The sequence below is a fragment of the Elgaria multicarinata genome, chromosome 11 (genome assembly GCF_023053635.1).
Source record: "Elgaria multicarinata webbii isolate HBS135686 ecotype San Diego chromosome 11, rElgMul1.1.pri, whole genome shotgun sequence".
Lineage (NCBI taxonomy): Eukaryota > Metazoa > Chordata > Lepidosauria > Squamata > Anguidae > Elgaria > Elgaria multicarinata.
Window position 1 is genome coordinate 44,093,231 of NC_086181.1, and position 252,952 is coordinate 44,346,182.

Here is a 252,952-nt window from a genome sequence, read left to right on the forward strand (position 1 = left end):
CTCTTTGAACCAGCTGGAGTTTCCGAACACTCTTCAAAGGCAGCCCCACGTAGAGCGTGTTACAGTAATCCAATCGGGATGTAACTAAGGCATGTGTCACCGTGGCCAGGTCTGACATCTCTAGGAACGGACACAGCTGGCGCAATAGCTTTAACTGTGCAAATGCACTCCTGGCCACCGCCGAAACCTAGAATCAATGTCTGGTGTGTGAATTTTGAGCAGCCAGGGAGCATTCTGTGATGAAACGGCAGCCTTCCCTCGTAGGTGCACGCTGACCTCTTGTCTCACAAACTGCATCACTTCTGCTCTGTATAACACCTGGGTGTTGTTGCTTTTTAGGGTGTGATAGGAACACAGGTAGATGCCAGGTACTTGTTCTGGAATTGTGTACCCTGACTGAGTACACAATCTCCCATCGCCTCCTACCTGATCCTTTCAACTGGAGATGATCCTTCTGCCCGCAAAGCATGTAACCTCTCACTGAGCTCCGGTCCCTCTCCCCCATTAAAATTAAAAGCAAAAATCCAGTGCCCAGGTAACCAAGGCAAAGCCACATTTCTGTAACCTGTCTGAATCCTGCGAAGCAAGCAATGTTGCGTAATTTGTTTGCTTCTGCTATCAACGGGAAGAGGCGGAGAGTAATGCAACATATTGAGCCCTGCCCAGGCTCTCTCTGGCTTCTCAGTTTGCCATGCTCTGCTTTCTATCTGTTGGCCTTTTTCTTTGCAATCATGACGTTTAAAGAACTGACAGCTCACTACCACATTAACCCCCAAAACACTGTATTTTCAGGATACAGCATCATGTGTCCAATTAGTGCAACCACATTAATAATGATAGTGATGTCTTGATAGTTAGCCTTGCTATAGCACCTCAGAGGACTGAAAGCACCTCACAGATAATGGCCCTGTTCAGAAGACACTTTAAACCATGACTTTAACCACAGTGAATAAAGCTTTTTCCCTTATTCACCGTGGTTAAAGCTGTGGTTTAAGGTGTCTTCTGAACAGGGCCATTCTCTTGTAACCTTTGCAACCTTTATACTACCTTTTGGGGATAAGGCAGGTCTGATTGCCAAATGCCACCTCCTGAATTCATGTAGGAAGGGAGATTTGGAAGAAAGACTTGGTAATTCACAGCTCAGTCTCAGCCGCTAGACCAAATGCTTTTTTAGGCCAGCAACCTACAAAGGGCAACCACATGCGTTCAAGCAGCCTACAGGCGAAACCTGAAGGCCTTAAGCTAGGGTGACCATATGAAAAAGGAGGACAGGGCTCCTATATCTTTAACAGTTGCATAGAAAATGGAATTTCATAGAATCATAGAATAGCAGAGTTGGAAGGGGCCTACAAGGCCATCAAGTCCAACCCCCTGCTCAATGCAGGAATCCACCTTAAACCATCCTTGACAGATGGTTGTCCAGCTGTCTCTTGAAGGCCTCTAGTGTGAGAGAGCCCACAACCTCCCTAGGTCACTGGTTCCACTGTTGTACTGCTCTAACAGTCAGGAAGTTTTTCCTGATGTCCAGCTGGAATCTGGCTTCCTTTAACTTGAGCCCATTATTCCGTGTCCTGCACTCTGGGAGGATCGAGAAGAGATCCTGGCTTAACCCTGTCGGATGTTTTGGGTGACAACTCCCGTAACCCCAAATCATTGGCCATGCTGGCTGGGGGCTGATAGGAGTTGTCATCCAAAACATCTGGACGGCACCAAGTTGCCTGCTCCACTATAGACTTTCTCTGTTGTTTGTCTGCAGCGAGCAACATTGGTGAATAGTGGCACTCTGCCTCTGGACATGACTAAGTGATTGTCCTCATGAGTAATTCATTTGATTGTTTAATCCCTTCAAAGCCAACTCCACCACAAACAGTGACAGAGAATTCCAAGCATCTTGCCTTGTGTGAAGTTGTACTTTATTTGATTTACTTCAGGATTCCAGAAGCTTCTTCGGAGCATGATACTATGTGGAAACAATGTTGCTGCAACAATGTTGCTGGTGGGGCAGGGCTGCAGCCCTTGGTGTATTCTGGGAGAGGGGGCAATGCAGCCCCTCAATTCCTAGAAATTGCCCCTCTTCATGCTCCTGTTGCCTATCCATTTCATTAGATGACTCCCAAATTCTAGCATTTATATGAGAAGAAAAAAAAATCCTGTCTATTTTCTCCACAGCAACTTATAAACCTTGTTCATGTCCCCATTTGCTTGTCTTTTTTAAAAAAATAAAAAGCCCCAAACACTTTCACCCTGCTTCAATCTCCTTATCTGTTTGCTTGTCCTTTTCCAAGTCTGCAATACCATCTTTGATTTCATAGAATCATAGAAGAGTAGAGTTGGTAGGGGCCTACAAGGCCATCAAGTCCAACCCCCTGCTCAATGCAGGAATCCACCCTAAAGCATCCCTGACAGGTGCTTGTCCAGCTGCCTCTCGAAGGCCTCGAGTGTGGGAGAGCCCACCACCTCCCTAGGTAACTGGTACCATTGTTGTACTGCTCTAACAGTCAAGAAGTTTTTCCTGATGTCCAGCCGGAATCTGGCTTCCTTTAACTTGAGCCCACTATTCTGTGTCCTGCACTCTGGGAGGATCAAGAAGAGATCCTGGTCCTCCTCTGTGTGACAATCCTTCAAGTATTTGAAGAGTGCTATCATGTCTCCCCTCAATCTTCTCTTCTCCTGGCTGGGAGACCCAGATCTTTGCACATAATCCCACAATGTGGGCACACGATAGAGTTGTGGGTGTTACAATGCAGGCAATTTTAGGGTGTAGTTTTACATTACATCCGCTGCTAGAAGTGTGGAGTCATTCAACACCACATTTTCCATTTTTGTTTTGTTTGTCCTTCCTTCCATCCCTGTGTTTTCTCTCCTCAGTCTGTCCTGACTGACTCCTCTCCCTCTCTCTCCCTTTTCTGTCACATCAATTCCACAAAGCCTGTCCACTACAGACCTACATTGTTCTGCTACTATGCCCAAGGAGGCCATTTTATCCAGAACCCACCATGTTTTTGAGAGAGTTACTAATCCCATTGAAAATGGCCCCTTGGGTGTCCATTAACAGTCTTCATGCAGTAATCTGCATTGAAATGAAGTATCCAAGCATTTGCTGTCTTCAAAAATTAGATACGAAACAACGGAATCCTTGCATTGTTTTTCATTTTAAATCTTTTGTGTTCTGAACTTCCTTGGGCCCCTGGGGCAGCCAAAAAAGCTTTTCATAGAATAGCAGAGTTGGAAGGGGCCTACAAGGCCATCGAGTCCAACCCCCTGCTCAATGCAGGAATCCACCCTAAAGCATCCCTGACAGGTGGTTGCCCTTTTGAAAAATGGAGGGTTTTTTAAAAATGATATTAGTAAGCAAGCGGAGTGGCCAAATAGTATTACAGTCAGGATCTCTAAAATGGGTGTGTGTCTCATCAAACAGCTACAAAACAATGCCCAAATCAACCAGTTCTGCCCCAGTTCAAACTTGTTCTTAGAATGCTTATTTGGAAGGAAGTTGCGGCAGTCAGATTAGGAAAATTCGGGTTGGGGTTGTGAGTTGTTCTCTTATGAGCCCCACAAGAATCACTGGATGAGTCATCAGAATCTCTTGCGGTTTCATTTAAATGCTTTGGGGGAGATTGTAATTGTGCCTGAATGGGCTGATGCATACATGGCTGCTCATCAGTCAGGCAGAGTTACAAAAGCGGTTCTGTCTGTGGGAATTGTGAATTTACTTCATTTAAGCTTTCCCCAGCAGGGTGGCTTCCAGATGTTTTGGACTTCCCACCAGCCCCAGCCAGCATGGCCAATAGTTAGGAGTTCTGGGAGTTGTAGTCCAAAACATCTGGAGAGCAGAAGGTGGTGTGCCATTTTAAAATGGCCGAGTTGGCTTTGTAACTCAGCTAAAAACTTTTCTTTTCCCTATAGCCTTCAAATATTGAGTTTGTTCTGACTCTATACTGTTAGCTTCACCCTACCCAGTGCCTGTGTACACTTACCTGTGCCTGTTTGCATTCTCCTTCCATCTTTATTGTTTACTACAACTTATTAGATTGTAAGCCTATGCGGCAGGGTCCTGCTATTTACTGTGTTATCTGTACAGCACCATGTACATTGATGGTGCTATATAAATTAATAATAATAATAATAATAATTTTCCAAGTGGCTTTAAAGGGGGTTAGAGAAATTCACATATACCAGTGCTAACATTCATTTTTTTGGCCCTAATGGACACTCAAATAACACTAAACCTAACCCTAAAAACTCTTGTAAGTGGTTAAAACCTTTTGTGGCTTAATCTAAACTAAAGGCATTATAAATTGTAAAAGGGGGAAGAAAATCTCTTGCATGAAAATACTGCTTCTTTTAGGGTGACCCTATGAAAAGGAGGACAGGGCTCCTGTATCTTTAACAGTTGCATAGAAAAGGGAATTTCAGCAGGTGTCATTTGTATATATGGAAAACCTGGTGAAATTCCCTCTTCATCGCAACAGTTAAAGCTGCAGGAGCTATACTAGAGTGACCAGATTTAAGAGGGCAGGGCACCTGCAGCTTTAACTGTGGTGATGAAGAAGAAATTTCCCCAGCTTCCCCATATATACAAATGACACCTGCTGAAAATTCCCTTTCAATACAACTGTTAAAGATACAGGAGCCCTGTCCTCCTTTTCATATGGTCACCCTAGAGCCTTCTTTATCATTTATTTATGTTTATTTCCCGCCATTTCCCTGAGAAACTCAGGGCAGTTTAGACGGGACTCCCTCACAATACACCTTTGCCCACACAACAGCCCTGTGAGGTAGGCTGGGCTGAGAGAGAATGACAACCCCAACGGTGCTTAAGTGCGTTTTAATTGTTAATCCTTTATTATTACCATAATCATTTTGTAATTTGAATTTTGGTGAGTGGTTTTGGTTTATGGAGAGAATGATTTAATTCTGCCCCACGAACTGATATATTATTGACTCTGATATCCCTAAGGAGAAATTGGAGGGAAAACGGCTTTTCTCTGTGATTGGACAAGCTCCTGACGAAGTTCCTTCATCTCATTGGCCAGGCTTGGCAGTGGGTGGGGTCGGTGGGCCAAAGACTTCAAGAAAGACGGTAACAATTTATTAATGTGGGAGAATGTTGCCTCAAATTCTATTGGCCAGAACTCTGAGGAGCCTGAGTGTTTATTGGCTCAACGGAGCCTGACGGGGCGTGTACGAGAAGCGGGTGTTTTGGGATTCATACCCACCATGTGCAGCGGAGCTATCTGATTGGTTGGAGCTCTGTGGAAGGTAAGGAAAGGGGAAATACATCTCTTTGATTGGCTGGAACTGGAGAGGTAAACAACATGTTTCCAAGCTGGGAGAGAAGTTTTGCCACGTGGCTTCCCATATATTGATTGGCTAAGGTGGTGAAAAGAGGGAGAGGTTTTCATTGGCCAAGACGCCCAAAGACAGCAATGATTGGTCCGAAGTAACTCTTTTATAGGCAAGGTTGTGAAGTGTGGCTCTCAGTTTGATGCTAGAATTGTAGGGAGTGGAAGACTAGGGGAGGTTAAGGGTGATGCCTATTTTTAATCCCTTTAAAAGCATCCTGCCGTTTTACACGTCTTACTTTGCATTAATAGCAGCTGAATCCAAGTTTAGCCCCATTTAATTGTTATTTTTGCCACCCAATTAATTTATCGGGTGTTTATTTAGTGTTAGGGATCTATAAATTACTGGTACGGGTAGCATTGCTACCCATAATGTATTAATGAATTCCATTTCCCCCCTCAGTTTCCAATAGTACTTAAGGCTAGAGGGATTCAGATAATTTAAAGGGAATCAAACTATTCTTAAATTCGGGTTCTCTCTCTGAGTTAACCCAAGTGCTAAGATTTTCTCTATTATAAAATGCCCTATACCTAGTTAATAGAAACATTAATTATATCCCCTTCATTATTGAGTTTGTGATTCGGCTTAGTCATTTGTCCATTTCAAATACTTTGCCTTAAAAGTGCATATGATTATTAAATCCTCTTTAATTACTGGGTTCCATTTATCCATCTGGTACTTCCATTTTTAGCTGTTTAGATTTGACATTAATTAGTTTGAGTGCTGTTAATTGTTGCCTTAAGTTAATTACAAGTGAATTCCTACTGGTTTGTTTGTTTATCTTTGCTAATTCCTCATTAATATATAAACGTTAGTCCTTTCTGATATCTGTATTTTCCTCCCATGAATTAAGATCGTAAGAATTATTAATTGTGTGTTCCATGGGGGTCTGACTATTACGGAATGCATTACTTGTTTATGGTGATCCTGTCTTAATTGGTTTCTAGAGTCTGATAACTCCCTTGTAATGGGCCATTTTAATTAATACCGCCACTAAAAGAGATATTCTTTACTTGCATAAATTCCTTGCCCGCCTGTTCACTTATTCATGTTGCTTGTGTCATTATCCTGTCATTCATAAAAGTCGCCCACAGCCTCCACTCCTTTCGCAGGTCTCTTAATTAATTGGATTAACCAAACTGACTTTATTATAGGCTTCTGTCCGCTTTACAATGAAATAACTCAAAAACGTTTTAGAGGAGAACCGTTTCCATCTTCATTTTGGGCCTCCGGTGCTGTTTCATAGAGTTTTAGGGAGTTGAGCAAAACCCAGAATCTTGTGGGTTACTTGAAACAGTACTAAATTTAGGAAAGTTTTGCAGTACTGAGAAGAGGGCTGAAATAACAACTGTAAAATATAGTGCCTCGTGCCTGGGTCATCACTGGTGAGGGGAAATCACTCTTCCCCAAGAGTTTAGAGGTATTTAGAAATCTCACAACTTCACCGCCAGAAAAGGACAGTCAACCGGTCCATCATGTTCTACTACCCCAACGTTTTGCAACGCCATACAGGATGCTTTGCTACCATTTGGTAATCACTTTGCTTTGTGGGGTTGGTGGAAAAGGTGTGTGTGCATTGATTGAATAGCCAGAACTTGGTCACCTGCTCTCTCCATGCTGATGTTCCGGTGTCTCCTAGGTTGGCAGCAACTGGCGCAGCCAAACTGCTGAAGCGAGAATACCTCAAAGTCAACGTCCCACAAACCTGGTGAGCGATGACAGCTTGAGAGGAGGATATGGGCGAGAGATGGAGATTTGGCAGGGCAGGGGGCTGGAAGGATTTCTTTTTAAAAGACATGGAAGGATGGGTGAGATGTAGTGGTGGATCCCCTACTTTGCATGCCGAAGTCCGTAAGTTTTATCCCTGGCATCACAAAAATAGAGGCACTCAAACACTGAGCTAGGGGGGAGAAAGAGGCAGACTCTGTAGAAAGCACCTTTCCATAATTTGCTCCTGAGGGCCGGTTAATAGCAGAATAAACCTGGCTCACGGATGGCTGACGGCCACGCAGGTGCCGTAGCATTTTCTCTCTGCCCCTCCATCTTTTCAGAGCCGAGGGGGAAGGAGACGCTGACATGTCCTCTATTGCTTCATGACCTGGCCTTTGTATTTCTGCAATCATGCCCGTCCAGCATGCTGAATTCCTTTTACAATGATTTGTTTAAAAAGCAAGGTTCCGGTCCTCAAGGTGGGCGAGGATCAGCTTGAAAGTCAGTCAGCGATGCCTGGCAGAGCCTCGAAACACAACTGAAAGGCGTTCAGGGGCTGGTACCCTTAGCTCTTTGCGCATCTCCAAGGCAAAGAGGACCAGATGGATAGAGGAGTAGCTGGGAGAAAAGGCTAGATGAAGCGGAGTGCAGCTCAGTCTGGTGTAGTGTTGACATCCGTTTCCCTCCCTCTGCAGCGAGGAGATCATGGCCTTCATCCTTGTCCGGGTCCCCCCACCCGTGCCGGGCGCGCCACGGCCCCGATTCTCCCTCTACCTCTCAGCTCAGCTGCAGTACGGGGTGATCGTTGTGTACAGCCGCCAGTGCCAATATCTTGTCGGTATGACCCCTGTCTAGCGGCCTGCCCCTTTGGCCTTCCTCACAATACTATCTGGTTCTTCCTGGCGTTTCTCTCCCTCTCACGTATTTTTAAATAAATACTTGTATTCCTCCCCCCTCCACACCCTGTACATTTTCCTCCTAAATCCACCAAAGGGCCCTGTGACCCTAACTCTTTTCTGATTTCCCCCCCACATCCCTTTCAGACGAAATCCAGCACATCTTGGAACGGCTTAACCGGGCGCAGCAACAGATCCGTATTGACCTGGCTGATCAGGAGCAGTGAGTGGGGGCTACGCAGTGGGGGGGGGGACTGATTTACACCCTGTATAGCCTTGAATTCCTGGGATGGCCGTGGGCAAGTCAAGCTCCTTCTGGGCCTCAGTTTCCGGTTCTATAGATTGGGCATAATTATTACCTCATTGTCCAATGGGTGGTGGTGGTCGTGATTGTGCTTTACAAATCATGTTTCCGAGGAGCCCTGAGTGTCCACCTGAGAACACATCCCAGAATCCTTTGAGGTGGTTCTTTGGCCAAAAGTTGACATCTGCTCGTGTGGATGTTCCAACGTCCCTGTTGTAACTGGGGTGGTCTGAGGTAGTGGATAAGAGCGTAACCTGTGAGCCTGGAACTCCTAATCTTGCCTCTGCCATAAGCTGAATAGGGTGCCACAGTCTCTTAGCCTCCCACACAATAAATGTATTAGCCTACCTTACAAGGTTGTTGAGAAGATTATTTTCCCCAAGTTGGTGCACTCCAGATGTGGTGTTGGCCATGCTGGCTGGACATGAAAGAGCCTATAAGGCCTTCAAGTCCAACCCCCTGCTCAATGCAGGGATCACCTTAAGGTATCCCTGACAGATGATTGTCCAGCTGTCTCTTGAAGGCCTCTAGTGTGGGAGAGCCCACCACCTCACTAGGTCATTGGTTCCATTGTCGTACTGCTCTATCAGGAATTTTTTTCTGATGTCCAGCCAGAATCCAGCTTCCTGTAACTTGAGCCCATTAGTCCGTGTCCTGCACTCTGGGAGGATTGAGAAGAGATTCTGGCCCTCCTCTGTGTGACAACCTTTTAAGTATTTGAAGAGTGCTATCATGTCTCCCCTCAATCTTCTCTTCTCCAGGCTAAACCTGCCCAGTTCTTTCAGTCTCTCTTCATAGGGCTTTGTTTCCAGACCCCTGATCATCCTGGTTGCCCTCCTCTGAACACGCTCCAGCTTGTCTGCGTCCTTCTTGAATTGTGGAGCCCAGAACTGGACGCAATACTCTAGATGAGGCCTAACCAGGGCCGAGATCCCAGGGAGGGCGAGATCCCGGGGCAAGGGAGGAATCATCTCTCCCTGATCCCGGGATCCCCTGTGTGTCATATGAATACTGGTTCCTCTCTATTCTGCATGGAGTGTTCCCCACCCCACAAAAAAACCACCCCTCCATCATGGGGTGGAGTTTTCCCACCAGACAACGCATTTCTCAATGGTGGTATAAAAACTCCACTGTTCTAAAACCACCGTTGAAAAACGTGTTGTCTGAACTGAGTTTAAGGCCATATCCGTCCAGCTTATCTGCATCCTTCTTGAAGTGTGGGGCCCAGAACTGGACGCAATACTCAAGTTGAGGCTTAACCAGTGCTGAATAGAGGGGGACCAGTACCTTGCGTGATTTGGAAGCTATGCTTCTATTATTGCAGCCCAAAATAGCATTGGCCTTTCTTGCACCCACATCACCCTGTTGGCTCATATTCAGCTTGTGATCTACAACAATTCCAAGATCCTCCTCGCTTGTAGTATATCTGGGTCAAGTATCACCCATCTTGTAACTGTGCATTTGGTTTCTTTTTCCTAGGTGTGTAGAACTTGGCATTTATCCCTATTAAATTTCAACCTGTTGTTTTCAGCCCACGCTCCAGCCTATCGAGATCACTTTGAAGTTTGTTTCTGTCCCACCCAATTTTGTGTCATCTGCAAATTTGAGAAGCGTTCCCTGCATCTCCTCGTCCAAAAATCATTAATAAAAATGTTGAAGAGCACTGGGCCCAGGACTGAGCCCTGTGGTACCCCGCTCATTACCTCCCCTCCAGTTTGAGAAAGTACCATAGATGAGAGTTGTAGCCCAACACCACATCTGGAGGGCACCAGGTTGGGGAAAGGCTGCCTTACAATAAAGGCTGTGAGGCCCTCTGGGAAAAGTACATGGCTTTTGGGAGGGCTTTATGGCTCACCACTCAGGAATTTGCGGGTAGAGCGTTGCATAAACCTTGTAAATGAAAATAAACAGGTTATTCTTCTCTGGTTTTCTCGACCGCAGGCCAGGGTTGCTACTCCCCGATCAGCTGGCCCTGATGGAAGAGCTGGAGGAAGCTCCCAACCCCTTTTTTGGAATGATGGAGCCTTTGCTGCCCAGTCCTCTTTCCATTCCGCATGTAAGATGGCCTCCTCTCCTTCGTCCCGCACTCGCCCTTCTTCTCCCTGTATCCACAGTTGATGGATGCCAGCTTTCCACGGGTGGATCAGGGAAGCGGGTGACGTTCCTTCCCTTTCTGCTCCCATCTTTCCCAGGTCCGCAGCATCTTGGAAGCCCCTACCCCTGAAAGAAGCCCACTGGAACGATCCCCTCCATCTCCCAAGCGTCGGAGGCCAGGTGAACTGGGAACCAGGAGGCCGAGAGAGATAAGAATGTGGGAAGAGTGCTGGTAGGGTATTTGTCTCCCCAGATATGATATGAAAGAGGCAGAAAATGTAGCATCATTTAAACGCCTCCTGAAGACACAGTTGTTCACCCAGGCTTTCCCTGGGCTGTAATTCATAGAATCATAGAATAGCAGAGTTGGAAGGGGCCTACAAGGCCATTGAGTCCAACCCCCTCCTCAATGCAGGAATCCACCCTAAAGCATCCCTGACAGAGGGCTGTCCAGCTGCCTCTTGAAGGCCTCTAGGGTGGGAGAGCCCACAACCTCCCTAGGTAACTGATTCCATTGTCGTACTGCTCTAACAGTCAGGAAGTTTTTCCTGATGTTCAGCTGGAATCTGGCTTCCTTTAACTTGAGCCCATTATTCCGTGTCCTGCACTCTGGGAGGATCGAGAAGAGATCCTGGCCCTCCTCTGTGGGACAACCTTTTAAGTATTTGAAGAGTGCTATCATGTCTCCCCTCCATCTTCTCTTCTCCAGGCTAAACAGGCCCAGTTCTTTCAGTCTCTCTTCATAGGGTTTTGTTTCCAGACCCCTGATCATCCTGGTTGCGTCACTCCATTTGACCGCTCCTTTATTGTAGTCGGAAGTGTTTTTACGCTGGGATATTCTGTTGTATTCAGCAGTATATAGATGTTACAAGTAAATAAATATGGAGACAATGACCTGGTTCACACGTACAGCAGTTCGCTAACAGCTCTAGCTGGTGTGATTGGAGATTGTCAGCATTATGTTTAGATTGACGGGCTGTTTACGGGCTGAGTGACCCAGCGGTTATCCCTACAACAACCACAGGTTAACCACTGGGTTGTTTAGCCCGTAAACGACCCAGCACTTTGGGTTTGTGCATCACACTCTTAGCCTGTGACCCGGTTGTTCCTTAAAAGTGGAAGTGGCAGGCCGTGCACCCGCTCCCTCCTGCTCCTGCATGACAGTCTGTGAGTTCTTTAACCCATGGGCTGTTCTTAGGTGCGAACTGGCCCAGTTGTAAAGAGGGTTTGCCTTGCAAGACGGTTACCATCTCTTAAAGCGGAGATGGGACCTGCTGCCATGAAGTTTCCCCGTGTGGGATCTGCAAAGGTCCAGAATGCTTTGCTGCTTCATAAGCAGCGCCCTGGGCCTGAAAGCGCACGGATCCTTTAATGTTATGAAGATAATTATGCAAGTTTTGAGTGGAAGGCTTTACACACCCTGCGCATGGCTGCAGAGAACAAGTTCCCTGGTAGTCTTGAGGATTTTTAAAAAACAGACAAAAACAAAGCAAGTTTTTAGTCCTTTAAAGTTGCAGAGTTTGGCTTCCAAGAAACTGGCTGGGGATAATGGAGGTTGTGGCTGTGGTTCCTGGCGAGGCAGGGCTGTTTCGGGCCAAAAGGCAGGGTATGAATTAAGTGAAGAAGGAAGTCACTTAACGAATCTCTGGTTCCTGTCGCTCCAAAGGAGAGCCGCTCCTGACTGTCTCCCCCGAAGCCATTACCCTCAAGGAGGCTGAACCTATCAAGCTGCTGCTGATTGAGGTGAGACTTCTGCCCGGGTGGGAGGTCAGGGGATGAGGAGCACATGTGGCAGTGGGGACACTCATAACAGACACACACACACACCCCGACCCCGGCATCCTTTTCTGCCTGCCGCAGGACGAGCAAGACCTGCCCGAGATCTCGGCACAGGAGATCGACATGCTGGTTGAGCAGGAGGGCTTCCTGGTGCCCGGCGAAGAGAGACCCCGGGTTTCTCCCCGAAAAAGACGTGCAGCAGAAGGTGAGGGGAGAGAAAGAGGGGTGGGCAAAGCACAGCGGAGGGGAGGAGGGGTGGCTAAGGAGCCCAGAGGCCTCTTCTCCCCCAGGCAGGTTTTCAGAACGCTGCCAATCCTTGTGAAATAGGGAACTCTGTAAGGATGGCCTCCTCGGTCGCTGCCCCGGCGTCCTCTGAGAACCACAACTGGGTCCCAGGTCCAGTCCCCCCGGAGATCTATCCAGGGTGAACGGAAAGACCCCAGACAGAGAACTTGGCCAGCAAGGCAGCTTCCCACTGAGAGGGAGGGACAGCCTCTCTGTGTATATATACCAGCCTTTGTTTTTTGTGTCTTATTTTGCTAGCTGGGGATGGTGCAAGTTACAGTCCAACACACCTGGAGGCAGTAGGGGCTGGCGGCTCCGGGGTCAGTGGGGCGGCGAATCTGCTCCGGGTTTCAGTCAGAACTCTAAAGGAGCTCTCCAAGGTGCTGGTGGATCCGGGGTCAGTGGGGCGGTGAATCCGCTCCAGGTTTATAGAATCATAGAATAGTAGAGTTGGAAGGGGCCTACAAGGCCATCGAGTCCAACCCCCTGCTCAATGCAGGAATCCACCCTAAAGCAGCCCTGACAGATGGTTGTCCAGCTGCCTCTTGAAGGCCTCTAGTGTGGGAGAGCCCACAACCTCCCTAGGTAACTGATTCCATTGTCGTACTGCTCTAACAGTCAGGAAGTTTTTCCTGATGTCCAGCTGGAATCTGGCTTCCTTTAACTTGAGCCCGTTATTCCATGTCCTGCACTCTGGGAGGATTGAGAAGAGATCCTGGCCCTCCTCTGTGTGACAACCTTTTAAGTATTTAAAGAGTGCTATCATGTCTCCCCTCCATCTTCTCCAGGCTAAACATGCCCAGTTCTTTCAGTCTCTCTTCATAGGGCTTTGTTTCCAGACCCCTGATCATCCTGGTTGCCCTCCTCTGAACACGCTCCAGCTTGTCTGCATCCTTCTTGAATTGTGGAGCCCAGAACTGGACGCAATACTCTAGATGAGGCCTAACCAGGACCGAATAGAGAGGAACCAGTATCTCACGTGATTTGGAAGCTATACTTCTATTAATGCAGCCCAAAATACCACTTGCCTTTTTTGCAGCCTTGTCGCACTGTTGGCTCATATTCAGCTTGTGATCTACGACAATTCCAAGATCCTTCTCGTTTGTAGTATTGCTGAGCCAAGTATCCCCCATCTTGTAACTGTGCCTTTGGTTTCTATTTCCGAGATGTAGAACTTGGCATTTATCCCTATTAAATTTCATTCTGTTGTTTCCAGTCCAGCACTCCAGCCTATCAAGATCACTTTGAAGTTTGTTTCTGTCTTCCAGGGTATTAGCTATCCCACCCAATTTGGTGTCATCTGCAAATTTGATAAGCAGTCAGAACTCTAAAGGAACTGTCCAAGGTGCTGACATCAGAGCCTCTAGCACCTTAGATAGTTTCTTTAGAGCTCTGACTGGCACCTGGAGCAGATTTGCCGCCCCACTGACCTCGGAGCCGCCAGCCCTCAGTGCTGAGGATAATGGGAGTTGCAATCCAACGCCTTTGGAGGGTCCCTGGCTGGGAGAGGCTGGTATTTTATACCATCTGCAGAGCTTCAGAGAAAGGCACAAAACAGAGGGGAACTCAACCCACTCTCTCCTCCAAATCACAGAACTGAAGGCTTTTCTGGAAGCCGGCAAAAGAAGGCCGCGTTCCGTAGCTCTGTCTTTCTCAGAAGTGCTGCCAAACTTTCAAGGACGTGGCGGTGGTTGCGATGTGCTGCTTGTTCCCTTGGCTTCCAGTCTCCTTCTTTCCCCAACCACCGTTGCTTTCACACTGCCTTTCCCAGCCTCCTGTTTCTTTCTGTCTTTCAGGGCCTGTGGAGGAGGTCAGAGGGGAGCCTTTCGTGTCCTTGCGGGCGTCGCCTCCCACACGGTAAAGGAAGGGGGGAATTGGAGAGTTTTAAGAAGAACTGGACGAAATCTCCCAGGATGCGGGAGCTTTGAAGAGTGGACACATAATGTTCTAGGGGAGGCCCTTTCTCCAGCCTCCTTGGGCTGCGAATAACCGAATCAAAAGCCCCAGGAGATGCTAAACAAAGATCTCCCATTAGAACAGGGTGTTGAATCTCTTTCGGCCTTAAAGAAACCTCTATTTATTTATTGCATTTATATACCGCCCCATAGCCGAAGCTCTCTGGGCGGTTTGCAAAAGTTAAAAACAATGAACATTAAAAATAAAAATATGCAAAAATTTAAAACCATCGAAAGCATAAAAACAACAATATCCATTTAAAACAACTATTCTGGGGTCCGTTGAAAACTCAGCATTATAAAATATGGCAGGATTTTATTCTATATGCTGATCAGGGACATACACAGCAGTATTTGTCAAAGCTTCACCTCAGTTTATGGAAAGCAGATTAAATATAAGCTTGAGAATTATAAAGAAAAATTCTTAGCAGTCCATGGATTCCACTTATGGCTTGATCTGTAGAGTGGAAAAATATGAATAGAGGTTAAATGTACTACCCTCTGTCAATAATTTGATTTAAATTCAATGTATTTTTCTTTATTTTCCTTTTCTTAATTTTTTCTCTTGTGTTGATTTTGATAGGCTGACCATATGAAAAGGAAGACAGGGCTCCTGTATCTTTATCAGTTGTATTGAAAAGGGAATTTCAGCAGGTGTCATTGTTATATATGCAGCACCTGGTGAAATTCCCTCTTCATCACAACAGTTAAAACTGCAGGAGCCCTGCCCTATAAGATGAAGAGGGAATTTCACCAGGTGCTGCATGCATACAAATGACACCTGCTGTTGCTTTAGAACATGACAAGTGCCCCCCACCCCACCCTAACTTCCTTATCGCTTCACCCTGTGTTTCTTCTACTCTTGAAATGGCAACTGCAAGCTCCTCCGGGCAGGGAACCTTCTCTCTGAAGTGCCGTAGACATCCGTAAACGCCCCGCAAAGACCGACACACAGGTTCTGTCCGTTGAAGCGTTGTAGGCCGTGGCTCACGCCTTCCGGTGAGTCGCGGTGGCTCATACCACGGGAAGAGTCTCCCCGCCGCCATAATGAATCTGTTTTCTTTCACAGGATTGGAGAGGAGCTGTCAGCTGCAAGGGAGACTGGACCCCTGTTGAGGGAGGAGGAGACCCGACTCCTGGCGGAAGTCCCCCCGCCACCCTTGGGTGCGTTCTGTGTTGCTCATGGGGGGATGGAGACTTGGACCCCCAGGGCTGGCCGAGGGCCCCGTTCGATTCGTGCCAGCTTTGGAAAGAATGGAGGCTCAGAGAACAGCTTTGGCAGCATTGAGGGGGCGACTGAAATCGCCATTGTCTTGCATGCGGGGGGTAGTGAAGCCTCTGGCACTGTTTGACATGAGCCGGAGAAACACCTCCCCACCTCAAATGACGCTGATGAAAACAGGAGCTTCTCTCCCGTAGAGATGACGCCTGTTTCGGAGGGACCCCGATTGCTGCCTTTGCTCCCCATAAGTCCCAGGCTAGAGCGACGCTCCCCACTGAGTCCCGAGGTGAGAGGAAGGGAGGCCAGGGAGGGAAGGTCACTTCTGACCAGCAGGGGCTGTTCCAAGGTGCTTGACGAACCACTGCCATAAAAAAACCCTCTTATGTATTTTATGTCTTGTCCCCAACCTTATTCTATATTACTGTAGTTACGTTTCATTTCGTTTATTGCATTTTTATTCCATCCCGTAGCTGAAACTCTCTGGGCGGTTCACAAAACTTAAACCCGTTAAAAACACATTATACAAAATACAAGAAGGCAGGCATTTTACATCCGTGGTTCCCAAAGTGGGTGGTACTGCCCACTTGGGGGCGGTGGGATTGCATGGGGGGGTATTAAGAGGCAAGGGGATGGCAGGGGGGCGCTAAAACCAAAGGGGCGGCAGGGGGGCGCTCGAGGTGGTCTTTTCCGTACCAGGAGTTTTGATTACAGAAGGAAATTTCTGATCGCTGTCCTGCACTATGGAGAGTGGTTCAGAAGCTCCTGGTTGCATTTCCAACATCATATTTGGTGGAATGCGGTTTTAGTGTGGTCTGCCTACTTCTCTCCAAGCAAAGAAATCGACTCCGGATTACTAAACGTGGTGATTATAGACTCATGTTAAGTGACTTTAAGCCAACATTGGGAAACTGGTATCACTTCATCACATTAAGAATTTACAGAATAGTGAGGTACTCTACTCTAGTTACTAAATGCGATCTCTAATATTTTTTGCTAAATGACTATCAGACTTTGAAAAGATGATATCACTGGATCAAGTTTATCCATTATGTTTAATTGAATAAACTAAAAAAATGCAGTTGGATTTTGAATAAATATTCAATTAATTGTTACTGTTTTGAATTTTATTGTTATGATCTTCCTTAGTGGGTCGTTGAAAACTGCTATTCTGAATAATGATTTTTATAGTGTAGGGTAGGGGGTGCTGGGCATGAGTTTGTGGAACCAAGGGGGCGGTGACCTAAAAAAGTTTGGGAACCACTGATTTACGTAAAATCGCAGGCAGCATGTATCTAAAACAATTTGCTAAACCATCAGCCAATGCCAGAGAGAAGAGGGCAGTTTTAACCTATCACTGAAAAGATAGTAATGTTGGTGCCAAGAAAGCCTTGTCAGGGAGATGGTTCCATAACTGAGGGGCCACCACAGAGAAGGACCTCTCTCTTGTTGCCATCCCCTAAGCTTCCCTTGGAGGAGGGCCTTAGATGTTGCACATAGTGTACAGGGCCGTTCATGCCAGGAGTGGTGCTCTATCGGGTATTGTGTTCCCGAGCCCTTTGAAGAAGGTCATAGAACCAAAGAAGAGGCCGAAACACATCAGGCTTTTCACTAATAAAACCTTGTACAGCACCCTGAGATGATTCTGTCTTTCTGTTTTCCCTCTCTAGCTCCGCCTCCCGGAATATGAGCCGTCGCCATCCCGTCCCACCAAGCGGAGGAGGCAGCTGCGCTTCTTGGACCCTGTGACACAGATTTCCCGGGAGGATTTCCAGAAACAGATCTTGGACCCACGGATCCAGTGCCAGCCCCTGGTAATTGTCAGAATCCTTGAAAATACCCATCAAACTTGCTTCTATCCCAACCTGGATTAATTCCTGTGTTGGGCTTGCGAGGGCGGGTAGGAAACGTGTGTTGTAATATACAAAGGTGGTCTGAATGCGTTTTTGACAATGGATACGAAAGGTTAAACAGATAACAGCTACAATTCAGACACAATGTAGAAGTCATGATCCTGAAAATTGTGGTTCACCTACAAACTTCCTCTTTCGCTCCAGGGGCAGGACTGCAGACATTCTGACGGTCTTTCCGTTGACCAGTTTGTGAACATTCCGTGCATGCACATCCGCTCAGCCAATCAGGGGCCGGAGGCTTCCACACCACAAGCGTGATGCAGTATAGATTTCAGTTGTGTCCCTTATGGTAGTTGGCAGAATTTCGTCTTTCCTACGTGCTGGATTGTGGTCTCATTTTCTTTTTGAACGTCCTCTGCTTCCAATATAGTGCATTGAGCAGGGGGTTGGACTGGATGGCCTTATAGGACCCTTCGAACTCTACTATTCTTTGATGCTAAGTCCTCAACTTGAAAAAAAAATCCTGATTCCCCAATCTCGCTTGCTCTCATTCAGCTTTCTCTCCGCCTGACACCTTCCAGATGTGTTGGACTACACTCCTGGAAGGCATCAGGTTCGAGAAAGGCTGCTGCAACTGAGGTCTACCTTTGTCCCTTCCTCTGTTTAGGAGGCGGTTCTGCTGCCGCCCAAGAGACTGAAGACACCAGCGGAACTTCTGGGAGCAGCGACGTACGGTGAGCGTTTCCCTCTGGCTCTGTTAGTCCCACGGCGGTTCCTCTACCTCTTCCCTATCCACACCCTGTATGGGTCGCTGTGCATCACTGCCCGAGAACAAGCAGGCTCTAATCCGGAAGGGTGGGAACAGCTGACAAAAATGGGAAGGAAACGTTCTTGTGCGCAGTGAAATCTGGATTGATACAGGCACCATTTGTACCAGCCAACTCGTGGACATCCAAATGGGTGGTGGTGTTAGGGAGCGAGATTTAACTGGTGCCTGACTGCGACAATGGACTGGATGAGGGCTAATAAACTGAAACTCAATCCAGACAAGACTGAGATGCTGTTAGTAGGTGACTCCGCTGACAGGCTGGGTGGTGGTGTTCTACCAGTTCTGGATGGGATTGCACTCACCCTGAAGGAGCAGGTTCGTAGCTTGGGGGTTCTTTTAGATCCATCATTGTCACTTGAGGCTCAGGTGACCTCAGTGGCACGGGGTGCCTTCTACAAACTCCGGTTGGTGGCCCAGCTACGCCCCTATCTAGACAGGGATAGCCTGGCTTCAGTTGTCCATGCTCTGGTAACCTCCAAGTTAGATTACTGCAATGCGCTCTACGTAGGGCTGCCTTTGAAGACGGTTCGGAAGCTGCAGCTCGTGCAAAATGCAGCGGCCAGATGGATTTTGGGAACCAGAAGGTTCGACCATATAACACCTGCTCTGGTCCGCTTGCACTGGCTGCCTGTATGTTTCCGAGCCCAATTCAAGGTGCTGGTTTTGATCTATAAAGCCTTGCACAGCTTGGGACCACAATACCTGACGGAACGCCTCTCCCGACGTGAATATACCCGGTCACTACGTTCAACATCTAAGGTCCTCCTCCGGGTGCCTACTCTGCGAGAGGCTCGGAGTGTGGCAACGAGGGACAGGGCCTTTTCGGTGGTGGCCCCCAGACTCTAGAATGATCTCCCTGGCGAGGCTCGCTTGGCACCGACGCTGCTATCTTTCCGGCGCCAGGTTAAGACTTTCCTCTTTGCCCAGGCATATGGCGGCACATCTTAATCACCCACCTGTTTAGGTTTTTTTTAACGGTTTTTAATGCTTTATGTGTGTATGTTCTGTGTTTTAGAGTTTTAAATTTTGTATACTCGTTTTTATCTTAATTTTAGAATTTCTGTAAACCGCCCAGAGAGCCCTGGCTATGGGAGCGGTATATAAGTGCAATAAAATAAATAAATAATTCTCCTCCTCCTCTCCGGCCACTTCGAAGTCGCCATTTCTTCCTGCGTTAACTCAGCCCACGATGAAAGGAAAGCAAATTGCCTAGATCAGGGGGTGCAAAAAGCACACCCCGCTAGCTTGTATGCGGCCCAGCAAGGCTTTTCTGGCGGCCCCCGCCAACCCCCCCCCTTGCAGCTGCCAACACAGTGATGCTCCCTACTTCATTTCTGATCTCTGAGGAGAGATCTGAGATAAGCCAGGAACTCCCTTGCTAGCTCTAGGAGGTGGCAGACGCTAAGCAGTGAAGGCCGGGTAAGGAGATGGTGGCAGCAACCTGGAAGGAATCCACACCCCTGAAGCAACCTGGATTGGGCTGTGTGTGTGTGTGGTTTTCTCCTGCCCACCTCTCTATGTCAGTCCCTCCCCACAACCCCAGCGTGTGTCTGGATGTGTGACTTGGATTCTAGGGCTGATGGGACTTGGGATCCTGGCTAAATCTGGAGAGCTAGAAGTTGTCCAGGCTTGCCTCAGAATCTAAGGGAACAGCCTTTCGCTGCAGGTTATTTTTTTATTTATTTATTTTATTACATTTATATACCGCCCCACAGCCAAAGCTCTCTGGGCGGTTTACAACAATTAAAAATAGTAAACATTAAAAGTATACAAAAATTAAAAAAAAAACATAAAAACAGTATAAAAACAACAGTATCCATTTAAAAACAACCATTCTGCGGTCCATTAAAAACAAACTTAACGTTGTTAAATGCTGTTAAAATGCCTGGGAGAAGAGAAAAGTCTTGACCTGGCGCCGAAAAGATAACGTTGGCGCTAGGCGAGCCTCATCGGGAAGATCATTCCAGTCGGGGGGCCACCACTGAGAAGGCCTCTCCCTTGTTGCCATCCTTGTTGAACTAAGCCCAGCTGCACGGCAGTAAAAACACTCCCAAATGTAGGCTTCTTCCTCCCCTTGGCCTATCTGGGATTTTAGAAGGAACCTCTCCCCCACCCCCACCCAAAAAGAGTCTAATATCTCTTGGATTTTGCGATGATTTTTAAAACGGAATTGTTTTTTTGTTTGATTTGCTGGGAGAAGAGAGGCTGTTTCCCATTTGTCTTTTAATGTGTAATTGTTTGCTTTTTATATTGGGTTTGTTTGCTCGTTTGTAACGTTGTGTGCGCTGCCCTGGGAGCCTTTATTGATGAAGGGCAGTAAATAAAGGGAGCGCTGAGTCCCCGGCTGGGTGGAGGCCACGTACACGCCCTCTTTTGAGGAATTTGAGCGCTGCCTCAGCTCTGTCCTTCCGTCCCCCCAGGATGGATGCATCCCACCCTCCACGACCTCTGGGCCCACTGTGCTAACCTCCAGCGCGTGGATTACACCAGGAAGAGAGTGTTGGAGGAGAAGGAGGCCCGGAGAGGGGAGGAAGACGGGCAGAGGGCCAAGGACACCAGCGAGTTGGAGGTAAAAGAGCTAACCTCCAAAGCTTGGGGGAACTGAACAGCTCCTGTCAGCAGCTGAAAATCTTAGCTCCTCTCTTCACTCCTTCAACACATTCACAGAGCAATTAATGGTAGTTCCTACATCGGGCTTCCCTCAACCTGGTGCCCTCCAGATGTGTCGGATTACAACAACAATCATCCACAGAATATAGAAGGCCTTTTAGCCAAACTGTTCTTCCTTCACTAAATTGCCAGTTCAGCCTTCCCCAACTTGGGGCCCTCCAGCTGTGTTTGTGTACAACTCCCATAATCCCCCAGGGAGTTGTACACAAACACAGCTGGAGGGCCCCAGGTTGGGGAAGGCTCTGTGTGAGTTTGTTATGGCTTTAATACTGAGCAGTTAAGATGGACTACGAACTGCCAATGACATCACAGCAGCTCAGCCAATGGAGTGCTGGAGTGACTCGCAGGCTTGTTGTTCTAACCTGTATGCAAAATGACACACTTCTCTTCCGCTGCCCTATAACTTCATGAAGCTCATTTCCGGCCCGTGTCCTCTGATGCTTAGGGCTTCCTTTTCCCCCTCTTCGTTTTGCAGGAATTGCGAGCAGCAGAAGAACCAAGCGTACCACCCATGGGCTCATCAGGTGCGTACGAGATGGTCTCCTGATAACACCATTCTCACCCCTTTTTCCTCAGTATCATAGAATCATAGAATAGCAGAGTTGGAAGGGGCCTCTTAGGCCATCGAGTCCAACCTCCTGCTCAATGCAGGAATCCACCCTAAAGCATCCCTGACAGATGGTTGTCCAGCTGCCTCTTGAATGCCCCTAGTGTGGGAGAGCCCACAACCTCCCTAGGTCACTGATTCCATTGTCGTACTGCTCTAACAGTCAGGAAGTTTTTCCTGATGTCCAGCCAGAATCTGGCTTCCTGTAACTTGAGCCCCTTATTCCGTGTCCTGCACTCTGGGAGGATCGAGAAGAGATCCTGGCCCTCCTCTGTGGGACAACCTTTTAAGTCTTTGAAGAGTGCTATCATGTCTCCCCTCAATCTCCTCTTCTCCAGGCTAAACATGCCCAGTTCCTTCAGTCTCTCCTCATAGGGCTTTGTTTCCCAGACCCCTGGTCGTCCTCGTTGCGTCAGCGGGGTGGGTGTGCCTTCTACCACTGCAGCTAGCTGCAAATGTCATTCCAAAAACATAAGCCCAGAGGTGTTGAATCTCAGCATGTCAAATCTGCCCTGCCTCCTGGCCTTCTCCAGATGGCCATGCCCGAGGCTGGCCTTGGGATAAATAGCGCCCTGGAGAAAGAGTGCTTTTGGGGCCCGTGCCGCCCCACCCCTCATCAATTTTTAGGGCCATCCAGAGGATCTGTGGGACCTGCTGCAGGTGTGAAGCCCATCGAGAATGACATTGCTCCAAACCTTGATCTCTCATTTTGCACAATACAAAGTTCAAAACGCCCCATTCTGAACAGTGGCAGTAGACCGTGGAGCACAGCAGGACTATCACAGCTTTTACTGCTAATAATTTTTCTTTTGTAGCAGTTCCTAGCGTTGGGCCAGCATTTTTTTTATTGTACAATAGCTGTTACTTTTATCTTTAAAAATAATAAAGAAAAGTTGTAAATGAAAAAAAGGTATCCAGCTGTCCTCTTCCAGGTTATTATCATCATCATCATCATCTCTTTTCTCACTTGTGGCGGTTTTTGTGAACCGTCCAGAGAGCTCCGGCTATTGGGCGGTATAGAAATGTTGCAAATAAATAAATAAATAAACAAACTAGACAAGATACGACGGGCTTTGCCAGGTCATGTTGTATTTTACTGACTCGGGAATTTCCTGGGAATTGATCATATTTTAAGTATGACTGATTATTATTTGAAGAGCTAAGTGGTTGGTAACATTACCTCAAAGTAAAGCTGTGTGCCCCTGCTTTTGCCGAGTGCAAATGGCATTAAGGAGGAAATTGAAAAAGAAACGTACTTTAAAGCTAATTGAAGGAAGGCCGTGTCCGTAGTTAGCACCCAAACAACTTCTAGAACCTCGGAAGAGGTTACGGCGGACACTCGCTCTTTGCCACCCTAGCTCAGGGCAGACATTACATTAAAAAATGCAGCCGCTGAGCTCAGCTGGAGGCCCCCCGGGGGACTGACCAGCTCCCCCACCCACCCTAAGGCAGACCCTGGCCACGCCCCTTTCCCCATCCACCAATCGTTCGCTTTAGCCCATTCCGCTCCCCCCTCCCATTCTAAAAGATAGAAATTCCTCTCCTAAGACTTCGTTAGTGGCAAGAAGAGACATGTTATTTTGACCACACCCCCTTTTGCCTCTGGCCCCGCCCACTATTTATTTTTTTTATTTATTTAAGGATTTTTATGCCGCCATTCAGCCAAAAAAGGCTCTCACGGCGGCTTACAAAAGTATTTCTTGACACTACTGAAATGTGGCCTCTGAAATTGACCCTGGCTCTTGGGATGAGTTTTACACCCCTCCCTGCCTTACCCAAATGCCCTCCACTTCTCCTTCAGACACCGAATCTCCCCTCTAACGTCATGGAAACACGCAGATACATTTCAAAAAAAAATTTTTTTGGCCCTCCTCCTTGCAGAAATTTCTCTTGAGACGACCAAAGAGGAACTTCACCCGAGCTTGGGGGTAGCGGAGGAGAGGTGAGGCGGAGCCGCTGTCCTTCCCTGGCCCCAAATTAGTTTTGCCTCTTGTCTTGGGTGGTGGTGGGGGGGCGAGGGGTTGGCCTGCTTCTCCCCTGATTCCGCCTTCCTCTCCCACAGGACCCCCTTAGAACTGGAGGAAGTGGCGCTGCCTGCTCTCCCTGAGCTCCCAGAATTAAGTTTTGAGCTGCCGTTGGAGAAGGACGTGATCACGCTGGACTACGTACGCAGGTGTGGCCGAACTTGTCAGTTTTTCAGCCCCAGGAACAAATTCCGTTTCGGAGAAGGTCTCAGGAGCTGCCTCCCAGTGTGGGTGGGCCACGGCCCCAAATGCCAGCATATTATAGCTTAAAGCTCCAATTTAGAAGCATTTCAGCCTTTAACTCCTCCACATAAAAAATAAATAAATCCCGCTGCCTTACTGGAGCTTCCTAGTTTTGCTTACATTCTGGGGATTGTGATTGGCGCCATTACACGGGCTGCTCTCTCTGCCTGCGCCATTCAGTTCAATTAAACAGCTCCATCTACTGGCAGAATTATAGTGTAACACCAACATTACACGGTGCTGATTTTGCACATTTTCCAAAATTGCTGATTATCTCAGTTTTTTAAAAAAGCGGGTTATAGGGGGAGGAAGTACGGGAGACATCCTAGAGGTTGATGACATCATTTAAAGTACCTTCAAACTTCTGTGAGTGGCCAATCAAGAGCGTGCAATAAATTGCTTGTGTAGAAATGCTCTTAGACTGGGGGGGGGGGGGACCCATGTAGTTGGGGATAGGGGGGCTGAGTCTCAGCAAGGGGGCACAGGCCTCTGGGGAATTGTAAAGGGCCAGATTCTGACTCCAAGTAGGTTGGATTTGGCCTGAGGTTTTGCCCTAAAGAATCCAGCTCTGTTGAGGCTTTCTAGAAAGAACTACAATGTCATTCTTCCAAAATAAAAACGCCCTTCTTCTCTATTCTCCTTTCCAAAAAAGAGACTTGTCCTTTCCTCTGTGGGAGAGATGCATCCTGGGAAATTTTCGGGTCCCTAGCAAAGGGGTGACTAGCCATTTGCCAAGGAAGGGCTCCTGCAGCCCTGACACCTTTCCCCCTCCTTGCAGGTTGGTTGCAGCCAAGCTAGAACAGGCTGGCGAGGAAGAGTTTGACCACCTGGTGCCGCTCACCGCATCTCGGGCCATGGCCAGCCGGTTTTTCTACATGTGTTTGGGTATGTAGTTGTGGATCCAGAATATTTTCAGACCACCTTTCATCGGCGGATGTCAGGATGGGGGGTTTACATAAATGTAATCAAAATCCGGGGCAGTATAATAGGTTGAATACAGATGTAGGTGCGTCTGGAGCAGGAGGGATCCCCCCAAAGCGTGTTCAGAGGAGGGCAACCAGGATGATCAGGGGTCTGGAAACAAAGCCCTATGAAGAGAGACTGAAAGAACCGGGCATGTTTAGCCTGGAGAAGAGAAGATTGAGGGGAGACATGAGAGCACTCTTCAAAGACTTCAAAGGTTGTCACACAGAGGAGGGCCAGGATCTCTTCTTGATTCCCCCAGAGTGCAGGACACGGAATAAGGGGCTCAAGTTAAAGGAAGCCAGATTCCAGCTGGACATCAGGAAAAACTTCCTGACTGTTAGAGCAGTACGACAATGGAATCAGTTGCCTGGTGAGGTTGTGGGCTCTCCCACACTAGAGGCCTTCAAGAGGCAGCCGGACAACCATCTGTCAGGGATGCTTTAGGGTGGGTTCCTGCATGGAGCAGGGGGTTGGACTCGATGGCCTTGTAGGCCCCTTCCAACTCTGCTATTCTATGATTCTATGAAAGCAAGTAGGGACACCCTCCGAGAGCAGAGAAACTCATCCAGGAGCTGAGCCCATCCAACATTAAAGTACAACCATCCAGGGCAACAAAGACGCCCTGGGAAATTTGAACTGCCTGGGCCAACTGGTTTTGATCCCGTGCTGAAAACAAGCCAGGGTCTATGCTACCCACAACGCTATGGGAGGATGCTCCACAATGCAGAAAACTCCCATGCTGTCACGTAATGCGCAGCAACGGGACATGCAGAAGAACCTTCCCCAGTTGCTGGGGAACATGGGTGGGAGGGTGCTGTGGCACCATGTCCTGCTTTGTGGGTCCCTGGCCGACAGCTGGTTGGCCCCTGGGTGAACGGAGTGCTGGACTAGAGGGACCCTCAGTCTGATCCAGCCTCAGGGCCCTTCCGACGTTCTTAGGAAGATCTTGAGGGTTCAGGTAGGCGGACAGATGGGGAGGTGCTGCAGATACTTGGGTCCCAAGCCACCCCACGGCTTTAAAGGCAAGGGCTGGCTCTTTCAGTTGGCAGAATCCCTGAACGATTTCCTTCCCTTCTGCCAACAGTTCTTTCTGCAGCTCAATACCTGCGCCTGGAGCAAGCGGAGCCGTACGGAGCGATTGTCCTTAAACCCGGAGCCCGTTTCCACAGCAGCTAGCGGCCCCCCACGCCTGGCTCGGACAGACGGTCGTGGGCAGGGGAGAGGCCAACCGGTCCCAGCCTAGAGGGGAAGGCAGAGGCCGGCTCTCTCCCACAGGAGAGAACGTGGGACCCAGTTCTCCTGGGTGTGGGAAGAGAAGCATTACATTTCAACTGGTTTGTGGAGAAGAGGGATGCATTTGTAGAACCTGGTTGTTGTTGTTTTTTTAAAAAAAATCCTCATTTTCTAACTAAATAAAGTTGTGGTGGTTAGAAGAAACAAGACCCACTTGCCTTGCTGGTCAGTCGTCAGACACTTGGATGCCCGGTAATAATCTTCTGGGCTTCTGTCACCTGTTTCCCCAGCGTCTGGTCACCGGTGGCCAAAGATTTCAACTCGGGCCGCCTCTGCACCTGGAGCATGTGCTAGAATGCTTCCCTGGGCTTTTAAAGGGCCGGCCGGACCAGAACTGTGGTGGATGGTGGCAGTGGAGAGAGCAGAGCGCCTCTGGGCTTTTCGCAGTTTGGCTTCCACCTGGAGCTGTGGGAGATTGGAACGGGGCCCTTTTGCGTGTCGCTTTCCTAAAAGCTAGCGAGGGCTGGCTTGGCTCCTTTTACCCTCAAAAGCAAACTTTTGAGGGTTAAAGGAGGAAACTTTTCCTGTTGGGAGCTGCACTCCTGCCGAAGTAATGTTGTGAGGAGGGGGCTGCCTGCCAATCAAAAGCAACCCCCCCTGCTCTGTCTCCCCCTTCTGCCCAAGGGCTGAACTGATCGCTTGCAGAGAGGGCTTTGGAAGTTACCCCAACGGCTACTGGTTGCCCACCCTTGCGGTGGAAAAGGGGTCGGATTCAGGTCTATGCTGAATCTGTGGACTTTCCTGCCCCCTAAAAATGCTACAAAGAAAGGAGATCCTGCTGAATGGAACAAGATCTGGTGTGTGTGGGACACACACACACACCCAAAAAATTAAGCACGGACCTGTGAGCAGGTAGAGGCAGATCCTGAGTTCTGGGCCCACTCCACTCTTCCACTGGACAGGTGTGGGCAAGATGAGCAGAGCATTTTCCTATATGCCAGACATAGTGGGGAGCTCTGCTCCAGCCAGCAGGAAGCAGGTTTTTGTCCCCCTAATCAAAATCTGGTTTAGGGAGTCCCTACCACTTCCTGCCTAAGACAGGGTGGGCAACACCGGCTGTTTTTGCACACCCACACACCCTCAGGGCACAGCTGGATATGCTGAAATTCCAGCCACATCTGGCAGGGAGCCGTGAAGTGCCCACCCCGGCCTGTGACATATGCATTGCCTAAGGAATGCACCAAATGCCAGTGATAAACTCAGACCAGGGTGGGAGGGGGACCCTGCATGGACTGGCAAATGAGAACTCCTAGGAAAGGGGGGAATCGCTCTCTCCTCCTCTTGGCTACATCCAGTGGGGTCAAGCTGCAGGTGTAATGAAGCAGGGCCCCAAGGGTCTGGGGCTCACAGATGAATACGACCCTCAACGGCCGAAGGCAGCCTCTGCAGCGGCAAATGCATTCAGCCCGCGGCGCTTGGCGGGAGAGTGAATGGAAGCCTTCGCTTCCTCTCCCTGGGCACCTGGAGATGTCAACATTTTGACACCAGTAAGGGGTCCCTGCACCTCCACATTTTTATTTTACTTATTTAAAATAAATCTTAAAATAGTCCTGATGCCCGGGTGAGAAACTTTGGCCGCGCGGATTATCTCAGTTTTTTAAAAAGTGGGTTATAGGGGGAGGAAGCACGGGAGACATCCTAGAGGTTGATGACATCATCTAAAGTACCCTCAAACTTCTGTGAGTGGCCAATCAAGAGCATGCAATAAATTGCTTGTGTAGAAATGCTCTTGGGCACAGGCCTCTGGGCCAGATTCTGACTCCAAGTAGGTTGGATTTGGCCTGAGGTTCTGCCCACGAGAATCCAGCTCTGTTAAGGCTTTCTAGAAAGAACTACAATTTCATTCTTGACGGGCACAAAGAGTTCTAAGCTAAAAATATGTTGGGAGTCGGGGCCCTTCTGCTCTGACCACCCCTGGAACGTGTCCCCCCCCCCCGAAACGGTCCTGCACCCCTCTTGCGGACTTCTCCATTCGTCAGATCTCACAGGGCCTGTCTATCGCCATCCATGCACAACACACTTTTCAGGGAAACATGCTCAGATGCAACAGGTTGTTTTTTTATTCCAAGATACGCAATATACTTTATAGAGTCTTTTGTTCAAAAAAATACTTGAACCCAGAAGGGTAAAAATCTTAAATACAAAGTGTGTTGGGTGGGTGTAGAGTTAATGGATCGTTATTTCATCCCAGGGACCCCACTGAAAATCTACAAGAGTCACTTGCAAAAATAATCCCCTCCCAGTGGCCATTTCATGGACCACTCAACTATGGCAAACAAAGGTATAAACCACAGCCACCCCGTCCCCGCAAGACAGGAGGGGAGGCGCAGCAGCTCTGGGAACAGCTCCCAACCGGGCAAGGAAGGCAAAACCGGCGGAGGATTCAAACACAACCACCTCCTTTGGCAACAGCAGAAGGGAGACCAAAACTACCCCCCACAAACTCGGCGGGGAAACCGTAAAACGGAGCTGCGTGTAGACAACAAGAGAAAAATGGCTGGCGAGACATTTGGCAACCACACAGCATGTAAACGATCAACTTCTGCAAACAGATCTCAAGTTAGCGTACGTCCACGCCCCAGCCAAAGGGAACGGATCTTGGGATGATGAGTAGCGCAACAGAATTTTGACTCTTTGGCCTTGAGGTCAGAGATGAAGCCAGTTAACGCCGTGACTCACCCTCCTTTCCTCTTTTTGCTCAGCTTTGGGAAAGAGACAACGTCGAAAAACAAGCTTCCCGTGGCGGCAGCCAGAAGGGGCTGAACCGAAAAAGCCCCACCCTCCTCTTCCCGTAATGACCACGGGGCAGCGGGTTCATCAGATGTTTTTGCACTTGTGATAAAGAGCCCTGCATCTGATAATGTGATTCACCAAATGCACGTTTTGACTCTCTGTTCAGCCGGAAAGAAGGGAGGGGGGGAACCCTGCGTCGGCAACTAAACTGAGGCGCAGAGATATGGGTCAGGTGGAGTTGTGCTTCAGGGCACGACGCACGCCTGATCTTTCTATTGATCTCCCCTCCCGTTAGGTTTGCAACTGCCACAGTAAATATGGGAGTGATTTGGGGGCTGGGCACAGGCCAACATCAACTGTGTGGGCTGCTGTAGCAGGTGGGCCCGTTCGGGCTACATCTCTCCGCGTCTGGGATGTGGAAACGATCCCGTCGCAATGGGTGCTTGCTGGCGGGAAAGGGTTGTGAACCGAAAGCAAAAAGGCCGAGGATGGGTGAGCAGAGCGACAGAGACATGTTCTACGTCCCGCTAGCGCAGCCTTCCTCAACCTGGGGCGCTCCAGATGTGTTGGACTGCCACTCCCAGAATGCCCCAGCCAGGCTGGGGCATTCTGGGAGGTGCAGTCCAACACATCTGGAATGCTCCAGGTTGAGGAAGACTGCGCTAGCGGGACTGAGCGGTAGCTGCAGAACGACCCGTGAAAGGTTCAGGCGAAGGAGTTTCCCTCTTTCGTGGTGGAAGGTCGCATGAAGCAACGGGCGGCATAAAACAACAACAACCCACCTTCGCATACGCAACGGTTCTCCGAGAAAAAGGCACCCTTCCGAGGAACGGGCTTAACAACTCAACCAAGGAAGAAGGGGGAAAAAACTCACAACAAACCCGACCCGAGAGGACGCACGGGCACTACCGAGATCGAAATGACCGTTGGGTGGACAAGAACCGGGGCTCAGGAGCGAGCCGGAAGACGACCAACCGGCGAGAGGAGCACAAGGCTGAAGACGGCAGGCTGCTTTGGGTCAGGAGGAGGTCTGTCTCGAAAGAGAAGGACACGACGAATCCAGGCAGGGCTAGATGTTGGGCAGGGGGCCACGGCCTCCGCCGCTGAAGTCCGCGCTGACAGGGCGAAGTCGGCGGGGAGCGCAGGCCCGCCGTTGCCGCCTCACACGGAGCTGACGGCAGTGTTGACCAAGGCGCCGGCTTCCGGAGGGAGCGACAGGAGGGCCGTTTGGAACTCGGCCGGGCAGTGGGCCGACAGCCTGTGCAGGAGCGTCACCAGGGTGTTCCGGCTCTCTGTAGGCAAAAAACAAAGCCCTGTGAAGAGAGACTGAAAGAACTGGGCAGGTTTAGCCTGGAGAAGAGAAGATGGAGGAGAGACATGAGAGCACTCTTCAAAGACTTAAAAGGTTGTCACCCAGAGGAGAGCCAGGATCTCTTCTCGATCCTCCCAGAGTGCAGGACACGGAATAACGGGCTCAAGTTAAAGGAAGCCAGATTCCAGCTGGACATCAGGAAAAACTTCCTGACTGTTAGAGCAGTACAACGGTGGAATCAGTGACCTAGGGAGGTTGTGGGCTCTCCCACACTAGAGGCCTTCAAGAGGCAGCTGGACAACCATCTGTCAGGGATGCTTTAGGGTGGATTCCTGCATGGAGCAGGGGGTTGGACTCGATGGCCTTGTAGGCCCCTTCCAACTCTGCTATTCTATGATTCTATGAGACTGAGAGAACTGGGCATGTTCAGCCTGGAGAGAAGACTGAGGGGAGACATGATAGCACTCTTCAAGGAATTGAAAGGTTGTCACCCAGAGGAGAGCCAGGATCTCTTCTCGATCCTCCCAGAGTGCAGGACACGGAATAACGGGCTCAAGTTAAAGGAAGCCAGATTCCAGCTGGACATCAGGAAAAACTTCCTGACTGTTAGAGCAGTACGACGGTGGAATCAGTTACCTAGGGAGGTTGTGGGCTCTCCCACACTAGAGGCCTTCAAGAGGCAGCTGGACAACCATCTGTTAGGGATGCTTTAAGGTGGATTCCTGCATTGAGCAGGGGGTTGGACTCGATGGCCTTGTAGGCCCCTTCCAACTCTGCTATTCAATGATTCTATGAAAAGAAAGACTGAGGGGTTGGAGACGCAGCGAGAGGGTTCACCCCTCGTTTTCCCGCAACGACCAGACAGAGGCCCCCGGGTAGCTCAGAAGCGGGGGTGGGGGAATAGAGGGGGTCTAAAAATAGGGGTGAGGAAGGGTTCATGCTTCTTTACATTTTCTCTTTCCACTTGACCGACACAAGTGGAGATTAATAGGGGTTTGTCTCACTGATGGGCTAAGTGGGCAAGCTAGTCCAGCAGAGGCTGGTGGCTCCGGGGCCAGTGGGGCGGTAAATCCGCTCCGGGTTTCAGTCAGAACTCGAAAGCTCTCCAGGGTGCTGGTGGCTCCGGGGTCAGTGGGGTGCTAAATCCACTCCAGGTTTCAGTCAGAACTCGAAAGGAGCTCTCCAAGGTGCTGGTGGCTCCGGGGTCAGTGGGGTGCTAAATCCGCTCCGGGTTTCAGTCAGAACTCGAAAGGAGCTCTCCAAGGTGCTGGTGGCTCTGGGTCAGTGGGGTGCTAAATCCGCTCCGGGTTTCAGTCAGAACTCGAAAGGAGCTCTCCAAGGTGCTGGTGGCTCCGGGGTCAGTGGGGTGCTAAATCCGCTCCGGGTTTCAGTCAGAACTCGAAAGGAGCTCTCCAAGGTGCTGGTGGCTCCGGGGTCAGTGGGGCGCTAAATCCGCTCCGGGTTTCAGTCAGAACTCGAAAGGAGCTCTCCAAGGTGCTGGTGGCTCCGGGGTCAGTGGGGTGCTAAATCCGCTCCGGGTTTCAGTCAGAACTCGAAAGGAGCTCTCCAAGGTGCTGGTGGCTCCGGGGTCAGTGGGGCGCTAAATCCGCTCCGGGTTTCAGTCAGAACTCGAAAGGAGCTCTCCAAGGTGCTGGTGGCTCCGGGGTCAGTGGGGCGCTAAATCCGCTCCGGGTTTCAGTCAGAACTCGAAAGGAGCTCTCCAAGGTGCTGGTGGCTCCGGGGTCAGTGGGGTGCTAAATCCGCTCCGGGTTTCAGTCAGAACTCGAAAGGAGCTCTCCAAGGTGCTGGTGGCTCCGGGGTCAGTGGGGTGCTAAATCCGCTCCGGGTTTCAGTCAGAACTCGAAAGGAGCTCTCCAAGGTGCTGGTGGCTCCGGGGTCAGTGGGGCGCTAAATCCGCTCCGGGTTTCAGTCAGAACTCGAAAGGAGCTCTCCAAGGTGCTGGTGGCTCCGGGGTCAGTGGGGTGCTAAATCCGCTCCGGGTTTCAGTCAGAACTCGAAAGGAGCTCTCCAAGGTGCTGGTGGCTCCGGGGTCAGTGGGGTGCTAAATCCGCTCCGGGTTTCAGTCAGAACTCGAAAGGAGCTCTCCAAGGTGCTGGTGGCTCCGGGGTCAGTGGGGCGCTAAATCCGCTCCGGGTTTCAGTCAGAACTCGAAAGGACCTTGGAGAGCTCCTTTAGAGTTCTGACTGAAACCTGGAGCAGATTTACCGCCCCACTGACCCCGGAGCCACCAGCCTCCCCCGAGCTAAGCCTAATGGAAATAGCCACCCCTAGTTTGTCCCTGGCATTTGGGAAGCAGAAATAAAAGGACCCGGATATTTTCCATGGGGCTAACGGCCAGGGCTGCCCCCGATCTCTGCTGCCTCCCCCCGGTCTCCTTCCTCAACTCTCCTCACCCCACGCCTAGGATCCTCCAAGGCCCTTTCTCCGTACCCTCCGAGAGAAACGTCTCCCTGAACCACCGTCCCATCGTCCTCTCATCCTTCCCGCAGCCCAAGGCAGAGACCGAGTCACACGTGGCAGCATGGAGGGTCCTTCCTCCACAGAGCCACAGGACGACAAAGCAAGCAGGCTGTAAATCGCCGGCACGCTTCTAAACACTTCGGTGTTTTTAGGCCGGGCTCCAAAGATGGACCAGAGGAGGAAAGCAGACCGGGAAGCTGAGCAGCACGGGGTCTTCAGCGGCACACCTGAGGCACGTACCTGCGGGGAGATGCTTGCTGTCCAAGACGGAGCTGCTGACCCGTACGATTTCCCCGACCTGCTGCGACAGCTGAAAAAAGAAAAGAGCCGTTTCCTCGCTGTTCCGATGGGAATCCTCTTTGCAAGGGGGGGAAAAGAATTAAAATGCCCAGCTGTCTGATCCCTTTGGCGTCAATTTCCCGGCCTGCCGTATTTGAGTTTGGTCCAAATGCAGAGAGCAGAGCTGTTTTCAGCAGATTGTGGAGAGTAACAACCATGACCAGTATCCGAGGCAGTAAGCCTGTGTGCACCAGTTGCTGGGGAACATGGGTGGGAGGGTGCTGTTGCACCACGGCCTGCTTGCGGTTGGCCACTGTGTGAACAGAGTGCTGGACTAGATGGACCCTTGGTCTGATCCAGCGTCAGGGCACTTCTGATGTTCTCCCATGCTCATGAGGACAAGGGGCTTGGACTGGGCACCCATCAAACTGCCTCTGTGTGTGTGTGTGTGTGTGTGTGTGTGCGTGTAACGCTGCACAATTCTGGGACCCTGCAGCAAAACCAAAAACACTCGAGAAGGCAGAAGGAATGGAGCATCTTTCATGGTGCTGAGTGCGTTCAGAACCAAAGAGCAGTCTTGGTGGCTGATAGTCCATCTAGACCAGCATCCTGTTTTTGATGAGCAATCCCGGGGGATAATGGGAGGTGTAATCCAACACAACATCATCATTGCTTTTATATCCCGCCTTTTTTCCTGCAAGGAACCCAAGGCGGTGTACATAATCCTCCTCCTCTCCATTTTATCCTCACCACAACAACCCTGTGAGGTAGGCTGGGCTGAGAGCCTGGGACTGGCCTAAAGTCACCCAGTGGTTTCCATGGCCGAGTGGGGACTAGAACTCGCATCTCCCGACTCCCAGTCCAACACTTTAGCCGCTATACCACGCACTACCCCACTTTAACCACTACCCCACACCAGAGTTGTTCTGTTCATTTCTCTCTTCATATATTCGATATATATTTTTGCCAATCTCTCTTAAAGTTATCTTTTCGTTTTATTCCTCTTTGTAACTGTAATTTCTGTTACAGGCCTATAGGACGCTCTGGGACTCCTGAAAAGAAGTAATGTTAGAAAATAACTATAAACATAATAAGGGAAGAGATAAACAGAAGTGATAGAACATCCCAGGAAAAGAAATGGGACAATTTATGAGAAATGTACCAGGCCGGGGGCAGGGGGGAGGTGGGGAGACAGACGGACAGACGGGATAAAAGATGAAACCTGAAATGAAAAGTAATTATGTTTATAACTTTGGGTGGCAAAAAAGGTTACTGTATAATTAACATATATTTATTTATGAACATTTGTTTATATGTATATACTGGAAAAATAAATAAAATTATTATAACTATTATTAAATAGGGACCTTCGGCTATTGGGCGGTATAAAAATGGAAATAATAATAATAATAATAATAATAATAATAATAATAATAATAATAATCCCCCCACCACCAAAAAAAACCACGCACTACACTACACATCCAGAGTGCGTCAGGCTGGGGGAGGTTGGGATTAGAGCAGCCTTCCTCAACCTGGGGCGCTCGAGATGTGTTGGACTACAACTCCCAGAATGCCCCAGCCAGGCTGGGGCATTCTGGGAGATGCAGTCCAACACATCTCGAGCGCCCCAGGTTGAGGAAGGCTGGATTCGATGGAGAAAGACCCTGGTCCACTAGGAGGCAGCTTCCAATGTTTCTTTCCCGGCCAACGGATGCCGGTCCCTGTAGTCCCCCACCCACCCATGGGACTGTCCCTGCGTAGGCTGGAGGTATGGGACCTTCTGGAGCTCCTGCCCGGCCCAGTTCGGAACCTCTTGCTTTTCTGTTTTGGTGCGGGGAGAAATCTCGGCACCCTGCAAGGAACAGAGACCTTACCTGCTGTGGATTGCGTTCGTACACAAAGCTGAAGCAACGGAACACCGTTTTGTATTCCTCGAAGTCCTCCTTGAGCGGGAGGGCGTGCAGCAAGACGGGGAGAATCTGTGGAGAGGGAGAGAAGACAGAGAGCAGGTTAGGGAGCGGCTGGATGCCCTGTCGGACTGACGCTCTCTGGTCTTTTAAGGCAGCCTTGCGAGAAAAGCAAGCGGGATTCAGACCGGCAGGCCTCTGAACGCCCCAACCATGAGGCCCCGAGGGTCCCAACGCAGCCCAGTGGATCCAGCCAGCCGCTTGCCCCAAAGGGCTGGCAATGGTCGAAGTCAACACATCCAGCAGGCACCATGTCCGGGAAGGACGGCACTAACAAGGGCAGGGTGAATTAAATGAATCCAAAATGCCCCACCTGCCCCAACGCTTGGCCCACAGTTGCTTGCTCAAAAGGAGCTGAAGTTTAGAGGTGGAGCACTTGCTGGCATACAGAAGGCATCAGGTTCAGTCCCTGGTGTAGAATCCTAGAATAGCAGAGTTGGAAGGGGCCTATAAGGCCATCCAGTCCAACCCCCTGCTCAATGCAGGAATCCACCCTAAAGCATCCCTGACAAATGGTTGTCCAACTGCCTCTTGAATGCCTCTAGGGTGGGAGAGCCCACCACCTCCCTAGGTAACTGATTCCATTGTCGTACTGCTCTAACAGTCAGGCAGTTTTTCCTGATGTCCAGCCGGAATCTGGCTTCCTTTAACTTGAGCCCGTTATTCTGTGTCCTGCACTCTGGGAGGATCGAGAAGAGATCCTGGCCCTCCTCTGTGTGACAACCTTTCAAGTATTTGAAGAGTGCTCTCATGTCTCCCCTCCATCTTCTCTCCACGTAGGGCGAGGAAAGAATCCTGCCCGGTACCCGCTGCCAGGCGGTGCCAACACAACTGGGCCAGATGTCCCAAAGGCCTGGCTCAGTAGGAGGCAGGCTTCCTATGACCCTAGAAGTAGCTCATGTGGAATAGAAAACCTACATGGTGTAGGGACCCCCCAACCCCCAATTCTGAGTATAAATTGAAGGAAAAATGATTTACGACTCGGCAGAAAAAGAGCAGAGTATGTTTTGGGCATACAGAAGGGTTGCAAGTTCAATCCTCAGTTCAAAGGTCATGTCAGGGAGGGGGACAGACAGTCGCTGGGAGGTTCAGGTCAACCATATGTGCCTTCCCAGTCCTTAAGATCAGAGCAGACAGCAGCGTCCACATAAAAGAGTGGTTTGTTTTGGTTTTAGGGAGTTTCATATTTAAGAACATCAGAAGTGCCCTGATGCTGGATCAGACCAAGGGTCCATCTAGTCCAGCACTCTGTTCACACAGGGGCCAACCAGCCATCGGCCAGGGATGAACAAGCAGGATATGGTGCAACAGCACCCTCCCGCCCATGTTCCCCAGCAACTGGGGCACACAGGCTTACAGCCTCGAATACTGGAGATAGCACACAACCCTCAGGGCTAGTAGCCATGGATAGCCCTTGCCTCCAGGAATTTATCGAACTCCCTTTTTAAAGCCATCCAGATTGGTGGCCATCACCACATCTTGTGGTAGTGAGTTCCATAATTTAACTAGGCGCTGTGCGAAGAAGCGCTTCCTTTCATCCGTCCTGAATGTCCCACCATGGGGATTTGGGGTTTTTTATTTGGAAAAGAAAAGATCTCGTTTTGCGTCCCCTGTGCCTTGATAAACAAGAGCGCCCAGTCATTTTTCCAAATCAGCGAACCCACAACGCAAGAGAGTCGGGCTCCAAGGAATGGGAGCGAAGCGAAGCTCGCCGATCCCACCCACGGCCGTCCCCGCCTGTGCAGCACCTCGGCTGGACTCGCACTCGGCTCTCACCTGCCCGATGGGCACCCCGTCGGGATTGGCCATCACCATCCGGGCGACGGCTCCACAGACGTTATCGGCCACCCGGTTGTTTCGCTCTTGGGAGATGATGCTGGACAACAGCCCCAGCAGCTTGGGGTAATGTCTGCACCGGACGGAAAGGGGGGGGGCGGAAGTTAAGGGAAAAATAGGGAGGACCAGGCTGGGGACTGAGAACTGCCCTCTAGCCGCCCCTGCGGCTGGAGAGCAGGCAACGGACTCTCGGAGAACGCGTGAAACGGACGTCACGACATAAATAGACGTTGGCAAATTTACTTGATGTCCATAAAATTAACAAGCAGCCTTCCCCAACCGGGCATCCTCCAGGCGGGCTGGAACTACAACTCCCATCAGCCCCCTGGGGGCTGATGGGAGTTGTAGTTCCAGCCCGCCTGGAGGATGCCCTTGTTTGCCGAATTCCACCCCAAAATTAAAACTCTTGCGGCCGGAACTCTCCAAACTTAGGAGAGGCATTTCCGACGTTTCGGAATGGGAGAAGAACGAGACAAAAGAATTGATAACGAATTTGTGAACAGCAGCAAGGTTAATGATATCTAGGAAGTGGAAGGGGATTTCCCCCCTCCTCCTCCTCCTCCCTCCCAATCCCCTTTCCTTTTGTGTCATGTCCTTTAAATTGTAAGCCTGTGGGCAGGGACTGTCAAGAAATATTTTTGTAAGCCGCCGTGAGAGCCTTTTTTGGCTGAAGGGCGGCATAAAAATGCTTAAATAAATAAATAATCATTTAGAAGATTGGTATAAAGAGACATGGGATATTGCTATTAATGACAAATTAACATGTAATATAAAAGTTAGACGAGGAATGATAAAAACGAATGATTTTGAGGGAATATGGAAACAGTTCCTAGAATTTGTCTTTTCTAAGGGGAGTGGGAAACCGCCAGCAGAAGAAACTATGAGATTCTGGAAACAGGAATAAGATCCCGAGGTGGGGAGTGCACTTTTATGTTAAGTATGATTATGTTAATAGATTAAGCTAGAATATATGATATTAAGGTTATTCAACATTTATGTATTATGTCGTTTTTCTTTTAATTGTATTGATGTATGTTTAAGTATTTTAAAATAAAAATATTTTTTTTAAAAAAAAGGAACGGGAGAAGAACAAAACGTTAAAAAAAAGCCAGGAAATCTCCCAACGATCAGGAAGGTGCCGTAGCCATTTGGGTAGCCCTGCAGGGCTGGGTTTGGCCCACAAGCCTGAGGACTTACACCCCTGATTTCGACCATCACCCTACGTTCGGTCCCCCGCCCTACGTCCCCAACAAGACCCCCAGACCCAGGCAAATCCAAACAGCCCCCCTGTGCCAGGATTTGGGGAGGCAGCGAGCAGCACCGCCCCCATTTCTTGCCCTGGCCCCCCCACTGTAGGGAAGGATACTCGTACAGGGCTTCCCCGCTCTGCTCCGCCAGCACGCCCAGCCCGAAGATGGCGTTGCTGCGCACTTCCTTGTCGGCGTCGCGGGCCGCCTCTGTCAGCTGCGGCAGCAGGCGCGGGATGAAGGAAATGGCAGCCTGGCCCAGACCCTGGATCGCCTCGGCCACCGTGCCCACCGCAAAGGACTTGTCAGAGCAGCTGCAGGCGGGTTTCTGCGGAGAGGCGCAGCCGCGGGAACGGGACGGAAAAGGGAAGGAGGAAAGGTACGTGAAGGAGGCAGGCGAGGAAGAGAGGGAGGCCGCCGCAGCTCACCAGAACTGAAGGGGAGCCATGCTGCACCGGGCCGAGGGTCCATCCAAGCCAGCCTTCTGTTCACACAGTGGCCGGCCAGCGGCCCACGGGAAACCCGCAGGGCAGGAGCACAGCACCCCCCTCCTGCCCATGTCCCCCAGCAACCGGTGTACGTCGGCACGCTGCCTCTGATATTGGAGGGAGCCCAGAGCCATCAGGACGAGGAGCCTTTGACGACCTTCGTCTCCGGGGGAAGACAGATAATAAAGACACACACACACCAGGCCTCGGTCTGGGCGACGGAGAAGGCAACAAGCCCAGAATGCCACCCAAACAAAATTCTTGGTGAACTCCTAGGACAAGGGGCGTTGAATTACGTCTAGGCCAGTCTCCTCCACCCGGGGCGCCCTCCGGGGGCATTTGGACTTGGGTGTTGGAGTCCAAACGCCCCCGGAGGGCGGCCCGGGTGGAGGAGGCTGCTATAGTGTGATGCCACAGCCTGGCCTTCATTCCGTAAGCTCATGAATCCGAGTTCTTTTCTCAACTCCGGCTTGCCTCCCGGAGTTACGGAGGGCGATCAAAATGCAGCTATCTCCAGAGAAACGCTGAAGCGGCTGGGTGGCGTTCAAATATTTAGATGAAGGAAAAAAGGAGAAAAAGCAAGAGGGAATCTACACGTCATACTGAAGGCGTTTGCATGCGCCCCCAGTACGCCCCCAAAACGACGGTGTAGATTCCTGCCTACCTGCAGCCCAGAAGAGACGGAGGAGGCGGCGGCTGGGGAATCCGGCCGCGTCCTTGCCGCCGCCTCCTCTTCCGTCTCTTCTGGGCTGCAGGTAGGCAGGAATCTACACCATCGTTTTGGGGGCGTACTGGGGGCGCATGCAAACGCCTTCAGTACGACGTGTAGATTCCCTCCAACACTCTCTGGTATGAAAAGAGAGACTGGCTGTGGCGCTGTGTGGGATAAAGAGTCTTTTATGGAATGGTCCAAAATTTAAAAAAAATATTTAAAAGGTTCAAAAAAGCTCGACGTTGCAGATGCCAAGATCCTTCACCGGGAGCAAACATTGGTGTTCTTTGAGGCTCCACAGAAAGAGTATCAACGTTTGCTCCCGGTGAAGGATCTTGAAACGTCGAGCTTTTTTGAACCTTTTAAATAAAAATTTTAAGTTTTGGACAATACCGTAAAAGACTCTTCATCCCACACAGTGCCAGAAAAAGTCACTGTTCAAATATTTAGGCCCAACAGCCGCCCCCCGCCCCCCCCAGACCTGAAGGGGTTTCAGGAAGCCCCCTGCTGAAGAAGCAGAGAGCCTCGAAAAGGGGGTCACGGAGGAGTTCGGGGCAGAGGTGGGCGGAATAGAAATGAAGACGGGCGAGAGGTTAGTCAAGGGCAAGGAGGGCTTTTGGGGTGCCTTATGGGAGGACGGGGAGCCACAAGGAGCCACGGAGAGGGAGGGGTAAGGGCGCAGGAGGGCCGCCCCCCCTCCCCTCTGCCGCAGGACTCACCATCTTGTTGAGGAACAGGGGCAAGAAACCGGCAAAGTAGGGGGCGAAGGCTTCCCCACCGGCGACTTTGGCAAGCGTAGGGATCACCTCCCCGGCGAACTCGATCAGCATCAGGTCATACTCCGCCTGGAGGAGGAGGAAGAGGGAAGAAGTCAGGGACGGAGGGGGGTGGATGAGAAGAGGAAAAAGCCGTTCTCTCTCTCTCCCCCCCACCCACAATTCCTCTCTTCCACCAAACAAAGGCCTCGCCTGGAGGAAGCAGAGACACCTTCCGCGCTCCGCAACCTCTCCTTGCTCACAGTCTCCAACGGGCCTTACTCTCAAGTAGAGGGACCGCAGCCCTAACCCCCCACATACACACACTCCTCTTGAAGGGGGCCCTGCTGGATCAGAAGCAAGGCATGCTGGGAGCCCCTGGTCGGGTGTGTTACAGAGGACAGATTAGGGTTAACTTTATTTTTATTTATTCAGACGTTTATATCCCGCCTTTTTTCCACCTTAAGGAACCCATAATCCTCTCCCTTCTATCCTCACCACAACAACCCTGTGAGGTAGGCTGGGCTGAGAGCCTGTGACCGACCCAAAGTCACCCAGTGAGCTTCCGTGGCCAAGTGGGGGCTAGAACTCGGATCTCCTGACTCCGACACTCTAGCCACACAGGCTCCACACAACCTGTCCAAGCAGCCCCGGAGAGCCTTGGCTTTTTATAGCCGTCAAAACCACACACCGCTATTCTCTTGCTACTGCTGGCCTGCATTTTCACGGCTTGCTTTTGCTCCGGGGGCTTTTCGGCATTTATTTTCGCTACGCAGTGTAACCGGAAGCTGCCCTGGAGACTTTTATAGCGCGAAGGACATAAGACTTAAGGAATGAACTGGTGTGCCTCATTGAAAACCACATTTTTATCATAAAATCATAGAATAGCAGTGTTGGAAGGGGCCTACAAGGCCATCGAGTCCAACCCCCTGCTCAATGCAGGAATCCACCCTAAAGCATCCCTGACAGATGCTTGTCCAGCTGCCTCTTGAATGCCTCTAGTGTGGGAGAGCCCACAACCTCCCTAGGTCACTGGTTCCATTGCCGTACTGCTCTAACAGTCAGGAATGCCAGATACCCAACATACAAACGCAGAACCCTTCCCCAATCCTGGCTGCCCATCACGTGCTTGAGGGCCCCCAATTCCCAGAGGAAAGCCTGGTTGGAGTTTGAGGCTGCCACCTCCCCCGGCTCACCTCCTCTTCGTCCTCATCCTCTTCGTCCTCATCCACGTCAATGTCCTGGCAGGCCGTCTGAAAAGGGGACATGGCAGATTATTTTTAAGGCAACAAAGGGTTGTGTGGCGATACCCACCTTCCTGTCCCTTAGGTATGTCTGGGGTTTGCATGTCTAGCGACTGCGGAATGTTTGACTGAGCGGGTGTGGCTGATGATGTTTTAGTTTGAGGTTTGGTTTTAGTTTGAGAGTTTTAGTCTGGCTTGTGCTTCGTGAGAGTGTTTGGTGTGAGGAGTAAGAAGAGATAGGATTTTAAGGGACTTGGGATGGTTGTTTTAAATATAAAAATATGCAGGTTTGATCTAAATTGAAATACTGTATTTCTTCGATTGTAAGACGCCATCGATTGTAAGACGCACACTAATTTCAGTACCACCAACAGGAAAAAAAACCCTAAGACACACCTGCGATTCTGAGACGCACCCCGTTTTTAGAGATGTTTATATGGGGGAAAAAGGTGCGTTCTAGAATTGAAGAAATACACTACTAAAGATTTGTCAATAAACTTTCCTTTGTGTTCTGTTACCACAAACCACACGTCAGCTCGGAGTTACTAGCTGTTATATTACACACTGTAAAAACATCTAACAATACACTTGCAGTTCTGTACCTCAAGAATAGAACCTATTTCCCAAAACCCTTTACCTCGATCCCTCACATATAAGGGAGAGGTTGTGTTGTTTTTACCCTTTCCTCAGGCCTTTCAGGAGGTGGCGCTTGGCTTGAGCAGGGTGTGCGAGGCAAGGCCTTCTGGGTGAGGTTGGTGCCGTTGCAGCTTGTACTTGTCAAAACGAACCTCCAGGTTATGGGAGCAGTTGTTCAGACCCCGCACGTCCCCAATTGCACTGCCCAGACTTGGAATTTATGTATCATACACACAGATGGGTGTGTGTGTGTGTGTGTGTGTGATAGCCCCAGGGAGAGGTTTCATCTCTCTAATGAATGTAATGTGCCAAGGGTTAAAGATGGCTTCTCTGCCAAAGGTTGGCTACAAATGGCTACATGCCAAATTTGCATTCCTTAATGGTGGACATCAAACAAACGGAAAAACTTTCAACCAATAGAGCACTGAATGTAACCTATGACTCGTTGAGATTGTGCACCTTAATTTGAAAACTGAATGTAACTTAACTGGCTAATCCAGAACTGACCAATGGAAGGGTTAGAAAGAGACTAACACCCTCTTGTAGTCAGGGCCTATATATATATATACTGTGAGATTCCTTTGTTCTGGGTGCCTCCATCTTGCGGAACCGGAGAGCACCCCCATACTGCAGTATCGGAAGTAAATGGATTAAGTGTATTCTCCAGCCTCGTGTGTTTGATTGGCTACTAACGCGCCGGGGAAGCGGGCCTTTAAATCCCTGGTTGAGGGACAATATGTGTGTGTGCATGCTCCTTTTATTTCCAGTAGTCAGTGCTGACAATACTGGGTCAGATGGACCAAGGGTGTGACTGTATAAGGCACCTTCTTCTGTCCCCATATTCCTGTACTGCCGCCGCCGCCGCGTCGCCCCCAACACAGAACACTCACCTTTTTCTCCAGCACCTCCCGGATCACCTGGCACAGCTCGGCCAGCCGCCCGGGTTCGCGCAGGGCCTCCCGTTGGCAGGACTTCACCACCTTTTCCAGCATTTCCAAAATAGCCATCACCACCTGCCGCTCTTTGTCCTCTCGGATCCCTTTGATGTAAACCGGCAGCACCAGGGACAGAAGCTTCCGGAAACCTGGAGGGAGGAAGGGAGGGAGGGAGGGGTCAAACGGTCCCGTTTCCAAAAGAGCCAGGACATCCGAAGAGCCAGAGAGCCAGGGACCGTCTCGTCCGGCACCCTGTTCGCACAGTGGCCGACCAGTGCTCACAGGAAGAGCGCAGCAGTTTGCTGTCCCCAGGAAGTGGTATACAGATAACGGGGGAGGAATGCGGCCACCAGATCTAGTAGCCTTCTCCTTCAGGAATGGGCCTAATTTCAAGCCATCCACGTTGGCGGCCATCACCGCGACTTTTGGAAATGAATCCCCGAGTTTAAACCCCGTCTTCTGTACAGCAGGGCCCCGCTGGTTTTTGGGGGGAGCTCTTCGCGGAAGGAAAGAGTCCACCATCCTCACCCACCGGAGCCTCCCCTGCAAAATGGCTAGCACACTGTTTCCTCTCTAAGCGGCCCGCTTCAGATCGGGTCCCGTCCACCCCCGTCCCTACCCAGCCCCCCACCCCACTCACTCACCGGCAATGTGGGGCTCGGACGGGTCGTGATCACAAAGCCGGCTAAGCGAGACGCAGAACTGGCCCAGAGCCTCAAAAGCAGATTTGCGCACGCTGATGTGGGGGCACTGGAACGGAAGTGGCACGTCAGGGGGCCGTTTTCGTTGAGCCCCAAACCTTCACCCCTGCCCCGCGCTGTCATGATTGGATCCAGACGCCATCCCTAACGGGTGTTTGTGGGGCTTCCTCTTCCCAGAGGGAGGCGGACCTCTTCTGATCCGGCTCAGCCGGGCCTTTATTTTCCCCTCCCAATTCACCCCTGATTCATGCTGCAATTCCTCCTGCTTTAGTGTCGCGCTAAGGCAGACACCTTTTAAAGCAGGGGTGAGGAACCTCTTTCAGCCCAACCCCAAGGTCTCGGGGGCCGCATTCTAGCAGTGGCCGTGGCCAAGGCAAATGGGACGGAACCAAACCCCCAAAAAACGCCAGCTCTTCTTGCCAGTACTTGAGCGTCAGGAGAGGCATTTCAACCTTTCGAAACAGGGGAAAAAGGGGGACGGAAAGCCTGATTTGGACCCTGGGGTTGAGGTTCTGCATCTCTGTTTTAAAGCTCCCCCCCACTGGATTAATACAAAGTTTCCCTCGCTTATATCCTGTTGGTGGCTCCGGGGTCAGTGGGGCGGTGAATCCGTTCCGGGTTTCTGTCAGAACTCTAAAGGAGCTCTCCAAGGTGCCGTTGGCTCCAGGGTCAGTGGGGCGGTGAATCCGCTCCGGATTCTGACTGATACCTGGAGCGGATTCACCACCCCACTGACCCCAGAGCCACCGGCCTCCACTGCCACATCCTCCACAACTTCTCACGGCTCTTTTCAGGCCCCACGCAGTGACGTTCCCAACTCCACCACGTTTCTCTCCCCTCTCCAGTGTCCCCGCCCCCACCCCGGCCTCCTGCGCCTCCCACCGTGAGATTTGGGCCGGGCTCCTTTCGGTGCAGCATTACCTCCAACAGCTTGCAGATTTCATGGAAGCTGGTCTCCATGTACGGCAGGAAGGACACGCTGAGTTGGGCAGGAAAAGGGGGTTACAGTTTACCTCTACTCACTAGGACCAAATCCTTACACCCCCCCGCCTTTCTGTGTCTAGAGCCCTTCTCTTTTCGCCATTTCCGGAGGTAAAGGGGCAGAAGTCCCCAAACCACCCCAAAGAGACTGCAGCACTCCCTTTAAGTAGCGGGACCCAAACGGCACCGTGTCCCATATATTCAGGAAAAGGATGTCCAGTATTTACGCCGGCTTCCCTCTTTTCTCCGCCCGCCCTTCGACAGAGCTGCAGATTTACAAGGCCCGTCTGAAATTCCTGAGACGGGCCTACGCGTTCCCAGACCCTCCAGCCCCGAACTCCACAGCCTTAACTCCCTCAGTAGTTCCCAAACTAGCTCACCAAAAAAAGCCCACCCCAGAACGTGGCTGGCGCGCAAACCCACAAGACGCACATCATTACCTGGCGGCCGCGGCAATCTCTCCCAGCGCCATACAGGCGTCTTCTTTTTCATCCATGAACGTGTTTGTCACACTCAACCTGCGGAGAATGGGGAAAGGGGTGTGTGTGTTGGCACCTGTTGCCACCCGGACTCGCTCGCAAGAAGAGCCCTGGTGCAGGATTAGAGCAAGGGTCCACCCAGTCCAGCACTCTGTTCACACAGGGGCCAAGCAGCGGTTGACTGGAAACCGGCCGGCAGGACACGGTGCAACAGCACCCTCCCACCCAGGCTCCCCAGCAACTAGTGTACAGACAGGCCCACTGCCTCTGATACTGGAGGTAGCACATAGCCATGAGGACTAGTAGCCTTTCATGGCCATCTCCTCCACGAATTTGTCGAATCTCTTTTTAAGGCCACTCAAATTGGTGGCTGTTACTACATCTTGTGGCAGTGAGTTCCACAGCTGAACTAACCGCAGTGTGAAGAAGTCCTCCCTTTAATCTGTCCTGGATCTCCCACCAATCAGCTTCCTTGGATGATCCCAGGTATTAATGTTAGGGGAGAAGGAGAAAAAAAATGTCTCCCTGTTTACTTTCTCCACACCATGCAGAATTTTCTACATCTGTCACGCAGCACGACAATGGAACCAGTTCCCTAGGGAGGTTGTGGGCTCTCCCACACTAGAGGCCTTCAAGAGGCAGCTGGACAACCGTCTGTCAGGGGTGCTTTAAGGTGGATTCCTGCATCGAGCAGGGGGATGGACTGGATGGTCTTAGAGGCCCCATCCTACTATTCTAGGATTCTTAATACCCTTTTCTCTAAGCTAAAAAGCCCCAGGCGTTTTATAACCTTTCTTCATAAGGGAGCTGCTCCATTCCCTTGATCATTAATATTATTTGCAATATTCATCCAACATCCCCTTTTGCGATTCCTATCATCTGCTTGCATTTCTTGAGCTACACATCTGTTTCCTGAAGGAAGCCTTCTTTTCTGGAATAGCTCCCTCAACACCACTCATTAACTCTGCTGATGACAATGGGATCTAAGACCCAAGCCCAAATCCAAAACCTAAGGCATTCTCCGCAGCCTAGCTCACACTGAGGGGCTGTACCCCTTTGGATTGCAGGTGGTGGTGGGACTCACACGACGGTATGCTCCTCCATACAAAAAAGTAAACAAATAAAAATCCTAGCATGGAGACAACTAGCTTGTCAGGGAAAAGGTTCTACCCTAGCCTTCTCCCTGACCTGCTATTTTTCTATAGGCAGGGATATAAAATTTGGTGCGGAAAAGCACATGGTCATTCACTTTTATGTGAGAGTCCAACCATAAGTTGATTAACTCTGAGAACTGAGGCAAGGTCTGACAGCATCTCCAGGCAATTTAATCCCTTGCTGATAACTTTTTAATTTAAATCCATCGACCTGTACCAATTCATTCTCCTCCCACCTGCCCAGTTCTTACTACATCGGTGTCTAGAGGTACTAACGTCTATCTAGAGATGATTTCATTTTGAAAAAAAAATACCCAACTGGCATTTAAAAACAACAAGTGACACAACAAGTTTCTAGTCCATATGGATGCCAAGAAAGGTTTCTAAAGATGACGCAGGGTACAGGCTCAGAAACAGGGATGGGGTACGATATAACTGGGAGTGCTATTTTTTAAATTCGGTTCTGTGCCTCTTTGTCTGGAGTCTCTCTTCGAAGAAGCTACATGCTCCCGGAACGAAAATTCCCCAACAAAACCTCCCAGAAACGAGATACTTACCCCGTGAGGTCCAAGTCCTCATCATCCTCATCATCGGTGAAGGTCTCGTCTCCTTCCACCTCGGCCTCCTCTTCCTCGTCGTCAAACAGCAGGAAAGAATTTCCAGTCCCGAAGTGAGGCTGGGCAAAGCAAGTGCCGGACGCAGGAAGAGGCAGGTGAAAAAAGAAACCAGTTAGCAGAGAGCAGTCAATTTGTTTGCTGGGGCACTGACTCCAGACCCCTGGCGCGGAGTTGCTTTTAGAACAAGGGGTGTGTGTGTGTCTGTTAGTCAAAGACAGTTTACATGATTTAACTCCAACGTCCCCAACCTCGTGTCCTCAAGGTGGGTTGGACTGCAAGTCCCATCATTCTCGGCTGGGAATGATGGAGCTTGCAGTCCAACCCACCTGGTTGGGGAAGCCTGGGGCAACCAAATGGCATTTTAGCTACCTAGTTAAACTTATCACCGAAACCTCGGTAACGGCCCTGTTTCAAATATCGACGGACTAAAGAATAAGTCATGCTAATTTAGCAAGAGCTACGCATAATGGTTAGACCAGAAGGCTCTGGCTGAAGTATTTCCTTTCGTTCCCCATTACAATAGAAAACTTGAACCAAAACCTTTAAAAATAAATAAAAATGAAGCAGATGGCCTTAAAATTGCACCCCCACACACACTAATTAAAATCACCCCTCCTGCCGCAGTTAATTAACCAAAGATTTAATTAAAACAGTTGCCATTTGTGGCATCTTGGAATCTCTGTTTAAATAGTTCTTTCTGCTATATATCCACACACGTAATTTTATCTCTGCCTACCTAGAGCAGATATTATGGTCTACAGCTCCCACGATCCCTCAGTATTGATGGCACTGGTTAGGATGGATGGGAGTTGTAGGCCAGAGGGCCAAAAAATTGGCCGGCCTGTGCACGCACGCACGCACACACTAAATTGGGGCTGTTATGTCCCAAAGCCGAGCATCTGACGGCCGCAAAAGCGGATGCTGCAGTAAATGCGCTCAGCTGTATTTGTGAATGGTTTCGAAGCGCTCACTGAACCGGATTTTCCTGACCCTGGTGCCCTCCAGATGTTTTGGACTTCAACTCCCAGCAGCCCCTGGGACTAACAGGCAGGAATTCTGGGAGCTGTCAGGCAAAGCATCAGACGGGCTCCAGATTCAGGAAGGCAGGAGTTGTGCGCCTCCCTGCCTTAATGCAGACACTCAGCCATCTCTCCACTTGTGGGGGAAGAAACAGACCCTGCTCCATCCTCAGAACACCTCTTTGCTTGTTTTCCACCCCCCGATGACCCCGTTCAGATGACACGCTAAGCCACGGTGGTTAAGCACTTTCAGCTCAACGTTGGCACAGTTCACACACTTTTCTCTACGCAGTGTGGAGGTATTTTTAGGAGGTATTCCCTACACATGTTCCCACTCCACCGTCGTGCGAATGTGGGCTCCCGTGGAGTAGAGTAAAACTTTTCCCATGCTATCCCATCAGCCATTGCTGTGAAAAAATAAATCCCGGCAGCTCTCCTAGAGCGGCACTTTCTCCTTTGGCCGCTCTAGCCGGGGAACTCTGTAGCCAGTGGGGAAACTCCGCTCAGTGCAGCAAGAAGCTCCACAGAGCCCTCCAGACAACACACAACACAACAGTTGCGCAGGAACTTTTGTAAACCACCCAGAGCGTTTCAGCTATGGGGCAGTAGAGAAATGTAATAAATAAATACATAGAAATAAATAAACTCTCCTCTGCACAGCCTGGATAGTCAGGGTGGAGTGTTTTTCAAAAAACTCCACTGTGGGGTGGCGTTTTCCCTCCAGACAACACACGTCTCAACGGTGGTGTGAAAACTCCACCGTGGATCTCTCAAACCAACGTTGAGAAATGTGTCGTCTGAACTGAGCCATTACGTCTCCGCGTGCCGTGTGAACCATCCCTAACCACGGTGGCTGCATAACCACGGTTTAAACACGCTCCCTAGCCATTTGCTGCAAACGGGTCGGCGGCTTAACGTGTCGTCTGAACAGGCCCAATCTTCAAAGACAAAAATCTACGGCTGTTCCACGGCCCGCAGGGACAGGCCTCGCGAAACACCTGCGCCGCGCCCTCACCTCGACGCCCTCAGTGGATTTGATGGAGTAGAGCATCAGCGTGGTGATGCGCGGCAGGTACGGAGCGAGGGCTTCCCCCAAGACGGAGCCCAGCGACCCGAAGAGGCTGTACCTAAGGCGAGAGGAACGTGTCAGACCCCTTTCCCAGAAAGCCCCTGGGGCTCCCCGAGGCAAAATGCGGGGTGTGGGAGGAGCGTCAACTTACGTGCACCTCCGCAAATCCGGGTCGTCTACTTTGTCGCAGAGGTCCAGCCCGAGCTTGCAGCAATCGTCAGCTACGGGCAGAAAGACCTCCTTGGACATGGTGGTGGCGAGGACGGACAGTGTCTCTGGGGAGGAAACCGAGGGGGGGGGGAGAAGGTGAGCAGCAGAGGATTCTGGGAAAGGGTGGGCAAGCTTACGGGATTGCTCATGGCCCATCCTCTCTCTCTTTCACACACACAGAGCATTTGTTTACGACACCGCCCAACTGGCAAATGACTCGGGGAAGTTTACAATCGCTTCCCCCTGAAACAACCCCCACAAAGCCATTAAAACACAACTACGTAAGGCGCTCTTATGTGGGGAGACCCATGTGTGTGGTTCGGAAGCTGCAGCAAGTGCAGAACGCAGCAGCCAGGGTGCTCACCGTCATATAAAACCTGTGCTGAAAGAACTGCACAGGCTGCCTATTAGCTACCGAGTTACCCACAAGGTGATGTTATTATCCTATAAAGCAGCCTTCCTCAACCTGGGGCGCTCCAGATGTGTTGGACTGCACCTCCCAGAATGCCCCAGCCAGCAGAGCTGGCTGGGGCATTCTGGGAGTTGTAGTCCAACACATCTGGAGCGCCCCAGGTTGAGGAAGGCTGCTATAAAGTGTGGATGCTAAAAAGAGAAATCAACTCTGGTGCTTGATGAAGGACGATACGTCCGAAACGTTGAGCAGAGCATTTTTGGATTTTAAGAATAAAATAGTTTTTAATACGTTTATCAAGCACCAGAGCTGATTTCTCTTTTTAGCATCCACGCTTAGTGGTGCATTTCCCCCCCCCCCCCCCGCTACGTTGGCATACCATTATCCTATAAAGCCCTAAATGACTTGAGACCAGTGTTTGAAGGACATGGGGCCTTGCTGATTTATGGGCTGTATTGGCTCTTTAAGAGTACTGGCTTTTTAATTGTATTATTCTTTCTGCTTTGTATCTGTTCTGGTATGTGTTGTGTAGCCCTGATGCTATGTTAAGGGGAGGTGGGAGTGTGGAACTCTCACTCTCGGAGCCTCTCACCTGCAGGTTATCTCCGTGGTCGTTAGGATAATTAGGTTTAGCTGTGAGAGAGAGGGCAAAGCCCTCCCTAAGAGGGGAGGGTTGCTAAGAGCCAGGCCGAGCTGGGGGTTGGTTCAGTGAGGTCATGGGGCCCTAAATTCTAAAGGGGATAAAAAGGGTACCCTGTTTGGGATGAGGATCTTCTGTTCTGGTTTTGGAGGAAGAACATCAAAAGCAGCCTAGGATGGCTGCTGGGAGTAAGCTGGGGTCTTTTGGTTTATTTTAAATGTCTGGATTTCCTGAGACAAGGCTGGCCGCTTTTATGGCTAGGGGCGGGTTGTGTGTTTGCAGGTTTTAGATCAGTGGTTCTCAACCTGTGGGTCGCGACCCCTTTGGAGGTCGAACGACCCTTTCACAGGGGTCTCCTAAGACCATCGGAAAACACATATTTAATTATGTTCAATTTGTAACAATGAAAATACATCCTGCATATCAGATATTTACATTACAATTCGTAACAGTAGCAAAATTACAGTTATGAAGTAGCAACGAAAATAATTTTATGGTTGGGGGTCACCACAACATGAGGAAGTGTATTAAAGGAAGGTTGAGAACCACTGTTTTAGATGGGGCTGTGGCTACTAGTACATTCTCCCTTTGCAATCTCTCCTTTAACCCCCTTCCTTCCCTCCCGCCCTTCCCTCCTGCTGGGGCATTCTGGGAGATGCAGTCCAACACATCTGGAGCGCCCCAGGTTGAGGAAGGCTGGTCTACACAGTGTACCTAGCAGACCGCCTTCCCTTATACACACCCAGACGACAGTTATGATACTCGGAGGAGGCCCTGCTGGCCATTCCGAAACGGACAGAACCTTGCCATGAAGAACCTCAGCAGCAGGGCCTTCTCTGTGGTGGCACCCACGCTCTGGAAAACCCTCCTTCGTGCGGTTAGAGAGGTAGAAAATGTAACATCCTTTAAACACCTCCTGAAAACATATATTTTCAGACAGGCCTTCCCTAGACTGTAACTTGGTTTTATGTAGTATTTCTAACTTTTCAAGTTTTGAATTTTGACTTGGATGTTATGGTTTTAATTGTAAGCTGCCCAGAGAGCCTCGGCTGTTGGGCAGGATAAAAATCTTATAAATAAAAATGTCAACCCATTAAACTTGTTCTTAAACCCACTAAATCCAATGGCATGTCTATGCAGTAATAAGTCCTACAAATCCCAGCATACCCCATTTAACCACGTTGGCTGGGGGATTCTGAGAGTTGTAGGACTTATGCATAGGACTGTGCCCTGAACCGGTTAAACAGCCAGCAATAACGTTCATAACCAGAGCAACAGATTAAAGGTTAAATGCCTGCTGGAAGTGGAAGGTCTTATCCTGGAAGCTAAATGTATTCAGCGAAGAGGCCAGGTGGATCTCCCCGGGAAGGGTATTCCAGTATTCCATAGTCACGGGGCCACTACAGAGAAGGCCCTTTCCTTGGTAGCCACCCATTATTCCATTGTAGGTGGCAGCACCCAGAGATGAGTCTCTGGGGATGTCCTTAGCAATCAGGCAAGACCATATTCAAGTCATTCAAGAGGCAGCTGGACAACCATCTGTCAGGGATGCTTTAGGGTGGATTCCTGCATTGAGCAGGGGGTTGGACTCGATGGCCTTGAAGGCCCCTTCCAACTCTGCTATTCTATGATTCTATATGGGAGAAGCAGGCGGGTGAGTCCTAAGACACTGAGGCCTTTCAAGATCAGCACCAGCACTATGAATCTGGAAACTGACCAGCAAGCGACGCACGTCTCTTGCAATATTAAGGATCACAATTTACCCCTCTCCTCTATGCCTGCCGGTGGTTAAAGACAGCTCTCTTGGGAAAAGTTAAAGGAAGCCAGATTCCAGCTGGACATCAGGAAAAACTTCCTGACTGTTAGAGCAGTACGACAACGGAAGCAGTGACCTAGGGAGGTTGTGGGCTCTCCCACACTAGAGGCCTTCAAGAGGCAGCTGGACAACCACCTGTCAGGGATGCTTTAGGGTGGATTCCTGCATTGAGCAGGGGGTTGGACTCGATGGCCTTGTAGGCCCCTTCCAACTCTGCTATTCTATGATTCTATGAAAAGCACATCCCTGCCCTGGGAAGCTTCCAATTTTCAATCGTGAACGCGGAAGCGGCAAGAACCGTGTTTGCTTACCCACGGACTGAATCTGGACGGGGCGGAGGTCCTCCCGGGTGGTGAGCAGGTAACCCATCAGGTTTTCCAAGATAGTCTGGAAGTACGGCAAGAGGGACTCCTGAGCCGCCTGGGCTAAAAGCCGGTGGGAAACGGGGGAGGAGGAGGAGAGAAGGGTTACATTCATGGTGGGGGAAGACCGACAGCTTTGGGGTCCCGGTTCCTAATGTGCTTTACCCAGAACTATGGGGATTGGAGGGAAGGGGGGAAGGGAAGGACACAACCCACCCGTTCTAATCCACTCCCCGCTTCCCTTAAAAAGAACCCAGGAGTCCTGGCTCACTAGGCCCACCACCCACCTTCCCAACACCCAGGGATATTTTTTTAACTGATGATCTGGGGAGCAGAAAACTCCCAGCAAAAAAGAAAAAAAAACCCTCCCCCCAAGCACAGCTGGCTAGGGATGCTGGGAGTTGTAGTCCAAGACATCTGGAGGGGGCCCGGCTTGTGAGGAGCTGCCCAAAGCCGTTTCCACGAAACACGGAGGGCCACAAGAACCGGGTCTTAGCAGCACAGAGGGTTTTAAAAGGTAGCGAGTTTCTACGCTGACCTTCAGGACAGAAGCGTCCCACTTCTCCGGCCCATTAAATCATTATCCGAAGGCAGGTTGGACTGGCTGCCTCTTTTTTTGGGGGGGGGGGGGCGCTGCCCCAACTGTAGGGAGGCCGGTTCAATTTAAAGAGGGACCCGACCAGATGAAGCAAAGGAGCCCCGTCCTGGGGGAGGGGGGAATGGGGGGGGGGACAGGGTGTGTGTTTGCGTACCGATGGCTCCAATGGCGCTAACGGCAAGTTCCTTGTTGCGGGGGCTGCTGGAGGAACTTAAAGTGGTGAGCATCCTTTCCATCAGAGCTGGGATGTACGGCCCAATCTTCTCCCCTGTATATGGGGTGGGGGGCAGGGATATGGGGAGAGGAGGAGGATTAAGGTAACAAAGGAAGAAGGAACATTCCCCACAACGACACACAAGTAGCAGCCCGTGGGTGCCCACTTGGGTCCCCCCAGTAATCCAGCCAGAGCCACCAGCCAGAAGTTGTATATGTTGCACGTCGGCCAAAACCAGGATCCTGGCTGGTTGTGTGCCCTCAACAAGCCGGAATCGCAGACTGGGTTATTCCTGGTTTATAATCCTGGCTTATAATTATTGCTCGATACGTTCGAGGCTGGCTGTGGTCACATCATTTGGGAGGGAAACACAGATCAAAGCCAAAGAATTACGGCCTGAGGATTCAGAAAGAAGCGATATACAGAGAGAGAGAGAGAGAGAGAGAGAGAGAGACAGACAGACAGACAGACAGACAGGTTGATCCAATGGGCCAGGGATCCTCACCGAGGTTCTCCACGAAGTTCTCCAGGGCGTAGTAGGCCTTGGCCATGTGGCTGGTATGGGCCGGATGGACACCCTCCAGGTAGCATAGGAGCAGAGGCATGATGTCATCGGAATACTCTGCAATGTCAGGCTAGGGGAGGGAGACAGAGAGAGAAAGAGAGATGCTTCAGGCACTCCATCGTGTCTCAGTTATGTTCTTCAGAAAGCCGTGCATGTATTTTTTTAACGAATATTTTAGCTAACAATACTAACAGTAATAATATAGCTAAAGGAACAGAGGGCCACTAGAAGGCTGCATCCCTGCATCACGGCAAGGGGGAGACTAACCTGGCTCCATCCATCGGCCAGAGAGCAAACGCTGCAGGGAGCTTGCTTCGCCTTCCCCCTGCTCGAAAGAACACCCTCAAGATCTTTTGAACTAAGCACAGGAGCCAGGGGTTTGTTTTTTTCCTCCTCCCTCCCAATCCCTCTTTCCTTTTGTGTCATGCCTTTTAAACTGCAAATCTGAGGGCGGGGACGGTCTCATGATTAATCTGCAGACGCCACTCTGAGAGCCTAGCAGGGCCAGGCAGGCTGAGTGGGCCACCAGGACGACTTGTCCACTGACTTTTACTGGCTGGAGGGACGTCTCAGTAATCCTTGGGTGAGGGTTGAGGAGGGACGGCTTCCGGGGGGGGGTGTGTGTGTTAAAAACACTTCTCATTTTTCTGCCAAGCAGAGCTTTACCGTACAGACGGTATCTAGGCTAGAATTTGGCGGCCCCTGGACTGTGGCCTGCTCCCCTGACCTGTGCTGGACTATTAAATTTCAGAAGGAAATTTAATAGGGATAAATGCCAAGTTTTACATTTAGGAAATAGAAACCAAAGGCACAGTTACAAGATGGGGGATACTTGGCTCAGCAATACTACAAACGAGAAGGATCTTGGAATTGTTGTAGATCACAAGCTGAATAGGAGCCAACAGTGCGATGTGGCTGCAAGAAAGGCAAATGCTATTTTGGGCTGCATTAATAGAAGTATAGTTTCCAAATCACGGGAGGTCCTGGTTCCTCTCTATTCGGCCCTGGTTAGGCCTCATCTAGAGTATTGCATCCAGTTCTGGGCTCCACAATTCAAGAAGGACGCAGACAAGCTGGAGCGTGTTCAGAGGAGGGCAACCAGGATGATCAGGGGTCTGGAAACAAAGCCCTATGAAGAGAGACTGAAAGAACTGGGCATGTTTAGCCTGGAGAAGAGAGGATTGAGGGGAGACTGAAATACTGTTTCACTGAAACACTCTTCAAATACTTAAAAGGTTGTCACACAGAGGAGGGCCAGGATCTCGTCTCGATCCTCCCAGAGTACAGGACACAGAATAACGGGCTCAAGTTAAAGGAAGCCAGATTCCAGCTGGACATCAGGAAAAACTTCCTGACTGTTAGAGCAGTACGACAATGGAATCAGTTCCCTAGGGAGGTGGTGGGCTCTCCCACACTCGAGGCCTTCAAGAGGCAGCTGGACAACCCTCTGTCAGGGATGCTTTAGGGTGGGTTCCTGCATTGAGCAGGGGGTTGGCCTTGTAGGCCCCTTCCAACTCTGCTATTCTATGATTCTATGAACTCCCAGCCAGCCAGCAATGCGGATGCTGCGCATTGTAGTCCAACATATCTACAGTGTGCTACTGTGATGGAGGACGAGGCCACTGTGTGGTTTTTCTCGCCGACTCGGCAAATTCTCCCGCTTAAGGAAGGGAAGCGCCTGGACTCCGGCAGCTACGGGTTAAGGAAACCGTCGGCAGGAACGAAGGGTTTCTTACGACGAGGGGGAAGGAACGCAAGCAGAGTCCGCTAAACAGAAGTCAGGGACCACCCCTGACCACCCCTCGCTCCTCTCTCTCCCTCGGACGTGGCCCACCTGCAGGTTCTCGGAGAACTGGCCCAGGGCAAACAGTGCTGCGTTGCGCACCACCTGGTTCTCGTCCGACAGCGCCCGGCACACCACCTGCAGCATGGGCTGGAGGTGCCTGAAACGGGATGGGAGACCAGGGTTGAAAGGGACGCGTTTCAGTCTCGGCTGAAGCCTGCCCTTGCTGGGCTCAGGCTAGCTTCAAATAAATACAACGAGAGAGCAGGAATTCAGCCCCCCGCCCCCCTAGGGTTTCCCCCCAAAGGCCCTGCTCCCTTTTAAGACCGAAGGCGCACGGGAAAGGTTCTTCGAGGCACAAATCGGAGAAAGGGAAGCTGCGGGTTTCCGAAACATGTCAGGCATAATAAACGTCCCTTGTCATTTCTGCCGTTTTCCCCTGCGGTTTTAAAAGGTCGAAATGCCACCCCCCCTCAGGTGGAGCGACAGGCAGGCAGAGCTTGAAGCTATCGTATCTTTGCGGTTTTGGGGTCCGTCCGCCCACCACTGGCATTGCCCCCGGGGGCTTCTCCGAAACGGAATCTCAACGGAGCCTTAGCCTACCTCGCAGGGTTGTCGCTGGGATAAAACGGGGAGGGTAGGTCACACACTGCCCCTCGTCTCTTGGGCAGGGTAAGCAGGTAATTTAAAAACAAACACATCATCATTATTATTATCATTATTATTGAGCATCAAAGGTGAACCCTAACAGTTTGGGGGGCGGGGGGAACGGAACACACAAGGGTGTTGAATTTCCTTTCATCCCCAGGGCCAAATTAGATTTGGGAGGAGGCCTCGGAGGCCGTGTTCTAGCAGTCAGTCGGGCCAGAGAGCAAATCGCCAAGGCCAAAGAGCTGCTTTTAGCTTAGAGCCCTTCCTTCCGTACCAGTAATTCAGCCCCAGGAGAGGCCTTGGAAACGTTTAGTCTGTGGGGAAGAACTGGGGAAACACCAGACAGTTTTGAGGGAAGGGAGCATGGCCTTCTCGGTGGCTGCCCCGGAGCTCTGGAACTCCCTTCCCAGGGAAGCTAGACTGGCTCCCTCCCTGGTGTGTTTCCGGAGGCAGGCTAAGACTTTTCTGTTCCAGACGGCCTTTGGGGGTTTAGTCTGGGCCTCTGCTTATGCTCTGTTTATATATTGTTTGTTGTTTTTAATAATTCATATTTTAAATGTTTTTAAACCGATATTGTCTGGGTTTTTTTTTTTTTTTTTGTATTTTATGCTTTTTAAGGTTTTAAATTTTGTGTATTTGTTTTTAAATGTTCACTGTTTATAACTTTTGGAAACCGCCCAGAGAGCTTCGGCTATGGGGCGGTATATAAATGTAATAAATAAATAAAATATGTAATTGTTTTAACATTGTCGCTTGTTGATTATTTTAATTTTTGTATATCTCTATTTGTTTCAACTGTACATGTTTTAATTTATTTAACCTGTGTAACTGTACATGCTTTGTAACGCCGCCTTGAGTCCCAGTTTTGGGGGAAAAGGCAGGATATAAATAAATATCATCATCGTCGTTGTCATCTGGTAAACCCCAGAAGGCTGGATTGGGACCCCACATTTACTTATTCATATTTATTTATTTATTAAATTTATATACCGCCCCATAGCCGAAGCTCTCTGGGCGGTTTACAAAAATTAAAAACAGTGAATATTAAAAAGTATACAAAATTTAAAACCCTCAAAAATATAAAAAACAGTATAAAACAGTATCCTTTTTAAACAACAGTTCTGGGGTCCATTAAAACAGGGGTCCCCAACCCCCGGGCCACGAACTGGTCCTGGTCCGTGGCCTGTTAGGAACTGGGCCACACAGGTGAGCTGCTTTCACCCACCCACCCCCACCCCAGTGTACCTGGGCGCGGGGTGCCATCTCACCTGCCCAGCCGAAGCGAAGCCAGGGCGCTGGGGTGGGGGTGGGGCGGCTTCGGAACAGCACGCCTGGTCGGAAGCTGCTCTGGGAAGCGACTTTCTGGCTTCGCTTCGGTTGGGTGGGCGCCCAGCTGAAGCGAAGCCAGGACGCTGGGGTGAGCGGGCGGCTTCGGAACGGCACGCCCGAAAGTCACTTCCCAGAGCAGCTTCCGGCCGGGTGCGCCGTTCCGAAGCCGCCCGCTCGCCCCAGCATCCTGGCTTCGCTTCGGCTGGGAGCCCACCCAATCGAAGCGAAGCCAGGACTGGAGTGGGGGCGGGCGGGTGTGGCTTCCCAAAACCATCCCTTCAACCCCCCACCCCCGGTCCGTGGAAAAATTGTCTTCCATGAAACCGGTCCCTGGTGCCAAAAAGGTTGGGGACCGCTGCATTAAAAAACAAACAAACTTAGCATACGTTGTTCAACGCTGTTAAATGCCTGGGAGAAGAGAAAGGTCTTGACCTGGCGCTGAAAAGATAACCATGTTGGCGCCAGGCGAGCCTCATCGGGGAGATCGTTCCATAATTGGGGGCCACCACCGAAAAGGCCCTCTCCCTTGTTGCCGTCCTCCGAGCTTCCCTCGGAGTCAGCACTCGGAGGAGGACCTTTGATGTTGAGCGCAGTGTCCGGGGAGGTTCATGTCGGGAGAGGCGTTCCGGCAGGTATTGTGGTCCCAAGCTGTGTAGGGCTTTATAGGTCAGCTAGATTGGGTCCACTAGCCTGAAGTTCAAGATCGGAGCCTCCAGGGACGACCCGAGGGTAGGCGCGCGCACTACGTACTTCTTCCGGATGTGGTCTCCGCAGCCTTCGGCCAACACTGCTAGGCACATGAGGCCGGCTTTGCGATGGTAAGGGTTGGGGCTGAGTAGCGCCGGCTCCATCAGAGGCGTCTGAGGGGAAGAGAGGCGGTTTTAAGACTATCGCTCGGCCCTCCGGGCCCCTCTCCCCTTTGCCATCCCTCCACACTCACCAGCTGGGGGAAGAGTTTCTCCGGGGGTAGGTGGAGCGCTAACATATCGACCACCTGTCAGAGGAGAGAGGAAAACACGTGTGACCAGAGAGGATTATGGGGGATGGGCAAGGGAGAAAGGCATGTTGGGAGAGAATGAGGAGAGCGGTGGTGAGGGGGGGACTGCTGGGATTGAACGTGAGGCACAGCCCCACGAGGGAGAAGCTGAGGGGACTGAGAGAGAGAACGAGGCAGCATTGAACCAAAGAGAAACCAGGGAATGCTGGGACGGAAGATGGCAGAGATGCCGCCCCTGTGAGGGAGAACCCCGAGGCATGCTGGGACGGGGGCAGGAGCAGACAGGGCCCGAACGAGGCACCTCAATGCCAGAGCGGGAGGGAACGCCCGGGGGCAAGGGCGTCAAAGAGCCCCGCCCGAGCATGCTGGGACTGATCAAGCCACACGGCGTGACCCACAGAGGACCTGGGCGGCGTAGTGCTTGGGGGTCTGGACTTCGGCCCTGTCTTCTATGTCCTCCTCCGTCTGCTCGTCCTCGGCGTCCATCTGGCCTGCGGGCGGCTCGGCGCTCATGATGGGGAAGAGGGCGTTCAGGATGGGCGAGAGGAGTTTGTGCTTCAGGATGGCCTGGAAGGCGAGAAGGAAAGAGAGACGCCCCCTGAGCCGTCCCGCCCTGGGAGCAAAGCCCGGCGCATGAACAGCCCGCCCCATGGGAAGGGCGGAGGCCCCGGCCACCCTCACCTTGCCCTTGAGTTTGATGAGGAAGCTGATGCAGGACAAGGCTTTGACGCGTAGGTTGTCGCCCAACGCCTGGTTGGTGGCCACCTAGGAAAAAGCGCAGGTGCGAAAAGCGGGCGTTTTCAGATTCAAGCGCAGTTCCATCTCCGACCAAGAGGGGGCGCCGGAGGAAAAGCGAGCCGCCCCAGGTGCGTCATATTCACCTCCAGGCAGAAGCCAACGACCTCCGGGAGATGATGAACAATGATGGCGACTTCCGTCTCCATGAGTTCGTCGAAAACTTCCATCGTTTCGCTAGCCTGGGTCTATTGGGAGGGGGGGGGATGGGACAGGGGAGGAAAAGATGGCGGCTTCATGCCTATCATATGCCAAGTACCAAAATGGAAATTGACATGGGACCACATGTTTAGTAATCACCCACATGTTTAGTTTTTTAACGGTTTTTAATGCTTTATGAGTGTATGTTCTGTGTTTTACAATTTTAAATTTTGTATACGAGTTTTAATCTTAATTTTAGAATTTCTGTAAACCGCCCAGAGAGCCCTGGCTATGGGAGCAGTATATAAGTGCAATAAATAAATAAATAAATAAATAAATAAATAAAACCCTCAGCAAAGGCAAATGCAATGAACAGACAAGGCCCATAAAACATGAATTGCTGAACTGTGTTAATATATATCTACAGTCGTGTGAAAAAAAAAGAAGAAAACTCTTGGAATTGAATGATTTTACATATCAGGACATAATAACAATCATCTGTTCCTTAGCAGGTCTAAAAATTAAGTAAATACACATGACATATTACACTGTGTCATGATTTATTTAACAGAAATAAAGCCAAAATGGAGAAGCCATTAACTGTGTTAATATATATATGTATATAAAACTACAATACTGAACGTAAGTAACGTTAGATATTCATGCAGTTACTTTTGGGTGCTCTTATCACACATATAAATGATACACAATTCAATAGATTGTACACTGTTCAGAAAACAGCATTGGTTTCAGTTATTTCTTTCTAAAGGGGTATTTAATATCCACCCAATTGCTGCAGAAAGAAAACAGATTTAGTCATTGGAGATGATGCTCAACAGATAACATAAGATGACAACTCCAGAATGCGTTTGTCGTTTCAATGCTTCGTCAGAAAATATAGGGAAAGTGACAATGTGATGGGTTCTTTGACCAGGCTCTATGCCTCTCTCGTTCCACGTTGATTAATGAAACTATATATAGCTAGAAGGTAAAGAATGAAGGAGGATAAATGCTCCTCAGGAAAGCACAAATGAATTGACATAAATGAACTGAGGATGTTACCTGCAGGGAGTCTGAAGTTTAAGTTCTTACAGGAGCAAATTAGATTAGCTCACGCCTTTTTGTGAGCAGCTTTTTGAAATAATTACCATCCGGGAAACGCCTGAGGGGCATTCAAATGGCTCTTCTTTGGGGGAAATCAACAAACAGAAAGAGAGAAACCAGAAGACGTACAAACTTATTGGAGGTACTCCTTCCATGTAACTGGGTGCTGCACACGGACATGCGAAGATCTGGCAACAGTATTGGTTATATCACGGTTAGACTACTGTCGTGCACTCTTTGTGGGGCTGCCCCTTGAAGAGTGTCTGGAAGCTGCAAACGGGAGCAAAATGCAGCAGCTAGGCTAACTGGGGCATGGTATCCTGATCACATCGCTCCACTATGGAAAGATCAGCACTGGCTGCTAACTGTTTTCCAGGTTCAGTTCAAGCGTGTTTAGCGGAGGGCAACCAGGATGATCAGGGGTCTGGAAACAAAGCCCTATGAAGAGAGATTGGAAGACTGGGCATGCTTAGCCTGGAGAAGAGAAGATTGAGGGGAGACATGAGAGCACTCTTCAAATACTTAAAAGGTTGTCACACAGAGTGCCAGGATCTCTTCTCGATCCTCCCGGAGTGCAGGACACGGAATAACTGGCTCAAGTTACAGGAAGTCAGATTCCGGCTGGACATCAGGAAAAACATCCTGACTGTGAGAGCAATATGACAATGGAACCAGTTTCCTAGGGAGGTTGTGGGCTCTCCCACGCTAGAGGCCTTCAAGAGGCAGCTGGACAACCATCTGTCAGGTATGTTTTAGGGAGGATTCCTGCATTGAGCAGGGGGTTGGACTTGATGGCCTTATAGGCCCCTTCCAACTCTACTATTCTATGATTCTATGATATTGGTGTTAGCCTTTGAAGCTCTCTGCAGGTTTAGGTCCTGGCTTAACTCAGGACGAACCAGCTCAGTTATTAAGACCAGCTGGAGAGGCCCTTTGGAAGACACTCACTTTCAGAGCCCTGCCTGGCAAGGATGCGGGGAAGGATTCTCTCCTGCGTCACTCCCAGACTCTGGAACGAGCTCCCTTTGGAGCAGCGACTGGTCTTCCTTCACTCTGCATTTGGGATGGGGGGGGGGGGGGTCAAGGCGCACCTTTTGATGGCAGCTTTTAAAATTGTAATTAGGGTGTTTAAGATTTGCTTTCAGCATTTTAATACGTTTATTACGAATTTTGTGTAAATCACCTTGGCTGGCTTCGGAAACGCCATAAATGGAAACAAAGCCCTATGAAGAGAGACTGAAAGAACTGGGCATGTTTAGCCTGGAGAAGAGAAGATTGAGGGGAGACATGATAGCACTCTTCAAATACTTAAAAGGTTGTCACACAGAGGAGGGCCAGGATCTCTTCTCGATCCTCCCAGAGTGCAGGACACGGAATAACGGGCTCAAGTTAAAGGAAGCCAGATTCCAGATGGACATCAGGAAAAACTTCCTGACTGTTAGAGCAGTACGACAATGGAAGCAGTGACCTAGGGAGGTGGTGGGCTCTCCCACACTAGAGGCCTTCAAGAGGCAGCTGGACAACTACCTGTCAGGGCTGCTTTAGGGTGGATTCCTGCATTGAGCAGGGGGTTGGACTCGATGGCCTTGTAGGCCCCTTCCAACTCTACTATTCTATGATTCTATGAAATAAGAACATCTGAAACAGAGACCATGTGCACAGGGCATATGAAGGCACATAAAACACACTGAATCCAGTTTACTGGGTGCCCCCACCTGTCCACTACCTCAGGACAGGCGCGGGTATTTCTTCCGAGTCTCACTGGATTCCTCAACACACGGGATAAGTAGTGCCACATTGACCTGAAACACACACACACACGCGGCATCCCCACCTCGTCAACACCGACCAGTTCTCGGATGGCCGCTATAACCTTGGGCATTATCGAAGACATCAGCTTCTGGGGGGGTGGAAAGGAGACGAGGGTTCCAAATTTGGAGGAGGGGAGAGACAGAGAGAGAGAGAGAGAGCAGAAGACATGTTTTACAAATTTTAAACAACACCCTCGATACACCGACAAGTACAAGACCCATAGTAAAGAAAGAAAGAACGGCAGAGCTGCCTACTCTTGAAATTTTAAGCTTTGCTTTCCAGAGAATGTTTTGTCAGGGTGCATCTTTTAAATTGCACCCTTAAATCGGCTAAGAAGGCACCCTGAGAAATGGGCAGCACAATAATAATAATACCCCATTTCTTCGATTCTAAGACGCACTTTCCCCCCCATATAAACATCTCTAAAAACGGGGTGCGTCTTAGAAGCGCGGGTGCGTTTATTATTTCTTAGAATCAAAGCTTTTTTTTTCCCTGTTGGTGGTACTGAAATTAGGGTGCGTCTTACGATCGATGGCGTCTTCGAATCAAAGAAATACGGGTAACAATTTCTAGAAACTCCAAAAGGGAGCCCCATCGGAGCGTTTTCCCTGCCTTTAAAGGAGTCTTTCCCAAAATGGCACCTTCCAGGTGCGTTGGGACTACAACCCCCATCAACCCCAGGCAGCATGGACGGTGCTAGGTTGGGGAAGGGTGATCCAACATTAGATCTACGAGCACCATCTGAAGAACAAAGCAGGGTTTCCTCCAAAACAACAGTATCAGTAATATGCAAACGTGTACAGATTTCATTCCTCGACCAATTCATGTATTAACACTCATTTGCTCGTATTTCTTTAAGTGGGCCACAGGCCTAGATAGCTTGTAGAAGCTGCTTGCCTCAAGCCACAAATGACTCTGGTTTGTAGGGGCACGATACGCCCCCCCACCCCCCAGTAACAAGGTACCTCCTTCTCCAATGAGACAGCGTAGAAGGGGTGTTGAACCCCAAGACAGATCTGGGGTTCTCCACAAGGCAACGCTTCCTTTCCCCTTGACCGAGAAGTGATTTCCTGGGTTTTGCTCATTGAATTACTTCTACGGTTTAGATAATATGTCTCGTTTGGAAATCCACCAGGAGAAGAGCCTTTCGTGTGGTGGCCCCTTCTCTGCGGAACTCCCTGCCCCTGGAGGTCAGGCAGGCGCCAACAGGAGGCTGCATCCAGCGCCTTGTGAAAACAACTCTATTTCGAGAAGCCTTCCTCAACTCAACGGACTAACCATTGTTTTTTACTGGCCTTTTGTTTTTAAATTGAACAATCTTAATTTGATTTTTTAAATCTTCTTTCTTTTTACTGTTTATACCTATCTGCACTGCTCCAGAATCTCTTATGGAGATAAGAGAGTGGTATATGGAGTGATATATGGAGTGGTATATAAATACTGTAAATAAATAAATAAGTAATAAGTCATAGAATTAGGAGCTTTAAGCTAAGGATGCTGGTATTCGGGGTAGTTTTGCTCTTGTTCCTTATACATTTGGACCTGCCCATTACTGGGATGGTACCCACCGCTCCCAAGAGCTTTTATGTGACTGAATTCAGCCATGCAGCTGAAAAGGATTCTGTCCCGTCCCCTTGGCAAAGCATTCCCCCTGCCCCCATGAATTCAGCGCCTGCTACTAGCGAAGTGCTTTGCCAGCCCTGGAAGGAAAATGATTGCAAAAGCAAGATATGATTCAGGGCAGGGGAGGAAAACGGAGACTAGGAACTGGGGAGGATGTGGAAGGAGGCGCGTGTTGTCGACCCACCATCTCGTCAGAGCCGACGCTGGGCGCCATGGTGGTGAGGCTCCGCAGGGAGTAGTAGAGGGTGGCCGGCTGGTCCCGTTTGTTGAGCGTCTGGTGGAAGAGGCGCAAGAGATCCGTGTAGTGAGGGGCAAAGGTGTCGGGGTCCGCTTCCAGTGCACAGTGCAGGAGCAGCAAGCCCACCTGTAGCCAGAAGGATGGAGGGGGGAGGAGCAAGGAGGGGAGGGGAGGGGCAAGAAGGGGAGGGGCAAGAAGGGCTGCTGTGGCCTGTTTCTGAAGGCAATCCGAGATGCATTCCACAGCTGCGCTCGCAGAATATTTTACATCTCCTAGGGTGACCCTATGGAAAGGAGGACCGGGCTCCTGTCTCTCTAACAGTTGCATAGAAAAGGGAATTTCAGCAGGGGTCCTTTGTAGGCACGCAGCCCCTGGTGAAATCCCCTCTTCATCGCAACACTTAAAACTGCCCTAGTTAAACTAGAGTGACCAGGTACAAAAGAGGGCAGGGCTCCTGCAAGCTTGAACTGTTGTGATGAAGAGGGGATTTCAGCAGTTGCGGCGTGCCTACAAATGACCCCTACTGAAATTCCCTTTTCTATGCAACTGTTAAAGAGACAGGAGCCCGGTCCTCCTTTCCATAGGGTCACCCTAGCCTTGTAGTCAGTCCTGTCACCGAGATGGCTACAGCCAATGCAGGACAGGCAATCATTTAAAAAAACCACACACAACCCAACAACCTCCACAACAGACCTGCTTGTTCTGCTGAAGCCCGGCCTGAGAAAAGATGTCTTTGGCGGCTGGCAGAAGGAGACCAGGGAGGGGGTCTCCTCTAGCAGGGAGTTCCAAAGTCCCCAAGAAGACGCAGAGCCCCCAAACGTACCTGGCACTGGGTGGGGTCTTGGGAGCGGGCTCCGTGTTGGATGAGCTGGAGCATCTGGGGCCATTTCTCCAGCGTCTCGTTCTTCAGAATGACGGCAGCCAGCTGGGCCAGGCTTAAGGAGACCTTATGGCTGGGAAAGCAGAGCAGAAAGCTCCAGTTCGACCCCTCACAGCCCTCGCGAGTCCGTCTCATCCACGGCGGAGACACGGACGGACGGGCGTTGAAACACAAGAGCGTTTCCCGCTGGAGCAGACCAAGAGTCCCCCTAACCCAGTATCCGGTCTCCGGCGGGGGACAGCCAGATGCTTCTGGGAAGGCTGCGAGCAGGCAAAACCGCCGTGCCCTGTTGTTCCCCTGACCCTGGGGCATGGGATTCAGAGGCAGCAGAGGCTTCCGCACCTTGCGCAGCGCCTTTGGAGTTCCGACAGAAACCCAGAGCGGATTCCCCGCCCCACTGTCATTGGAGCCACCAGCCCCCACCGTTCAGAGGCGGATCGCCCCTGGAGCTAGAGGTGCCACTGAACTTCTGTTCATCCCCTCAGCAAGCTCCCTCCACAACAGTTCTGCTGGAAGGCAGCCTGAGCCAACTTCCAGAGCCCTCCAGATGGACTCCGGGACTTTCGGCATGAAAGCCAGGGGCTCAGCTACCACCAAGTGACAGATCCCCACGAGGCCTTCCGGAGACTCACTCTGTTTCCCGCTGCAGGGTGCTCAGTGCCAGCGTCTTAAGCCTGGAAGAGACAAGATGGCGGGTGTCAGCTCTTGCTACTGAGCGCGGCGTTGGGGCCCGTGGTGCGAGCTGCGATGCAGGAGCGCCCCTCGCCCCGGGGCAACCTCCGCACCGTGCACGTCGCCTACAGGGATAACCTGGCTTCGGTTACCTATGCTCCGGTAACCTCCCAGTTAGATTACTGCAATGCGCTCTACGTGGGGCTGCCTTTGAAGACGGTTCAGAAGCTGCAGCTTGTGCAAAGTGAAGTGGACAAATTGCTAACAGGGACCAGAAAGTTCAGACACATAATTGGGCCCGCTTGCATTGGCTGCCTGTATGTTTCTGAGCTTGTGGCCCAGGACCACAATACCCGACAGACCACCTCTACCGGCTTGCACATACCCGTACACTATGCTCAACAGCTAAGGACCTCCGCTGGGTGCCTACTCTGAGGGAGACTCGGGAGAGGGCCTTCTTGGTTGTGGCCCCCCAATTCTGGAATGATCCCCTCGATGAGGCCTGCCAGGTCAAGACTTTTCTCTTCTCCCAGGCGTTTAGCAACATGAAATGGGTTTTAATGTATCCCAATTTGTTTTTATGTTTTTCCCCAGATGTATGTTTTCTCTGTGAGTACCGTCTGTTGGTGCGTTTTAAATTTTGCTTCTTGTTTTTAATCTTTGTAAATCGCCCAGAGAGTTTCAACTATGGGGCAATAATAATAATAATAATAATAATAATAATAATAATAATAATAATAATACTGCAGGATCCCCTGTGATCCTCTGGATCACCCTTTCCCAACCTGGTGACCTCCATATGTTTTGGACTACAACTCCCAGCATTCCTGGTCACTGACCATGCAGGCTGAGGCTGATGGGAGTCAAAGTGCAAAACTTTTGCCCCACAAAGAGTGGGGAGGCGCGTGCGGCTGTTCCGCTGGCTCCCGCCGCCCCCTTCAGCACTTACATGCCCTGGTCAGCTGCGTTGAGTTTCCTCCAGTGTTTGGTGAGGCGTCTTCTCATGAGCACTGCAGCAAATTGCCGGATCTGGGGAAGGAGGAGACGGTGTGAGAGACAGAGCTGAGAGGCTGGCGGGGTGTGTGTGTGTGAAGCAAATCAGAGAGGATTCTGGGAAACAGGAATGGCAGGTCTGGGCTCAGAGGAAGACAACGTGGATGTTAAGACTGCCTGTAGGAAGACAGCACTTTTTAAAAAAGCACTCAAATTAATTTTTTTAAATACCACATATATTATCTAACAGGGCCATGGTTGGGGTGGGGATACAGAAGCTGACGGTTGCGTGTGGTCAAGCGTTGTCCTTGGTGGAAGGGATGGGGTGCAAGACGGAACAGGATACATTTATTTATCTGATGCCTCAGCTGGTGCATAGAATCATAGAACAGCAGAGTTGGAAGGGTCCAACCCCCTGCTCAATGCAGGAATCCACCCTAAAGCATCCCCAACAGATGGTTGTCCAGCTGCCTCTTGAAGGCCTCTAGTGTGGGAGAGCCCACAACCTCCCTAGGTAACTGATTCCATTGTTGTACTGCTCTAACAGTCAGGAAGTTTTTCCTGATGTCCAGCCCTGTAAGCGCCCTCACAACGACGTGTAGATTCCCTCTGGGTGACTCTGGGCCAGTCACTGACTCTCAGCCTAACCTCCCATGGCAGCCATTTTTATGACACCCAATGCCGCCGCCCCCGCCAGCAGCAATTTTGTGGATGGCATCCACAACGCTCTTCCAAAGTTTCAGATGTGCCTGTGGGCCCAAAAAGGTTGGAGCCGGGCCCTTTGGGCCCTGCTGTGACTTACTTGAGGATCTTGGGAGTTTGATATCACATGGCAGAGATGGGACAAGGCCACGGGCTGCTTCAGGGCCTCTTTGAGCTGGGCTGTGGCCTGGGGGGAGGGGGGGAGAGAGAGAAAAGAGTTAAATGGTGCAGGCAAAACCTACCCAAACGGCACCCTCTCCCAATAGTTCCAGTTCAGTCACTGCACCCAATGGAAGAAGAGGAACTGTGGGGTTTTAAACCCAAACAAGACTATCCACCAATAAGATTTTCTGTTTTGGTTTACAACTCCCATGCGTTTCCCTCCGCCCCTCTTCCCTGCCCATTCCTGTTTCTTTGGGAGTCATGTCTGTTGGCCAGGAACCAACAAAGCAGGACATGGTGCAACAGCACCCTCCCACCCATGTTCCCCAGCAACTGGTGCACAAAGGCTTACTGCCTCGGATACTGGAAATATGGTACAGATGAAAGAGATGCTGACCTGAAGAAACTCCATATAAACACACACACACACACAGTTTACTAAGAACATGAGAAGAGCCCTGATGCTGGACCAGACCGAGGGTCCGTCTAGTCCAGCACTCTGTTCACACAGTGGCCGACAAGCTCTCGACCACCAGGGACCCACAAAGCAGGACATGGTGCAACAGCACCCTCCCACCCATGTTCCCCAGCAACTGGTGCACACAGGTGTACTTCTATTTACATCTAACATCCTAAAACCTCCCACCCCACAAATTCAAGCCCTAACCATTGACAGGTCCCATAGCAGCTGTGGAGTCTCACCATCTTGAACGGTTTGGATTCTACCACCACTATCCCCATCTTTCAGCCCCCTAATCCACCTATCCCATCTTTCAACCCCCTAATCCACCGGTCCCCCATCTTTCAGCCTCCTAATCCACCCGTCCCATCTTTCAGCCCCCTAATCCACCTGTCCCCCATCTTTCAGCCCCCTAATCCACCTGTCACCCGTCTTTCAACCCCCTAATCCACCCGTCCCATCTTTCAGCCCCCTAATCCACCCATCCCCCATCTTTCAGCCCCCTAATCCACCTGTCCCCCATCTTTAAACCCCCTAATCCACCCATCCCATCTTTCAGCCCCCTAATCCACCTGTCCCCAATCTTTCAGCCCCCTAATCCACCTGTCCCCCGTCTTTCAGCCCCCTAATCCACCTGTCCCCCGTCTTTCAACCCCCTAATCCACCCGTCCCATCTTTCAGCCCCCTAATCCACCTGTCCCCCATCTTTCAGCCCCCTAATCCATCTGTCCCTCCATCTTTCAGCCCCCTAATCCACCTGTCCCCCATCTTTCAGCCCCCTAATCCATCTGTCCCTCCATCTTTCAGCCCCCTAATCCACCTGTCCCCTAATCCACCTGTCCCCCCCATCTTTCAGCCCCCTGACCCATCTGTTCCCCCAACTCTTTACCTGTTGGATGATGGCATTGTCAGGCTGTAGTAAGTTGAAAAGTATTTTTTCTAGCTCTTCCGTCCCCATGGTGCAAAGAGGGGAGGAGAAGAATATAGGGGGTGAAAGAAAAAAAGGGGGGTGGGGAGAATGCAGGGAAAAGAAGAGGGGGTGGGAAAGGGGAGACACCCCCCACTAGATAGCTGAGGGGGGGCCCCCCACCAGGGTTGAGGGGAAGGGAGAGAAAGCGCAGCAGGTGCTGCTGTGCCAAGCCGCCCCCTGCACCAACGGAGCTGGGCTGCGGCTTCAACTGTGTTGCCAGCACATGTGGAGAAGACAAGGCGCAGCTTCCGGTGGGGTAGAAGGGTACCCAGGGGCGAACTTCCGGGACTGCGCGTCCCCCCTGCCTTGGAGGACCGATTGCCACGCTCGTCCATCCAACACCGCGGCTCTCAAGATGCGTTGGGACTACAACTCCCAAGATCCCTGACCATTGGCCACGCAAGCCCGGGCTGATGGGAGTTGTAGTCCAACCGTTCTGGGGAAAGGCTGCACGACTTGCTCAATTTCCAGCCTTCGGATCTCCAGATGCGTTGGACCACAACTCCCAGCATGCCTCCGTTGGACCACAACTCCCAGCATGCTCCAGCTGAGGCATGCTGGGAGTTGTGGTCCGATGTATCTGTAGGCAAGCTGGCTCATTTGTTGCCACGGCAACCTAATTGATATTATTTTGAGAGAGAGAGAGAGAAGCAAGGTGCCAGGGCTCAAACCTACTAGGATGCCACAATTTGCATCTTGCTTTGAGGAGGCCCATGGACCTTCACATTCAAGGTGGCTCAGTGGCTGAGGGAAAAGCACCCTGCACATGCTCAGAGATCGTGTCTCTTTCTTTTGCTTCTCCAGTACTGGAGGGAGCGCCTGTCTCGATATATGCCTGCCCGAGATTTGAAATCTGTTGGAGAAGCCCTCCTCCGCAGCCCACCAACACGAGACATACATTATGGTGGGACGTGAGAGAGGGCTTTCTCTGTGGTGGCCCCCCGGCTGTGGAACGCCCTCCCCTTGGAGGCCTTCATTTCGACGCCAAGTTAAAACATGGCTCTTTATCAAAGCCTTTGCGGGCTAATTTCACCATGGTTATACATAGTTTAAATTGTTTTTATTGCTTTTAAATATATATGGTTTTAATGATGTAATATATTTTTAGCTGTGCATATTATTTATGTCAACATTTTCTGATTTTATCTGTATGCCACCCTGATATAAATGCGTAAATAAACGATAAGACTATTTCATAGAATCATAGAATAGCAGAGTTGGAAGGGGCCTACAAGGCCATCAAGTCCAACCCCCTGCTCCATGCAGGAATCCACCCTAAAGCATCCCTGACAGATGGTTGTCCAGCTGCCTCTTGAAGGCCTCTAGTGTGGGAGAGACCACAACCTCCCTAGGTAACTAGGGAAATGTTGAGCCCACTTTCACAGCTTTGAGGACTGGGAATTATTTTCAATTGTTCTAAGTGAAAGCAGAGATTCTCCATGTGTGGAATCCCGCACCCGTTACCAGACTCTAAATTTGTGGGATGTTTCCGTGAATAGACACAGTGCTGGTTTTATCCACCATCTTGGGGAGATGAGCTGGAGTCAGTGGAAAGAGACCAAAAACTAGGAAAACCATTTTTATGGTCTGCATTGATACAACCAGAGACTGCATTTAGGCTTTCTTTTATTAATAAAGTTTAATTTCAAGATCTGTAAAAAGAAACCATTGAAACCGAAACAAAACCGAAACATCAACTTAAAAAATAACCCGACTTCAATCCTTGCTAATATACAGAACTCCTCATATATATATTTTCCATATATAATTATAGGCATTTTCTTCACTCAGGTGGGAAGGGAAGAGATAGGTTCTCCCCCACCCCTACGATAACAGCGCCAGGCACCTTGGGAGTACAAAGGACGTGGAGAGAGCTAGAGAGAGAGAAATTAATCATCTTGGCAATACTTGGGAGCGAGGAAAATCCTGATCGGGGATGAAATCAAGCCATCTACCAGGCGAGAACAGCTGGCTACATGAATCTAATAAAGAAACCTGATCCCTTGTGTATAAAGAGAGTAAGTCTAACTTTCCCTTCTATTCTCCCTCCAGCATGCAGGTAAGGGAAAAGCTTCAGGGGGGAAATCCATGTTGGACCCACCACTAATTTTTTTTTTAGCCAGACTCTTCCCCCTCCAACACTGGAGGGATCAGTTTTAACCTCTGACCCAGGAAGGGGATGTAGTCACAGGAAACCTCTAGGCAGCCTTAACCAACCTAGTGCCCTCTGAATGTGTTGGATTACAACTCCAATTGTCCCCACCAGTTTGGGGAAGGCGGCCCTTAGCCAGCCAATTCTCTTCGAGATTCAGAATCCTGGAGAGGGGAAAACCCCAAGGGTGGTACCAGCTGCATCTGCAAGGCCGGCCCTGCCGGTCCTTCTACGGGTCAGGGTGTTGTTGTTTTTAATTTGCATTTTGATATGATCGGCTGGGATCTGTCACACATTTGCATAAGAGCTCTGAAGGAAGTGAATCAAGGTGGGAAAAGCTTCACAGTTTCCGACTGCTCAGCAACGGAAATCAGACTTTCCCTTTTAGGAGGAAAGGACGCCTGCTTAACTGAGCCTGGCTTCTGTCAATTGGCCAAATTGCACAGCCAATGATAAGAGGCCTACGGCAATTGGTCACGTTTCAACCAGTGAAAGGAGAGTATTAAGCGATTACTCTCACCCCAGCACAAAAACTGCGGTTTTGACCAATTTAAAAAGCAGAGAGGAAAAATCTATAGCGGTGTTTACTAATTGGCCAGATTTACATGGCTCACTGATTGGCTAGTTTTCCTGACCCACAGGAGCGGCAAGTTTAAGAATACCATTTCCCCCCCTTCCTGACAATCAAGCAAGTGCCACTGCAGTGAGCTGGGAAGCTCTCGAACAGGTCCGGCCAATAGAGGGATAGGTCATAAGCAGCCCAAGTTCTCAGAGCTCAGCTGAGATCCCAGTCAATGGGATGAGAGCGTCTTGCGCTATGCCTAGGCTAGCCAATCGGCGGGGGAGCTCCATGATGGAAGGTACCATTTTGAGCCCCACCCGTCCCAGCCAATGGGAAAGCAGAGCGTTATTGCAACCCCAGCCAACGAGAGCAAAGGCGGGGTTGCTCAGTCCATCTTGAGGTTGACGTAGATGTAGCGGATGAATTTCAGCGAGGCGAAGAAGGAGATGGTCCCCAGCATCAGGAAGAAGACGTAGCCCGTGAGCAGGGAGTAGCCGAAGAACTCCACCGTCTGCACCACACCTGACATGTTGGAGCGCCGCGAGTAGTAGAAGACCGAGTAGAGGAAGATGAAGAGGCCGGTGGAGCCGGCGCTCAGCACAGAGCGCCACCACCAGCGGTAGTCCTCGCCCGAGAGCTGGAAGTAGGTGAGGGCGATGGAGATACAGGCCCCGACGCTGAGGAGGATGGCGAAGACAAAGAAGAGGATCCCGTAGAGGGTGTACTGCTCCCGGCCCCACACGGTGGCAAAGATGTAGTACAGCTCCACGGAAATGGCACTGCCAGGAGAGGGAGAGAAGCAGCCACAGTGAGAGAGGTCCGGCTTCCAGAACTAGCAACCTGCCACAACCCCTAGAAATATTGGGGCAAGACATCCAAAGCCTCTCTCCTAACTTCTTTTTTTAAAAAAGTTACCTCTTTAAATATGCTGCATGTATGTTTCTGAGCCCAATTCAAGGTGCTGGTTTTAACCTATAAAGCAGCCTTCCTCAACCTGGGGTGCTCCAGATGTGTTGGACTACAACTCCCAGAATGCCCCAGCCACCTGGCTGGGGCATTCTGGGAGATGCAGTCCAACACATCTGGAGCGCCCCAGGTTGAGGAAGGCTGCTATAAAGCCTTACACGGCTTGGGACCACAATACCTACTGGAACGCCTTTCCTGACATGAACTTCCCCATACACTGCGCTCAACATCTAAGGTCCTCCTCCGAGTGCCTACTCCAAGGGACGCTCAGAGGATGGCAACAAGGGAGAGGGCCTTTTCGGTGGTGGCCCCTCAATTCTGGAATGATCTCCCTGACGAGGCTCGCCTGGCACCAACATTGTTATCTTTTCGGCGCCAGGTCAAGACTTTTTCTCTTCTCCCAGACATTTAACAGCATTTAACAGCATAGGCTGAGTTTTTTAACTGACCCCAGAATAGTTGTTTTTAAATGGATATTGTCTGCCTTTGTTTGTATTTTATGCTTTTTACGGTTTTAAATTTTGTATATTTCTTTTTAATGTCACTGTTTTTAACTTTTGTAAACCGCCCAGAGAGCTTCGGCTATGGGGCGGTATATAAATGTAATAAATCGTCATCATCATCATCACCCTGTGAAGCAGCTGGCTGTTGCTGTTTGCTGTTGTTATTGATTATTATGATTATTATTTTAGTCCATCTTTCAGGGCTCACCAGGCAAAATACAATGCTACAAACACATGAGCATATGATTAAACACATACACGTGCGAACACACACACTATACACAGCAGCAAGGGCAAGTGGTTTTTTAAGTGCTAAATGCAGACTAGAATAAGTGTGTGTGTGTGTGTGTGTGTGTGTGTGTGTGTGTGTGTGTGTTTGAAAGCCAGCAGTGATGAGGCCAAACATATCTCCCTGGGGAGGGAGTTCTAAAGATGTGGGGCCACCACTGAGAAATCCCTGTCCCAAGTGCCTGCTAGCCTCATGGCTCTTGCTGGTGGCCGGACAGCAGAGACTCCGAGGCTGACCTTAAAGCTTGGGCAGGCCTCATATAATGTGGGCCAGGGACCATTTATGTCTTCCAGGGGCAAAACCAGCATCTTGAATGGGCCCCGGAAACTAACAGGCCTCCAAGTTAAATGATACAGAATAGGAGTAATATGATCCAAGCGCTGAGGTCCCAGAAGCATTCTGGCTGCCACATTCTGTACCAGTTGCAGTTTCTGAATAGTCTTTCAGGGCAGCCCCACGTAGAGTGGCCTGCGGTAATCTAATCTGGACGTAACCAAGGCATGTGTCACTGTGGCTAGGTGAGCTTTCTCTGGATTGGGCCGCAGTTGTTGTGCCTGCCTAAGCTGATAAAAATCACGATCACCCCCACAGTATACATGGAGAAAATTGAGCCTAACTTCCAAGACAGGAAAGGGACATGAGCTCAGGCCAATTGCAACTTTCCACAGGGGCTCTCTAAAGAAATTCATAGAATCATAGAATAGTTGGGCTGGAAGGGGTCTATAAGGCCATCGAGTCCAACCCCCTGCTAAGTGCAGGAATCTACATGAAAGCATCCCTGAGAGATGACTGTCCAGCTGCATCTAGTGTGGGAGAGCCCACAACCTCCCTAGGTCATGGGTTCCAACTGTCGTACTGCTCTAACAGTCAGGAAGTTTTTCCTGATGTCCAGCCGGAATCTGGCTTCCTTTAACTTGAGCCCGTTATTCCATGTCCTGCACTCTGGGAGGATCAAGAAGAGATCCTGGCCCTCCTCTGTGTGACAACCTTTCAAGTCCTTGACGATTGCTATCATGTCTCCCCTCAGTCTTGTCTTCTCCAGGCTGAACACGCCCAGTTCTTTCAGTCTCTCCTCACAGAGGACTGGTGCCATCAAAAAGACACTACATCCTGAGAGACAGGAAGATGCCTACTCCATGAGGGAGATAGGAAATTGGATCTTGTGGCAGACAGGAAATATATAGGTACAGGCAAGTTAGAATCATTGCTGGATGCATTTCTCCTATCATAAGTGGGCAGATAAGAATTAGAGATGTGAGGGCCTGGGAAGAAAGAAACATAAAAATTGGAGAGGGGAGGCGATGTTTTCCCCCCAATTTTTCCAAAAATCCCAGGGAAAAAGGTTTTTAAAACATCTGTCCTCCCTGTAACACCACCAAATTTTAGTTTTTCACTTCAGGCGTTTGCATCTCTAATAAAAATCAGGGAGAAGGAGGGCATGGCCAGAGATACAGGAAGTCCCGCCTTGCCTCCACGCTGCCACTCACCTGAAGGGCAGGAAGCCCCCAATGGTCATGTGCACCAGCGTGGACTTGTACCAGGGCTGAGGCGGGATTTCGCGGGCGATGTTCTTGGTGCGGCAGGGCGCGTCAAAGGGGCCGGCCCGGTTCTTGCCAAAGACGCCCCCGATGACGGTGAGGGGGAAGCCCACCAACAGCCAGACCGTCAGCAGGAGCAAGATGGTGGTGGCCGGCAGCGCCTGGGTCGACCCGTTGGCCCAGTGGACTGAGTTGACCACGCTCCACGTCAGGAAGAAGGGCGCTGAGGAGAGAGAGACACACAGATAGTCAGCTGCCGCCATTGGGGAACTGGGGGGGGGGGTCAAGGAGACGCCCTTCCAGATGAAGCTACAGAGACTTCACAGATGGTTACCTTGAATGCCTACCCCACATAACGCCCTTGAGGAATCAGCTTTCACTTTGCAAAGAAAAGCACCTTTCTAGTCCTCATGGGGGCAAAAGTGAATCCACATAAGGATGGCAACGTTCTGCAGCGTGTTTCTCCGTGACAAAGGAGTTGCCCTGATGTGGCGTACTGATTTCCCAAAAATGTGAGGGGTGGCTAGCCCCCTCCCTTGCAAACCAGAGATGACCAACCAGACCCCTAGAAAGGGAAGCAAAGAGCTTTTATTTAAACCCCCATAGGATGAACAGAGAGGATCAAGCCACCTCCCTTCCGTAAGGTTTCAGGAACGGGTCAAGCAAGGCTCACTAACCATCTCATCAGGATAGAAAATAGAACATAAATGGACCAGAGAGCTCAACTCATAAGAACATCAGAAGTGCCCTGCTGGATCAGACTGAGGGTCCATCCAGTCCAGCGCTCTATTCACACAGTGGCCAACCAGCCATCGGCCAGGGATGAACAAGCAGGACATGGTGCAACAGCACCCTCCCACCCATGTTCCCCAGCAACTGGGGCACACAGGCTTACTGCCTCGAATACTGGAGATAGCACACAACCATCCGAGCTAGTAGCCCTTGATAGCCTTCGCCTCCAGGAACTTATCCAACCCCCTTTTGAAGCCATCCAAATGGGTGGCCATCACTACCTCTTGTGGTAGTGAGTTCCATAATTTAACTAGGTGCTGTGTGAAGAAGTCCTTTTTATTTGTCCTGAATCTCCCGCCAATCAGCTCCATGGGAGGACCCCGGGTTCTAGTATTATGGGAGAGGGAGAAAAATGCCTCCCTGTCCACCTTCTCCCCACCATGCATAATTTTGTACCCCTCTATCATGTCTCCCCTTAGCCTCTTTTTTTCCAAGCTAAACAATCCCAGCTGTTGTAACCTTCCCTCATCGGGGAGATGCTCCAGCTCCTTAATCATTTTAGTTGCCCTTTTCTGCACTTTTTCCAGCTCTATAATATCCCTTTTTAGTTGACACTGGCATGGATTAGCAAGGCCCAATGGCCATGAAGGAAAGCAGAGGGAAGACTATGCCATAGAGACATCACTAAGGAGGACCAGAGTGTCCCAACCCCTTGGGCAAAGGAAGGAGAGGAAAGGAACCTCTCGTGCAAGCACTGAATCATTACTGACTCTTGGAGGGACGCCAGCTTTCGCTGACGTTTTCCTGGCAGGCCTTATAGCGGGGTGGTTTGCAGTTGCCTTCCCCGGCCGTGATTACCTTTCCCCCAGCTAACTGGGTACTCATTTTACCGACCTCGGGAGGATGGAAGGCTGAGTCGACCCGAGTCGGCTGCCTGAAACCAGCTTCCGCTGGGATCGAACTCAGGCCGTGGGGAGAGTTTCGGCTGCAGAAACTGCTGCTTTACCGCTCTGCGCCACACGAGGCTCTGGGCAAAGGAAAGGGGCAGTGAAACAGTCTCCTGCGAGACAGACGGGGCGCCTCAGTTTCTAGAGTGACACAACAAACCAGGAGTCAACAAGGTGGGACCTCACCGGAGAAGAGGCTGGTGGTGAGCAGGATGTTCCAGACCCAGCGCTCACCGCCGATCTGGCGATAGAAGTTGCTAGAAACGTAGCCGGAGATGCAGCACGTGAGGGCATAGAGGAGGATGGCGGCCGTGTTGATGGCACCGTGCCGGTGGACGTTGAACATGCCCAGCAGGGCCATGACGATGATGCCCGTGCCCAAGGCCAGGAACTGGCTGCCCACGCCCAGCACGGCGCAGAGGAGGCCTCGGCCGGCTGGGAAGCGGAAGACGTCCGTGTGGATAATCTTCCACCCGTTGTCCCCTTGGTCAAAGTCATCGCCCAAGGACGAGGAGGAGGCCTCCTCGTCCAGGTTGTAGCGAGCCAGGTCATTCTTGAGGACCCGCATGAGGATGACGACCACGAAGCCCACCAGGAGGAACACCAGCACCATGGAGTTGATGATGGACAACCAGTGGATCTCTAAGGTGCGAGGGAAGAAGCCGTCGTCCCCGCCGCGGCTCCCCCGGCGTTCGCCTCGCCGCTCCGAGGAGGTCTCGGACCAGTGGACGCTGTAGGTGTGGGCGATGGAGAGGCTGCCCCGGACGTCGTCCAGGCTGGTGGGCTTGACGTTGCGGACGCTGACGTTGGCGTAGATGATGCGGTCCCCGTTCCACTCCAGGTGGAAGTCCAGGTGGGTCCAGAGGCCGATCTTGTGGCTGTGGGGCAAGAAGCCGCTCTCCTCCATGTAGCCCACGAAGCCACGGAGTGGCAGGTCGTCCACCACGAACTCAAAGTAGTACAGCTCCTCGATGGCTTGGCGGAGGCGCTCCACCTGCCAGAGAGAAAGGAGCCATCACCACAGAACTAGCGTCACGGATCCAGGTCTTGGCTGAGTGTTATCGATCGATAGTTCTAGTATTTAGGAAGCCATCGCTGATCAATACGCCTCAGACAACGCATGCACCAAACCAGAGTGCAGGACATGGAATAACGGGCACAAGTTAAAGGAAGCCAGATTCCAGCTGGACATCAGGAAAAACGTCCTGACTGTTAGAGCAGTACGACAATGGAATCCGTTACCTAGGGAGGTTGTGGGCTCTCCCACACTAGAGGCCTTCAAGAGGCAGCTGGACAACCATCTGTCAGAGATGCTTTAGGGTGGATTCCTGCATGGAGCAGGGGGTTGGACTCCATGGCCTTGCAGGCCCCTTCCAACTCTGCTATCCTATGATTCTATGACTAAGATTAACATTGGACTGCAATCCCAGGGTGAGAAATCGGACTCAGAAATAGGGATTGGAACCAGCTATAAAATGTGAACATAAAGTTGGGCATGTCCCCAGGAAATATGCACATTGCGTTCCACCCCGAACCCTGGGAGAGATACTGGAATTAAGACATTTGGACCAGGTTTACCTGCTCAGTCGTGAGCTCCATGTCGCAAAGGGACTTCTTTTCGACGTTCTCGCGGAAATGGATCTCGTACATGGACTCGGCCATGCGGTCCCCGTCCAGCACTTCTCCCAAGGTAAGGCTTTTGTGGTGGATATCAAGCGGAGAGCACACGGGCAGTTGGTAGTAATGGTAGGTTTCTTGCGGGTTGTGGTAAGGTCCTACTTTGTTGACATAAAGCATTACCTTTTCCCCGCGCTTGTAGTGAGTCTCCGAGGAGGCCGTGGAGAAGAGGGAAAGGAGGGAGAAGAGAAGGGCGAGGGATGGAAGGTGGGCCATTATGGGGTGGTGCTGGGATCAAGGGCGGGTGGGAGCTGGACTGCGGTTCGGGAGAAAGAAGAGGAAACTATTTTCAGTGAGGTATCCTTTGTGTGAGTGTTAATGTTATACTTATGGTTTTGGATCATCATTTCAACCAATGCCAACCTGAGGTTCTAGTATTCCTCTGTCTAGGGTTCAATCCCTTACTCTGGTCACTATCCAGAGACCAACCAATTAGGAACACAAGCAGCTGTCTTATGCTATAGGTCCACTTAGCCCAGTATTGTCGATACTGACTGGCAGTATCCAGAGATGAACCAATTAGGAACATAGCAAACTGTCTTATGCTATAGGTCCACTTAGCCCAGTATTGTCGATACTGACTGGCAGTATCCAGGGACCAACCAATTAGGAACATAGCAAACTGTCTAATGCTATAGGTTCACTTAACCCAGTATTGTCGATACTGACTGGCAGTATCCAGAGACCAACCAATTAGGAACATAGCAAACTGTCTTATGCTATAGGTTCACTTAACCCAGTATTGTGAACCGCCCAGAGAGCTTCGGCTATTGGCGGTGTAGAAATGTAATAAATAAATAAAATAAATAAAAAAAATTCTCAACACTAGACTGGCTGTGGCTGTCCAGGGTTTCAGGCAGGGCTTTTTCCAGACCTACCTGGAGATATCAGGCATTGAACCTGGGACCTTCTGCATATAGGGGTTCTAACACTGAGCTATGGACTCTCCATTTTTAAAGGACACTGTGCTATTGTTTTCCTTCCACCACAGAACCAGGCATACATCCCGAAATCTATCCCGTGGGTTTCATTAAAAAAAAAAAAGTAATACCACCACATGCACACACAGCTGCCTTTGTATCTATGGGTTTGGACCACCTTTCCAGGAGTTAGCCGTGCTTTGGGAGGGCCAATTTGACCGGGGGCGGAAGGAGGTGTCAAGCCACAGGCATCACGTCTGCTGCTTTGGACATTGCCATTTGGGCAATGCCAATCAGAGAACCTTGCTTAGGAAAGAACCATGGTTTGGTGGTGAATGATGCCCAGCTGGGGGAAGGGAGATATTTCATGCACAGGTACCTGTCACAATGCCTCCATTTTGGTGGTGATGCTTTTGCAGGTGGTGCCAACCACGTCTTTCCCGTCCAATGCCCACCCTGGAAACCTAACCTACCTGGGCAGCCTGTAACGTGGCTGAAACCTGGAGGCTCATCACCCCCCTCCTAAGCCGAGCAGCAAACCATGCTGCTGCTGTGTCTCCCTCCCCCCCACAAAAAAGTTGCCCCCAGATCACTATGGCACAAGCCCCTTCCCCCAAGGGTGCCCCCTCCTCCCAACTCACCTGCCTTCCCAGGGCTGTCCTAGGCGCTGCCTGCAGGTCTTGTAACTCCTTTTGCACAAGGGGGGGGGAAATAAATAAAAGGAAAAGGGGCGCCCAGAGCAGCAAACCAGGCTGCAAGGAGGTGAAGGGGAGGAGAGGGGTGGCCTCTCTCTCAGCCCCAGAGGCCACCCATTGCAATGCCTGACCCCGCTGACCCCCTCAATCCCACTCCCAGCTTCTTTCCTTCTTAAAGCTGACGTTCTCCGGTTCTCTACCACTCCAGCGGCGCGATTCCTAATGGTAGGGACGAGTCCGCTGAGAAAACACAGGCTCCAAACGCCTCGGGGTCCTTCAGGCGATCAGTGAGGACAGCCCCAGCCACGTCTGTCACCTACTTCCGCCCTCAGCCGGCCGCGGGGGCCTCACTGCCCACATACAGACGTAGTTCCGGATGTGGGGCCTGGAAACTCCATAGAGATGGCAATACATAAAGCGTCTCTTCCGCTCTTGCTCCGCCCACCTCTTAAAGGGACAGGCGCACGCTCAAGCCCCAGGAGGGAAAAAAAGTATCTGAGACGGATGAGCCCTTGCTAAGGGTGCCTCCACCTTAAAGGGATTGGGGGGGGGGTCTATTTTCAAGAGGGGAAACTGAGGAAGGGAATGGAGGACTCAACAATGCACCAGTTCTGTCCTTAACCACTTGAAACTACGTTAGTGGGTTTCTTATATACAATGGAGGCTGGTGGCTCTGATATTGGTGGGGCTGTGAATGGGTCTCAGTCAGAACCAGTCAAAACTCTAAAGGTGCTGAACCTATTTTGCAGATAGGGTTCAGCTCCTTGGAGAGCCCCTTTAGAGTTCTGGCTGGTTCCGACTAAAACCCAGAATGGATTCATAGCCCCACTGACACTGGAGCCACCAGCCTCCCCTGCGAAACCCGTCATCCTCTATTCTTACCTCCTTATTCATAAAGTTGATTAACCTCAGATGTGTTCATATCCTGTAAATAGTGAACATATTGTCAATAAGAACATTATGTATGTACGTATTCACAATATTTATATATAGCTCCTTATCTAAAATAGATTCCGGAGAGGTGAGCATAACAAATAAAACAGCAAAAACATAAGATAAAAATATTAAAAACAGCGTATTTAAATGGATCATTTTAAAACAGAGAGCTCAATTTGAGGACTCTTACCACAATACCAATTAAAAACCTTAGCTGGCTCGTTAAGGAATGCTTCCTAGAAAAGAGCTGTTTTCAGAGGCACCAGAATCAGCAGTGCTGGTGCCTGCTTGGCCTCCAGGGGCAGGGAACTGCAAAGAAAAGGGGCCACCACACTAAAGGCTCTTCTCCTCGTGGACTCCATAGGTCCATGTGGAACCAGCAGGAGCACGCCCTCTGATGTCCTTAGTGATTGGTCTGGTTGTAGGGTGACCATATTTTGGAAAACAAAAAGGAGGACAACATGGTCGCCCCCAAGGGGGCGTGTCCAGCACCAAGGGGGCGTGCCCACCCGAACACAGCCATGGTCACATGTCTGATTTTACAGCACACATTTAAGACAAATCTCTTCTTCATAACATCTTAATGTTAAAATCACTGAAATAAAGAACAAGTGAGAGATTCAATGTATCTGAAATTAACTTCACTCAATCCTACTTTTGTAGGTTTTGCTGTACTTTGAAGCTTTTGCTATACTCTTTGTGTTATTTTATTTATTTATTTATTTATTTATTTATTTATTTATTTATTTATTTATTTATTTATTTTATTACATTTATATACTGCCCCACAGCTGAAGCTCTCTGGGCGGTTTACAACAATTAAAAATAGTAAACATTAAAAGTATACAAAAATTTAAAAAACATAAAAACAGTATAAAAACAACAGTATAAAAAGTGTTACATTCTCCCCTTCCCTCAAATATTTTTTCTGACTGTATCTTCACTCATTGCAAGCTGCTGTTGTTGTTAACAGGGTTTGCTACTGGCCCCAGATCTGTTTCAATTTGGTATGGCTAAAGCTCTACCTAAAAGCTAAGTTTCAGCTCTTTATCTTTAAAAATGACAGTTTAAAAAATAATAATTTTAAAACGTCATTTTTTAAAAAATTCCTAAAAAATCAATGGATGAGCGGATCTCTTTCAAATTTGGTGTGGCTAAAGCTCTACCTAAATCCTATCATGGTACAAAGTTTCATCGCTTTATCTTTAAGAATGATGATTTTAAAAATAATAATTTTAAAACCTCAATTTTTAAAAAATTCCTAAAAAATCAATGGATGAACAGATCTGTTTTAAATTTGGTGTGGCTAAAGCTCTACCTAAGTCCTTTCATGGTGCAAAGTTTCATGTCTTTATCTTTAAAAATGACGATTTTAAAAATAATAATTTTAAAACCTTAATTTTTAAAAAAATTCGTAAAAAATCAGTGGATGAACAGATCTGTTTCAAATTTGGTATGACTAAAGCCCTTCCTAAGAGCTACCATTGTGCCAAGTTTCATGTCTTTATCTTAAAAAATGACGGAGTTATAAGCATTTTTGTTAATTCCCATTAGAGCTGCTCTTTGCAAAAAACCTGGATTTCCCCTCCCCCTCCCGGATCTGCCGGTTTACAGCAAAAATCCGGCCATATCCGGGCAAATCCGGGTCATATGGTCACCCTATCTGGTTGGTAAGGGAGAAGCCACTGTTTCAGGTATCCTGGTCATAAGAGCAGCCCTGCTGGTTCAGACTGAGGGCCCATCTAGTCCAACATCTGTTCACACAGTGGCCAACCCGCTGTCTATAGGAAAACCACAAACAGGACATAAGTGCACAGAACCCTCCCACCCATGTTCCCCACTAACTGGTGTATTGTCGTGTTTCTCAAAACCTCCCGCCTTCTTGGGAGACAATAATGAAGCCTGCTAAGTGATCCACAAAGCTTTATTTAAGCCATAAACATCTCTTCCCACCTGAAGAGAGTCTAATCTCTAGGAACTTTCCCCTAGGCAAAACTAGGCAAACTAAGCGAGACAATTGTCCGCTCAAGAAGAATGGAAAGCCTTTTCCCCAGACGCGTTAACTTCAGAGAGACTAGTTTTGGGGTGGCTTCTGACGCAATGTGAGCCGGGCTGACTTTCTCTCACCTTCCTTTCACTCCACTCGTTTTAGACTGCGGCGTACTCTAGGATCGGCTAACCTGTCCATGCTCTCTCCTTCGGAAGGATGTTGGCTTCCCACTGACTGTGTATTATTTGCCCTTGACAGGAGAAGCTCTGGAGAAGGTTCCTTCCCAGCTGGTGAAGAGCCCTTGAGAGCTTTCTCCCCCACTGGTACAGGCTGGCCTGTTTCTGGCACCAACTCCTCTACTTCAGAGTCTGATTCTGATTGATCACCTGAAACACCTCCTTCCAACCCAGGTGGAGCAGGGCTAGACATGACATGTATACAGACTGATACTGGAGGAATCCATAACCATCAAGACTAGTAGCCATTGATAGTCTTCTCCCGCAGGAATTTATCCAACTCCTTTTAAAGCCATCCAAGGTAGTCACCATCACTACATCTTCTGGTAGCAAATTCCATAGTTTAACTATGTGCCATGTGAAAAAGGATTTCCTTTTACCTGTCCTGAATCTCCCACCAATCTCCAGCCAGTCATGCTAGAATCACATGGAATCCTGACTCTATGGTAGGACCTAGGCCTACATGCATCCTTTGTCATAAGACAATCCCCCATTACCTTCTACAGAAGCATCCCTGTGGTAACCGGAACCCCGCCGGCCAATTGGCTTGGACGGAGTGCTGGGGCGTCATCAGAAGCCTGGGGGGTGGGGGCGATCCAGGTGGGGTGGGGGGATTCCAGTCAAGGCAGTGGGGGTCCAGAGGGCTGGATCCTGTTACTTCCTTCAAAGCCATTACCGGAAAAGATGTCAATTTGGATTCTCCCATCTCGGACTCGAGTAGGGCGAGAGAAGCGGATCCCAACAGTATCTGCCTGTCCCCAGTAATTGCGTGGACCAGGATGCATGGTGGGAGAATTTGACCATCCTTTCCTCGCTGGATGAGTTGCAGGGTTCCTAACTGGTTTTCTGTACGGCGGTACCTGCCCGTCCTTCGCGACACTCTCCACGTATTCTTGGAGCAGAAACCAAAAAGACATCGACACACTGAAGTTGGGTTGGGGTAGTGAACTAGGCTTTTGCCATGGTGGAACACTCTTCCTCGACACCATATGTTTCGGTGATGGACCAGTATGGTTACCAGATTGGAAAAGTGATTGGACATGGCTCGTACGGGACCGTCTACGAGGCCTACTTTGCCAAGCAGAAGACCATGGTGGCCATTAAGATCATCTCCAAGAAGAAGGCCTCAGAGGACTACCTGACTAAATTCCTACCTAGGGAAATTCAGGTCGTGACGTCCACTGGGGCAGATAGCGGGGAAAGGGGTTTGAACCAGCTCGAATTGTTAGCCTCTTGGATCTCTCTACTTCTAAAAAAGCCTCCCCCAACATGAGGTCTTCTAGATGTGTTGGACCACAACTGGCTGGCTTGGGGGGGGGGATGCTGGGGGTTGTAGTCCAACACATCTAGAGGACACACCAGGTTGGAGAAGGCTACATTAGAGAGTCAAAACAACAAAGAGTCTTGAGTTACTGAAGACTGACACATTTAGGGCACAATTCGATGCATGTTTAGGCAGACAAAAAAGTCCTATAATTCCCGGCATGGAATAATAGAATAGCAGAGTTGGAAGGGGCCTACAAGACCATCGAGTCCAACCCCTTGCTCAGTGCAGGAATCCACCCTAAAGCATCCCTGACAGATGGCTCTTGAAGGCCTCTAGTGTGAGAGAGCCCACAACCTCCCTAGGTAACTTAGTCCACCGTCGCACTGCTCTAACAGTCAGGAAGTTTTTCCTGATGTCCAGCTGGAATCTGGCTTCCTTTAACTTGAGCCCGTTATTCCGTGTCCTGCACTCTGGGAGGATGCTGGGGAATGCTGTGAATTGAAGGACCTTTTTCTCTCCAAACATGCATTGGGTTGTGCCCGTATTCAGGCATAAACTTTCCCGCTTGAAGGAATTGATGTATTTATTAAAATCATAAAATACAGCAGATCAAAACAGAATTTGCAATACATGTCCCTTCAAGCAGCTACCCCCCGCCGCCACCCCCCCCCCCCCCCGCTCGCTGCCAATCTGATTTTTACCACGTCCTCCTGCCTGATGAAGAGATCTGGAGATTTCGGAAGCTTGCACATTTGTATGAAACCATCAGGTTGGCCTAATCAATGTGTTACCCTAATATGGAGTTTGGAATCGGAGTTCGACACAAAGAGAAGAATAAATATACAAACATGGCACCTGCCCACACCTACCAAATAAAGTAACGTTAGCAAGAGAATGGCGTAATCTAATTCAGCTCAAAGTTTGGTATGGTACAAGTTCAATCCTATGCATATTTAGACTGGGGGGGGGGGGGAGTCCTACAACGCTGTCTGGGGAATGCTGGGAATTTTGTAGGAATTTTGGTTTTGCACAGTGGCAATTGTAGGACTTGTGTGCGCAATGGTGTCAGAAGTTTAACTCTGAGTTCTCTGCCCACCCCTCCCCTGCAGGTGATGAAAAGCCTGCGGCACAAATACGTGATCAGCTTCTACCAAGCGATTGAGACGACCTCCCGTCACTACATCATCATGGAACTGGCCCCTTGCGGTGACGTCTTGGAATGGATCCAGAAGTCGGGCGCTTGCTCCGAGGCCCTGGCTGGGAAGTGGTTCTCCCAGATGGCTCTGGGCATCGCCTACCTTCACGGCAAGGGTATCGTCCACCGGTGAGCAAGGGAGAGAGGTGGTGACGGGGCGGGAGTTCCCCAGCATCGACCTCTGGGCATCGGTTTAGTCATTGCACACAGCTGCTGCAAGCCAGAATAATCAGGCTTTTGTCACCTGGACCTTCCACTACCTTTGTTAGTTTTTTTGGCGGGGCGGGGCTCAATATCTATGGTCCTCCTCCGGGTGCCTACTCCGAGGGAGGCTCAGAAGATGGCCACAAGGGAGAAGGGCCTTCTCTGTGGTGGCCCCCGCAATTATGGAATGATCTCCCCGACGAGGTCCGCCTGGTGCCAACATTGCTCTCTTTTTGGTGCCAGGTCAAGACTTTTCTCTTTCTCCAGGCATTTAACAACATGCGATGAGCTTCACTGGTCTAGGATCTGTTTTTAGGTTTGGCTGACAGCTTAAAGTTGTTTATAGTTCTATATATGTTTTTGTGTACGTTTTATGGTTTTAAATTTTGTATCTTGTTTTTAATTATTTTAAACATAGAATAGTAGAGTTGGAAGGGGCCTAAAAGGCTATCGAGTCCAACCCCCTGCTCACTGATGGTGCTATATAAATAATTATAATAATGATGATGCTGATGATGCTGATGCAGGAATCCATCCTACAGCATACTTGACAGATGTAAACCGCCTAGAGAGCTTCAGCTATGGGGCGGTATAGAAAAGTGATTAATAATAATAATAATTTCGCACCAGGAGGCCAGGCTGAAATGCAGCATACCTAGCTTTCTCCCACGCCTGCATCTTTCGTTAAAAGGAAGCCGGATTCCGGCTGGACATCAGGAAAAACTTCCTAACTGTTAGAGCAGTACGACAATGGAATTAGTGACCTAGGGAGGTTGTGGGCTCTCCCACCCTAGAGGCCTTCAAGAGGCAGCTGGACAGCCACCTGTCAGGGATGCTTTAGGGTGGATTCCTGCATTGAGCAGGGGGTTGGACTCGATGGCCTTGTAGGCCCCTTCCAACTCTGCTATTCTATGATTCTATGATTCCTGAAAAAGCTTCACTGGCTGCGGGCTGGGACTGATGGGAGTTCCCATCCAATACATCTGGTGAGCACCAGGTTGGGGGAGGCTGGTCTACTCTTGAGTCACAGTGCCTTTCCAGGGCATCAAGTAGGAATCCCTTCTTGCATTGAGCAGGGGGTTGGCCTCGATGGCCTTATAAGCCCCTTCCAACTTGACTATTCTATGATTCTCCTGGTACCCTAGATCCCATCAACTGGAGATGTCATGGATTCCAACTCTCCATAAACTCAGGAACATGGCTCTACCCCAGAGCAGAGCCCCTCTGCTAAGATCCAGGGCACATGCCTTCCAATGCTCTCTGGGCCACTCCTTCCCTTTTCACCTCTGCCTTTTCCTTCCACGGGCGGGCACTGCAGGGACCTCAAACTCGAGAACCTCCTTCTCGACAAGCGCGAGAACATCAAGATCTCCGACTTTGGCTTCTCCAAGATGGTGGCCGCCCAGACGCAGCCGGCCGCCACTCCTTCTTACCGTATGATGAGCTGCTTCTCACACCTGAGCCAGACCTACTGCGGCAGCTTCGCCTACGCTTGCCCGGAGATCTTGCTGGGGTTGCCCTACAACCCCTTCCTCTCCGACATCTGGAGCATGGGCGTCATCCTCTACACCTTGGTGGTGGCCCATTTGCCCTTCGATGACACCAACCTCAAGAAGTTGCTCCGGGAGACCCAGAAAGAGGTGACCTTCCCCAGCCATCTCCAGATCAACGAGGAAATCAAGGTAAGGGTAGCCACACCCTCAAACTCTTTACGGAACTCCCTTCTGGTAGAGTTACTGTACTCTGAGCCTGGGGTGGGGGACCTTCGGCCCATGGGCCAAATCTGGCCTGTAGGCTGGCTCCACCCCCTTCCTGAAGCCCCGCCTCCCAGAGAAGAGAGGCAGGAGAGCGTTTGCTTCTCCATTGCCTTCCCCGTACAGAAGGGAATTCAACTGTGTGTCTCACCAGACGTTGGACCAATTCCCATCAGACCTTGCCATTGGCCATGCTGCCCAGGGCTGATGGAAGTTGTAGTTCTGACCCTGATATTACAAATGGGCTTGGCCCGACATCATCTGGGCCTCAGGGAGAGCCCCGGGGAGCAATCCAGCCTACAGAGACAAAATGGCTCCTTGGTCCTGACTTAGCCTCTTCCGCACAGGTCTTTAAGGCGGTCTTGAAAACATCCTTGCAACCTTTCCTTAAGAACGTGGATGGCTTGTGTGGTTCACGGCCATTTTCCTTTGGGAAACTTTGCCCTTCTCTGAGGTGCCCGACTGTATCTTGTAACGTTCATCTTCGGGCGTCTCTTTGTGAGGACTTGACCCCAAAACACAGCTTACCCACACTTTGAATACAAGAACAAAAAAGCTAGTAGGCAGAGCCCTCATTGAGGTGTTGTTCCCTTTTGCTGCAAGGTCTCTTCCCTCGACACCCATGAATTTACCGCTTCATAGCAGGCAGACATTCAACCGGTACAACTTTTCAATCCATCACTACTCAACCGAGCGGGCCACAGCCACATTCTTCCTCTTGGGAATCAGCTGCTATCACGTTTCCCTCAGCAACCCCGCTTCCCTTTCAATCCTTTCTCATGCCAGACGCCATGCGACGTCCTTTACGATTTTAAAGAAGCCGGGCCGAAGCTGCCCAATTCTTTTCGGAAGAAAAACCAGCCGCGGGGACCCAGTTGGGAACGTGCCGCTCCCCATCCGGATCGGGTGCTCAGCGCCACTTTCCTGCTGAAAACCCGGCCGCACTTTTACCTCCGAAGGTGCTGTTGTTATAAACAGCTGTGTGTGCAATTTTGGCAGGAACCTGGCATAGGGCCCCATCTGCAGAAGTGAGCGGAGAGAAAGAGAACTCTCTCCCAGCTGCTGCTGCTGTTTGCGCCAAAGACAGGTGCCTCTCCCAAAGGCAGCCTAAATATTAAGGCTAAGAGCCTCCCCACCCACAGAAAGGCCCCGAGGCTGTATCACGGGGGTGGCAGGAGCACATGCCACCCTGGCTGCACTTAGGAAACCTCAGGCCTCCTCAGATTGTCTTCCTTCTCGCTCCAGTTGCGTTTCCTCTTCTTCCTGGCCTTTCTTTACCCCTAAGAGGGTGGTTTTCAAACGGCTGGGAGGCCTTATTCCCCATTAAACGGGAGGTATCAGACACCAGGACGTTTCAAGGAGGGGGAAAACACTACAACAGTTAAAGCAGAGGTGGGCAACATGAGGACCTCAAGTCGTTTTGGCTTACAACTCCCATTATAGTTGATGGGAATTGTAGGCCAAAACGTTGGGAAGGTCACAAGTTGCTCCTGCAGTAAAGAAAACCCCAAAGGCCTTGTTACTGGAGGTTAGGAGCTCTAAGCTAGGATAGGGACAGTACAACTTCTGGCCCTCCAAGATAGTTTGGCCAACAACTCCCATCATTCCTTGCCATTGCCTGTTCTAGCTAGGGCGGAAGGGATCTGTGGTCAAAGTATTTGGAGCAAACATCAAAATGATGAGGGGAAAAACCACTATGTGAACCCAATAAAAAAAGATAGGCTCTGGTGTTGTAAAGTAGAAAAGTCTTAATCTCTTTGTACAGGTGTATCGAATGTTTTAAAAACGTTATTGCTAAAAAACTTTTTGAATAAAAGCTCGGCGTTTCGGATCTGCCGATCCTTCTTCAGGAGCTGATAAAACAGAATTAACATGAAGAATCAAAAAGTCAAAATGGAACAGTCAAAGACCTTTTTGACTTTTTGATTCTTCGTGTTAATTGTTTTATCAGCTCCTGAAGAAGGATCGGCAGATCCGAAACGCCGAGCTTTTATTCAAAAAGTTTTTTAGCAATAACGTTTTTTAAACATTCGATACACCTGTACAAAGAGATTAAGACTTTTCTACTTTACAACACTAGAGCCGATCTCTTTTTATTGGTTCAAAGTGTTTAGAGGGCACAAGTTACCCATGCCTGAGGTAAAATAGGCTGGCATTTTTGGCTCCTCCCCCTTTTCAATTTGCTCCGCCCACCGCCGGAACGCGGCCCCCTGAAGTCCAATTCGGCCCTCGGACGAAAATAGGTTCAGCACCTCTGGAGTAGACCCTGCATGGGGAGAGAAGGGCACGTGCCCATAAAGACAGGGAAAGGAGATGTATTTAATCTGGAATCTCTTCTCTTTCGGCCCACCGGAAATGTCTAGGACTTGGTACACCGCATCCTCCGCCCGGCCTCGAAGCGGCTCAACATTTTGGAAGTCCTGAAGGTCTCTTGGGTGCTCAAGTTCTTGGCAGAGAAGCCCACCACTGAGATCAAGGCCCTGGAGGCCATCTGCGGCCCCCGGGGTGGCGAGGGCAGCAAGAACACCCCCAGCACCAAGTCGCGTTCCCTCACATATACGGCGGACAAAAAGAAAGCCGCTAGCCGCACACGCAGCACTGGCCAGATTAAGGGAAGCAAAGCCCCGGAAAAACCGAGCTGAGAGGGTTACATTGAAACGAGGGACTCTCAAAGTCAAAGATGTGGCAAGGCATCGTCCCGGCTGGATTTCTCATCTTCAACGGCAGACTTCTGGGTTTTTTGAGGGGGAAAACGCACATTAAAAAAGGACGGCAGGGGAAACCCAGAGAGAGGATGCCTGTACGAACACCCACTTTTATCAAGCAACAGCCAGGTCAAGCTTTGGAACATTGCATTTGTATACACAACCGCCTTGAAGGCGAAACCCGAAGGGCAAAATTATTAAATCCGAGTGAGGTCTTTGGTTTTCAGGAGTCCGTTTTGGCGAGGCGGCAGACGTCTCCACGCACTGTGACTTCTGATGGGCTTTCTTGCTAAGGATGCAAATTCTCAATGAAGGGGGTGTGTGACGGTCTTGGGTTCAAATCCCACCAAGCTCAGTTTTTTTTTTGGGGGGGGGAGAACTTTTCATCTGTTAAAAATGAGGGGGACGGACAGAAACATCCTCCGTCCCCAGTTAAGTAAGGAGTTGCTGGCATTTGGACGCAGGACCAGTTCAGAGCAGGTGTGAGTTGTACCAAATTGGGAAGAGCTTTGTGAGTGTTAAAACTAGACAATGCATACAGAACACGCTGAAGACTTCTCGGCATCAAAATAAGAGGGTTCAAACGTCTTTCCTGTAATGTGGCGCCATTTGCATCTTTCTTTAGAAGCTGGGCAGGGAGACAAGGGCGACTGAAATCATCAGGTGCTGGTGGAGCGGTTTCCCTCCCAGGAGAGGCTAAAGTAGTCTTCTCCAACCTGGGGCCCTCCATAACTGTTAGGACTTCCGCTCCCATAATCCCTAAGCACAGGGTTACAATGACCCTGTTCAAACAACACGCTAAGCCATGGTGGTTAAGCATTTTGAGCTAAACATTATAGTTCAGCATGCAGAGTGAACCATAACTTAGCGTGTTGTGTGAACCGTGGTCTCTTCCTAACCACGGCTTAAACACACTCACCGACCATTTGCTGGAAAAGGGTTAGCAACCTAACCATGGCTTGGTGTGTTGTCTGAACAGGCCCAATCTAAAATACCTGGAGGGCACCAGAACTGACCTAAAGTGTTAGGGGGCATTTAGTTTAGGTGGGGAAATGTGGAGCGGTGGGGGATGATAGAGGTTTATTAAATAATGCACTGTGGCAAGGGTGGGGACAGAAATCCTCCACTCCGAGAAAACTAGAACTCAGAGTCACTAAATGGGACTATGGACAATAAAGTTGGAACAGGCATGAAATAGCTTTTCTTCATACAGCACAGAATTTATTTATGGAATTAGCTGCCACGCGATGTAGCGAGGGATACTGATCGGGCCGGCTTTAAGAGGAGATGAGACAGATTCATGGAGGAAGAGAAAGGGGAGGGGTCTCTCAACAGCCACGAATCACTAAATAGAACCTCCAACTTCAGTGGCAGTGTACCTCTCTGCCTACCGCTTGTTAGGACTCAGGTGGGGAATGTGTGACCCTTCAGATCTTGGGGGACAGCAACTCCCATCTCAAAGTATCACAACTCCCATGAAGCATGATGGAAGTTGCAGTCCATCCACATTTGGAGGACTACCCAGTCCCCATCCCTGCGCTAGAGGGATGGTAGATGCGTCTCTCGCTTTCAGCAACAAAACAACAGATATTTTCCTTGCAGGCTTTATGCGTCAGGGCACAGAGAGTCAAAGGCCCCGAGAGGAGGTGTGTGTATTTCTTCTTCGCCGCCACTGTCGTCCCCGCCACACACACCCATCTCAACTCCAGATCACAAGTACCGTAGACACAAAAATGAGAGACAAAGACAGAGAGAAATCTTTAAAAAAATTAGCAGATTAGCACAAGACAAGTGTAAAAAGAGAGAGAGAGAGAACACGTCAACGTCAACCCAAGCCACACGGACACGCTGCCGAGAAAACAAAGATAGTACCTGTTATACACACACACACCCCTGCCCTAGCAGCTCCACAACGCATCATGATCTCCCCTCCCCCCCACGAAGAATCCTCCATTTTTGGCACAATTCTGGACCACCCAACTGTTCCCTGTTACCAGCATTCACTTCAACAACATGCCGGATGCAAGCGGGAGAAATATCCACTTACTCAAAATAGCTGGGGTGAGGGGGGACAAAGAGACTCCCCCCAAAAGGAGTGTAACCGTAGGAGAGGAGGACCATGAACCCCCATAATTTAGACACCCCCATCCCACAGCAGGTGCCGGGTGCAACGCAACGCAGAGAACTCTGCAAACTTCGTTTCTGGGGGTGGGGGTGTCACAGTGCCCCCCTCCTTTGTTTTTCACCACGGAAGGGAGCTATCCTCAGCTTTGCTGGAAAAGGGGAAAGGACCAAGGTTTGGCCCTAATTGGGGGGGGAACCCCTCTTTAGATCCCAACACGCCCCCTCCCTTCCCCACAATACAATCTGTTCATATATATATATTTATATATAGAAATCTGTCTATAAAACTCTTTACATTCGGCACGTAAGGTCATTTTCAGGCAGGGAGTCTTGATTTCACACCCCCCCCCAACTCCTGGCCTCTGGAATTGAAGAAGTGGAGGGTGGGGGGATAGAGGGTCATCTCCATCTCCACTCCCCTGTGACAGGAAGGGGAGGCCGGAGGGCGATTCCCCACAATACATCACGACACCCAGGCAGCGAGCTGCTTCATGTCTTCGTCGTCGTCGTCCTCCACAGCGGTGGCAGCAGCTGGCACTTTGGAAGCTGTTGGAAGAAGAGATGTGTGAGGAGGGTGGGGGGAGAACCGGGAGGACCACCCTGAGGGGCTCGTCCCACATCTACTCCAATCCATCGCTCCAAAGGACAGCCCAGTTAGATGCGACAACCAGGAGTGCCTACTATCAGCTTCGGCTAGAGTCGGAAGTCCTAAAGACAGTCGTGCACGCGCTGGTAACTTCACGGCTTGACTTCTGCAATGCGCTCTACATGGGGCTACCTCTGCCTAGTCCAGAAACTTCAACTAGTCCAAAATATGGCAGCCAGGCTGGTCACTGGTACACCTAGGGGTGACCACATTACACCAGTCTTAAAATCTCTTCACTGGCTGCCAATTAGTTTCCAGGCGAAGTGTAAAGTGTTGGTTATTACCTTTAAAGCCCTACACGGTTTGGGTCCAGGTTACCTGTGGGATCGCCTTCTGTACAATCCGCCCCGCACAGTCAGGTCCTCTGGGAAGAATTTACTTCAGCAAAAACTAGATTAACAACTGTTACCCAGAGGACCTTAGAATCATAGAATAGCAGAGTTGGAAGGGGCCTACAAGGCCATCGAGTCCAACCCCCTGCTCAATGCAGGAATCCACCCTAAAGCATCCCTGATAGATGGCTGTCCAGCTGCCTCTTGAATGCCTCTCATGTGGGAGAGCCCACAACCTCCCTAGGTCACTGGTTCCGTTGTCATACTGCTCTAACAGTCAGGAAGTTTTTCCTGATGTCCATCTGGAATCTGGCTTCCTTTAAATTGAGCCCGTTATTCCGTGTCCTGCACTCTGGGAGGATCGAGAAGAGATCCTGGCCCTCCTCTGTGTGACAACCTTTTAAGTATCTCTGCTGTCGCTCTCAGATTGTGGAATGGCCTGCCGGGAGAGATCAGCCAACTCAATAGTCTTTCTCAATATAAAAAAGCAATAAAGACTGATCTATTCCGGCAGGCCTACCCAGTCGAATTTTAAGATGTCTGGCTGGCTGTTATTTTAATAAAGCATTCGTTTTTATAATACATTATAAAAGCAGCCTTTTTAATAATGTGCTGCTTTTAATAATGTATTAGTTTTAAATGTTTTAATTAGTTATATGTATTTTATGGCGTTTGTATTTGTATTGTACCCCGCCTCGATCCAGAGGGAGAGGAGGGTAATAAATTGATTGATTTCTTAATTACATTTCTATACCGCCCAATAGCCGAAGCTCTCTGGGCGGTTCACAAAAATTAAAACCATGAAAAGCACAATAAAACAACCAACAGTCTAAAAACACAGATACAAAATACAATATAAAAAGCACAATCAGGATAAAACCACACAGCAGAAATAGATATAAGATTAAAATACAGAATTAAAACAGCAAAGTTTAAATTTAAGTTATATTAGGTGTTAAAATACTGAGAAAATAAAAAGGTTTTCAGCTGGTGACGGAAGGAGTACAGTGTAGGAGCCACGCGAACCTCTCTGGGGAGCTCATTCTACAGCCAGGGTGCCACAGCAGAGAAGGCCCTCATCCTGGTAACCACTCACCTCTTTCCTTTGGCAGGGGCTCATGGAGAAGGACCCCTGAGGATGACTTTAGGGTCTGGGCAGGTGCATATAGGAGGAGCCGTTCCTTCAGATAGCCTGGCCCCAAGCCTTTAGGGCTTTGAATGTTAGTATCAGCATTTTGAATCGGGCCTGGACCTGGACTGGCAGCCAGTGAAGGTGTAAAAGGACTGGCATGATGTGGTCTTGCCGGCCAGTCCCTGTTAGTAAACGGGCTGCCCTGTTTTGTACCAGCTGAAGTTTCCGGACCCTTTTCAAAGGCAGCCCCACGTATAACGCACTGCAGTAATCCAAATAGAGGTTATCAGAGCATGGATAACTGTAGCTAGGCTATCTCTGTCCAGATAAGGGCGTAATTGGTATATCAACCTAAGCTGATAAAAGGTGCTCTTTGCCACGGAGTTCACCAGTGCCTCAAGTGACAGTTCTGGATCCAAGAGCACCCCCAGACTACGGACCCAATCCTTTAGGGAGAGTGCAACCCTGTCCAGAACAGGGCGAACATCACCTCGCTGGACAGATGAACCAACCACTAACAGTACCTCTGTCTTGTCTGGATTGAGTCTCAGTTTGTTAGCCCTCAAAATAAATATATTATTATTAATTATTATAATTACCCCCAGGGTCCCACCCAGAATTAAATCCCCCAACCCCAGTCTGTGCAAACATCTAACCAAACATTCTCCGATCCTGTGTTTGCCAAATACGCCCCCAACGGACCTCCCTCTTTGCTCATTTCCATGTATTCAAGATTGGGCGGTGGCCGCAGCTAAGTTTCTGTGCTGGCTGGGAACGATGGGAGTCGTAGTCCCCCAGATCCGGAAGCTGCCAGTTTGGAGCCAGCTGGGTGAAGGGGAATCCACGGACACACGTTCAGGGATCTTGGGATCCAGTCCTCTAGATCTGGTCCTACCTGGCACGTTGGGGATGCGAGAGGCAGGCACGTTGGGAAGCTCAGGTGTCGGCTCTCCAACATTCAGGAGTTCCTTGTCCAGGTCTTCTTGCTCCATCTCCTCCAATTCAGCCAGAAGCTCATCCTAACAGTGGGAAAAGGAGAAGTGGGAGGTGGCAGATAGAAGCACCGACATGACTCCAGCACCACCCCAATGCTACAATTCTCCTCCCGCCAGTGTCTGGTCCCCCAAAAGGTACGTTTGCAAAACAGCCCCCCCCCCCGAACACCCCCGCTTTTGGGAAGGGCCTCCTCCTCCTCCATTACCTCGTCTACGTCGTCCCCAAAGCCGACAGGCTTAGAAATGGCGTCGGAGATCTGCTGAGCGATGTCTTGCTGTTCTGTGATTTCGGACATCAGGTCGTCCACCTTGTCAATGTCCCTGGAGGGAGGGGGGGGAGGAGAGAAGAGAGGACGCCCTTTACAACCGCACCCAAAATATTGTTCAGGGCGGGGGGGGGGGGGATGGGAGGAGCTCAAGCACTAAAGCCCCGCCCGCCCCTTCGAGAGGGGATGTTAAGCAGAGCTGAAAAACGGGAACTGAGAACTGCAAAGAACGAATCTCAGACCAGGGGCTGACGGTAGCATGAAAGTGTGGGTCGTCTGGGAAATGTTCACGTCCAAAGTGCATAACGGAAAAAGAAAAAGACACATCTTTTGAACGTGGTCGCAAATTTGCGGGGGTTGAGAACGTTTCTCAAAAATAACCCCCTCCTGCTTGGGATTGGGGGTAATGAACGGGTTGTGTTCACATAATTTGCAAACAGAAACAAAGGCACTGGTTCCTCTCTATTGGGCCCTGGTTAGGCCTCATCTAGAGTACTGCGTCCAGTTCTGGGCTCCACAATTCAAGAAGGATGCAGACAAGCTGGAGCGTGTTCAGAGGAGGGCAACCAGGATGATCAGGGGTCTGGAAACAAAGCCCTATGAGGAGGGACTGAAAGAACTGGGCATGTTTAGCCTGGAGAAGAGGAGATTGAGGGGAGACATGATAGCGCTCTTCAAATACTTGAAAGGTTGTCACACAGAGGAGGGCCAGGATCTCTTCTCGATCCTCCCGGAGCGCAGGACACGGAATAACGGGCTCAAGTTAAAGGAAGCCAGATTCCGGCTGGACATCAGGAAAAATTCCTGACTGTTAGAGCAGTGCGACAATGGAATCAGCTACCTAGGGAGGTTGTGGGCTCTCCCACACTAGAGGCCTTCAAGAGGCAGCTGGACAAGCATCTGTCAGGAATGCTTTAGGGTGGATTCCTGCATTGAGCAGGGGGTTGGACTAGATGGCCTTGTAGGCCCCTTCCAACTCTGCTATTCTATGATTCTTGTACAGGCCTGCTGCCATTCTGATACTCAGAAGCAGACCGGCAGCATCTAAACCCAGGGTCATAGAATCATAGGATTGTGGAGTTGGAAGGGTTCATGAGGGTCATCTAGTCCAACCCTCTGCAAGTAAACCCTCCCTGAGAGTTGGCTGGGCAGTCTCTTCTTAATAAAAACCTCCAGCGATGGAGAACCCACAACCTCCATAGGCAGGCTGTTCCACTGTTGTACAGCTCTTACCGCCAGGAAGTTTTTCCCTGCATCGGAGGCAGTACGCTTAGGTACACCAGTTGCTGGGGAATACAAGGGGGGGGGGAATGTCCTTGCACCCAAGTCCTAATTGTGGGCTTTCCAAGTGCACCTTACTGGCCACCGTGAGAACAGGCTGCTGGAGCAAAGAGGATTTCGGCCTGATCCAACATGGCTGCTCTTACGTTAAACAGAGGTCAAAACCGCCCCGCCTCCTTAGTCAAAGGGTTTGCTGAATTTGACCCTTCCTAGGGCAAGATCCATCTTGCACAAGCCCTCCGCGTTCCCGCGGCGGTACCCACATGTGTTGATGGGCCTCCTTCATGGCGCGAGCCGCATCCGACATGGTCTTGAGCACTTCGGTGTTGGTGGTGGCATTCTCCAGGGCCTCCCGCTGAAACTCGATGGTGGAGAGGGTGCCGTCGATCTGAGACAACTGCTGCTCGTAGCGCTTCTTCCGTTTGAGGGCCTGCAGGGCCGCTGAATCGAGAGGGGAAGAGGCCGTGGAAACGTCAGCATGGAGAATCGCGGCCTTTCGTTTTTTAAAAACACCAACCCGGCCCCAAGTTTCTAGTCCTCGTGAACACAAAAATATGCACAAAAGCCTGCATTAACAGCGCCTAAGACCTCTGATGCAAGAGTTAAGTGAAAGTCACTGTGCTGATCAGGATGCAGAAAAAGTGCCATCTTTTAATCGCTTCTTGAAGACACAATTGTTCACTCAGGCTTTCTCCGGGCCGTAAGTAAACTCATTATGCCACTACATTTTCCTGCTCCTTTATTGTAGTTGGAAATGTTTTTAAGCTGTGTTTTAATAATGTGCTTTAATATGGTGTTTTTTAAATTGTATTTTAACGTTGTGAACTGCGGAGAAATCCTATTATATTCAGCGGTATAGAATAGTTACAAATAAATAAATAAAATCAGCATCACATAAGGGATAAAGCCATAATCCAGCCTTCCCCAACCTGGCACCCTGCAGATGTGCTGGACTACAACATCCATGATTCCCAGCCAGCTTGGTTATTGGCCGTGGTGGGTGTTGCAGTCCAGCACCCGATTGGGGAAGAGATGCCACGGATAATGCCCGAATACTATGCAGCCAGAGAGCCAATGCAAGCCACGCTGGTATTTCGGCATTAACCTTGTTCAGGCTTTAGATCCCCCATGCAGAAAGAAGAAATTCATAGCCAGAAATCTTTATTTGCATTTCTTAAATGCTGCTTGACAGGGGAGCATGTCAACTCTAGCATCATCGATATGGAATATAAATGATCGTCACACTGCGACTATTTTCAAGAAAACATGATTAGCGGGATGGATTTTATATATGACAAGCATCCATGACAGTAACTTAAAATGCTATTTCGGTTGCTCGTCACAGGAAAGTTGTAATTTCTTCAATTACGAAATCCTCTTAATACTCAGTTATTCTAGAAGCAACCAGTTTTTGTTTTTAATATACCGTATTTCTTCGATTCTAAGACGCCATTGATTGTAAGGCGCACACTAATTTCAGTACCATCAACAGAAAAAAAGCTTTGATTCTAAGAAATAATAAACGCACCCGCGATTCTAAGACGCACCCTGTTTTTAGAGATGTTTATATGGAGGGAAAAGTGCGTCGTAGAATCGAAGAAATACAGTAGGAAACATTCCATCTACCAGGTGTAGTCCAAAGTAGCATAATTCCAGGAAGACTATACCACATGCTTCTGAACACGTAAAATACAAGGAACTAACAGTAAGAGCAGGCATTCCACTTTAAAGAGAAGACCGTATCCCTAGATTTGTGGAATTATTTGTCCATAACCCTATTAGCTAAGTAGTTGAGCTTCAAAGACCAGAGGCAGTATAGCACTGAATGTCAGTTGCTGGGGAACATGGGTGGGAAGCTTGGGGGCTTTCCCGAGGCATCAGATTGTCCACTGTGTGAACAAAATGCTAGATTATATAGATTTCTGGTCTTGACTCTATATTTGTTATTGGATTACATTTATATCCTGCCTTTCCGCCCCACCCTGCAAGGAGCTGAAGGTAGTTTACATGGTCCGCCACCACTTCATCCTCACAACAGTCCTGTGAGGTAAGTTAGGCTGAGAGTCAGTGACTGTCCCAAAGTCACCCAGTGAGCTTCCATGACTGTGTGGGGACTAGAAACCGGATCGTCCCAGTCCAACACTCTAACCACTACACCATTATTATTATTATTATTTATTTATATAGCACCATCAATGTACATGGTGCTGTACAGAGTAAAACAGTAAATAGCAAGGCCCTGCCGCATAGGCTTACACCACACTGCCTCACCTGCTTTTCAGGGAGACTCCTTGCATTGCCTCTGCCTGCCCCCCCTATAGTGGGGGCTTCTTTAACAACTGGGAGAACACATCATTTTTACTTGTGTTTTAACTGCCATACTCTGCGTCAAATGGAATTGCATTAAAGCTGGGCAGGGCTCTTGTTTCTTTTTCTTGAGCTAATCTACAGATATATTTTTTTCCAGCTCACAGCTGGTCCTTTCAAATTGGAAAAAAAAATCCATTTGGGGTGGGGTGGGGACGACACCCCCCCCCCCCCCGTGCACCCAACTTGACTGAGCACCCCGAACCTCTCCCACCTCTATCTACCTCTTTTGTTTTTGGTCCCATGTTTTTTAGCCGACAGTAGCTCCTGCTGGATCTTCTGCTCCAGGAATTCTTGTTTCTTCACCAGCACCTCCTCCGTCTCCCGCAGTTTCTGGATGGCCTCCTGTGGGGTGGGCGCTTTGGCCTTCTTACCTGGAAAGGGCGAGGAGAGGGTGGGAGAGAAGAAGGGGTAAAAGAAGGGATTTGGGGGTGAAAGCATAGACACTTGGTGAGAACAAGACTGCCTTGCCACCCCATAAAGCCTCCGGCTTTTTCATCAATCCACCCGACCTTAAAGCCAGGGATTAGAACCACTCCCTAAAATCCAACATGGAAAAGGAAGAATTATCTGTGTCCCTAAAATCATGCCGCCAAACAATATCCAGGTGCATGATGGGCTATTCCCAGCATCCACACTCCTAATCCCCCCACCCTATACCCCAAATCAATTAGCCAATCCCCTCCCCCTGCTTCAAGATGGAGGAAAAATACTGCCCCTCGCCCAGAAACTGAGCACTGGGGAGAAGCCAATTAAAAAAAACCCCTTCCACTCCCTCTTGGAAACATGGTTCAATCCATCTCTCCCTCTCTAGGAAAGAGACATTTGGAACAACCTCTTCCCCTTATTTAAATAGATGTTTTTCCTCCTCCATCGGGTTTTCTAATTTTCTTTCTCTTTCCTTCCTTCCCCACCCAACAGTTGGTCGCTCCCAATTCTCCGTGATCGCCTATAGGGATTGGGCGATACCACCTCCCTCTTCGGGTGGGAAATGGGGAAAAAAAATAGGGCTCACCCTTCCCGAAGAGCTTCCCCAAGCCACTCATCTCGGCTGGTTGGGAATTCTCTGGGTTTCCTCTTCCGGCTTCACCCACCTACCTACCCGACCCCGCCTCCATCACATGACAATAGGAAAGAGCTAGCCCAAAGGACACAGTCATCAGGGTTCTAGAGTGAGACATCAGGTTCCTGATCGCAGCCGGTGGAGAAGGGTGGAATCGCATAAGAATCAATGCAATTGATCAGTACAATCCTGTAAGCTGTTTACTCAGAAGAAAGGTCCATTGGAGTCAATGGGATTTAGTCCCAGGTTTGCATTCCTAATATAACCAAGGTGAGACGTTCCTTTTTCTCTGCAGGGCTTTGAAATAAATAGTGAGCGGATTATTTCATCATTACATCAAAAAGATTATAGCAAAAACTAAACCCTTCCCCTGCTGCTCGGTTTTTAATCATTGACTCTTAAGGCCTCCCTGAACTCTTGCCCCGCTTTTGGAGAATGGAAACCGGAAGCGAAGGTCCCACGTGTCTGCTTGTTTTTTATCTACCTCTTTGGATCAGCCCTGGGCATGTGATGGAAGAGTAGGAGGGGAGGGAGGGACTTTGGGGAGCTGAGAAATCATATGACGTAACGTCACTCTCGTTTCTCCCCCCCCATTTCTTAAAGGAGCCACGTCCCCAAATAATACCCACCCACCCCCAATTCATAAAAGGCCCTGCTGCATACCTAGAAATGTTCCCCACCCCCATTTTGTAAAAGGATCACAGCAGCCTTAAATCCAGCCCTGGTACTCTGTGTTTTAAAGGCCTCCCTCTTCCAAACCTACCCTTTTTTCTCTTTGTAGTGCTCTGACCGCCTTAAAAATGGCATAAGGTTCAGAAATTCAACAGGTATAGCTAGGGTGACCATATGAAAAGGAAAACAGGGCTCCTGTATCTTTAACAGTTGCATAGAAAAGGGAATTTCAGCAGGTGTCATTTGTATATATAGAGTACCTGGTGACATTCCCTCTTCATCACCACAGTTGAAGCTGCAGGAGCTATACTAGAGTGAGCAGATTTGAAAGAGGGCAGGGCACCTGCAGCTTTAACTGGTGTGATGAAGAGGAAATTTCACCAGGTTCTCCATATGTACAAATGACACCTGCTGAACTTCCCTTTTCAATACAACTGTTAAAGATACAAGAGCCCTGTCCTCCTTTTCATAGGGTCACCCTAGGTACAGCCTTTCCTTTCTCCCCAACCTAGTACCAACTAAATGTGTTGGACTACAACTGTTATACGGAGTGAAGTTTGGAAATGCTCACCCTAAGGGGGGATTATTGAAATGAGAATTCTTCGCTCCCCCAACCATTAATTTAATTCCTATTCTTAAGAGGAAACACCGTTTCTCCATTGCTTTTGGATTTTTAAAAACTTGGCTGCAGTTTGGCCACATTCAAACCCACAACTTTGAAACATATCAAACATCAGAAGACAAGCAGGTCTCTGATCATATGCAAAGTGCATCCTTCTGCCAACAGTAGTTACAACCCAACCCAAACACCCAAAATGAATGGTTGTTGAAGGCACAAAACAACACAACCAGACTAGCTTGAGCCCTGGCACATCATTCTTTTTTTAATTATTATTTTAAGACATTTTCAAGGACCATCCCAAACCCTGTAGGCAATAAAATCATTGCACTGGTGGAGTGAGCTAAAATCTAGAAATAGAGAAAATTGTTTTCTCCCATCTATACAGGAGTGATTGGTGGAGTCATCTCAATTGTTGAGAGATAAAGCTGTGATGATGATATCTTTGATGAGGGTGGAAGAACAGCAGGCAAGCTTTCATATCCCACAGAACCCCGCATGAAGCTGAAGAGTGCCGTGAAACTCCCAAAACACATATTGTTTTACATGTTCCTGCATCAGGGAAGAATTTAGCAAGTAGAAAGAAAAGAAGAAAAAAAGAGCGGTTCAGGAACTTGACCCTGGTCTCAAGCGGTTGTAGCCTTGTAGCAGACTTTGTGGAGAATGGCAGTGCAAAGAACCGTCCCGGGTTGCCTCTGGGACAAGTTCAGGTGGTACACACACACACACACACACACACACACACACACACACACACACATCACACACACTGCAGGGAAATGTGTGGAGGATTTATTTATAGTGTGAAAACTCCTCGGCATGTTCCACACATGACCAGAGAGAAAGGGAGACTCCAAGCTTTTGAGGTGCAGCTGCGTCGGGAGTAGGCAACATTCAGGAGCGAACAAAGGTCTCCAGGCCTTGGCTGAGGACTGAGAGATTCATGCCGTTGGGGACCAGGATGCACGTGACTCCTAAGCGGAAGCAAGAGGGTAAAAATGAATCTGGCATCTTCCCCCCATAGGAAGCTGTCTTGTACCATTGATTGTTGTATTTATTTTATTTTATTACATTGCTGTGCTGCCCCATAGCCAAAGGTTACAGGCCAGAGTTTCCCCCAGTTCTAGAGGAGATACCAGGGGTCGAAGCTGGAACCTTTTGCATGCAAAGTGGGCATGCCACCACACTGAGCTATGACCCTTCCCCAGAATGGGAATCCAGAGCAAAGTACTTCAGACTCTTCAGCTCAAGAAGAAGAATGAACCTGATACATTAACCCGGAAGGTTTTAATCTTGGAGGCAGGGACAGACGGAGCGGCACGAGTGAATTATGGAAAAATCGTCTGCACGGATAAAATTCTTTTCCATGGCTTATTCACATTACATAAGACAAAGCCCTGATGCGGGATCAGACCAAGGGTCCATCTAGTCCAGCACTCTGTTCACACAGTGGCTGACCAGCTGTTTACCAGGGACCTACAAAGCAGGACATGGTGCAACAGCACCCTCCCACCCATGTACCCCAACAACTAGTATATATAGGCTTACTGCCTCTGATACTGGAGGTTGCACTTAGCCATCAGGACTAGTCACCATTGACAGCCTTCTCCTCCAGGAATTTATCCAAACCAGGGCCGGTGCCAGACTATTTTGCACTCTAGGCAAGGCGAGCTACTGGCACCCCGCAAAAAAAATAAAAATTGCCAACTTCAATTCAGCTGTACAAGAAGAGTTTCTGAACTATTATATTTTCCTTTTATTATGTTTTTTCTTAAAACAGCTAATTTGTATAAAACCGTGACCCTTAAGCCTCGTGTGGCGCAGAGCGGTAAAGCAGCAGTTTCTGCAGCCGAAACTCTCCCCACGGCCTGAGTTCGATCCCAGCGGAAGCTGGTTTCAGGCAGCCGGCTTGGGTCGACTCAACCTTCCATCCTCCTGAGGTCGGTAAAATGAGTAGCCAGTTAGCTGGGGGAAAGGTAATACCGGCCGGGGAAGGCAACGGCAAACCACCCTGCTATAAGGCCTGCCAAGAAAACGTCAGTGAAAGCTGGCATCCCTCCAAGAGTCAGTAATGACTCAGTGCTTGCACGAGAGGGTGACCCTTAAAGGGCACTACTGCACCCCTCTGAGGTCTACGCCCTAGTTGGCCTAATGGTAGCACCGGCCCTGATCCAACCCCCTTTGAAAGCCATCCAAATTGGTGGCCATCACAGTTGCGGTAGCGAACTCCCTAGTTTAACTCTGCGCTGTGGGAAGAAGCCCTTCCTTTGATCTGTCCTGAATCTTCCAGCACTCAGCTCCATTGGGAGGGCCCAATGAACAATTACCTTTTGCTTGTGTGCAGAACTTAATTGTTAGAAAAACGGCAGAGGGTGTCCTTTTTTCGGTCTGCATGCGCGCCCAGCACAGACTCACACAACAATTCAGAGTGCGGCTCTCTAGGGCAGCCCTTCCTCAACCTGGGGCGCTCCAGATGTGTTGGACTACAACTCCCAGCATTCTGGGAGATGCAGTCCAACACATCTGGAGCGCCCCAGGTTGAGGAAGGGCTGCTCTAGGTTCTAAGACAGGGGCCTTTACTACCCCTACCTGAAGATGTCAGGGAATGAACCTGGGGCCTTTTGCATTAACTCTGCCACAGAGTCACAACCCTTGGAGCATTTGGGGGCAAGGCTCTCTCTCACACACACAGGCCATCTGTTGATCATTCACAGCCCCAGGCACTCCAGTTTTTATTGAAAATAAACACCTGAACTTCAAAAATCGGACGCCCCAGAGGATCCGGGTGAGGGGGTTAAAGGGCACACATCCGCACACTGCTCCGGGTACCTAATTTGCTGACATCGTAGATGTTGCGGCTTTCATCGTCAAAGAAGAGCATCTGGGAAAGTGGGATCCCACTCTGTTGACTCAACCTATAGGGCAGATGGAGACGGTTATGAGGTCTCCTTCCGTCACTCCCTGCCTGAACCAATGGCAAGGTTTAACGGGTCATGTGCCTCCAATTCCCTGGATGGGGGAGTTGCGGGGCTTTTTTCGGTCTAAACACGCCTAAGGTTGCACCCTAAAGTATCCTTTGTGCTTCAGAACTATTGTGTTGTGTTTCTCAGAACACTCCTGCTTTCGGTGGGAGGCAAATGACGAGGCCTGCTAAGTAATCTCCACAAAGCTTTCATTAAGCAACAAAGTCTCTTCTACCTGAAGAGAGTCTAACCTCTTGGAAATGTCCCCCTAGGCAAAACTATACAAACTAAGCAAGACAATTGTCTGCTCAAGAAGAATAAGAAGCCACTTCTCAAATGCTTGTAACTTCAGAGTGCCTGGTGCGGAGGCAGGTTCTGGCATAATCCAACTGACTTTCTCACGCCTTCCTTCCGCCCCGTGAGTTTGAGCTTCCGGCGGACCCTAGCATCAGCTAGCTTGTCGGGACACTCACCCCCGGAAGAAACCTCACTTCCCACTGAGTGTGTAGGATTTGGCCTTGAAGAGATAAGCTCTGGAGAGGGCTGACTCCCAGCTGGGGAATCCCCCCTGAGAGCTTCCTCCCCCACTGGTACAGGCTGGCTGGTGTCTGGCGCTGCATCTTCTAGTTCTGAATCTGATTCTGATTGATTACCGGAAACATCTTCACCCAAAACAGGGGCAGTAGGGTTAGACCTGACATATTGTTGCAACGACAACAAAGAGTATCGTGACACTGTAGACTAAAAAGCGGATTCTGGCCTTAGCGTTCTGCAACCTGGTGCCCTCCAGATGTGTTGGATTACAGCCTCCATCACGGCATGCTGCCTGAGAATGATGGAAATTGTAGTCCAACCATCTGGCTTTCACGGACTCGATTTCACTTCATCAAATAAATGAAGTTTTGTGTGTGTGTATATAATAATATAATACATATGGACAGGAAAAAAACAACAGTGATGTCAGAAGAGGTGAAGTGCAAACTGCTAGTAATTTTGAAATGTATGAAAAAGATTAGCACAGTGACCAAAGAAGAGTTGATGATAAAACAGGCGTTCTGGAATTGGTAAGTTAATTAACAGCTGTAGTGGCATAAAAAGCTGTTATCTTGATTCAGGCAGCAGGTGAAATAATTGAATTTCATGACCAATTGTAACTCAGTGGTTTCAGGCCAGAGATTCTATGATTGAAATCAACTAGATTCTTTTAAAATCCGGCAACAAGCCTACTATAATTAATAACGGGAAGAGACATGGAGGAGAGAACTGGACAGTTGATTTTATTAGAATGTAAGCCTATGCGGCAGGGTCTTGCTATTTACTGTTTTACTCTGTACAGCACCATGTACATTGATGGTGCTATATAAATAAATAAATAATAATAATAATAATGTTTGACAGTAGATGGGGGTCCCTGAAGTAAGATCAGTTAGAGCTTCCCTTACCTCTGGAAGTGAGTGACTTTGCTGCCTGGGTAGATCTCTGTGTAGCGGAAATACCGATTCATGTTGAAGAGATCCAAGAGCTGAGTAGCCCCTTGGATTTCACCTGTCCTGGGAGGAAAGAGAAAGAGAGGGAGGTAGAGGCCAAAGAAAGAATGCTTACATTCAATTAATACGGACTAAAATATGTAGTTTTAGATGTTTATTTACCACTTGCCACATTTAAAAATGTCTCTAAGGGCACAGTCCTATTGGTTGCATCCTTGATGATAAAAAAAAAACCCCGAACTTGGAGGCTCCTGATCACCCAATGCAGGGTGGGTGGAGCAGTGGAGGCGATCTTCACCTGCTTGGCAGATTCTGCTAGATGGGCTAAAAGCCCATCTAGCGACGGTGTTCTAGAGGAGAGGAGGCTGTGCCTATGTACACCAGTTGCTGGGGAACATGGGCGGGAGGGTGCTGTTTCACTCATGTCCTGCTTGTGGGTCTCCCACGGGCAGCTGGTTGGCCACTGGGTGAACCGAATGCTGGACTAGATGGACCCTCGGTCTGATCCAACAAGGCTCTTCTTACGTTCGTATCACAGAGCCTAGCTGACATACCAGCTAGAGATGGCATTAGGCCAAGGAAGCCAGTGGGTCTCCAATGACAATGATGCATCCATGAGCATCCCAAACTAAGTACCTGTCCTTTCTAAGGGAGGGTAACGCTATCTATAACAGGCAAAAGCCTTAATTCCCGTACCTGGGATTCGCCCACCCCTAGAGTCTCCATCGTGTCAGGATTCGGTCTCTCTTTGTTGGCCCTCATCCGACCCATCCTTGCATCCAGGCAGTGTTTCACGTGTTTAATGCTCTAGTTTTTATTGTTGCAAGGTGTTATTGTTTATAAAATAGTTGCTAATTGCCTTGACGTTTTTTCGAGCAGATAAGGTGGCATATTAATTAACAATGATGGAATAATAATGATATAGTAAAACTTTTAAAGTCACTGGCAGGGTGACTGACGTGCACTAGAACAGCACGGATTCCCCCCTTGGTCAGGTTTTAAGTCAGGTTTACATTCTAACTGCGCGTTGCAAGTATGGAAGAAAAGGGATGGTGGTTAATCCAGATTACAGTAACGAAGAATAAGCGGACCGGGGTATGCGTGGAGTTTGGGGAGGGGACGAGACTCACCGCGAGGCAGCGGCCATCGGGATCCCCTCGCTATGCAGTCGCTCAAGCACAGCTGGTACTTCGGGGTACAGATTCACAGGCTGCCGGTTCTGGTCCTGTACTGAGCCATCACTGGGAGGAATATGGACAAGCGTCACGGGGTTTGTTGCTGTTTTATTTTTAAGGCGTGGGGGGTAGATTTTAATGCAGGGGTGCAGAAGCTCATTTGGCCCGTGGGCCGAATTCCATTCTGGAAAAGCTCTCGGGGGCTGCATGACAGCAGTGGGCGGGGCTTGAGGAAAAAGGGTGGAACCAAAGATACCAGCACATTGCTGCCAAGTAATTAAGCCTAAGGGGAGGCATTTCAACTTTTTAGAGAGGGAAAACAACGGCACACAAGTTGGGAAACCACCAAATGATTGGTGGTGAGGGAAAAGGGGGAGGAGCCAGGGAGAAGGGGTGGAGCTAGGGAAAGCAATGGTGCAGGGGAAAGGCCTTCTAGGGAAAACTGGAGGACCAGGTTTCTAAACATGCCTTTTTTAAAATGCTGTCATAGAATCATAGAATAGCAGAGCTGGAAGGGGCCTACAAGGCCACTTAGTCCAACCCCCTGCTCAATGCAGGAATCCACCCTAAAGCATCCCTGACAGATGGTTGTCCAACTGCCTCTTGAATGCCTCTAGTGTGGGAGACCCCACAACCTCCCTAGGTCACGGATTCCATTGTTGTACTGCTCTAACAGTCAGGAAGTTTTTCCTGATGTCCAGCTGGAATCTGGCTTCCTTTAACTTGAGTCCGTTATTCTGTGTCCTGCACTCTGGGACGATCGAGAAGAGATCCTGGCTCTCCTCTGTGTGACAACCTTTTAAGTATTTGAAGAGTGCTATCATGTCTCCCCTCAATCTTCTCTTCTCCAGGCTAAACATGCCCAGTTCTTTCAGTCTCTCTTCATAGGGCTTTGTTTCCAGACCCCTGATCATCCTGGTTGCCCTCCTCTGAACACGCTCCAGCTTGTCTGCATCCTTCTTGAATTGTGGAGCCCAGAACTGGACGCAATACTCTAGATGAAGCCTAACCAGGGCCGAATAGAGAGGAACCAGTACCTCACACAATTTGGAAGCTATACTTCTATTAATGCAGCCCAAAATAGCATTGGCCTTTCTTGCAGCCATATCGCACTGTGAACCGCCTTGAGTCTTAAGACTGAGAGGTGGGACAGAAGTATTGTAATAAAGTTAATGAACAGCAAGACAAGAGTGCCTCTGAGCATGTACAGAGCATCTTTCCCTCACTGCTGCAAAATCACAGGCAGGCTGGTGCACTGGAATTCAGGGGGGAAAAGGGCTTCCTTCCACATGTAAAGTACTGGCAATGGCATCCTTAATCGAACACCTAGACTCGGGTTTGCTCCCCATTTCTCTTGAGGAACACAACATCCCTCCCTCCTTATGTCCTGTCCTATCCCCCCTTTTAATCATAGCAGAAACACACACATACACACATACCTCCCCTTCCCTAGAAATTAAGGGGGGGGAACCAAGTCTTATACATATCTGCTACTCTTTTTCTCACCTGGTTCGCTGGAAGGGAGGATCCACGTGGGTGTCCACCCAGAATGGCCACAGGGTGTAATCTACGAGGGAAACAGGCATGGATTCACCCTGAATTCATCTCCCTCCCATCTGAAACCCAAATCATCAAGATTCCCAGCTGTCTCCCCATGTGAAATTCAGCTACTGACACCCATTTGTAGCCTGCTCCCCCACCCCGACAGATTCTACAGGAGAATCAACACCTTTAACAGTTGCATAAGAAATATAACCAAATGAAACACCGACTTAAGACACCGGGTAGGGAAACTGTACCTGTTGAACTCCTGCCTGGGTTCTAGATGTTCAAGTGAGAAGAACACTAGAACACAGACGTGGGATTTAGGAATCTCTTGGGTTAGGGAGGCAACGTCTTCCTTCTCCTACTTCTAGTGGTGTAGTGGTAAATTTTGAAGGATAGGAGCAAATCACAACAGCGCCCATAGCCTCCCCCGCTCCCCCGGGAGATTCCCCAAATTGCAGGCTGCTGTGTGTTGATCCATAGCAACAAACCAGCTGTAGCAGTTCTCATTTCCACTGGGTGTTTTGTAAAGCAAATGGGTCTTAACTGCCTGTTCAAGTCCAATTGCCCCCAAAACACTACATTGCAATAAATTGTTCCTGGGTAAAATCCATTCCTCCTGCCCGGTTACTGTGAGGATAGTGACTAAGGTCAGAGGGAGCAGGAAAGCCAGTGGTGGGGGGTGGCAAATGACATCAGAGACCCTGCTAATAAAGAAGGAGGTCTCCTGATGTTTTGGACATCAGCTCCCAGCATGGCTGACCCTTGGCCATGCTGGCAAGGGTTTCTGGGAGTTGAAGTCCAAGACATCCCAAGGTCTAACTTCTGCCCACACCTGGATTAAAAGTTTCACCTCCTCCCCAATCTTCTGGAAAGAGACGGTGTGGCCCATAGCTCATCCAGGTTGTGTCCCTGGTTTGGGGTAGGGAGTGGGTACGATGTAGGTACATCAGTACATCTCCCATCTCTACGCTGAACATCTAAGGTTCTCCTCCGGGTGCCTACACCGAGGGAAGCTCGGAGGATGGTAACAAGGGCGAGGGCCTTTTCAGTGGTGGCCCCCCAATTATGGAACGATCTCCCTCACCAGGGTTAAAAGTGTTGTCTGCAAGCATTCCGCATGTGGTTAGCGTTAACCACAGCTGAACATGGCTAAGGTAACCACAAAGCCCAGAGTGACGTCTGAACCAGGCCAGTGTTAACTTTTCGGCGCCACGTGAAGAGCTTTTTCTTCTTCCAGGCATTTAACAGCGTTAAATGCTGAGCTTTTAATTGACCCAGAATAGGTAGATGTTGTATGTAATCTGTTTTTATGCTTCTTATGGTTTTAAATTTTGTATATTTGTTTTTAATGTTCCGTGCTTTAATCTTTGTAAACTGCCCAGAGAGCTTCGGCTATGGGGTGGTATATAAATTATGATGATGATGATGATGATGATGATGATAATAATAATAATAATAATAATCAGGACCTTCTCCTCCCACCCTTTCTGGCCAGCCAAGGGCAGGCACAATCAGCCCCACAAGCTTGAACCTGCGAGCATTTACTTGGAATTAGCCCTATCTATGATCTATGGGGCTTGTGGTTCAGCCGTCAGTCCCACGGGCTTCTGGAGGCCTCGGATCCAACTGAGTGTGTGTGCAGGACAGCCGTTCTCCTCTTAAATGAGCATCCACGGGACGGCAGCCGCAGGTGCGCAACAGGAAAGACCACTTTTTTTTTTATAGATTGTTGGATGTTTTATTATGTTCTTAATAGTTTTAATTTTTGTGAACCGCCCAGAGAGCTTCGGCTATTGGGAGGTATAAAAATGTAATAAATAAATAAATAAATCAACTGAACTTCCTCTCCACTTACCCAGGTCAAACACCACCAGCGATGGGCGTTTGCACATCTTCTGTTTACCCAGGGAGACGAAAAAGGAAGAGAGGTGCCCAGAGGGAGGAGGTGACAGATCACTTCCTAGAAATGAGATGAAAACAAAACACACAAACATTAAAGGAGGCTGTCAGGGGTGTGTGCTGCTGCGGCACCATCAGGGTAGGACTTTGGGGCACAGGTTGAGGGCCCCACTCAGTAGAAGGAGCAAGGTGGGCCCCCACAAACGCAACAAGGCTGACTTACCACATTTCAAAGTCTGCGTTCCTTATACCCATTGCCCCCCAAAGAGCGATACTTTACATCCGGAGGCTAAGAAAGTTACCTTCGTGTACCGCTGGGTGGAAATCAAGTCCCCGGCTTTCTTCTTGCTAGAAACTGGGACTGTCCGAACAGGTCCTCCAGGGATAAACGGAGTGGATGACAGGCTGTCTGTCTCTCTCTTTTTTGCAGCTTCCTGGACCACGTGCTGCAGCCACGGAGAAGCAGAATTGTTGCCAGACAGTTCCAGGGCCTGCCGGTTAACTCCTTCTGCCCCACAGAGGCTCCTGCCAACGCAGCAGGACTTATGTAGGTTGGCCTGCAGCTAGGCAACAGGGGTTGCAAAGGCCCCACGGCAGTGGCAGCGAGGGGACCCCAGCTAGGGCTGGAAGTGGCACACAGCAGTCAGATAGGTCCTCCCATGAAGCTGATCAGTGGGAGATCCAGGACAAATAAAAGGACTTCTTCACACAGCGCATAGTTAAATTGTGGAACTCACTACCACTGGATGTGGTGATGGCCACCCATTTGGATGGCTTTAAAAGGGGGTTGGATAAATTCCTGGAGGAGAAGGCTATCCATGGCTACTAGCCCTGGTGGTTGTGTGCTACCTCCACTATCAGAGGCAGTAAGCCTGTGTGCACCAGTTGCTGGGGAACATGGGTGGGAGGGTGCTGTTGCACCCTGTCCTGCTTGTTCATCTCTGGCCGATGGCTGGTTGGCCACTGTGTGAACAGAGTGCTGGACTAGATGGACCCTTGGTCTGATCCAGCATCAGGGCACTTCTGATGTTCTTATAGGTTAAAATCACCTAACAAGGGGGTTCACACCAGCAACCCCTGGATCCTAAGCTATAACACGAGTGAAGCCCTTCCCACTTCAACAAATAATAAAATTTTAAAATGCAAAACACGAGCCGTACAATTAAACGGAATTCGATAGTCGTGTAATATAGGTATTAAAAATACAAGTTATATGCGTGCGCATTCTTTATTTAGGAGTTTGTCAAACACATAACACAAATAAAAAATATAAGGTTATAATATATAAATGAGATGTAAATCACAATAATTATTCTTTGCACATTTTCTTTGGTTTTTGTAAGAATAATAGACATGAATAAAAAATTTAAACCATGTATAACACCAAAGTTATATTCATGAAGTATAAATTTAGAAAAAGCACATTCAAATCACTTTTTTTACGCAATTTAATACTTGCAAAATCATCAATTATGTCATTAAATTATAAGCTGTGAAGCTTTTAATGCACAAAATGTTTAGAGATGAAAGTTTCTCTTGCTGTATTGTTGTGCAGTATTCATTTTTTATTCTCTTCAACTTGCTGAATGATCGCTCCCCTGAGGCACTCAGTAAGGGACCATGGAGATCATTTAGACTGACCCCAACCACTTAACACTCTTCCCCCTTCGGAGAAGGTCTTAATTTTGTACGTTGTTTATGGTTTCCCGGTGGCAATGTTGTAAACGTGTTTGTTTTTTCTTTCTAACGCGAGGCCCTTCGTAATGTGAGGTCCTAAGCTGTAGCTTTTAAGTAAATCCGGCCATGGTTAACACAATATTAACAATATTAAAAGATAAAGACATGTGCAAATTAAAAACCAAAAGTTACCCCCACCCCCAAATTGGCCGGCACAACCAGGCACAGCAACCCACCCACCCTAGTGGGGTACAATCCTATGCAGGTTTACTCAAGAGTAAAATCCCACCGAATTCAACAGGGGCTCACTCACCCTGAAACAGGGCCACATGCTAAAGCAATGAAAAGAACAGCATTCAAAGTTTTAGTTTAGGTCAGGAAGTACACCCTGCTTAATTTATATTTTTTGTTTTAAATCCTGACAAATATTTTAAAATTGCAGCAGCTAAAAGGCAGCAGTGTTAAACTTTGGGCAATTAAAAAAAGGAGTTTTTAAGAGTAGATAGTGGATGAAAAGCCAGCTGAGATCAAGGCGGTCTTGACGCTGTGTCTAAAGCAGGGTTCCACACCAGGGAACCCTGCAGATGTGTTGGGCTACAGCTCCCATGATCCCCATCCTGGCTGAGGGTGATGGGATCTGTAGTTCAACACATCTCGAGGACACTAGGCTGGGGAAAGCTAGTCTCAAGCCAGAAAAGGAGAACCTGGCCCATCACCCCCACATGAGAGTAGCACGATTGCAGTGCCACTACAGAGAAGACCCTGACGTTTGTGCCCACCTAAAACATCTCACTTATGGGTGACACAGGTAGTTTTAGCACCGTACCGTCTTTCTGTGCATTCTTTATTACTTTTATATTATAGTTTGTCTTGCCTCTGAAGAGGTCATACCAGCAGCATGCCTAATTCTCTTCCCTTTTATCTTTGCACTGGCCCATACAAACCAGTTAAGCCAGATGAAAATGAGAAGCCGAAAGACATTCACTGTAAGCTTTGTGGCTGAGAGGGCAATTTGAAGCCAGTCCTAGTCTCTCTAACCCAGCCTTCCCCAACTCCTGCCAGCATGGGCGAGGACAATGGGAGTTGTAGTCCATCACATCAGGCTGGAAGGCAGCAGGCTGGGGCTCATTGCTAATCCCAGGAAGACTTCATACGTTAATCGATAAATGTTACATCTCTCCTGCATTGATAGCTCTGAATGCAGGAATGTGAGGAGCTGAGAACCGGCCTCGATCAGAAAGGCCAGAACTTGTGAATCGGAGTCTTCTGGGAAGGGTACTGGAAACTTAAGCAGAGGGAGACGTGTTGGGGACCCCCCAAGTTAGTCCTGCGCTGGGAAGGCTGCTCTCCGCAAAAGCAGCATTGCAGGATTTGAGCCACACCACAGTTAGCCACCAGCAGAGTGACAGAGCAAACCTTTCATAGCCCACCACTGTCCGTGCAGAGCACGTCGCTTCAGATGGCTCAAGCAAGTGAGCCAAGCTAGACACTCCAAGGGAAAAAAAATCAAGAAGCCCAGGATCAGCAGTCAAATTAATTGAGAATTCCTTCTGACATCACCATGTGACAGCTAGTTCCTGTCCCATATCTCCCCAAAGCAGGGATGGAGAGCCTCAGGCTCCCTATAGGCCAGCCTTCCTCAACCTGGGGCGCTCCAGATGTGTTGGACTACAACTCCCAGAATGCTTTGGCTGGGGCATTCTGGGAGATGCAGTCCAACACATCTGGAGCGTCCCAGGTTGAGGAAGGCTGCTATAGGCCTACATCCATTCCCCCTCCCCTGAATCACTGGGGGATCCCGTTTTTTCCACCTTGTAGAAGGTTGAACTACCTCCCCTAAGGACTGTTACTGACAATAAGAACTTTCAGCTACTATAATGCCTACTTTTTTGGCATTCCCCCCACCCTCGCTTTCAGCCACTGGCATGTAGTCCACGAAAGCGTCTCTGAAATTGTGTCGGGCCCCTCAGCCCGAAACTGGTTCAACATCTCTGCCCTAAGGGAAATTATATTGGGAAAAAGCTCCACTACAGAGGTGTATCAGCCGTGACACCAGTGTAACCGTCATGGCTTCTCCCAAAGAATCCTGGGAATTATAGTTCAGGGAAGTGGCATGTAACTGTTAACCCCACCCACTCCATCAGAGGAGGACACGCTCCAGGTGAAAAGGAACGCATTTTGAGCCAGTTTATGTCTGACGTTTCCTGGGACTCAACGCCCCTGAATTTCCCAGAGAGAAATCACCCCACCCCATAAATTATAGCAGAGGGAATCCCTCAAAACGAAGACACACAAATCCAGAGCCCACACATCTCGCAAGGAACCACACAGGTTGTGAAACACCTTTATTTAAACACTTAGCCATTCCAACGTAGGGGAGGAGACATCTGAACGAGGGCGGCGGAGAAAAGAAAAACAAACAGCCGATGAGTAAGGAGGGTTTCAAGAAGCCACCAGGGTGGAAATGCAGGAGGAGGCCAGGAACCAGTGGGGTGCTGTGTAACCCTTATTGAGTTAACCAAAGATGCCCCCGTCCTAAGCAGCGCTTCTCTCAAATGATAGCTTACGGAAGATCCCGGAAGGCAGCGGCCCGTCCTCCCAGAACTAGGAAGAAGGCCCGTGGGAGCGGAGTTATGTACGGCCCGATTGCTTCCTGCGTGTCAAAGGTTCGATCTGTCCTTTGAGGGGGGTGGGGGAGGGTTAGGGGAGGGGGGCGCACCGGGGACAGTCGAACCATCATCGCAGGCCTCCCCCGCGTAGCGCCAAGACCAGGTGAAGCACGGAGCCACCCAGGATCTTGTAGTCGGCTGCAGTTTTCTCGTCGTTCCTGAGAAGAGACAAAGGCCGCCGGGGTGAGGTTCGGCGACTGCTCGAGGCACGCCGGGCGTATTTAAGGAACGGGGCACACAATACACCAGGGCCTATTGCAACTGTCCATTCTGAGGGGAAGGTTCTTGCAGAAGGGAAGCTTTTGTCCTACAATGTACCAGAAGAGGACGTACGCCCGTCCTAGACGCCCTAAAAAGACTGACCCTGTTCAGAAGACATGCTAAGCCACCGTGGTTAAGCATTTTGAGCTAAACATTATGGCTTAGCAGGTTATGTGAGCTATTCCTAACCATGGTGGCTACATAACGGCGGTTTAAACACACTCACTGAGCCTTTGCTGCAAAAGGGTTAGCTGCTAAACCATGGCTTAGCGTGTCATCCGAACAGGCCCAGTGTGTGAGTCTCCCATCATGCATCTGGAGGGAGCCGCCCCTCCTCATCCCATCATGCATCTGGAGGGTGCCGCCCCTCCTCACGCACTCACATCTGCTTGCCGCTGTAGATGAGCCGCTGCTGTTGTGGGGGGATCCCTTCTTTTTCTTCCACTCGCTCCTTTATTCTCTCCACCTTGGGGAGGGGTGGGGGGAAAAGAGACAGAGGAAAGCCCCAGTTTACCCAGATCCATTTGTAGCGTCGACCCACTGGATGCAGTCAAAATGGCACACCAAAATGGCATCATGTTTACAGCTTCTCACCATCCCTGCCGGGTCGGTGCGGCTGAGAAACAGCAACTTCCCTGTACGCTCTCTAGCTGAGAAAAGAAGCAGGCTGCTCGCAGCGAGAAAGGCAGTCCCAAAAACTACTGGCTGCAGCCCATAAGGAACCGTTGGGACCATCCACAGTCACACACGGCTTGCCAAAGGGACAGAGGAAGCCTGCAGCGAGGCGGGTGGCTCAGCTGCCCAAAGGCAGAAAAATGGTGGCCGTCCGACAGATAAGAGGCCAAAGCGAGGGCAGCCAACCCGGTGCCCTCCAGAGGTTTAGGACTAGAACTCCCATAATCCCCCACGATTGGCGATGCTGGACGAGGTGATGGGAGTTGTAGTTCAACTCACCTGGAGGATGCTGGATTGGGGAGGGCTGGACCGGGCTAAACACAGAACTGGGTGCTGATACCGGCTATTATTATTATTATTATTTATTTATATAGCACCATCAATGTACATGGTGCTGTACAGAGTAAAACAGTAAATAGCAAGACTCTGCCGCATAGGCTTACATTCTAATAAAATCATAATAAAACAATAAGGAGGGGAAGAGAATGCAAACAGGCACAGGGTAGGGTAAACAGGCACTGGGTAGGGTAAAACTAACAGTATAAAGTCAGAACAAAATCAAGTTTTAAAAGCTAAAATTTTTAAAGGCTAAACCCCTTTCCCCACCATAAGAGGAGCTGATCCCAGTAAGGAGAAGCTAAACCTCCTTCCCCCAACTGAAGCTATCCTGGGAGGAAGGAGATGGAGGCCCCCCAGCAGCACATACCAAGGTAAGGAAAAGGACCCTGGGAGAGCCAAGCTACTGATCACCTCTTAGAAGCACAGGCCCTTCTAGGGAGGTTTTTCTTTTAGAGGAAGGCAGGCAACACCATCACCAGCGTCAGCCAAATTTTTTTCCAAGGATTTACCTTGTCTGTGGGTTCTATGTCGATCTCAATCTCTTTCCCAGTTAGCGTCTGAAACGAAAGAGAGAGGTATCATCAGAGGCAGCCAACGAGGTCCCCACTTGTTCCAGGATCCACGCCCAAGACAGTCCGGCCCACCCCTCGGCCCACGCTTCCCTTCGAGTCACAGTCGGCAACGCGCCATCAAGGGATCCGTGGACCTTCAGCGATCAAACAAGTCTACTGATTTCCCATCATGATTCAGCTTTCTCCCTGGGCACTGAGGCTGGAGCTCAGTGGTTTCTTTCTTCCCAGCTCCGTGAGAAAAGAGGGGTCTGATCACCATTTGAGAGGAGGTGACCCTTCCTCACAGCCATCCACAGACTCACATCCAATCTGCCCCCACCCTCAGGTTTTCCCATTCTGCATTAAGATCCCAGCTCTTAAACACTCCCCTCCCTGTGTATGATTTATTATATCCTTCTTCTCTGAGCTGGATCACATGGCTTCCTTTTCCCCATCATGCTTCAGTGCATGGGGCCAAACATGGTATCCTAAAATGCTCCCAGGCCAGCATTCCTGGCTCCTTCCAGTTCTGCGCCGGGGGTTAGCGGTCCCTTAGATTTGAAACGGGAGCAAACCTCCTTCCACTCTTCTCCACCCTTGCTACAGAGCAGAAGGGGCAGGAGGCAAGCGGCTTCTCTGCCACATGTCGGGGCAGTAAAATAAGAACGTGGGAAGAGACACTGGCACCATTGCAAGCACCCTGGATACAACTGCTTGCAAGCAAGTCCCATCAGGTCGATAGAAAACAGCGGGGTTAGCATTTTTCACAGCACAGGGCTCCTGGGGCACAGCCATCCCAAAGACTAAGGGGGTAGAAAGAGCAGAGAACAGCCCCGGTTTCACTACATTTCGCTTAGGGAGATTCCCAGAACCTCAGGAGCTAGGCCACCTCTTTCTGGCTGGGCCCTCTCATCGATGAACAGATCTTGTGTCCATAATTCATCCCTTGGTAACCTGTAGATTGGGTTGGTGTAAGCAGGGCTGCTTTTCAAGAAGTTTCAGAAGCTCCAACTGTTACAAAAGGCAACTGCAAGGATTATACATATGCAGGCCGCCATAACTATACAGCGTCAGCTCTAGAAGAACTTCAATGGTTACTGGTTTGTTTCCCAACATAATGGAAAGAGCTGGCACGTGGGCTCTCTCTCTCCCCCTCTGAACACCCCCCCATCTTCCCATATATTCTTCTCCACACCGCCAAGCAAAAAGTGCCCCATCTAAAGTAAAGCTGGGAGATGTAAGATCCGGGGTCTTCTTAGTGGTGGCATGCCAGCTTTGGAATTCCCTGCCCAAGTAAGTTTATTTGCCACTATCCCTACCAACCTTGAAGTGGCAGGAGAAAAAAAAAACACTTTTTATTATTTCAAACTGCTTTCAGTTAAATTAGTTCTTTAGATGGAGCTGTATTTTTTATTCCTTGACCATGCTGTTTTCCTTTTATACATGATAGCTTACTGTGTTTTACTGTAAACAACTCACAGAGCTTTGTTGTAGGGTGGGATGCAGCATTTAATAACATATATGCACAAAGATACGTAGTTTTAATTGTTTTAACAGATTTTAAATTCTACACTGGTTTTAGCTTATTAACGGTTTAGTTTGTTTTGTTCGCTATATATATTTATTGTTTTATATTGTTTGTATGATTTTATCTGTATGCTGCCCTGAGATCCTTGTGATTTAGGGTGGGATATAAATATAAGGACTGAAAAAAGAAAAACAGCGTGAGCGACAGCAGTAGTATGGAACATTTGCGGTTCCCAGTTCTTCCTGTGTCTTAAACAGGGGTAGAAGTCCACCCAGAGCTTTATTTTCTAATTGAGAGGCAATACTAAATGCTAGCGTCATTAACACTAAGAACATCAGAAGTGTTATGCTGGACCAGACTGAGGATTCATCTAGTCCAGCACTCTGTTCACAGTGGCCAACCAGCTGTTGACCAGGGACCAACAAAGCAGGACATGGTGCAACAGCTCCCTCCCACCCATGTTCCCCGGCAACTGGTGCACACAGGCTTACTGCCTTGAATACTGGAGATAGCACACAACCACCAGGGCTATTAGCCATTGATAGCCTTCTCCTCCAGGTAATTTATCCACCCCCTTTTAAAGCCATCCAAATGGGTGGCCATCACTACATCTTGTGGTAGTGAGTTCCATAACTTAACTCTGTGCTGTGTGAAGAAGTCCTTCCTTTTATCTGTCCTGGATCTCCCACCAATCAACTTCATGGGATGACCCCGGTTTCTAGTATTTTGGGAGAGGGAGAAAAATGCCTCTCTGTCCACATTCTCCACACCATGCATGATTTTGTACGCCTCTATCATGTCTCCCCTGAGCCTCCTCCTCTCCAAGCTAAACAATCCCAGCTGATGTAACCTTCCAGATGCTTTGGATGGCATCTTCTATGACCTCTGGCCATTCGCCATGCTGGCTGGGGCTTATGGGAATTGTCATCCCAAACATCTAGAGGGCACCAGGTTTCCTTCCTCGGCCTGTAATGGTAAAGAGCACTGGACTGGGACTCAGGAGACCTGGGTTCCGGTCCCCATTTGGCCATGGAAGCCGTCTAACCTACCTCACCGGGCTGCTGTGAGGATAAAAGGCCGATCATGTAAACTGGCTTGGGCTCCTTGGAAGAAAGGCAGGATATAAACACAAATACATAAATAAATCACGCTTTAGCATCAACTACTGCTTAGGTTGTGATTCCTAAGCCACCGAGAACGTGAATGATGCATTTTGATTTTGACAGCGACCTTTTGTACTCTAGTAAACAAAGGGGAACCACCTTTGGTTTGCATTTTCAGGGTGACAGGCTGCAATTCATGCGGTGAAGCTATCCCCACAAAAATGATAGGGCGAGCTCTACCTGTTTAATTCCTGCCTGTTGTTGGTCGAACTACGAATCCCCCCCCCTCCAAAAAAAAAAAAAAAAATCGGCAGAGGAAGGTCCCCCTCCCCACTCCCTCCCACAATGCACCGGGACAGGAGCGGAGAAAGGCACAGAGCTATCCCGCCATGCCTTGCGGCGCGAGCCGTCTCCCGTGAGGGGCGGCCGGGAGGGGAGGCCCGTTTCTTACCTTCACTTTGATCAGCATCGTGACCAACCTCTTCACTCCCTCCCTCAGCGGCTCCACGCCCGACCTCTGACCTCGGAAGCAGAACCGGCCTTCGAACGCGCGGCGTCTTTTGCTCACTCACTCGCTCTCTTTTTCGTCCGGCCCCGTTGTGACGTCACTTCCGGCGGCCCACCCGACCCGCTCCCAATAAACTGGGAGCCCGGAAACGCCTTAGAAGTTACCTAAAAAACAAACAAACAGCGAAGAAGTTTAGAGCTCAAAATAATACGTATAGTTCTCTTCACCGATTCAGTCTCTGTTCGAATTAACAGTTTCAACTCCCGCTTTTCTTCATGTCTCTTCCCAAACTCCCGCATTGCATTATGGAAGATGTAGTCTTTTCCAACCGGGTGATCCTTTGTTATTGAGGATAATGGACTACGCTTCCCTTGAGGCCTCACGGCTCCTCCGGGCCCTTTGTTTCATACAATAGCAATTAAATTCAGTACCAACAGGCATATGTTATCCCCATATATTTTTATTCCTCCTTAATCACTTGTACATATTTCCCCCCAATATTTTCCCTCAAATCATTTGGACTACATTGTCCGTCAGGCATTGCGGCAGAAAATATCTACACAGGACATCACTCCGCGCGCTGGCTCCTGGGAATAATAGTATTCTTTCTCTTGCTGTCATTCTTCAGATTTGATTGGTGAGCGCTTTCGTCGGCTCACGCGTGACGCACCGTTCGATAACTCCAGGCGCGCTGCTTTGCGGGAATTGTAGTCATATTAGTGCGCTCTCCCATTATAGAGCGGCAGGGCTTGGACTACATCTCCCATAAGGCCCTGCTCCAAGTAAACCAGGTATGGGAGGGAGCAGGCTCGCGAGGGGCCGGGTGGAATCATTCGCTGTGTGGGAAGGAGGCTCGCGCCGGCTGCTTCCCTCTCTGCTGACCACGGGTAGCCACGCACAACCGGAAGTGTGCGCAGGGGGGGGAAGTGGGGTGAACCGGAAGTGGGGTTCAATTTGGGCCCCCACATTGATCTCCCCCAAAATAGATCCAAAATTTCTGATGTGAACAACATCTTTTTAATGATGAGGGGGTTGGGAGTCCTGAGCAGCAATGCAAGGTTGACATGAGTTGTGCTGACATCACAGCGCACTGCTGCGGAAGGGGTCACACAGTGGGGTTGACGTCTGCCTGGTGGCTAACGCCCTATCCCAGCTTATTTGGAATAATATCTGCCTGGTTTTGAGAGAGCCAGCTGCGGTCATACGTATGCTTACACAACAGCATGGTGGGATGGCGGTGAGACTGGAGCCAGGAGATAGCTATACGAGTAAGGAACAAAGGCGTAGCAAAGCGAGAAGTCACGGCTGATGCCTCCAGCCCGCCTTGTGGTAGGACAAGAGCTGTTGACAGATTTAGATGCCACAACTAAAGGACCACAGTCATGCAATAGACCGAGACGACCACGACGGAGGTCTTAACTCAAACCAGAGGAATTGGCAGGTCTGATGTTGGCAGTGGTGTGTCTTAATCTCATGGGAACGGAGACAGGAGAGCGGGTGGGAGTTTTAGAGGTGGTGCTGGAGGTTGGATGTAGAGTGATGAAGTGGTTGATTGAGAAAAGAGGTTCAGATATGATACGAAGGTTAGAGATGAGAGATGTAACATGGAGGTTTTTCCCCCCAGCATGACCTGAGATGAAGCGCTGCAAGAGAACCAGAGGCTGACCGGAGGTCACGAACAGCTGCTAGCAAACCGTGATTCGTGAAAGCAACACAGTTCACCAGCGGTAAGAGAACTTACACTTTAATGACAAAAGCTACCGCTGGTTGTTTTAAGATAGGCTTATCTTCAATGTTTGTTTTACTTATTTTAATTCCTTGTTACGCTAACATAAGAGAGTCAAAGAACAATCAAGTGTGCCATTTGTTACCTTTACAGATTACCTGCAAGTGACAGGCAGGTAGTTGCCCTGGAAATTCGACCCCCCCACACACAACTGGTGGAATCTCAACCATTGTGAGCACTTCTTTGTTCGTTTACTGAAGATGGATTGACTCAAAGGAACACCAACTCAAGATGGAGTTTAATTAGAAAGACACAATTCAAACACTGCACAATTGAGCAGTCCTTACAAGATGGCAAACCTAGCATTAACAGGCAAGCAAAGATGACGTTCTCTCTCCAAGTTCCCTGATGCCATGGCTTTGGGGGCAATTGCCCTGCTCTAAACCAAGTTCTGGCTCTTTGCTAAGCAAATACAGGGACATATTAGTAGTCAATTTAGCAAGTAGTCAGGCACAATTTTACCAGCCACATTGGGGGTTTTTCCAGAGCAAGTTCTGATGTACAAGGTGAAAAACCAAGAGACCAATTAAGTAAAAAAGCAGAGTCAAGTAGAATCCAGAGGTTGGTAGCACAGAGGGCCAAACACACATTAAGGTCAGGGAGCAAACAGGATCTATAAACCAGAGCTGAAGAACAGATATTGTTTCTAGCAGCTCTCATGTTAAAGTGGGAGCTGATATAGTCAGAGCTACCTATAGACAGCTGCATCATGTTACAGTGCTTGCTCTCAAGGAGTCCTCTCTGGTGGCCAAGCACTTCTTCTTAACTGAGTCCTCTTGAGGTGACAATGCTCTCTGGGGCTATATGACCACTCCATATTCCTCTCTGCCTCAGAAGTTGAGTTTTCCACCTTGAGAAGGCAGATCTGAAGGCATTGGCCCTGAAGGGCAACCTTAGGGTGACCATATGGAAAGAAGGACAGGGCTCCTGTATCTTTAAAAGTTGTATAGAAAAGGGGATTTCAACAGGTGTCATTTGTAGGCATAAGCATCTGGCAGAATTCCCTCTTCATTGCAACAGTTAAAGCTGCAGGGTTCCTGCAGCTTTAACTGGTGTGATTTCACCAGGAGCAGCATGCATACAAATGACACCTGCTGAAATCCCCCTTTCTATACAACTCTTAAAGATACAGGACACCTGTCCTCCTTTCCATAGGGTCACCCTAGGCAACCTGTTTCTTGGGGTCACCTGGCTCTGAAGGTTCAAGCTCTTCCTGAATCCACCAGGAGAGTCTTGACAGCAGTCAATTCCTACTAAGGGAGAGGCAAGATGTCTTAGGCATTGATGAAGCATAAGTGTGGTCTTCAGAAGGCTCTCAGCCAAGGGATGGATGGACCAGGAGTCTCCAAGCTGACTCCTTTGAGGTACTTCGATGACCCAAGTGATAAAGAGGCTGTTTACCACTTAAGATACAGGGTGGATCCAGGCTGGGTTATATTAGGGTGACCCTATGGAATGGAGAACAGGGCTTCTGTATCTTTAACAGTTGTATAGAAAGGGGGATTTCAGCAGGTGTCATTTGTAGGCATGCAGAACCTGGTGAAATTCCCTCTTCATCACAACAGTTAAAGCTGCAGGAGCCCTGCCCTCTGTACCTGTTCGCTCTATCTAAAGAGGGAGGGCTCCTGCAGCTTTAACTGTTGTGATGAAGAGGTAATTTCACCAGGTGCTGCATGTATACAAATGACACCTGCTGAAATTCCCTTTTCTCTACAACTGTTAAAGCCTGGTCCACCTTTCCATAGGGTCACCCTAGCTCTATTTCACCAACCCAAACCTCTCATCCTGGCATGCTGCAATTGGATCATAACCAAGAGGGAAAGATGCAGAACGTCTTTTAGCTCAACGGCCAAATCCCATGTTGGAGAAGCTCTTGGGGGGTCACATTCCAGGGATAGTTGAGGCCAAAGGTGAAAGCGACAGGGCTAAAATACCCCAGACCCCTGCATATTTCAGCATAAAGCTCTTACTGCAAGAAAGGCAAATGCTATTTTGGGCTGCATTAATAGAAGTATAGCTTCCAAATCGCGTGAGGTACTGGTTCCTCTCTATTCGGCCCTGGTTAGGCCTCATCTAGAGTATTGCGTCCAGTTCTGGGCTCCACAATTCAAGAAGGACGCAGACAAGCTGGAGTGTGTTCAGAGGGGGCAATGAGGATGATCAGGGGTCTGCAAACAAAGCCCTATGAAGAGAGACTGAAAGAACTGGGCATGTTGAGCCTGGAGAAGAGAAGATTGAGGGGAGACAGGATAGCACTCTTCAAAGACTTAAAAGGTTGTCACACAGAGGAGGGCCAGGATCTCTTCTCGATCCTCCCAGAGTGCAGGACACGGACTAATGGGCTCAATTTAAAGGAAGCCAGATTCCGGCTGGACATCAGGAAAAACTTCCTGATTGTTAGAGCAGTACCACAGTGGAACCAGTTACCTAGGAAGGTTGTGGGCTCTCCCACACTACAGTCATTCAAGAGGCAGCTGGACAACCATCTGTCAGGGATGCTTTAGGGTGGATTCCTGCATTGAGCAGGGGGTTGGACTCGATGGCCTTATAGGCCCCTTCCAACTCTACTATTCTATGATTCTATGAACTAAAGCCTTATGGGAGGCATTTCGACTATTTAGACTAGGGAAAAAAGAGCACAAAATCTGAGAAATCACCTGTCGGTGCTTGTGGGGGAAGGAGAAGCCCCGGGTCCTTCTGCAGAACGTCAGATGACTGAATTTGGAGTTGAGTTTCTGCAGCCTGCAATAGGGAAGAGAAGGTGATGCACAGGGAAACGAGGCCATGTTTACTCTTAGCGAAGAAGTAACAGGCAGGCAGGGATGGCGCTGCCTGTGCCCGAAGGCGTGTGCTTATCTTAGCGGCTGTAACGTCTGTTCCCTGTCCTCCAGAAGCCAACGTATGTTTATCAACCCTCAACATCTGATCGCCAGAGTCCGTGGCTTTGTAGTGCAATATTCGTCTTAAGCTAATTCGTTGTATAGATGGCTTCATTAACTCCGTGACGCAGCAGTATAGCAACAACACCCCCACGAACGTGGATCAAAGCAAGCCTTGCAGGTTGGCATCTTCCTAAGGAAATGAATTCCATAGTTTTGGCTCCGCTGTCCACGCCGTCCCTGGGATCCAGTACCAGCCACTTCCGGTTGAGGAAAGCTCTTTTAGGGAAGACCCTAAATGTAAACTTGCAACTCCACTGGGAACAAATGGCCTCTTGGATTGTTTAATTAAAGTTGTCAGTTGCTGATTAACATTCGCTGCCCTGGGTAGAATTTGCACCTCAGAGTGCCCGGTATTGATCCTTCTGCATTCCTTCCAGGGTTCCAAGATGCCACACATTGATAATGACATTAAGTTAGACTTCAAGGATGTCCTCTTGAGGCCCAAACGGAGCACGCTCAAGTCCCGCAGCGAGGTAAGGACGGCCCGTGTCCAATCGCATCCAGCGTTCTGTTACCTCAGTGGCCAACCAGATGAGGAGCCCACAGGCAGCGCCCTCCCACACGGGGTTCCCAGCAACTGGGATGGAGAGGGGGATGAAACAGCATTCTACTTAGAGTTGCAAGGGGCCTCTAAGGCCATCGAGTCCAACCCCCTGCTCAATGCAGGAATCCGCCCTAAAGCATCCCTGACAGATGGTTGTCCAGCTGCCTCCTAAAGGCCTCTAGTGTGGGAGAGCCCACAACCTCCCTGGGTCATTGGTTCCATTGTCATACTGCTCTAATAGTCAGGAGGTTTTTCCTGATGTCCAGCTGGAATCTGGCTTCCTTTAACTTGAGCCCGTTATTCTGTGTCCTGCACTCTTCCCCCTCCCGCATTGCATTATGGAAGATGTAGTCTTTTCCACACGGGTGATCCTTTGTTATTGAGGATAATGGACTACGCTTCCCGTGAGGCCTCACGGCTCCTCTGGGCCCTTTGTTTCATACAATAGCAATTAAATTCAGTACCAAGAGGCATATGTTATCCCCATATATTTTTATTCCTCCTTAATCACTTGTACATATTTCCCCCCAATATTTTCCCACAAATCATTTGGACTACATTGTCCGTCAGGCATTGCGGCAGAAAATATCTACACAGGCCATCACTCCGCGCGCTGGCTCCTGGGAATAGTAGTATTCTTTCTCGTGCTGTCATTCTTCAGATTTGATTGGTGAGCGCTTTCGTCGGCTCACGCGTGACGCACCGTTCAATAACTTCAGGCGCGCTGCTTTGCGGGAATTGTAGTCATATTAGTGCGCTCTCCCATTATAGAGGGGCAGGGCTTGGACTACATCTCCCATAAGGAGACGTTGCACTCTGGGAGGATCGAGAAGAGATCCTGGCCCTCCTCTGTGTGACAACCTTTCAAGTCCTTGAAGTGTGCTCTCATGTCTCCCCTCAGTCTTCTCTTCTCCAGGCTAAACAGGCCCAGTTCTTTCAGTCTCTCCTCAAAGAACTGGGTGTGTTCCAACATACCTCTTTGCCATGGCCTTCCTGTCTCTGAGAAGAGCCTCTGCCCTGCCCGTGCTTTCCTCTCCCGATGGGTTGCACCAGTGAGAAACCGCAGGAACATCTACTTAGGGGGCTCAGCTAGAGCAGCGGGAGGGTCAACCTGCAGCCCTACAGATGGTGGTGGCCTACACCTGCCCTCAGCCCTAGCCAGTTGTGAGGGATCATGGGAGTTGTAGGCCCACAATGTCTGGACGGTCCCCAGTGGCCCAGCCCTGAGCTATAGGGGGAGCATGCAAGGAGGCCTGAAGCGAAGGCTTCGTTGGCCCATTCAGTCCCTGGCTTCAGTGACACCCTCCCTCCGCCATGATAGGAGCAGGGACCCACGGGCACATTTGAGGATGTGAGAAACTGCTGTGGCCACCAGCACAAAATGGTTTCTATGGAGGATGTGGCTGGTGGTGGTGGTGGTGGTGGGAGGTTTGCTGGCTGGTCAAAAGAGAGCGAAAGAGGTGGGGGTGTCAGGGTTGGATTTTTATTGTCCAGATTTTTCAGGCAACCAGAGCTGAAGCAACTCTTGAGAAGCTTGCATCAGACTAGTCATTGCATCAGCCAGTGTCAAGGGTTAATTGACAGCTGGGATATTGTGTGATTGATTCATGTGATCTACTGTATCTGTATTTAAAGAGTGTCTGTACAGTATGTATTTCTCTCCTGTGTGATGTATTTCTGAACGTGTTACGTTTCGTGAGTCTAATCCTGTATGTCTTGATCCTGAAACTACCTACCTCAAAGTAAAGTTATATTCGTGTTTGCTAAATTGATGCTGTGTTTTATTCCTGATCCTGTGGAGCATTATTATTCCTGCTATAAAGTTTAGTCTCAGTAGCCTAGAAACATCAGCTAAACATCTGCTATATCAAGGCTTTGCTTTCAACTGAGTTGTATGTGCCAGAGAGGAGAAGCCAGTAACTCTTAACAGTTTTTTCCAAGCTGAGCTTGATTGCAATCCCTGACAGGGGGAAGAGCAAGGCTAAATAGAGGCTGGGAAGGGGGGAACAGGAGGGCGGAGAGGGCAGAGAGACAGCAAGCCTAGAGGCTTGAAAGGGAGAGAGAGAGAAGCCGGCCCTAACGTTTCCCAAGGTTTTTCTTCAAACAATTGTTTAGAAGGGAGCAGGGAGGGGAGAGATTCGTGGTCACAGTTGGAGATTGCTGTGGGGCCTCCTGACCTAGGGGATCTCTTAAGGGCCCGGGCCGTTTTTGGAGCTCTCTCCCTTTTTCCCCTTTTCTCCAGGTGGATCTCATGAGGTCCTTCGTGTTCCGCAACTCCAAGCAGACGTACGGCGGCATCCCCATCATCGCCGCCAACATGGACACCGTCGGCACCTTTGAGATGGCCAAGGTCCTTTGCAAGGTACGGCTGCGGACGTGAAATCCCGGCCCCCTGGACCACTGCCAAGGTCTTCCTGCTCTGGCTAGCGCGGGAAGTGGAGGAACTCTTCTCTGCCACCTGTGGCCGCATGTTCACTGTAGACCAGCCTTCCTCAACCTGGGGCGCTCCAGATGTGTTGGACTGCATCTCCCAGAATGCCCCTAGCTGGGGCATTCTGGGAGTTGTAGTCCAACACATCTGGAGCGCCCCAGGTTGAGGAAGGCTGCTGTAGACGAAGGCTGGAGTCAATCCAACCTCCCTGCAAGGTAGGCCCCGGACCAAACGTCCTGTTGTCCCCGGCCACCCCTCGCCCTCGCTCTTTCCCCAACTGGGATGAGCCAGAGATTCCTGGAATAAAACACACGCACACTCCGCTTAAGGGCCAAAACAAGTTTAATACCATTCAGCTAAAACTATAACAGGTAAGGTTTTGGCCAGAGGTAGCAGCAAATGGGAGAGGAAGGAAGAAAAGGGCAGGAGGGAAGGAAGGAAGGAGTTTAAAGGAGAGATTGCAAAGGGAGAATGTACTAGTAGCCACAGCTCCATCTAAAACCTGCAAACACACAACCCAGCCCTAGCCATAAAAGCGGCCAGCCTTGTCTCAGGAAATCCAGACATTTAAAATAAACCAAAAGACCCCAGCTTACTCCGAGCAGCCACCCCAGGCTGCTTTGGGTGTTCTTCCTCCAAAACCAGAACAGAAGATCCTCATCCCAAACAGGATACCCTTTTTATCCCCTTTAGAATTTAGGGCCCCATGACCTCGCTGAACCAACCCCCAGCTCGGCCTGGCTCTTAGCAACCCTCCCCTCTTAGGGAGGGTTTTGCCCTCTCTCTCACAGCTAAACCCAATTATCCTAACGACCATGGAGATAACCTGCAGGTGAGAGGCTCCGAGAGTGAGAGTTCCACACTCCCACCTCATGGCTACACAACACATACCAGAACAGATACAAAGCAGAAAGAATAATACAATTAAAAATCCAGTACACTTAAAGAGCCAATACAGCCCATAAACCAGCAAGGCCCCATGTCCTTCACATTCAGCTTCTTGGCCGCTCTTCAACCAGGAGAGTTCCCTTGTGTAGGGAAGGAACTCCCAGGGAGAACGGGTGGAAAACGTCAGACCTAATCCGGACTTCCCAGCTCCTCTGGGGCCACCCCGGGTTTTATTTATAGCTTTTATCTGCGCCTCGTGTGGCGCAGAGCGGTAAAGCAGCAGTTTCTGCAGCCGAATCTCTCCCCACGGCCTGAGTTCAATCCCAGCGGAAGCTGGTTTCAGGCAGCCGGCTCGGGTCGACTCAGCCTTCCATCCTCCCGAGGTCGGTAAAATGAGTACCCAGTTATCTGGGGCAAAGGGAATAACGGCCGGGGAAGGCAACGGCAAACCACCCCGCTATAAGGCCTGCCAAGAAAATGTCAGTGAAAGCTGGCGTCCCTCCAAGAGTCAGTAATGACTCAGTGCTTGCACGAGAGGTTCCTTTCCTTTCCTTTTATCAGTAGCGTTTTTATTCTTTCGGACTCAGAGGCTCCAAACGTGTCCTCCTGTCTCCGCAGTTCTCTCTCTTCACTGCCGTCCACAAACACTACAGCCTGGATGAGTGGAAGGAGTTCGCCGCTCACAACCCGGATTGCCTGCAGGTGAGGGGCCGTTGCCAGCTTCACCTGGGCTTCGGCGGAGCAGACCGTGGCTCCGAGGTCTTTCTTTGGTGGCCCCGGGGAACGGCCCCCCTCTCCCGCCTTTAACCATCTCTCCTGATGCTTCTCCCTAGAACGTGGCCGCCAGTTCAGGCACCGGGCCCTCGGACTTTGAGCTGCTGGAGCAGATCCTGGAGACGGTGCCGCAGGTGCGCTACATCTGCTTGGACGTGGCCAACGGCTACTCGGAACACTTCGTCCAGTTCGTGAAGGACGTGCGCAAGCGCTTCCCCGATCACACCATCATGGTATGTTCTGGTCTTCCCTGACTGGGGTCCAGAGGCTGAAGCCTCTGCCCTACGAGGAAAGGTTGCAACAGCTGGGATTCTTTAGCTTGGGGGGAAAAAGAGGCTAAGAGGAGACATGACAGAGGTGTGCAAAATCGTGTGGTGCGGAGAATGTGGAGAGGGAGGCATTTTCCTCCCTCTCTCAAAATACTAGAACCCAACGGGGTCATCCGATGACGTAAGGAACAGACGTAAGGAAGGACTTCTTCACACAGCGCATGGGTTAAATTATGGAAGTCGCTACCACAAGATGTACTGAAGGCCACCAATTTGGGTGGCTTTAAAAGGGGGTTGGATAAATTCCTGGAGGCAAAGGCTATCCAGGGCTGCTAGTCCTGATGGCTCTCCTACTTCCAGTATCAGAGGCAGTAAGCCTGTGTGCAACAGTTGCTGGGGAACATGGGCGGCAGGGTGCTGTTGCACCGTGTCCTGCTTGCGGGTCCCTGGTTGACAGCTGGTCGGCCACTGTGTGAACAGAGTGACAGACCCTCGGTTTGATCCGGCATCAGGGCTCTTCTGATATTCTTATGACCGTGCCTCTCCCTCGAAGTCATAGAATCCTAGAATAGTAGAGTTGGAAGGGGCCTCTAAGGCCATCGAGTCTAACCCCCTGCTCAATGCAGGAATCCACCCTAAAGCATCCCTGCCAGATGGTTGTCATTAGGGGACTGCGTTTCACTCCCTTCAGACCCCACATCTTGGTGGCGTTCCACAATATCGCCACCCCATGGCAGTGCAAAGTCTGCAAGCTTTGCCAGCTTGGCCCCGCCGTGCTGCGTTTCAGTGACGTCCGGCCACTTTGAGGGTCTCTTTTCCGCCCCCTCGCAGGCTGGGAACGTCGTCACGGGGGAGATGGTGGAAGAGCTCATCTTGTCTGGAGCCGACATCATCAAAGTGGGGATCGGACCAGGTGACTAGCGGAGGGGTGCATTTCACAGGTCGGGACAAACCATTCTCGGGGTGATGGCGGGTTCAGCCGTTTTGAGTTCAAGGTGGAGTTACTGCTTACTTAAGGGGCATACCTGTATTGATTATTCGGACGGGGGAGCAGTTCAGGCATGCCCGTGGAATGCTAAAGAAGGTCGCTTCTTTCTGGGGCGAGGGGGTGTAGGTGGGGAGATGGCCCCCCTAAAACTCCCACCCCAAACCAAACCAGAGGCTGGCTTCTGGGGAACTCAACCCTCTCCGTCTCGGCTTGTTCCAGGCTCGGTTTGCACCACGCGGAAGAAGACGGGCGTGGGCTATCCCCAGCTCAGCGCCGTCATGGAGTGTGCCGACGCCGCTCACGGCCTCAACGGACACATCATCTCGGTGAGAGGCCCAGGGCCAAAGGCCTGGCGTTCGCATCAGGTCCAGGGGGCTGTAGAACGAGCTAGGAGGAGTCGCAGGGTCTTCTACAAACTCCGGTTGGTGGCCCAGCTACGCCCCTATCTGGACAGGGATAACCTGGCTTCAGTTGTCCATGCTCTGGTAACCTCCAAGTTAGATTACTGCAATGCGCTCTACGGAGGGCTGCCTTTGAAAACGGTTCGGAAGCTGCAGCTCGTGCAAAATGCAGCGGCCAGATTGATTTCGGGAACCAGAAGGTTCGACCATATAACACCTGCTCTGGTCCGCTTGCACTGGCTGCCTGTATGTTTCCGAGCCCAATTCAAGGTGCTGGTTTTGACCTATAAAGCCTTACATGGCTTGGGACCACAATACCTGACGGAATGCCTCTCCCGACGTGAATATACCCGGTCACTACGTTCAACATCTAAGGTCCTCCTCCGGGTGCCTACTCCGAGAGAGGCTTGGAGTGTGGCAACGAGGGACAGGGCCTTTTTGGTGGTGGCCCCCAGACTATGGAATGATCTCCCTGACGAGGCTCGCCTGGCGCCAACGCTGCTATCTTTCCGGTGCCAGGTTAAGACTTTCCTCTTTGCCCAGGCATATGGCGGCACATCTTAATCACCCACCTGTTTAGTTTTTTTAACGGTTTTTAATGCTTTATGTGTGTATGTTCTGTGTTTTAGAGTTTTAAATTTTTGTATACTTGTTTGTATCTCAATTTTAGAATTTCTGTAAACCGCCCAGAGAGCTCTGGCTATGGGGGCGATATATAAGAGTAATAAATAAATAAATAAAATAAATAATTCTGAACTGGGGCAGAGCCCCCTGGTGATGCTGGAACCCTTTAGAACCACTTTCCCCAACCTTGCATGTGCATGTCAGGGAAACCGTGGTAATGACACGCGGCTTAGAACTGGGTTAAGGTTTTTGGATGTGTCCTCTGGATCTGAGATCTCTCTAGCTTAGGTTTCCCAGCCTTGAGGACTAGATCCTTGCCATTTGCTTAGCTACTAGGATTGCAGACGTCAGAGAAAATGTGCACGGAAAGCCGAGATTGTCTTTCCGTCTTCTCTTCTACAGGACGGAGGCTGCAGCTGCCCGGGGGACGTGGCGAAGGCTTTCGGTAAAACCCCACCCTCCCCGTTTCCTGCGTTACGTTTGCTGGGCTGGTTCTGAGTTTTGCGTCCCGCCCCGAACGGCCGCTTCACCGCCCTGCTCACACTGCTGCGTTTCTGTCCCGGCTGCAGGTGCTGGTGCGGACTTCGTCATGCTTGGGGGGATGCTGTCTGGACACACCGAGTCGGGTGGAGATCTCATCGAGAAGGGGGGCAAGAAGTACAGGCTCTTCTACGGCATGAGCTCCGAGGTGTCGATGAAGAAGTACGCTGGGGGTGTCGCCGAGTACAGGTACGGGGGGCCGGAAAGGGTCAAAGCTCCCTCGTTTCCTCCTCAGCTACCCAATTAACATCCGTTCCTGCCCTGTGGATAGTAACGCAAGTGCAGCTTGGGACAAAATGTTGCCCTCTGGTGCTCCTGTTCAGGGAGCCAGCCATGCCCTCCTCCAGCGTAGGCCGTTCCATTTCCCTTGAATCATAGAATACAAGAGCTGGAAGGGTCCTTTAAGGCCATCCAGTCCAACCCCCTGCTCCATGCAGGAATTCACCTTAAAGCATCCCTGACAGATGGCTGTCCAGCTGCCTGTTGAAGGCCCCTAATGTCGGAGAGGTCACGGCCTCCCTAGGTCATGGGTGCCATTGTCATACTGCTCTAACAGTCAGGAAGTTTTTCCTGATGTCCAGCCAGAATCTGGCTTCCTGTCACTTGAGCCCATTATTCCGTGTCCTGCACTCTGGGAGGATCGAGAATTTATTTATTACATTTTTATACCGCCCAATAGCCGAGAAGAGATCCTGGCCCTCCTCTGTGTGACAACCTTTTCAGTATTTGAAGAGTGCTCTCATGTCTCCCTTCAATCTTCTCTTCTCCAGGCGAAACATGCCCAGTTCTTTCAGTCGCTCCTCGTAGGGCTTTGTTTCCAGGCCTCTGATCATTTTTGTTGCCCTGGTTTTGTCTCTCTCTCCCACCCTCCCTCCCACCCACTATCAGCATTGTGACTCCTGATCATACTGAGTCCTCCTGTTGGGGTTTTGGAGGTCCACCCCCTATTCACATTTTCCCGCCACCCAGTTTTTGTACTTCTGCAAAACTCATGGTTCTACTACTGTATTTCTTCGATTGTAAGACGCCATCGATTGTAAGACGCACCCTCATTTCAGTACCACCAACAGAAAAAAAAACACCTAAGATACACCCGCGATTCTAAGACGCACCCCGATTTTAGAGATGTTTATATGGGGGAAAAGTGTGTCTTAGAATCGAAGAAATAGGGTAATATCTCCCTTCTTGTGGGCAGGTGGTGACATTTTAGCTACGTAACCATCAGCACTGACTCCTGAACGTCAGACATAGAGGAAGCACATGGAATCAGACCTTGCCACATGGACTGCTGTTCTATTTCCATGATATTCTGTTCTATTCCCTGCCCAACAATCCACATTCTATAGGCACTGAGTTGTTTTGGGTTTTATCCCCCAACTCTCTTTTAATAGCTGTGTTTCCTAACGTTTTTGGGGGTAACTTTTATACATCTTTGGGTTCCCTTGAACCAGGTGCGTGTGGATGGTGCTCTTTTGGCTACAGGACCAGCAGTGGGAGCATTGAGGTCACTATTACTATAAACGAGGAGAATGTTCTGTCCCTTGGCTGAGAGCACTTCCTTGGCTGTAAGTGAAGTCTGTGAGACATCAAGGAATGGCCATAAAACTCCTGATTTCTGAAAGAGAGTGTGTCAGTAATAGAATGTTCAAGTCGAGCATATTGTGAGGGAAATCAGAGGTCAGTTTGGCTGAGGAAAAAAAAGCCTCATAGGTCTTGGAGGTAGTTAAGCACAGTTGGGAAGGAAAATTTATCTGTGTTTATTACATTTATAATGTAATAAGGACGGAAAACTGGAAGGCAAAGAGGCTGTGAGACAGGCAGCCAAGTTACCAGCTGGGCCAAGGGAAGTATCACTGAATTCCCATCCCAAGTTCAAGGGCCCTGCTGTCGTGAGCTCACGGTTCTTGTGACTGTGACATTTTCAGTCCAGCACCGTCTTTGTTTTAAGGAATTTAAGCACAAAAGAGGTGGTACACGAAGACAAGGTGCCTCATGGACTCCCTGGATGTACCACCTCTGGTGCTGGGACCTGGTGGATCAAATTTTGGCGTGGGTGGGGCGATCGCCGGTCCCGAATAGATCTGCAAAATGTTTGGGATGGGAAGACGAGAATCCATCTCTCTCAGGCCTGCCTCTGCCCTGCAGGGCGTCCGAGGGGAAGGTCGTGGAAGTGCCGTTCAAGGGCGACGTGGAGCACACCGTCAGGGACATCCTGGGCGGGATCCGCTCCACCTGCACCTACGTGGGGGCCGCCAAGCTGAAGGAGCTGAGCCGCAGGACCACTTTCATCCGCGTCACCCAGCAAGCCAACCCCATCTTCGGAGAAGCCAGCCAGCCTTGAGCCCTTCCCCGAAGGCGACCTCTGCTCCCCGGCCTCTCACGTCATGTCTAACTTTAGGGTTTCAAACGAGCGAACGAGTCAGAGATGATGGCCTGGACGTTTGGGGGCTGATCATTTGCCCCACCCATACCTGGTGCCGACCAGATACAGACGTCGCCACTGCCTGCCATCCCCCCACCGGGTCAGGTGAACTCTCACTCCTCCCGACAAACTCCTCCCACTTCATGGCATTCCCTGCTCATTCCAGTGTAGGCTGATCCACACATCCACACGTCTCGGTTAGTGGGAAAACATGGATGGGTCTGGATCCATTTCGCTTTATTACCAACATTCGTATAACCTTTTTCAAACATCACACCTCTCGGAGCGGAGCCTGCGTTGCCCAATTCCGTCTTCGTTTCCCTGAGACCAGCTCAGAGGGGAGCAGGGGGACCCGTCCCTTCCGTGAGATAAGAGGAGGGATTATCCATTCCCCGGCCCCGAGACAAACCGGAAAAAGACAACAGAGAAATCTAGAGGATGATTTCACAGTGTTTACTGAATAAAAATCATAAAGCGATTTGTAGGAGCTGGTGTGTGTGTGTGTGTGTATTCGGAGGCGGAGGCGGCCGTCACGTTGCAGGCGAGGTTCCTGAAGAGCTAGCACACCTGCAGAAAGCGGGGAGGCAGGAAGAAAAGGATAATGTTAAGGAAGGTGTAGGGCGTTCTCAGTCTGCAAGGCCGACCCCTCCGGACCACTGATTCCCTGACTCCTTTACCGAAGGAGTATGAAAACGGAGCTCCGTTAGGGTTTTGCCACCTCAAGGCTCCGGGAACACCTGAACTGGTGCCTCTGACCGGCTTTCCTCGCCTTTCCCAATGGGAGGGGAGAGAGGAGACAGTGTTGTGGAGGGCTGACCCACCCCCGCCACACCACCCAAAGGTGCCTAAAGCCCAATGAAGTGACGGCTCCCAGCGGAAACCACTGACAGGCACGGCCAATTCCAAGCTGCCCTCTCCACTGCTTCTCTCCACTCAATGCTAGCCGTGCCCTGAAGCGCTCTGATTCCCGAAGACAGCCGGGGCCATTTGAGGGAGACGCCGCCCCCTCGGGCTGTGGCGAGGGAGTCAAAGATCTCCAGTCTCCACTCCGGATTAGTCCGAGGGAGACGATACATAACAGTTGAGATTTATTTACTCTTGGGACTCTAAAGCTAGGAGCTAAAGGAATCCGGCTCTGTGGCATTCCTCCGGCAGCCCAAAAGAGAAGGGATTCAATTGCTATGAGGTACTTGTCTGTCGGGGTGGGGCAGAGTTTAAATGGATTCCGGGTGCGGGGGGGGGGGGGGGGGGGGAGGAATGCATGGAAGTCTACAAAAGCTCTCTGGGCTTTTGTAAACCGCCCAGAGAGCTTCGGCTATGGGGCAGCATATAAATTTAATAAATGAATAAATATAGGTGCAGCTTTGGCCCTGCATGCCACCTCCAGCCATCTGTCCACAAGGGAACGTGGCCTTTGGAGCCAAGAAGACTCCCTCCTGCCCCCACGTTAAGTTGGGCACCCCTTGCAGGTGAGGGGGTGGGTGGGCGGGTGGGCGGGTGATCACTCACTGATTCCTGAAGTCCCTGAGGTGCTCCTGGAATGTGGGGATGAGGGTGTTGTACCGGGTGCACTGGTATTGACCCTGTCGGGGGGGAGGGAGGGGAAGGGAGGGGGGAATGGTCACGGCTGCCCGAACCCCTCCGACCAGCGCTGTGCCCCTTCGGCCGCGGAGGAAGCCCGGCCGGAGGCAGACTGGACCCGCCTTCCCCCAGCACCATGTCCTTCTCATGATGATTGCTGCTGCAGCAGCAAGGGGGCGCACGGCTCCTTCCGGGGTTAAAGAAGGGCAGGCTCCCCGCTTGGAGGAGATTACAGCCTGGTGCAACACAGAGGCAGGGGGATGCTGGGAGTTGCGGCCCAACCCACTCCAGGTTGGGGAAAGCTGCAGGGGGGCCATGGGAACGAGGGCGGAGCCAAAGGGTCCGCAGAAGACCCACATCCACCTTGCCAGAGCCGCCCGCCCCCCCCCGGCCCGCTCTCTACCTCCCCCCAAACGCCTCCTCTTACCTTCTTGAAAGGGGAGCTGCCCCCCTCGCTGCTCGAATCCAGTACAACGTCCCCAGCTTCACCTACAGAGAGAGCAGAGGGTGTGGGGCACGCGCCTCTCTCGGGCATTTCCCTGCTTCCCCCTACAACCAAGTCTGCCTCTCCCCCTGGGGTGGAGGATACACGCAAGTAGATTAAGGTTGGATCTGGCAACGCAGCCTTTTGCTTAAACAAGGCTGGTTTTGAAAGAAATGAAGAACGCGGGAGAAATGCAGGTTCGGCGGCGGATTGGAAAAGGGCACCCAGTGCCCGGCTAGTTCCTCATCTGTTATTGTTTTATACCCCTAAGCCCAGCAGCCCTCTCTTCGCTCCAACAACCAACTCCAGGGATGGACCACTTGGTCTTCACTGCCAGCCCTGTCCTCTCCAGACCTCTTAGGACCTCGGGGCTGGCGGGGGGAGAACCCAGAAAGGCAGGCAGCACTTGGAGAGAGCGGAGAAGGGTCATCGGGGAAACAGGAGCAGAGCGGCATGGGGCAAGTGCCTCTCCCACTGCCCCGCAAGGAAGCCCAGTGACTAAGCCTAATGTTCTTTGCAAACACAAATGCTGGGAACAGCGCAAAGTAAGGGAATTGCCTCATGGGCATAATACATTCGGCTCCCAGGATTACACAGGCACACGCAGAGGCAGCCCTGTTACGGGGAAGTGATCCAGAGAAGCGGCGCTACGTACCTGTTTCCTGGTTTCCCGCGTGGGGCCTGACGGGATCCCTGAAGGAGGGAAAAGAGAACGGCTTGAGCTGCTGAAGAGGAACAGCAGGAGGAGAGGAGGGGAGGCAGGTTGGCACTTACTCTTCCCGCGCACAGGGCGGGCGACTCCTCGCCCTTCTGGCCCCGGCTGGGCTGGACCGCATCTTACAGGGCTCCGGGGTCCTCGGCCCCTCCTCCTGCTCCTCCATGTGCAACGGGGGGCTCGAGCAGCTGGAGTAAGGGGGATGCGCAGGAAGTCCTGGGAAACGGAAAAGCAGGTTGGGGATGAGGGGAAGAAGCGCCCAGGCGTCCCGCGCTGTGCCGCTGCGCCTTCTGCTTTACTCACCTGCGACCCGGTGTCCCATGGCCGTGAGGTATCGCGAGAGGATGCTGGAGTCCGGCTGGGGAGTCTGGCTGGGCCCTTGGAGGCAGGCGGCCTCCAGCAACTGGGGAGAGAAAGGAAAGAAGGATTAGGGCCCGGGCTGCAGGCTCACGTCAGAAGGATGCTCCAGTCCAGCTTGGAGGATTGAATCCAGAGCTCTTCTCTGGCCTACAAAAGCCTCACCGCTTAGTAACGTAGAAAAGGCAGCTCTGCGTGTACAAAAAGGGGCGTGGTCAGGGAGCTGCTCCCTCACCCCCTATATACACCAGCTGCTGGGGAACATGGGAGGGAGGGTGCTGTTGCACCCGTGTCCTGCTTGTGGGTCCCTGGCCGACAGCTGGTAGGCCACTATGTGAACAGAGTGATGGACTAGACAGACCCTTGGTCTGATCCAGCATCAGGGCTCTTCTGATGTTCTTACGGATCCAGAAAGCCTCTGTGCGCATCTCACTGTTGCGCCCTCAGGGGTCCAGGTCTCGTCTTTTAATTCTGTTCTTTGATGGAACGCCCAACTGCCGCGCCTGACCTGCAAAAGACCAAACTGCTCCCATAAGAAATCCCCCCTCCACCCCCTAATTTGCTTCCGGAGTTCTCTCATCACCCCTTAGCGCAGCCTTCCTCAACCTGGGGCGCTCCAGATGTGTTGGACTGCATCTCCCAGAATGCCCCAGCCAGCTGGGGCATTCTGGGAGTTGTAGTCCAACACATCTGGAGCGCCCCAGGTTGAGGAAGGCTGCCTTAGCGCTTTTTCGAAGCTGATCAAAGCCTGACCTTAACAGCCTTCCACCTCCATGACCGCTTCTGAAATTCTAGCAGAGGTGAGCAATAAGGGTAGCAAGTGCAACCAGCCGATACTCCATCAGACCATCGGTCCATCCAGCCCCAAGCGGCAGCATCTCTCTGGCAGGGGTGTGTGTGTCTTTGCCAGCCCTGCTAACTCGGACCGTGTGATGTGCGCTCTAGCGCTGAACGACGCGGCCCACCCCAGGACGATCGGGACGCAGTGCGGTAGCCCTGCCTGCTCACAGACCATGCCCTCTTCCCCCTCTCGGGCGGTACCTGCTGGAAGCAGGGCTCAGGAAGGGTGCTCTCCAGTTGCCACAGGTAATCGTAGAAAAGCTCTTCTACCACATGCAGGAAGGCTTCCCCGTAGTCGTTTTCCAGGTGGTCCTGAAAGGTAAGAGAAAATAAGAGCAGTCTTCACTGCGTCAGAGCGCAAGGACCAGCGAATCCTGCACGTATTCTGAACGCTTAACTTCACAATAGGAAGCAGCTTTAAAGGGATCACTGCTAGAGGATGCTGCCCGAGCCACTAGGATGATCATTACCTTGGGACATGTTTGAGGGCACTTTCCAGCATTCTATCCAGACACACACAAGCAAAACCTGAACAGAAGTGAATGTCTCGGACATCTCTTCTTCTGTGCTTCCAGGTAATGGCTGAAGCTGGTCCCAAGTTCCAGACCCAAGAGGCAGCTGGACAACCATCTGTCAGGGATGCTGTAGGGTGGATTCTTGCATTGAGCAGGGGGTTGGACTTGATGGCCTTGTAGGCCCCTTGCAACTCCGCTATTCTATGATTCTATTCTAGTCCCGTCTATCTTGCAAGGTCTCCGGGTGAAAAGGGTCTCTCCCCGTCACCTTCTACCTGCTTATTTTATCTAGGGATGCTGGAGCTTGAACACAAAGCCCCTTTCTCCACCCAGGTGAGCTCTTTATTCATTTATTTATTGCATTTATATCCCACCTTTTTTCCTCCAAGGAACCTAAGGCGGCACACATATTCCTCCTTCTCCTCTCCATGTTATCCTCACCACAACAACACTGTGAGGTAGGTTGGGCTGAGAGTCTGTGACTGGCCCAAAGTCACCCAGGGGGTTTCCATGGCTGAGTGGGGGCTAGAACCCGGATCTCCTGACTCTCAGTCCAACACCTTAGCCGCTACAACACACTGGCTTCTTCCTTCCTGCGTTGCTCCAGCTCTTCCATCCTCTCAGTTTCCCCGCTTCTTGGCCTCACCTGCACATAGTTCTTCAGGTGCGTCGGGTCGCTCAGCAGACCCAGCACCAAGTCCCTGAAGTTGTCCTGTGCTGCCTGCACCAGCTTCAGGTCCTGAGCAGTCTACGGCGGAAAGAAGAGATGGGCATCGTGAGCGAGGAAAGCGCCTCTCTGACGGAGGTGGGCCTAGAAGAACGATGGAGAAGAACCACACCTGGTAGGAAGTTGGGTGGCGTTCACAAGCACGCAGGCACTCACCGCTTTGGGGTGGGGCGGAGGCTCCCTCTCTGGAAAGTAGGAATCAATGGCGTCGTAGATTTTCCAGTGGGGCTGCTGCTCCTGAAGCATTTTCATTATAATCTATGGGGGGAAAATAATAATCAAGGGATGATCCCGCATAAGGCAACTTAGAAGAAAAATGCCGTGGGACAGCCTTCCCCATCTTGGTGCCATCCAAATACGTTGGACTGCAAGTCCCACAATCCCCCAGCCGGCTATAATTGAAAACCAAGACTGCTCATGCAATGGGGGTTCAGCCAGGCTTGTGAACGAGTGTCAGAGCATGACATGTGCGGCCACACGCTTATTTGAGTGGTTGGTGCCTTGCCTTCCCACCCCACGGAAAACACGCTCGAGGCCCTCGTCAGCCGGTCGCTCACCTTGGCCTGCAGGCCCAGGCGTAGCTTAATGAGGTGCCTGAAGTGCACCAGGTTGGGTGCTGCTTCCGCAACCGCTTCTAGCAGCACCAGCACGCGGGGGAAATTGTGGACCTGGCGCTCCCGGACCACGTGCCAGGCCGCTGCGGCCACCAGCCGCAAAGCCACGCAAGGGTCAGGAGCCTGCGCCTTTGCTACTTCCTCCTCCTCCTCCTCCTCTTCCTCCACAACCATGGCTGCCATCACCTGAGGAGAGAACGAGCACCAGGGTGAACGAGAAAGGGAGAAAGGAATCGAGGGGAGTGTGTGTGTGCGGGGAGGTCGGCAACTGTGCTCAAAGTGCTATTTCTGGCCTAACAGCTCTCAGCCCTTCCCCCTTTTCTTGGCTCCTCCCTGCCTAAGCTGTAACCCCCCCTTCATCTCTCTGACTCCACCTCCTTCCACAGGCCCCACCCACCCCACCAACTGCAGCCCCGCCTCCTCCTGTCTGGCCCACCCCTTCCCATAAGCCCCACCCCTTCCCACCAACTGCAGCCTCCTCCTGTCTGGCCCCGCCCCTTCCCATAAGCCCCACCCCTTCCCACCAACAGCAGTTCAGCCTCCTCCCCTCTGGCTCCACCTTTTTCCCAGAAGCCCCACCCCCTCAAGCAGTAGCCCAGGCTCCTCCTCTCTGGTCTCTCCTCTTCCACAGGCCCCACCCCAATTAAGCTGTAGCCCTACCCCTTCCATAGGCCCCACCCACCCCTTCTCCTTCTGCCCCCTCACGCAGGCCCCGCCCCTCCATTCCTAGCACTCGCCGGCCCTCCAATGAGCAGCTCAAGTCCCACCCCTGGCCACGCCCCCTCCTTTCCAACGGTTTTCCGTCGTTATTAGCAACTCCTCCTCACCCTTTTTAAAAACGGCTTCACTTCCGGGTAGGCATTCACCCGTTATTTCTTCAAAACCTGGGTCGAGAGCCGGAGGACTGATTCTTGGGCCAGTTTCCTTCTTCTTGCCTCGACCGTGCCCCGGTTATAGCTGCCCGGGATTTATTTTATTTACAACCGCGCTTCCGGTGCGTTTCTATGGGGATGCACATAACGCTGTCGCGCTAGGAGCGTCACTTCCGCTCGCGTCCAACAAAGCTGTGTCGCCTCTGAAGCGACACAGTGACTCCTGGTGGCTGTTCTAGGAATTGCATCACCGGAGGTGTCATGGGCGGGGTTTATGCAAAACCAAGGGCTCATGCTGGCCCTTATGCCCATATTGCAGGTGGGAGGGGGCTGTGGCTGTGGCTGTCACTCACGACAGCCCTGCAATGTAGTCCACTGTTAATATTGCAGGGGAGGGTGAGAGCGTGGGCTCCCCTGCACAGGGCAACCACACAATGAAGTTGGGTGTTATTCTACCTTTATTGTAGGTTGGAGTGTGGGGGTGTCACATGACCCTGTATTTTGATTTCTGCGTTATTAGATGCAGAATACCTGAGTCGGATAATAATTTACGCTTCTCCAAGAAAAAACATTAAGACTGCCACCTATTCAATCAGTCCTTTTGGTAAAGTTGGGAATTCTAGTATTAAAGACTAATTCATAGAATCATAGAATAGCAGAGTTGGAAGGGGCCTACAAGGCCATCGAGTCCAACCCCCTGCTCAATGCAGGAATCCACCCTAAAGCATCCCTGACAGGTGGTCGTCCAGCTGCCTCTTGAAGGCCTCAAAGGTGGGAGAGGCCACAACCTCCCCAGATAACTGGTTCCATTGTCATACTGCTCTAAAAGTCACCCCCAATTGCTTATAACTGTAAATAATACCTACTGCAGATGTGGCGAGGGCAGTTCAGAGAGTGGCATACGACAGCCCTGCAGTGTTGTCCACTGACTATTGGAGGTAGGAGGTGGGGCCAGAGGCTGGTTTGGATTTTCAGCCCAAAATTCCCCTTACCAAACAATCCTCAGGTTGGAGCCATCCCCTTCAATTGCCCCTTCCCAGCCTAGACCCAGAGTTCTTTCGCACGCAGAAGCTCCATCCCGCACTGACAACCAGGTTGCGCTCTCTGAAAATGTTAAAACCCAAAAGTATACACAAAATAAACCCCAAGCGCCTCTGTTTACTCACTGATTAGTGTGTGAGGCAATGGATCCCAGCTACCAGAGTGGTGATAAAATCTTGGCCTTCTGCCCTGGTCTCTCCTCCCAGTCCCAGGAATGACAGAAACCAGGCACAACACTAGGGCTTCTCCTAGGTCAGCCTTCACCAACCTGGAGCTTTCCCGATGTTGTTGGGCTGCACCCCTCCCCATCATCCCTGACCGCTGGTCTGGTGGGCTGGGGCTGATGGGAGTTGGAATCTCAGCATGTGGGCTCCCACACTAGAGGCTTTCAAGAGGCAGCTGGACAACCACCTGTCAGGGATGCTTTAGGGTGGATTCCTGCATTGAGCAGGGGGTTGGACTCGATGGCCTTGTAGGCCCCTTCCAACTCTGCTATTCTATGATCATTTGGAAGGCAACAGCTTCCTCTCTACTGCTCAAGAGCCTGTGCTGAGTGAACTGCACAATGTGTGTGGCAGTTTCTCTGTGCTGTACGTGAGAGTGTGTGTGTGCAGCAGACACCTTCGGTGCCGAAAAGTTCTCACGCCCCTGAGCTAGAGGAATCAAAGAGAGCCAGAGTGGGACACTCCCCACCACAGAATGACCGTGAGTCCTTATCTTCTCTTAAGAACATAAGAAGAGCCCTGCTGGACCAGACTGAGGGTCCACCTAGTCCAGCACTCTGTTCACACAGGGGCCAACCAGCTGTCGACCAGGGACCAATAAGGCAGGACATGGGGCCACAGCAACCTCCCGCCCATGTTCCCCAGCAACTGGTGCGCACAGTCTTACTGCCTGGGATACTGGAACCGCCTCAGATACTGGAAATATGGTGCAGGTGAGATGCTTACCTGAAGAAACTTTATATAAACACATATATCTACACTGTGTTGTGGATTTCCTTATTCTATTAGCCAAACATTGACACGACACAGGTACCATTCTCAAAGCATAAATCGCCTTACTTGCAAGTCAGAGAACATGCACCGCGGTGGAGGCTCCTTCCACACCAGGAGGAAGAAAACTGCCTCTCTGCTTCAAAGACTCTGTATTTATACCACCCCATAAACAGCTTGTTATCCCTCACGACCCGCCTTTATTTCTGTCTTCGAGGGCATATGCTAGTGGTTTAAGTTTCTAGAGAGAGTAACCCTTATCTCTCTCATCAGCCATAAATTCATCGTGTCCTTCATTGCCATGGTTACGCACATCCTTCCAGCTTGTAGGAAGGGCCCCCCAACATTCCAGAGATTCTAACTACAAATCCCATCTTAGGAATTCTACAACAATTGTTGGGAACCGACACTTCATAGAATCATAGAATAGCAGAGTTGGAAGGGGCCTGCAAGGCCATCGAGTCCAACCCCCTGCTCAATGCAGGAATCCACCCTAAAGCATCCCTGACAGATGCTTGTCCAGCTGCCTCTTGAAGGACTCTAGTGTGGGAGAGCCCACAACCTCCCTAGGTAACTGATTCCATTGTCGTACTGCTCGAACAGTCAGGAAGTTTTTCCTGATGTCCAGCCGGAATCTGGCTTCCTTTAACTTGAGCCCGTTATTCCGTGTCCTGCACTCTGGGAGGATCGAGAAGAGATCCTGGCCCTCCTCTGAGTGACAACCTTTCAAGTATTTGAAGAATGCTATCATGTCTCCCCTCAATCTTCTCTTCTCCAGGCTAAATAGGCCCAGTTCTTTCAGTCTCTCTTAACGTATAACAGTAGATTAAAATCCATTAAACATATTACAATCCATTACAACTGTTTACTAAGAACATCAGAACAGCCCTGAGGCTGGCTCAGACCAAGGGTCCATCGAATCCAGCATTCTGTTCACACAGTGGCCAAGCAGTTGTCAGCCAGGAACCGACAAAGCAGGACATGAGTGCAATACCGCCCTCCTGCCCATGTTCCTCAGCAACTGGTATACACAGCTGTACTGCCTCTGATACTGGAGGCCACTGGGTTGGGGACGTCTTATCAACGTTGAGAGGCAGAGGCTTTCCCAGGTTTGGGGCAGGAATTGAAGCCGGGACCTTCTGCAAGCAAAACAAGAGCTCTTCCTCGTTATCAATTATCATTAATGTATTAGTAATGGATTGTAATGGAGCCTCATGTGGTGCAGAGTGGTAAGCGGCAGTTACTGCAGCCGAAACTCTCCCCACGGCTTGAGTTCGATCCCAGCGGAAGCTGGTTCTCAGGCAGCCGGCTCAGGTCGACTCAGCCTTCCATCCTTCCGAAGTCGGTAAAATGAGTACCCAGCTAGCTGGGGGAAAGGGAATAACGGCCGGGGAAGGCAACGGCAAACCACCCCGCTTCAAAGTCTGCCAAGAAAACGTCAGCGAAAGCAGGCGTCCCTCTAGGAGTCAGCAATGACTCAAGTGCTTGCACCAGAGGTTCCTTTCCTTTTCAATGGATTGTTATCCATTTATGTTGAGTGGAGTGAGGAACTCAAGGTTGACAGTAAGAATGTGCTTGCCAAGGAAGATGAGAGAGTAAAACCGGCAATGCAGCCTGGAACTTGTAGTGCAGCAGTGCAGGAGGTGGTGGGCTCTCCCACACTAGAGGCCTTCAAGAGGCAGCTGGACAACCATCTGTCAGGGATGCTTTAGGGTGGATTCCTGCATTGAGCAGGGGATTGGACTCCATGGCTTTGTAGGCCCCTTCCAAGTCTGCTATTCTATGATTCTATGAAATACATTTTGCACGAAGCAAAATATCCCTAAAGCAAAGGGTGAGGCACCTCCTTCAGCCCCAAGGGCCAGATGCCATTTCGGAGAAGTTCACAGGGGCTGCAAAACCAAAAATAGCCATATATTCTGGCTTCAAAGCCTTCCGGCCAGTCACTAAGCTGTAGGGGAGGCATTTTGATACTGTATTTTGTATTTGTGTTTTTAACCTGTTGGTAGTTTTATTATGCTTTTAATTTTTGTGAACCGCCCAGAGAGCTTCGGCTATTGGGCAGTATAAAAATGTAAATAAATAAATAATAAAATAATTCATCCAGTTAGAACGGGGAGGGAAACTGCATAATAGCTGGGAAACCGGCCCACGATCTGTGACTGGGGGTGGTGGAAAGGGCGTGGCCTTCCGTAGACTCCTGGAAAGGTGGGCTGGGCTCCTCCGAGGGCTGGGGTCTGTCCTGGACGTGCCTGTGGGTCTGCCCCTTTGCCCTGGCCGCGATTCAATAACCCCCACCCACCTCTAACGCACGATTCCCCGACCACCGCTCCCCTTTGTAAACTTGACCCCGGTTCAAGCCCTCGAGAAAATAAACCCACACGACGATTTAAAAAAGGCGGCTCCAGTTAAAAACCATTTATTTTCAAATAAATACCTATATCAGAGCAGAAAATAAAAATCACAGGATTTGTTCAGCTTTGGTCGTTCCCATAGTTTAAATAAAGGCAACGTGATCCATTTCATCTCACACGTGTGCGGGGTTGTCCCCTGGCTGGTTATATATATATATATATATATATATATATATATATATACCTCCTTAATGCCTCTTTTTTGGTTCCTGTCCATCAGTTTTGTTCGTTTACTTTAAAAAAAAACAGCTCAGTTTCAGTGCTCGTCAAGGAAGTTCACGGTCATTTTGTAAGTGTGTACATTTAAATGAATGAATATAGGCAAGACGGCGAAGTCCAAATCAATATATTTTACAGTGCATTAGTCTTCCTCAAGCAGTGCCCAACCCTGCCCCCCCCCCCCCGGCCCCAGTTACATTTCTCGGGGCAATTCCTTAAAAAATACCCCCTCGCTCAAGCCTATACAAATTAACCTTTCCAAATGGGAGCTAGGGAGGGAGCGAAGCTAGTGGGAAGTTTCTAGTGGGCAAAGTGGCAATTGTGCCTCCAGTATCGGTGGGAGCAAGTTTGCTCGAGTGAGGTTCAGTGTAGATTTTGAAAACGAAAGAACGTTACAGTGAGAGAAGAAGAGAGAGAGAGATCTATAAAATAATTTTACGGGGCCCCGACAGGAAGGTTTGTAAGGGTGACTTTGGAGGGTGCCGGGTGGCAAGGGTCTAACCTTCACCGCTGGAAGCGTTTTGGGAATAAAAAAAAATCTGCCAACTTGGGACCAGAGGGTGGGCTGGTGGTGAGAAATTCAGGAAGTCGGAAGGGAACAATTGCATGTGGACGGAGAGAAAGCCAAAGAGAAAACGGCTGACAGTTCCCTAAGGGGATGGATGGAGAAATTGGAGGCGTGTGAGGAGGCTGGAGTGGATAAATATAGAAGACATGGATAAGCGGAAAGACGGCATAAAACAAAGTTGCGTGGCAAAAGCAGAGATAACAAAAGAAGGGTGGAAGCAGAGAGGGTCGACAGATAGTACGGTGGTCTTTGTCGGTGGGTGGACGGACGGACAGACGGACGGAGAGATTACATGCCATAGGTAAGTTTTCGGCAACACCCCCGTCTCCACGGCTGTGGTCTCTGGCCCCTCTATTTTGCCCTCCTGGTTCTGCCGGCATTCTATGATAATTATACAGTACGTGATCGTTAAGATCTGGTTCAGACAGGTCGCCCTGTCCGCCCTGTCCTGTTCGCCGCAGGTGACCCACGGGCATTGGGGGACCCTCGGGGATCCGGATGGCGAGCTGGAGAACCGTGAGCATTTGCTGGGCTGGCGCGGCCGGTAGGCTGCCTGCCAGGAGAGGCCCGGGCGAGGGCGGGGGATGCTCGGGCAGGGACTGGCGAGTTGCGGACCCGGGCAGGAGAGCCACGAGCAGGGGCAGGGGAGGCAGACGGTCCAGGCGGGGGTCCCTGGGTCACATTGACTGTCAGCACCCCGTGGACCTGGGAGAGCTGTGGGCTGTCCATGCTGGCAACCAGCTGGCGTTGTCCTGCACGCAGCGGTGTGAAGGTCTGGCGGAGTGTCACGGTCTGGTGCGGGCCGATATTCCTGCCAAAGGAGAACAGAGAGTCAATATTCCTGGGTTGTGTTTTCAGGGGGAAGGGGAATGGGGCAGAAATGGGGGGGGGGTGGAGGTGGAGAGAAAATAACCAGGTTAATATTTCTACAAGAGGTGGCAGCCTTCCTCAACCTGGGGCGCTCCAGATGTGTTGGACTGCATCTCCCAGAATGCCCCAGCCAGCTGGCTGGGGCATTCTGGGAGTTGTAGTCCAACACACCTGGAGCGCCCCAGGTTGAGGAAGGCTGTGCTAGAGCAAGTTATGTCATACTCTAGAAGCCCTGTTCTCTAACCCCATAGGGGAGAGCCTCCTTGCTAGTGCGAGAGACCTGCGTTCTGCACATGTACAGAGGAACTCATTACTCCTCTCCAATTATTATTTAATACAACTGTTGCAAATACTTTCATCACAGAATCATAGAATCATAGAATAGCAGAGTTGGAAGGGGCCTACAAGGCCATCGAGTCCAACCCCCTGCTCAATGCAGGAATCCACCCTAAAGCATCCCTGACAGAGGGCTGTCCAGCTGCCTCTTGGAGGCCTCTAGTGTGGGAGAGCCCACCACCTCACCAGGCAACTGATTCCATTGTCATACTGCTCTAACAGCCAGGAAGTTTTTCCTGATGTCCAGCTGGAATCTGGCTTCCTTTAACTTGAGCCCGTTACTCCGTGTCCTGCACTCTGGGAGGATTGAGAAGAGATCCTGGCCCTCCTCTGTGTGACAACCTTTTAAGCATTTGAAGAGTGCTCTCATGTCTCCCCTCAATCTTCTCTTCTCCGGGCTAAACATGCCCAGTTCTTTCAGTCTCTCTTCATAGGGCTTTCATAGGTCTCTCATCATGTTATCCAGCACCGTCCTTTTATCCTCCTCCCCAACAGAAATCCAGCAAGCAAATAATATTAATATGTTGTTTTTGTCATATTTACATCCCGCTTTTTTTCTTCTTGCAAGGACCTGAAGGTGGCTAACATAATCTTCTTCCACTACATTTTAGCCTTGGGTAGATTAGGCTGAGAGTCAGTGATTGGTCCAAAATCACCCAGTGAGCTTCATGGCAGATTGAGGACTTGAACCCAGATCTCCTGAGCCCCAGTCCAACACTCTAACCACAATACCACACTGTCTCTCATATTATGCATTTAAGTGGATTCTTTTTTAATTCAGGAAGGCCTTCCACCATTAGTATTTTAATCGGTATGTGCATTTTTAAGCCCTACTAGCTGTGGTGCTTTCATTACATGTATTGCATTGTCCCTGATATTCTTTTTTAAAAAAACTGATTTTATATTTATTTATTAGCAATCTGCCTTCTTAGATGGCTTGATATTGAAGCAAATATTCTTGCCCCATTTACCTCTACCTTTGTCTCAAAGTTTAGATTGTACACTCCTTGGGGCGGAGACCCATCCTCTTGGTAAATCGCCATGCACATAAATGGCATGATAATAAATAATAATTTATTATTTACTTCCATTACTTTTACTGCTACTTTTGCAACAGTCTTACTAAGAATGTGCTCGAAGCGAAGAGGTGGAAAGGAGTCACGTTCTTCTAAAACCTGAGGGAAGAATTGTGGACTGGGCCCACATGAACACCCACGTGTGTGAGTTCATGTGTGGTGGGGATAGGGTGACCCTATGGAAAAGAGGATAGGGCCTCTAAGTATCTTTAACGGTTGTATTGAAAAAGGAATTTCTGCAGGTGTCCTTTGTATGCATGCAGCACCTGGTGAAATCCCCACTTCATCACAACCGTTAAAGCTTCAGGAGCCCTGTCCTCTTTGGTATCTGGTCAAGAGGGCAGGGCTCCTGCAGCTTTAACTGTTGTGATGAAGAGGGAATTTCACCAGGTGCTGCATGCATACAAAGGACACCTGCTGAAATTTCCTTTTCTACACAGCTGTTACAGGAACCCTGCCCTCCTTTCCATGTGGTCATGAGAACACAAGTGCCATGCTGGATCAGACCAAGGGTCCACCTAGTCCAGCACTCTAGGTCACCCTAGATGGGGATATTTTGGTGCAAACACTCCTTGCGAACCACACCCTGAGCAAGGAAACAGCACTTTGAGGGGATTCTGCCCAGAGTTCTGTGCGGCTGATGGGATTCCGGGGGGGATTAAGGAAGGGCGCGGAGCGGTCGTGGTTTGGGACGGGCCGTGTTTCCAAAGGACCACTCACCCCACGGTCATCGTATTGGGGGTGGAGAGGCCCGATCCTTCCATGTGGAAAATGGTGTTGGTCAGGGTGACAGGAAGAGGGTTCTTGAAGAGAATCTGGACTTGGGTCTCCTGTCCGACGATCGCTGGGCCCAGCAACTGAAGAAGGGGGTGGAAACGAAAAGGAAGAATGTGACGTACAAGAACGGTTTGGGAGCGCGGTGTCAAATAGATTACAAAGGCAGCCTTGAGCTGCGTCCCCCATGGACAAAGCGGTCATGCAGGCAGACTGGCCGTGTGTCCTCTTTTACAACGAGCAGTCCTCCCTTTGAAGAGCCGGCCTGTCCAATTCCAGTTTAAAGAGAAAGAACCGTAAGAACCGTCAACCCCCCCTCCCCCCACGGCAAACAACGGACTGAACAGGCAGGCCTAGGCTCAGCCCTCAAACCCTGGCCTCCGCATCTTACCGTGAGGGTGAGGTCGGGCGTGCGCAGACGGAAAGTATGCTCCTTTGCGATGACCTGCCCGGTCTCGGACACTTTGCCGGAGATGCTGAGCTTCATGGCCCCCTGGTCCACCAGGTGGGGCTTGTACTCCGCGTAGGAGATCACCATGGGAACGGCCTGGGCTGTGGGAAGGGATGGAGGGAGGCAGGTTAACATGACTTGATCCAACCGTCATGATCAGCATCCTGGGGTTGCTTTGGGCAGAGCCACACCGCCAGTCCCACACCAACCTCCATGTTATACTCAGAACAACCCTGTGAGGGAGGTTAGGCTAAATGAGTGTTTTTCCAAGCGGTTTTAATTTCATGGGGTTAAGGCCAGCAGGGACTGGCTGAGAATTAGAGACTTTAGGATGCTGCCACAAAATGGATTTTCCCCACACAGCAGGCTGTTCCCCTCCAGATGTGCATCCCATGTGCAGTCTGGGCATTTCTACATGAGGCTTTTATCCCACGCATTTAGCAAGGCTTCTGCTTCCGGATTCTTTACGGTATTAAGACTGGCTCCTTCACACGTGCTTTTCCAACCCAGAGTTTTTCTTTCTCTGCCTTTCTATATGTTTCATTATAAAATGACTAGATGGCACTGTGTTATAGCATAATTGCGCAATTACACAAGACTCTCGTTCCGCCATTTCTAAATAATACCAGGCTTTTCTCGTTGGGGAAAAAAACCCACGGTGTTAATGGTTGCAAAAGAGGGGAGAGGTCGTAGAAGATGTTGACGCCATGTAAAGGACAAGCTAACTACTGTGAGTGAGCAATCACAAGTGCAGAATAAAAGCCTGGTGTAGAAAAGCTCCCTGTCACAGGGCCATTAATGCATCCATCTCTGTTGTGCTGCAAAGCCGCGATCAGCAGCGATTCTCTGCCCCACGCAGGGTTGTCAAAATACGGTGAGCACATTTGGAATTGTGGGAGTGTTGTGGGTACTCTCACAAAATGGCTGCCACAGAGGGCTTGCCCACGCATGAAATGTCTGCTATGGTGGGCACAGCTGGTTAAAAATAATACTCATTTCCCAGAAGGCAAACTGGTGAGACTCAAGGAAACAGAAGTTATCCAAGAACTGGAATAAAAGGCAGGATCTGAGCTCCAAACCAAAAAACCACTCTTTTGAACCCAAATAAAAGATGGCGCTGGAAGGCAGCCCTTCGCGTTGAAGGGCCAAGAGAGTGGTCTATGCCCCCAGGAACCCCCAGGGTTAAGGTGTCGCAGGGTTCATGCAGTTAAGACCCCCCACGGGGGATTTCAAGACAGCCGTACCTCCGCCTGCCGGAACCTGGACTTGCCGCTGCTCCTTCTTGAAGCTGCTGCCGGTTACGCCCGTGTAGTACATGACGGCCACAAAGAGGTTGAGGGAGACATCGCGGGGCATGTTGCTCCGGTTCTTCAGGTTGACCCGCAAGGAGATGTCTTGGCCCGTGTAGGCCTCTTGGGTGTCCACTGTCACCGAGATGTCGTCTCCCCACTCCTTGTTGATGTAGATGTGGGCCTTGGTGCCGTGTTTGGCTGCAGTTTCTACCGCTTTGCGCTCGGCGTCACTTCCTGGGGGAAGACCAGAGGCAAAGAGAGAGAGAGGGTTAAAGAAGGGACAGGCCACTGCCACAGCGGACACCCAGAACTTTCCCATAGAATCAAAGAATCACAGAATTGTAGAGTTAGAAGGGGCCTATAAGGCCATCGAGTCCAACCCCCTGCTCAATGCAGGAATGCACCCTGAAGCATACCTGACAGATGGCTGTCCAGCTACCTCTTGAAGGCCTCTAGTGTGGGAGAGCCCACAACCTCCCTAGGTCACTGGTTCCATTGTCGTACTGCTCTAACTGTCAGGAAGTTTTTCCTGATGTCCAGCCGGAATCTGGCTTCCTTTAACTCGAGCCCATTATTCCGTGTCCTGCACTCTGGGAGGATCGAGAAGAGATCCTGGCCCTCCTCTGTGGGACAATCTTTCAAGTATTTGAAGAGTGCTCTCATGTCTCCCCTCAATCTTCTCTTCTCCAGGCTAAACATGCCCAGTTCTTTCAGTCTCTCTTCATAGGGCTTTGTTTCCAGACCCCTGATCATCCTGGTTGCCCTCCTCTGAACACGCTCCAGCTTGTCTGCATCCTTGCATGACCTGCTTCGAAGGGGAAACCGTTCAGGAATCTCCTCATCCTGGATTCTGTCCCAGGTTTTGAGGTCCTCTAGGCCGGCCCTACTGTTAGGCAGAGTGAGATGGGCAGCACAGGGAGCTGGTTTTGCCACAAAATGTCTTGGCCCTGAAGTTCGGCTTTATCGGGGAACTGATTCTGTTATTTTTCTGGAAATAGGCCTTTAGGACTTTAGAACCCAAGAGATAAGGTTCCAGATTCAAAAAAACGGAGCATAAGAGACAAGGTTCCAGATTAAAAAAACAACGGAGCCTAAGAGTCAAGGTTCCAGATCAAAAAAAGGGAGCCTAAGAGACAAGGTTCCAGATTAAAAAAAACAGAGCCTAAGAGAAAAGGTTCCAGATTCAAAAATACGGAGCCTAAGAGACAAGGTTCCAGATTTAAAAAAACGGAGCCTAAGAGACAAGGTTCCAGATTCAAAAAACGGAGCCTAAGAGTCCAGGTTCCAGATTCAAAAAACGGAGCCTAAGAGTCAAGGTTCCAGATTCAAAAAAACAGAGCCTAAGAGACAAGGTTCCAGATTAAAAAAAGGGAGCCCAAGAGACAAGGTTCCAGATTAAAAAAAAAACGGAGCCTAAGAGTCAAGGTTCCAGATTCAAAAAACGGAGCCTAAGAGTCCAGGTTCCAGATTCAAAAAACGGAGCCTAAGAGTCAAGGTTCCAGATTCAAAAAAACAGAGCCTAAGAGACAAGGTTCCAGATTAAAAAACCCGGAGCCCAAGAGACAAGGTTCCAGATTCCGTATGTGTGTGCCTCATGCTCCAAGCATCCTGCATAATCCACCCAGCCCCAAATCCAGCGACCATCGTACCTTCAGCATGTTTGTAAATATCGGTGATGTCGTGGCGCTTGTCGGAACCCACCGCCTTGGTACTGATGAGGTGGCCAATGGCTTTCTCCTCCACGTAGACAATCTTGAAAGACCCATCGGACTGGCGCTGCCAGTACACCTTGTCGCTGTTCACCTACGGAGAGAGCCCATTAAGTCTTGCTGCCTGTGATAAATCCTTTCGGGATGCTGTTGAGGAGGGTCTTTATTATTATTATTATTATTATTTATTTATTTATTTATTTATTTATTTATATAGCACCATCAATGTACATGGTGCTGTACAGATTACACAGTAAATAGCAAGACCCTGCCGCATAGGCTTACAATCTAATAAGTTGTAGTAAACAATAAAGAGGGAAGGAGAATGCAAACAGGCACAGGGAAGTGTAAACAGGCACCGGGTAGGGTGAAGCTAACAGTATAGAGTCAGAACAAACTCAACATTTAAAAGCTATAGGGAAAAGAAAAGTTTTTAGCTGAGTTTTAAAAGCAGTGATTGAGTTTGTAGTTCTCAAGTGTTCTGGAAGAGCGTTCCAGGCGTAAGGGGCAGCAGAAGAAAAAGGACGAAGCCGAGTAAGGGAAGTGGAGGTCCTAGGGCAGGCGAGAAGCATGGCATCAGAGGAGCGGAGAGCACGAGCGGGGCGATAGTGTGAGATGAGAGAGGAGAGATAGGCAGGAGCTAGACCGTGAAGAGCTTTGAAGGTCAGCAGGAGAAGTTTATATTGGATTCTGGAGTGAATTGGAAGCCAATGAAGAGATTTCAGAAGTGGAGTGACATGGTCAGAGCGGCGGGCCAAGAAGATGATCTTAGCGGCTCAGTTGAGCTTTGGATGGTTGGAAGAGTCCATCCATTGGTAAAAATGGAAAGCTGCCTTTGGTCCCAGTTCAGTATGGGAGCCCAGTGGCATAGCTTTGTCCCTTGGCATCTCTAGGGCTCCACCCCATTTCTCCTGACCACCAATCGCTTGGTTGTTCCCTGACTTCTGCTCATCCCCCCCAATTCTAAACATCTGGAATGCTTCTTCTCTTTAGTTACCAACAGTAAGTGCTTTAAGATAAAACATGCAGGCAATTTTGGTATTTTGGTCCCACCGCTGGAATGGGCCCTCTGAGACCTTCTCCGAATTCAATGCAGCCCTCAGACTGAATGGTTCAACACCCCTGCACTATATACTACTCCTCATCGTAAACCTGACTGGGGACCCAATTCAATTTGAGACCAGAAATGCCAACAGGGACTGTGGTGGCGTGTGACCCTAGACGTTTTCTATCTCAGTGGCTGGAACAACGTCTGCTTTCCCAAGGGAGCTGTCCCAAGTCCTGAAAACTCAGAGCAGAGTTAACAGAAGCAGTAGTGGCTAGAGGGCCCTATTCCGGTAACGTTACCATGCGCAAAACCATTTGGAAGTAAGTACCTCAGCAAAACAGAAGGAGGCGTCGTATTTCATGTAGACCAGCCCATTCTTGATGGCCTCTACGGAGCAGGGCCCACAGCAGAAGATGCCTGTTGGGGAAAGCAGGGAAGGATTGAGACGGAGAGGAGGAGGAGAAAGAGGGAACACTGCATCAGACTCCATTACACCAGCTTTTCCTAGCCTGGTGCCTTCCAGATACGTTGGACTACATCTCCCTTTGTCCTCAGCCAGCTCAGCCAATGGCTGGGAATGATGGGAGTTGCAATCCAACACTTCTGGAGGGCGCCAGGTTGGGGAAGACTGCCATATACCATTTGGGGAATGAACAACAGCATTCCCACGTCTGATCCAGCAGAGCTCTTTGTATGAGCAGTTCGGACTTACGAGCTATTGCTTAGAACAAGGACCCAAGCCAGAGTCTTCAGCTTTGTAGGGCCAAATGGAATTGTATTGGCTCCTGAAGTCACCTGACTCAGTAGCTGCAGTACCACCCCCAGCCATCTGCAGTGCTGGTGCTGCAGCGAAGGGCCCAACCATCCCTTCTATGCGCAAACTGCCACAATGGTGTGAGGCCCAGCAGCTGGCTTGAAACTATTGAGGCCTCACACTCTTCTTTCACCCTCACTATCCCTAACATGGAGCATTGCATAGGACAGGGGTGTTGGGCCCCTTCCACGCCCCCCTGCTACCCCTGATCATTTTGTGATTACGTTGCTTTTGCGCCTTTTCTTATTCTATAAAAGTTGAAATGCCTCTCCTAAGCCTCTTTGGCTTTCAAGACCTGCCCCTTTGGCATTTGGCCACTCCCACAAGCGGAATACAGGCCCCGAGAAGTTTCCCAGAACTGAATTCTGTTGGGAATACTGCAACCTCCTCTCCAAGTTACAGGAAGGGGCAGCGTTGCAGTTAGTTCATGGGAACATGGGCATCACTAGCCTTTGCAGCTCTATAGCTTACAGTGTGGTTTCCTGTGCTATGCTCCTCCCTTTCCTTTCCCCTTTCTCTCTCTCTAGCCTTCTCACTGCTAGGAGCAGTTGCGTTGCTCTCTCTTTCTCTTTCTCTTCCCCGCTGGTGTTATAGAACCGAAAGAAATGGAATGCTGTACCTGCATTTTTATGCAAGAAATTGTGAGTAAACCATTTTACGTTTCCTTCACTAAGGAAGGGCGTGGTCTCCTCTCTTTTTTTTTTAAGTCTTGTGAGCGTGCGGGACTGGTAAACGCTCATTCTGTTAAGCCTTTTGTTTTTCTCTCTGCTAACTGCCTTTCTAGCAGGAGGCATAGTATGAAATAATTCCCATCAAATCTGGCCCCCAGGCTGAAAAACGTTCCACACCCCTGGTCCAGGGCACCCCTGACTTACCACTGCTGGACTCCTGCGGAGTAGCGTCCACCACCTGCCATCCGTCATACCCTGAAGGCAGATCAGGCCGTGTCATCCAGCAGTCGTTCCAGACGTGGAAATTCCTGCATCGGAACGGGGAAGGAAGGATGTTTGGTTTGACGGCAGCAAAACCCAGCTCCAGTTACCCCTAGTCCCTACACATGGGACTCCCCGCTAGAAGCAGGTGGCGGCATCATTCCCTCACCAGACAGAGTCCGCGTTTAGGTTCTCTATCGGCTTCATGTTCTCATCGAAGTAGATGTCCATCGTGAGACTGACGTCTGTGTCGTGCGCCGAGTTGTAGTTGGTGACGGTCCGCGTGGGAATGCCCAGGCACCGCAACACTGGAGGGAAGAGAAGGGAAAGGGGTGGGTGGGTGGAGAGGCCCAGCAGAAAGGCACCGCTTCATTTTTAATACTGCGCCATCTCCAGAACCGCCTGCAGTTCCCCCCAGCTTTGCATCACGTGTAGGGTGACCATATGACCGGATTTGCCTGGGTTTCTGATGACAAATCCGGGAGGGGGAGGGGAAATCTGCATTCCCCTCCTCAAAGAGCAGCTCTAATGGGAATTAACTAAAATGCTTAGAAATCTGTCATTTTTTAAGATAAAGTCATGAAACTTGGCACGATGGTAGCTCTTAGGGAGGGCTTTATTCATACCAAATTTGAAACAGATCCATTCATCCATTGATTTTTTAGGAATTTTTTAAAAATTGAGGTTTTAAAATTATTTTTAAAATTGTCATTTTTAAAGATAAAGAGATGAAAGTTGGCACCATGATAGCTTTTAGGTAGAGCTTTAGCGATAACAAATTTGAAACAGTTCTGTTCATCCATTGATTTTTAGGAATTTTTTTAAAATTTGAGGATTTAATTTTTTTAAAAAATGTTATTTTTAAAGATAAAGAGATGAAACTTGGCACCATGATTGCTCTTAACAAGGACTTTAGCTATGCCAAGTTTGAAACAGATCTGTCCAACCATTGAGTTTTAGGATTTTTTTTTAAAGTTTGAGGTTTTAAAATAATTTTTTAAAAATAATTTTAACATGGCGACCATGTTGTCCTCCTTTTTGGTTTCCAAAATATGGTCACCCTAGTCACGTGCAGGTTTGAAACATATTATTATTATTATTATTATTATTTATTTATATAGCACCATCAATGTACATGGTGCTGTACAGAGTAAAACAGTAAATAGCAAGACCCTGCCGCATAGGCTTACAATCTAATAAAATCATAGTAAAACAATAAGGAGGGGAAGAGAATGCAAACAGGTACAGGGTAGGGTAAGCAGGCACTGGGTAGGGAAAAACTAACAGTAGAAAGTAACAGTAGAAGTCTGCACAACATCAGACTTATACTTTGGTCTTGCTTGTCTGAGCCCAGGGCAGGTGGCTGCATTGGACCACGCTAGAGAGGAGCTGGGAGCAAAATAGCACCTGTGGTATTTTTAGGAAGTGTTTCCTTGGATGCTCATAATGGCCCGGTTTGCATGTAATGAGAAGGTGCGACTGGTGAATTTTCCTGAGGTTTTTTTCATTGTGGCAGCCGCCGTTTTCAATATTTGGGGCACAGCGGGGCGGGGGCATAGTTTCTCATTAGGGCTGTTCACACAACACGCTAACCCACAGTCAGTGTGGGGTGTTGTTGAATTGTGGATTGTTCGTTGACCTGTGGGTTAGCGTGTTGTTTGAACACAGGGTGTTTTCTGCAGGTTGGGTTATCATGCAGTGTGAACGCAGCCAGGGTGGCTTGTTAACCATCCTGAATAACCCAGCAATGAACCATGGGTTCTCGAGATGGCTTGTTCGAGAAAAGTAGGCTACACTGCATGTTTAACAAGCCACCCTGTGAAATATTTTTTTGGGTTCAGACAACGGTTCAACCACCACCACCACTCAAACACTGATAGCTTCATCACACCAGGGTTATCCTGTGCAATCACTGTGACTTGCGTGCAAAGGACTCAGAAGTTTTCCAGTTTATAATCTGCTTTAACTGTGGAGTACTGCCATGCATCCTGCGTTAATTGTGCTATAAAGCCAAAAGACCCGACCTATTTTAATACCTCTTTAGGAGCGAATCTTTTGTTGTTCTCCGCGCGGCCACTGGGGGCGCAGGAGGAGGATTTGATATGTTTAAAGTACAAATTAAACAAATGCTTACGTCTGCGTAAGTTTTAAAGATAAAGACATCAAAATTGGCACACTAATAGATATTAAGGAGGGCTTTAAGCATACCAAATTTGAATCGGATTGGGTTCATCTGTTGCTTTTTTATGATTTTTGACATTTCTCCCCCTTAATTAATTAATTAATTCATTTCATTTCTATACCACCCAATAGCCGAAGCGCTCTGGGCGGTTCACAAAAATTAAAATCATGAAGAGCATAATAAAACAACCAACAATTTAAAAACACAAATACAAAATACAATATAAAAAGCACAACCAGGATAAAACCACACAGCAAAAATGGATATACTGCAGGTTAAAATATGAGATTAAAACAGCAGAGTTTAAATTTAAGTTAAATTAAGTGTTAAAATACTGAGAAAACCCTTAAAAACCCTGCCTACACTGTACTGCTTTCGTCGCCAGCTGAAGACCTTTTTATTCACTCAGTATTTTAACACTTAATTTTAATTTAAATTTAAATTTTACTGTTTTAACTCTGTATTTTAATCTTATATCAACTTTGCTGTGTGGTTTTATCCTGGTTGCACTTTTTATACTGCATTTCGTAATTGTGTTTTAACCTGTTGGGTGTTTTATTGTGGTTTTAATTTTTGTGAACCGCCCAGAGAGCTTCGGCTATTGGGTGGTATAAAAATGTAATAAATAAATAAATAAATAAATAAATAAAATAAATAAACCCTTTCCTCGTATGCAACAGTGTTACGCTGTGGGGATAATTTGAGGGAAACGGGTACATGGGATGAAGCCCTGAATGTGGGTTAGCGTCTTGCGTGAACTTTCAGTGTGAACCCAGAGAGGGCGAGTTGTTGGGGTGCGTGACAAATCATCCACAACCCAATAACAGCCCATTGGTATTAACATTCAAAGCCCTAAACGGCTTAGGGCCAGGTTATTTGAAGGAACGCCTCCTCCCATATGTGCCTGCCCGGACCTTAAGATCATCTACAGGGGCCCTTCTCCGTGAGCCCCTGCCAAAGGAAGTGAGGCAGGTGGCTACTAGGAGCAGGGCCTTCTCCATTGTGGCACCCCGGCTGTGGAACGAGCTCCCCAGAGAGGTTTCGCTTGGCGCCTACATTGTTTTCCTTTCGTTGCCAGCTGAAGACCTTTTTATTTTCTCAGTATTTTAACACCTAATTTAACTTACATTTAAACTCTGCTGTTTTAATTTCGTATTTTAACCTATATCAATTTTTGTTGTGTGGTTTTATCCTGGTCGTGCTTTTTATATTGTATTTTGTATCTGTGTTTTTAGACTGTTGGTTGTTTTCTTATGCTCTTCATGGTTTTAATTTTTGTGAACCGCCCAGAGAGCTTCGGCTATTGGGCGGTATAGAAATGTAATTAAGAAATCAATCAATTTATTACCCTCCTCTCCCTCTGGATCGAGGCGGGGTACAACACAAATACAAACGCCATAAAATACATATAACTAATTAAAACATTTAAAACTAATACATTATTAAAAGCAGCACATTATTAAAAAGGCTGCTTTTATAATGTATTATAAAAACGAATGCTTTATTAAAATAACAGCCAGCCAGACATCTTAAAATTCGACTGGGTAGGCCTGCCGGAATAGATCAGTCTTTATTGCTTTTTTATATTGAGAAAGACTATTGAGTTGGCCGATCTCTCCCAGCAGGCCATTCCACAATCTGAGAGCTTCGGCTATTGGGCAGTATAGAAATGGAATAAATAAATAAATAAATAAATAAATAAATAGGTTCTGGGTGGCTTATCATTTATCCCAACAACCCACCCTTGACGAATCACATGTAATGAGAAACTGTAGCAGTGGAAGTGTGGAACAGCAACCTGTCACCCATGGGTGCTGCACCCCACTGTGGCTGCGATAATCATGTGAACCACATATCTGCGTGTGACTAGGTGGAATAGGATCTCTTCCCTCTGTCTCTGATTCACTTCAGCCCTTTCCCCCCGTATTTTACTAATCTTTCTTCTTTCTTTCTTAAATTTATATACCAGCGAACCAGCAAATGCCCTTGTGGCGATTTGGGATCTTAAACACATGTGCGCACACCCACCCACCCAATCAAAACAAGAAATAAAATAATGAAAAGTATCAAAACATTAAAAATACTAAAGAGCGAGATGTAAAGATGAAATGCTTGCTGGAAGAGGAAGGGCTTAACCTAGTGTCTAAATGTTTACAGTGAAGACCCCAGGCGGAACTCTCTGGGAAGGGAATTCTACAGATCGGGGGGCGGGGTCACCACAGAGAAGGCTCTTTCCTTTGCAACATTGTGGGGCCCCTAGAAGAGGCTCTGAAGATGATCTTAGCCTTCGGGCAGGAAAATTTAAGAGAAGGCGCACCTTCAAATAGACTGGTCCTAAGCAGTTTCTTCCTCCCTTTCTTCCCCTCCCCACGGACCACTCCATTTCTCCTCCCCACAAATGGCAGCTACCTGTGGTCACGACTCCAGCAAACACCCAGCACTGCCCGTAGAGGACAGGGTAGCCTGATTTGTAATACTTCAGGAGGATGTCCCGGCTTCCCACCCATGCCGAAGGGTTGGTGCCTCGGGAATAGTCGCCCGTCCAACACCCGACGAGCACCCCATTGTCATCTAGGGAGTTCACCTGAGGGAGAGAATGAATCAACACCATTAGCAATCGCCGTGACAGCCCCAAGGTAGATACCAAGGAACATTCCCGTGATGATGAAAGCTTTCATTTCACCAGGAAGCATTGTTAGTAGAGAAGACGATCAGGGAAGACGATCAGGGAACACATTAAAAAAAAAAAGAAAGAAAGCCTATCAGGGACAAATACCCTCTTACTCAATATGGAAAGAAGGCTGCTGCAATCAAAGGGTGGCGCACTGAAAGCAAACCATGCCGAGGCAGGTCACCTGTTACTACATAGCTTCATGTCCTTCCGATCTATGGAACTTGGTGCCACAGAAGTGTTGCAAGCAGCAATAGCCTAGCTGGCTGAGCTAGTCCTACAAGGACAGGTTCTTCTTCAAGATCCGTATCCATCAGCTCACACTGGAAAATTTGTATCAAACAAGGGATTTTAAGGCTGTAATCCGAGGCAAACTTTCTTGTAGATAATATGCCCCACTGAACTCAATTGAATTTATTTTTGTATTTTATAATGTTTTGTATTCTATGTTGTTCCCTGCCTCGATCCAGGAGGAGAGGCAGGTGATAAATAATGTGATGATGATGATGATGATGATGATGATGATGAAACAAACAAACAAAAAAACAGCCCCAAGAGAATGAATAAGAGGCAAGAATGAAAGAATTAAAAAGCAAAGAATCATAGAATCATAGAATAGCAGAGTTGGAAGGGGCCTACAAGGCCATCGAGTCCAACCTTTGCTCACTCTCCTTTATTGATTCCTCGCTCTCCTTTATTCCTCATATTGAGGCAGTAGCTAAATCCTGTCGCTTTTTCCTTTATAATATTGCCAGGATTCGATCATTTCTGCCTGTCTCTGCTGCCAAGACGCTTGTTCATGCACTGGTTATTTCTCGGTTGGACTACTGCAACCTTCTTCTCTCTGGCCTTCCTTCTTCTCACATCAGTCCGTTGGTTTCTGTCCACCACTCTGCCGCTAAGATCATCTTCTTGGCTCGCCGCTCTGACCATGTTACTCCACTTCTGAAATCTCTTCATTGGCTTCCAATTCACTTCAGAATCCAATATAAACTTCTCCTGTTGACCTTCAAAGCTTTTCACGGTCTAGCTCCGCCCTATCTCTCCTCTCTCATCTCAAACTATTGCCCCGCTCGTGCTCTTCGCTCCTCTGATGCCATGTTTCTCGCCTGCCCAAGGGTCTCTACTTCCCTTGCTCGACTTCGTCCATTCTCTTCTGCTGCCCCTTACGCCTGGAACGCTCTCCCAGAACATTTGAGATCTACAACTTCAATCACAGCTTTTAAAGCTCAGCTAAAAACTTTTCTTTTTCCTAAAGCTTTTAAAACTTGATGTTGCTCGGACTTTAGACTGTTAGTTATACTGTTATACTGTTAGTTTTACCCTACCCTGTGCCTGTTTACCCTACCCAGTGCCTGTTTGCATTCTCTTCCCCTCCTTATTGCTTTACTATGATTTTATTAGAATGTAAGCCTATGCAGCAGGGTCTTGCTATTTACTGTTTTACTCTGTACAGCACCATGTGCATTGATGGTGCTATATAAATAAATAAATAAATAAATAAATAAATAAATAAATAATAATAATAATAATAACCCCCTGCTCAATGCAGGAATCCACTCTAAAGCATCCCTGACAGATGGTTGTCCAGCTGCCTCTTGAAGGCCTCTAGTGTGGGAGAGCCCACAACCTCCCTAGGGAATTGATTCCATTGTTGTACTGCTCTAACAGTCAGGACGTTTTTCCTGATGTCCAGCTGGAATCTGGCTTCCTTTAACTTGAGCCCGTTATTCCGTGTCCTGCACTCTGGGAGGATCGAGAAGAGATCCTGGCCCTCCTCTTTGTGACAACCTTTTCAATATTTGAAGAGTGCTATCATGTCTCCCCTCAATCTCCTCTTCTCCAGGCTAAACATGCCCAGTTCTTTCAGTCTCTCTTCATAGGGCTTTGTTTCCAGACCCCTGATCATCCTGGTTGCCCTCCTCTGAACACGCTCCAGCTTGTCTGCGTCCTTCTTGAATTGTGGAGCCCAGAACTGGACGCAATACTCTAGATGAGGCCTAACAAGGGCCGAATAGAGAGGAACCAGTACCTCACGTGATTTGGAATGATTGGAAACAGCTGGTTGTTTTGTGATCAAAGCAGAACATCCTAACACCTGCACACATGTCTTTCGTGGCTAACCATATAATGTAAATGAAATTATTCCTATTTTTGCCCTTTTAGGCCACCCCCAAGGTCTGCCGTCTGAGATGGAGAACGGCCTAGATTGCCAAATCAATGTAGCGTCGGATCTGAACTGGGCGTGACTCGGGTACGAATCCTTCCTCAGCTCACTGAATGGTCTCACGCCAGCCCCACGCCGTCTCTTAGCTTACAACTACCTCACAGGGTTGTTGTGAGAATAAGAACGGGATTCTAGTAGAAGATTAAAAAAGAAGAGCGCGGGTGGGGGGAAGCAGAAAGTTGTGTAGAACAAGGAGATGAGGATGGGACGGTTTCAGAGGATGGAATGGAATGGCACGCAGGCCGTGAGCTCACCATGGCAGAGATAACGCGGGAGACCATGATTGGGTCTCCGCGACTTGCATGAGGCATCCCGCGACGGTCCAACATGTACAGACAGGCATCGAGGATTCCTTGGTCAAACTGTGGGGAGAAGAGAAAGTTGGTCACCGGATCTAGGATCTCTCTCTCTCTCTCTCTCTCTCTCTCTCTCACACATACACACACACCCCTCCTCCCGAAAAGCCACAGACTACTTACTTGAGCATAATTCCACGTTCGCTCCCCAATCTGGCTTTCAGTGCCATAGTAGATCCTCCCAGACTCATTCAGCACATATTCCTCCAGCCAATCGCTTTGCTTCATGTAAACGGGATCCCCTGAGCATGAAAGAGCAAAGTGGAGTTTAGGACGGGCGTGACAATTCTGAAGCGCCAACGTTAAAAAGTGTTTTTAAGAAAGAATCCTGGACAGGGCAAAATTCATCAACTCATCAGTAACTGGATATCCTGTCCAGCTTTTAAAAAATTGTGATTTTTTTTTAGTTGTGCTGTTTTATTTGAGTGTGAAGGAGTTGTAGTTTTCTTCTTGTTAATATCGTGCGATTTTATCTTGTTATATGGCTTTGTATGTCCAACGGTGAGAAATTTTGTTAAAGGATGGTGTGGTTTTTTTTTTAAAAAAACATCCCTATAAAAATATGACAGTTTGAAAACATCAATTCAGATGTTCTACATTTTTAATAGATGGATAAGAAGCAGAAATTCAAGAGATTATTCCTTCCTAACATTTATTTATTTCTTCCTAATATTTATTTCTTCCTAACATTTATTTATCTATCAACTCAATTGTATTTTTTATTTCGCTTTCCATCACAAAACTTGGGGCAACTTTCATGGCGTCCTCCTCACGCGTTTTATCCTCACAACAACCCTGTGAGGTGGATTAGTAGGAGCACAGACGAGTGCTCCAGAAAGACCTTGTGAGTTTCCAAGGCTAAGAGGTGACATGAACCCAGATCTCCCCTGGCGTAAGACTGACAACTAACCTGTCACACTGGCCTGATGGATTTTCATACCAGAAAAAGCTTCACCTGTTGAATTCCTGTCAGTCATGCAAGTTTTAAGACCGAGGATCCTGGTCCACCCCACCAAAAATAGGCAGCCATTGACAAGGGGTTTGCAAATAAAGAGAGGGGGGAGAAAGTCCTAATACCAGTCACAGAATCGCAAGGGAATAGCCAGAGCAAAATGTCATCCAAGCTTAAATTAAGACCAGACTCTTTGCAACGAACACCCAGGTCCTTGCCCAGCCATGAAGCTCGTTGGTCTAGATCAGGGTGGGTGAATGGTCAAAATCCAGGTATTTGGGCTTCTAACTCCCAGAAGCCCCTGCCAGCATGGCCAAAGGTCAGGAATGCTGGGGGTTGACGTCCAAAACATCAGGAGATCTACTTCCTGTCTACTCCTGGTTTAGATTGTGTCCATGGGGCATGCATAGAGTACATTTTCTCTTTTTCTCCCGTCCCTTATCCAGAGCACTCCTTAAACAGCCTGTTTGTTTGCCTTTCTGAACTCGCTTCTGCATGCTGAGCCAAGAGATTTTGTTTTCTTTGGTGCTCTACACCGCATATTCCGTGCGAGATAAAAGGTTTCCTCTCCCCACCCAATCGCTTCCTCCTCTTTCCTCCGCCTGTTGGAGTTCAGGAAGGAAAACAGGGACGGGGGCGTGGGACAGCGATACGAGACCCCCTAGGAGGGGCTGTCTTGGCAAGGTTGCTCCCCATGGCCTCACCTCCTGCTCCAGAGCTGGGAAAACACGACCCTCCCATCCAAAGAAGTCCGCTCCGACCCTCACTGCCCAAACACCTGCAGCTTGGCACCCAGGGACCTCACCATAATCAACACTTCCAATGCCAGATCTGAAGTGACTCAAGTTCACCTCTGGTTTTGATATAGGGAAGAGCTGTTTGGCGTTCAGTTTTATCTAGTCTCTGCCTTACGAGAGTTTTGTGAGATCTAAAACAGAACCAGGGATGTAGGGGTAGCGGTGGGAAACCAGGCCTCCTGTTCTTCCCCCATGTTCTGCATCCATCTAGGGCTCAGTCCAGCCAGACTTAACCCCGACTAAGTCCAGTTGGTTTTAAGTGCCCGCTTACAGCTTTCCCTTTGAAACCAAGGGGCCTTGGTTGTTTTCAACAATAACGTCAGGCACAAATAAACTTGCACGCAGGGCCGGGGCCAGACTATTTTGCGCCCTAGGCAGGTGAGCTGCTTTCACCCCCAGCGTACCTGGGCACGGGGTGCCATCTCGCCCACCCAGCTGAAGCGAAGCCAGGATGCTGGGGTGGGTGGTGGGTGGGTGGCAGCTTTGGAACGGTGCGCCCTGGCCAGAAGCTGCTCTGGGAGAGCGACTTCCAGGCGCGCTGTTCCGAAGCCGCCCCCCCACCCCAGTGTTCTGGCTTCGCTTCGGCTGGGTGCCCACCCAGCTGAAGCGAAGTCAGGGCACTGGGGTGGGGGTGGGGGGCAGTGGGGGCTTCACTTCGGCTGGGTGGGCGCCCAGCCGAAGCGAAGCCAGGACACTGGGGTGGGGGGGCTGGCGGGCGAGCGGCTTCGGAATGGTGAGCCCGGCCGGAAGCCGCTCTGGGAGAGCAACTTCTGGGCGTGGCGTTCCGAAGCCGCCCGCCCCCCTACGCCAACCAGCCGAAGTGAAGCCAGGACGCTGGAGTGGGCGTGCATGCGTGGTTTCGCTTTGGCTGGGTGGGTGCCCAGCTGAAGCGAAGCCAGGACGCTGGGGCGGGCTGGTGGCTTCGGAACGGCATGCCCGGAAGCCACCCTCTCAGAGCCGCTGTGGGAGAGCGGCTTCCGAGTGCGGCGTTCGGCGCCCCCCCCCCACCTTGGCGCTCTATGGAAGCACCAGCCCTGCTTGCACACAAGTTAATCTCAATCCAATCATTTCGATAACAGCTCTCTGTCTTCACTCTTAGACGCATGTCTGCATCTTACAAGAAGAGGCATTCCCTCGTGGGCGAGGGAAATCAAGGACGCCTCTTCTAACGTGACACCCATCTTCTGAGGGCTGACGAAGAACTTGCATTAGAAATAGGTTTTAGAAATTCAACGTACTGCTTTTTAGGAGATCCGCTGCTTCTTGTTTTTGAAATGGGCTAGATCGCGGACTAAAATTGCTGCCCTAAAATCCACGTTCAGGCTGCCCTCCGTGGCAACGCCCACTTTCCATGGCGGCACTTACCGGAGCACCACGGGTTGAAGAGGATGTAAATCTCGTTGTGGGGGTCAAAGGGCGCCTGGTACTCGCCCGCCTTGCTTCGCGTCTTGACGCTGAACTGGTACTTCCCGATCACGGCTTTGGGGGAGGTGAAGACCCGGAGGGTCATGCTGTTGGTGCCCCTGTTGGTCACGTCTGCCGCCCAGCCCAAGTCGCCCAGGGAGCTGCCCACAGGAACCAGAATGTGTGTGTTCTTGGAGACTTGCGGTGTGGGGCCTGCCAGAGAGAGGAAACGTTAGAAGCAAGAGCGAACAATTTGCTGAGCAAACCTACCCCAACTCTTTCTAGGAAACACTTATGCACGGGGTCCCCGGAGACCAGATTCCGGGTGAAGGACGAAATCACAAACCAGCTGGCCTGACAAAAGTGTTGAACTTTAAGATCTCTTTAGTGCTGATTGGCTACCTCCTTGGCTTCCCAATTGGTTGGGAGCCCCGTACAAGCCCTTCTGGATCAGATCAAATTCTTTTCAGCAATGGCAACCCGTCCGTTAGTAAGCCGCCACAATTGTCCGAATCTATTCCTCTTGTTCCTGGTCTCTCTCCTTACCCACTCATAAGAATGTAAGACGGGTCACGCTGAATGAGAGATCAAAGGCCTGCCTAGTCCAGGGTTTTGCCAAGAAGATGTCTGTGGAAAGCCCACAAGTAGGACATGAGTTCAATAGCACTCTCGTGTTTCCCAAAACCTCCCGCCTTATTGGGAGACCATAAAGAGGTCTGCCACGTAATCCACGAAGTTTTATTCAGGCAATAGACTTCTGTTCCCAGCTGGAGAGAGTCCCACCTCTAGGAACTTTCCTCTAGGCCAGCCTTCCTCAACCTGGGGTGCTCCAGATGTGTTGGACTGCGTCTCCCAGAATGCCCCAGCCAGAGCTGGCTGGAGCATTCTGGGAGTTGTAGTCCAACACATCTGGAGCACTCCAGGTTGAGGAAGGCTGCTCTAGGCCAAGCTATGCAAACTAAGTGAGACAACTGTCCTTTCAAGAAGGACCGAAAGCCTTTCCTCAGTCCGCTTTAACTTCAGGGAGACTAGTTCTGAAGAAGCCTTTGGTGGGAAGCTAGCTGGGCTGACCTTCTCACAAACTTTCCTTTAGCTCTGCCTGTTTTAGTCTGTGGCGGACTCTAGGATCAGCCAGCCCTGAAGCGCCCTCCCCCTCGGAACAATACTGATTTCGCACAGACTGTGTTTTGGTTACACTTTCAGAGATAAGGTCTGGCGAAGGTTCATTCCCAGCTGGTGACGAGCCCGTGAGAGTCACCTCGTCCACACCCCGTATAGGCTGGGATGTTTCTGGCGCCATCTCTTCTGCTTCAGAATCTGACTCCGATTGATTGCCTGAAACTCCTTCCCCCAGCCTAAGAGGAAGAGGCCTAGTCAAGACAAGCAGCCACCCTCCCACTCATGTTCCTTAGCAACTTGTGTACTTACTTAGGCACACTGCCTCTATTTATTTATTTATTTATTTATTTATTATTTATTTATTTATTACATTTCTATCCCGCCCAATAGCCGGAGCTCTATGGGCGGTTCACAAAAATTAAAAACATTCAAAGTGTAAAACAACAGTATAAAACCATAATATAAAATACAATATAAATCTGGAGATAATATTTAGCCATCATGACTAGTAGCCATCGATAGATTATCCTTCATAAATATATTTAATCCTCTCTGAAAGCCATCCGAATGGGTGGCTGTCACCACATCTTGTGGTGGTGAGTTCCATAGTTTAGCTCTGCGCTGTGTGAAGGAGTCCTTCCTTTGATCTGTCCTGAATCACCCACCAAACAGCTCCCACCTGTCCCCACTGGGTTCTAGTATCATGAGAGAGGGGGAGAAAAATGTCTCCCTATCCACTTTCTCCATCATTTATTCACCTCCATCGTATCTGCCTGTATTTGCCATTTTTCTAAGCTAAAAAGCCCCAAACTGTTTGTAACCTTTCTTCATAGGGGAATCGCTCCAGACCCTCGATCATTTTGATCGCCCTTTTCTACGCCTTCTCCAAGTCTACAATACCACCTCCTTTTTGAGATGCGGCATACCACATATTCCAAATGTGGTCACAGGACAGATTAGGATAGGATACTGGCAGATTTATTTATTTATTATTGCATTTATATCCCACCTTTTTTCCTCTTAAGGAACCCAAGGCGGGGTACGTAATCCTCCTCCTCTCCATTTTATCCTCACAAAAACCCTGTGAGGTAGGTTGGGCTGAGAGTCTGTAGGCTTCATACCACATACCTGTTTCCCTCGAATTATCCCCTACAGCGCTAAGCTGTCATCATTGTTGTTGTTGCTAGCTAAATCACACCCCGGGCAGCAGCACTCCTAAGATCCTTTGCATATCAGGAAAAGGGTTTTAGGGGGGAAATGTAAAAAAAAATCATAAAAAAAACAACGGATGACCCAATCCGTTTCAAATTTGGTATGCTTAAAGCTCTCCTTAATATCTATTACTGTGCCAATTTTGATGTCTTTGTCTTTAAAGCTAACACAGATGTAAGCATTTGTTTAATTTGAAGCTTAAAAGTATCAAATCCTGCTCCTGTTCCCCAGTGGCCGCTCAGAAAGCAACAAATGATTCGCTCCAACAGTAGTACCAAAATAAGTCGGGACTTTTGGCTTTATAGCACAATCAAAGCAGGATGCATGGGGGTACTTCACAGTCAAAGTGGATTATAAACTGGAAAACTTCAGAGTCCTTTGCACGCAATTCGCAGTGATGGCACAGGATAACGCTGGTGAGATAAATCTCTGTGGCTGGCCTAAAGTCAACCAGTAGGTTTTCAGGGCTGAGTGGGGACTAGAACCCGGATCTCCCGACTCTCAGTCCAACACTTTAGCTGCTACGCCACACTGGCTCTCAGTTTGGTTTTCAGCTCCTTCTCTAACGATGCCCAACATGGAATTGGCCTTTTCCCACAGCAGCCGCACACGGGGCCGAGATGTTCATTGTTATCCTACCACTGATCTGCTTTCTTTTTAAAAATAATAATTTTATTTTTATAAAACATCCAAACAATACAATATGAAACAATGCCCCATAATATACAATATGAAGTAATAAACAATTTAATAACATATGTTCTAACTTAATTCCATTTAACATAACATAATTAACATAAGTGCGCTCCCTCCAACCCCAGGATCTTATTCATACTTCCAAAATCTCATTACTTCCTCTGGAGGTGTTTTCCCTCTCCCCTTTAATAGTACAAATTCTAAAAACTGTTCCCATATTCCTTCAAAATCATTCGTTTTTTATCATTCCTCTTCTAACTTTCATGTTACATGTTAATTTATCATTAACAGCAATATCTCATATTTCTTTATACCACTCTTCTATATGATAATCCCCTTGAAACTTCCAGTTCCTAGATATCATTAGACTTGCTGCTGTTAACAAATTCGTTATCAATTCTTTTGTCTCTTGATTACAATTCAATTCTCCATCAACTGATAATAATGCCACAATAGGTGTCTCTTCAATCTCCAATCCTAAAATTTCTTTTATCTCTTTAAACACCATTTCCCATAATTTTTGTACATATTCACATTCCCACCACATACGTTCCTTTCTCTTGACAACTTCTCCAACATATTGCTGAATTCATCTTATTTATTTAATTTCACAGGGGTTAGGTAAAAAAGCTTGTAATAATTTTCTTTTATCCTCACGGACATATTTCTCAACACTCGTTGTTTCCATAACCCTTCCCAACTCTGTTGCACTGAGCTGCTTTCTCCGATATCAACTTCTAGGTGCCACTTGTCTGGCCTATGGAATGTGCCTCGCCCTGGATTTCGCACACGCCCCACTGAACCGAGGAGGCTGCCACCCCACACATCACAGCTGCAGACACATCGGCCTACTGGCGTGCCTCAATCCTCAACCAGCCATCCTTCCCGCGTCCCTGTCCCATTCACACAATTCGCTTTCTTCCTCCTCCTTCACGGCCATCCGTGGCGCGTGTTGTTAAAGACAACGCACACACACAGCTGCTGCCCATGTTTAGAGCGCTACCATTTTATAGGTCCACACACCAGGGTTGTTGTCCGTCCTTGAGCTCACTGCAACTGACGTGCTTCAAGTTATTCTAACGCTCGTCCCTTATGCAGCAAGCCACCAAATTTCAAGAAAGCACAAAGTAAGAAGAAAAAGTGATCAAATTATTTGACTTTTCATTACTATTTTTGGACACTCTTCCCTCGTAGTGATCCATGAAAATATTATTAATGGTTGCTATAGGTGTTTCACATGCAAAGTCTTCCAATCCTTTATTTTATTGTCAACAACAGCCCAGTGGGGTAGGCCACTATGGTTTCTCATACAAATAGCAAAAGATATAGCTGAGTGACAAGCGCTCAACGCATACTGGGACTGACCTGGGTTCAGTCCCAGAATCTGTTTTAGGTACCCTGGCTCAGTCTTGTTGCTCTAAATGATTAAAGAAGAGTGCCTCAGAGCATACACAGACCATTATTCCTTCACCACTGAGTAACTACTGCCTCAGGCAGTTTAGGATTAAGAAGGAGGATTTCCAGGTCATAGGCTTGCCACTTCCTCACCCCCTAGGGAGGGCAGCTGAGCCTGGACTGTTTCAGGCAGAAATTCAGCAGGTGCAGCTTTCTCTGGCATGGAAAAATAGGAACGGGAGACACTTCAGCCGCTCAATTTCTACTTAAAAGCACAGAAGCCCTGTTTTGGGTGGGGAGGAAGGCGGCAACTTTAAAAAGGCCAATCTGGGAGGCACTCTGCTTGTGCTCAGAGAGGCTTCCTCATAATGCTTTTAGATACTGAAGAATTAGGGTAGCTTTCTGTCCAAGCATAGCCGGCTGCTGTAGTCCATCGCTTTGGAGGGCTTCAGGTTGGGGAAGGTTGATCCAGGGTAACAGAAAACAGAGACTTCAACACGTTCACGCCCAAACCTCACCTCCCAGCGATCCATGAACGCAGCCCAGGGACGCCAAGAGCTGGGCAACATTCTCTGAACAAGCCTCGCTTGTTTGTTGATGTTACTACTAGAGGAATGGCATGCTTTATCAAACAAGAGGTTTTTAACTTTTTTAAAGTTAAAACCCCTGGGAGGGGTTATTAAGAGGAAAGGCTGGGAATGGGAGGGTTGGTGGGGCACGGCGGAACATACATTGCTGTGAGGAAGCTCACAGCGTGGGTGGGTGCGCGCTCCCGCGTTTCTACAGAATTGACCCAAAGCGTGCCACCAAAAGGCGTCTAAAGCCAAGGAGGGACACGCGTTCACACAGTGACCGGATGAAAAACTAAAAAAAAAATATGGCTGTGTAACAGGCAGCATTGCCGAAGGACAGAAAAAGGCCCGGCCAGGCTTGTAACTGGGCCTTGAATGGCAACTTAATCTACAGAAAAAAGGAATATTGGCCACGAGGCTTGTTGCAGCCGGGTTCACACAGCATTATGAGGACGCCTCTCTGAGCACAAGCAGAGTGCCTCCCAGATGAAAGAAACTTCAGCAATTAGGCAAACAGCTGGGCTTTTTAAAGTTGCCGCCTTCCTCCCCCCACCCAAAACAGGGCTTCTGTGCTTTTAAGTAGAAATTGAGCGGCTGAAGTGTCTCCTGTTCCTATTTTTCCATGCCAGAGAAAGTTGCACCTGCTGAATTTCTGCCTGAAACAGTCCAGGCTCAGCTGCCCTCCCTAGGGGGTGAGGAAGTGGGGTGAGGAAGTGGCAAATTTATGACCTAATCCTCTTTCTTAATCCTAAACTGCCTGAGGTAGTAGTTACTCAGTGGTGAAGGAATAATGGTCTGTGTATGCTCAGAGGCATTCTTATTTACTCACTTAGAGCAGCAAAACTGAGCCAGGGTACCTAAAACAAATTCTGGGTCCGAACCCAGGGTGGCAACACGCTTGGTGATGTCCACCGACCAGGCTGCTGTCAGACAGCAGAGGTGGGCAATCTGTGGCCCTCCAGATGTTTCGGCCTACAACTCCCATGATCCTTCACCATTTGTGATGCTGGCTAAGGTGCGTGGGCATTGTAGGCCGAAACATCTGGAAGGCCACAATTCCCATGATCCTTCGCCATTCGCGATGCTGGCTAGGTGGCTAGGGTACATGAGGTGCTCTGGCCTTCCAGATGTCTCGGCCTACAAGTTGCCCACCCCGATTAGAGGCACAGGAGAGCTGGCTCGGGTCCATAAACCGGCCCGTACTGTTTGGTTGTTGGGTCTGCAAGAAAGCAGGGTTTTGTACAGCTCCTGGCGCGCCGCAGCGCCCAACAGAGAGGCGCTTCAGCTCTTTCGCAAGGAAATGCCGAAATCCTCCCTACACAGACGCACAGACACAGTCACAACCATCAGACTGGGAGAGGTGAGTTTAAGGAAGTCTTGAGAGTGCATCTTGTTCTGAGCCTCCATATGTTCTTTTCCATCCCAGCCACTCTGAGCAACAGGTTGGGACAGGAAAGAAGAAAACCTGTTCGTCCATGGGGTGCGGCCCTACACCTGCAGACCGACTCCTTTAGCTTCCTCCCTCCTACACCGGAGGGTCCGGCCGGCACGGGGTATCAGAGCTGCATCATCAGTCTCATCCTACCTCTTTACCTTGACTATGGGTTGGCAGTCTTTTTTTCTTTTTCCTCCTGGCAGGAGTCCTGTTAAAACAACTATGCCACAGGCAGAAATCCAACAGATAAAGTCCCTCCTGCATGGAGATGCATCCGATGGAAGAAGCTGCCCAGGTTGAATTTCTGCCTGTCGTACAGCTGTCAAAGGCAGCCTTGGATCATTTCCAATATAGGGAAAGGCTAAAGCAGAGGGAGAGGGGGGAAACTACGTAAAAGTCCCATAATCTCTGACTATTGGCAATGCTGGTTGGGGTTGATGGAAGTTGGAGTTCAATATCATCCGGCGGCAGACTGTTCCTGGACCCCTACTTTGGGGCATTTGCGGTGGGAGAGGACTAAAGGGAAGCAGGCAGGTGACACACCAGCTTTTCCTTACCTGGTGTCCTCCAGGTGTGATGGACTACAACTCCAAGCATCCCCCAGCCACATCTGGAGGGCACCAGGTTGGGTAAAGCTTTGCTAGAGGGTTATTTTGTGAACCGCCTAGAGGGCTTCAGCTATTGGGCGGTATAAAAATGTAATAAATAAATCTAAAAATTTTGCACAGCCTGGAAGAAGACAGGTTTCTTTTTCTCCCAGTCTAGGATTTGGGATGATCCTAGGAGACAACATAACGTTTACGACAGACTAGAGTGACCCTATGAAAAGGAGGACAGGGCTCCTGTATCTTTAACACTTGTATTGAAAAGGAAATTCCAGCAGGTGTCATTTGTATGTACGGGGAACCCGGTGAAATGTCCTCTTCATCACAACAGTTAAAGCTGCAGGTGCCCTCTTTTAAATCTGGTCATTCTAGTATAGCTCCTGCAACATTAACTGTGGTGATGAAGAGGGAGTTTCACCAGGTGCTGCATGCATACAAACGACACCTGCTGAAATCCCCTTTTCTATGCAACTGTTAAAGATACAGGAGCCCGGTCCTCCTTTCCATAGGGTCACCCTACAGAAAGACGAACTAGAAAGCACTGCTTCACGGAACATCAAATCAACCTGGGGAACTCAGTGACACAAGATGTGGTGATTGCCACAAACCCTAAGAGAGGATTAGAGAGATTTATGGAGGTTGTCGGCTGCCATCACAGCGGCTGTACGGAGCTGCCATGTCAAGGAGCAGTCTACCTCCAAACACCCAATTTTGCGGGACAAACCGCGGGAGACGGCTCTTGTTTCCCATGTCCCATTTCCTAGTGACCCGGGGAAAATAGGATGCTGGAAGTTTGGTCTGATCCAGCAGGGGTCTTCTTATGATCTAATCCCACCAGGAAAAAAAGCGGGAAAAGCATTCCTCTTTCCAGCAACACTGGGGATTTCAGCTGGCGAGAGGTCTCTCCCGCATATCATGGTTCCATTCGGCATTTCATTCTCAACAGCAGGGTCAGCGTGAAGGTTAGCATGGCTGAGCACCTGCTGAGGGCTCACAGTTTCTGCAGCCCACTGAAACAACTCTCTGGAACTTCTGTGCCGAAGGCCCAAACTTCCAAGGTCAACTCTCGGCAAGCATTGGTTGCCAGCTTTTAAAAACAACAGCACTGGAATTTGCTCCGGTGTTTCTAAGGGGCAGCTTGATTTGCAGACCGAGCAGGTGAGAATTCCGCCATGCGATGATTTTGATAGTTAAAACCTGCAGTTAAAATCTTGGGAGGTGGTGAGGCCCAGGTTTGTAAGACGCCATCGATTGTAAGATGCACACTAATTTCGGTACGACCAACAGAAAAAAAACACCCCTAAGACACACCCGCGATTCTAAGACACACCCCATTTTTAGAGATGTTTATATGGGAAAAAAAGTGCGTCTTAGAATCGAAGAAATAGGATATTCACGATCATTAGGAAATTAACTACCTTGTAGCAGCCCCCTCAGCACCTCCCACCCCATCATACAACCAGGGCGATTAAAAATAAAAGAAAAACGGGTCCTCCTGAACAGTATTATGAAGAACAAAATGAAAGTCCCGCTGTTTGGAAGCACAGCCAGAAACCAGGTTTGATAGACAGTGGATTACTTAATCTCCAGATTAATTAAACTGGCAAAAAATTGGTCATGAAGGACAGTGCCAGATTTTGCTGCTGTCAGTAGTTAGCTAAATATGATTAGCCAAATATGGTTATCCGAGCCGGGTGTTATAGCAAATTTCCATCACCCCAGCATCTGGAACTCAGCGATTTCTCTTTGATGCTGTGGGGTCTTGGACCCATACACACCATTACCCAATTAAAACGTTGCCTGCCCAGGGCTTTAAAAAAGGAAAAAAAAGGGGTTGTGGTGGCGGAGTTTTAGTCCATCTGGAAATACCGCCCTTTGATTTACAAACCTTCCTTCCTTCCTTCCTTCCCTGATTCCTAGCGTGTGGGACTTTGCTTTTTGATAAGGAGATAAGAAATTGCCGTATTGCTTCTTGGGTCACCCCGAGACACTGCTATCTCTCCCCCCCCCCCCCCGCCAACTAGCTTTTTGTAACATCTCCCCTGCTGAAGAGACCTGCAGCTCTAGAAAGTTTGCACTTTTGTGGGGGGGATCTTTGAGTTGGCTGTGGCAGTATGGACTCCAAACTACAGTTCGTTAAATCTAGCTTTCCTCCGACCTGGTGTCCCCCAGATGGCTTGGGCTGCAACTCCCATCATTCCCAGCTGGCTGGGAATGATGGGAGTTGCAGTCCAAGCCATCTGGGGGGCACCAGGTCGGAGGAAAGCTGCTTAATCTGTCTGTCAAAACCATGTCCTTAATCTATGGTACCCAAAACTGTGTGTGTGTGTAACGCCTTACACCACGGCAGACCGTGTGTTTATTCTGCCCAAAATTATCGATTCTGATCCAGTTTCAGACAGGGACCCTTCCCAGCTCTTATCGCAGATGCCGGACAGCATAGAACCTACAACCATCTCAAGGCAAAGCACGCGCCGTTGCTCTCCTTCTGGGTTCTGGCCCCTCCTGACAGATGCTACGTTTTCTATCCTGACCCCTCCCCTCCGGGCTTCCGGAATGCCACATAAGCTTCGGATCCTGGCCTGCCACCACAACAGAAGGCCATCTGAGCCTCGGGGTCACCAGCCCAAGAAATTACAGAGCAGATCGCTAATCAAAGGGTGGGATTGTGTCCTGGAGGTCTCCGGGACGGGAGCTTGGGGAGGAGATAAATGCATTTTTAATTGCTGGACTGGCTGGGGTGAAAGCCAAGAGAACTGGCTGGCAGTGCCTTGCCCTATTTCCAAGCCCTTCCCCTGAACAAATTTAGCAACACATCCCGGAGATGCTGAGAGCCGAATTCCTCGCCCACTTGAGCGGAGAGAGGCTGATAAGAACGTGTCCCGAGCTCAGACCAGTCCCACCAGCGAGTCGAAAGCGTTGGCCGGCCCTTGGCTTAGCAGCTTCGGTACCCTCTTTATATGTGACCGGAGCAGATTCGGTTTAAACAGGCAGGCCCGCGGCCATTTCGTCCAGTTCGGCCCTTCCCCTGTTTCCCAAACTTGCCAGCTTGGTCATGAGGACTAGCAGCCTCGTTTGAGAGCAACAGGGAAAGCACGGGGTCCACTCACCGATGAGGAACTCCAGGCAGACGCGATGCTCTTCAGGGTCGTAGGGCTGCTGGAACTGGAGCTTCATATCGAACGGCTGCCCACGGCGGAGTATGAGGTGGTTGTATTCGTACTCATCCGTGTGGTGACTGCGGCGGTTGCTGCTGGTCCGGTCGCTCATCAAATCGATCCCGCTGATAACCAGCATGCCCTCTGCGCATGGAAGGGAAAAAGAGTCACCCCACCTAAGACCCTGCTTGTAGCTCCCTCCGTGGCAACCCAGAGGGGCAAAAAATATAGGGGAGAATTAGAGCAGAAATCTGGAATTCTCCAGCAGAGTAGAAAGAAAGGAAGCCGGATTCCGGCTGGACATCAGGAAAAGCTTCCTGACTGTTAGAGCAGTACGACAATGGAATCAGTTACCTAGGGAGGCTGTGGGCTCTCCCACACTAGAGGCCTTCAAGAGGCAGCTGGACAACCCTCTGTCAGGGATGCTTTAGGGTGGATTCCTGCATTGAGCAGGGGGTTGGACTCGATGGCCTTGTAGGCCCCTTCCATCTCTGCTATTCTATGATTCTATGATTCTATGAAATACAAAATCCGGCTTGGATGGATATTTCTACGTTTTAGAAAAAGTCGTGGCCCGAGCAATAAATCATGGCCTGAGCGAGTTACGTAAATGCAACACCGTTGGATCAAATGACAGCCATGTCCATAGTGCTTTGCAGAGTACAAGAGGAAGGTCTCTGCCCCAAGGAACTTGCAGTAATAAAGCTGATGAAGGGGAGGCAGAGGAATGAAAGAGTAGATAGTCAATAGCCAAGCAGTAGCAAGGACAGATTGCATCAAATGAATCATAGAATCATAGAATTGTGGAGTTGGGAGGGACCACAAGGATCAGTGGTTCTCAACCTGGGGCACTCCAGGTGTGTTGGACTGCATCTCCCAGAATGCCCCAGCCAGCAGAGCTGGCTGGGGCATTCTGGGAGTTGTAGTCCAACACATCTGGAGCGCCCCAGGTTGAGAAAGGCTGATAGTCCAACCCTCTGCAATGTGTGGGAAAACCAATTAAACCATCCCTGACAGGTAGCTGTGCAGTCCCTTCTTAATAAAAAACCTCCAGTGATGGAGAACCCACAACCTCCGTAGCTAGACTGTTCCGCTGTTGTAAGAATGAACATTATCTTAGTTATGTTCTTAATAAATAAGGATTTTTAACACGTTCCTTAAAATTGAGTTTTAAAATAATGCCAATTTCAAAACCTCACCAAATTTGGGCACCCTGAACAGCTGCCGGGTTTTAATTCTGCACCCAACATGGTTCAGCCTGCAAAAGGCCTCCAACGTGCACCTCCATTCCTGCCCACTTCGTCGCCCCACAACTCACCGCGGACAACGGGTTCCGCCCGCCGCCCGGGGACCTCGCCGGGTGAGGGACCCCAGTCTCCATCGTCCCCTTGACCCGAGCAGCACCGGCAACACCTGTTGAACCAATTCCGTTTCTTCCTCCTCGGCGCAATCTCTGGCTGGCTGGGCTGCCGCACACGATAGCTGACATTGGTCCATCGGCCCGGGTCCCCTCGGTGATCCGGCACTGGCATGGTGTCTACGAGGGAGAAGGAGAAGAGAAATTACACACAGGTTCTTTTAACTTAAAACTCTTACTAACTACTGCGTTGTGGTGGTTAAGGTGTTGGGCTGGGACCGGGGAGATCTGGGTTCGAGTCCCCGCTCAGCCATGAAGCTCACTGGGTGACTTGGGGCCTCTCATCGACTTTCCGCCTAACCTACCTCACAGGGTTGTTGTTGTGAGGATAAAATGGAGAGAAAGAGGAGGGCTGTGTTAGCCGCCTTGGGTACCTCACCAGAGGAAAAAAAAAAAGGTGGGATATAATAATAAAAGTAAACTCCGCCTTCAGAGAAGCATTTTAACGGTTTAGATTGGGTGGGTAAAATGGGCGTGGCCGGGGAAAGTGGGCGTGGCCACGCGGGGAATCCCGGAGGGCTGGATTGGGACCCCTAGCATGCCGGATTGGGCCTGTGGTTGTGAAGTACTGCACCCCTTCACCAGGGGGCAGGGTTTGCTGGGTGTGTTTGACTCAGCTAGCTTACTCGCTCCACCCCAGAGACAGATGAATTTCGGGGGCTAAAACCTTCCTCTCCCCACCCTCCTCTTCCTTCTCCCAAGAGGCTGCTAACCCTGCACGGGACGGGCACTTTGGAGGACCATCACAGCCTAGGACCTATTTGGCCCTTGGCCAGAGACTGGCCCAGCTCCTTGGAGAGAAACCCCACTGTCCCCTTCAGGCAGGGTGGATCCACATCGCTGCCTAATTGCTCCTTGACAGAGACAGGACCTGTTCTTCTGCAGAGCAGCTCCGGAAAGCAGGAAAAGCCCACAGCCGGTTTCCGGATTGGCCCGTTCCTCCTCCCAGGAAGAGCGCATCAAGACCTGGATCTGGTTCTCCTTCACGTCGACGACCCACAGAGCCTGGCCTCCCTCCCTTGCCCAGAAACAGCTGAGATTTCACCTACAAAACCCGATCCTGTGCCTTTTAACAGTAGTGCGACAGGCAGGCGTTCAACAGGGGAAGCTGTTGAATCACCAGCTGCTCCTGCTCCTCACTCTCTTCCTCCTCATTGCTTCCTCTGGCTCGCTTGGCAGGCAGAAAGCCCGGGAGCAGGTAGGCCGTGGTGGCATCTCCTGCTCCTTCTAACCACCACCGCTGTTCTGGGCCAGGGCGAGAGGCAGGTTCACAAGCAGGCTGCAATGGGGAAGAGGAGCAGCAAGTGCCCATCCACGCCTACCTCGGACGCCGGCCCTGTCCCAGGCAACCACCAAGTTCTAATCCAAAGTTTGTTCTGAAACCACTTTCAACCAGGTCAGCAACGCAGGAGACCCGTCACAAGCATAGGGCCTGCAAGCACCAACGTCCCACACCAGCTAGGAGACTTCCTGCAGGGCCCCTCCCCAGCCTCAGAGGATCCAGAATTATATCTCCAGCCAGGCCAGGTGAACCACATCCAAAAGGACAATCCCATCTTTAAAGGGATATTTCCCCCTAGACTCCACAACACGCCAGATCCTTTCCCCTGCTTTCACTTCTCTATAGAGCAGTGTGTGTGGTTGGTCCTTTAGGTCACCCGCCACAGCTCTGGATGTCTCTTCGGGGCCACCCCTGTTTTAATGTGCATAAATCGGGAAATGGCAGTCTCCTGGTTCTGCCTAAACTGGCCCTCCCCAACCTGGTGCTTTCCAGGTATGTCGGAATGATGGTGTTCCTGACTGGCCATGCTGGCTGGGAATGATGGTGTTCCTGATTGGCCATGCTTGCTGGGAATGAAGGTGTTCCTGATTGGCCATACTGGCTGGGAATGATGGTGTTCCTGACTGGCCATGCTGGCTGGGAATGATGCGGATTGCAGACTGATACATTTGCATAGTGCCAGGTTGGGGAAAACTGATCTAAACCATAGGGTTCAAACATTCACACATTCCCAAGAGTCCCCCTGGCTTATAGAAACCTTTCCCTCCTTCCTTCTGAAAGATATCTTGGAACATAACCCCAGAACACGAGCTGCATCACAGCCAACCCCCTCAACTACACCAGTGCGCTCCACTTCTGGGGGGAGGTGGGCAGACTCCCATCAGCCCTAGCTGGAAGTGATTCTGCTTTAACACATGAGGCCCAACTCCGTGGTCCAGGAGCGTGGAACTTCCAGTCCTCCAGATGTTGCTGTACCACATCTCCCATCATCCACAACTATTGGCTATCCTGATTGGGGCTGATGAGAATTGGACAGCTTGGACCACATCTTCCATCATCCCCCAACAGCATGACCAAGGCTTTTTTCCTTTCCCCATTTTCATGGACAGAAGACTCCTAATTCAGCAGCAGAGGTAGAAGAGCAAAGGTCAGGCGAGCTGAGGGTGGGAGGGGAATGTCCCAGAACACAAAATCATGGCTTGTCTGCTGCTCTAGCTGACGCAAGTCCAGATGTTGACAGATGTTTGGAAATCAAGGGGAAAGGCAGAGGGAGGGAGGGAGAGCAGTGAGTGAAAACAGATGGGGAAAGAGTTGCATAAAGCAGGCAGAAGGAAAGATAGAAAGACCTGGGGAGGGAGGGGAGAAAGAAAGAAGAGTAAAAAAAACAAAGAAAGAGGGACAGAATGAATGCAAGAAAGAAAAAGAATAAAGGAAGAGAAAAAGGATGAAAGACAGACAGACAGAGAAAGAAAGTAAGAAAACAAAGAAGATAGAAAAAAGAAAAAAAGGAAGACAGGAAGAGAAAGGGAGGGAGGAAGAAAGAAACCTGTACTTTCACGGGTTGAAATTTGCTTCTGCAGCCTCTTCAGATAAATTTCACACCATGAATATTTCCAAACCTACCCAAAATGGAGGCGGGGCCATCACTCAGTGGTACAGCCCTTGCTTTTTGCATGCTAAAGGTCCCGGGTCCAGCCCCTGTCCTTGCCCCAGGAGGGCTGCGAAAGACCCCCTGTCTGAAACCCCGGAGAGTGGCTGCCAGTCCGTGTTGGCAATCCTGCACAAGGAGCAGCAGTCCGACTTGTTATACACCCGCTTCCTTTGCTTGGCGTGTTGCTTCGACTTAAGAGAAAGCAGCAGTGAGCCAGACAGAGCAGTGGTCCGAGATCTATCCACGCCCATTAGAGCTGATGGTGCGGTAGAAGCTCTCTGTTCAGGAGCAGGCTACCTGTCCTAAAATCCTTCTTGCAGGATGTGGAGCCTCTTTTATCCCGAGAGCCAAATTTAATTTCAGTGAGGCGGGGGGGGGGGGGGATTCCTCGGAGTAGGGGCCAAACCAAGGACACCAAACATAATGGCATATTTTGGCTTCACACTCTTCTTACTGCCAATAACTGAGCCTAAGGAGACACATTTCAGCCTTTTAGAATGGCACTAAAATAAAATAAAGTCTGGGGAAAAGCTGGGGAACCCATAAATTGGGTTGGGGGAAGGGGGCGGAGCCAGGGGAAGGGCGTGACCATTTTGGCAACCCCAGAAGGCCAAGCTGACATCCCAGGTGGGTTGACATCCCTGGCTGAACATTGCTAGGAGAAGGATGCAAGACAAGAACTTAAGAAGAGCCCTGATGCTGGATCAGACCAAGGGTCCATCTAGTCCAGCACTCTGTTCACACAGTGGCCAACCAGCCATCGGCCAGGGATGAACAAGCAGGACAGGGTGCAACAGCACCCTCCCACCCATGTTCCCCAGCAACTGGTGCACACAAGCTTACTGCCTCGAATACTGGAGATAGCACACAACCATCAGGGCTAGTAGCCATGGATAGCCTTTGCCTCCAGGAATTTATCCAACCCCCTTTTGAAGCCATCCAGATTGGTGGCCATCACTACATCTTGTGGTAGTGAGTTCCATAATTTAACTAGGTGCTGTGTGAAGAAGTCCTTCCTTTTATTTGTCCTGGATCTCCCACCCATCAGCTTCATGGGATGACCCCGGGGTTCTAGTATTTTGAGAGAGGGAGAAAAATGTCTCCCTGTCCACATTCTCCATTTTGTACACCTCTTATCATGTCTCCCCTCAGCCTCCTCTTTTCCAAGCTAAACAATCCCAGTTGATGCAACCTTCCCTCGTGGGGAGATGCTCCAGCCCCTTAATCATTTGAGTTGCCCTTTTCTGCACTTTTCCCAGCTCCATAATATCCTTTTTCAGGTGTGGTGACCAGAACCGTTCACAGTATTCTAAGTGTGGTCGCACCATAGATTTGCCTAAGGGCAGTACGATACTGGCCGTTTTGTTCTCAATTCCTTTCCTAATAATGCCTAACATGGAGTTTACTTCTTTACAGTGGCCGCACACTGGGTGGACATTTTCATCGAGCTGTCCACCACAACCCCAAGATCTCTTTCTGGTTCGGTCACCGCCAGCTCAGATCCCATTAGGTTATACCGTATTTCTTCGATTCTAAGACACACTTTCCCCCCTAAATAAACAGCTCTAAAAATGGAGTGCGTCTTAGAATCGATGGCGTCTTAGAATCGAAGAAATACGGTACTTAAAGTTGAGATTTTTTGCCCCAACGTGCATCACCTTACACTTGCTTACACTGAACTGCATCTGCCATTAGGACACCAACTGTTGGTCTGATTTGGCTGATTTGGAAGTGGGGGCATTTGGGGGGAGCTGACCCCCTACTCTGGAGCCTCGCCCTCCCATTACCTTGGACTGATTTGAGGAAAACACTCCTGCCTTTGGGCAGACCCAGTGATGATCTCGGCGCTGTTGAAAAGATCGTCACCATAAAAAGCCTCTCTTAGGTAGCGAGTTCTAGAGGGGCAGGTAAGTGCACCTCTCCCATTTCCCTCCTCTGGTCTCCATATCTGAGAGCCTTCAAAGAAATTCAATTAGGGTGACCCTAGGGAAAGGAGGACCGGGCTCCTGCATCTTTAACAGTTGCACTGAAAAGGGAATTTCTGCAGGTGTCCTTTGTATGCATGCAGCACCTGGTGAAATCCCCTCTTCATCACAACAGTGAAAGCTGCAGGAGCCCTGCCCTCTTTTGTATCTGGTCACTCTAACATAGCTCCTGCAGCTTTACCTGTTGTGATGAAGAGGGAATTTCACCAGGTGCTGCATGCGTACAAAGGACACCTGCTGAAATTCTCTTTTCCAAGCAACTGTTAAAGATACAGGAGCCCGGTCCTCCTTTCCCTAGGGTCACCCAGTCAAGACAAGCTTCTTGAATGTCCACACGTGAAAGGAAATGGGCATGTAACGGCTAGCTGGAGGAAGGGGTCACTGATGAGAGAAAAATGATTTAAAATTCAGATTGTTTTTTGTGGGGACAACAATCAAGAAAAATGAGAAAAGCTTTCCAGAGCGTCTTCTTGGCTTGAGGTCTCTCTCTCTCTCTCTCTCTCTCTCTCTCTCTCTCTCTCTCTCTCTCTCTGTGTGTGTGTGTGTGTGTGAGAGAGAGAGAGAGAGAGAGAGAGAAAAGGTGTTCATGTGTGACCATAATACTTGTTTTTCTCTTGGCTAGGTGCAGTGTTTTCAGTGCAAGAACTATTAGGGTTGCATGAAAAAAAAAATCAAACATATGTTTGAATTCCTAGTTGGAACCCTGGCAGGGTTACAGTTTGACGCAGAGTTCATCTGAGCTCAGCCAACTTCTCCTTTATTATTTCTCCTTCCAAAGCTGACACTGAAAAGCATGTTTCAGGGATGACTCTTGGTGGCAAAGGAAATGCACTTTGCATATGTACAGAGAAGCCCTATTTGTTGTTGCTGTTTCCATCCCCAATGCTCAGTCCTCAGATGAGGGTACCTCTGAGCATATACTGAGTGCCATGATCAGGGGTAGGATTTAAGAGCAGAGGGCACGTCTGTCTTAATTGAGAATCTATGCTCTGCCTACTCCTAGTTCAGCTGTCCCAACCACATCAGGTTGGACTACAAACCACATCATCCCCAGCCAGCATTGGCCATGTTGGATAGAATTGGTGGCTGCTTTAGTCCAATGAATCTAAATAGACGGCGACAGGCAGAGGAAAGATGCCATAAAAATTCATTAAAAAAACCCACAAGTAGCAAAACGATAAATCTATCAAACAGTAAAACGGCCCATTAAAATGCCCCCATTAATTAATCAAAGAAACAGGATTAATTGCGCTGCTGTTCTTCACATGATTAAACAATGTTGTTAGCTGCCCAAAGCTAGAGCAAGGAGAACAAGCTAAAGACAACAAAGAAGGTGGTGGACAAATATTTCCATGGAGGGTGTTCTGGAATGGTGTAACCACAGAAAAGGCCCTGTTTCTGGTAGCTCCTTGCTTAAGTTCGGAGAAGGATGGCCAGTAATGACCCCCGGGATGAAGGGATACCTTGGTCCCAGACTGTTTTAAGGCATGGGTGGGGAACCAGTGGCCGTTACATATGTTGTTGGACTACACCTCTCAACATCCCTGATCTTTGGCTGGGTCCTGATGGAAGTGTGGCCACCTGGAGGTGTGGCCAGTTGGCCCACGGGGAGGACAGATTTGGCCCACTGCCCTTAGGTTCAACACAGCTGCTTCACAATCTGTCCAGGCATCTATAAGGGAGAGCATGAAAGTAGGCATGGCCTGACATTGTCTGTGTGTCTGTGTAGGGTGACCCTATGGAAAGGAGGGCAGGGCTCCTGCATCTTCAGTTATATAGAAAAGGGAATTTCAGCAGGGGTCATTTGTATGCATGCAGCACCTGGTGGACTACCCTCTTCATCGCAACAGTTAAAGCTGCAAGAGCCCTGCCCTCTTTCGCATCTGGTCACTCTAATACAGCTCCTGCAACTTTAGCTGTTGTGATGAAGAGGGGAGTTCACCAGGTGCTGCATGCGTACAAAGGACACCTGCTGAAATTCCCTTTTCTATGCAACTGTTAATGATGCAGGTGCCCTGCCCTCCTTATGTCTGTGTGCATTGACATGTGTGTGCACTTGATGCAGCTGGCTGCCTTTTAGAGCTAACTTCCCCAAATGCAAACTAGGCTCCGTGACACCCCCGAAAGGGACCGGGACATAGGGAGAGTTTTTATGGTTGTTGTGGACACCATCTTAAAACTGTGTTAGTCTGAGTTCATTCTCCAAGGCTTAGCTGCTTCACCAGAGTTTTAGAAGTTAAGGCTTGCGATCTTATGCCACATTTAACCCGGGAGTGCGTCCCTTGGAGTACAGTGGAGCTCATGGCTGAGCAAAGGTGCTTAGCTTTGGAACGCACATCTCAGAGTGGCTGGCTGGCTGGGACTTGCCTTAAAAGTCCTCAACTTGGAGATCAGATTATTCAGGTGCCTGAAATATCTCTTTATTACGTCCAGCGTATTCAGGAAAGGGCTTTCCTTCTGCAGGCGCCGCTTTAAAATGGAGCTTTTTAAAACAGGGGAAGCATTGCAAAGATTTTCCATGCTACCGTATATTTAGAGAAAGATAAGAAACGTCCTTTCCAAAATGCGTCGGGCATAAAAAAAAAGCTTTTCCCCCCAGGCACCTGAGAACATCTTCTCTTTTGCTTGGGGACATTTAAGTGTCTTCCCTGCTTGCTGTTTCCTTGCCTAAAATGTACATCTCAGTCCATAAGTGCAATTTGCACACCCTGCACTGGAGGAGGTGGTGAATTTTGGACGGTCGATAATATATTCTGAGATAGTTGTGTTCCTTTCTCTAGTTTATCTTTAAACAAAAGAACCATCACCCCCTTGGGTTTTAAATGAAATGAAGTAAGATTACATTTCATTTCATCCATCATCAAGATGATGATGATGATGATAATACAGCAGGTATAATAGAGTCCCCCAATGTGTTATAGGGTGTGGAGTAACCCTGGGTATGATGATGAAAATCATGGAAGACGGGTGAGGTGCCGGACGACTGGAGGAGGGCTAACGTTGTCCCTATCTTCAAAAAGGGCAAAAGGAAGGAACCTGGGAACTACAGACCAGTCAGTCTGACATCCATCCCTGGGAAAATTCTGGAGCAGATTATAAAGAAGTCAACCTGTAAACACCTTGAAATGAATGCGGTGATCACTAGAAGCCAACATGGATTTGTCAGGAACAAATCCTGTCAGACTAATTTGATCTCATTTTTTGATCGGGTAACCTCCCTTGTGGACTGTGGGAATGCTGTGGACGTCATATATCTTGACATCAGCAAAGCTTTCGACAAAGTACCACATGACATTCTGATTAACAAACTAGCTAAAAGTGGGCTAGATGGAACAACTTATTAGGTGGATTCACAGTTGGCTACAGAATCGGACTCAAAGAGTACTTATCAATGGAACCTTCTCAAACTGGGGAGAGGCAATGAGTGGGGTACCTCAGGGATCAGTCCTGGGCCCAGTGCTCTTCAGCATTTTTATTAATGATTTGGACGAGGAGGTGCAGGGAATGCTTATCAAATTTGCAGATGACTCAAAATTGGGTGGGATAGCTAATACCCTGGAAGACAGAAACAAACTTCAAAGTGATCTTGATAGTAGGGTGACCATATTTGGGAAACCAAAAAAGAGGACACCTAGTGTGTGTGTGGGGAAGCAGCTTTCTGAGTCCTGCAGAAAGTACGTTATTCCCCCGCCACCTTAAAGAACCCAATTGGAGTGGAGGAGAGGAAAGGATTTCATTCTGCACCACCACCATCCACTCCAATTGGGGCCTTTTCTATAATGTCCACGAATGACCCACTTTCCCCTTTAAGACCTCAATTGAAGCTCGGGGTGGGGGAATGATGTGCCTCAAGAAAGCATGTCATTCACTCCTGCCATGCTAATGGCAGCCTTAAAGAGGAAGGTGTGTCATTCCAGGACATTATTGAAAATTATAGAAAATCCCCCCTGACACCATGGAAAGAACAAAAACCAGGACAAATCCGGGGAAATCCTGACAGTTGGTCATCCTACTTGATAGGCTGGAGTGCTGGGCTGAAAACAACAGAATGAAATTTAATAGGGATAAATGCCAAGTTCTGCATTTAGGAAATAGAAACCAAATGCACAGTTACAAGATGGGGGATACTTGGCTCAGCAATACTACAAACGAGAAGGATCTTGGAATTGTTGTAGATCGCAAGCTGAATATGAGCCAACAGTGCGATATGACTGCAAGAAAGTCAAATGCTATTTTGGGCTACATTAATAGAAGTATAGCTTCCAAATCACGTGAGGTACTGGTTCCTCTCTATTTGGCCCTGGTTAGGCCTCATCTAGAGTATTGCGTCCAGTTCTGGGCTACACAATTCAAGAAGGACACAGACAAGCTGGAGCGTGCTCAGAGGAGGGCAACCAGGATGATCAGGGGTCTGGAAACAAAACCCTATGAAGAGAGACTGAAAGAACTGGGCATGTCTAGCCTGGAGAAGAGGAGATTGAGAGGAGACATGATAGCACTCTTCAAATACTTAAAAGGTTGTCACACAGAGGAGGGCCAGGATCTCTTCTCGATCCTCCCAGAGCGCAGGACACGGAATAACGGGTTCAAGTTAAAGGAAGCCAGATTCCAGCTGGATATCAGGAAAAACTTCCTGACTGTTAGAGCAGTACGACAATGGAATCAGTTACCTAGGGAGGTTGTGGGCTCTCCCACTCTAGAGGCCTTCAAGAGGCAGCTGGACAACCCTCTGTCAGGGATGCTTTAGGGTGATAGGATGGTTACAAGCATTTTTCTCTTTCTATCTGCGAAATGGCAGAAGGTATCGTATTTAAGGCTTCAGACAAGCACTTTGAACTGGGCCCCAAAACGAATTTGTCCTCCTGAAAGCTTCGGAATGCTGTACTACAGCCTCCAGATGCCTTGGACTACAAATCCCACCAACTGCAGTCAGCATGATTGGGGATGAGGGGGTTTGTAGTTCAACACGTCTGCTTCCGGAAAGGCTGCTGCACCATGTAGTACGGAAATCAAGCGTTGATCTTGCATGATGCAACGGGAGTGGATTTGGGAGACTCGGCGTGGAATCTCTGCTCGGTAGGCAGCCTGAGAGGCCCTGGGCACCTCGCAATCACGTGGCCACTGGGTGTGTGTGTGTTGGCCATGGGAGATGTCCCTGTAGTACCTCTGCTTGTGGTCTCCTTCCATACGGAGAGCTGGTAGCATACATGCTGCTGTTTCAGCTTTTTAGCACCTGCTGCTGCTTCTTCAGTGGAGGAGCAACACTCAAGAATCCCTTGGCAACCAAGAGGCAACAAACCTGTTGCGCCAATGCCGTGAGCGCTTTTGGGCAAGGCCTGTGGTAGGAGAGCTCTTATCTACAGAGGTGCCACGATACGCCCGTGAAATGGAGGCTGGTGTCTGCGATGACAGTGGGGCAGTGAATCTGCTCCGGGTCTCAGTCAGAACCAGTCAGAACTCCAAAAGATTTAGCCCAGTGGTTCCCAAAGTGGGAGGTACTGCCCCCTTGGGGGTTGTGGGTGGTGAGATTGCATAGGGGGGCGCTAAGAGGCAAGGGGGCATCAGGGGGGCACTCGAGGTGGTCTTTTCTGAGAAGCGCCTCTCCAGAAGGTCTTAAACCAGGGACATTTTTATGGGAGAAGGTAGTTTGGTCCCAAGCCATATAGGGGAAGAATCCACACACATATTCATACCGTTTAAGAAAAGTCCTTTTAACGGTGAATTGAAATGTTTCAAAAGCACCAAAACGCTAATGAAGAGACATACCCTCCTTGGTGTGCCCCGCCATGCCAGCTGCAAAACAGAGGCGTTCGCTCTCTTTTCCCTCCCTCCCTCGGCAAGTGCTTCCCATTTAAAGGGGCCAATTGAGCTACAAAATGACATTGAGCTGAAGCCAAAGTTTAAGAAATCGTTCCAGGAGTTTTGGTTACAGAAGGAAATTTCTGATTGCTATCCTGGGCACTATGGAGAGTGGTTCAGAAGCTCCTGGTTGCATTTCCAACATATTTGCTGGAATGTGGTTTTAGTGTGGTCTGCCTGCTTCTCTCCAAGCAAAGAAATCCACTCCAGATTACTAAACGTGGTGATTTAAGAGTCATGTTAAATGACTTTAAACCAGACATTGGGAAATGGGTATCACTTCATCAAGCCCATCCATCACATTAAGAACTTACAGAATAGTGAGGTCCTCTACCTTAGTTACTAAATATGGTATCTAATATTCTTGCTGAACGACCATCAGACTTTGAAAACATGATATCACTGGATCAAGTTTAATTGAATAAACTAAAAAAAAAATGAAATTGGATTTTGAATAAATATTCAATTAATTGTTACTGTTTTGAATTTTATTGTTACTATCTTCCTTAGTGAGTCGTTGAAAACCGCTATTCTGAATAATGATTTTTATAGTGTAGGGTCGTGGGCACTGGGCATGAGTTTGTGGAATCAAGGGGGCGGTGACCTGAAAAAGTTTGGGAACCACTGATTTAGCCCATGGGCTGGAGGTTTCTCCATCCATGCATTACACAGACACATGGTGAGATAATAGGCCGTCCTGCCTGTAGTATTTTTTACCCCACGGGATATTGCAGGTAAGATTTGGATCCGTGGAACAGCAGAAATGCAATTTGTTTGTTTTTTTACTTTAGGGCGTGATAGTTCCATGCAAGCTAGGGTGACCCTATGGAAAGGAGGACACGGCCCCTGTATCTTGAACATTTGTATTGAAAAGGGGATTTCAGCAGCTGTCCTTTGTATGCACACAACACCTGGTGAAATCCCCTCTTCATCACAACAGTGAACACTGCAGGAGCTATACTAGAGTGGCCAGATACAACAGAGGGCAGGGCTCCTGCAGGTTTCACTGTTGTGATGAAGAGGGAATTCCACCAGGCGCTGCATGCATACAAAGGACCCCTGCTGAAATTCCCTTTTCAATACAACTGTTAAAGATACAGGAGCCCAGTTCTCCTTTTCATATGGTCACCCTAATGCAAGCCTCAATTGTCTCCTCCTCCTCTGGAGCTGCCAATTCACTCTTTGCAACCTTGGGGAAGCCACATCTGGCCACCGGAAAGTCCCCGTGTTGAAATCAGGACATCCATTCTGTTACAACGGTTTCAATTTTTTTTTAGCTATTTCAGTTTCACTTTTAAAGTAATTAATGATATGCTTGCATGCAACGAAGGTGAGTATTGTTATTCTATCCTTTTTCGTGGCTTATGCATTTCCCCTGCTTTTCCTGATAATCCTGATAATCACAGGGCCAGGGGTGCTGAGCTGAAGCCCCCCCCCCCACGGAGTTCTGTGACTCAGTGGCTTCATCTACACCAGGCAGGATATTGCACTATGAAAGTGGTATATAAAAGGCATGAGCCACACCAGGCAGGATATGGTGATATGAAAGCGGCATATGGTATGTGTCAGTGGGCCCCAACAGTTGTCAGTGCACTTCAATACCGCTATAAAGCAGTAGTGTGGCTCCTGCCTTTTATATATCGCTTTCATACCGGAATATCCTGCTTGGTATAGATTAGGCCAGTGTTTGCCAGATGTACTGTTGGCTGTGAGCAAGGCTGAAAAACGACATCAAAGGTGCAATCCTATGCAAATTTAGAGAGAAAAAAGCCCTGCAAAGAAGTCCTTGAACGCTTAAGTGTACCTAAGGAGGTTCGCCTGACACCTACATTATATTCTTTCAGACGCCAGGTGAAGACCTTTTTATTAGGGACTTTTCGGTGGTGGCCCCCCGACTGTGGAATGATCACCCTGATGAGGCTCGCCTGGCACCAACACTGTTATCTATCAGGCACCAGGTCAAGACTTTTCTCTTCTCCCAGGCATTTAACAGCATTTAACAACGCTAAGTTTGTTTTCTAATGGACCCCAGAACCGTTGTTTTTAAATGGATACTGATGTTTTTATACTGTTGTTGGTGGTATATAAATGTAATAAATAAATAAACAAATAAATTCTCTCAGCATTTTAACAGTCTATACGTTTAATTTTAACTTTGCTGTTTTAAAATTGTATTTCTGCAGTGCTGCTGATTTGATCCTGGTTGTGCTTTTAGATTGTATTTTATAGCATGTTTTTTATACTGTTTGTTTTATACTTTGAATGGTTTTAATTTTTGTGAACCGCCCAGACGGCTTCGGCTATTGAGCAGTATAAAAATGCAATCAATTTTTAATCAATCAATAAACAAACATTCCCCCCCCCCCCCCGGAATTCTTTAAGTTGTTTGGGTACGAACTCCCGAAATGAACTTCCCTCAGTGAGCTTGAAAATATGTTTAGCTTGGAGAACAGAAGATTGAGGGGAGACATGATAGCACTCTTCAAATACTTAAAAGGTTGTCACACAGAGGAGGGCCAGGATCTCTTCTCGATCCTCCCAGAGTGCAGGACACGGAATAAGGGGCTCAAGTGACAGGAAGCCAGATTCCAGCTGGACATCAGGAAAAAGTTCCTGACTGTTAGAGCAGTATGACAATGGAATCAGTTCCCTAGGGAGGTTGTGGGCTTTTCTCCCACACTAGAGGCCTTCAAGAGGCAGCTGGACAACCATCTGTCAGGTATGCTTCAGGGTGGATTCCTGCATTGAGTAGGGGGTTGGACTCGATGGCCTTGTAGGCCCCTCTTCCAACTCTGCTATTCTATGATTCTATGATGTCTGTCTTTTCAATTTCCTGGCCAATATCTTTCATTCTAGAACTGGGTGTCAACCCTCTTTTAACCTGAGGACCAAATTCCATTTTGGAGAAGCTCTGGGGTGGAGTCAAATGAGGCGGAGTAAAAAATAACAAGTGAATACAAAATACCAGGCATATTTTAGCTCCAAGTTCTTGCTGCCAGCATCTGTGCTTTAGGAGAGAGACATTTCAACCCTTTAGAATGGTTTGGGTGGGTGGAGGAGGAAACTCCTGGAAAAAACTGGGAAATCGCCAGATAATCCACTGTCAGGGGAAAGAGAAAGGGTCTGAGGGGGTTCTAGATTTTAAAACGTCAGCAGAACATGGCTTTGCTTTGAGGTGGTGTTATTAAGCACCGCAAATACAATAAACCCGAGAAGCACTGGACTTTTTTCCCCCTCCGAAAAATAAGTGAGAAGGTGATAGGGGAAGACCCATAGTGAGGACTGTGAATATTGTAGAAAAACAGGCGCACAGGTGGAGGCTTAGAAGTCAGTTGCATGAGAACATCAGAAGAGCCCTGATGCTGGATCAGACCAAGGGTCCATCTAGTCCAGCGTTCTGTTCACACGGAGGTCGACCAGGGACGCACAAGCGGGACACAAGCAGCATTCTCCCACCCGTGTTCCCCAGCAACTGGTGTACATACTGCCTCTGATAGTGGAGGGGGCATAGAGCCATCAGAACTAGCAGATATTGATAGCTTTTCTCTTCCAGCGCTTATTTCCAGAAAGAAAAGTGCTGAGGCTTACAGGTGCATGTATGTCACCTCCTCTGGTCTGGACGTCCCTGTGCCAACTGCAGAAGGGTTAGGGGCAGCTGTTTGCATTTCCTCGGTGGAGAAAGAAATGCACTCTGTACATGCTCAGAGGCCGTTCCTTCTTTCACTGTCCGGGATTGGTTCTACAGGTGTTTCTCAGCTTTAACCTCGCACGGCTGGATGAAGGGATGGATGGAGGCCCTCAAGGCCTGGAATGTGGCAATAAGAGGAGGTGTGGTCCCGAACGCTTGTTGTGTGGGGCAGCGCAGCGCATTCCTGGGAATATCCCTGCCCAGGAAAAAGTGACTCATCTGTCATGGTGCCCCACCCACGGACTTGTCCGGTACCCAATGGGACAGGCTCCGTGGAAGCAATGCCCAGGTGCGCGTCTGTGGCACAGTAGTGAGGCTTGCCGGTTTGGCTGGATGGTGCAGATTTCTGGCTGAGCTGCTCGGCTTAATGAGGAAGGGCCCAGAGCCAAAAACATGGAATGTGAGTCTCAGATCCCCAGTCCATGACACCGTTGCCTAAGGTCACCACGTTTCTCACCCTCCAACATTTTTTAGGCCTTGAAATAAAGGCACAACAGGCGGAAATCCAACAGGTGAAACTTTGTCCATGCTGGGGAGGGGCGGGGGGAAGCCACACCTATTGAAGTTCTTTCCATCACACAGTTCTTAAAAGGCACAGAAGTCTTGCCAGAAATAGACACAAAACAGCCAGACTCACACAACAGGGGCATAGCTAGGTCTGGGTCCACGGGGGTCCAAGCAATGAGTTTATTTCCCAGGGGCCCTGATCTATTTCCCCAGAGCCCTGAGTGTTCATGGGGGCCCGTGGATTTTTATTTGTTCAGTTTAATTGCCATGCAGAGGGAGGGGTGGTTATTTTCAAGGAGGTTTGTAGCTGGGTAGGGAAAGGTTAAACCTACAACTCTCCCTGCATGGCAATTAAGTTTAGAAAAACCTTTCCGCTGGTTTGGGATGACCTAGGAGAGGTGCAAATTAATTGAAGAATGTTCAATTCTTCAATTAATATTCTCATTGTATTCAATTAATATTCTCAATGTATTCTTGCATTGAGTAGGGGGTTGGACTTGATGGCCTTGTAGGCCCCTTCCAACTCTGCTATTCTATGATTCTATTTGAAATGATTTGGAGGGAAGCTGAATTGGCTTGAAATTTAAATAAACCCTAGTTTATTTAAAGCCAGTGTGGTGTAGTGGTTAAAGTGTTAGACTGGGAGTCAGGAGATCTGAGTTCTAGTCCTCACTCGACCCTGGAAACCCATTGGGTGACTTTGGGCCAGTTACAGACTCTCAGCCCAGCCTACCTCACAGGGTTGTTGTCGTGAGGATAAAATGGAGAGAAGGATTATGAACGCCGCCTTGGGTTCCTTAAGAGGGAAAAAGGCAGGATATAAATGTAATAAACAACAACAATAATAATAATAATAATAATAAGTCTTTTTTCATTTGCATAAATATGTAAATATGCAAATGTTGCACAGACTGGTGTCCTCGAATCTTTAAGCAATGCCCCTGGCATATACGAATAGGGAACTGAGAATCCTTAGACCGCTGAGGAAGCCCCATTCATGGGCCAGATTCAGGGGAACTCAGGGGATCAGCAGACTCAGGGGAACTCTGAGATTTCTAGAAGGACAAAACATTTTCTGGGAAAACAGAACTAAGTGGGAAAAGGGGACAGGATCCCAAAGTAGCCCTATGAGGCCAGAGCAACAAAATTCTGGTTGACTTCTGGAAGTTGTGGGGGGAGGGAAGAATGGAAAAACAGGAGGAGCAGCATTGGAGTCTCCTGAAAGAAGGTATGGGTTCATGGAACTGTGAACATGAGCCCTCCACGCTGCAAAATTTTATTGCAGCTCCTGCTCAGAAATACAATAATCCCTGCTTTCTTCTTCCCCGACAAAACCAAAGAATAGGAAGAGAATCAACCTCAAGGACATGCTACACTCTGGCTGTCAGATGGGTTCCTCGTTTTATGTGGAGGGTTGCCTTCCTATTTTTAATGACAATTAGACGTGGGATTTAAATGTCCTTCAAGAATAAATAAATAAATAAACCTGGTAACCCACAAAGAACGGCACCAGGACTTTGTCGGAGTTTCCTCCGGGAAAGTCCAGGATTTGCTAGAAAGGAAAGGGTGTTTCTGAACGTGTGCGAAGCACATTTCCTTTGCAGCTGAATAACCCATGCAGGAGGACCCTCCAGGGCTTCTCGGCGGGATATGTCAACTTCCCAAAGGGCCTGACCAAGACGTATCTATTCAGAGATTAAGCACTGGAAAAATAGCAGACATAACACGACACCCCAGGACAAAGGACTCCCTGCCTCCTCCAAAATGGATCATCCTTTCCCCCAAACTCCCGAAAACCAGCACCATTCCCAAACCAATCCTGTAAATCTCAGAACTAGCAGATTTTCTTCGAATCTTTCACTTCACCTGCTCCTGCGGCTAGCTCTCCCTCGCTGTGCACTTCCGGGTCTCTAGGCCCAAATTTCTGGAATGCCCTTTGAGTCCCATATTTCACGGAAGGCTCCCAAATAGCTTTACTTCCCCATCGGTTTCCTACACCTCCAAAACCATTCATACACAGCAGGGGTGCTGAACCACAGGTGTGTGGGCCACATCTGGGCTCCTAAAGTGCCCCTCAAGAATTCTCTAAATGGCCAGGCTCCTTTCCTTGGCTGTATCCCCTTCGTGGTTTACGTTTTCTCATTTCCCCCTCATTCTAAAAAAGTTGGAATGCCTCTTCTCTACTGGAAGTAAGAGCATTAAGCTAAAATATGCTGGTATGTTGGTCCCACTCCTTTGCCGTTGGCCCCGCCCCTTTCCCTTCAGCCCCGCCCACCTGTGGGCCGTGGCCTCCGAGAGCGGGCTGCAAAACGTTCAACACCCTTGATATGCAGCAATCCATTGTTGTTGTTTTTAAAGCCCCAAATTACCCACCCCCTTGTCTAGTCTCATTCCACACCCCAGGAACGAAGAAAGCTTGAAAGCCCTTGCGCCGTGGATCATTCCCACATGGCCCCGGGCAAACCATTCATTTTTTTTTAACCGAACCCACCTCGCAGGGTTGTTGTGAAATTAAAGGCGACAGTGTCTGGGATGATTGGGCCGGAAAGAATTCCTTTTAAAAGGGACAAAGAAGTTGTATTCCTCCAGGCCCATGGTGGCCTCTAAATATCTCACTCCCCACACTTCTGGCTTAAATATCCCCCCCCCCACACCCCATTTCACTAGCGACGCTGGCAGTTCACACACCCGCCCATCCATCCATCCATCACACCTGCCAGGCCTGCTGCTCCCGTTCTTAGCACACCCCAGGAGGGAGGCGTCTTCCTGGCGGATCACCCATTTTCAACAACACTCGTAAAGCTGCTTTGGGTATCGCTCCCCTGGCTAACTCAACCAGGGCATCGCTGAAGCGGCACTGCCCAAGGTGGGGGGTGGGGGGCTATAAATCAGGCACCCCTTGTTGAGTTGCTGACTGTGAACTTCTCAGAGCTGGCTCAAGCGATTCTGCCGCCTGGATTGAAGAGCAAGAGAGCATCTGCCCAGGTTCATGTACGGAAGCCAGCCACACTGTTGACTTCCTGGAGTGGGGTGGCAGCCAGCTAGTTCAGGGGGTGCACAGCAGGACAGGGTGGGGCACACGTCCTCCTTTGCCCTTCGACACCTTGCTGCCTTCTGCCTCAGCATCTGCCACCTGCGGGTCAAATCCCGTGGCTCTCCAGATGACCACGCGTCTTCCTTTGGCCCTGCACACCTTCCCCCCCAACCACGGATCGTGGAGGTTTCCAGTGGAGGCGGGTGGTGGCTCCGATGTCAGTGGGGTGGTAAATCTGCTCTGGGTTTCTGGCAGAACATTAAAGGACTGATCCAAGGACTCCAAAGGAGCTCTGATATCGGAGGCACCAGCCCCCACTGGTGCTTTCATTTGGGCTGTTGCCTCCTTCTAAAAGGTTGGGACTCGTTTAGTTACAGCGGTAAGAGATTGAAGCTCAAATATGTTGGTACTTTGGGCCCCGCCTTTTCTGCCTTTGGCTCCACCTCTTTTTGCCTTTGGCCACGCCTGCCAGTGGAATGCGGCTCCTGAGGTAGGGTGACCACATGAAAAGGAGGACAGGGCTCCTGTATCTTTAACAGTTGTATTGAAAAGGGAGTTTCAGCAGGTGTCCTTTGTATTCAAGCAGCACCTGATGAAATTCCCTCTTCATCACAACAGATAAAGCTGCAGGAGCCCCACCCTCTTTTGTATCTAGTCAAGACGGCAGGGCTCCTGCAGCTTTAACTGTTGTGATGAAGAGGGGATTTCACCAGGTGCTGCATGCATTCAAACGACACCTACTGAAATTCCCTTTTCAATACAACTGTTAAAGATACATGAGCACCGTCCTGTATCATAGGGTCACCCAACCTGAGGGCCAAAATGGAATTCGGCCCCCAGCACTAGCCTCGTGGCAGGTGCTGACCCTTGATCTTCTCCCCACAGTGCTGCCGGCCTCTTGTCTCGACTCCTCTCTCCAAATATCCAATCCTTTCATTCCCTGGGGCTCTAAAATACCACCACTGCCGCCACACCCTGCCCTGAGCGTTCCGGGCCCCAGGATGGATCCATATAGCACGGCCTCTCCGAAATGGACCTACCCATGTAAAACTGCCCTTCCAGAGTCCCTGGGTCGTCATGGAGATCTCCTGAGCCAGCCTACCCATACATCTGAACCCCAGTTCTCTGACACCCTAAAAAACATCCCCAGTACTGAAACATAAGCACTCCCTTCACCTCCAATATTAGAACCCCAAATGTCTCCTGGGCTCCCCTCCACTCCGCTCCTCAACACTCACACCTCCTGGGCAGAAAGATCTCTTCCACGCCTGACCTCAAACACACCTGAGATGCTCTTCCTGACCCCGTCTAAAGTGTCGCCCTTTCATCCAGATCTGAAATAGCCCCCACACATCTTCCCTTTTGCTCCAACACTGTTCAGGGATCGATTTTTCCAGCCACAACTGGTCCTGTTCTCCCCCAAATCCCCCCCACTGATTATCTGTGTTCCCCATTTCTCTTTGTCTCCCCCACACTGGCGCCGTTTCCTCCTTCTTCCCCGAAAGCCGTCCTCGGGACTTTTTGGGAAGGAAAGTTTCAGGACGTCTCCCGAGTTTTGAAAGCTTCCAAGGCGCTCATCCTCAAGCCCCTCTTCCTTTCTTCGGCCCCACAGATCTTTGGCTCCCTCGTGGGTCCAGCCTTCCCATGCAGCATCCGGGCCTCCTGATGCCCCACACAAGCATCCATAACCCCGGCACACTCCCCTGCCTCCTAAAACCCAGTGGGGGCTGTGAACCAGCCCTGGGGTTCGGTCAGAACCAGTCAGAATCCTGCAGGACCTATTTATTTATTTATTTATTTATTACATTTCTATCCCGTCCAATAGGTATAAAACAACAATATAAAACCATAATATAAAATACAATATAAAAGCTCAATAAGATAAAAACAGCAGCAATGCAAAATTACAAATTTAAAACACCAAGTTAAAATTTATTTATAGACTGTTAAAATGCTGGGAGAATAAAAAAGTCTTCTTCACCTGGCGTCTAAAAGCATATAATGTAGGTGCCAAGCGAACCTCCTTAGCCTTACCTATTTAGCCTTACCTAAATAAACCTCCTATTTATTTATTTATTACATGTATATACCACCCCATAGCTGAAGCTCTCTGGGCGGTTTACAAAGGTTAAAAACAGTGAACATTAAAAACAAATATACAAAAATTTTAAAACATCCAAAGCATAAAAACAAGGTGTTGAAGCCAACCTCCAAAACCGAGTCCAGCACCTTGGATTGGGTCTGATGAAAACCTAGGGCGGATTCACCGCCCCACTGGCATCAGAGCCACCAGCCTCCATGGCTAACCCCCACCCCCACCCCAAGCTCTGTGCCATGCACCTGCCTTTTCCTATTGACCCACCGACCCCTGGATCTCTGCCTTCCCATGCTCCACCTTTGCCCCCAGGCATCACAGCGGCCCCTGCCAGCGCGCCTGGCACCTCCTGCCTCCTTGAAACTCTCCGGCGCCTTGCCACAAACTCCTCTGAGTTCCTCCCCACTGATCCCTGGCCCCCGCCGGTGGATCCAGGATTCCACGGTGCCCCCTGGCACCGGTGCCCGCAAGCCGTGCCGCTGGCACTCACCTGGCACTCAGCAGCGGCAGCAGACGCGCTCCTGTCTCGCCTGGGTTGGTGCGCCTGGTCTCTCTGGAGCGGAGAGGTGTGCGCGCCTCTCTTCTGTCAAGTGTGGGGTGGAGCTGGCCTGAGTTGTGTCACAACTATGAGAAGCATCCGGGGAGGGGAGGAGGCGGGCGTGGGGTGGGTGGGGGCGTGGAGAGGGGGTGGTGAGAGAGAACCTCTTGCACTACATGAGCACCACTTTCTTTCTCTCCTCTTGCGTCCACTCTTCTTGACAGGCGGTTGACACACAACGCTCCCAGTGCGTCAACAGGGAGCAGGGGAAACCCATGGGTTGAGTCAAGGGGGCCAATGGTGGCATGAACCCCGTGACCTGGCTGTGGGTCTGTAAGGAGCAGCCAGGCATCTAGGGCTGGATTTTGGGGGACCCCGCAGTCCAGAGAACACCCCCCAAATGACCACGCAGAGAGAGGCAGATATGGGGGCAGCAGAACCCAGTTTTATCCCTGTAGTCGTGATGGTGGTAAGATTTCAGGGAGTTTAAACTGCAAAACTGCACATGCTCAGAGGTCTGCTCGTTTGGTTTTTTTTAAGAATAGAGTTGGCTAATTGTTGTCCTGGCATGTCAGGAACGTAGGTGCAGCTTTAACGCATGGAAGCAGAAGTGTGAGCTTCACAGCTGAAGTCATGCACACAGCCGTCTAAAGGGGGTCCCCCAAAAGACCATTAAGTCCAAGGTATAAAATGACCTAGTTGCACCCCAGGTAAGGAGCTGGGGGAATGGTAGGTGGCGTTGGGAAGCAGTTGGCGTGATATGGGACAGATCAGCTTGGTGCAAGGCAGGATTTCTGACCCGGATGTGAGCCACATTAGAAGCTGTGCCTCTTTTACATCTCCAAATACATGTCTTAATAAATAAACCAGAACAAAATCAGCAATGATTAATAACAATAATGTTGACTCGGGACAGCACCAAAGCATGCACAACATTTTGCAGTGTGGCACGTTGAAAGAGCCCTGCTGGATCAGACCAAAGGCCCAACTAGTCCAGTGATGGTGTAGTGGCTAAGGTGTTGGACTGGGAGTCAGGAGTTCTGGGTTCTAGTCCCCACTCGGCCATGGAAAACCCACTGGGTGACTTTGGGCCACTCACAGACTCTCAACTCAGCCTACCTCACAGGGTTGTTGTTGTGAGGAGAAAATGAAGAGGAGGAGGATTATGTGCACTGCCTTGGGTTCCTTGGAGGAAAAAAGACGGGATATAAATGTAATAAATAAATAAATAAATAAATTTTCATGCTGGCTAACCCAATGCCCCCAGGAAGACCACAAGTGGGATAATGAAGTCCACCACCCTCTCCTGCTGTTGCTCTCTGAATGACTGGTTCCAGAGATAGACTCTCTCGAAACATGGAGGCTCCATTTTGCCATCACGGCCAATAGCCATGGACAGACCTCTAGTTTTTATTCTATAAATCATTATAATCCCTTTATTAAAGCTGTCACAGTGGCTGTCACCACTTCACAGCTGCAAATTCTGTACATTAATTATGTGCTACAAGGTCTCTGCCCTGAGGAACTGGCAATCTAAGCTCAGGAACAGAAGCTCAGGGAGGGAGCAGCCAGCATCGGCAGGGATTTCTCCGAGTTGCTGCACTATGCAGTGTTTGTTGCGCTTAGAGTAGACCCATTGTAATGAATGGCACAAAGTTGGAATAACACTGGATACAACCAATCATTGGCAGGAGATCCCCTTCTAAGCGAATTAGCACATCGCAAAATGGAGACACAGCCATTGTACATGAGGCGCAGGACACCAACAGTTAGAGCTGCAGGAGCCCTGCCCTCTTTTGTATCTGGTCACTCTGGTATAGTTCCAGCAGCTTTTAACTGTTGTGATGTAGAGGGGATTTCACCGGGTGCTGCATGCCTACAAAGGACTCCTGCTGAAATTCCCTTTTCTATGCAACTGTTAAAGATGCAGGAGCCCTGTCCTCCTTTCCATAGGGCCACCCTATCTAAGCCCTTCTGCCACAGACTGAATGAGCCACTGGCCCAAACTTTCACGGCATGCGTCAGGTGCGGTCCCTCGGGCCTCCTGCGCCCGTGGTTCACAAATACTCGAGGGCCTCAGAGAGATGGTGAAGAGGACTGAGCTTCAAATAAGGCTGCAAGATGTCCTGGCAAGGACCCTGCGCCCTTAACAGTGGTGGGACAGGTGCCATGATAAGGTGGGAGGGGACGCGTGAAAGGAATTCTGGAACATGTGAAGTCATCTATGTGCTTTCTTTTCTTTTTGAGAAAAACCAACACCAAATATTGACCAAGAGAACTCTCAGGAACATAGACCTGCACATCTTAGGCAGGGCGATCATTCCCGCAAAGCATGAGCACCCACGGAACAGGGCGGTGAGTGGTTTTTATCTTTGCAACAATACAACCAGTTCTTTCCAGGGACTCGTCTTGGGGGGCAACGGCTGTGTCTCAGCCTCGGTAAGGCACTGTTTCAAGTTCCTCGAATCCCGCAAAGTTGAGGATGCTGATCAATGAGGAAGAGGAGACTCAGCCTGGCAATGGGCCGCAGGAGTCCTGAGCGCCCTATTTCCCCTGCTCCCTCCCATGGTGCCAACCTGCCCTCCCCAATCTCATTCCGCAGCCCGGTTCTGCCTTGCCGTGGGCATCCGATCTGCTCAAAAGCCCAGGAAGGATGTAGCTGCTTCTCAGAGCTGACCCTGGGACCCAGGAATCCTGTCTGAGTCCCAAAGCTGAGTTGCATTTGGGGAAGGATTGTTATTACAGGTGTTGGCACCTACAGACAGGTGCGTGTCGGGACAGGCTGAGGGAGGGATGTGGGAGCACCACAAGGGGGGGGGGGAGGAAGGAGGCAGGTGTGGCAGCGTGCGTTGTGTTCGAGAGACAATTCCCACGTTGAAAGATCCGCAGGGCCCTGACTGAGGATTGCAGCACCCTGCTCCTTCAAGAGCAGCGCAACAGGTGGACATTCAACCGGTGCAGCTCCCCTTAAGATCTAGCTAGCTAGAACCTGCCAAGCAGGTTACGCTGACAGACGAATGAAAATGTTGTTAGTTAAACCAACTAAAGGTTTCACTCATTTTCCTGACAGCTGGTATCGATCCTTGAATAAGTCTTCCAAATCAGCCTTCTGCAACCCGGCATCATTCAGATGCGCCGGGACTACAACTCCCATAATCCCCAGTCATATTGGCTGGGGATGATGGGCCTTATGATCCACCTACCCAGAGGGTGCTGGGTTGAAGAGGGATATTTTAAATCTTTTCTTTTTTACTTTTCCTGTCTTTTAAGAAACTTCCTTCAGCCCTCTCAAACGGACCCAGTGTTTATTATAACTTTTTTTTAAAAAGCAAAGACACGCCTCAGCTTAGACCTCAGCTTAACTTCTGCTCTGGAGACTCCCCACCACCACCACAGACCAATGAAGAATGCTTGCCATCTCTCCGTGGAGAAGGAATCGCCCTCTGCACCTGCTCAGAGGCACCTTGCCTTTGTTATTCCTTGCTGCGTTCCAGAAGATCAGTGCAGGATTAAGCCCAGGCTGAAATCATGCCACCCATATGTAAAGGAGAGGATTTTATCTGTGTTGGCAGCTTTCAGTTGGCACACAGGCTGGTTTGGGCAGGAATTAAATTGCCGGCCCTTTAATCTGTCTAAATATTGCTGCAATCGCATATCAGGCGGGGTTTTCTGGCAAGGCTCCTGTGCCTGGAACAGATTCATGGCAGGCGGAAAGTCAACTGATGCAGCTTTTCCTGAAATGTGTCAAGTCTTTGTGGTATGGTTTGGGTTCAGGCTACCTGCGGGATCGCCTTCTCCCGAACAATCCGCCCCGCACACTCAGGTCCTCTGGGAAGAATCTACTTCAGTCAGCAAACACTAAGCTGACAACCATAACCCAGAGGACCTTCTCTTCTGCTGCCCCCAGACTGTGGAACAGCCTGCTGGAGGAGACTTGTCAGCTTGAAAGTCTTTTAGCGATCAAGAAGGCTGTCAAGACTGATCTCTTCCGGCAGGCCTATCCAGTAGAATTTTAGGATATTTTAGTATGGTTTTAGGATGTTTTAAAACAGTGTATAACATGTTTTTAATCAGTATTTTTTGTATTTTATGCTTATTATTGTTTCCCGCCTCGATCCAATTGGAGAGGCGGGTAAGAAATAAATTATTATTATTATTATTATTATTATTATTTGTATCCGTATCTGCAATTCTCTTTCCTCTTAGCGATAGTTCTGGCCTATTGCCTGGCCTGCTGGGGAAAGCTAGAAGTTGCAATATGAAGATTGAGGGGAGACATGATAGCACTCTTCAAATACTTAAAAGGTTGTCACACAGAGGAGGGCCAGGATCTCTTCTCGATCCTCCCAGAGTGCAGGACATGGAATAACGGGCTCAAGTTAAAGGAAGCCAGATTCCAGCTGGACATCAGGAAAAACTTCCTGACTGTTAGAGCAGTACGACAACGGGACCAGTGACCTAGGGAGGTGGTGGGCTCTATTCCCACACTAGAGGCCTTCAAGAGGCATCTGGACAACCATCTGTCAAGGATGCTTTAGGGTGGATTCTTGCCTTGAGCAGGGGGTTGGACTCGATGGCCTTGTAGGCCCCTTCCAACTCTGCTATTCTATGATTCTAAGATGACCCAGGCCCTGTTATCTTTTCATTGGAGGGAGGGAGGGAGGTTGACAGGGAGAAGAGGAAGATGATTTGCTTGATTTGGTCGGATTCCTGTCCGTGACAATCATCCTGAACCAAGCGGAAGCGAGGTGGAGAATTCCCAGGAAGAGACAGTATCGTTCTCAACAGGTCCTGCAGCCTTGGCTTGCAAGAGAGAGAGAGAGAGATTTGACTCCTCAGATTGGGAGAAGGAAGGGGGTGGAGGAAGGAAAAAAAATAGCCTCTTGAATCTCTGGCAAAATACACCCAAGGGTGCCCCACCCAAGCTGCAGTAGCTGGGGAATTAATCAGCTGGCGGAACCGGAATAGCGGCAGCCGGCAGGAAGAGCAGGTTGGAGGCACGGAGGGGCATCGGTGGCGAAGACCAGGGAGTCCGAATGTGGGAATGCAACCTAGGTCATGGGGTTGGAGTCGGAGGAAGGCCGGTATATACATTTGGGCTTTGCATCGTAACGTCACACTTGTCCGTCGAAGTCCTCGCATTCTGTAACCTTTTTGCCCCACTGCTGGCCAGTGTATCCCCCCCCTACCAATCACCCTACATCTGAGCCTGGGTGTGTATATAGCTGTGTGTGAGAGACAGTGTAGTATAAGGGTTACAGCGTGGCTGTGGAATGCGTGGCCCTCACGATGCTGTTAAGATGCCATGCCCATCATTGTGGCCAATGGGGAGGGAGGTGCAGTCCAACAAGATCCCCTCCCCCTTGTCACACTAAGTTTATGGAGACCCAGTTTCTGCCACGAAGCTCACAGGGTGATCATGGGCCAGTTACTCTCTCATGCAACCTGACTTACCGAGGGAGGATAAAATGGGAGAAAGAAGTAGCCTGTAGGCCACCTTGGGCATAACGCGGGAGCGGCCAACGTCAAAGGGTCCAGGGGTAAAAATTTCCACCCCCTCCCCCATAAGTGCCGTGGCCAAATTTCGTGGCCGGTGCAAAAAAGCTGCATTTTCACTTTAAAACGAGGTGGCTGCTCTTTGGCTTGACAACTTGGCTGCCGTTCCTGCATTTTCTGGGGGCAGGGATCCATGTCGCCGGATTGGTGGCACCCATACATACGAAATCGTTTTCCTCCTGTTGCTGCACCCTCCTTTCCTGGGAACCAGACAGGCACGTGCAGCAGACGAATTTCAACCACGCGGTGGCAGGGGTGGCACAGGTTGCGTGGGGGAGGGAGCAAAAAAATCCAGGTGTGTGTGTGCAAATGGCCCACAGGCCCGGTGTTGCCCACCCCAGGCATAAAGCTTAGGAGACTGCTTTATGCAGCTGTCAAAGTTGGCTCTAGCCCACGAAAGCGAATGCTGCCACAGATGTAATAGTTTTTTTTTAAAGTTCCGCAAGACTTGTGGGCATTGACTATGTTGCCTGGGGATGATGGGAGTTGAGGTCCAACGTACCTGGAGGGGGCCGTGTTGGGGGAGGCTGCACTAGACAGATGGGCTGGAGCCCAACAATGGTTTTAAAGGGCATTTGGAACGCAATCCTATGCACGTATAGACAGGAAAGGTCTTATAAATCCCAGCATGCCCCAGACAGCCTGGCTGACTGAGGAATGCTGGGAGTTGTAGTGTTTCTTAATGTCTAAATAAAGATTGTATCCTTAAAGCAGTTTGAGAGGAGGCTGTTTGCTTGGTGTAGCAACACGGCTGTAGCTTAGGAGAGGGAACATCTGCTTTTCACATAGGTTCAATTCCCCAATTCCCATTTAACCCCCCCAAAACAGATATTAATTCATGGGCTTTGAAAAGGTTTGGAGGACAACTGTTGGTTAGAAGTAGTCAATCACCTGCTAGATGGATTGATGATCCGACGTTCAACAAAGTGGCTTTGCAGGGTCCGAGTCTTTTGTCACCTCAGATCAAGCAGGTTCTGCAGGGGGTTTTTTTTGGGGGGGGGGAAGGGAATCCCACGAGAGAAACCTGCAAAAACTGTATGTTGTTGTTTATTCGGTCAGTCGTTTTCGACTCTTCGTGACTTCATGGACCAGCCCACGCCAGAGCTTTCTGTCGGCTGTTGCCACCCCTAGCTGCCCCAAGGTCAAGTCTGTCACCTCCAGAATATCCTCCATCCATCCATCTTGCCCTTGGTCGGCCCCTCTTCCTTTTGCCTTCCACTTTCCCTAGCATCAGCCTCTTCCCCAGGGTATCCTGTCTTCTCATTATGTGGCCAAAGTACTTCAGTTTTGCCTTTAATACCATTCCCTCAAGTGAGCAGTCTGGCTTTATTTCCTGGAGTCTGGACTGGTTTGATCTTCCTGCAGTCCAAGGCACTCTCAGACTTTTCCTCCAACACCACAGTTCAAAAGCATCTATCTTCCTTCGCTCAGCTTTCCTTATGGTGCAGCTCTCGCAGCCATAGGTTACTTCAGGGAATACCATTGCTTTAACTATGCGGACCTTTGTTGTCAGTGTGGTGTCTCTGCTCTTAACTATTTTATCAAGATTTGTCATTGCTCTCCTCCCAAGAAGTAAACGTCTTCTGATTTCCTGGCAGCAGTCAGCGTCTGCAGTAATCTTTGTGCCCAGAAGTACAAAGTCTGTCACTGCCTCCACGTTTTCTCCCTCTATTTGCCAGTTATCAATCAAGCTGGTTGCCATAATCTTGGTTTTTTTGAGGTTTAACTGCAACCCAGATTTTGCACTTTCTTCTTTCACCTTTGTCATAAGGCTCCCAGGAATCAAAAGTAGGAGAAATGTACACAGCAGCAATCCCTCTTTCAAACCCAGTAGCAAAAACCACTGCTTCCACCCACCCACAGAAATAAAGATGCCCAGCTTCAGAATGTAATTGGCATCATGGATAGATGCAATCTGTCCTATTTTGTCGCCCTTGCAATTAAGTCCCTGGAGTTACGGCTCTGCAATAAATTTTACCTTGCTGCCTGTATATACGGCATACCTGTGTTAATCATTTGTGGTTTGCCAAAAACAAACGAACTACCCACAACCCTCTAAACCTCCTGGATTTTGTCACACTTCCTGGTTACCTGGAGAAGATCTTTGAGCGCCACAAATGACCAGGAACTGGCTATTTACAAGCCTGCATTAGGTCTGCAGCAAGGGAGGGCGGAGCCACGACCAGGGATGCTCCGAAAAGGCATGGGAAGCAAGCTGCAATCTTTCGACGGGTAGATTAATCAACTGCAGATCGAGTTGATTAAGTTGTAGGAGGACTATTTTGAGCTGTGGGGCTCGAAGGCGGTTTTGCTGAGGATCACGCCCTATCAATTATACCACAGGTGTGAAGTATAAGAAAGTAAAAGACTTGCGTAGTCATTAAAATTGTGTGTGTAGCTATCTCAAGGCTAAACAGAGGAAGACGATCTGTGAGCAATTACCTTGAGATAGAAGCTATACTGAGAACCTTGCCAGGATTCTGTATGATATCACAGTGTTAATGATATGAATATACCAAAGATCCTTGACGCTGAATTAGCCTAATCGCAGCTGTATGTAATATAGATAAACTGTGTATATATGTATATGTGTATAGTTTTTTGTCTCTCTGCACAATGACACAGAAAAGAAGTCTGAAAATAATAAACATACACTGCTAAGTAAGACCTGCATTGTGAGCTGTGTTTCTGAACACAAACAGGATTCCCAAGGAAAAGTTCTAGCCCCAACAACAGCACACATTTACATTCAATAAGCATGTAACAATAAAAGAAAGTGAGCCTTCGATAATTGTTCGTGGAGGGTTAACCTGCAGCGGATGTAGGAGGGAGAGTCCGTGACACATCCCTGATGCTGCAACAGCCTCTGAGCAAACACCCTTGCACAGGAGATGAGGCAAACGCCGGCCCCCAGCGCTGTTGCACGTGTGCGTGTATGGATCGTAGGTTTTCACGAGAGAGGAGTGACGCAACAGCTGCACAAATCAGGAAAGTCATTTCGTATGTGTGGGACGACATGGGTCCCTGTAGCTGGGCAACGCAGGGATGGGAGCCAAACAGCCAAGGCCCCTGACGTGCAGACGGCTCCCTCCCTGGAGCTGACAAGCCTAAGCAGATCCCTTCGGCTCAGGGCGGATGGGAACAGGCAAGTTACCGGACACGTTGGGTGGATCGAGGCGGAGGCAGCGGGGGCAATTGTGACAGCTCTGATTTATCGATGCAGGCATTGAGATGCTTTGTTTGCCCTAGAAAGTACACCGGGTTTTAACGTTTTGGCAGATATAAGAATGAAACAAGAGAACGTTCAACCTGAAGCACCAACCAAACCCATGGCCCCATTGACATATATTCCACAAAGAGCAGAATGAATACGTGTAGGTCCACTGATTTGGTTGGTAGGGAGAAATAAGAACCCGTTACCAAGAAGCATTTGCAAGACATGAGCCAGTAAAACAGACTTGCCTAACCTGGTGCCCTGCAGACATTTTGGATTACATCTCGCTAACATGACCAATGGCTAAGGAGTGTAGTCCAAAATATCTGGAGATCATCCTGTTGGAGAAGGCTGAACTCAAAGAGTTCTCTGCTCTCTCTCTTGGCTACAAAACGCACGCCCGGGTCAGAAGGCTCTCGCACCGGGTTCAACTTTTCAGCACAAGTCTACGCATGTTTACTCAGGCGTAAATCCCGTCGGGTTTAATGGGTTTGTAATGCAAACCACTAGCGAGTGTGGTTTGCATTACAGCTTTAATTGACTGTGGAAAAAAAAAAGAACTGGCAGATTAAAAAAGTGCCTAGATTAAATTGAGCAGCAAGTTGGTTTTCTTTAAAATGTCACATCAGTTAACCACCTATCAAAACTTGAGGTGGCAAAGGGTGTCTTCAAAGCTCACACGCACACCTCTCTAATAATAATTAAAAAAAACCTAGCAAAATATGCATTTTGCTTCCCAACTATTGCTTTAATTCAGTAGTGCTGAGAAGGAATCCTGCCTGAATCCTTGGTTAGTTGATGACAGTGCTGGCAGTGTTGGCCTCAAGAGACTTGATAGTATAAATCAGTATCAGGCAGCTTCCGTTATTCCTTACTCCCGTGTAAACAGGAGTAGATGAGGTTGCCAATGGGTCAGGAAACAACCCGCCTGGTCTAAAGCATCGAATCTAAACTTACCCAGAGATGAGGAAAGATGGTAAGTGGATTCCTGCATTGAGCAGGGGGTCGGACTCTATGACCTTGGAGGCTATTCTATGATCTGGGGATGATGGAAGGGCGCTGGGTTGGGGAAAGCTGCTCGATTTGGATGGAGGAAGGCAAGACTCAACATGGTGACCTCCAGATAGAAGAACTGAGCACAGAAATGCCGCAAGTGCTTTTGGGAACGTATTTTGTATGCAGATAAAAAAGTGAGGCCTCCCTGATTCTAGGCATTATTCTTGGGCTCATGGCATTTCACAGCTTGTGGAGGTGGGGGGTAGGTGGGGGGGGGGCTCGGGAACTGTGGCTTGACCGTTTTGGGGTGGAGGGAGCAGCCCATATGGGAAATCAGTACAGATCAGGCGACAGCAGCAACGTGACGACCGAAAACGCCAACCCGTGGTTTGTTTAATTTCCTCATGCCAATAAATTAAAGACGTCAGTGCGGAGGGGGAGGGATGGGCTTGATTTTGGGTGGGGGAGGGGAGGTCCCCTGCATGCCGCTCAGGTGAGGATGGTGGTCACATTTGGCAGCAGCACGGAGAGCTCCGATTGGGCCCCGGGGGTTCGGCAGAGTGGGTTGCCTTGAAGGTCGAGACGGGTGAGTTTGGGGAAGGAGGCCAGGGGGCGGAGGTCAGCGGGCCGCTGGATGCCTGTGGGAGGAGGGCAGATGAGTTAAGGAGAAACTCAGAGAAGAGGCTCCCGGTTCCCAATGGAGCGGCCTTCCTGCCCCAAATCCACTTCTCCGGCCAGCCCCTGGAGTTGGCGCCGGTTTTGCCAAGTCTCAAGGATACGGTTGTTGCAGAGCGAGAGGTCTTCCAGGCGAGGGAGCATGGGCAGCCCTTCGAGGGTCTCGATCCGGTTGTCGTCAGCCTCCAGCACCTGGAAGCGGAGATAGGAGGAGCACCGATTTGGGGAGGGTCCCGATTTCGTTTTAAATACAAGTTCCAAGCCATCGTGGAGGCAGAGCTAGGCTTGGGAGGCTGAGCTAAGCCATCGGCCTGGGGTCGGGGGGGGAGGCAGGCGGCCTTACCTCCAGGCAGCGCATCATGGCCAGAGTCGAGGGCAAGGTGCGGAGGAGGTTGTCTGAGAGGTTCATATGCGTGACCAGCAGCAGGTGCTCCAGGTGGCAGAGGATGGTGAGACCCTGAAGGGAAAGGGGGTGAGAGGACAAAGTGTGTGTGTGTGTGTGTGTGTGTGTGTGTGTGTGTATACGTCCCCTTGCTCTTCTCCCCTAGCCTTTGAGCACCACCTTATACATCGGAGGGTCCATCTAGTCCACCGTTTGGCCAACCAGGGGATTATGGGAAGCCAGAGCCCCTCCCACTCGCATTCCCAAGCAGCGGACGTCTGGCGTGACGACCTCTGAACCTGGAGCTCCCATGAAGCGTTCAAGCGCCATTGGTTTCATCCATCCATCCATCCATCCAAAGATTTATATCCCAGGGGTGCCCAACTTGCAGCCGCCAAGGCCATGGCACTGGCTCCTCCAAAGCTGCCATGATTGCCCCCTGCCGCTGAATTGCCCCCCACAATACAGCCAATTCCCTTGCCCTGAAGATCCTCATACAAATCGCTGCTGCTAGCAGCCAGGAAAGATCGTATCAGGTTCACTGAGACATACAGGCAGGTGCGTATGCTTCCCCATCTGCTGCAAACCAGATTACTATGGTTTTAATTTTTGTGAACTGCCCAGAGAGCTCCAGCTATTGGGCGGTATAGAAATGTAATAAATAAATAAATAAATAAATAAACCATCCAGAAATCTACCAGGAGAACCAGGTCTCCCTTCTGTCCACTCTTGGTCTAGGATCAGCAAGCAGACCGGCGTAGCTATTTACCGGACCATTTGTCTCAGTTCACCGGCTCCGCCGACGGAGCCCCCTCTGCACCTTCCCGGACCCTCCTGCCTTCCATCGGACCCCTCCATCGCCTACCCGCTGTGACAGGTCCACAACCCGGGACTCCGCGTACTCCATCTTGAGGATGCTGTTCTCGATCAGAAATTTGCTGCGCAGGTCGTCCAGGTAGGCCGAGCGCATGGGGTCAGCGGCCTGCGGGAGGGAGGGAAACGGAGACAGAGAACAGGAAGCAGAGATCAGCGGGCACACGACTGCTAAAAGGACGGCTGTGCGGGCCTTATTTGTTATTTATTTGTTAGCACTTATATGCCGCTTAATGTAGTAAAATTTCTGAGCGGTTTACAAACAAACGTGGAATGTACATGGAACTACTTTGGTTGTGTGCTACCTCCAGTATTCGAGGCAGTAAGCCTGTGTGCACCAGTTGCTGGGGAACATGGGTGGGAGGGTGCTGTTGCACCATGTCCTGCTTTGTTGGTCCCTGGCCGACAGCTGGTTGGCCACTGTGTGAAGAGAGTGTTGGGACTACTAGATGGACCCATGGTCTGATCCAGCAGGGCTCTTCTTATGTTCTCCCAAGCCAACCACTTTGACTCTCTTAATCCCTCTCTATGTGTGTCAGCTCACACAACAAGCTAACTTACACTCAGTGGTTCTGGGGAGATCGAAGACCTAGCGCATTATCTTCTGCGTTGCCCTCTGTATAAAGAAATCAGGGAGCGTTTTCTAAAGGAACTATTGTTAGCAAGAGCAGGTTGGCACACTAGAGACATTATCTGCGATCTGCTGGCGGACCATAGTAAAGTAATCACAATCAAGGTAGCAAAGTTTGCGGCTGCAGCCCAAAAAATCAGAAATAACTTTCTAAACAAAGTCCGCGTAGATTGTAAGGGGGACCATTTGATTTAATAGTTTTGTATAAACTATCATCAGAGATCCCACCTATCTGATAGTGCCAGATATTGACTGCTAGTATTTTAGGTTATAATGTAATCACTGAAATTAACCTTGTGACTCTGGCATGTATGTTTCCATCGTGATAGCAAAGCGTGGGTGCTGCAGATAAATGGAGCACCCCTAGAGTGACCCACTGACTGACTCCTTGGTTGAGAAAGGATTGTACCTCAAATATTTTGAATATTTCAAATAATGTGTGTTGCTATATGTGAGCAATTCTGTATTTTGTAATGGTTTTTGTGCTACAAACAAATAAACTATTCATTCACTCAGTGGTTGAGTGTGGGATGTTTTGAACCATGGGTTGTTTGCTGAATTGTGGGTTAGTGTGTTGTCTGAATGCAGCCAGGGAGGCTTATTATGTATGGCTTATTTGTCTCAACAAGCTACCGTGGGAATCCATGGCTTGTCGTTGGGTTGTTCAGGGTGGTTAACAAGCCATCCTGGCTGCATTCAGACATGGTAACCCACAGTGTGGAAAATGTGCTGTTTTCAGACAACACGCTAACCCATGGTTCAACAAACAACCCAAGATTCAAAACAAGTTACACTCAACCACTGAGTGTGTGTTAGTGTGCTGAGTGAATAGCCCCTGTAGGTGTGTATCAATAAGTGTGTGTGTGTGTGTGTGTGTGAGTGTGTGTGTGTGTGTGAGAGAGAGAGAGAGAGAAGGGAAGAGAAGTGAAAAAAGATTGCTGAATAAGAAAGGACACTCCTGCATGTTTAGAGACACTATGGTCGGCAGACAGCCTTCACACAGTGAATCTGTACTGCGTAAGTGATTCAGGATGTGGGGCACCCCAAATCAGCAAGCAAAAAATGGCCGTAGTCACTCAACCTCCCCGCTTCCCCGCCTCACCTTCAAGGTTGTAAAGTAGCTGAGGGTCTCATGTTCATAAACCAAGGGGTCTAAGGCTCTCATGAGAAGGATGATAGTCAAGAGGCACCCTGGGAAGACAGAAAGCAAAGATGGCCGGCTGTCCTGGACTTTTAGGAAATAGCTGATTTTCTTTTTTTTTTTTCTTTTTTTTTTTTTATTTGAAACAAACACAATAAGAAAAAAAATACATCAAATATCTGCTTCATACATATTGAATAATTGTTGAGTACAAATATCAAAAACTATTACATATGCCTTATCACACTACAACATTTTCATTCTTAACATAAAAGTGCACCCCCCACCTCGGGATCATTCTTGAGTCCAAAATCTAATCATTTCTTCTGATGGTGGTTTCCCACTTCCCTTAGTAAACACGAACACTAGGAACTGTTTCCAAATTCCTTCGAACTCATTTATTTTAGTTACGCCTTTTCTCCACTTAATATTGCATGTCAGTTTATCATTAATGGCTATGTCCCATACTACTTTATACCATTCCTCAATAGAATATTCCCCTTGGATCTTCCAGTTCCTAGCTATCATCAATCGTGCTGCAACCAACAAACTCGATATCAGCTCTATAGTTCCTTTTCCACACTTTATATCTTCAAATAGTGACAGCAATGCTATTTTTGGTGTTTGTTCTATTTTCATTCCCACTATTTCTTCAATTTCTGAGAACACCATCTTCCATAATCTTTGTACATATTTGCATTGCCACCACATATGTAAATACGTTCCTTTTTCCCCACATCCTCTCCAACAATTTGCTGAATGTTGATCACTTATCTTGTTCAATCTAACCGGGGTTAGGTACCACCTCCATAAAATTTTAAAATAATTCTCCTTTATTCTTACTGATAAACTTCTCAACACTCTTTGTTTCCATAGTCCCTCCCAGCTCTGTCGCCCTATTTGTATCTTCAAATCTGATTCCCAAATCATTTTCTCTGTATTCTCTCTAAACTCCTTCTCTAACAATATTTTATATATTTCACTCATTAATCCTTTTGAAACTATACTACCTCCTTTTCCTTTCTCCTTACTTACTACTAATTCTTCAAACCTCGTCATCTTTCTGCACATTCTATTATCTTTAATCCACTTTTTATTCCATTGTTCTAATTGACCATATTCTAGCCAAGATAGCTTCTTCTCCTTTAACAAATTTTCCATATCTTCTCTTGTTTTAATATCTCTTACCCAATCCTTTAATTTTATTTTATTTTTCTCTTTTAATATTTTACATAATCTACCCTTTAGATCCTCTGGGAAATTCTTTAACATTATTATCGGTGCTAAGGGAGAGTTGCTCGGAAGCAGCTTCCCTTTAAATTTGCTCCAAATTTCCCATTGAGTCCTCAGGAGTGGATTATCTATACTTCCAACCCATTTTCTTCCTCCATCTTTAAAAAAAACATTCTCCAAATTCATCTCTACCTTACTTATGATTTTTTCTTCCATCCAATATAAATCTCCTACTCCCATAATTGCTTCTACAACATGTCTTAATCTATTTGCTACGTAGTATAATTTTATGTTTGGGAGACCCATTCCCCCCTTTTTTTGGCTTAGGTACCAATTATTTTTATTCACTCTTGCTCTCTTTTCTCCATTACAATATTTATTAATAATATTTTGCCAACTTTTTATCTCGGTTTCTGATATTTTTATAGGTAACATCCTAAATACAAAATTAATTTTAGCTAATATCTTCATTTTTATCAAAGCTATTCTCCCAAACCAAGATAAATTTAATCTTTTATATTTCTCCAATTTCTCTAGTACCTCCTTCTTTAACCTCGTTAAATTTTCCCTTTCTAAATTCTCTAGATTTTTTGTAATTTTAATTCCCAAATATTTAATCTCATTCTTAACTTTCAATTCCATTCCCTTAAATTCCCAATCCTTTTCTTCCTTCTTAGTATAGTTAAACAACATCATCTCTGATTTAGACCAATTTATTTTTAACCCTGTAATTTCCTCAAATTCCCTCAACTGATATTTAATTCTTTCTAATTTTCTTAATGGATTCTTAATGGTCACTAAAGTATCATCCGCAAACATGTTTAGCTTTATCTCCCTTACCTCTCCAATTCCTTCTAATTCTTTATCCTCCCTTAGTGCCTTCGCCAAAACTTCCATAACCATTACAAAAAGGACCGGCGAGAGCGGACATCCTTGTCTTGTTCCTCTGGCTAGTCGTATCTTTTCAGTAAGTCCGTCATTTACCACCACTACCGCCGTGTTTTGGGAATATAGCTGTTCTATTACATTTTTAAATTTATTTCCAAATCCCAATTTATCTATAATACTCTTTAGTGCCTGCCAGCTCACACAATCAAAAGCTTTAAAAATATCTAATGCCATAATACCTGCCTTAATATTTGCTTTTTTTATTACATTTATTACATTTAAAACTCTACCCACTAAATTATGCATATGTCTTCCTACCACAAACCCACATTGATCTGCCCCTATATATTCTGCCAAAAATTTATTTAATCGTTTGGCCATAATAGATGTAAAAATTTTAGCATCCTGATTTATTAAAGAAATAGGTCTATAAGAATCAGGATTAGTCAAATCTTTATCTGGTTTTGGGATCAGAATTATCACTGAATGTTCCCATGATTCAGGTATCTTCTCTCCTGATAATATCCTATTATAAAGTTCCATTAATTTTGGAACTAAACAATCTTTGAAGACCTTATAATATTCCGGACCCAAACCATCTGCTCCTGGTGATTTACCCACTTTTAACTTATCAATAACTTCTTCAACTTCTCTTTGAGTTATTACTGACTCCATTAACTCCTTATATTCTGATTTTATTTCCTTCTTTATAAACCTTCCAATATACTCCTCCACCTTTTCTTGTTGAATTTCTTTACCCTTGTACAATTCCTGATAAAATTCCTGAAAAATTTTTATTTTAGCTTTCATTGCATGACAATAATTCCCTCGGCTATCTTTCAACGTTTCTATCCCATTCCTCCCTTTTTCTTTTTGTGTGAGCTTGGCAAGCAACCTCGAGTTCTTATCACTGTTTTCAAAATATTCCCTTTTCATATACATTAAGTTCTTTTGAATCTCTTCTATATTTAAGTTTTCTAATTGTTTCTTCTTAGCTTGTATTTCCACTAATTTATATTTATCTTTACTTCGCCAATATCTTTCCTCCAAATTTTTAATTTCTATCTCTAACTTTTCCTGTTCTGCACGTTGTTGTCTTTTTAAACTACATGTTTCTCTAATACAGATTCCTCTTGCTACAGCCTTCATGGTGTCCCAAATGACTGACCCAGCTGTTCCTCCTTTTTCATTAATTTCCCATGACTCCGACAGTTCCTTCCGAATTTTATCTACTATTTTATTGTATTTCAATATCTTTGTGTTCAACTTCCATCTATATGCCTCTTTATAATCTTTCTTAACTGTAAATTCTAAACTTAACAAGGCATGATCGGTTACTTTTATTACCCCCATTTCCATTTTACAAATCCTCGTTGCAAAGTCTTTTGAAACAAATATATAATCTATCCTGGAGTATGTATGATGAACTGGGGAAAAGTATGAAAATCCAGGCCTATTCCCGTTAAGTAAGCGCCACGAATCTAAATAATCATTTTCTTTTACTAATTTATTCAATATAGTCATATTGTTCCTCTTTTCAGCATTAGTGGGATTTGACCTGTCCCTTTTATTATCCATAACCATATTAAAATCCCCAGCTAATATAGCATACCCCTCCTTAAATTCTTCTATTTCTTTGAACAACTTTATAAAAAACTCTCTATGCCTCTCATTTGGGGCATAAACATTAATCAAAGTATAAACCTTTCCCTCAATTTTACCTTTTAACATAAGATATCTACCCTTATCATCCTTTTTTACCTCTTCTAATATAAACCCACTTTTTTTTGAAATCAAAGTGGCCACTCCATTTTTTTTTGATGTCCCTAATGAGGAAATAGCTGATTTTCAACTTGCTGGGAGACTACTGAAAAAATGCCAACCCAAACCCCTCTTAAAACAATGTAAGTTGTCTCATTATGAAATGCCAAATGTTAAATACAAAAGTGTACAAAATTATGCATGGTGGGGAGAATGTGAACAGGGAGACTTTTTTCTCCCTCTCTCAAAATACTAGAACCCGGGGGCATCCCATGAAAATGATTGGTGGGAGATCCAGGACAGATAAAAGGAAGGACTTCTTCACACAGCGCAGAGTTAAATTATGGAACTCACTACTACAAGATGCAGAGATGGCCACCCATTTGGATGGCTTTAAAAGAGGGGTGGATAAATTCCTGGAGGAGAAGGCTATCAAGGGCTACTAGCCCTGGTGGTTGTGTGCTATCTCCAGCATTCGAGGCAGTAAGCCTGTGTGCACCAGTTGCTGGGGAACATGGACGGGAGGGTGCTGTTGCACCATGTCCTGCTTGTTCATCCCTGGCCGATAGCTGGCCGGCCACTGTGTGAACAGAGTGCTGGATTAGATGGACCCATGGTCTGATCCAGCAGGGCACTTATGTTCTTAAATGATAAATAACTAAGAAAAAAGTAGTAACTGTATTAAAGGGAAGGAAGAGAACTCTGTATTTTAATCTTATATCAATTTTGCTGCGTGGTTTTATCCTGGTTGTGCTTTTTATACTGTATTTGTGCTTTTAACCTGTTGGTTGTTTTATTATGGTTTTAATTTTTGTGAACCGCCCAGAGAGCTTCGGTTATTGGGCGGTATAACCCCATCAATGTACATCAATGTACATCAATGTACATTGATGGTGCTATATAAATAAATAATAATAATAATAATATAAAAATGTAATTAAAAAAAAAAGATAACACGTTTACAAGCAAGTTCACAATGAATTCTGCGTAACAGGATATAAATAATAATGATCAAGTTGACCTGGGTGGTATCCAAAAAGAAAATTCAGAGTTTCAGCTCTATCAAAGAGTTATCTGAGTAATCAACAGCTATGAGGCTGTATGATTTCAAGTCAAATGTGTGCTTAAAGTTTCCGTTCATCAATTAATGAGAAAAAAATACTGCGTAAAGTACACACATCAAAAAGTTTGACATCAAGATGTACAGATGGCAATTTTTGAGTAAGGACTTGTCTTCTCAAAATTGTAATTCAATATTGATTTTTTTCTAGCCTGAAAGGTGTACATGTAAGCCTTCTATGTATGCTGTCATTTTTCAAAAATTCTTAAAATGCTTTAAAAAAATCGTAGAGTGTTGTCTTTGTGTATAACTGTTTTACGTTTCTATATTTTGTATATCGTTTTTAATGTGTTAATCTTTTGTAAGCCGCCCAAAGAACTTCAGCTATGGGCAGTATAGAAATGTAAACAACAACAACAACAATAAGATAATTAAGACTGGGGCCTAAAATTTATGGGCAGGAGTTCATATTACCTAGGAGGTAATTCCTACACGCAATAAAGTATAAATATATATTTTAGAATGTGGGAGCTTCTTATTAGAAGTTCACCTGGCAAGTTAGCTGAATAGGCTACTGAATTGGGGAACTTTATAACTTAGAATGAACTCTTGCCTTTTTAAGCTATTAGGACTAGAAGTCTAAGAACAAGAAATGCCTAGAAATGTCTATTTCCTATTAAGCCCTTAATATCTAAGATTATTGAGCAAAGCTCTGTTTACCAACAAAAACATTATTATATCATTTTATGCAAGTTGTATTTTAATATGAAGTTACAAGTATATTTCTAATAAAAATAAACAGAAATGGATCTAAAGATTTCTCCTTAGTTAATTGTTGTTAGTACAAAACCAAAACTGAATCCATCCGAAACCATTTTTGGTGTACGCTTTGTTTGAAGTGCGTTGATCAGATAGGGGTAATTAATTAGTAGCCAAAGGCTTCCTAAAAGCTGGAACTATAGTTTGAAAAGATGCAACGAGACTCAATGGCCAGCCTTCACAGAGACCAAAATATCTGTGCCACAGAAAAGCTGAAGTCTGTGACCTACATGTATCCTGCAAATGAATTGGTGTATCTTATTTATGAATTACATTTATATACCGCCCCATAGCCAAAGCTCTTTGTTTATTATGCATAGTTCATCATACTTCTGATAGTCATGGGGACAAGGGATTTCACGCCCCTCCTCCTCATAGAATCATAGAATAGTAGAGTTGGAAGGGGCCTACAAGGCCATCGAGTCCAACCCCCTGCTCAGTGTAGGAATCCACCCTAAAGCATCCCTGACAGATGGTTGTCCAGCGGCCTCTAGTGTGGGAGAGCCCACAACCTCCCTAGGTCACTGATTCCATTGTCGTACTGCTCTAACAGTCATGAAGTTTTCCTGTTGTCCAGCTGGAATCTGGCTTCCTTTAACTTGAGCCCGTTATTCCATGTCCTGCACTCTGGGAGGATTGAGAAGAGATCCTGGCCCTCCTCTGTGTGACAACCTTTTAAGTATTTGAAGAGTGCTATCATGTCTCCCCTCAATCTTCTCTTCTCCAGGCTAAACATGCCCAGTTCTTTCAGTCTCTCTTATAGGGCTTTGTTTCCAGACCCCTGATCATCCTGGTTGCCCTCCTCTGAACACGCTCCAGCTTGTCTGCCTCCTTCTTGAATTGTGGAGCCCAGAACTGGACGCAATACTCTAGATGAGGCCTAACCAGGGCCAAATAGAGAGGAACCAGTACCTCATGCAATTTGGAAGCTATACTTCTATTAATGAAGCCCAAAATAGCATTTGCCTTTCTTGTGGCCATATCGCACTGTTGGCTCATATTCAGCTTGCAGTCTACAAGAATTCCAAGATCCTTCTCGTTTGTAGTATTGCTGAGGATACTCCTCTACTGCTTTCCGGATTCAACTACTGAGGCTGTGCTAAATATTGCCCACACACTCTCAAACCAATTGCCACAGCCACAAGGACGATCAGTTTATATACATATAAAGTTGCGACTCTTTAAAGTTGTGAAGATAGGCTTAAGAGAGTGTGGGCATGGTATCTAGTGAAACCCCTGTACCTTAAGGACTAGTAACTTGATTTTATTTATTTATTTTATTTTATTACAACCAAGATTCTTAGGAGGCTGAATTCTGTACCCAGCAGACATGTATGCAGTGTGATTGTGGAACACACTCATAGCTCTGAGAGTAATCTGCACGAACATCAGCCTCAAAGTCCTGGTTCCTTTGCCATTCCCAGAGCGGAGGATAGAACTCCCAGGCGAATTAGGCCGTGGCATGGTGTGACTGTGGACACGCAGAATAACTGCCTGCTGGTGGTCTAGCAGTAAAGAACTGCAGGTGCTCATCCTAACACTCGCCATAGTCACGCCTCCAAGGAGAGACCCAAATTGTAGGCAGCTGTATTAATCCATCTCTCTCTCTCTCTGTCCATCTCATACATGTCTTTTGTAGGAATTGTAGCCTGGAGAAGAGAAGATTGAGGGGAGACAGGATAGCACTCTTCAAAGACTTAAAAGGCTGTCACACAGAGGAGGGCCAGGATCTCTTCTCGATCCTCCCAGAGTGCAGGACACGGAATAACGGACTCAAGTTACAGGAAGCCAGATTCTGGCTGGATATCAGGAAAAACTTCCTGACTGTTAGAGCAGTGCGACAATGGAATCAGTTACTTAGGGAGGTTGTGGGCTCTCCCACCCTAGAGGCCTTCAAGAGGCAGCTGGACAACCACCTGTCAGGGATGCTTTAGGGTGGATTCCTGCATTGAGCAGGGGGTTGGAGTCGATGGCCTTGTAGACCCCTTCCAACTCTGCTATTCTAGGATTCTATGAAGTTTGTACAGTAAATGAGTCTTAATTGGCAATTCATGATAAAGACGCCACAACATGGACAGCTCACAATAATATAGCATTGCTGGGAAAATTCAGAACTGTGAGTATCAGTGAAACTCAGAAGGAACAGGGAAGGCTAGAGTGGTATAGTGGCTAAAGTGTTGGACTGGGAGTCGGGAGATCCGGGTTCTAATCCCCACTCGGCCATGGAAACCCACCGGCTAGTCACAGACTCTCAGCCCAATGCACCTCACAGGGTTGTTGTTGTGAGGATAACATGGAGAGGAGGAGGAGGACTATGGAAGCCGCCTTGGGTTCCTTGGAGGAAAAAAGGTGGTATAGAAATGCAATAATAAATAAAATAAATAAACCTGAGGGATGTGGCAGATGATATCAGAGTTCCTGCTCATCAAAATGCCCTGGTACTTCGAACTTGTGAGCCCTCATTCAGCTACAGCTGCTGGCCAGCATCCCAGCTACTCCCCCATTTCAGGTGTGCGGCCCTGGGACTTACACTTGTTCTCAGGTTCCAAGGCCTGCAGTTCCTTGCAGGATTCCAGTTCAGACTGGAGCACAGTCGACTTCTCGATGGAGAGTTCGCACCTGGGGCAGGAGAAGGGAAGAGAGAATGAGCCAAGCGAGAGGGGAGTGGGGTGGCAAACCCTTGGGAAAGTGTGCGCGTGTATGAGAGAGAGGGATAGATTGGGCCTGTTGAGACGACGCTTCAGGCTCTGTGGTTAGCGAAACTGTGGTTCTCTGGGGTTAGCACTAACCACAAGCCGTGCTGTCACACACAACGCTTTAAGCCATGGTTAGAGCCGCTAACCCTGCTGCAGACTGTGGTTACTGAGTGAGCAGGGTTTCGCAAAACACATTGCACAAGGTATCTTAAACCCTGCTGCTAAACTAAAAGCCTTAACCAGCAGGGTTTAAGGTGTCTTCTGAACAGGCTGAACATATGAACAGCCTCTAACCAGCTGTCAATCCTCAAAGGAAGGCCCATAAAAGAGACGAGAGAGAGAGAGAGAGAGAAATTTAAGGCAGTTATGCACTACGGGGAAACAAACCTTCCATTATCACTCCCAGCTCTAGGCCTGGTTAACCAGGGACAACGCACATTCACCCGGCTCAGTTTGAATTCTCACAAACAAGAAATAAGGTGACAAACCTATCTGAACAGTACCAGGAGGGTCTCTCACTCAAACGCACATACCATCCACAGAAAACTAGCATGACGTTAAACTAGAACCTTTCTCCCTGACACTCTAGCTTTCTATATGCAGGGAATGTGCGTGTGTGTATGGAGGAGCATTCACACATGCGCGCCTTCACCCGGAATCTGAAATGATACAGCACAGACACAGGTTGACCCCTTCAAATTAGAATGTGCGCAGAGGAAGACGGCCAGGCTAGTGAAGGGTCTGGAAACCAAGTGCAATGAGGAACAGTCAGAAGAGCGGAATACATTTAGCCTGGAGAAACACAAGGGGAGGCCTGATTGCGTTCTTCAAGTATCTGAAAGGCTGCCTTGCAAAAGACGGAGCAGGTCCGTTCAGTGTTGCTCCCGAGGACAGGACTGCTCTAAAACCAACGGGTGGAAATTGCAAGGAAGCAGATTTCAGCTATATATTAGCAGGAACTTCCTGACGTGATGGTCCAGCAGGCTATCTCAGGAGGCGGTGGGCTCTCCGTTGCTGGAGGTATTCAAGCAGACGCATCAGGGATGCAGAGGGCTGGACTAGATGACTTCCTAGACCCCTTCCAAGTCTGCAAGTTTATGATGAATAACTACCGTTATGGCAGTGGAGGCTGGTGGCTCTGATGTCAGTGGGCTGACAAATCCGCTCTGGGTTTCAGTCAGATCTCTAAAGGAGCCACCCAGAAATCAGAGAGGCAGATGGGGCCAAATGACCTGCTTAACTCTGGGTGAACTCTGCCTATGCATAAAAGACAAGTCGGGCAGGGATGACAGAGACCACCCCCCTTTTAGAAAAATACTTCTTACTAGCTGTACCCGGCGTAACATACACCGTTGTAGTATATCTTAAAGTTTATTAATTAAATATCATCACATTTTATTTATTTATTCATTCGCAGCAGGCGATGGGCCTCCCACCTGGTCACCAAGGGCCCCGACTATGCCTCACTCATGCTCCAGACCGTGGTGCTGCCCCCTTCATCGGGGGGGGGGAGCGAAGAGGCAGAAAGGGGGGGTAAGAATTACCTTGGAAAGCCTGGAGGAGTCAGGCGAGGGGCTTAGCAACTTGTATCAGCTGTTACACGTTGTTACTGTTGCTTAGCAACCTGTATCAGCTGAAGCCATTCTAGAATCCCTGAAGGCAAAGTGGACATGGCAAAACGGTAACATACCTGACCGTTTTATATAGATAGATAGATGTTTCTAGCCCTGCTGTTACACAGGGCTCTCTCTCAAGTTCACCTAACCAGGCTCTGCAGCCAGTTAGGACTCATCTACACCAAGCAGGATATTCCACTATGAAAGTGGTACATAAAAGGCAGGAGCCACACTGCTGCTTTATGACAACTGTTGGGGCCCACTGACACATCTACACCAAGCAGGATATAACACTATGAAAGTGGCATGAAAGCGGCATATGGAATGTGTGGCATTACCCCACAATTATTGATTATATTGTATATGTCTAGAAAGTATGGAAATGTTAGAACTGAGTGGGTGTGGTTTATGATGTAATAGGGGGGAATGAGTATATAAGGAGAGTGTTGGGAGTTTGTGAGGTGTGTGAGTTGGAGTGCATGTGATGAATCATAGAATAGCAGAGTTGGAAGGGGCCTACAAGGCCATCGAGTCCAACCTCCTGTAAGCCTATGCGGCAGGGTCTTGCTATTTACTGTGTAATCTGTACAGCACCATGTACATTGATGGTGCTATATAAATAAATAAATAAATAATAATAATAATAATAATAATAATAATAATAATAATAACCCCCTGCTCAGTGCAGGAATCCACCCTAAAGCATCCCTGACAGATGCTTGTCCAGCTGTCTCTTGAAAGCCTCTAGTGTGGGAGAGGCCACAACCTCACCAGGCAACTGATTCCATTGCCGTACTGCTCTAACAATCAGGAATTTTTTCCTGATGTCCAGCTGGAATCTGGCTTCCTTTAACTTGAGCCCGTTATTCCGTGTCCTGCACTCTGGGAGGATCGAGAAGAGATCCTGGCCCTCCTCTGTGTGACAACCTTTTAAGTATTTGAAGAGTGCTATCCTGTCTCCCCTCAATCTTCTCTTCTCTAGGCTAAATATGCCCAGTTCTTTCAGTCTCTCTTCATAGGGCTTTGTTTCCAGACCCCTGATCATCCTGGTTGCCCTCCTCTGAACACGCTCCAGCTTGTCTGCGTCCTTCTTGAATTGTGGAGCCCAGAACTGGACGCAATATTCTAGATGAGGCCTAACTAGGGCCGAATAGAGAGGAACCAGTACCTCCCGTGATTTGGAAGCTATACTTCTATTAATGCAGCCCAAAATAGCACTTGCCTTTCTTGCAGGCATTGTTTAGAGAGTTGTTTAGTTTTAGAGTAAGACGAGTTTGGATTCTAGGGACTTAGGACTGGTGTAAAGAGAGTGAGGTGGTTGGTGTATAGGAGAGTTTAGATTAGGCAGGATTGAAGGGGGTTGGATTCGATGGCTTTGTAGGCCCCTTCCAACTCTGCTATTCTATAAAAGCACTATATTTTTATTTAAAGCTTTTAAATAATAAACTTATTATTATTTTGTTAGCTACCAAATACGTGTCAGCTTGGCATTATTTACCTGCCTTACAGTTATTAAACACCCACACCAGTTTATACCCACAGGATATTTAGAGCAGCTCCCGAATTAAACCTGTTTCCCTCATAGCTAGGGGAAAGGTTTTAATTAACCCTAACCCTCAGGTTTTTAAGGGGTGGTGCTTGGCCTGAGAAGGGTTTATGCGACGGGCCTCGGGTAAGGGCCTGTGATGTCACAGTATGTGTCTTATGGGCCCCAACAGTCGTCAGGGCACTTTAATACCGCTATAAAGCAGTAGTGTAGATCCTGCAGCCTACTTCAATACTGCTATAAAGCATAGTGTGGCTCCTGCCTTTTATATACCGCTTTCATAGTGGAATATCCTGCTTGGTGTAGGTGAGCCCTGTCTGCACCCCCCTGTTGAACCCCTTTTCTCGGGAGACTATGGTGCTAGGCCCATGATGGCATAGGGCAGCCTGACCGGGACGACGCCACAGCAGGTGACTGAGATCACACAGAGGTTTGCTTGCAGTGACCCCACTGAACTTTGGCTGGGTGCCTTTCACTTAATTGACTCAGCCAAACTTCACCACTTCCTGGATTCACCCTTGAGAAATATCCTTCCCTCTCACCACCCAGGAAGGGTTTACACAGAAATCACACCTCGGAGCGCCTCACTTCCCCATCTCTGACAGCCGCGCCGTGCCTCAGAGGAAAAGGTCTTGCTAACCGTAGCCCTTGGTCAACCCCAGCGGCACAAGAGGATTCTGGGTACCGGGAAATTCATGGATGTGTTTTCACTCAGAAGTTCCGCTGAGTTCATGAGGGTTGCTTTGTGGTTAAAAGCACGTGCAAGAATGTGGCCTTTCGACACTTGACATCTTCCTGCAGGGATCTGGTCAAGAATCACATGACGCCCCTTTCCCCAAATAACTGCAACAGAAGCCAGCAAACGGGAACAATGCCAGGCGGGCGCCTAGCAAGTTCTGCACCCCGGAGTCATAATTTAGGTGGTTCAACAGAATTAAGAGCTGCTCTATTATTGAGATTGTTTATGTGGAGAGCTATTAATTTGGAAGGTACTTTGTGGTTTCTGTGATGTACGTTGCTGTTATTCCCATTTTACAGATGGGACACTGAGGGCGACAGAGAGCGTGACATGACTCATGCCACCTGGAGAATCCAGGCTTGGACTTGAACCCGTGACTTCCAAAGTGAGCTTCCTAGGCAGTGGTATTCACCCCACCACACACTGCCTCTCGCTACCATGTTGTTTAAATGTCTGAAGGCCTTGAGCAACTAACTATAAAGTGGTGGTCGACAGCTGATGGCCCACAAGCCCAAATCTGCCCATATGTTGGTTGGCCCAGAGTTCCTTTCTTGCAAGTAAGGAAGTCCTCACCTCACATCCTCAGATGCCTGGCTTTGGGAAGTAGAGGAAATGGGGAATTTCAGTGTGAACCAACTTATGACCAAACTATGCGCACGCTGGCAGCGACCAATGTTTTTGGTCACTCACGCCAAGTCTCTGCCTTCGATTGGCCCACTGGCCCTCCCACCTAGTTGCCGACCATGTACTATAGAAGATAGTAAGAATACAAGAATGGAAAGAACAGCTCTCTTGAGACAGACCAAAAGCTGTGACGTAGGGTGACCATATTGTTAGCTTCTCAGGGACAACTGGGTTACTACTGCTGGAAGGGAATGGTGGGCATCACGTAGGGTGACCATATGGAAAGGAGGACAGGGTTCCTGTATCTTTAACAGTTGCATAGAAAAGGGAATTTCAGCAGGTGTCATTTGTAGGCATGCAGCACCTGGTGAAATTCCCTCTTCATCACAACAGTTAATGTTGCAGGAGCTATATTAGAGTGACTAGGTACAAAAGAAGGCAGGGCTCCTGCAGCTTTAACTGTTGTGTTGAAGAGGGAATTTCCCCAGGTGCTGCATGCATACAAATGACCCCTACTGAAATTCTCTTTTCAATACAACTGTAAAAGATACAAGAGCCCCGTCCTCCTTTCCATATGGTCACCCTAGGTGATGCCCACCATTCTCTCTCCAGTAGAAGTGACCCAGATGTCCCTGAGAAGTTAACAAGTAGGGCATGAGGCAGTATTGCCTAATGGTTGGAGCATTATGAGTGTGAAGACGCCCTGGCGAAGTTTTTTTTAATTCTAGTTTTATTTTGTTTTAAACTTTTGAATGTTTTTATATCAGGGATTGTTTCCTATTGTATTTTAGCGTTTTAAATCTTGTTCTGTGAACTGCCCAGAGAACTTTGGCTATTGGGCAGCAGAGCAGAGAAAAGTAACAAACAAACACACACACACACACACCCCTTGAGCCAGACACTATCTCTCCATCTAACCTACCTTGCAAGGTTGTTGTGAGGATAAAATGGGGGAGAAGAACCCAGTATGCTGCCTTGAACCCCTTGGAGGAAGGGCAGTGTGGGTGGAAATAAAAATGCAATAAATAATTAGCAGTACCCAATTGCTTTTCTATAGGCTCTTGTTATTCAGACTATAGGAAAAAGAGGCGGCTAGCTCTGTTGCGATGAAATGTCAAAAGAGGTTTATTTTTCTTATTCAGAATATAAAAAATGTTCTAAAAACTTTAAACCAAACTTGTACAACGCCCAACGTTTCGGATCTTGTGGATCCTTCGTCAGGAGCTGTACAACGAAATGAATTACTTTTCTAAGTAACTATAAATTCGAAACCTTATAGATATTAACCTTATTGCAAATGCTATTTTGGGCTGCATTAATAGAAGTATAGCTTCCAAATCGCGTGAGGTACTGGTTCCTCTCTATTCGGCCCTGGTTAGGCCTCATCTAGAGTATTGCGTCCAGGTCAACCAGGATGATCAGGGGTCTGGAAACAAAGCCCTATGAAGAGAGACTGAAAGAACTGGGCATGTTTAGCCTGGAGAAGAGAAGATTGAGGGGAGACATGAGAGCACTCTTCAAATACTTAAAAGGTTGTCACACAGAGGAGGGCCAGGATCTCTTCTCGATCCTCTCAAAGTGCAGGACACGGAATAACGGGCTCAAGTTAAAGGAAGCCAGATTCCAGCTGGACATCAGGAAAAACTTCCTGACTGTTAGAGCAGTACGACAATGGAACCAGTTATCTAGGGAGGTTGGGGGCTCTCCCACCCTAGAGGCAGCTGGACAACCACCTGTCAGGGATGCATTAAGGTGGATTCCTGCATTGAGCAGGGGTTGGACTCGATGGCCTTGTAGGCCCCTTCCAACTCTGCTATTCTATGATTCTATATTTTTTACAAGATTGCAGTCATATTCATTCTGTCTCCGTCAGTAGACGGAGACAGAATGAATACAACTGCGATCTTGTATTGGTTTAAAGTTTTTAGAACATTTTTTTTATATTTTGAATAAGAAAAATAAAGAAACTTCTTTTGACATTTCATAGCACCACAGCCAGCCGCCTCTTTTTCCTATAGCCTTTTCAAGGTGCTTTCCCCCTTTTATTTCACAACTGTCTTGTTATTCAGAACTGTAACGGGAACATGGAGGCTGCATTCCAAGTGACCTTGGCTTGCAACTGTTTAATCCAGTTTTCCCCAACTGGGTGTCATCCAGATATGCTAGATGGCAACCCCCATCATTCCCAGCCACTGGGAATGATGGGAGTTGTAGTCCAAGACATCTAGAGGCAGCATGTTGGGAAAGGCCAGTTTAGGGCACAATCTTATATGCATGTTAAGAGAGGAAAAAAGTCCTACAACCCCCATCATTCCCCAACCAGCAGCGGGAGAGGTTTTTTTCCTGTCTAAACATGCATAGGATTGCATCCCTAATCCCTTCTTTTTGAAGAACTGCGTAAGCTAGTAGCCACATCCGATGGCAACGAACGTGCAACAGGGGAGCGTCCTTCCAAGATCCTTTGAGTCAGCAAACCCTTCCCACACAGGCCTTGCCCAGACGGGCCCTCCGTCTACCTTCTTCTCCCGCCTCACCTGAACACTTGTTCCTCAGTGACTGAATCTTGGCTCCAGCAATCCTTGTGGCCTGTGAGGGCAGAGAGGGGAGAGGAGTTGAGTTGAGGGGGTGAGGAAGGAAGGAAAGAAAGACGTGGAAAAGGATGGGGGCGGGGAGAGATGCCGGATTTACCTTTGAAGAGGACACACTCCTTCTGGGCCTGCCCATCGGCCCAAAGGACCCGGAAAGTGTGCTGGGGCCAGTGGTCATTGAGGGCCGAAGCCGGCAAGTCGCACAGCTGGGAGAGTCCAAGATTTAAGGAAAAACGAAAAATGGAGTGCTTGCCCATTTCCCCACGAAAGACCAAAGGCTCCCGCAGCCCCTTCCTCAAATTTAAGCCAACCGTTTTCCCACTGCCTTTTATTGGAGATGGTGGTAAAAGAGAAATCTCCCTGGCTCTTCTCCATCTTAGCCCTCAGCACTGGTTTCTCAGCCACCTCAAAACCTGTTTTCGGTGCTACGGTTCAAGAAAATTATAACAAAGGGCCTCTAAGCACGTACAGAGCGCTTTGAATAGTCCCTGAGTACACTTATGTGTCTATGGAAGGCGGTGGATCCTTCTTCGCTTGTGCTTTTTAAACAGAGGTTGGATGAAACTCCTATCAGGGATGCTTTTAGCGGCAGGGTTGGACGATAGTTTGAATTTCATTTATATTTATATAGAGATTTTTATCTCATCCTTCTAAGGCCCACTCAGAGGACCTGAGAAGAATATTGGAACCGTAATACGATATAAAATAGTATAACCTATAGAAATACAAACAAAATTTTTAAAAAGAGTAGAAGACCAGGAGATTTTTTTTTGGTTTTAAATAGATTTAAATAAAATCTCAGAGTTCTGTCTGGTTCTGACTGAAACCCAGAGCGGATTCACCGCCCCACTGAACACTGGAGCCACCAGCCTGGAAATGGGAATCTGGGATGTTTCCGGTCCCTTCCACGCGGCTCGTCCGCCGTGCACGGGGCCTGCAGGATACCCACATGAACCCAGGCTTGTTCCTTCCGTCCGGCGTGCGCCAACGGACCACCAGCGGGGATTCATCTCCGAACACAATCAGGTCGTGAGAGGCCGGGACCACCTGAAAGCGAGAGAAGGAAGGTGCTCAGTGTGACAGGCTCCAAAATGGCCTCCGTCCCGTTCCCTCCCACCCCCGGCTGCCCTTCTGGGACTTACTGTCACGGGGTGAGAGAAGGCGACCGCTAAGGAGTTGTCCTCTCTGCTGACGTAGATGCAGCGAATCGTCGGTTCCGGATCGGCTGAGGAGGCAACGGTGCGAAGAGGTCCAGGCAGGAGGGGTGAAAAATGTTTTAAGACCGAGGACCAGAACCTCAGGGCCCGTCTGCAGTCCCAGACGGCCAGCTCCCTTCCTCGGACCCAATTCTTGGGTGGTGTCCTTGCTCTTCTGCACACCCCCCTTTTCTAAAAGCTTGAAATGCCTCTCTGAGGCTCATAAGACTGGCAGCAAGAGGCTGGTATTTTTGGTGTTTTGGCCACGCCCCTTTTGCCTGTGGTTCCGCCCACCACCGGAATGCGCCCCCCCCCGCCCCCGGATAAACTTCTCCAAAATGGAATCCGGCCCTTGGGGTGAAAGAGGTTCAACAGCCCAGGATTTCAGAAGGGACCTGCCAATCCAGACCCAGCACCTCCACCATCCTACTTTCTAGCGTCTCCCGTTGGATGCTTCCAGGAAACCCAAATACAGGACTGGGAGGCAAGACTTCAGTTGCAGTCCTAAATACACTCACAGGGGAAGGAGAAAAGACCTGGAAAGCGCCTCTGTGTGGAGGCTGGTAGCTCCAGTGTCAGTGGGGTGGTGAATCTGGTCTGGGTTTCAGTCAGAACTCTGAAACCCGGAGCGGATTCACTGCTCCACTGACCCTGGAGCCACCAGCACCCTGGATAGCTCCTTTAGAGTTCTGACTGAAACCCGGAGTGGATTCACCGCCCCACTGACCCCAGAGCCACCAGTACCTTGGAGAGCTCCTTTAGAGCCCCGACTGAACCCCGGAGTGGATTCACCGCCCCACTGACCCCGGAGCCACCAGCACCTTGGAGAGCTCCTTTAGAGTTCTGGCTGAAACCCGGAGCGGATTTACTGCCCCACTGATCCTGGAGCCACCAGTACCTTGGAGAGCTCCTTTAGAGTCCCGACTGAAACCCGGAGCGGACTCACCGCCCCACTGACCCTGGAGCCACCAGCACCTTGGAGAGCTCCTTTAGAGTTCTGACTGAAACCCGGAGCGGATTCATCGCCCCACTGACCCCGGAGCCCCAGCCCCCACAGAACCTGCTCTAGGGAGGTCCTCTTCCCTGCCCCTCTTCCGTAATCAAGATCGCTTCTTCAGCCTCTACCTCTGCCCAAGAGCCAGCGATGATAGAACCAGGCGCTCTGGTCGTTTGGATCAGTGAAGAAGGCGTTCTGCACCAGCTCCAGCTCTGGAAAGGAAAAGGCAGGGGTCAAGAGCAGGGCCGGCACTCCGTCATCTCAGAGCAGGGGTAGGGGGAATGTTTTCACCCCAAGAACGGCACCTGGGAAGCGTTTCCGGGGTGGGGGAGCTATGTGCTTGCAAGGCCCCCCAACCCAACCCACTTTCTCTACACAGATGGCCCCAGCTGTGCGTGTAAAGATGAAAGCACAGAACACGGCATCTCCGTTTGCATGTGGAGGGGGAAAAATAAGTTTCTAGTCCTTATGAAAACAAGAGTAAACACACACAGATCAGGCACGGTCCATTACTTAATAATGTTTTGATATTGATGTTTCATTATGTAGCTGTCAAGGAATTGTTTTGACTTTTCTTTAATAGGTATAGGAATGGTTCCACTGTGTGGAAAAGCAGTATACTGGCTGGGGATGATGGATGTTGCAGTCCAAAACATCTGGAGAACACCAGGGTGAGGAAAGCTGCTCTGAGGATTATGGGTGTGTGGTTTAGGTACACTGGAGCTTGGATTAATTTTGGGATTAAACCTCCCTCTAGAAAAGAAAGGGAAATTAACCACAAAAGCTGCTTTAAAACACCACCCTATTTACTGGGGCAGTCTAGAAGGATTTATTGTGTATTCTGAGGATAATGCAAACTATTCCTGCAGGAGATGTGAAATGACCACCGCTTGGAGTAAATAGTTTGTCCTGGATTTTTAAGAAAATAGTTGATTTTGCTTGATTGAAATTGCTGGGAAGACTACTGGAAAAAAATGCTAATCTATCTCTTTTAAAACAATCTAAGATGTCTTATTATAAAATGCAAATGTCAAAAGTTTAATGATAATTAAGAATATGAAAACAAGTAAAAAGAAATAAATGTATTAAAGGGAAGATACAGGTTCACAATGAATTCTGGGTAACTGGCATAAAATATAGTTGTCAAGATGACCTGGATAGCAAAGAGAACATGTTGGGCTCCAAGGTTATTTGAGTAATGAACAGGTATGAGGTAAAAAATGTACTTAAAAGTTCTCGCCTGTCAATTAATGAGCAAAAAAATATTGTGTAAGGTATGCGTGTCAAAAAGACTGATGTGCAGTTCTCTAGAAAAATTTATAGACTTAAGTTTAATTGCCAAATTTTAAGTAAGGAGTTATCTTCTCAAAGGTATAGTTCAAAACTAATCTCATTTAGCCAGAAAGATGTCTGTGTAGGCTTTTTTTGGGGTATGTTCTAATTATTTAGGAATGTTTAATAATGAGATAATAAAGACGGTGAGCCCTAATTTTTGGGACAGTAGATAATATTAGCCATGAGGTAATTTCTTCACAAAATATGGGCCAATTTTAAAATGTGGGAATTTCTTTTCTAGAAGTTCACCAGGTTTGTTTACCTGTCAGCTGAAAAGCCTCTTCACTGTTGAATGGGGGAACTTGGTATTTGGATTGAAAACTTTCCTTTATAAGCTATTAAAACCAGAAGTCTAAGAACAAGAAATGCCTTGAAAATTCAATTGCCTGTTAAGCTGTTAAGCGTTAAGAATTTTTAGCAAAGCTCTGTTCCGGGATGGGCCGCCAAATCCATGGGTCGGGCCCTCCTGACCTGTTTTACCTCACAGATCACAGTGTCCTGGTATTGTGCATCTCAGGACCTTGTCCCTCACCTGTGGAATTCATTCCCCTTGCCGTTGTGGTTAACTGAGAGTTTGAAACTGTTCAAGAAAGATTTGAAAACCTTTCTTTTTTTAATAGAGCGGGTTCGCTGGCTGTTCCTGAGGCAGAGCACGCTGATGGCCCCTGTGGTGGCCACGGCACATTTTATATGGGTTTTATTTTAAGGTTTTAGTGGCTCCGTTCAGAAGACATCTTAAATCATGGCTTTAACTACAGTGGTTAAGCCGGAAAGCCGGGCTGTATTCAGAAGACACCTTAAACCATGGCTTTAGCCATGGCGAATATAGCAAAAAGCTTTATTCAGCATGGTTAAAGCCATAGTTTAAGGTGTTTTCTGAACACAGCCCGGCTTTCCGGCTTAACCACCATGGTTAAAGCCATGGTTTAAGGGCCCAAAGTTATATTCTTTTAAATCCAGTTAGTCATGAATTAGAATTATTCCATTTTCGTAAACCGCTGACCTATTTTACTCTCATGCACAGTGCTTTGTAACAAAATGCTATTTAAATAAATTTATTATTATTATCAATGGAAATGTTTTTATATAATTTTATGCAAGTTATATTTTGATGTGGTGCAAGAAGTATATTTCAAATAAAAATAGACAATGGAGTCAAAGATTTCTCCTTTATCAATTCTTGTGAGTACAAAACCAAACCTGAACTCTTCCTAAATACTGGAATATATAGATTGAAAACACTCAACAAAGACCAAATCTGTAACAAGTTACGTTTTAAAACAGCGTCAGGTGAAACTTTCTGGGGTCCACTGCATTGGCGTTAGATGTGAGTACCAGCTTTTTTCCTCTCTGCTGAGTAGTGTTCCTTCTCTTATAAACAGGGCTACTGTAATACTGAAACTTGAAATAGCAGAAACCACCCAAAGACGCGGTGTTTTGTTGGCTCAGGACAAAAGCCAAAACCACACCACGCACGGCGACTTGGCTTTCCTCCATTTCTTGCTCCTTCACTGAGGACAATGTGAAAGGCAGTGAATGCAGAGGGATGCAACCTGAATGTTCTTGGGGAATTGGACAGTCTCTTTGCAGAGGATGAAGATTAATTGCATGCCTCCGAGAAGCTGAGGACTGGATAATGGTTCTCGCTCCCTCCTTAACTTATCCTCAAAACAACCATAAGAAGAGCCCTGTTGGATCAGACCAAGGGTCCACCTAGTCCAGCACTCTGTTCACACAGTGGCCAACCAGCCATCGGCCAGGGATGAACAAGCAGGACATGGTGCAACAGCACCCTCCCACCCATGTTCCCCAGCAACTGGGGCACACAGGCTTACTGCCTCTGATACTGGAAGTAGGAGAGCCATCAGGACTAGCAGCCCTGGATAGCCTTCTCCTCCAGGAATTTATCCAACCCCCTTTTGAAGCCATCCAAATTGGTGGCCATCACTACATCCAGGGGTAGTGAGTTCCATCATTTAACTATGTGCTGTGTGAAGAAGTCCTTCCTTTTATTTGTCCTGGATCTCCTACCAATCAGCTTCATGGGATGACCCCGGGTTCTAATATTATGGGAGAGAGAGAGAAAATGTCTCCTGTCCACATTCTCCACACCACGCATGATTTTGTACACCTCTATCATGTCTCCTCTTAGCCTCCTTCAGAAGAGCCCTGAGGCTGGATCAGACCAAGGGTCCATCTAGTCCAGAGCTCTCTTCACACAGTGTACTATTAGCTGTTGGCCAGGGACACACAAGCAGGACACGGTGCAACAACACTCTCCTACCCATGTTCCCCAGCAACTGGAGAATATAGGCTTACTGCCTCTGTGAGGAAGATTAGGATGACACTCTCACACACACACACACACACACACACACACACAGAGTGAGAGAGCGCTATTCAAGGTCACGTTCTCTTCTGGTCTTGATCTTACTAACAGCTTCTCCTATGAGCTTCAAGGCATTACAGAACGTTTTTTCATGATCCCTGCATGCAATGGCGCTCACCGCTCTACACTGGCAAGTAGTTGGAGTTGCTTAACTTTTTTTTAAAAAGTCCACCATTCTTCTACAGAGATTTCAGCCTGGGCTTCCCCACTCACTTGCAGGTCACTGCAGCTGGGGTGATGACCGCATATTGGATTCCCTCCCCGCTCTGAGCTCCTTGGGTTGAAATGAAACTAATTTTATGACCTGTATCAACTCAGCTGTTTAAGCAAATTCCCCCTCTTCCCCGCCAAAAAAGATTATCTTGCAAGATTTCTATTTCTGCTTGGCGCCAGGCCAGAGGATGGGAGGGAGAGGAGGAATTCAGCAGAATGCTCAAGTCCTGCTCCAGACTACTGAAAATCCTGCCTGGTGTCATGGCCACCAATCCCAGCTCCTGAGATTTCACCCAAAATGGCTCACATATTTTCAAGTCTACCTCTGCAATCTTGGCCTGCCGGGGGAGATTCGTAAAATTAACTCTCTGTGTGATTTTAAGGCAGCTTTAAAGACTAGCCTTTTCCGGCAGGCCTAATCCAGATCAATGTTAAATCATGAATTTTTAAAGATGTATTGATTCCTGTTCTAATGTTGTTCCCCGCCTTGATCCAAAGAGAGAGGCGGGTAATAAATAAATAAATAAATATATTATTATTATTATTATATTATATTATTATTATTATTATTATTATTATTATTATTATTATTATTATGTGACTAAAAATGTCTGGTGTGGGGGAGGGGCGGGGCGGGCGGGGGGAGGGGGGAAGTTGTGCGAAAATAATCCCTGTAATGCCGCTGAGATTCGGAGTGGTGGGTTGGGTGCAAAAAGGCGCAGAATATTCCCTGCAGCTGAGGTTCAGGGGCTTGTTTTGGGACGAGACAGAGCGGCACCAGGTAAGGCAGCTGAAAGACCATGCGAAGCAGAGGGATTTGTTTGCCTTTTGTCTCTTAACTGTGAAAGACGAGGAGAGGAGTGAGCCTGGCAAATGGGCTCAAGACAGAAGAACATAACATAACTTAAGGCTGCAGGGAGCTGCCTCTTTTGCCCTGTTCATGATGTTTCCCTTCCCAAATCTTTCCTTGACAGCTACAGGGTGCTGCCTTTCAAACAGGGCTTGGCCCAGGGCAGGTTCCCACGCCCTGGCCTTGGCTCTCTCGTAGGAAACCAGATCCCCAGCAGTGGTTCCGGGGCTCAAGCCGAACAAGCAGACGAAAGGCGGGGTGGAGGAGCGAGGGCACCGCTCCACCACGTGGCGGGTTTCCTTAGAAGTTCACCTGCCCAGGTGCAGGGCTGGGCCCCCGGGGAAAAATCCCTGGGTAAGCTTTTACTCACAACAAAACTATTTCCCTCCCAACACCCGGGCTTATGCATCCCAGGGCTGGATTGAGAGAGAGAGAGAGAGAGAGAGAGAGAGAGAACAGTCGCTGTGATTCACGGACCCCACACACCAGAACTCGGAGCTTTGGAGAAAGAGATTTCCAAAGTCCTAGCTACCATCTCCACCACCTTTAACCCTACCCTTCTGGGACTGGGTGAAAAACCTCAGACATGGAGGTTCCAAGCTGGCCGGCCAGTGGTTCCAACCTGGTCCGGTGGCCACTTTCTGACCCCAGCTCCTTTCCTTCAGCCACCAATCATTTGATGCCTTCCTGGGTTTGGGGGCTCCCCTCCCATTCTCAAAGGTTGGAATACCTCTCCAACGGCTTAGTTACAAGCAGTAAGAACTTTGATCAAATTATTGTTATTATTATTTATTACATTTATATACTGCCCCACAGCCGAAGCTCTCTTTTGTATCTGGTCACTCTAGCTAAAGAGGGCAGGGCTCCTGCAGCTTTCACTGTTATGACGAAGAGGGAATTTCACCAGGTGCTGCATGCCTACCTGCTGAAATTCCCTTTTCTATGCAACTGTTAAAGATACAGGAGCCCTGTCCTCCTTTCCATAGGGTCACCCTAATTTATAACCCGCCTTTTTTTCCTCCAAGCAACCCAAGGCAGCGTACATAGAATCATAGAATAGCAGAGTTGGAAGCGGCCTACAAGGCCATCGAGTCCAACCCCCTGCTCAATGCAGGAATCCACCCTAAAGCATTCCTGACAGATGGTTGTCCAGCTGCCTCTTGAAGGCCTTTAGGGTGGGAGAGCCCACAACCTCCCTAGGTAACTGATTCCATTGTCGTAATGCTCTAACAGTAAGAAAGTTTTTCCTGATGTCCAGCTGGAATCTGGCTTCCTTTAACTTGAGCCCGTTATTCCGTGTCCTGCACTCTGGGAGGATCGAGAAGAGATCCTGGCCCTCCTCTGTGTGACAACCTTTCAAGTATTTGAAGAGTGCTCTCATGTCTCCCCTCAGCCTTCTCTTCTCCAGGCTAAACATGCCCAGTTCTTTCAGTCTCTCTTCATAGGGCTTTGTTTCCAGACCCCTGATCATCCTGGTCGCCCTCCTCTGAACACGCTCCAGCTTGTCTGCGTCCTTCTTGAATTGTGGAGCCCAGAACTGGACGCAATACTCTAGATGAGGCCTAACCAGGGCCGAATAGAGAGGAACCAGTACCTCCCGTGATTTGGAAGCTATACTTCTGTTAATGCAGCCCAAAATAGCATTTGCTATTTACATAATCCTCCTCCTCTCCATTCACCACAACAACCCTGTGAGGTAGGCTGGGCTGAGAGTCTGTGACTGGCCCAAAGTCTCCCAGTGGGTTTCCGTGGCTGAGTGGGGACTAGAACCCGGATCTCCCGACTCCCAGTCCAGCACTCTAACCACTACACCACACTGGCTCTCTTATACTGTCTCTGATCCATTCTAGCCTGCCTCCTGAAGCCTCCCCCCCCCCCCACACACACTTTTGTCCTGGCCATGTCATCATCTCTAGCTAGAACTAGTTGCATTCTAGCCGGCTTCCTCTTACACCTGGAATTGGCTCCCAGCATGCTTCCTAAGAAGAGCCATGGTGAATCAGACCAAAGATCCATCTGCTTCAGCATTGTTTTCACAGCGGCCAACCAGATGTCACAATGGGAAGCTCACACGGAAGCAGCCTCGTGCTCCTGTTCCTCAGCATCTGGTCTGGAGAGGCATACTGCCTCTGATCCTGGAGATAATAATCTCCCTGGCCTCTACCTTCCGAGGCGGAGGCCAACAGCCTGGCCACGGTGTGGAGGAGAGAGCCTTTTCAGTGGTGGCACCCACCATATGATTCATCTCCCCAATGACATCAGTTTTGGCTCCTAGAGTGAAGTATTTCTGCTGCCACATCCGTTTACCCATGCATTTCCTTGACAGCTGACACTGTCAGATACCCCATGCGACTTCAATAAGAAGTCATTGTTCTAATCATTGGTTTTATTGTATTTTATCGCGGTTTTTATCTTATACGCCGCTTTGGGATTTATTTATCTTTTCAAATGAAAAGCGGTATAGAAATCTGAAATAAATAAATAGGATAATCTATAGCCATCATGACTAGTAGCTATGGATAGCCTTCTTCTCTTCCACGGATTGGTCTCATCTTCCTGTAAAGCTGGCCAGGTCGGTGGCCGCCACTACAATTTGCAGAAGTGAATTCCACAGCTTAACTGAAAGAACTCAGCGATACGCCTCTCTTACATCCTCCAAATTCCCCCTGAAAACACATTTTTTTTTTTAACTGAGAAATGTTTGGCCCAGTCTCTCAGTTCCCTTCCTCTATTGAAGCCTTCCTCTCCCGATGTACTGGACTGCAACCAGTATCCACCCAGGGTGGGGAAGTCCGCTTTGTGCAGACTTTGGGTAACACAGTTCTACATCGTGTGCGTCAGTTTTATTTGTCTTTTAAGCACAGGGCAAACCGTTCTGGCAATATGGGCCACGTTCGTCCGTTATTGATCTTCACGCCTGTTCCAGGGGAACGGAAGCTGATTCGGCGTTGCAGCCACGCCTCGGGCGGAGCTTTAGGAGAGGCGGTGCTCAGAGCCAAGCGCATGTTCTGCAAGAAGGCCGCAAGGCCCAATCCTTGGCATCTACAATTAAGGCAACCTGCGCCCTTGAGATGCGTTGGGACTACACATCATCTGTCCTGCTGTAACTAAGCCCAAGTAAGCAGAACTGAAATGATTCCTCCTGTGTATAGAAGAAATTAAGAAGTGCCCGAGGGTCCATCTAGTCCAGCACTCTGTTCACACAGTGGCCAACCAGCTGTCGGCCAGAGACACACAAAGCAGGACATGGTGCAACAGCACCCTCCCACCCATGTTCCCCAGCAACTAGTGAACACAGTCATACTGTCTGCCCTGTAAGCTCCTTGCAGCAGGGACTTGTCCTGTTATAGTTTGTACACACTGATTGCACCAAGAAGCAACAACACCCAAGGACTCGCAAGGCCACCTTCTCCCCCTTTGCAGGAAGCGACCCACACTTCGGATGCTCTAGAGACATGATTGTTTATAACCTTCCTACTGATACGACGTTGGTTAGCATCCTGAGTGGGAAACACTGAATCCTTCATGACTGAGAGGGGAGAACGCAGCTTGGTTTACCGACCAGGGATTCCCACCCGGCCTACGAAATGTACATCCGCACGCCTATCCTTCCCCGGAGTGACAACCTTTCAGAAGGATTTCCTCCGTGATCCGGCCTTGCTGCTGGGAATCAGGGTAGAGCTGCGGGAGGAGGAGGCTGCGATAGTGCCAGGAGGAGTAGTTGGAGAAGTTCCGGGTGATGAGGCTGTCGCTGAAAGCCAGCTCGTCCTGGGGAGAGACCTGCGACCGCTGCACCACGAAACGCCGGTAGTCCCAGCAGTGAACTGCAGGAGGCAGCACAGAGAAAGAAGAGGGTGGAGGTCAAAGGTTAGCCTGCCCAATCATGAACTACTACTCCCATCATGCAGCTCTTTGGCAAGGACAGAGCAATCCTCCTTGCTCTACAGTAGGGATGGGAAACCTTCTTCTGCAGGCCCCGCCCCTTCTCCCTCCAGCTCTGTGCAGGAAACTTCTGCTCTTATCTCGGATCAGTGACCCGAGATAAGAGCTGGGATTTCTCCAAGAAAGGCAGCTTACTTTGCACTGTGCATGGAAAGCGATCAGAGATAGCAGCCATTTAAGAGCATTCCGATTTTAAATACCCTGCGAGCTCTTTAAATGTTAAATATCTTTAACTGAGAACTGAGCTGTGCTTTGCAAGCTGCGGCTCACTCTTGAGTAGACATGCATGCAGTTGGGTCGACAGAGCACAAAGGCTGTGCAAACCCTGCTCAAACAGTAAGGACTAGAAGCTTGAGGCTGGCGTGGAAGGTTGCAGGACTAATTTGTGGAATTCACTCTCATGAGATGGGGAGACAGCCACCAACGTAGATGGCTTTAGAAAGGGATTAAGCAAATTCGAGGAAGAGCAGGAGATCTCGACCAATGAGTATCAGTCATGGTAGTTAAACTGAACCTCCAAGTTCATGGGCAAGTCCACGTCCAAGGAGCAAGTACAGGAGAGAGCGGTGTCTTTCATGCCCTGATTCTGGGCTTCCCAGGGGCAGCTGGTTGGGGCCATGGGGTGGGAAAGCAGATGGACCTTTGGCGTGACCCACCGGCCCTCTACTTACGTTGTACATTATCAGCCTTCTCCAACCTGATGTCCTCCAGAATACTGGATGACAAGTCCCATTATTCCCAGCCAGCATGGCCATGGGGATGATGGGAGTTGCATTCCAACACATCTGGAGGGCACCAGATTGAGGAAGGTTGGCATAAACAAAAGGGATTGACATCACTTCTCTCTGCCTTGGCCGGAGCAATTGCTGGATGGAAGAATGTAGGGCAAACGGAGACATTGTGCTAAAAAAAAGGCTCAGCTTGGGGGACAGCAGGACTTGGAGCCAGAGACGATTTTAAGATGATTTTTTTTTTTTTAGGCTACAGGAGATCAGGGACAGGCCTGAGTGAGGCATTCCTGGGGTTACTAGTAGCAGAGTTCAGATCTGGGGTTAGGAACATAGAAAGCATAGTTAAATTATGGAATTAGCTACTGCAAGATGTGGTGATGGCCACCAATTTGGACGGCTTTAAAAGGGGGTTGGATAAATCCCTGGAGAAGGCCATCAATGGCTACCAGCCCTGATGGTTGTGTGCTACCTCCACTATCACAGGCAGTAAGCCTGGGTGCACCAGTTGCTGGGGAATATGGGCGGGAGGGTGCTGTTACACCGTGTCCTGCTTTGTCGATCCCTGTGTCCACCAGTTGCTGGGGAACATGGGTGGGAGGGTGCTGTTGCACCATATCCTGCTTGTTCATCCCTGGCTGATGGCTGGTTGGCCACTGTGTGAACAGAGTGCTGGACTAGATGGACCCTCGGTCTGATCCAGCATCAAGGCTCTTCTGACGTTCTTATGCCATTGGCATCAGTTTGGTGAAGGTCCATCTAGCTCAATATTGTCCGCACTGACCGGCAGCCATCGTTCTCCAGGGATTCAGGCAGGAGTTTCTCTAGCCCTGCATTGGAGATGCCGGATCGAACCTGGGACCTTCTGCATGCCAAGGAGAGGATGAGACGGGGACGGGGAGAGGAAGGAAGATACCTACAATTGCGTTCATCGATCTCCAAGAACTTGCCACAGAGCTCTAGCTCGCGGGCCCAATCCGGCTCGGGGGTGTGCTCCATCACCCAGCAACGATGGTGCCACGTTCCGTAGGATTTGGGGTTGACGCGCAGGCAGGACTCCAGGAAGGAGAGCTCTGCCTTGCACAGGGCTTGCATCTCGTCCGGCGTCCTGGCACAGAAAAGAGGAGGAGCCAAGGTGACGGCAGGGCAACCATGCCTTGCATACGTAGAACCCACCCGCCCACCCTCTTCCAACCTGCTCCTTTCTGTCCCACTCACTCCTCCTCCAGGTGAAGGAAGATCTCCCGGCGGAAGTTCCAGAGGGTGGCGACGTCCGGGTTGGCGCCCAAGACCTGGCTGGTCAGCTCCAAGGCCTCCTTGTCCAGTTGGCCCATTTTCCTCTGAAGGAGAAAGGTGAACATGTGAAAGTTCAATTCCACCCTGCCACGACACCGGCTCTGAACACCAGGCCCGGCCGCAGCTACTCCCTGCTCAAGCCAGGCACCACCGCTTGATACGCCTGAAGCAAGGGACAAAAACCACCTTCCTCCAAACTATGTGGAGAAAGGGGTTAAAATGGAGAAAGATTTCAATATATAAAATAAAACACTGTGAGTTATATGTGCTGAGGGGAATGACTGTCAGAGTGGGTGCTAAATGTGTAAACTTCAGATGATAAATGCCAAACAGTACACGTGGGATTTTTGTGGTAGTTAAAAACAAAATAATTAAAATTTATTTTTAAAAGTTCACAAGCTTTGTTTCAAATAAAACCTTTAAAAACCTTTTTTGAAACCTTTCATCCAATCCTTTCCCTCATTCACATACACGCTTTCCCTTCCCTCACACAATCACTCTTGAGCTTTCTTTATTATCTGTATTGATTAATATACGTCAACTACGTGCACACCACACTCCAAAGACACCGCTCTCAACAGTTCAAGCTGCAGGAGCCCTGCCCTCTTTAGCTAGAGTGACCAGATACAAGCTTTGCCTGTTGTGATGAAGAGGGGATTTCACCAGGTGCTGCATGCATACAAATGACACCTGCTAAAATTCCCTTTTCTATTCAATTGTTAAAGATACAGGAGCCCGGTCCTCCTTTCCATAGGGTCACCCTAATCCCCTCTCCACCTCATTCCTCCCCGTTTCCAAAACAGAGGAGGTACTTCCTCCCCTAAGAAAGGGGAAGGTCTGTATTGTCTGGTCTTTCCGCCCAATGCAAAGTTCAAAGGTCAAAGTCACCATACAGGCCAATCACACAATGTTGGCTCAGCCTTCAGCCAACGATGGATGAATCCAGCCTTCCCCAACCTGATGCTCTCCAGATGTGTTTGGACTACAAGTCCCAGCTTTCCTGACCATTGGCCAGGCTGGCTGGACTTGATGGGAGTTGAAGTCCAAAACATCTGGAGCATACCAATTTGGGGATAGCTAATGGAAGTTCAAGCTTCAGAGTGGTAAAAGTCTTCTCTAAAGTTTCCTCTCTCACTAAAGAAGGGTTCCATTTTTCTCTCTTCTTAAAGAAGAGGACAGAAAAACCAGAAGTCAAGAGTTAAAAGCCCTTATCATCGAATTCACATACTGTGTTCCAGGAATAATAAACAGTACTGAGTTCCAGGAATAATGAACAATAAAGTGTCAAAATTCCCCCATGCAACAGTTGCATGAAATATGTTTTGCCTTCAGCCTAGAATGGAGAGATTTCAGGAACTTAACTTTGACCTATTTCTTGACTTATTCAGACACCAAACATCACGGGTCTAAAATTAATAATAGATTTGGAGTCAAATGTCATCTCAGGACAAAGTGAATTGTACAAAGTTCCAAGCTGAACGGCAGGAGGACAAAAACAATGATTTTATTTATTTATTTATCTACCTACAACATTTATAAACTGCTCCATATAGTAAAAGAAAAATGAATCTCGAGTAGTGAATAGTAAAGAAAATAATAATAAAAAAAAACAGAATCAAAACACAAAAGAATAAAAAAGATTGATAGTCAACTTATACCAACAAAACTGTGGCTGCTGTTCAGGAAACGCCTGTTTGTATAAAAAATTCTTTAGCTGGCACCAAAAGCAAAGCAATGTTGGCCCCTACCTGTCTCCCACTGGCAGGAAGTTCTGCAGAGAAGGAGTCAAGTCCACTAAAAGCTCCGAATGGACTCAAAACCGACTTCAAGTCTATGCAGAACCACCTGGATCACCTCATTCAATGTCCTTTTGGATTCTAGCCTCACAAAGGGGAAGAGGTCAGGGTAAGCCTGTGTGCACCAGCTGCTGGGGAACATGGGCGGGAGGGTGCTGTTGCACCGTGTCCTGCTTCGTTGATCCCTGGTCGACAGCTGGTCAGCCGCTGTGTGAACAGAGTGCTGGACTAGATGGACCCTGGGTCTTTTCCTGCATCAGGGCTCTTCTTATGTTCAAGAATCTACCAGGCCTTATGGTGGATGGCAGGGACACGTCGCAACTCAAAGGCAACCATTTCCAATATCCCCTTCATTCCAGGAGGCCAAAGTGAGGGCCCCGATCTCCCCTCTTCCCTGTCCCCCTACCTTTTTACCTTTTCAAAAATGGCTTTGGTGGCGGTCACATATTGGCAAAGCTTCTTTTCCCGCTCGACGCGTTTGGCTTCCGCCTGTTCCTCCGTTGTCTTCACCTTCAGCCTGCCGTGCTGTCGGGAGATGGGAAACAGGACAAAAAGAAGGAAGGAAGGAAGAATGGTGATGGAAGAACTGTTATGTCATCTTTTCATATAGGGAACGCTTATCAAATTTGCAGATGGCACAAAATTGGGTGGGATAGCTAATACCCGGGAAGACGGAAACAAACTTCAAAGTGATCTTGATAAGCTAGAGTGCTGGGCTGAAAACAACAGAATGACATTTAATAGGGATAAATGCCAAGTTCTACATCTAGGAAATAGAAACCAGATGCACAGTTACAAGATGGGGGATACTTGGCTCAGGAATACTAAAAACGAGAAGGATCTTGAAACTGTTGTAGATCGATATGAGCCAACAGTGCGATATGGCTGCAAGAAAGGCAAATGCTATTTTGGGCTGCATTAATAGAAGTATAGCTTCCAAATCACGTGAGGTACTGGTTCCTCTCTATTCGGCCCTGGTTAGGCCTCATCTAGAGTATTGCGTCCAGTTCTGGGCTCCACAATTCAAGAAGGAGGCAGACAAGCTGGAGCGTGTTCAGAGGAGGGCAACCAGGATGATCAGGGGTCTGGAAACAAAGCCCTATGAAGAGAGACTGAAAGAACTGGGCATGTTTAGCCTGGAGAAGAGAAGATTGAGGGGAGACATGACAGCACTCTTCAAATACTTAAAAGGTTGTCACACAGAGGAGGGCCAGGATCTCTTCTCGATCCTCCCAGACTGCAGGACATGGAATAACGGGCTCAAGTTAAAGGAAGCCAGATTCCAGCTGGACATCAGGAAAAACTTCCTGACTGTTAGAGCAGTATGACAATGGAACCAGTTACCTAGGGAGGTTGTGGGCTCTCCCACACTAGAGGCCTTCAAGAGGTAACTGGACAACCACCTGTCAGGTATGCTTCAGGGTGGATTCCTGCATTGAGCAGGGGGTTGGACTCGATGGCCTTGTAGGCCCCTTTCAACTCTACTATTCTATGATTCGGTGCCAGGTTAAGACTGTCTTCTACTCCCAGGCATTTGATGGCATAGGATGAGGGCATTTATAATAATAATAATAATAATAATAATAATAATAATAATAATAATAGTAGTAATTTATTTCTTACCCGCCTCTCCACTTGGATCAAGGCGGGGAACAACAGTGAATATAAAACACATTAAAAACTGATTAAAAACATAGCATACATGAAGCTCGGAGGATGGCAACAAGGGAGAAGGCCTTCTCGGTGGTGGCCCCCCGACTGTGGAATGATCTTCCCGATGAGGCTTGCCTGGCACCAACATTGTTATCTTTTCGGCGCCAGTCGACTTTTCTCTTCTCCCAGGCATTTTAACAGCATTTAACGTTAAGTTTGTTTTTAATGGATGCCAGAATTGTTGTTTTTAAGTGGATACTGTTGTTTTTATACTGTTTTTTATGTTTTTGATGGTTTTTAAATTTTGTATACTTTTAATGTTTACCATTTTTAATTGTTGTAAACCGCCCAGAGAGCTTCGGCTGTGGGGCGGTATATAAATGTAATAAAATAAATAAAATAAATAAATTAATTAAAACATCCTAAAAACATTCTAAAATTTAAGTCACTTGTTCCTATCAATACGAGTATTTAGCTGTTTAAACTGATTTAAATTTTGCATGTTAGAGAATTTATATTATGTTTTTTATCATCTGTGTATTGTGACGTGTATTTTTTGTGAACCGCCTAGAGAGCCTTGCCTATTGGGCGGTATAGAAATGGAATGAAACAAATAAACAACAACTCTGGGGAGCTGAACAGATATCAAAAGGAGGGGAAGGGAGGAACAGCAGCTCTGAAAGTATATAACCTGCATGATGGAGAACACCTGGCAGGTATCGTCCTCGAAGGGGGACGTGAGAAGAGAACCACCCTTCACTCACCATGTTGACTGCACAGCAAAAACGGCTCCAAGGGGAGAGACAAGGAGTGAATTATGTATCCTAGGAAATAAAAAAGGGAAATTGAGCAGGGGTAATGGTGGTGATTAGGGTGACCATATGAAAAGGAGGACCGAGCTCCTGTATCTTTAACAGTTGCATAGAAAAGGGAATTTCAGCAGGTGTCATTGGTATATATGGAGAACCTGGTGAAATCCCCTCTTCATCACAAGTTAAAGCTGCAGGTGCCCTGCACTCATTTAAATCTGGTCACAGTATAGCTGCAGTATAGCTCCTGCAGCTTTAACCGTTGTGATGAAGAGGAAATTTCACCAGGTGTGACATGCATACAAATGGCACCTGCTGAAATTCCCTTTTCTATGCAACTGTTAAAGATACAAGAGCCCTGTCCTCCTTTTCATAGGGTCACCCTAGTGGTGATATACAATGTAGAACCCACTTATAGACTCAATTAATTGCTATTATACTTTCCCACGAATGTAAAGTGGCGTTCATGGTTCTCTGCCCCATCCTTTTTTCTCCTCATAGCCACCCTGCGAGGTGGTCCAGAGTGACTGACCCAAAGCTGCCCTGGGAATTCCATGGCTGAGTGGGCGGCTGAATCTCTCAGGCCTCATTTCTGTTTTGTTTAAAGGTCTAGAGTGGATGGCAACACAACCGTATCTCACGCTACTGCATCCCTGTGAGGTAAAGCTTGGCTGAATCAACTGGTCAAGGCCTCTCAGGGTTCTGAATTTGAGCTCTGCAAACCTCTGCAAACAACGCACCCCACAAAACATGGGGCTCCCCCCCCCCAACTCGACCAGCACATGGCCTCCTTCGTGACAGGGCCTGTTACCACTCCCCTTCATGTTTCCCCCCCTTGGCCCACCACTGCAAGCAGCACCTGGTTGCTGAATCTAGCTCTGGTTTTAATTTCCCACAATGCTCCTGACCTGCGTCACTCTGGGGGTATTGTGGGAAATTAAAATGGTGGTTAGACCCAGAGACACAGCACTGCTTGGGGTGCCACTACCACAGCCAGGTAAGCATGCTTGGGGCCGCTGACGGACGAGGTCCCCCACCAGAGGCTACTGTGCTTTGGGGGGGGGGGGACACACACCTGTTGGGCGTGCTATACCATAGCATGCCTCTAGGAGACCCACAAGCCTCAGCTGGCATGGCCAATGGCTTGGCATGCTGGGAGTTGTAGTCCAAGACACACCTCTTGCATTTTTCCACTTGGTGCCTCCCAGATGTGTTGGACTGCAGTCCAGCACATCTGGGAGGCAACAGGTTGGTCAAAGATGCATTATGGGATTGAGCAAGAGTAATCACCTAGGAAAGTCTTTCGTGCACCCTCTGCCAACAGAACTGGGGTTCGCAGCCCCCTAGCCCTCCTATTTCCCTCCTTCAACCCTGCATGCACCAGCGTTTTCCTGAACAATGCACGGCCACCCCCACCTCCACCCCAGCATCAACCAACACCTCCTACTTTCCTCTCCCCACCCCTCTTTGCAGAGATGAAATGGTCTCTTCCGCAAAAAATCTGGCCGGGCTCCTAAAGGGCGAGTCCATCCCAAAGGGGCCCGTGGGGGTGGGGTGGGATCAGGGAAAGGCGCCGCTGGGTTATTCCACGAGACCTCCAGGGGACGATACCAACCAGCCCGGAGAGGAGGGGGGGATGAGCGCAGGGTATGGAACCGTCCCGAGCCGAGTGGTTTCGCCCGCAGCGGGTCTGTGTGGGCCAAGATGGGCGCCTGTGGGCGATTCCAACCGGAGAGCGAAGGGGGGGTGCTGTTGAGGGAAGGGAATGGATCCTACCATTGCCGCGTGGGCAGCATCGTCGAGTTGAAACCTCCAATTGGGAAGGAGCGTCTCCCCCCCCTCCATCTTAAAGGAGCCGCTTTTCTCTCTCTCTCTCTCTTAAAGGGCAGGCGGCGGCCAAAAGAAAGACAGAAAGAAAGAATAAATCAGAATCGATTATTTATTTATTTGAATGGTTCGTCTTTCATAGGAACTACTTAGAGAACATAACCTTTAGCCTAAGCTATTTGCAGGCGGGGTAGGGCTGTGGGTGGGAGAATGTATGGGCTAGGACTCCTGGGTTCTCTGCAGGGAAGTGACAGCTAGTGGTTAAAGCAATGGACTGCGGTCCAGGAGAGACTAATTCTCTGAGAATAGATAAAAAGCGGCCTCTTTCTGTCTAACGGCCTTCCCCTTCCTGGTACCCAACCAATGTTTTGGACTGCAAGTCCCATCATCCACAACAATGGGACAGTGTTTTGGAGCTGATGGGACTTGTTAGCCAAAGCATCTGTAGGGCGCCAGGTTGGGCTGGCACTCCAAATAGTTCCCCCCTCCCCGGGTTTATCTTAAATTAAGACTGGAAAGAGAGGAGAGGGGGAATAGGACCCAGGGCTCAATTTGTAGAAAGAGCGGAGCTGGGTGTAAGCCTGCTTAGAAAAGTTGTGGAAGTTACACAAATGGGAATATCGCAATGGGAAGTCCAGTTGCGGCATGCTCTCCGGTTCCTCCAGCAAATGGAGTTTTGGAAACAATGCTACTGAACTATGGGCTCATCTACACCAGGCAGGATATTCCACTATGAAAGCGGTATAAAAGTGGTATATAAAAGGCAGGAGCCACAGGACTGCTTTATAGTGGTACTGAAGTGCACGGACAACTGACACATCTACACCAAGCAGGATGTAACACGGTGAAAGTGGTATGAAAGCGGTATATGGTATGTGTCAATGGGCCCCAACAGTTGTCAGTGCACTTCAGTACCACTATAAAGCAGTAGTGTGGCTCCTGCCTTTTATATACTGTTTTCATACCGCTTTCATAGTGGAATATCCTGCTTGGTGTAGATGAGCCCTGAGTTTCCTTGCTTTTGGATGAGAAGAGCCACTGAAGAATGCTATGGGATCTTTATAAGATTTGCTTTAGGGTGCAATCCTATACATGCTTACTTAGGGTGACCCTATGAAAAGGAGGACAGGGCTCCTGTATCTTTAACAGTTGCATAGAAAAGGGAATTTCAGCAGGTGTCATTTGTATATATGGGGAACCTGGTGAAATACCCTCTTCAGCACTACGGTTAAAGCTGCAGAAGCTATACTAGAGTGACCAGATTTAAAAGAGGGCAGGGCACCTGCAGCTTTAACTGGTGTGATGAAGAGGGAATTTCACCAGGTTCCCCATATATACAAATGACACCTGCTGAAATTTCCTTTTCAATACAACTGTTAAACAGACAGGAGCCATGTCCTCCTTTTCATAGGGTCACCCTATACATGCTTAGATAGAAAAAAGTCCTACAATTCCCAATATTAAGAACACAAGAACAGCCCTTCTGGATCAGACCAAAGGTCCATCTATTCTTTTCACACTGTCCAACCAGCTATCAACCAGGGGCCCACCTGCAGGACATGGTGCAGCATGCTGGGAGTTGTAGGACTTTGTCTAAGCATGCATAGGATTGTGGCCTTATTTATACATATACAAGCACGGCATTATGGGGAGTAAACTTGCCATTATAGGGTGATTGATAACAAAACCACTAGCCTTGCATCAGATTCTCAGGCTAATGTTGATATCCCATTTTTCTTTAAAAACATCCAAAGTGGCTTACAATAACAAAAAATAGGACACAATAAATAAATAAATAAATAAAAGCAAGGTTAAATAATAGCAAAAGCAAATGTCTGTTTCCCCCCTGTAAATAAACTCTGCACATGTTCAGAGGCATTCTGTTTTCCAGAATCAAGCCCTTGTGTGTTTCATAATGGTGTAAATTAAGAAAGGGAGAAGGAGGAGAAGGGGAGTAGATATTTCTCTTCTCTGAAATCCAAGTTCTCTCCAATGGTCAGAGTTTCTGTTGTTTCTTTCACCCCTGCTGTGACACATTAATGTAACATTGTAGTGATTCATAATTGCTGGTTTCAGTGGGTGGGTGCTGCTGTTGCACTTACCATAGAAATGTTGAGTCAACCCCAAAACTTCAAGCATTAAAAATAAATCAATCACGTTTCCCTTTCTTATGTCTGTCTCCTTGAACTCTTTGGAGAGGGAACTGTGAGCTATACCAGAGTTCAAGAGAACTATGAGTGTTTGCATTTCACATTGCTCTATTTTAGGAGAGATCAAGAGTACAATGTTTCCCAGTGACACAGCATTCTTCTTCAGAGACTCTTCTTCCTGGATGAAGAAATGTTTTGTGACATGTGGAAACCTGCCAGCATTGTCCCTATAACATTTATCATCTAAGGGTCCAATCCTGTACCCACTTACTTAGAAGTAAGTCTAACTAGAATCATAGAATAGCAGAGTTGGAAGGGGCCTACAAGGCCATCGAGTCCAACCCCCTGCTCAATTCAGGAATCCACCCTAAAGCATCCCTGACAGATGGTTGTCCAGCTACCTCTTGAAGGCCTCTAGTGTGGGAGAGCCCACAACCTCCCTAGGGAACCGGTTCCATTGTCGTACTGCTCTAACAGTCAGGAAGTTTTTCCTGATGTCCAGCTGGAATCTGGCTTCCTGTCACTTGAGCCCCTTATTCCATGTCCTGCACTCTGGGAGGATCAAGAAGAGATCCTGGCCCTTCTCTGTGTGATAACCTTTTAAGTATTTGAAGAGTGCTATTGTCTCCCCTCCATCTTCTCTTCTCCAGGCTAAACATGCCCAGTTCTTTTAGTCTCTCTTCATAGGGCTTTGTTTCCAGACCCCTGATCATCCTGGTTGCCCTCCTCTGAACACGCTCCAGCTTGTCTGCCTCCTTCTTGAATTGTGGAGCCCAGAACTGGCCGCAATACTCTAGATGAGGCCTAACCAGGGCCGAATAGAGAGGAACCAGTACCTCACGTGATTTGGAAGCTATACTTCTATTAATGCAGCCCAAAATAGCATTTGCCTTTCTTGCAGCCATATCGCACTGTTGGCTCATATTCAGCTTGCGCTCTACAACAATTCCAAGATCCTTCTCATTTGTAGTATTGCTGAGCCAAGTATCTCCCATCTTGTAACTGTGCCTTTGGTTTCTATTTCCTAGATGTACAACTTGGCATTTATCCCTATTAAATTTCATTCTGTTGTTTTCAGCCCAGCACTCCAGCCTATCAAGATCACTTTGAAGTTTGTTTCTGTCTTCCAGGGTATTAGCTATCCCACCCAATTTTGTGTCATCAGCAAATTTGATCAGCGTTCCCTGCACCTCCTTGTCCAAATCATTAATAAAAATGTTGAAGAGCCCTGGGCCCAGGACTGATCCCTGCGGTACCCCACTCGTTGCCTCTCCCCAGTTTGAGAAGGTTCCATTGAATCAACTAAAAGAAGGTTCCATTGAACCAACTAAACACAATGGACTTACTACTGAGTAGAGGATATTGTTCTGAGTCACCTTGAGCTACCATTATTTGGGTTCATCATAGGACACTATTAAAAACAAAGCACCAGCTATGTCGAGAAGGTTCTGGGCTTCAAAAACTCAGCTTCCTCCTGGTTACAAAACAGAGATAGAAAGGAGCGGTGTCGGCGTGGCATCAAATGAACCTGTAGGCACCCAAGATTTCCCATCCCAGGGAGATTTGGCTCAGGTCTAGACCAGGAGGAGCAGGAAATGAAGGAGATGACATGTGGGCATGAATTATATTCCTTAGGTTGGGAACGCCCGGCGGCCGGATCTGTTTGAGCCCTTCTACTGAGGAAGAACTTGACAGTCTGTAATTATAATTAATATTAATTCATTCCGGCCACAATATAAATGGCAATTTTTTTGGCGGGGAGGGGGGGAAGTGTCACACATCTAGATCAGATATTTCTCAGAAGCTTTTTTTGGGTTGGTACGACAAGGTGTGGGATATCTTCAAGGCTTAGATTCAGAAATTTACCGTTAGAGTTCAGTTGAAAGATAGGAGTTCTCTATATGTTTGTGGAATGGCCTGCCAGAGGAGATTCGTAAAATTAACTCTCTGTGTGAGTTTAAGGCAGCTTTAAAGACTAGACTTTTCCGGCAGGCCTAATCCAGATCAATGTAAAATCAAGAATTTTTAAGATGTATTGATTCCTGTGCTAATGTTCCCCGCCTCGATCCAAAGGGAGAGGTGGGTAAGAAATAAATTATTATTATTATTATTATTATTATTATTATTATTATTATTATTCCAAACGGTATTATTTATTTAAAGTTTTTTTATCTGCTCCTCAGGCAAAAAAGGCTCCTATTGTAGGGTGCCACTATGGAAAGGAGGACAGGGCTTCTGTATCTTTAACAGTTGCATAGAAAAGGGAATTTCAGCAGATGTCCTTTTATTTATTTATTTATTTGTATGCATGCAGTTTCTTTCTTAGGGGAGGAAGTGCTTCCTCTTTGGGGGAAATGGGGAGGAATGAGGTGGAGAGGGGTTTAGGGGTGACCCTATGGAAAGGATCCTTTTTCTATGCATCTTTAACAGTTGCATAGAAAAAGGAATTTCAGCAGGTGTCCTTTGTATGCATGCAGCACCTGCTGAAATTCCTTCTTCATCTCAACAGTTAAAGCTGCAGGAGCTCTGCCCTCTTTTGTATCTGGTCACGCTAGGCAGGGCTCCTGCAGCTTTAACTGTTGTGATGAAGAGGGATTTTCAGCAGGTGCAGCATGCATACAAAGGACACCTGCTGAAATTCCCTTTTCTATGCAACTGTTAAAGATAGAGGAGCCCTGTCCTCCTTTCCATAATGCCATATGGTGACGCTATAATGACTTACAATCAATCAGCAAAAAAGGGAGTCCTTGCCTGCAGGATTACAATCTAAAAAGTCATGACACACAAGGAAATAGGGATGGGAAGGGATTTTCAGCAGAAGTGATGAAATAGTCCTGCTTTCCGCCTCACCTCCTGACAGTTCAACTGGAGCTGGCCCTGGTATTCCCTCTGAATGTTGGTAGAGACCTCTATCTCAGAACCTCATTCACTAAGCGTTCTGAAGATCTAACTTCATATGTTTATTTGAGTTACATTTGCCAGCTCCCCGCTCCCTAAATAACAGCCTAAAGTAATTGAACAAATATTTGATTAGGAGGGGGAAAAAAATCAAGAAAGCATTGTTTATGTTTAAACGGATTCAAAACTTTTCTTGCGCATTATTTTTATTGGAATGCTTGTAAATGTTTTAAGAACTAACAATTCAGCAAGGTATGCTTCATTTATGTGATTTCAGTTTTAACAGGGAGAAATGGAAGGTGCTGAAAACTGTTAATATAGTCATTTTAGCATGCATGGAGACCAGTTTAGTGCATAAGTATATGGGTTTCATAGGAAAAGTCACAAGAGAAGTTAATTACTTTGTTTTTAGGTTTTACTAGTTTGGTGTCCATTCCAGACACCCAGTTTGACTTGCAATGTGTTCATTTGTTCTGTTGCCAATTCATTTTATGAAAGAGTGCATTTCTAAAAGCGGGGGGCGGGGGAATCCATTAAAAAATCCTGTGTTTCGGAATGAGACAAGGATTCTATGGGTGGAGCACTTTTTGGCATGGATGAGAAAGCTTCTGTTGATTTTAAAAGACACAGCGGCTTCATGATACTCAATTGTAGCTATCAGGGAGGTCATTATTCTCTTAGGCTGCAATCCCAATATCCACTTAACTGGGACTAAATCCCATTGAACTCAATGGGGCTTACTTTTGAGCAGACATGCATAGGATTGGATTGGATGCCTTGGATTGCAGACAATAGCAGTACAGGAACTTTCTTGGGATGCTTGTGGACTGAGCAGATCCTAGACTGGTAACTTCGAGGCTCGACTTCTGTAATGCGCTCTACATGGGGCTACCTCTGTGCCTAGTCCGGAAACTTCAATTAGTCCAAAATATCACAGCCAGGCTGGTCACTGGTACACCTAGGGGTGACCACATTACACCCATTTTAAAATCTCTTCCCTGGCTGCCAATTAGTTTCCAGGCGAAGGACAAAGTGTTGGTTATTATCTTTAAAGCCCTACATGGTGTGGGTCCAGGCTACCTGCGGGATCGCCTTCTCCCGTACAATTCGCCCTGCACACTCAGGTCCTCTGGGAAGAATCTACTTC

At 48.8% G+C, this 252,952-nt stretch overlaps 10 protein-coding genes across 13 annotated transcripts; 3 read left to right on the top strand and 7 right to left on the bottom strand.

Annotated features, from left to right (window-relative positions):
- The first annotated feature begins 6,821 nt into the window (after positions 1-6,821).
- REC8 (REC8 meiotic recombination protein) lies at positions 6,822-23,493 on the top strand. The gene is made up of 16 exons (XM_063136513.1): positions 6,822-6,877; positions 6,986-7,054; positions 7,752-7,894; positions 8,100-8,175; positions 10,198-10,312; positions 10,449-10,530; positions 12,017-12,093; positions 12,211-12,354; positions 14,225-14,271; positions 15,439-15,533; positions 15,789-15,877; positions 17,259-17,402; positions 18,109-18,175; positions 20,691-20,839; positions 21,416-21,464; positions 23,429-23,493. Exons 1-16 carry the CDS (start codon positions 6,822-6,824, stop codon positions 23,491-23,493), a joined length of 1,467 nt encoding a protein of 488 aa, XP_062992583.1.
- A 5,915-nt stretch (positions 23,494-29,408) lies between these two features.
- On the bottom strand, positions 29,409-68,874 carry IPO4 (importin 4). Its single transcript, XM_063136511.1, has 30 exons — positions 68,770-68,874; positions 67,359-67,445; positions 66,513-66,592; positions 65,524-65,565; positions 64,835-64,964; positions 63,958-64,137; positions 62,173-62,238; positions 59,180-59,281; positions 58,980-59,063; positions 58,704-58,865; positions 58,242-58,295; positions 58,052-58,161; positions 55,373-55,481; positions 53,479-53,608; positions 52,914-53,027; positions 52,111-52,224; positions 48,873-48,996; positions 48,668-48,779; positions 46,574-46,692; positions 44,824-44,901; positions 44,324-44,381; positions 43,346-43,451; positions 42,657-42,850; positions 41,083-41,139; positions 39,851-39,976; positions 38,051-38,259; positions 36,625-36,757; positions 34,756-34,860; positions 32,840-32,909; positions 29,409-30,098 (listed from the first exon to the last, which is right to left on the bottom strand). The coding sequence occupies exons 1-30, from the start codon at positions 68,836-68,838 to the stop codon at positions 29,968-29,970; spliced, it is 3,255 nt and encodes a 1,084-aa protein (XP_062992581.1). The 5' UTR covers positions 68,839-68,874; the 3' UTR covers positions 29,409-29,967.
- A 1,585-nt stretch (positions 68,875-70,459) lies between these two features.
- TM9SF1 (transmembrane 9 superfamily member 1) lies at positions 70,460-100,356 on the bottom strand. Its single transcript, XM_063137215.1, has 15 exons — positions 100,277-100,356; positions 99,486-99,635; positions 97,158-97,335; positions 95,554-95,668; positions 95,248-95,371; positions 92,710-92,788; positions 90,065-90,144; positions 89,787-90,011; positions 89,542-89,679; positions 83,854-83,885; positions 80,152-80,278; positions 78,118-78,452; positions 76,726-77,533; positions 74,810-75,083; positions 70,460-72,343 (listed from the first exon to the last, which is right to left on the bottom strand). Exons 1-15 carry the CDS (start codon positions 100,305-100,307, stop codon positions 71,950-71,952), a joined length of 3,090 nt encoding a protein of 1,029 aa, XP_062993285.1. The 5' UTR covers positions 100,308-100,356; the 3' UTR covers positions 70,460-71,949.
- On the top strand, positions 83,955-90,055 carry TSSK4 (testis specific serine kinase 4). Its single transcript, XM_063138330.1, has 4 exons — positions 83,955-84,161; positions 85,370-85,584; positions 86,978-87,341; positions 89,777-90,055. Exons 1-4 carry the CDS (start codon positions 83,955-83,957, stop codon positions 90,053-90,055), a joined length of 1,065 nt encoding a protein of 354 aa, XP_062994400.1.
- Positions 100,357-102,466: 2,110 nt separating the features above from the next.
- On the bottom strand, positions 102,467-111,070 carry MDP1 (magnesium dependent phosphatase 1). The gene is made up of 7 exons (XM_063138800.1): positions 110,990-111,070; positions 110,644-110,748; positions 108,747-108,807; positions 107,196-107,306; positions 106,021-106,128; positions 104,445-104,530; positions 102,467-102,589 (listed from the first exon to the last, which is right to left on the bottom strand). Exons 2-7 carry the CDS (start codon positions 110,678-110,680, stop codon positions 102,510-102,512), a joined length of 483 nt encoding a protein of 160 aa, XP_062994870.1. The 5' UTR covers positions 110,681-110,748; positions 110,990-111,070; the 3' UTR covers positions 102,467-102,509.
- A 3,625-nt stretch (positions 111,071-114,695) lies between these two features.
- Positions 114,696-120,067, bottom strand: NEDD8 (NEDD8 ubiquitin like modifier). 2 transcript variants are annotated; one of them, XM_063138802.1, is made up of 5 exons: positions 119,942-120,067; positions 116,818-116,865; positions 115,678-115,760; positions 115,099-115,191; positions 114,696-114,751 (listed from the first exon to the last, which is right to left on the bottom strand). In XM_063138802.1, exons 1-4 carry the CDS (start codon positions 119,957-119,959, stop codon positions 115,101-115,103), a joined length of 240 nt encoding a protein of 79 aa, XP_062994872.1. In that variant the 5' UTR covers positions 119,960-120,067; the 3' UTR covers positions 114,696-114,751; positions 115,099-115,100. The 2 variants fall into 2 exon arrangements, with proteins under 2 accessions (XP_062994872.1, XP_062994871.1); XM_063138801.1 differs by lacking the exon at positions 114,696-114,751 and having other exon boundaries at positions 115,036-115,191; positions 119,942-120,064.
- A 732-nt stretch (positions 120,068-120,799) lies between these two features.
- GMPR2 (guanosine monophosphate reductase 2) lies at positions 120,800-135,085 on the top strand. Of its 2 annotated transcripts, XM_063137370.1 has the most exons (11): positions 120,800-120,885; positions 121,623-121,725; positions 125,104-125,199; positions 127,513-127,632; positions 129,208-129,291; positions 129,423-129,596; positions 130,464-130,545; positions 130,840-130,946; positions 132,048-132,090; positions 132,215-132,374; positions 134,331-134,615. In XM_063137370.1, exons 3-11 carry the CDS (start codon positions 125,113-125,115, stop codon positions 134,524-134,526), a joined length of 1,053 nt encoding a protein of 350 aa, XP_062993440.1. In that variant the 5' UTR covers positions 120,800-120,885; positions 121,623-121,725; positions 125,104-125,112; the 3' UTR covers positions 134,527-134,615. The 2 variants fall into 2 exon arrangements, with proteins under 2 accessions (XP_062993440.1, XP_062993439.1); XM_063137369.1 differs by lacking the exons at positions 120,800-120,885; positions 121,623-121,725; positions 130,840-130,946 and adding an exon at positions 124,770-124,844 and having other exon boundaries at positions 134,331-135,085.
- Positions 135,086-135,098: 13 nt separating this feature from the next.
- TINF2 (TERF1 interacting nuclear factor 2) lies at positions 135,099-141,438 on the bottom strand. Of its 2 annotated transcripts, XM_063137371.1 has the most exons (11): positions 141,268-141,438; positions 140,384-140,626; positions 139,983-140,084; positions 139,746-139,847; positions 138,786-138,896; positions 137,691-137,790; positions 137,447-137,603; positions 137,328-137,365; positions 136,616-136,677; positions 136,117-136,190; positions 135,099-135,174 (listed from the first exon to the last, which is right to left on the bottom strand). In XM_063137371.1, the coding sequence occupies exons 2-11, from the start codon at positions 140,621-140,623 to the stop codon at positions 135,138-135,140; spliced, it is 1,023 nt and encodes a 340-aa protein (XP_062993441.1). In that variant the 5' UTR covers positions 140,624-140,626; positions 141,268-141,438; the 3' UTR covers positions 135,099-135,137. The 2 variants fall into 2 exon arrangements, with proteins under 2 accessions (XP_062993441.1, XP_062993442.1); XM_063137372.1 differs by lacking the exon at positions 136,117-136,190.
- Positions 141,439-146,016: 4,578 nt separating this feature from the next.
- Positions 146,017-198,735, bottom strand: TGM1 (transglutaminase 1). The gene is made up of 15 exons (XM_063137715.1): positions 198,641-198,735; positions 177,951-178,169; positions 176,585-176,776; positions 166,402-166,653; positions 163,411-163,529; positions 163,186-163,293; positions 160,443-160,617; positions 156,021-156,159; positions 155,795-155,898; positions 154,434-154,522; positions 152,998-153,151; positions 151,301-151,582; positions 149,997-150,157; positions 149,552-149,688; positions 146,017-147,360 (listed from the first exon to the last, which is right to left on the bottom strand). The coding sequence occupies exons 2-15, from the start codon at positions 178,162-178,164 to the stop codon at positions 146,970-146,972; spliced, it is 2,517 nt and encodes an 838-aa protein (XP_062993785.1). The 5' UTR covers positions 178,165-178,169; positions 198,641-198,735; the 3' UTR covers positions 146,017-146,969.
- A 10,091-nt stretch (positions 198,736-208,826) lies between these two features.
- RABGGTA (Rab geranylgeranyltransferase subunit alpha) lies at positions 208,827-246,577 on the bottom strand. Its single transcript, XM_063137841.1, has 17 exons — positions 246,546-246,577; positions 244,886-244,945; positions 242,883-242,993; positions 240,595-240,716; positions 240,297-240,484; positions 238,333-238,530; positions 230,048-230,131; positions 228,869-228,951; positions 228,672-228,773; positions 227,827-227,932; positions 227,673-227,724; positions 220,448-220,536; positions 212,118-212,206; positions 210,377-210,493; positions 209,473-209,586; positions 209,234-209,321; positions 208,827-209,092 (listed from the first exon to the last, which is right to left on the bottom strand). Exons 2-17 carry the CDS (start codon positions 244,886-244,888, stop codon positions 208,944-208,946), a joined length of 1,695 nt encoding a protein of 564 aa, XP_062993911.1. The 5' UTR covers positions 244,889-244,945; positions 246,546-246,577; the 3' UTR covers positions 208,827-208,943.
- Between the last annotated feature and the right edge of the window lie 6,375 nt (positions 246,578-252,952).

Coding starts and splice junctions, on each gene's coding strand:
- REC8 (XM_063136513.1), top strand. CDS start 6,822: ATGTTCTACTACCCCAACGTTTTGCAACGCCATACAGGATGCTTTGCT. Junction 15,534..15,788: donor AGTCCCCCCGCCACCCTTGG/GTGCGTTCTGTG, acceptor TCTCTCCCGTAG/AGATGACGCCTGTTTCGGAG. Junction 21,465..23,428: donor ACCACCCATGGGCTCATCAG/GTGCGTACGAGA, acceptor TCCTCCTTGCAG/AAATTTCTCTTGAGACGACC.
- IPO4 (XM_063136511.1), bottom strand. CDS start 68,838: ATGGGGACGGAAGAGCTAGAAAAAATACTTTTCAACTTACTACAGCCT. Junction 65,566..66,512: donor AACGCAGCTGACCAGGGCAT/GTAAGTGCTGAA, acceptor TGTCTCTTCCAG/GCTTAAGACGCTGGCACTGA. Junction 38,260..39,850: donor CCCTGTTCCTCAACAAGATG/GTGAGTCCTGCG, acceptor GCCTCTCCGCAG/AAACCCGCCTGCAGCTGCTC.
- TSSK4 (XM_063138330.1), top strand. CDS start 83,955: ATGGTGGAACACTCTTCCTCGACACCATATGTTTCGGTGATGGACCAG. Junction 85,585..86,977: donor GGCAAGGGTATCGTCCACCG/GTGAGCAAGGGA, acceptor CGGGCACTGCAG/GGACCTCAAACTCGAGAACC. Junction 87,342..89,776: donor AGATCAACGAGGAAATCAAG/GTAAGGGTAGCC, acceptor GGAAATGTCTAG/GACTTGGTACACCGCATCCT.
- TM9SF1 (XM_063137215.1), bottom strand. CDS start 100,307: ATGAGTGGCTTGGGGAAGCTCTTCGGGAAGG. Junction 99,636..100,276: donor GGGGAAGCTCTTCGGGAAGG/GTGAGCCCTATT, acceptor CGCCCTTTCCAG/GTAAGAAGGCCAAAGCGCCC. Junction 92,789..95,247: donor TCGCATCCCCAACGTGCCAG/GTAGGACCAGAT, acceptor TTCTTCCAACAG/CTTCCAAAGTGCCAGCTGCT.
- MDP1 (XM_063138800.1), bottom strand. CDS start 110,680: ATGTGCAAACGCCCATCGCTGGTGGTGTTTGACCTGG. Junction 108,808..110,643: donor GCTGGTGGTGTTTGACCTGG/GTAAGTGGAGAG, acceptor TTTCCCTCGTAG/ATTACACCCTGTGGCCATTC. Junction 102,590..104,444: donor CTACGATGTCAGCAAATTAG/GTACCCGGAGCA, acceptor GCTTCCGCTTAG/GAGTCACGTGCATCCTGGTC.
- NEDD8 (XM_063138802.1), bottom strand. Junction 115,761..116,817: donor ACATAGAACCCACAGACAAG/GTAAATCCTTGG, acceptor CCCCTCCCCAAG/GTGGAGAGAATAAAGGAGCG. Junction 115,192..115,677: donor ATCTACAGCGGCAAGCAGAT/GTGAGTGCGTGA, acceptor GTCTCTTCTCAG/GAACGACGAGAAAACTGCAG.
- GMPR2 (XM_063137369.1), top strand. CDS start 125,113: ATGCCACACATTGATAATGACATTAAGTTAGACTTCAAGGATGTCCTC. Junction 127,633..129,207: donor TGGCCAAGGTCCTTTGCAAG/GTACGGCTGCGG, acceptor CTGTCTCCGCAG/TTCTCTCTCTTCACTGCCGT. Junction 130,546..132,047: donor CAAAGTGGGGATCGGACCAG/GTGACTAGCGGA, acceptor TCTCTTCTACAG/GACGGAGGCTGCAGCTGCCC.
- TINF2 (XM_063137371.1), bottom strand. CDS start 140,623: ATGGCAGCCATGGTTGTGGAGGAAGAGGAGGAGGAGGAGGAGGAAGTA. Junction 140,085..140,383: donor GCCTGGGCCTGCAGGCCAAG/GTGAGCGACCGG, acceptor TTCCCCCCATAG/ATTATAATGAAAATGCTTCA. Junction 136,678..137,327: donor CGCGGGAAACCAGGAAACAG/GTACGTAGCGCC, acceptor CTCTCTCTGTAG/GTGAAGCTGGGGACGTTGTA.
- TGM1 (XM_063137715.1), bottom strand. CDS start 178,164: ATGCCAGTGCCGGATCACCGAGGGGACCCGGGCCGATGGACCAATGTC. Junction 163,294..163,410: donor GAACGTGGAATTATGCTCAA/GTAAGTAGTCTG, acceptor TTCTCCCCACAG/TTTGACCAAGGAATCCTCGA. Junction 151,583..152,997: donor TATTTACAAACATGCTGAAG/GTACGATGGTCG, acceptor GTCTTCCCCCAG/GAAGTGACGCCGAGCGCAAA.
- RABGGTA (XM_063137841.1), bottom strand. Junction 238,531..240,296: donor GGAGATCGATGAACGCAATT/GTAGGTATCTTC, acceptor TGCCTCCTGCAG/TTCACTGCTGGGACTACCGG. Junction 228,952..230,047: donor TCGCTGGCTCTTGGGCAGAG/GTAGAGGCTGAA, acceptor TTGCCTCCTCAG/CCGATCCGGAACCGACGATT.